Source organism: Trachemys scripta, chromosome 10 (genome assembly GCF_013100865.1).
Source record: "Trachemys scripta elegans isolate TJP31775 chromosome 10, CAS_Tse_1.0, whole genome shotgun sequence".
In the NCBI taxonomy this organism is placed as follows: Eukaryota; Metazoa; Chordata; order Testudines; family Emydidae; genus Trachemys; species Trachemys scripta.
The window spans coordinates 80,195,731-80,432,367 of NC_048307.1; the positions used below are offsets into that span (position 1 = coordinate 80,195,731).

The 236,637-nt window shown below is 41.3% G+C and overlaps 6 protein-coding genes and 4 non-coding genes across 11 annotated transcripts in view; 2 read left to right on the forward strand and 8 right to left on the reverse strand.

Moving 5' to 3' along the window:
* TIPIN (TIMELESS interacting protein) overlaps window positions 1–6,622 on the reverse strand; it is a 20,463-nt gene extending 13,841 nt beyond the window's left edge. Inside the window, exons 1-3 of the mRNA XM_034783047.1 lie at window positions 6,428–6,622; window positions 4,738–4,893; window positions 1,469–1,562 (exon numbers count right to left, since the gene is read on the reverse strand). Coding sequence (XP_034638938.1) covers window positions 1,469–1,562; window positions 4,738–4,870 — 227 coding nt within the window. The 5' untranslated portion in view covers window positions 4,871–4,893; window positions 6,428–6,622. The remainder of the gene's footprint in view (window positions 1–1,468; window positions 1,563–4,737; window positions 4,894–6,427) is intronic.
* Window positions 6,623–19,777: 13,155 nt separating this feature from the next.
* Window positions 19,778–81,274, forward strand: MAP2K1 (mitogen-activated protein kinase kinase 1). 2 transcript variants are annotated; one of them, XM_034783518.1, is made up of 12 exons: window positions 19,778–20,578; window positions 32,077–32,103; window positions 47,506–47,716; window positions 51,669–51,815; window positions 55,509–55,586; window positions 56,191–56,242; window positions 69,696–69,820; window positions 74,157–74,364; window positions 74,672–74,736; window positions 77,669–77,730; window positions 78,854–78,899; window positions 80,320–81,274. In XM_034783518.1, the coding sequence occupies exons 1-12, from the start codon at window positions 20,499–20,501 to the stop codon at window positions 80,431–80,433; spliced, it is 1,215 nt and encodes a 404-aa protein (XP_034639409.1). In that variant the 5' UTR covers window positions 19,778–20,498; the 3' UTR covers window positions 80,434–81,274. The 2 variants fall into 2 exon arrangements, with proteins under 2 accessions (XP_034639409.1, XP_034639410.1); XM_034783519.1 differs by lacking the exon at window positions 32,077–32,103 and having other exon boundaries at window positions 19,779–20,578.
* A 4,243-nt stretch (window positions 81,275–85,517) lies between these two features.
* SNAPC5 (small nuclear RNA activating complex polypeptide 5) lies at window positions 85,518–89,540 on the reverse strand. The gene is made up of 3 exons (XM_034783738.1): window positions 89,379–89,540; window positions 87,470–87,559; window positions 85,518–86,815 (listed from the first exon to the last, which is right to left on the reverse strand). Exons 1-3 carry the CDS (start codon window positions 89,466–89,468, stop codon window positions 86,714–86,716), a joined length of 282 nt encoding a protein of 93 aa, XP_034639629.1. The 5' UTR covers window positions 89,469–89,540; the 3' UTR covers window positions 85,518–86,713.
* Window positions 89,541–95,960: 6,420 nt separating this feature from the next.
* On the reverse strand, window positions 95,961–103,549 carry RPL4 (ribosomal protein L4). The gene is made up of 10 exons (XM_034784483.1): window positions 103,444–103,549; window positions 101,481–101,652; window positions 100,295–100,401; window positions 99,632–99,770; window positions 98,968–99,092; window positions 98,347–98,476; window positions 97,238–97,394; window positions 96,931–97,014; window positions 96,193–96,313; window positions 95,961–96,081 (listed from the first exon to the last, which is right to left on the reverse strand). Exons 1-10 carry the CDS (start codon window positions 103,444–103,446, stop codon window positions 96,040–96,042), a joined length of 1,080 nt encoding a protein of 359 aa, XP_034640374.1. The 5' UTR covers window positions 103,447–103,549; the 3' UTR covers window positions 95,961–96,039.
* LOC117884567 lies at window positions 98,200–98,270 on the reverse strand. Its single transcript, XR_004647589.1, has one exon. It is a non-coding gene; the product is annotated as a small nucleolar RNA SNORD18 (small nucleolar RNA).
* On the reverse strand, window positions 99,837–99,936 carry LOC117884569. The gene has a single exon (XR_004647590.1). It is a non-coding gene; the product is annotated as a small nucleolar RNA SNORD16 (small nucleolar RNA).
* Window positions 100,493–100,564, reverse strand: LOC117884566. Its single transcript, XR_004647588.1, has one exon. It is a non-coding gene; the product is annotated as a small nucleolar RNA SNORD18 (small nucleolar RNA).
* LOC117884570 lies at window positions 101,724–101,823 on the reverse strand. Its single transcript, XR_004647591.1, has one exon. It is a non-coding gene; the product is annotated as a small nucleolar RNA SNORD16 (small nucleolar RNA).
* A 337-nt stretch (window positions 103,550–103,886) lies between the features above and the next one.
* ZWILCH (zwilch kinetochore protein) lies at window positions 103,887–125,021 on the forward strand. Its single transcript, XM_034784556.1, has 18 exons — window positions 103,887–104,005; window positions 106,310–106,352; window positions 107,206–107,301; window positions 107,412–107,530; window positions 108,316–108,512; window positions 109,090–109,169; window positions 109,603–109,758; window positions 109,964–110,035; window positions 112,166–112,259; window positions 113,479–113,534; window positions 115,311–115,416; window positions 116,570–116,649; window positions 116,886–117,042; window positions 118,982–119,010; window positions 120,720–120,856; window positions 121,785–121,880; window positions 121,976–122,094; window positions 122,874–125,021. Exons 1-18 carry the CDS (start codon window positions 103,953–103,955, stop codon window positions 122,963–122,965), a joined length of 1,782 nt encoding a protein of 593 aa, XP_034640447.1. The 5' UTR covers window positions 103,887–103,952; the 3' UTR covers window positions 122,966–125,021.
* Window positions 125,022–126,198: 1,177 nt separating this feature from the next.
* Window positions 126,199–142,379, reverse strand: LCTL (lactase like). Its single transcript, XM_034784558.1, has 14 exons — window positions 142,256–142,379; window positions 138,787–138,947; window positions 133,893–133,980; window positions 133,479–133,588; window positions 132,980–133,108; window positions 132,783–132,878; window positions 130,901–130,955; window positions 130,650–130,811; window positions 129,747–130,021; window positions 129,201–129,327; window positions 128,580–128,779; window positions 127,797–127,860; window positions 126,641–126,685; window positions 126,199–126,314 (listed from the first exon to the last, which is right to left on the reverse strand). The coding sequence occupies exons 1-14, from the start codon at window positions 142,377–142,379 to the stop codon at window positions 126,199–126,201; spliced, it is 1,752 nt and encodes a 583-aa protein (XP_034640449.1).
* Window positions 142,380–236,637: the final 94,258 nt, after the last annotated feature.

Consider the following 236,637-nt stretch of genomic DNA (forward strand, 5'->3'; position numbering starts at 1 on the left):
TTGAATAGGGATTGGGAGTGGCTGGCTCACTACAGAAGCAGCTTTTCCTCTCCTGGAATTGACACCTCCTCATCTATTATTGGGAGTGGACTACATCCACCCTGATTGAATTGGCCTTGTCAACACTGGTTCGCCACTTGTGAAGTAACTCCCTGCTCTCCATGTGTCTGTATATAATTCGGATGCACTATGCACTATGCATCCGAAGAAGTGAGGTTTTTACTCACGAAAGCTTATGCCCAAATAAATCTGTTAGTCTTTAAGGTGCCACCAGACTCTTTGTTGTTTTTGTAGATACAGACTAACACGGCTACCCCCTGATACTTTATCATGAAAGCGCAACTTACAAATGTAGATTATTTTTTTTTTTGGTTACATAACTGCACTCAAAAACAAAACAATGTAAAACTTCAGAGCCTACAAGTCCACTCAGTCCTACTTCTTGTTCAGCCAATTGCTAAGAGAAACAAATTTGTTTACATTTATGGGAGATAATGCTGCCCCCTTCTTATTTACAATGTCGCCTAAAAGTGAGAACAGACATTCGCATGGCACTTTTGTAGCCGGCATTGCAAGGTATTTACGTGAGATATGCTAAACACTCATATGCCTCAATCAGGATCAGGACCCACATTGTACAGTGCCTAATACGAACACGTAATAAGAAACAGTCCCAGCCTTAACAATTTACAGTCTATGTGGAAGAGAGAGGATGGCCACTGCTAGTATACAGATAACCAAAAGGTTAAAATTGAATGCTTCCAAGACACCAAACTATGATATCCTAGAATAACATTTAGTATACTTAAAAGACACATCTTCACAATATAGGGATTCATCTCTGTTTACTTTCTCACTTAAAAATCAGTTTTGCATGCAGAAGGAAATAGTTTTCTACTCCTTAACAATGCTGCCTAACTCCTACAAATATAATTTCAAGAGCAAGAATTTGTATATCTATAAAAATCAGATTTTACTGCACTTCACAAGACTGTGGATAACACCCGGAAAATATCAACAGTCTGAAGTCTCATTTTGAAGGATTTCCCAATTTAAAAGAAAAAAAAAAAAAAAAAAAAAAGTCAGAAGAAATGTTCCTAAGGCAGGCTGAAATTTGAAGTAATCTGGAGGGCGGACAAAAGATATTATACAGACAAAAATGCACTCTCATATACGGCACTTTACCAATAAAATAGTTTTCATGTCCCAAAGTGCTTACAATAAAAGTATGACTTAGGATAACAGCACTGTAAAATGAAGAACAAAAGGATGAGGTACATTCCGCAACAATAAGCTAAATATATTCATCTCTAACATCCACAACCTAAAACTTGGTAATGACCAAACGGGTAATGTAGAAACAGATAAACTCCCTAAATCAATTTCTGCCAGGCAGCCACCCAAAGATTATTATTTTTTTAAACACTGAAATCATCACCTGTACATAGGAACATTGTGCAACAAATACCTTTGAGCATCTAATTTCGGTATCGGCCTTTTAATTGCTTTCTGTGTAGACACAGTAGAATCCTTCGTTTGGGATGGTTTATTTCCATCTTGCTCTGACAAATAGAACACAACATACTATAAATCTATAATGCAATGATACCAACTATCATTACTCAAATTAATGTTTTATACATCTTTATGTTCTACTCATATCTCTCTGGCTCTACCAGTTATCAGTTTTCCTCTGAATGTTTACAGTGCACATTCTGTATATGTTACTGTGAATAACTGATCCTTGTATGTTCTCTCCTTCCCTTCCCCCCAAATCCACTTTATAAAAAAGTGTTTAAAAAGAAAAAGGAATATTCTTGATATCTTAAAAGAATGATCTTTTCTGGCAAATAAAAAAAAAACTATTTCCCATCTTAATGAAAAGCTCTACTTTTAAAATTTGTACCTTAGTTTGTTAATTGTAACCAACAATACATTGTGTGTGCTTTAACAGCAAAAATCAAGGCTATAAATTATAACTATGGTGTCAGGAGTCCTTCAGGATTTTTTGGGGCGGGGGAGAAGGGGGAGGAGCGAATGAGGTGGGGAAGAGTGGAAGAGTTAGCTCCAACAACAAAATAAGTCTAGTTACCCTAAGGCCTGATTGTGCAAAGATTTACACACGTGCTTAACTTTACACAATGCAGAACCCTATTTTCTTTAACAGTGCGTAAAGTTAAGCATGTATTAAGAGTAAGTCTTAAGTGCTCCCAGGATAAAGCCATGTGAAGGTGGTATCTAGTTAGGGAGACAAAACTTTCTCAAGTGCCCTAAGCCAGTGTTTCCCAAACTTGGGACACCGCTTGTGTAGGGAAAGCCCCTGGCGGGCCGGGCTGGTTTGTTTACCTGCCGCGGCGGTGGCCAGCACATCCCTCAGCCCGCGCCGCTCCCCGCAGCTCCCATTGGCCTGGAGCAGCGAACCACGGACAGTTGGAGCCGTGATCAGCTGGACCAGCGGACGTGGCAGGTAAACAAACCAGCCTGGCCCACCAGGGGCTTTCCCTACACAAGCGGCGTCCCAAGTTTGGGAAACACTGCCCTAAGCCAATGGTATTCAAACTTTTTTTATTTGCAGACCCGTAACAAATTTCGAATGGAGGTGTGGACCCTTTTGGAAATCTTAGGCATAGTCTGTAGACCCCTACTGCCCTAAACAGATGGTGATTAGTTCAAAACTGAATGAAAAGTAGGGATGCTGACCAGAGCTACCTGAATAATGGCCATGCCACTTACATTTTAGAGAGTTATAGTAGAATAACCAACAAAGTAATACTTTAAGGCAGATCCATGAACAAAAACCCGCTGATTTCAACAGGACTATGTGGTCATGGGGTCCATCCTTAACAGTTCTCATCACAAGACTAGGGTCAATGTTAATCAGATTTATTACAGTAATACTTAAGGGCCAACCAAGAACGGTGCCCCATTATTGTAGGCACTGTACAATCTGTACACAAATTCTTATATTACATGCTTTATTCTCTGAAGTTCAGAAAATTCAAGAGTTAGGAAACTCATTTTCACATATCAACGTTAGTGTGCTTATCCAAACCAAGCTATTCCTAATCAATAAGTGTTCTACTTTTATTCTAAAAAAAGATGTAAACCAAGAATCAAGGAATGCATACGTAAAATCTAATATTTGAGAAATCGAAATTTAATATTATTCATAGTCAAAGTATACCATCTTTATATATAACAACTATCCAGTCAACTTATTTGGCTATCAGATATTCAAGTCTTTCAAATTTTTAAAGGAAGAATAAACGAGCTACTATAATGAGTCAGACCATGGTCCATCTTGCCCAGTATCCTGTCTCTGACAGTGGCCCATACAAGAGCCTCAGGAGGCAGTTATGGAGTGATCCACCAATCTTCTGCTCTTGGCTTCTCGTGGTCAGATGTTTAGGGTTGCCCCAAACATGGGGTTGCATCCTGATCCTCTGGACTAATCGCCATTGATGGACCTATTCCTCATTAACTTATACAGTTCTTTTTTTTAACCCAGTTATACTTTTGGCCACAAATATCCCACAGCAATGAGTCCCAAAGATTATTTGTGTGAAAAAGTCCTTCCTCTTGTTTAATAGGTAGCAGGTTTAATACAATTTCTTAAAAGGTAAACAAAACTTCTCTATTCACTTTTTCAAAATCATGAATGGAGTGATAGGCCTCTAACATATCCCCATCCTTAGTCATCTCTTTATTAATCTGAACAGCCCATAATCATCTTTGTTGCCCTTCTCTGACCTTTTCTAGTTCCACTGTATACTTTTTGAGATGGGGCAACTAGAATTGGACTGTATTCAAGATGTGGGTACACTAGAGATTTATATAGTGGCATTATGATGTTTTGTTTTATTTTCTAACGATTTCCTAATAGTTTCTAACATACTGTTAGTCTTTTTGACCATTGCTGTGCACTGAGCAGAAGTTTTCAGAGAAATATCCATGGTGGCTCCAAGATCTCTTTTTTGGATTCTAACAGCTAATTTAGAATCCACCATTATATTTGTACAATTGGGATTATTTTTTCAAATGTGCTTCACTTTGCACTTATCAGCATAGAATTTTATCTGCCATTTTGTTTGTTGTCACCCAGTTTTGTGAGTTGCCCCGTAATGCCTCACACTCTGCTTTGGACTTAACTATCCTGATTATTTTTGTATCATATGCAAGCTTTGCTACTTCCCTGTTCACCCCTTTAAAATTAAAATATATCCTGAAATACTTGATATGGATTAAGAAAAATCCTATTATTATTACAACCTGTTATGCTTAGCACACTTATTCGGTGGAATGTTACAACTCCTGTTCCATTCAAAAAAAGTAGCACTTTGCAATGTGTGTAAGTATTTTATTTCTGATAATCTGAAGCAAGTGATGTTCACTGACTATTTTGTTTCAGTGTTGTAGTATTCATTCCTTTTCATTGATATTACAAGAATATAGATTTTTTTCAGAATAAAAAAAAAAGTATATTGAAAGACCTATTTTGTTTTACAGATATTTTGATGGGGTGGGTACAATATAGAAAATGTTTCCTTCCCCTGCAAGGTTTATCATGCACAATCACGTCCAATTTTAATTTACAGAAGCAAGAGAAAAAAATTCCAATCAATTTTAGATAACTAGAATTTTATAAACCAATTTAACAGAATATGACACTAACATCACAGTTTCATAGTATTTCAATATATATGTAATACAGATTCTTTAGTTCTAGAAGATATTCACCTTCATTGGTGAGGGCTCCTTCAACATCATCTCTCCCTGTGGAGGAAGGAGGTGGAAGAGGTGGAAATGTTTCATCTTCTGTATCATCATACTCAGGAAGATCAAACAAGTTGTTTGCTAATGGATCTATCATCTTCACAGTTAAGCTTTTTCCCCTAAAGAAGAAGATATTAAAAAGATGCACATCTTTTGTCTGAAGATACCTGCATTTTATGAATAATATGTTTGCCAGTTAACATGAGGGATACAAAATATTAATTAGTCCAGGAGATTAAAAGGATGGAATACTTACACAGATAATGAAACTGTTTAGTCAATTTATGGGACATAGACAGGAGGGCTGGTCAAAAATTGTCCATCAAAACAGTTTGACAAAAATATTGGGTTGTTAACTAAACCATTTTATGACATGTGTCTGCTTTCCATGGAAAACACTGACTTTGTCAAAAAACAAAAACACTCTGGGGTAATTTTGATGGGGGGGGGGGAGGGGAAGGAGAGAATAATATCCAACCAGCTCTAACATAAATCTTTGTGCTTCAAAGTATAGTATAACCACAAATTAACTGAGTTAGAATAAAACCTTCCCCTGTCGCCAAGCTATTCCATAATGACCCATTATGAGAGAGATGGGGAACCTACAGCCCGCGGGCCGGAAGCCCCGAACCTCGGCTTGCCCTACTGCGGGGGAAGCTGGGATTGCCAGGCCGTTAAAAGTCCGGTCGGCTCCGCACAGCCCCCAGAAGCGGATGGCATGTCCCTGCAGCCCCTAGGAGCAGGAGTGATCAGGGAAGCTCTGAAGGCTGCCCTCAGCGCCAACTCCGCAGCTGTGGGGGTGCACCACGCAGAGCCTCTTGGTTGTGCCTCTGCCTAGGACATGGCGGCCGCTTCTGGGAGCAGTGAGGTGCTCCGGCAGGCAGAGAGCTTGCCTTAGTCCTGCTGCCAACCAGGAGCCACCTGAGGTAAGCGCCACCCGGCTGGAGCTCGCACCCTGAACCCCCTCCCACACTCTAACTTCCTCCTAGACCCCACACCCAGCACCCCCACCGGTAGGAACCCCCTCCCTAACTCCCTCCCAGAGCCCTCACCCTAAACCTCCTCCCTCACCCCAATCCCCTGCCCCAGCCGTGAGCCCGCACCCCAAACCCCTCGGCCCCAGCCCCACCTAGGGTGACCAGACAGCAAGTGTGAAAAATCGGGTGGGGGGTATATGGAGCCTATATAAGAAAAAGACCCAAAAATTGGGACTGTCCCTATAAAATTAGGACATCTGGTCACCCTAGCCCCATCCCAGAGCCCACACCCAAACCCCTGCCCCAGCCAGGAGTCCCCTCCCACACCCTGAACCCCTCATTTCTGCCCCCCCCCCCCCCCCGAGTTTAGGGGAAGGCCCCAGTCTCTACACCACCGCCCGGGCTGGGTGTGGCGCCTGCTACTGATTTTTTTCTGTGGGTCGGGGGCCCTGATAGAAAAAAAGGTTCCCCACTCCTGCATTATGAGGATTTTAGTGCTTTCCTCTGAAGCAGTTGGTCCAATGCTAGAAACTGGTTGGACAGGCCGTCAGCTTGACCCACTCTGGCAGTTCCTAGTGTCCCCAACACTAGAGAGAGAAATAGTTAGCCTCCGATCTCCTTCAGTCCCCGAGGCGACCCAGCTGGGCAATGGGGAGCGAGGGAAAGGCGCTCTGTACCTCAGGGCCGGCCCCAGCCTCAGCCTCGCACGGGCCCCTCCTCCGCGTCCCGGCGGCTGGAAGGCAACTGCAGCGCGCCCGCCGCTCGCATGCTCCCGCTCCCCGACAGGCCATTCACCCGGCTGGAGGAGTAACGAGGAGAGACCGCGAGAACACGGTCCTGCGCGCGACCTCTGCCCTTCCCGTCAAAGCTTAGCGCGCCTCCCGCCCTCAGTGATGAAATCTCGCGAGCGTTCCAAAACACCGCGCGCGACGCGCTCTCGCACCGCCCCTTTGTGCTTAGGCCTCTCTTGGCGCCAAAAATCCCAACCCAACGGCCTGGCTCGCTCGGTTTGAGGGTCTTGGCGCGTGGACCACGGCGGCTTCTCCCTCAGCTCTGCTCAGTCACTAACTCCCTCCACAACAATTCCTCTTTTTGAATGACGCCTCACCTTAGCATTGTGTTGTGCTTGGAGACCCCTTATAGTCCGGAGTTATTCATTAAGAATCCCTAATTGATCAGTTAATTCAGTAATTAAGGCTGATGGAACCAAATTAAGTAGGGTTAGGGTGACCAGAGGTCCTGATTTTATAGGGACAGTCCCCATTTTTGGGTCTTTTTCTTATATAGGCTCCTATTACCCCCCACCCCCGTCCTGATTTTTCACACTTCTTGTCTGGTTACCCTAAGTTGGGTTGCGACCTGGCACATTAATCATTAGATGGCTCCCCCCAGAATGTTTGACAGGACCCTGTCAAGGGCATGACTCTGCTGGGCACCGCTGCCCTAGAGCAGCCAGGGGAATGGCCCACTTGCCTGGGCTTAGTTCTCTGAAGTTCTGCAGTCTACAACAAAGGGTCGTATGGAATTACCTGTGTCTGCGAAGTTTGATGCCAAATGGGGGAGGTGCATAAATCAGAAGCTAAGGATGGCTCAATTTTACAGTATTGCCAACCCCAAGCATTCAAAAATTAAAAGTCAAGTCTGCCAAAGATCATTAGCTTTGTTCCGTAATACACCATGAGCTCTTTTTATTCTCCTTCTGGGTTTTGAGCCTTTTGGTCAGTCTCAGGTCTTGGTTCCATGCATTTTCCATAAGTTGAGGGCTAGGAATCCGCCCTCCCCGCAAAAAAAATTATCATATAACGACATGCTTCCAGCACTTGGGGCTTTAAGGAATACATAAGTTGCTGTGAGAGTTAACAACACTGCATCAAATATGATACAATATAATTGAGCTACACTTAAAAAAATAGGATTGAGGTTTTATCATATAGTTTACCATGGGCTGCCTATATTGCCAGAATCACAAATAAAAAGTCACTTTTCAGTAGGTCTCAGAAATGTAAATTGCAAGTGAAAAAATCATTTTCTAGTCTGTCTTTCATATTTCCACACAAATATGAGATAAATCTTGACAATACATTTATCTGATAATTTATTTTATTCTTAATATGACAAGTAAAACAACTCACTTTTCAATGAAGCAAAATAACATTTCTATCAGTTAAAAACTAATTTTACATCTGATACTGTAAAACTATTTCATCACCAACTGCAGGAACATAATATATAGGTAAGAATGTATGCAAAATACTAAGCAGACTATTTGTTTAGTAGCTGTTTGAAACTATTAAAAGTCATACATGTTTGTCAGCATTCCTGTTTGCATTTATTTCTCTGCTTTCTAGATGTGTCAAATCTCTTTCATTTACTGCAGCTCACTAGTTTGAAAAGAAATATAGCCAAAGAAATATTAATAGTAACATGGCAAGTGTTGTGCTTACCAATCAAAATACATAACACGCTTTACATAAAAATGTGTACATATATAATAACTAATTCACATTTAATGTTGGTTTCAATAATGACATGTGAAAGGAAGCATAATTACAGAAAATAAAAATTTCATAAGCCATAGCAACACTGCTCTTTGTACTACAAATTAATAAATAAAAATAACAACAACATCCCTATTTACACATTAACAGAAAATCTCCACAAAAGAGGGAATCACATGAATAATTTATATGTGGTGGGTGAAATGTGAATACATTGTTGATTCAAAAGTGTTACTGTGTTGTATCTTTTTCTTGAGGTTTTCTTCAATTTGTATTGTTGCCTAAGAATTAATTGGTTTTGGATTACTTAGGCTCTGCTAATTAAGGGGTATATCTTTGATTGTGCCAAAGGTGGAAAAATTGTTTTTCCAGCCATTTGCTTTTAAGTAATGTGAGGATATCTTGATTTATTCAGAGCCTTGTCTACACTAGAAAACATTTATAATAATTTCTCGTAGTTCCTAATACTGATACAGCTGTATGAGGTTAGCAACACCAGTATCCCTAACAGACAGCTCCTTGGTATTGGGAGCTGTTTTCAGTACCATATTAATAGTGTTCCCTGTTTTCAGTCTTTACCAATTTCTAGCGATAAATTATCAGGTTTTTTATTAAAGGATTCAATTTTTACTGATTTACATCTGTTTATTAATCCACTTAGTATTTTTTGGGTACTTTTTGGGTACTTATTTTTGTTAAATACTAATGCTTTACGTGATTGTTCTGTCCTGCAGCTCCGAAATTGAAGCAGTTTCACAGAAAAACACACAACACATATATGGTGGTGGTTGGAAAAATCAAACAGTGTTAATATCGTGTTATGCTGCTCACCTATTTCTTTGCATCCATTTAGTGCAGCGCTGAATTTAATCAATCATGGGGTGAAAATGCAAATTTGTGTCTGAATGCCCGTAAGAAAATCCCAGTGTAGGCAAAGCAGTTGTTTTCACATATATTAGCTAGTGAAGTAAACCCAGATTCCTTGCTAGCAGTTACCTTGACCTGCTCATGCATGTAAAACTATAAACTGCCATTTCCACACTAGGATTATACCAAGCGTTAGTTACCACATTAGCTTACACATGGTTAAAAACTACCTTTTTACATAGTGTGGAAAATGCCCTCAGGTTTCTGGGCAGATTTGATAGCATGGTCTGGTACAACTTGGTGCATATTTTATTGTCTTATTAACCTTTCTCCACAGAAATCATAATATGGCCCTTTGTTTACCTTGGTTATTAAAACAGGTAGCAGGGACACCTGCCAGCACACTCTATTTTGGAGGCATAGTCCTTACTTTCATTAATGTCCATTTTCTATACATGCCCTATTTATATATTTTTTTAAATATTGGCAAACCCGCCCATTTCTGTTTTGGCTTTTTTAAAGAGTTCTCATATACTTCTATCATAAACATTTTCTTCAAACTCAATCATTTTTCCTACATGTTAACGGTTTATTTTTAAAAAACAAGATGCATATATGAAAAAGATATCAAAAATTTATATAATTTTAGTTTATGTTTTAAGAAAAAATGCATTTTAAAATCTGTTGGAGTTTTTTCAGAAAGGGTTAGCAGATTTGGAGCCAATTCCGATCTCAGTTACACTGATGTAATTTGATTAATTATAGTCTAAGTAGTCTGAGAGTCACTTTGTGGTGCTAGATTCTGCTCTCAACAGATTGCTGTAAATCTGGAGCAACTCTTCTGAAGATAGATTAGTGTAATTCAGAGTGGAATCTAGTCTACTGTATGTCCAACAGAATTTAAAGTTTCAGTGACTTTTAGCACTAGGCCTAACAGACTGGTTTAGCTAAATATTTTTGCTAATTACTTGACTATTGACATCTTGGTACATTAGAGACCAGTTCTTCAAACCTTTAATCCCATGAGCACTTTTATGCTAGTAATTCCACAGAAATGTGGAATTATGTATCTGCGTGAAGATTTACAGGACTGGACCCTCATTTATTGCATTTTTGAATGTCATTAACAAGTAAGAGTTAATAAATTGGTCTTGTTCCTGTAATGAGATCAAGGCAGAGTCCTATTGCCTTAAATGAGACTCTGTGCAAAAATAATGGTCAGCCTGTGCAGATCAGATTGCAGAATCTGGGCCATTGTTTTTAATAACTTGATATCTACATGCCATAATATTATTTTAATTTGTATATTCAGTCAATTCAGAATATATATTTATTTGTAACGCAAAGTGGCATATTATAGGCCTTAAAAGATATAGGGTTAATAAAACACATTTTCCTATTGCTTTACAATATTTCAGATTTGTGTTTGCAGTATAAGTATAGATTTTACCACAGGAGGGAGCTGTCTCTTAATCAGATATTATCAGTTACTTGGGGCTGGGGAAAAGCTATATGTTTGATGATCAGACCTGTGAAAATAAGATACTTTTACCTTTTGTAATTTAAAAGGGATAGGTAGCTAGGAGTGATATAATAAATTATTTTGTTATACAAAAACAAACAACATTGAAGGGAGAAAGTAATTCAAACACTAGGAGAAATTCTGCATCTGACAGGAAAAAATATTTCCTCGTTGAACAATTAATTTTTTTAAATCACCTTAATAAGCCAGGTGATTCTAGAGAAGACGAAAGAAAAGAACTCCAGTGGAGAAAAAAAGCAGCAGACTTTTAAAGTCCCATTGGCAAATTTGTGGGACCATAATTAGGGCAGGCAGTCACTACAATTGCATGTGCAATAGCAGTATTTGTGTATACAATCAACAAGTTAGATATCTAAGTGGTCTGAAATTATCATAATTGACATCAGTGGTTACTTGCACATGTAATTGGATTTGCACAGTTAAAAAGAACTAGCTAATTGTAAAGTCATTTTTGGTGCTTGGTGAACAAGTAGTTTTTGATATTCAGTGCATATTGAAGAATAATTCAAAGATTTAGACAAAATAAGACTGTGTTAAAACAATACATTTTCATAAGCAAATGTAAAGTGGAATAAATGGCTGCTGTAGAGAGAAGCTCTGGAGGATAAGAAAAAGGATTTGGAAAATAAAATGATGGCTCATGTATTATCAGAAGAAAAAGACACCCTGAAATGGAGGTGCTCCTAGAAACTAAGAGCTATTTTCTGGTTATATGAAAAAATAGGTTGAATAACAAAAGAAAAGCTAACAGTCACAGTGAGAAATGGCTACATCAATTTCTTGTGACAGATAAATCCACTTCTATTCTAGAGAGAATTCTGTCAAATGGGTTATCGATGGTAAGCATATCTCATTCATGTTGAGGAGTAGTACATCTAGATCAAGAAGGGCCTGTGAGTCAGGACACTTGTCTTGAATTCTATTCCTGGCTAGGGCAAGTTATTTCACCTTTTGTGCCTTTGTTTCTCTATGTGTAAAAGAGGGGCCTGCTTCACCCAGGCCTTGGCTTTACTAAGAAAAAAAGTAAGCTTTTAACATGTTAGTTAACATGTAAAATCCTAGTGTAGCCAAGACAAGTTGTAATTTTAACATTTTAGTTGGTTGAGATAAACCCTATGCTCCCCACAGGGGTTTACCTCAACCAGCTAACACTTGTTAACACTAAAACTGGCTTGTCTACATTAGGATCCAGATCCTCAGCTGGTGTAAATTGACATAGCTCCATTCCTTGGCTTCAATGGTTCTGTGCCAATTTACACCAGCTAAAGATCAGGGCTAGGCTTTTAACATGTTAGTTAGCATGCATTAGCTAACTAAAGTGTCAAAATATACCTTTTTTCCTAGTGTAGACAGGGCCTAAAAGACACATGAGGTTGAGATAATGTCAGAGTGAACATCCTCTGGCCCACTCACCAGTTGCATAGCTCAAATGACATACAGACAGTGATCTATAACAAAGGGGTATATTCAGTAGCTTGCCTCACACAGAAATATCTCTGTATGAAGGGTTGTCAGAGAATTACTGAAAAGATGCATAATTGCTTATAGTGACAGTCAGCTTGAGATGTTTTAAAAATGATTATTTTCAGTTTTCTGGTAGGGCACCCTTTAAATATTATATCCTGAATTTTAAAAATAAAAATTCTTTTACAAAGTTGTAATAGTTTTTCTGCTTCTTTATTGATGTTTAAAGAGGTCTTTTGTGCTAATAGAAAAGCAAATAAAATGCTGGAAAAAAAGATGCAGCATTCAATTTGAAGCAGAATAATTTTCTTGATAATTAATACCTTTTAGATTGGCAAATCATTGCATGAATTATCTCCTAAAATTGTATTCATGCTATAATTAAAAGTTACTTATTTGTTTTGTGTAGCATTTTGTTTCTGTTGATATGAGTGCATCTGGAGTGATGGAATGTGAACTCTGCTATTAGCTTTTACAATAAATGTGTTATAAATATCACTGAAGAGTGTGTGTAAGGGTAGTGAACACACTCAACAGCCATGGTGATTTCAGTGCTAAGATTCAAGATAGTATTTATTATCTACAGACGCTCCCTGACTTCACAAGCGTTCCATTCTGGAACACCTTGCATAACTCGAATTTTGTGTAAGTCGGAAACGTATACCTGACCATTACACAAAACAAACAGACAAACCAAAACTATTTCTAACTTACGGAACTTTTTCCGTAAGTGCAGATTTGAATAAGTCGGGTTTGTGTAACCTGGGGGGTGTCTGTATAGTAAAAGAATGCTTTAGAGACTGACATCCTAAAAATACTGGCAGATAGAACCCATTTACGTATAGTCAAAAAGATGTGTTAACTGGATCCCACAGTACAGTGTGTTAGCCTTAAGGCTTTACCTCATTTATTAAGAAAAAACACTGAAATTCTTTTCAAAGCCTACAGCATAGTTAGTGATCAGTCTTAGAAGAAAATGTGCTACTGGGAGGGTCTGATCCAAAGCCCATTGAAGTCAATGGAAAGATTTCATTGTCCTAAGACAGTATCCGTTTTTCAAAATTAAACTGTTATTGAAATAGATACTGTATTTCATAAGTTCTTTGGATTGCTCACCTTATAATTAATGAAAGTAGATTTGGGCATTGAATCCAGGGGCTCAATTGTGAGCCTTTCTGTGCACTGGCACAGAGGGGCAAAGGCGAATAATGGATGAAACAGGTATCTGTCCCACACAGGCCACCTATGTCTCTGGAGTCTGTGTGGGGTGGGGAAAGAGCAGCCGTTGCCTGGATGCAGTGGCATCAGTGGCGTTGGAACAGTTTTTATAGTGGGGGTGCTGAACGCCATTGAACAAAACTGTAAACCCTGTATATGATGGAAAACACTTTAAGCCAGGGGGTGCTGCTACATGCCCAGCGCCCCTAGTTCTAGGACCCCTGAATGGCATCCACAGCCATGTTCACATTAAGTATAATTGGCAGGGGTGCCAATTGGGGGCAGGCTGCCTGGGGAGGCAAAAGGATCACTTTACCCCAGGCTCCTCATTTGAGAGGGCCCCCAAACCAAGGGGCATTGCCACCTGGCATGTGGGGTTGCAGCACCCACTCATCTTTGACTGGTGGCCCCTCTGTCAAGGATCTGCTGGGCCAAATCTGAGTGGTGCTGCGACCTCACCTCCCAGGTCGCAACATGACTCACTGAAATGTGTTCTAGCAGCCCCTCCAACACATTCAGTTGTGCATACCATATGGAAAATTCCTGGGGCGCCCTTGTCTGGCTTCTCCTCCTTTGGCTCAAGGGGGCAAGGAGTTGGTGGCCAGGAGCTGGCCACTGCCCTGGAGCTACCACAGAGGGCGAAGTAGTCTTCACCAGCAAAAGGGCTGGTACAGATTACCTCCCTGCTTTGGAACAAAGGTGAATCAGGAATTAGGAGTTAGGAATTATTGGCCTGGTCTACGTTTAAAAGGGAGGTCAACATAGCTATGTCAGTACGGTATGTGGAAAAAACACCCTCCGGAGTGCTGTAGCTATGCTGATCTAACCCCCAGTGTAGGTACAGATCTGTCAATCGAAGAATACTACTGTCCAGGTAGAAATACGGTTCTTTATGCATCATGACCTCGCAATAACCATACATGCGACATCACACAATGCGGAGCAAAATGGCAACCTCTGCATACTAGGGATTGCTGCAACCCTATCTGCTGGTGATGCAACCCACAGTTTGGGAACAACTGGTTTAAGCTTTAAAGCTATTAAAAGAAGTAATGTGAGGCTAAATTTTGAGATTCCTAATATATCTGGCTTTGAATGATTTTTTCTATAAATTATACTCTCTCAATCTATTCTTGTTTTTCTAGAGCAACATACCGCAGAACACTATTGAATAGATAACACTATCTTGGTTATGCCTTTATGTTCACTATAATGATGTCTTAAAACAAACAAACAGAATTTTGAAAACAAATACCGTGAAAGTTAAATTATGGCAGCTCTGCATTAACCACAAGAGTTTCAAGAACACATAATGATTAGAACTATCAGTGCATTAAAACTGTTCATTCATTTGAAATTAAATATGTCCTCATATTTAAACTTAAGAACTTTTTATACATATAAAACATCACTTGTACACAAATAATAAAGATTGTAACTTTCATTTAGTGCAAATTCTCATTGAGTGTATTTATTCAATATAGTTAAAGCAATGTACTAATAACAGCAATCTTTGTATCTGGTCTTCATGCCCATTTTCATATTTATAATGAGTTACTTTCTAATTGTATTCGTATGGTTTTATTTTTATGTCAAATATTTATGTGGAGCAAACATTAATACCCAAATTCAAGCTAATGTTTTAATTATAAATACAATAGTTTAAATATAAAGTATACAGAGTAATGATTTTCTATGGGGAGCGAAATAAGTTGTGCTTCATTTAACACTGATTTAATAGTGTAGGCTAATATGCAGAGACAGTATTTATGGGAAACATTTGCTAATGTAGTTGCTACTAATATCCTCATAATTCCATTTCACAGTATTTCTGAGAAATTATAAACATAAGGTTACATGCCAATAGCAGATTAATTTACTGGATGTTGACAGTTCCTTTTGTAATCCTGTTTTAAATACAAAGCACAAATTAAATGGCTTTCATCTAGTTATGGTACAGTGATGTTCTTCTGCTTAATTTATTAAGTATTAGCTTAATTGTTGTACCTTTCAAACAACCATTAACCTACAGGATATTCTGGTGACATGGGACCCTAATATTCACCCTTATGAATTATAACTATTTGGAACATCTTAAAAAAATAAAACAAAACTGGCCAACAAATTATTGGAATGCAGCAGAGAGGAAAAAGCAGAGCTGTATTGTGTGGGTTTCCTGTTGTCTTTCTGGAAGCATTGACACTGCAAAGTAGATTGCTACAAGGAAACGTTTAAATGCTAAGATGTTTTTAAAATACATATAACATTGCTCTGTCATAGATTTCAGAGTATATCACATGAAATGAACTGCTCTATCATGTCATCCAACGCTCATAACTCCATAATAGTCACAACATTCATATTGTTTTGATCCATTTTTGTGACTTCCGATGGGAATCATATCCTCCTCTAATCTCACCCTCTGTAACTGGACATAGCCCATTGGTGAAACACTGGAATGCGTTACCTAGGAAGGTGGTGGAGTCTCCTTCCTTGGAGGTTTTTAAGGCCCGGCTTGACAAAGCCCTGGCTGGGATGATTTAGCTGGGAATTGGTCCTGCTTTGAGCAGGGGGTTGGACTAGATGACCTCTTGAGGTCCCTTCCAACTCTGATATTCTATGATTCTATGATTCATTCTCCTTTTGAGAGAGATATGTTTCTGCATATTTTGCTCGTTGCTCTTGTCTTGTAATCCCCTTTCGATTTATAGTTTTAACCAGTGGCACCATTTTGGATATTGAGGGAGGGGGAGGCAACTTTAACCATGATTCCATTCCAGGGGGTACATAGGCACCTGAAAACTCTAGTTTTTTTGCAGGTAATAACTTAGAAATTAGCTGACAGGAACACTGTTCCTAATTCCTATTTGGTAAAATCCAGGCATTCACAAAGGAATCAGTGTTTCTGTGTCCCAGCCTATGGACCTGACCCAAAGCCCATTGTTGGCAAAGGAAGAAAGACTCCCGCAGACAAGTGGAACTAAATGGCAGAATAAATGGCCAGACTGGGGTACCGCCATTCGCTACAAAATTAGAGAGTTGGGGAAAAAATTAAAAGTTTTAAGTGTAATTTAAACAATATTTGTGATGGTGGCAGCTCATGCTTGTTTCTTCACAGCAGAGAAAGGTTACAAGTTTTCTATTCTTCAGCACTGCTCTTGCAGCCCAGCTGTGCTTTACTTTCTGCATTTATCTAAGTATAAACCATGGGGAAAAAAATCAGTTCTACAACTTTTAATTCATTTCACTTTCAACATCCTAGTGCTCCAATGTTTGGGTTTCAAACACTGCACAGGAATCTTGGTCTAAGAACTATTTTCAGTCAGATACATAGCCTTTTAAAAAAGGTTTTGGAACCTGTTGTAGTCTATGGTTTTATAACTTTTTTTTTAAATAAGTTATAGATGCTGGAACTAGCGGTCCTTGGGGTGCAGCACCCCCTGGCTTGAAGTGGTTTCCATCACATACAGGGCCAGCCCAATGGTTGCATGATATCTAGATTATTCTTGGCCATAATATTTTTGGAGATCTTTCTAATTCATCATGAAAGAAATGTTCAGATTCTGTGCTGTAACTTGGTCTTTCACCACTAACATAAATGAGCTGAACTACAGGGGTTAAGATGAACATTTTAAAGTTTGTCAAGGGGGAAAGTAGCATTAGAGAGAAAGTATGTGCATTAATTAACAGATCGGGAGGGGGGATGAAATTAATGATGGCTCAAAAGTAGATGAGGTATCACACTTTAAAAAAAGGTTTCAGAGTAGCAGCTGTGTTAGTCTGTATCCGCAAAAAGAACAGGAGTACTTGTGACACCTTAGAGACTAACAAATTCATTTGAGCATAAGTTTTCGTGGGCTACAGCCCACTTCTTTGGATGCATAGAATGGAACATATATTGAGGATATATATATATACACACATACAGAGAGCATGGAAAGGTGGGAGTTGTCTTACCAACTCTGAGAGGCCAATTAAAGTAAGAGGAAAAAAAACTTTTGAAGTGATAATCATGATAGCCCAGTACCGACAGTTTGATAAGAAGTGTGAGAGTACTTACATGGGAAGATAGATTCAATGTTTGTAATGGCTCAGCCATTCCCAGTCTCTCTTTAAGCCTAAATTGATTGTATCTAATTTGCATATCAATTAAAGCTCAGCAGTTTCTCCTTGGAGTCTGTTTTTGTAGCTTTTTTGTTGCAAAATTGCCACCCGCAGGTCTGTGATTGAATTACCAGACAGGTTAAAGTGTTGTCCTACTGGTTTTTGAATGTTATGATTCCTGATGTCAGATTTATGTCCATTAATTCTTTTGCGTAGAGACTGTCCGGTTTGGCCAATGTACATGGCAGAGGGGCATTGCTGGCACATGATGGCATATATCACATTGGTAGATGTGCAGGTGAACGAGCCCCTGATGGCATGGCTGATGTGATTAGGTCTTATGATGATATCACTTGAATAGATCTTTCAAAAAAAATCTCTTAAAAAGTCACTATATAATTAAATGATGGATGTTAGCAGCATGGCTCTATAATAAAATTTGGCAGCCAAATCTTACAAATTGTTCAGATTGGTTTGGGTTTATGTGCACTGAAGGGTTTATACAAATAGTTATGATAAATACAAAGGATTAAATTGGAACGATTTGAGAGAGTAAACATCACATCAATTAAATTCACGGATGATACTCAAGTTTGTGAGACTCTGCCCCCTCAGAAATATTAAAGAGTAAGTAAACAGGAACTAAGATTACTTACCAGCTGGAAGAGAAGGACATACAGCACAGCAGACACACAGCTATGAAATGGCTGCGTAAGGGCAGCAGTTGCTTGTATCTGCACAAAAAGACCAAGAGCTCCTCAAAAGCTGTTCTGGGAAAAAGGTCCTAGAAAAGTGCCACCCTGAAGAAATTTACTAAGATCAAGGCATTCACAGAGGAACCAGCCTTTGTGTGTAACAGCCTGTAGAGCCCTACCTGGTAACCTGACCCAAAGTCCATTGTAGGCAAAGGAAAGACTCCCCCTGACAAGTGGGACTAAATGGCCACACTGGGATACTGCCATTCCCCAAAATATTGGAGAATTGGAAAAAATAGGAAAGTTTTAAGGGTAATGTAAGCAATATTTGTGGTGCAACACCTCATATTGGTTTCTTGAAAGCAGGGAACGATCGCAGGTGGTCATTCTTCAGCACTCCTGCTGCAGCCTGAACATGGGGCTGGCTGTGGGGATAATTATCTCCTGAATGACAGGTTTCAGAGTAGCAGCCCTGTTAGTCTGTATCCGCAAAAAGAAGGACAGGAGTACTTGTGGCACCTTAGAGACTAACAAATTTATTAGAGCATAAGCTTTCGTAGACTACAGCCCACTTCTTCGGATGCATATTATCCACGAAAGCTTATGCTCTAATAAATTTGTTAGTCTCTAAGGTGCCACAAGTACTCCTGTTCTTCTTTTTAAGGTGCCACAAGTACTCCTGTTCTTCTTTTTATCTCCTGAATGCGTGTGGGGCAACAGCCCCCCCCGCACCTGAGCAGCCCTGTGTCTACTGATGTCACAAGGGGCTTGCTCCTGCCTTCGTAACATGTCAACCCGTGAAGTTGAGTCTAGGCAGATCATGATGAAATTTGCAGCAGGCATCTTCTGACCTAAGCACAGAGGTTCCTTCCCCTGACCACTCCCTGAGCAGGTTTGTTTCAATGAAAAGAATGAGTTTGAAACAAGTGCTGCCGAAGCTCCCCGCCCTGCTATTGGCTCTGCCCGATACACCTCTGCATTCCTATTGGCCGAGCAAAGAAGAGCTTGCCTAGGGCGAGGAGAGGGGGCCTTATTGGGATCCTGGGAGGTGGGTGGGCACAAAGCCCGCCCATGTCTAAAGGCCCCTCCCCCAGCCTCGCAGGAGGGACCACTGGACCTGAATAGGGGGGACAACTAATGAAGAACAGGGTTAGGAGTGAAGGTCACAGGTTCCAAATTAGGGTTGCAGGGGGGACACTGAGCCGAAAACCCCAGACAGGGGCGGGGGGAGAAGAGAGACTTTCAAGCAGCTTGGCTCTGGCGGGGGGACACACACTCAGCCAAGCTTGCCCTGCTGGCTGGGGTGAGGAGGGGGAAGATGAGTCAGGGAGGCCAGCCACGTGACTGCTGTCTCCTTTGTGTTTTGCTTTTGCTGCTGCAGTTGTTGCCAATCAGGGGATGGACCCCATCGCTCAGGCGCTCGGAGTCTAACCCGCCTCCTGATTTCATAGCAGCCCCGGGAGCCAAGCAGGCGTTTGCATTGGCTGGGCCTTTCGTTGTGCTCCAGGAGGGTGGCTTGCTGCTCTCACGCCCGGCTGGGGAAGGGGGAGGAAGGAGGCCGAGGAGCGAGCAGCGTCTCCCAACGAAACTCGGGGAGGGGCTGTAGCTCCCTTCACCCTCCCGGTGGTGAACAAGAGGGGTGGGTGGATGGGTGAAGACGATAAGTGAGTGACTCCCATCCCTTAGTTCCTGCCGCCTAGGGGCTCTGTCCATGGGAAAGGGGTGAGGCGCGGCGCTGCACTGGATGCACTAGTGAGAACGAAGGGCCAGAGACCCTGAGCTCCGTGGCCTGGCCGTAGCACCATGGGATCCGGAGCAGTAGGGCGCCCTGGAGCCCCAAGCCCGCATTTGCCCGGTTCCCAAAGGAAAGCGTAACTTGCCCTCCACAGCTACGCCGGCGCCAGGCTCACCCCCCTTCCCCCGGGCACTTGGAGGGAAACTAAGGGCAAAGGCCAGGGGCTTCCAGGCAGCTTCACTCCCCAGTGCCCATGTGCAGCGGCGCCACACTTGCGCACTGGGGGCGCCCGAGGAGTTCGCACATGCACAGTAGCGGAGAGGGACACATTTTGAGAGCGGGCGGCGTTTGCAACCACGGTGCGGCTCGGGGAACTCCTCACTGCTCAGTCGGGGAGTGGCCCCTGGCGCTGCTGGACCAGGAGCGTCCCTTAGCTCTGCTTAGCCAGGGAGAGCCGGCTGGCTGGTAGGAGCAGGAGCTGCTGGAGACATCGCCCTGTAGCCCGGCTGCAGCGGGAACTGCCGGAGGAGCCCCTAACTCTGCCTAGCGGGAGGGAGCCCCCTGGAGCTGGCCGGAGCAGGAAGGGGATTTTCGGAAGTTTAAGCTCCCTTATTCCTATTTAAAATGCCTAAAAAGAAGCCCATGCCCATTCAGCTGAACCCGGCTCCAGATAGTTCCACCATCAATGGGACCAGCACTGCAGAGTGAGTACCGCCTCTCTGGGGTTTGGGTGTTCCTTCTGGCTTGGCGTGGAGAGGGAGGATAGGGATGGTGAAGTTAACACACACTATTTGTTCTGCTGCTGTGTTTATGGGGATTGTGCTCCTAAATCTCTGAGTCTGGGGATAATGGGAAACGTTATTCTTGCACCCTCTTTAGGACTCCAGCAATGCAAAGTGAGAGGATGTTATTTTACAGGAACTCCTCAATCTCGGTTTAAAAAAAAAAATGCACACAGCAGGTGTTAAAGGGTACTGTCAACATGATTAAAAAAACCAAATACCTGCCGTTTAAAAAAAAAAACAAAAAACCACACGGGTTCTGTTGGAGCAGCCTTTTATCATGGCCTAATTAAAAACAAAAAACAAAAACAAGTTTTTTTTGCTCCCTTGCTGATGTATGTCTTTTCAGAAAGGACAGTGTCTCTGGTGATGCAAAATTTTGTCAGAGATGCATAAAGTAAACAAGGTGAAAAAATTGAGAAAATGTTATAATTTAAGTTACAGTTTGTAATTCTAGTAGATACAAAATGTTCAGATGGAAATGTGATTTCCAAGTTAATGGTATCGTTTTAATGTATATATTGTAGAATAAGTACTTAACAAATGTCAAGTAAATTTTTCTTTTCTAATAGGAAAATTTTATATACCTATGTAGAAAAAGTAAGTTGCAATGGAAATCGGAGTGTCATTTTCCCCCTTTTATTGTATGATAGACTGAAAGACAGATTTACTAAAATGGACTGCAGTCACCTCAGCTGTCACATTTGCTTAAATGTAATACTATTGTGGAAACTAGATACTACATCTGAGCTTTCCTGGGTATAATGAAAACGCTGCAAAAAAAAAAAAAAAATCAGGAGGGAAATAACTATACATGGTGGAAAGAGAGGTTTGACTAACTGATTTTGATTCTTCATTTAACAACAACAAAGATTGCAATCCTTAAACCGTTACACTTTAATTATGGGTTACCTGTGAATTTATGGGTAAAGAAAGATGTTTGCTTGAGAAGCCTGTATTTAGAATGAAGTATTACAAAAAATTTGCTAAAGACAACAGGTTTGCACTCATCATTTCATTCTTAGCCTGAGGTTATGAGAGAGATAAATGGAGGTTTGAAATACCTACATTCCCTGGAATCACAGGTTGCTGCCGCAGAAAGGTCAGTTCAGCCTCTCTACTTTCTTAGGCAGATAAAATGAAGTTTGTGGGTGGGTTTTTCAGAGGACACCTGAAATGGAGGTCCTGTTAGTCATGTGGGCCTGACACCCGCAATTGGTGACAGGTTTTCAAATGAGTTCAGCTTCTATTGTTACCTATATAATACTCCGATTTTCAAAACTACATAGCAGCTGGTAGCTCCCATTGTGACATTTATAACCAGATTTTCAGAAGCACTTAGTGTGCATTGTGCTGATCTTTTAAAAAAAATCTAACTACTTTGGTGCCTAAATGGGAGCTGACTTCTTCTGAAAATCTGTCTTGGACAGCAGGTGTAGAGCTCTTCTGAGAATTCTGGCCTAAGTGTCACATGGGGTTTGCCCTGGATTGCTTGGTAAAGATTAATATAATGATATTTATATAACATTTCCTGTTGGAGGACCTTCATGATGGTTAAAAATCATAATTTGATGTAACATTATACAACTGTGAGAGGTGGATATCGTTATCCCCATTTTACAGGTTCCCCAGAGGAGAAGCAGAGGCACAGGTAATTTTTTTTTTTTTTTTTATTTTGATACCTAAAATTTAAAAGCACCTATCAATTGCATCTCTCCAATGTTCCTACTTTCAAGGGATGTTACTTCTTTTAGTTGCAAATTTCCATATAACATTGCATTCAGATTTGGAGTCCCCTCACTTCTCTTGTTGCAAGTTATTTACATCAGAAATAAAGAGTCATGAAACTAAGGTTATATAGAAAATGTTGTTTACACTGAAGATCTGGATCTCACCGTTTTCAGTTTCTTGTAGTAATACTTGTTATGTGTTTTTCCCCCCCTCATTTTGAATCTTTGTTATATGTCGCATCTCATATTTAAGCCTTGGGAGGTTAAGAGGTATACTAGGTGCTTTTGATGACACAATTAATATAAAGAGCAAATCCAGCAACCTGCCCATACTTACACAGAAACAATTAACCAATCAAAAACACTCAATCCTCCCAACAAATGCTAACCCTCATTGTGATACTTCCTGTGTGACTTTTGATGCATGAGGCAGAGCTGGGAATGAATCCCCAATCTTACTCCATTTCTATGATTTATGAGACCATATTACACTTCCTTTTGCCTTCTACCCCTTCCTTTCCAAGTTCTGCCATGTCATGATTGGTTAATGCCTGCTTTCTACTGCAGCAGAGGTGCCTGAATTTCAGTAGTGTTGTATGCATATCACTTGTAAAGTTTTGGGGAAGAAAGGTGTTACGTATTTGTAAGATTATTACCTTTTTGACCGTTCATTTGCAAGTTTTATGCAGTCCTGGCCTATTCAGTTGCTGGTCATTTGAGCCCCTAGTAGTTACTCCTTTGCTGGCCTCGTACACATACTTGCCAGTCCAGTGCCATTGTCCTGGTTGTTCCTGTATTCTCTTTTCTCACCTGTTCTGTTGTATAGTGAAGTTTTTAAAATATATATTGCAAAGCCTGATTCTCATTTACACTAATGCCCCTTTACAATACCAGTGGTATAAAAGTGGCTTTAGTGTAATGTGCTTTAAGGGTATGTACACTGAACAATTAGCCCCTGAATTCCCAGGGCTGTTGCCTACAACCAGTGCTTCATTCCCCAGGATGTGGATTGTTTATTTTAATCATTCACCCAGGCTCTTTAAGATTCATCTGGGGCTCCCCAATGCACTTGTCAGCCCATCAAATACTATGAAAACTTGGTGCAGGTCCTCTGCCAAACTGTTCACTGTTCTTCGGGGTAGTGTTAAAAATAAAAGTTTTGTAGGAGGGAGGATTGCACCACTGCTGTACTCTTTGCATCCACTGCTACCCGAGGGAGTATCTACACCACAGTGGAACTTAGTGCAATACTGACCAGATTCATGTTAGTTTTATTCTAGTGCTGCTGCAAGTGGGGAGCAGAGATTAGATAGAGAGGGCAACAAGCAAACAGAAAATAAGCAAACTAACTAATCAGAGTGGAAATAATTTTTCTTTCTCCTACTAAACTATTTGTGATAATTCATTGGCTTGATAGCCAGGAGAATCAAGGAAACAATGTCAATTTTTCATTCCCCTAAAACTTCTGCATTCCCTTCCTCCATTTGAAACTTTGGAAGCGTTCCAGGTCCATGTGAGGTTAAATATGCTCATTCTTAAGGCCAGGCTGGATCGAGCATCCTAGACAGAACCTATTCAGTGAAGCAGAGAGAGAGAGAGTAGTTTTAGAGATAATACTTCTTTTTATTCTAATAAAGTTTCTTGTTTATTGTTAGAAGAAAGCGACTCTATGTGATTCCTAGGCTGTGTCTTAACTCCAAAAAACAAAGTGTGTTTTTTATATCGAGATAGCTATCTCGATGTAAAATTCTAGTGGAGCCAAGGCACAGGTAGTTTTTACCTGTTTTTACCTTGATGTAGCTAGTCAAGGTAAACCGCAGGTGAAGGAGTATAGGGATGACCTCTGCTAGTAAAATTGAGCTAAAAACTACAGTGCCTTGTCTCCACTAGGATTTTCTATCGAGATAGGTATCTTGATGTAAAAACACTTTATTTTTCTAGTGAAGACGAAGTCTTTTGCATTGCCACATGATAGTCCCGTGATGGAAAATATGAAATGAAAGCACAGTATTGTCTTAGAACTTCTAGCTCCTGATGTCTCCTGAGCACTTCTGTCCTCTTAATTTTGCATTGCAGTAATGACTCATCTGAAACACAACAGCAGAAGTCCCAGCACAACTAGCAGCAGCAGCACACTATGGGTAAATCTACACCTAGAGCTAGAGGTGGGATTGCCAGCTTGAGGAGACATATTTGAGCTAGTGTACTAAAATAACATACTTGGGATAGTGCAAGTGGCAGAACAGGCTAGCAACCCTGAGTACATAGAAGGGTCTCTGATGGGTGCATGCTCAGGGCAACTAACGCATCCTACTGCTTACGCTACCCTAGCTACATTTTATATTTAGCATGCTAGCTCAATGAGAGTTAGTGCAAGAATGTCTCCTGGAGCTGGGAATCACGTCTCTAACTTCAAGTGTAGATATACCCTAAGGGCTGATTTACAAACAAGCTTGCACCAATTCAGCTAAACTGTTTTCCTAAACCCAGTCTAATTATTTTAGTGCAAGTCTGTGTTTGAATATTTGCTTTGGAATAAAAGTAGCTGAAGGTGATTTAGTTAAAATTGGTTACACTAAGAGGCAACACCTGTGCAGTGCATGGTGGCTCCAAGGAGATTGGTATAGTTACACCCTCCAAGATAATCTTTCACTAATGTTTACTAGGTGTTTTGTTGGGGCTCACTGGAAACTATCAAATAAAAGGATCTGTATAATGTTGAGTTACAATTTAAACTGATTAATTCAAGTAAACTCCATAGTTCATGTCTAAATATTGAAATAGCCTCAGAAACTTGGATAAACTTATATTTGCAAGAATACCTATGCACAAAAGGGTCTGTAAAGGAGAATCTGGATAAACTTGTGGGGTCTAGACTACATGTAAAGAGACTGGTTGTGAACGCATATGGTATTAATAGATCTTCTAAAACCATGTACTGGATTGTTGTAACGTTGGTAGAGCACTGTGCTCTTTTTGCCACTTGAGACAAGTAGGTTAATTTGTGTTTCCCCAAGATGACTTCTGTTCCCTTCTGAAAACAGCCATTAATCATAGAAATGTAGGGCTAAACAGGGCCTCAAGAGGTCATCTAGTGAGTCCATCGCCCCCCCCCCCCCACTTGAGGATGGACCAAGTAGCCATCCTGCAATGTCTGGCATTGCTGAAGTACTTGCATTTTTAATTACAGAGGTAGCACTTGGGACCTCTCTAGATTACTGTACTTGCTCATCAGACATACCACCAAAATGCCTGCCTATTAATGGGGCAATTCTAAAGTTTAATTTTTACCTTGACTAAGTAGATAATCGATACTCCCCTTTCTCTGACACTATAATCTGGACTTGCGTGGAGTGCCTAAAAGTGTGGGGCCTTCCTGATAAAATATAAAAACAATGTCAAGTTTCAATTACAATTGTATTGACACTCATTTGGTATCACTTTTGTGTATTGTATCATACAAAAGTTTTAATTGCATAAGAACAGCCATTCAGGGTCAGACCAATGGTCCATCTAGCCCAGTATCCTGTCTTCCAAGTGTGGCCAATCCCAGGTGCTTCAGAGGGAATGAACAGAACAGGTAATCATCAAGTGATCCATCCCCTGTTGTCCATCCCCAGCTTCTGGCAAACAGAGGCTAGGAACGCCACCCCTGTCCATCCAGTCTAATAGCCATTGATGGACCTATCCTCCATTAACTTATCTAGTTCTTTTTTAACCCTGTTATAGTTTTGACCTTCACAACATCCCCTGGCAATGAGTGCCACAGGTTGGCTGTGTGTTGTGTGAAGAAGTACTTCCTTTTGTTTGTTTAAACCTGCTGCCTATTAATTTCATTGGATGATTTTTGGTTCTTGTTTTATGGGAAGGAGTACATAACATTTCCTTATTCACTTTCTCCACACCAGTCTTGATTTTATAGACCTCAATCCTATCCTCCCTTAATCTTCTCTTTTCCAAGATGAGAAGTCCTAGTCTTCTTAATCTCTCTTCATACAGAAGCTGTTCCATACCCTTAATCATTTTTGTTGACCTTCTCTGTACCTTTTCCAATTCTAATATATCTTTTTTGAAATGGAGGACCAGATCTGCAGGCAGTATTCAAGATGTGGGCGTACCATGGATTTGTGTAGAGGTATTATGGTATTTTCTTTCTTGTTATCTATCCCTTTCCTTGTGGTTCCTAACACTGTTAGCTTTTTTGACTGCCACTGCATATTGTGCAGATGTTTTCAGAGAACTATCTTCAATGATTCCAAGATCTTATTTTGTATGTATAGTTGGGATTATGTTTTCCAATGTTGATTACTTTGCATTTATCAACGTTGAATTTCATTTGCCATTTTGTTACCCAGTCACCCAGTTTTGTGAGATCCCTTTGTAACTCTTCACAGTCTGCTTTGGACTTAAAGGTGATTTGAATTGAAATCTCAAGTTAGATTCTTGTTTGTTTATGGATTTCCAGAATATTCAATGTACAGAAGAATATACTTTATCAGCATCTGAAAGTATGCTGAGCTCCTCCAATTCAGATAAAAGAAATGATCTCTGCTCCAAGAAAATAATTCCAAGCCAACTTCACACATGATGCAACAAGGGGTAACAGGACAGTAGGGTGAGAGATAAGAGAATGGAGAGGGGCACCATCAATAAGATTATGTTCTTACTGAACAAGGCTAATGACAGTATGATGAAAAAATATTTTTGAATGAAATAAAAAAGGAAGAATTAATAAGTAGAAGATTTAATTAGCACACTTCTTGGAGGCATTGTGTAAGAAGTGGGTCTTGGGAGGGATTTAAGAGTTTGCAAAGCCAATATCTTCTCCTATCTCAGGAAAGGTGTTTCATGCATAGAGAGTGGCATGGAAAAAAGGCCACAGGAGATTGTAGGCTGTTTCCTATTATAGGGAGATTGATGCTGCTGCAATCTATGCAGCAGGGATCAATTTAGTGGTCTAGTGAAGACCTGCTAAATCGATGGCAGAGCGCTCTCCGGTCAAGCCCGGTACTCTGGCTCTACGAGAAGAGTAAGGGAAATTGACCGGAGAGCATCTCCTGTCGACTCAGCGCATTGAAGATACTGGGGTAAGTCGACCTAAGCTACGTTAGTCACGTAGCTCGAGTTAGCGTAACTTAGGTCAGCTTACCCCTGTAGTGAAGACAAGCCCTGTGAAACAAGTAGAGAAATAGGGTATAAAGGATGGCAGTATCATTGACAATGCAGAGTTGGGCACAGGGTGAGATACCATATATATTCGATCATAAGCCGGTTCGTTTATAAGCCAACCCCCGCAAGATGGATAAGTAAAAATGGAAATTTTTTATGACCCATTCAAAAGGCGACCCTATAATTCAAGGGTCAGCAAACTTTGGCTCCTGGGCCATCAGGATAAGCTGCTGGCGGGCCAAGATGGTTTGTTTACCTCGAGCGTCTGCAGGCACGGAGGTAAACCTAAGTAAACAAAGTGTCCTGGCATGCCAGCTGCTTACCCTGACGGTCTGGGACAGCAACTGGTGGGGAAGTTTTTTTTGGGGGAGAAGCTGGGAGTCAGAGGAGTAACCCCTGTGACCACCCCCCACATGACCCCACCCCTAGACCGGACCCCCACACTCTCCCCAATCCCCATCCTATCTAGGGTGACCAGATGTCCCGATTTTATAGGGACAGTCCCGATTTGGGGGTCTTCTTCTTATATAGGCTCCTATTTCCCCCCCCCCCCCCCAAGCCCTGTCCCGATTTTTCATACTTGCTGTCTGGTCACCCTAATCCTATCCCTTCCCACCTTATCTGGGGCGGGTCAGGGGAGGATGTCTCTGACCTGGCTGGAGCCACTCCGCCAGGCTGGGCGGCGCGGCCGCAGCCTGCTCTGGTGGATGGGTCCAAGCGGCAAGGCTGCTGCCTGTCAGCCCCGGAGCTGCAGCTGCTTCGGAGGCTGAGGGGAGAGCAGCGTGGCCAGAAGCAGAGACACTCTGGCCCTGCCTCTTCCCTTCTCTCTCTGCTGGCTGTGCTGCCTCTCCTTGCCCCCTCTGTTGGGGGGAGGGGCTGCATCCCACCTCTCCCTCTCTATCCCTGTTCATAAGCCGACCCCCTTCTCCGGTGCTTCCCTTTTTTACTAAAAAAAATTCGGCTTATGAACGAGTAGATACAGTAAACAAATATTGTTTCTTTTAGTCTTTGTATAATGGATCTAGTCCTTAGGCATATTCAGTGCACGATTAAGAGTAATTCCTGAGAAAATGTTGAGTAAACCTTTGCAGCATTGGGCATATTTTAGCCTCTCCTTGCAGCCTGTTCATTCTGTCAAATGGGATTAAAGAAGCCACTGAATAGCTGGCCCGATCCTCTGCTGACTGTTGCCTGTATTTGATGGCCAGAGAAGAGTTCAGGAAATTATCTCATGCAGAATTGGCTTGGAATTGAATTCATAATACGATTTGCAACTGAACTATACAATGACTCATTTCATATGTACCTCACAGGTTTCTCTTAGCCAAAACATCCTGGGCCAAAATCTTCATCAAGAAAATTGTGTGTTATGCCTAATGGGGATAAAAAGGCACTTTGACTCCAAGCAGCACTGCTGTTGTCTCTTCAAGTCCGTTTTATAACATTCTTTCATTTTTACTCTCGCCCCCCCACCCCAATTATGATGATTTTTCTTTTGCCATTGCGAAATGGTCCTAAACGAAGAGTGTAACAGAGTTAGATAGGTTGGGCCAGATCCTTGCATTCTGGGCCTCTGAGGATTTGTTCTGTGTGGGGGAATCATTAAGAAGTGTAGGGCTACGAGAGTCTTTTTACCACCATGTCTTTAGGCTTCCTGCAAGTGGATTTAGACAACATGGTTTAAAAAGCAAACAAACCAAAACCCACTGCTTGTCTCAGTAATGCTCCCACTGTATAATTTTTTTTTTTTTTTTTAAAGCTCAGGTTAGAAACATTCCATACACAGAATTCCCACTGACTTCAATGGGAGCTCTGAGCTTGGAATACTCTACCAGATTAAACTCTAAAGCCTCTGAAAATTGGAATTTTATAATTGAAATAGCTGAATAGCCATTATAGCTATCTTTTATTTATTTATTTATTTATTTATTTATTTATAATAAAAATTATTGTAGATTTAAAAAAGTGTCTCTCTTAAGAGCTTATGTTAAAAGCCGTCTCCTTGTTCATCCCCTGTTGATAACAGGTTAACCAGTCTTTCAAATATGTGTGGTACTTAGTAGGCTGGGCATTATGAGTTCAAGATAATTCCAAGCTAACTATGAACCTTTTGTTATTAAATAGATCCTTCACATTCAAATTAAAACCCTACCCAGTTCATATCCTCCAGTTCAAATCTGCACGTGGCTGATATTTTCCTTAATTGCATTAGAAATTTAGTTTTAATAACACTTAATGTTATATTATCTTTTTTATTATCTAATATCAAAATAATGGATATTCAGAATCTACAACACTATCTTAATTTTCTCCACTGTGACTGGGTATATGCATTTAAAAAAAAAAATCCTAAGTAACTAATTATTTCAAACTAATACAAAAATATGCACAAACACTAAACAAATTAAACAAAACCTACATCATTCATTGCTTCTGACAAAATAAAGTCTATCCATCTGGTAAGGATACAGAAGGATTTTCAGAGGCTTAAAACTGATGTTCCAGCTAGTAGCAAGTCTTATTATACACTTCTGCCTGTGTGACAACAAAATATTGAAAAATGAATTACAGTAAAATCACTAAGACAACTTTGGCTTTGTTTAGTAAGCATAAATAAATTAAGCATCAACGAAACTGTTTTTTGTTTAGCGAAGTAAGCTACAATATAATGAACTGGAGTGGAAAAAAAGCTTGTCAGATCACTTTTAAATTGGCTAGTTACAGTCTAAACATTAAATACATGTATATAATTGTTTCCTATAATACCAAATTTGCAAACACTATTTGTAAGCTCAAAAATGTGTCTTTTTTTTTTTTTTCCAACAGAAGTTGGTCCAATAAAAGACATTACTTCACCCAGCTTGTCTTTCTATTATCCTGGGACCAACAAGGCTACAACTATTTCTGAGAAACTTTACTCCATTGTGATTAATTGCTTTGTTCTTCTGGATATATACTGAAGTACTGTATAAACATGATTAATTTCATAGTGCATTTCTCTCTAAAAGGCTATTTCGCTTTATACACAAAATCTCTGGCTTTATTTTAATAAGCAAGGAAAGAAGTAAATTTCTGTTTTAAACAGTCAATATACAGCAATAGAATTAAATGTGTGAGTCCAGCATCACAACAGGGATACTATAACAGAGCACCTATAGTTCCATACTGCTACAACCTACTATATCAAAGACCTTTTAAAATATTTTAATTACTTAAACTTTGTATTAATTTGTATAAATATTTAAAAAAAACCTAAACAAATAAAAGTTCTATTAGAAATGTAATTGATTCAGTATCATGAGAATAATGGCACAGGTTTCCCACAAGTTAAAATATTGTCCTAGTAAGCAGTAAAGTCACAAGAATGCTTTTTAGTTTTATTTATTCATTTGTTTTAACAAAACAGAAGTCTTAAAAATATTATCCTTGCTGATCAAAGGAAAAATATTCTGAACTCCTTCCAGTCCTCCACACGCAGCATACATGTGAGTGCTGTACCATCTTGAGCTTGGAAATGGTTAAAATCTTAGCAATGTTAAATAGAGATTGTTTGTTTCCTTTTTTAAAGAAAAGTTTCAAAAATGTATTTCATTATTTTAATTGCTGCACATCCTACAGTTCTATAATCCAGAGTGACTTTGTGTTTTGTTTTTTAGAAATACCACAAAATATTTTTTTAATTTGTCATATATATTAAAAGGTCAGATTTGCTTTGATTTAGACCGCCAAAAGATAAATGGACAAGTGTCTACCATTTCCCGTTTAAAGAAAAAAGCTCAAAATCATCAACCAGACAAAATTGATAATCTTTGCTCTTTTTCACATCTCTACACACTCAAGTACCACAGAAAAATTTGTAGGCCTGATTCTCTACTGCTATGCACCTGGTATAGTCATTCACACCTATGCATAATAAGTCCATAATGTTTCCATTCCCACTTTACTTTACTTTCATTTAGAATTTTTGGGGCTCCAAGAACAATACTACCAAACTTGCTTGAACCCAGTTCTCTGCTGATGCATGCTTGCTGCATCTTTCATTTATAGTTTTAGCTTTGCTGCTGCTGTTACTGGTAAACACCCATTTGGAAGACATGGGGAACCGGTGTATACTTGAGTTCCGCCCACTGCAGTTCAAGAAAGTGTCTTCCTGCCCATGCATGAGCCAGGAAGCACAGCTGGCCAGAAGCAAAACAGTGTAACTGACTATACGTTACGTTTATTTGTATACCTGTGATACACACGCTGAAAAAAAAGTGGGAATTTCTATACATGGAAGAGAGAGGTGTTGCTTATAGAGTGGGTACCAAATTTTTGGATATGAATGTCATTGTTTTTTTTTTTTTTTTTTTAAGTCACTCTTTACTGTTGCTAGAAGCAACCCTGGGGATTGCCTGGGATTTATAAGGTTTCCAGACTGTACTGCTGTCAGCCAAAAATTCCTCTCCTAGGAGGAGCAATGGCTGACAACTTCAGGTTCTAACTTGCAGAATTTTCATTTTGTTTCTCCCCCTCCCACAGGTTTTTCTTTGGAGGGAGCAGTCAGCTGTAAGTGTTTTCTAGATGCATATTGTTTTATCATTGGAATGTCATGACCAAATGATTTCTGTTGTGGTAAATGTTCAATAGTATTAGTTCAGACAAATATTGCTTCTGAGGAGACAGTTCATTGGAAGGCACATGCCAGCCGTGCTGCCAGTTACTGCCCACAGGGAATGAACCACTGTTTTGGAGAAGGAAATAATTCACTGCTTAGTAACTCTTCTCAAACATCTGCTAAGGCGGAACCCATTGTTACCCACAGCTATCCAGACAGTCATGCCTGAACAGGAAGAGAGTGAATTGCAATAGATCTTCATCTACTGTCAGCTTAATTTATGATCTTGTGCCTATGTTGAATCAATTCTGAGACATTCCGTCAGGAGAGAGTATGGTGTGATGTCAGTGACCAGATGATACATAGGAAACTAATGTGCAGGAAAGTAGATTATTTTAATTTACCATCTCTGTGGGACTTGGTAGCAGAGAAGCTACAACAATTCTGTCCACCCGATTCTCTATAGAGTAATATCTTTTCTTTTTTCCTTCTTATGGCACTTATTTTTTTTAAAGACCTTACCAGCAGCATTTTTTCCTGGATTTTTTAAGTCTGTTTTGTGCTTCATTGAGAGGGGGAGGGGGTATTGTGAGTCAGCAGTTTTGATTCTCAAATAAAGGCATTTGAGGATAGCTGGATGTGGGATATAAAGTCACAGCAGAGCGGAGGTTCATTTGATTCAATGGCTGAGTCAGCAAGAGCAAGTTGCATAGTTTGTCATAACTATAGACAGACTTGTGAACTTTATATCAAAGGGTTGATTTAATCCCAACAAGCTTTTTAGGGGAGTTTTTTTATTTTTTGTTTTGTTAATTTTATTTCTCTGCTCCTGCTCCATTAAGCTGGCTCCAGGTTGTGACAAAGTTCCTGGTATGTGTGTGTTGCTTCCTTGTCTCCCCATATCTAAGGAATGTGTATGAGATTGTGAGTCATGAATGTCTTACTTCTAATCCTGGCTCTGCCCCAGACTTTGTAGCCTTAAGCAACTCCATTCCATCCATTGTGCCTGCCGTCCTCATCTCTGCTATGAAAATAATATTTACCTACCTGTTGGGGGAGTTGTTCAAAATGTTTTACAAATCAGTTCATCTTCACATGTAAAAGTGCTGTATCATCTAAATATTATTTGTATGTAAAATATATAGTAACCCAACAGAAGGGCTATTGTGTGTATTAATTGTAACTGGTAAGTTGACCACCCATCAACTGGTTACACCAGTGATTCTCAACCTATTTACCATTATGGGCTGCTGCATATGCAGCTCTCTGTGTTATGTGAGCCTCATCCACAGAATAGTTATACTATCTGTAAAAAGAACAGGAGTACTTGTGGCACCTTAGAGACTAACAAATTTATTAGAGCATAAGCTTTCGTGGACTACAGCCCACTTCTTCGGATGCACACCTGAAGTGGGCTGTAGTCCACGAAAGCTTATGATCTAATAAATTTGTTAGTCTCTAAGGTGCCACAAGTACTCCTGTTCTTTTTGCGGATACAGACTAACACGGCTGCTACTCTGAAACCTGTCATTATACTATCTGTATGGCCCTGAGAATGTCACATGGGCTGCAGCTGTGTGATAATTGGGCCACAAGTGGCCCCCGGGCTGTGGGTTGAGAACCACTGGATTACACAATTGTGTTTGCAGTAGCTGGGTGGCGCAGCTTTATAATGTATAAATATATCCACTAAGACTGGGTAAAAGCCATTGGGATATTTTTACATGAGGGATCTGAACCTGGGTATCTGGAGAAGAAATGCTAATGCACTAAATCTAGTGATGTATGTATGAAGGCCCATTCTGCTTTGAAATGAAAATATAGTTCTGCATCACAGAAATAGATTATTGAATACAAAACTGTTTAGGCTCTAAACAAAGGGAAAGAGAGATCAGCTGTTCAGTGAAGGTTATTTAGTTGCTAAAGGATTGGACTGTTACCAGAGTACAGAGGGCTTTATATGTTGTTTGTTGTTAAGGATTAAACTAAATCTTTGGAAAATGGATAAAGTAGCTTGAAAAAATCCCTTGTTTGATTTTTTTTTTTTAATTTTTTTAATTTATTTATTTTGTATAGTGTTTGCTTTTATGTGTATTTGTTGGTAACTTGGAGACTGGGGAAAAAATCAATCTTTTTTTTTTTTTTTTTAATTGGAATTTACCTTGATTACAGGTAGGCATTATTTTTATTTTATTAATGACTAACATCATGTGAAGTGAAATTTTGCTTGTTTTTCAAGACAGTTTAACCAGATTTAAAGCACCCTCAAACTTTAGGGAAATTCAGACCCAGATCTGGATCTCACCTCCATTATAAACTAAATGGTGGATTTTTCTGGTCATGTCAACTGTAAGTTAATATTTACTATTAGTACATCATGCTGTATTGTATACCATGGAAACATTGGACTGTTCTTAGTCACTCTGGATATAGTACTGTAAAAAGTTTGAAAACCTGTAGCTCCCTTGTATTCCATCCTAATGAAAAGTCCCACAGAATGACTGGCAAACCGTAACATGTATTTTTACTGATGAGGGGCAGTGTGTGTATCCAGAAGCATTTCCAAAGAACCCTTTAAACCTATTCAAGGGACACAGGCTGAATGCTTTAAAAAGCATTTCTTACGTGTTTTGGTAATCACTCTGTATTAGAACTGAAATAATTTTGAAAATCTAACATTTGCTTTCTCTGAATGTTTGTCTACGTCATTCAGATCATGTGACTGGCATGCAGAAGTTCTAATTAGATAGATCCACATGTGTTATGGATGCAGAAATTGTTTGTGACATGCAGTTTCTGTCAACTGATTTATATTAGATAGTTACTTGTCAGAAACTGGATCAGAATACATTAAAGATTTTTTTTTATATATAAAAGTTGATTCCAATTGCAACTGAGTAGGAATGAGTGCCACACCGAAGATATGTCTACATGGAAACACACAGGAAAGTAAAAGTGAATCAACTGAAAATGTGAAGTCAGTGCACATAAATTTAAAAATTAGTTTAACCCTAGTTTGCTGTAACTTTGAACTAAGGACATAAATGCCTGTCTAAAGTACATTGAGAGCATCCCCTTGGGGGTTTAATGCATGTACATTGACTTCACACCTTTGATTTGTCTTAACTTTCTTGAATGTCCCTCTGTAGACAACCCTTCACAGTAGTGTACACCTTTGACAATAAGATCATTAGTTTAATTCAAGAAGAGGCTGCAACAACAATAGTTTCCATATACTCTGCACCTTGGGATCAAATTATTTTTCTTCTTGGTATGGTTTTCCAAAGGTGAGACATGGGTAACTGTCACCACTCAAACAAAATCTGTATGAAAGCTGAAGCAAGATTTTTTTTTTTTTTTTTTTTTAAATGGGAAATGTGTAGCTAGCTTGAAGTAGTAACTTTATGGCTTAGCCTATGCTTAAAAGTGAGGTCAACATAACTGTGTCAGTCAAGGGTGTGAAAAATACACACCCCAGAGTGCCACATCTATGCCAACCTAACCGTGGTGTGGATACAGCTATGTCTATGGGAGAATGCTTCCACCAGTGTAGCTACTGTCTCTCAGGAGGTGGTCATACAATGACAAAAAACCCCTTTGTCAGAGTAGACTTTGTCTACGGTGATCTCGCTATGCCAATACAGTCTCCATAGTGTAGACGTACCCTCTATAACAAATCAAACCTTATCTGTTGTCTAAAACATTTGAAACAGTTGTGAATTGTGTGTGAGCTGCCCACAACTGAGTCATTTAACTAAAATTCCAGTCTTAGTTGAGTAAGACCACATCTTGATGATCATATACAATGATAAAATGATTTAGCTAATGCCTTTGGTGCTGAATACTCCATGATTAGCAGCATGTTCAGAACATTCCTCTTCTCTAGGCATGTTTTAATTAAATTTCTAAATTTACCCTTTATAAACCTCAGTTGGTAAGAGGCTAATTGAAACCAGTATTTCACACCACTGTTTAAGTAAGACTGTTGGGATATTTCAGAGAGTCTGGAAAACATGCCATCCTGAGCTCTTGTATGCAGTGTAGTTGTAGCCGTGACAGTCCCAGGATATTAGAGAGACAAGGTGGGTGAGGTAATATCTTTTATTGGACCAACTTCTGTTGGTGAGAGAGACAAGCTTTTGAGCCACACAGAGCTCAAAGTAGGTACTGAAGAAGAACTCTGTGTGGCTTGAAAGCTTCTCTCTCTCACCAACAGAAGTTGGTCCAATAAAAGATGTCACCTCACCCACTTTGTCATTCTGAGCTCTTGACAGTTTTTTCCACTGACCAGCTTTTTTGCACTCTGTAGTCTGCTAGCAGAAAACCACAGGGCCTGATTTTCAGAGGTGCTGAATACCCATAATTCCCATCTACTTCAACTGGAGTGATGGATGCTGAAAACACCTGCAAATCAGACAATTGGATTTTCTGTGCCACTAAGCACTACACTCTTACACGCCAGCTCTTTCCTCATAGAAAGACAGGAGAGTTTACTGTAACTTGAAATCTAGGACAACGGTATTTTAAATTCTGTGACATGCCTGTTTGCCCAAGAGCTATCCCCATCATTAACATCTCGATCTGTATCTCCTGCTCTTATATAGAGAATATATATACAGAGACTAATAGTACAGTGGAAAAACAGGACCTCTGTAAGCACAAATAGATGGTGCTTACAGCCTGCTACTGTAATTTCTGAGAGATGTTTACCTTCTACTGCAGTACTGTTTCTTTTCATCCATTATGTAGGTGTATGCTTCTGTCTACAAGCAAGACCTAAATTATCTGTTTCAAGATTCTTGTTGATTATGATGGGAGAGAATGAATTTCCTTTGTCAGTTATTCCTGAGTTCTTACTGAGTTTTCAGCATCTTTTGTTGTTGTCGTTGTTTTAACCTCTGATTGAAACCCTTGTTTATAGCAAACTTGAGTCTGGTGGTAAGGCCTCCTGTGGAGGTCTTGTTAATTGGGCAGAAGCAACTAATAAAATTGTCTGTTTTTGCACCAATCTTAATCCCCGAGGCTTCCCTTCTTCCTATGATCTGCTCCAGTGTCTGTTTTTGGTTCAGTTCATACATGTTACTGAGACTGCCTGCTTGAAAAGCATATGTTTCAGGTTTTCTGTGACATCAGGAACGCTGTGGCAAAGGAGAAAGAACCAAGAGAAGGATTCTTGGTTTTTCAGTCCAATCTATAAACTTCTTTTGCAGATTTATTTTGTGCTGTTGGTTGCAGAGCCCTTACTCTGCAGGATTTGTGCCAGAGCCCTTCAACTCATCTGGCCACCTCTTTACCTTCCTCGTCTGAAGTTTGTTTTCCAGCTCTTGAAGGTTGAGGACATGGATTGTCAGTCTGGAGAGAGAATATTATACAAAACAAAGTGTGCTTGGCTATATTTTCTTTTATCATTGAAGGTCTGGTTTTTAAGTAGAACTGTCTCCATTTTGGTCCTCATTGATGTTTGTGTCCTGATGATACTAAACCTGAAAATTGTATCTTAATCCATCCCAGAAATGAGGTGATGGCTAACCTGCAGGCAACTCCTGACACTAACCTTTTTTATTTATGGGCTACTCAAGGGCATGTGGGAAATTGAGCAGTTTCTCTGATGACTGACTGCAGTGGCAGCCTCTATATTATGGGCTGATCCTCAGTGGTTAAAATCAGTGTGAGTAGCTCCACTGATTTCAATGGAGCATCTGTTACAAGTTATCTTTTAAGAAGGCTTATGTTTCCACTTGGAAGAAGCAGGAGGAAAATAGTCTGAATCTCTTCTTTTCTTGGCAATATATGAGGACTTCCTCAAGATCCTAACATACTTCTGGCTTCTTGTCTAATCTTAGTCTGCATTGCTTCTTGGGTAGGTGGCAATGGGAGAGTGTTGGAGGAAGATCTGAACCAGGCATTAAAGACTACTTCTGAGTGGATACATTCTTCTCGCATTCTTCCTAGCTGCTGGACAGGTGTTCAGTAATTTGGCATATGCTGAACTACTGTTTTGGGGGAAGCTGTTAAAATAAATACATATTTATGCTGTGGTAGAATTTCTAGAAATGGCTCCTCTGGTTCATCCTCATCAACCCTCAAGGCCTCAGAGAAATTCAGACCAAAGGAAAATGTAACATCTTCTATCATCTTGGGCACGTCACACCATCATCTTTGCCTCAGTTTCTCCATAGGTAGAATGGAATAATGATACTTGCCTTCTGTTCTATAGTTCATTGAGTGATGTGGATCTGATGTGGTATAGTAGATCTTATTATTGTTTATTTTTTCTGATCCTAAATGTCAGAACATGATTTAGCCTTTATAGAATGTAGTGAGAAAAGGAATTGTGCCATTTAATTGGTTGCTATCAATTACCATATCTTCACTGGATGTAGGATAGAACTTGATGAATTTTCTACTCTGTCCCCCCAAAAAGCATTCTTTTAAGCTTCGCTGTGCTCTTTGTATGAAAGAATGGAGCAACCAGATGCATAGGAAGGGAACGGGTTGTGTCCAGGCATGTGATAAGTTTGCAGTCCTGTCTGTTTTTGCAACAGAAATACTGCACAATAGTTTTTGCAAAGTGATAGAGGAGTTTTGTTTCAGTGGAACTACTCATGGAGTAAAATACTACTCTGTGTTAGTTAAGGTCGGAGAATCTGGACCTTAGATCGCTATTCAAGAAAGATGTGAAGCACAAGCTAGTCACATTCAATCAACACCTAACATAGAAGTCAGTGAGACAGAAGCACATATTGCAGGGCTTTGCTGAACTGGGGCTTATATATGCCAACACATATGAAGAAACTCCTATTTGGATTTTTTTCTTTCATCTCTATTAAATAGACGGACAGGTAAAGTTAATGCATTGGTGCCAAATACAGGTTGTCCAGTCATTGTGAGCATTAATTTTGAAATCAAATCTATTGTAAAAATGGAAAGTAGATTATATTGAAAATTGACAGAATGTACAGAAATTATTACTGTTTTTGTGGCAAAGAACAGTGTCCTTTGCACATTTTGAATGAATTTACATATCTTGGATAAATCTTTGGGGACTGTGTTCTGACTGTCATATTTCTTACGCAGCATTTGAGTTACACCACAAGTAAAGAGAGACTGTTGACACTAGAAGAAGCTTTTGTACTAGCATAAGATATTGCTCTATGCTACCGATTATTCCACAAACCATTTCTTCTGTGAGAAGAAAAATAAATGGGAAATGTATCTTATCACCTAATTTCAGTACAGTCGTGCAGAATAGAAACCACTTTGTCTTTCAAAATGTATAAGATGTCCTCATGATCTTAGTTCAGAATTTTTTTTCAGTCACTGATTGCGGTGGTTGATGCAAATCATGTAGAGCACTGCCTACTTTCTTTTTAAAGTTGACAGGTGTGTAGGCGCTTGGAAAAGCGTTACTGGCTCTGCTCCAGAAAACAGCCCCCAGTAGATCTGAAGGATACTGTACCTTCTTGTGCAGACACAGAATCACCTCTTTTTGAATAGATTGTAAAAAATACACACACCTAAAATTAATAAAAATCAGCAACTCATAACAAATATTTGAAGTATTCAGGCACAAAGATTTACAGATAACTTATTACCTCAAAAAGTATTTTAAACGAGTATTAACGTGGCATATTATTAATTATTCTGTCACAGATGTGAATCCAAAATGATCTTACCCTCTTTTAAAATGTAAATAGAAATATATTTGGTCTAATGGGGTTGGCATTATTGCTAGTGTGCTTTGAAAATGAAGAGTTCTTTTCTGCGTCTCTGGGGCTAGATTGTGACATTACCATCTAAGCACAGAGTAAGCGGCAGCAGTCTCCTTTCCAGTTTCCCAGCTGCTCCAAGGAGGGAGCATGCTGCTCCACGTTTCAAGGGACGCTGTCTAGATTGATGGGCCTTAAAAGGGACCTAGCAACCTAGCCTAAGTGGTAGCATCTGGATGACATTTTGCCCCTTCAGGAGTCCATGGGTGAGATTATGTACTGCTCCTTTAGAAGGCCCAGCTCTGTCCCCAGGGACAAGTAGGTACTAAAGTGGATTTTAGCCAGCTGTTCACCCTTCAGATTCTGGACTGCTCAAGGGGCCCTTTGTCTAATTTAGTTGGCTCTTGGAGCCTAAGTTATGGTAGCCTTTCTGGGCTTCCCTATGGGCAGCAGCACTGGTTAGATTCTCCACTGTTGGCATTCTGTTTCTGTTGGCTCTGACACACTCCTTCTGATTCCAGCCATGCTCCTGGTATACCCTCTGTGCCGTGATTGTGAGAGTGACAGCCCTGGCCAGAACAGGGGCTTTTACCTGTTATAAAGGGGCCAGCGCAAGATTATGAACCTCTCCCCATGTATGGCAATATTATTGATTGATTGCTGGGAAGCTGATCTCTGCTACTACTCACACAAAATCTGAAAAAGTAGCCCCAGTTACTTACTTTGCAAGAAAATCCTGCCTTTCAATTGGTCCACCTGCATATGCCTAAATTTAACTTAGACCTATGCACAGCACATTTGTTCTGGTTTGACTTTATTGCAGTGAATTGCTTAGAAATGCAAAAGCAGAATTGTGAAATTATTGCAGTTACAGAAATGTCCCTTGTGCAAGAGGCGGAGAATTAAGTCTGCCATGTTGTCTGAGGGCAGGAGGGAAGAGGGAATGCAACATACCCCAAGAGATCTATGACTCGGCAGGATGGGAACAGAGCCAGCACCCAACCCTGTAAACCTAATACTTTGACACTGGTGCTGCATTTTCTTTAAAAAGACATACGTTCTGCTGCTTAGTTGTGTGTGTGTGTGTGTTTCTCCCCTTCTTTCCCCCTCCCCTCCCCCCCCCATTGCCCCAGAAGGCATACTGTAGGCTTAGTCCCTCCAGCCTGACTGGTCAGGCACGGCACTTTCTAGTGAGGCTCTGGCTGAGTTAGCTGTGCACCTTATATATATTGGTTACTACTAGCTAGCTGATAATGTATTTATTGTATGTTCTATCCTATGTAGAATTATAGGGTGCCTTTAACAAATGGAGAGACCTTACTACTGCTCTGTTTAGATGATCATGGCTACAAAAGCTGGACTCGTTCACTACTGCAGTGTCTAATACAGGGGTAGGCAACCTATGGCACGGGTGCCGAAGACGGCACGCGAGCTGATTTTCAGTGGCACTTGCACTGCCCGGGTCCTGGCCACCGGTCCGTGGGGCTCTGCATTTTAATTTCCTTTAATTTTAAAGGAAGCTTCTTAAACATTTTAAAAACCTTATTTACTTTACATACAACAATAGTTTAGTTATATATTATAGACGTCTAGAAAGAGACCTTCCAAAAACGTTAAAATGTATGACTGGCACACGAAACCTTAAATCAGAGTGAATAAATGAATACTCGGCACACCACTTCTGAAAAGTTGCCAACCCCTGGTCTAATATCTGTGCTTGTGTTGGAAAGTGATAGAAATGAATGGAAATGGTACCACCTGTTGATTTAAACTAATACTTGGAATACTGAAACAGTGGATGGGTTGATTATTTCTTGCTTTGATGGAACTCTGGCAAAGGCATAGCTTTTTGACAGTAAAAAACTGACTCCAAGACCGCATACAGCAATGGTGATGAATTTTAATAGGTAGTTTGTCTTTGAATAAGAGTTTTATGTAAAGATACAGTATCTACCAGAGTGTCTTCTGCACCCAGACTTTTTCACGCTCAATTACTACCTTTTCCAGCTGATCAAGCTGCCTTAATGTTTCTCAGAGTGCATTAGTCTTGAAGATACTGGTTTATGAATTCCCCATAATCTTCCTCTGTTTGTTTCGTAAAATTTCATATGCAAGGCCCTGGGATGACATATCTAAAGAAATTTGGGGATCTATAGGACTTTCTCCCTTCCTCTTGTTCCATATTCCTTACTCTACAACTTGGCTCTTACAGGGAATTTCACCTGGTAAGGACCAAAAGAATAGAGATTTCCCTCTGCTCTTTCCAGACTTGTGAGTTCCCTGGGTTAGTTCAGATTCCCCACCTTTGAGAACTTAACTACCAATGTGTTGTTGCTAGAGATTTGTTTGTTGTGCAGATCGTCCCTTCCCTGACAAACTGAAATGTTGTTGTTGTTTTTTTATCTGTGGCAATTGATAAGGATATTCCATATGAGCAATATGGCAGCTTTAAGAGTTGCAAAGAGAAAATGCTGAATGAGTTGGAATTTTTCTCTTCCTCAAAAAGGATATCGAAATGTGGTCTGGCATCCTGTCTATATGAGTCTGGTTTCTTGGTCCTTCCAGTTGTATATTTCTACCACTGAGAGACAATCTCTTGTTTCCTCTGACTGGCCTTCAAGAGGGTGCAATAGCGCCTTAAAGGGAAGCTTTGTAGCAAGCCTTTTGTTAGCAAATGTAACAGCCCCCCTCAAGACTACTTGCAAATAAAGACATGGATTTTGGCGTGCCCCCCTTCCCAGTAGTCAACAGCATACAGACCAGATTTTCTAGAGTTATTATTATCCCCCATTCAGGCCAGACTTTCAGAAGACCTCAATCCCCATTTAGGCACCAAAATCGGTGGCCAGAGCTGAACATGGTGAGTGCTGAACGCTCTGTTATTTAGGCATATGCTTTTCAAAAGTGCCTAAGTGACTTAGGAGCACAAGTCCATTGAATTTCAATGAGACTTGTCCTTCTAAGCAACTTGAGTGCTTTTAAAAATCCTGCCCTAGGTGCCTAAATAGGATCTGAGCTCTTTTTTGAAAGAGGCCCCAATTATGGTGTCTGAGCACTTGTACATCTGTCTTTGAGCTCTTTTGAAAATCTGGCCCTTTGTGTTAGACCCAGGACAATGTGTCTTCTGCATAGAAATCATGTTAGACAAAAATGGTTCTTTAGTTTAATACACCTTAATGGACCATGTGTTCTTGATCATCACAGGCCCTATTTAATGCAAAGAAATAAATAGCTGAAAAGGACCCTGTGAAGGAGTTCAGTTTTAATTGGAGCATACTGAAGCTCTGGAAAGGTGCTCCAGTTAGCCATAGGGAGACATTTTAAAGGATGCACAATTTGGATGTGTGACACAAAGAATATCAAGTAAAAAGCAACAGCGGGTCCTGTGGCACCTTTAAGACAACAGAAGTATTGGAGCATAAGCTTTCGTGGGTGAATGCCCACTTCATCAGACGTCTGATAAAGTGGGCATTCACCTACGAAAGCTTATGTTCCAATACTTCTGTTAGTTTTAAAGGTGCCACAGGACTCTCAGTCTGAATCTGTAAAAAGCAACAAACACGGCTACCCCTCTGATACAAAGAATATCAAGAATCTTTCCCTCTCTTCATCCTCCTGTAATTTTATAGCTTTCCTATAAAGCATATAGGGCTGTACTTCCAAAGTGTATTTATCTGTCTTTGCAAAAAGAACAGGAGTACTTGTGGCACCTTAGAGACTAACAAATTTATTAGAGCATAAGCTTTCGTGGGCTTCAGCCCACGCATCCGAAGAAGTGGGCTGTAGCTCACAAAAGCTTGTGCTTTAATAAATCTGTTAGTCTCTAAGGTGCCACAAGTACTCCTGTTCTTTTTGCGGATACAGACTAACACGGCTGCTACTCTGAAACCTGAAATTTATCTGTCTTTGTATCTCTTTATTAAACAATATGTTCAACATTGGTTAGGAAAGTGCATGGAATGTTTGTTTAGTTCTCCTTCAGTGACCAGGTAGGTGAAGTAATATTTTTTATTGGACCAACTTCTGTTGGTGAGAGAGACAAGCTTTCAAGCTACACAGAGTGCTTCTTCAGGTCTGGGAAAGGCACTCCGAGTGCCACAGCTAAATACAAGATCGAACAGATAGTTTAGCATAAGTAGTTAGCTCATATGCTAAGGGACCATTCAAGATGAAGTGGCCCATGACGAATGGACAATCTAGTCTCTTACTGGCGAGCTGTGAGTGTAGTACATGGCCATTTGATTAAACTATAACCTGCTGAAGACTTCAGCTGACATGGTACACTCTCTGACTTAGTAAATGGACATAAGGTGAGTGGGTCTGTCAGCATGTGCTCTTTGAAAACATGAGCTGCTTATTCTCATCTGTCAGCAAACTTCCGGTGCAGGGTTTAGAATTTGCTTGCATCAATGCTCAAGAGTTTACTGTAACATAATAAAGGATACTTAACTCCTGTTAATCATTGCCTGCTCTTATTTTTATCATGTAATTATCACAGTAAGAAAAGAGACGGAGGACAGCTGCATTCCCCCAAATACATATTTTACTTCATCCGATGCTAAGTTATTTTTTCACTGGGCGTATTTGAGAAAATTCTAGTGACTAGTTTGCTTTTTGTCTTAGGGTTGGGAAGTTAGATGAGAAAAAGTACCCCTCTTTCTTTACAGTTCAGCTTTATAACAGTGTCTGTCTGCCGGACTCCTTTAGCTATTGAGCTTTTCTACATGGAAAAATGTTTTATTACAGCTATGTTGAAATAACTGTTCCATTATAGTGATGCTGGTGTAAGTCCCTGTGTTGACACTTGATTCTGGTATAACTACTCTGCTCCCAAATTATTCTGTTAATATCTGAATAAAATCACTCTGATCCCAGAATAAAGTGTCCATACAGGGACTTAGAACTGGTATTACTATAGTGCAGAAAAATGATCAGAGTATAGTTTATACCAGGAAATTTTCCCACGTAGACTAGTTCACATGTAAAGTTAGCCTTACAAAATTACACTTGTCCAGGGTGAGTAGATCGGGCATTTTTTTATTAATAAGTGAGTAAAATATTATATTTCTACTCATCCGCTTGGTAAGGGTGAATGAGCTGATCTTGTGCCTGGGCTAGTAAATCTTCAGCATTATTGCAATGAGAATAGGCTTCAGTATTGGAGAAATAGACCTCAGGAATTCTCATACTCTGTATACAACTTGCTTAATAAAGTGATAATGCTTAGAAAGAACTAAGTTAACCTTAATTGTGCCTTGTCTAACTCAACCGTTCAGACTTTTAACTGATCTAGGAGTAGGGTGGCGTACAAACTCTAATAGTGATCATATTCAGGGAAAGGGCTGTTAATAATGTCTAGTTTTTTTTGTTGTTGTTTTTTTTTAACCCTTTCATGTTCAGATAGTTGGATTAAGTTTTCTCACAAATGGGCTCTTAATTGAACCTGCTTACCTTTCTTGATGCTAATTCCATGTCTGCTGTGGAAGCTCAAAGAGGGATAACTTCTAATTTTGGGTGCTCTCTTTGGCTCTGAAGGAGCAGTTTAGCGGAAGTGAAGTGAGGGAAGTCACGTGCCTGATACTTTTACCATCCGTTCAGACTTATTGCTATATTAAGATAATTTGTCGCTGCTGTTTAGAGAATCTACCTTGCAGCAATTGAAGTGGTCTGTGTCTGGCTGAGAACTTAGAATGCATCTTCTCTTCCATCATGGTTTTGAAAGTGAATAGTATTTATAAAGTGATGCTTAGAAATGGTTTTTCTGGATATCATCCTTCACTTCTTTAAAATCATCCCTAGAGAAAGTGTTCCTGCTGCATTCTCTAAAGGGCTGTGAGCCAGCTCCTGAAATCCTTACTCTCACAGCACTAAGTTCATTGGGAATGTTGCCTGGGTAAGAGCTTCATGATTTGGCTGAGCAATAATTTGAAGGCTTGTCCCTAGATATTTGCTGCAGCTGCAATTTATTATTGTTGGATTCAGGAATCCGTGTATCTGCCCGGGTTCTTGTTCAGATGTACTGTTTCTTAGACATGACATACTTTTAAGACCTGGAGTTAAATTATGGTTTGTCGTCTTCATGTAGAAGTTGAACGTATTGGCTGCTGTCCTAAATTTAGCTGTCCTTTGAATTGTTTTATTTGGCTCTTCTTTATTTTTCTACTACTATTAAATCAAGCTTTCTGGTTGGCATGTTATTGACTAGAAGAAGTAATGAACTTGAAACCTTTTTGACTGGTTATTATTGAATCAGTTTATTTTATCCCCGCAGTGGCTATTTTATGTATGTATTTTCTGTTTGTGCATGATTGGAATGGCTTAATTGCTTTATTCTATTGGCTATGCTTTAGTTGCTCCTGTTCTCTGCCTGTGGTACACAACAATTTAGTCTCCGGAGGATTATAATACTTTGGTGTAATACTGGTTGTTGGGGGTTGATGTGTGAGTACTAGGTGGTCTTGGTGGCCTGTGACATACAGGAGGTCAGACGAGATGATCAGATGGTCCCTTGTGGCCTTAAACTCTCTGACTTGCTTTGTATCACAACGCAAGTGAGAGGTTTTTGAATGGATTGTCAGATCTTTAATCACATGTGAAGATCAGTGTTTAAAACATTTAGACAAACTTTGCAGGACAAACTTTGCAAACTTTGCATATCACCTATTAAAAATCTGAACCCAAAAATAGTTTGTGTGGAGGTGGTGTAATATTAATCAAACCATTAACCAGTACTGCTGAGTCATTGAACCCACTAGGTGGATCAAGGAGTTCCACCAGGCATGAATTTGGTCCAGTGCCTCAAAGAGGAGGGGGATAGATATTATCTAGCTGCTTTTGTATTATTTTGTCTGTACTGAAACTATTTACGTACACCAAGGACCTAGTTGTGTGACTCTTGCTAGTGTGCACGTAAGACGTGATCTGGCAAGATGATGCATGTAAGTGCAAGGATTCAGGGTCTTACTCCAGTAGTCTTTGATTTCAGTGGTGGTATGCCTCTTTCCCCTGCAACATTGCTTAGTCCTGGTCTACATTTAGAAGTTAGATTGATCTGGCTTTGTCATTCAGAGCTGAAAATTTCATGCCCTGACTGCCGTAGTTAGATTGACCTAACCCCCAGTGTAGACATGGATAGGCCGACTGTAGAGTTCTTTCAATGACCTAAGTACCACCTCTCCAGGCTAGTCTATACTAGGCGGGGGTATCGATGTAAGATACGCAACTTCAGCTATGGGAACAGTGTAGCTGAAGTCGACGTAACTTATTTCGACTTATCTCCCGTCCTCACGGCGCGGGATCGACGGCTGCGGCTCCCCCGTCGACTCCGCTACCGCTGCTCGCCCTGGTGGAGTTCCGGAGTTGACGGGAGCGCGTTCGGGGATCGATATATCGCGTCTAGACGAGATGCGATATATCAATCCCCGATAGATCGATCGCTACCCGCCGATCCTGCGGGTCGTCTGGACGTACCCTTGGAAAGGGGGATTAACTGCATTGATGCAAAAACCCCCTTTTGTTGATGTTGGAAGTGTCTATACAACGGTGCTGCAGTGCTATATCTGTGCCACTGTAACGGCTGTAGTGTTGACATATCCTTACTGAGCTCAGATAGCTTAATCAAATTATGCTCTCTTTGCTGCATAGGACAAATTTAGAGGCGCTGCAGAAGAAGCTGGAAGAGTTAGAATTGGATGAGCAGCAACGTAAACGTCTTGAAGCTTTCCTTACTCAGAAGCAAAAAGTTGGGGAACTGAAGGATGACGACTTTGAGAAAATCAGTGAACTGGGAGCAGGAAACGGCGGTGTGGTCTTCAAAGTATCTCACAAACCTTCTGGCCTCATTATGGCAAGAAAGGTGAGAACCTCCGTGGCAGCAGGAGCTTTAATGATGCCTTTTCAAAGTTTAGTGCCCATCAAAAAGTGACATTGACACACAGAATATTACCAAAGACCAACTTCCAGGAGAAGTGGAAATGCCTTCTAAAAATAGCAAAGGTCAAATACTTCTTTAGCCTCCATTTCCCCTGTCTGCGAACATGGTATTATGTTCCACGTTGTAGCGATGAAAGGCCAATAATCCCCTCCCTTTTTTGTTAGCAGCTTCTCATATTTTGTAAAGTAGGAGGTATTTTATTTACTGCCAAAAATCTTCTCTCTCTCTCTGACGCAAAATCTAAATACACCGTAGAACCTCACTAATGACTAGGATATCCACAACTAATTACTAAATGTTTTGGATTAGCAAAGCGGCATATCCTGTCCCCTAAGCCAGGCTTGCGTACAGAGGCTTAATACAGTTTACACTGTTGGGGTTGGAGGGGGGGAATTCTCCTCCTCATACCTCTTCCTCCACAGGCTGCTGAGGAGGAGTAGACCTACTCTTTGTCTGCTACTGCACCATCAGGGCTCCTTTGTTGTGGAGCAGGGGGAATGGCCGGTGGAACCACTGTCTCAGCCCCCCTGCCTCCTTCACTGGAATGCAGGAAGAGCCCCTTGTCTGTGTAGTAGGAATACCCTGCCACAGGGAGAGCTCTTTCTGGCGAAGTAAAAAATGTAACTTTATGCATTTGGCAAGTGCCACGTAATTATTTAATATTGCATAGCATGCTACTAAATCATGATTATTAATCATGTTTATTAGAGTAGTGACTAAGGGCCAGCCAAGAATAGGGTCCCACTGTCCTAGGTGCTGCACAAACAGCAGCAGACTGCCCTGGCCCTGAGTAGCTTGCACTCTCAATAGACCACACAGACAGGGGAAAGGGATAAATACACAAGTAGCGTGAACAATGTGATGATGGCGAACATCGTGTTAGTGCCACAACTTATTTATTGTTTGGGATTGTTTTAGTTAGGAGGGGATCAGCTAAATGGCAAGCGGAGGGGAGAATAGGGTAAGAGAGGCAGGTGTGGAATGAAACTGACTGAAGAGACCGTCTTGGCGGGTGGGACGAGGGGGAGCAAACAGCCAATCAGCACAGGGCAGAGGCTATCTGAGAACTTTCTGCAGTTCTCACTGGAATATCCAAGGGTCCAGAGGTCCCTCCTTTGGCTACTTCTGGTTTTACTGGCCAGAGTCTCTGGCTGCCTGTTCTCTGCAGTTTTCCCCCAAGATCATATGGTGGTGTGGGTGGGGGAGTGGAGGCGAGGCATCACTTGGACCCTAGTGCCCCCTAGTGGAGGAGGAGGTCTCCCCTCTACAGTTCTGGGTCCAGGTGATGGTTGGGAGCAGGGGAGGGGATGGGTCCATGATGGTCCAGCTCCATTTCACCCCCTCTACCCAGTCAGCAGTCTGGCAGTTTCTGTAAGAGGAGTAGATTGAAAACTTTCCATCAAAACTCTTTTTCATCTGAAAATTGGGATTTCAATTACGTTAATTTTTTTTCATGAGAAGCGTGCGTTCTGTGGAGTTTTTTTTTTTTTTTTTTTTTTTTACTTTTACTGAAAACCAAAAAAACTTCGATTTTGAAATGCTGCTCTGGTATCTCATGAGAACTGTAGTTCAGATGCATTATGCCCCCATTTTCTGGCCTTGGCTACACTCGGGAATTCACAGCGCTGCCGCGAGTGTAGTCGCGCTGCAAGAGCTCTCTCTCAGCGCTGTATGTACTCCACCTCTCCAAGGGGAGTAGCTTGCAGCGCTGCAGGCTCTGATTACACTCGCGCTTTACAGCACTGCACTCGCTGCGCTCGGGGGGCGGGGGGGGGGGCGTTTTCACAGCCCTGAGCGCAGCAAGTTGCAGCGCTGTACAGCGCCAGTGTAGCCAAGGCCTCTATGTGCTGGGTTCCCTGGCCAGACTACATCTCTCATCAAGCACTGTGGTCAGGAACGTCTATTATGCCCTGCTTTGACTCAGCAAGAGAGGAGGCCATCATAAATCACAGGAGATGTAATTCCGCTCCGGAGCCTGGCCCATAGAAGGGAATGGGGCACAAGGCACCCAAATTATAACGTTTGTAAGGCACCAGGGCAGAATTTCAAAATCAGAGTTTTCAGCTGAAAGTTTTTAGTTTAAATTTTTGGCTCAAAAGTCAAACGTTTCCACAGAAAATTTTCAAGAAAGTGACATTTTCATTTGCATCAAAATTTTCCACAAGGGAAAAAAACATTTTCCAATCAGTTCTCTTTAGTAATATCCATCACTGTAATGTTCTGCTATCAAAGCTGTGGGAATCAAGGCGAGTTGGCCCTTTTTCAGGGTGAGACTTTTGAAGTTCAAAGATCAGTGAGTCTCTTGCACAGAACCAATTTACTTGATTTTTTTTTTTCACCCATTTTATAAAACTTTTAGAGGGAATTTTAGCCTAGTTTGTGTCATTTAACACTTATCGGCTATTCAATCAATTATGTTTGCTTAATTGCTTTCCTTCAATGTGCCCAGTACCATTTTGTTTTCCATAAAGTATTCTCTGAATCTGTACTCTTTCTGAGAGAAATAAAAATCCCTTATTTTGCATTAGGCAAAACATAGTCTAGCTAAGCAGTGTAATTTTATAGCTTCTCTTTAGATATATATATTCATATTGATGAATTTTTTTTTTAAATGCCCAAGGTGTGACTGAATTTTGTTCTTCGCTGAATGTATTTAGGACATGGCTTGCAAGCAGCTGCAGAAAGGCATCTGCCCAGATGTTTGCAAAGCAATTAGGCATTGTGACATATTTTGCTATGTAATTTCATTCATGGATTTTCCTCAGTATACATGGTCTAAATAACTGAAATAGATCCATTAACAGTAAATAGATGGAAGAGGAAAAAAATGCATTGGAACAAAATGTTCGCACTGAAGAACTTCTTGAAAAGATAAGATAAAAATCCCACTCTTGGTAATATAAGTACTATACATCAGATATTCTTTTATGCTATAATTAATGTCTCTCAAGAACTGTGATTGTCTTAGAGCAAAGAGTAACATGTTGCATTTTAACAATTATAGTAGATTATCTTACTTGCCTATCATAATTAGAATTTTAATTTTTATCAAAAGAGCAATTTTCTTGCTACCACTGCAGGTTGGGAAGATTATCTTGCATTTTTGTTTTAATATAGTTGTTTTCTTTTGTATTTTGGGTGTCTTTAAATTGAGGAAGAAAATGTCTTTACACAGTACTCTCATCTGCAATGTTGGGGGCTTACTTGTGTAGTTCTAGAATATCAGAAATGTCCTCCACTTGAAAAATAAATAAATAAAAATCCACACCTTTGGTGCACTCACTGTATAATAAGACTTTTTTATATCTTAGTTGAGGTCTATTGGACGTTGTGTTATTTATATTAAATATAAAATATTAGTTTAAAAAAAAAAAGCATTGTTTAGAATGTTTTAGTTGAAATAGACCATTCCCTAGTGGCCACACACATGCACAGAAAAGTTGCATATTGCAAATTGGATCCTTTTGTTAGTTTCACCAGAAAAGCAAGCTATTAACTGGACACGGAGACTGAGCTGTCCCCTGTCTTCAGACCCTTCCATTCATGTCAAGTTGGAGACATAATGGTGTGGCTCATATGGGGAGCTTTCATTGCTCTATGTGTACTGTATCTATTCTGAGGATAATTAGGACTTCACTCTCCATTGCTATAAATACAGCATCTTTTCATGAGCACTGGAATTCACCTACTGTTGTTTTTGTAAAAGGTACAAATGTGGAACTTCCCCAGTAACAGGTATGCCTACAGTTCTATAGGACGATAATGCTTAGTATTATTATTTCAGTGAGTTAAAATAAATATTGCAGTATCCAAGTCATGTATTTTTCTTTTAAATTGTCACTGAGGGAACAATAACAATTGATTTATTTTACAGTTAATTCACTTAGAGATCAAGCCAGCTATTCGAAACCAGATCATTCGTGAGCTACAAGTTCTACATGAATGTAACTCTCCATACATAGTGGGATTTTATGGAGCTTTTTACAGTGATGGAGAGATCAGCATTTGCATGGAACACATGGTAAGTACATGTCTATCTGTGTGTGTTAATCTAAATTTTGGTATCAAACTCCTGTGAATATAAAATCCAATAGATACCGTATTCTGCATATATTCATAGAACCTCTGTTAACATGACAGCCCTTTATGCATGTATGGCGAGTGGAATATTGGAGTACAGCTCTACCATGCAAATCTGAGGACTTTGGATTTAGCATGGTTATGTTTTTACGCCCTTTCCAGAGACTGATCCTCTGTATCTGTCATAGCCCTACAAAAGTCCCTATTTTCTTCTCCTTTATCCCTAGTCTTTTCGAATCCACATTATAGCGACCATTCTTACAGCCAGTCAACATGCTGTTTAATCAGTCAGAGGCGTTACTGTTGCGGAGTATGAGGGGAAAAATAATCTCCTTTTACAGCAACTGCCAGCATCAGTGTGACCACCAATGTAAAAAGGGCTCAGATGTTTTTACCACTTGAAAACCTGTTCTGAGCTGGGTTTTTTTGACACAAGGTTAAAAATACCTGGACTGTAATGCCAGTGGTGGCTTATCATTGGTGCAGCTGCTGTAAATATAGGTATTTAATTTTTCGAGTGTAGATGCATTCCCTCTGTTCTCTCTGAAATGATATCTGCCCTGCCCATTCTTTCTGAAATCTTAGAGGAATTACAGAGGAAACTAGCAAGACCAGAAGCACCATAAGCAATGGCTGTTTCATACCGACATCATTTTTTTAACTTTTTCATTTTTAATAGAAAAGTACAGATTATTCTAGCCATCTGCCAGCATTTCTCTAAGCCATATGGAGCCCAATGTTTAGAGCAATTTTTCTGTGATTAAAGGTTATTCAAATCTCTCCCTCGTTCATCAGGCAGAGGAGGTTTTGAACAATTTCTGTTCAAAGAACCACATTTTCTAGCAAATAAAATGGTGTTTATAAAAAGAAGGTCTCTTTATTTTCTGGGGATATTACATAGTGTTAATTAATGTTGTCTTGACCTTCTTTAAAGGAAATCTTTAGGGAAAACGTATGGTTGCTTAGGTGCATGTGATCTAATTTATTTTATTATGTGAAAACAGAATATGGTGCTATCCAATAATATATATACTTGATGCTTTAAAGAGGCCAATTCCCCAGAGCTGAAACCAATCACGAGGAAAACTGAGTGGGTGGAAATGCTTAAACATAAAAACAGGAATGATGATTGGTAATTGTATTAAAAATGCTTTGATAGATGCCCAAAAAACACAATTCTGCAATCATGAAAGAAGACTTCTTTTGGTTAAAAGCCATCTTGGTTAAGAGGGGAGGTGAAATAAGTGCATGCCGTGTGTGAGTGTGTATTACACATACAAATGGAGAAGCTGATAGCAATGAATACAAATACAGCAGTTAGGAAATGCAGACAGTTGATAAGGGAAGCTAATGTTATCAGTCAGTAGGAGTAAGAACAATAAGAAGGAATTCTTTAAATATGTCAGGAACAAAGAAAATCCTATCAATGCAGATTAAGTGGGGATTTAAATTATTGTCCTTGTCCAGCTGAAAATATCAGAAGTGAATCTTAACTTCAACTAGCAACTAGTGCTTGATAAGCAAAATATTTGGGGTCTGCTCTTAAAAGCTGCTGAGCACCTAGACTTTCAAGGCAATTGAAGGTAGCAGCACCTTGCAGGACTGGGGACTGATTCAAAGGTCTATTGATTTGCCTTGGAGAGTGAATCCTTCTGTCTGATGAATCAGTTTCTGAGAAAAAAAGGACTGCATGTTTTTTCTACGTATTATATAATGTATGTATTTTACATATTTTCCATTGGCACTCTTATTTATTTTGCCTGAATTCATATTTGATTACATGAATGTGAGTACAACATTTAACACAGGCTCATATGCACTTTTTAAAATCTTTCCCCTGGGAACGTTGGGATGCACTCCTTTGAATGATAAAAGCTTGCATTGTAGCTTGCATACTACACTTCTACCCCGATATAACGCGACCTGATATAACATTAATTCGGATATAACGCAGTAAAGCAGCGCTCCAGGGGGTCGGGGCTGCGCACTCCGAAGGATCAAAGCAAGTTCAATATAACTTGCAAGTTTCACCTATAACGCGGCACGATTTTTTGGCTCCTGAGGATAACGTTATATCAGGGTAGAGGTGTATATGGTTCTCTTTAGAGGTATGAAAAGTGACAGAGCACTTCCCACTGCTGAGTTTTGTAAAAGGAGGCAGAAAAATATTATCCCATGCCTGGGGGTATGATTTCAAGGACTCTGGAATATTGCAAATCATCAGCCATGTAATTGGATCTTGTTTTTGTTTAAAGAAATAAAATTTAGAAGTTCTGTTTTTGTTATGTAGTCTCTGTTCTAGAAAATCTGCACAAGGCTACTGTTGAATTTGATCATAATCGGTTGCTAAAAATAAGTATCATTTATGCAGCTTTTCTTCTCTAAGCTCTTAGCAACAGAGTTGCTTGAATTTGAAAGGGTGCAAGTGCATGTGTTAGTAACTTATTTAACTCTGGTAAAATGAGTGGAGTAGTTACTCAATGTGAAATTTGAAAAACAATTTTTTTTCTATTTTTTTTCCTATTGGTGAGTCATAGCCTGTCCCCTGTGTCTGCATGACATATTGGCATCTTCAGTTACCATAAATACTGTCTAGAGTTCATACGGTACTGGCTATCAGTGGGGTTCCAGGGAACATGCTAGTGTTATTTGTTGCAAAAGAGACAGGTTGACATTACCTGATTTCTGAGTGCAGTGGAGCTGATAAATAGTTAAATGATTCCCTATCTAGTGCTCAAAGTTCTTCAGAACCTCCTGTTAACCTCTGAGGTTGGTCGTCAGGTGTCTTTCATAATTGCTATACTGTCTTCTCAGAGTGTTCAGGAAATAGAATTACAGAATCAAAACATATACAGACAATGTATGAAAAAACAGTATATGGTTGTTGCCTTCCCTATGTTCCTTGTCTTAGATTATAAATTTTCAAAGATGTCAATCTCTGCGCTCTGTACATAGCATAATGGGTTCCTGATCCTGTTTAGAGCCACTGCGTGCTACTGAAATATACATAATAGACAGGAAGATTGTCCATCGAACTAGACTACTGTATTTCCCATCCAGATAAAATGATTTTGTGGTCTGGTCTTGCCTTTATCCCAAAGATCAACTCAGACCATCACAGATCACAAGATATAAACCTTCCATTCTGCCCAAATCCTGAGCATCTAAAAGAGAGACAGTGGCACCCCATGGACATGCAGAGAACAGTTAAAATGCATCTAAATACAACTGTAGACTGCAGAAAGTTTACTGCGCTCCTAGTGCTTTGTCCTGCTGGTCATGGACAAGGCCTCCTTAGTAAGGAGAATCAGCCTGTGCATCGTGGAATCATACAAGGCCAGAAGACCATTAAATAACGCAAGGGTCCACCTCAGTGGTTGCCAGGTCTCAGGTTGTTTAAACTGATTAGTATAAAACTGATTAAGCTTTTCTAATGACCAGTTGCACTTTTTTCCCCTGATACTCACCACTACAATATAAAGCAAAAAGGATAGTTTATTTCATCACAAGCAATGGGAAACAGCACATTGTCTGCCTTCAAAATTATAAGATTTTTTTTCCTCCCAGACTGTAGGCTTTAAAATGTTTTCGATAAATATGATTAATGTTTTAATATTCAAACACTTATTATTAGGATGGCGGGTCCTTGGATCAAGTACTGAAAAAAGCTGGAAGAATTCCAGAGCAGATTTTGGGCAAAGTTAGCATTGCTGTAAGTATATTTGTAATGTACTCTGGGAAGCAGGGACCAGATGTCTCCATATTATGTTAGGATAGTGCCAGATCCAGAAGGCAAAAGCAGCCGGTTTGGGGGATTGAGGAAAATTTAAGTGGGACAGGCAAATATTACTAGGCTTTAAAGTGGTTTTTCTTTTTTTTTTTTTTTTTAATACATGTCACCACTTTGTAACTAAGGGCATTTGGATGGATCACACATATTCCATTTGTGTGTGTTTGCTTTGATTTTCCACTAAGGGATGTCAGCTGCTGTTACTACCACTGGGTGAGAAAAGAACCAGCAAAATAATTAAAATGGTCTATTAAATGTTTTGAATGTTACCCTTTAAGTGTCTGTACTGCAGTAGGTTGTGTCCATGACATTTCTGGTGGTGGTTTGGTTAACATTATTCTCTTTTATGGGCAAATTGGAGTATAAATTTTAACATGACTGCCTTTTATTTTCTCTTTGAATTCTTGCCAGGGTGTATTGTGCTTTTGATTGTAGATGACATTTTGAAATTCTTGCTTGGACGAAACTCATGTTTTCATTTTTACTAGTTTTACAGCTTTGAAATGTTGAATTTTCTTTTCTCTAGGTAATAAAAGGTCTCACGTATTTGAGAGAAAAACATAAGATAATGCATAGAGGTAAGACCATGCATTATATCCCTGGCTTCTCTTTTCCTTGTATATTGAACATCAATAGAAATCAAGAGGGTTTTTTTTTTCTGTTTGTTTTTCATGCTTTTATGTCTCAGCTTGAATTTTTTTTCACCTGATGTATTGTTTCTCCAATCTCTCTTTCAACCATTAACCCTGTAGCTGGTGGGTGCTCTCACAACCTCAGTATGTTGCAGGTGTGATGAGCATTCTTTGAAATGTTAGCATTTCAAAGGAAATTCTCTGGTATGGGAGGCAGCTCGGCATGCGGCTTCCATCCCATCACTATGCAGTGGTGGTGATGTAGCTGTGTGGGTCCCAGGATGTTAGAATCACAAAGGGGATGAGGTAATATCTTGTATTGGGCCAACTACTGTTGGTGAAAGAGACAAGCTTTGAAGCTTACCATCAGGTAAGCCCAAGCCAATCAATGAGAGACATGTAAAAGTGGGTGTTTGTGTGATATACTCTCTTGCTTTATGAAGAAAACTGTTAAAATACATTATGAAACAGTATTTATGACATTATAGTTCTCTAATTGTAATGGGTTTTCTTCAGGTAGCAACAGGTCTATTAGCCATCTTAGCTAAAAGCTTTGAAGAGGTTTAAAGAAATACAACACGCTGCTTTTAATTTCTGTTAATTTCCATTATCACCATTAAGACTGCGGTTCCTCTTTAAATTAAAAGTCACAGGCTTTTAGTAGATGTCTCAGGCATTCATGTGCTATTTATAGAAGTCTACCAATCAGAAGCGCAGCCCTTTATATTTATTACCTAGTTTAATGGTTGTTAACAACATGGGTAATTGTTAAATCACATAAAAAAGAGGCAGGAGTTTAGTTCTAAATCTGCCCAGGTCTTTGAATAGACTTCACTGTGGGGTAAACACCCATATTGTTTCTTGCATCTTTTACCTTAACCTTTTAAATCCACCTGTTTTTTAATCGGCTGCATGTCCTACTAAATCAGAAATGGCGCTTGTGAAATAAAACATTCTGTAGTTTCTTAAATTACGCACCAGAGATGGCTTACTCTACATTTTTGTTGCCTCAGCTCATTGCAGTGATTACACAATATAGCTATCAGTACTGACCATTCACTTAGTCTCTTGCATCATTTAGGATTCCACAGACTTTTGGTTATAAAAATATTCCATTCATCAGACTAGTCACTTGATATGTGGTTGTTAGCAAACCCAAAAAAGGATTAATAGGAATGCACGTAGATGTGACAGATTGAAGAACCACTTTAAACATGATGCAATAGACTGTATTTATTACATGTTCTCTTTTGGGTTTTACTAACAGTTGAATATAGGCTTCTGCCAAAGAGATAGTAGGGACTTCATATGGATTTCTGATGGTAGCTGCAACGGAATGTAGTTCTTAGTTTAGCGCTTAACAAGGTTTCTTGGAAAAGAGACCCGCTGTTTTAGGGCAGACCAAAAATGTGACACTTGCGCGCTCTCAACACATAGGTCAGCAATGGCATAACTCCTTTGACATCAGTGGAGTTGCAGCCTCTAATGAAAGTGCAAAATTTGATCCTTCAATATTAAACATCGTAATGATGGGTGCGGGGAAGAAGGAGAATAAAATGAACTATATAGCAGTGTGGCTTTTTTTCTGTTTTGTTTGGTGGTAGTGGTGATTTTCAGGAGGGGTTGTTTGAGGGGGTTGTGTTGTTTTTTGAGATTTTCTTGTTTTTGTTTGTTTTTGCAACATTTAGACTTGCATGTTTTTGTCATTGGTATATTTTTGAGGTTATAAAAGGGAAAATCAAACCACACCACCTCTGGTGGTGATCCCATCACATCTTGTAAAAAGACATAGTTTGGCCTAGTCAGTAGTTGAATGGGAGACCTCCAAAAAAACACCTTTGTAGTATTGGTAATTCAGTAAGTTGGTGGCATTCTTTGGTCTGGCCTCTGTTCTGATGGAGATACTGGCTGCATTTTCAAAAGCTCCAAAATGACTTAAAAGCCAAGTACTATTTTCAACAAGGACTTAGAAGTCAGAGTCTCATTGAAAGTCAATGGGATTTAGGCTCCAAAGTCTTGTAAACATTTTTGAAAATTTTACCCTTGATCCTTTGTAGAAATCATAGAAATGTAGGCCTGGAAAGGACCTTGAGAGGTCATCAAATCCAGCCTCCTGCACTGAGGCAGGACCACGTCCCTGACATGGTTTATCTAACCTGTTCTTAAAAATGGAAAACAGATGATCACTGTCCTCTTTATAACAGTCCTTAACGTATTTGAAGGCTGTTATCCGTCTCCCTTCAGTCTTTGTTTCTCAAGACTAAATGTGGCCAGTTTTTTTTTTTTAACATTTCCTCATAGGTCAGGTTTTCTAAACCTTTTACCACCTTAGTTGCTCTGCTCTGGACTCTCTCCAGTGTAGGAAAGATGTAGACAAAGTGTTGTGCCCAGAATTGGACACAGTACTCCAGCTGAGGCTGCACCAGTAACGAATAGAGCGGGTTACCTCCTGCGTCTTATGTACAACGCTTCTGTTAATACCCCCAGAATATTAGCCTTTTTCGCAACTGCATCACGTTGTAGACTCATGTTCGATTTGTGATCCACTATAACCCACAGATGCTTTTCAGCAGTGCCACCACCTAGCTAGTTATTCCCCATTTTGTAGTTATGCGTTAGATTTTTCCTCCCTAAGCGAAGTACTTTGCATTTATCTTTATTGAATTTAATCTTGTTGAATTCAGACCAATTCTCCAATTTGTCAAGGTCATTTTGAATTCTAATCCTGTCCTCCAAAGTATTTGCAACCTCTCCCAACTTGGTGTCCTCTGCAAATTTTATAAACATGCTTTCCGCTGCATTATCCAAGTAATTAATGAAAATATTGAATAGTACTAGTCCCAGGACTGACCCCTGCAGGATCCCACAAGATTCCCCCTTCCAGTTTGACAGTGAACCATTGATAACTATTGTTTGAGCATGGGCATTCAAGTAGTTGTGTACCCACCTTACAGTAATTTAATTTAGACCACATTTCCCTAGTTTGCTTATGAAAATGTCCTGTGAGACTGTGTCAAAAGCCTTACCACACGAAGCTGCTCAGCACTATGCAACTACTGCTCTAAAAAGGGGTTTGGGATCTGTATCTGGTTGCCTGAGGCAAGTGATGATGGTGGTTCCTTCATTTGTTGTTGGCATGGGCCTGATCCAGTTCTTGGTGGGCTCAGATCCAAACCCATCTTACCATTCCAGGAGGGGCCTATTTTCTGCTAATTGTTCAGCTGCATTGAGACTCTCTCAAAAACAGGCATTCTCATAGGATTTAGGCCCAAGCGGGTAGAGATCTGGTGAGAATAGCTAGCGTTGTTTTATGGTACCTAACTGAACCTGAGCCCCACGAAAATCTGGATCTGAGAACCAACCACCACCTCCTTTCTAGTTTGACACTAGATTCTTACTTGTGACCAAGGTGGTCAGCAGTGTAAAAACTCGTGTCTCTTTTCTGAGTTAAATTCTGCCACAGGTTGTGTCGAGATACCACAAAGTCTGGGTTTCTGTTGGACAGTTAATGGTGATACTCTATTCTGTACCCAGCCTTTTCTACTCGACACACTGAAAACTCACATGATGGGAAGTGCTTCTTGCTACTTATAGACTCTGAAACTTAGTTTTAAAAGTAACTTGTGCTAATATTAGCACTTGTGGATCTCCTGCTGCCAGTCATTATCTTGGGATGCTGGTGTTAGTGGAAATCAATGAGAGATGGCAAACCACTGTTAAAGTGCAGTGAAAAACATTTTAAATAATTTGAATAAGAAGTCTGCTGTTTGAATTTGTTGGTACATATCAAGGAGCTACAGATGTCCTTTTGTTTTTTAAATCCCCAATAAAGCTGGATGGAATCTCACTTGCTGTCTCTGATACTGAGCCTCCATGTATTTGAGCGTAAGCTTTTGTGGGCTACAGCCCACTTCATTGGATGCATAGAATGGAACATATAGTAAGGAGATATATATACACATACAGAGAACATGAAAAGGTGGGAGTTGCCCTACCAACTCTAAGAGGCTAATTAATTAAGATTAATTAAGCAATTATCATCAGGAGAAAAAATATTCCTTAGTCTCTAAGGTGCCACAAGTACTCCTGTTCTTTTTGCGGATACAGACTAACACGACTGCTATTCTGAAACCTGAGCCTCCATTCTATCACCGTCACAAACAGGTGTCACTTTTCACTCCTCTGGTGGCTGCCATATAACACACTCAATAGCAGAAGTTTTTAATTAAAACTTGATTTTAAAAAGTTCTATTTCACAGTTAGGACATGGTGAGAATTGCATCTCTCCATGGGAGCTCGGTGAATGCTGCAAGGAGGAGAATGAGGGATTAATCCAAAACCATTGTAGTTAAAGGGAGTATTTTCATTGACATCGGTGTGCTTTGGATCAGGCCTACAATGGAGCTTTCTTTGTCAAATTGATAAAAATTTATGATCTTTCGAATGTATATCTTAAAGTGAATGCCAACGTGTTTCATTGTCCTGGTTGGTGACCTATTAAATAGCTTTGACTGATTTTTGGGAGTGCATTGAGGACGCTGACTTTCTGGCTTAGCAGGTGCTAGATATGAAGCATCAATCAGTCAGTTGATGTGAAGGGGCTGATTGTGTCATTTAGGAAGTGATCTCTTTTTTCTGATGTTGGGCTCCTCACTGGCAGTGTCATCTAATAGAAGTAAAGCAGGCAGTGCTTAGAATAGTGTAGTAGAAGCGAAGATGACACTGGCAAGGCGTGGATTGAACTAGTGCACAGGGCTAAGATGTAGTGGCACCTCTTCCACTCTCCTTCCTTGTTCTCTGGACTCTAAGAATCAGTTAATTAAAAAAAGTTTGTGTCTCTAGCCATTGTTGCCGGGATACACTTGGGTCACGTATTTGAGACTAACTGATGCTGTGACGGCTGCCTGTTTGCACAACCTGAAATAATTCTGAGGTGTGAAGCCCCGCCGTTCGTTTTGATGGGTGTTAACTCAGGTGCCCACTGATAATACCTTAAATGTCAACATTCCTTACAATTTCATTGCTCATCAAAGCATGTATGGAGGATGAGGGAAAACCTTCTTATGAAGATCTGCCCAAATCTACTGTGAGAGACAGCCCATTTGGCCCCAGGAGTGAGTGGCTTTGGTAGATACAGCCACTCCTACCCATATACATACCCAATAAAGGAGTAACCTAGCAGCACCCAGCTGGGCATCTCCACCTCCCTCCCAAGAGGGAGTCAAGCTCACAAACCCCAGTGGAACATCTGAGGCTCGTCAAGGGGAAGCCAGACCCAAGAAGCCCAGTGAAGGCAGAGCCCCTTCGTGTATTCAGATCCTACCAAGGGCGAGCCAAGCACCAGCAGCCCAGAGAACATGCATGATTAGAACTTGCACAGTCTGCCACGATGGGTGTCTCCGATGGGCAGAGCTTGGAAGAGTAGCACTCTATTTTCCAGACTGAACCCTGACCCCTGTCCAATCACAGAGAACAGGGAGCAATCCCATAATGGTCAGCTGGTGGAAGTCATCTAGCTCCATTCAACTATATAGTAAATCTTGTAAAAGGCATCGGTCAAAACTTAACATGATGATACTGTCAGGCTCTGACAATTTTTAGCTGAACTTTAGGGCCAGCTGTCCTTATGGTGGGTTGGCCTTAGCTTTAGGTTCGTAAATCAGATCAGCTCTGCTGTGGTAGCTTTGACTCTGTTTAAGTGCAATCGTCCCTCACGCTCATGGATGCATCAGAGGTTGCTCTTTCGAAGTGCATGGACCTACAGAAGTTCCTCCTTTACATTCCTTCAGTTTATCTATGTTATCCACTTACGTGTGCTCCATACAGCCAACGAACTATATATCCGCAAACAGAGCGTTTTGAAGTCCGCTTTGATGTGCTGTGCGTTAGCAGGGTCAGGAATGTATTCAGTTCACACACACTGCATATTCTCGGTCGAGAAACTCTTTTAGAGTTGTGGGATGCTAGGCAAAGCAGAGAGTTTAAAATACTATTAAGATGAATCCTTTGTACTTTAAGGTGATCCCACGAGCTACAAGATCAAAAGGAGGAGGAGCAGTCTGTATATTTCCTTATCTTGACACCTGTACATATCTGAGTTCCACTCAAGTTCCAAGGTGCGGACTCTCACTTGTCTTAGTGTAAGTCCCTGGTGAGTGTGGTACAGGTTCCTCTCTGTGCCCAATCGGCAGAGAAATGCCTTTGTGATAGCCACAGTTAAAGAGCTCAAGCAGCAGCAGCTCTGGAGGACCCAGTTCCGTCCTCAGTGTATTGGCCACCTGACTTTGAGGGACCACAGAGGGACACTGTATAAATAGGCTGACTTCATGCCCCACTTCTACCCCTTTATCCTGCTGTCTAAGGCACTTGGCTGATTTTTAAAGTTAAAGTAGCTTTCTTACTCCTATTTGGAAATGGTCTCATCTCCTGAGATTTCCTTGATCTCTGTCGTGCATAAAGAGCTCCTGGTTGCATATGGACCTGGAGCTGGGGTACTAAATAAAGGACAGCCCAAGCAAACTAAACTGCCTGGGAAAACTTAGGCCATGTCTACACTAAGAGCGCTTTGCTTATCTAGCTATACTGTTATTATACCAGCAAAGCGCTCCTCGTGTGGATGTACCTTGTTACCAACAAAAGTGCAGTTTTGTTGGTATCGCTTATTCCAGTTCCCCCAAGCAAAATAAGCTACACTAGTAAAAGCACAGTTTTGCCAGTATAACTTCATCTACACTGGGGGCTTTTGTTGGCACTGCTCTGTCATATCTCTTCGCAACCCTGACAGCCATAGCTATGCCATCAGAAGTCAGTAGTGCAGACTAGGCCTAAGATCCTATCACACACAGCAAAAAGTGTCAGTTATTTAAAGAAGATGGTACATATAATCAGGCATGTATTGTACCACGGTAAGTTCCCTTAATGGTGAGATACAAAATGTGAACTCACACCGTGGAATGAAAGTCCCCAAATGGTCCTATTTCAAATTGAAACGTGTATTATCTTTCCAGCAAATAATCCCTGGCAACTATGCTGATATTGTAAGATTACAGCAATCAAGTGGCTTTCTACAAAAATATGGCTTCACAAATAAATCTCTGCTGTCTTGGGCCAGTTTTTTAGTTGTTGTGGTTTGTGACCCAGTCATACGTGGTCCAGAAAATAGACCCCTTCAGGTTTGGATCCGAACCAAGAGAAAAAACATGAGGCAAGTTTGGATGTAAAGATTTTAATCAAATTCCTTTGCTCCTTCACACATGCTCTCCCTTCTCTGAAACTCAAAGATGTTCAGATTCAAGCCTCTGGTTCGGGCTCAGTTCTACTAATAACATTTATTAATACAGAATGTGCTTTATAAATCAAATGTTCTTGTCACCGTTTTTGCAGCTTTGCATTTAATTTGGCGTAGTACTGGTTGTTTTAAGCCTTCCCTGCCGTGCTGGAAAATAAAACAACTCCCCTTCCCTCCCTTGAGCTGCAGACATGTGCTTTCTCTTTCTTTGATGTATTTGAACAAAACATTCAGGATAATCTCTATTCTCAGGTAGAGTGAAATACAGAATCAATGTTATGGGCCTCAGCTATGTGCCTGTGTCCTTTAATTTTTCCAGACTGTGTTTCTTGGATGACATTGCACCGTCGATATCTTTTGGAGATTGGGTGGAATTAGGGTATATCTACTTAAGAAGAATCAATAGGTACTTGGAAACTGCATTAATGTAATTGACTGCAGCTACTGTTGGTCAGCGTAACTGACTCTACAGCATTGCGGGCAATAAAACAGAATATGGCAACACTACAAAAAAGACACTTACCTTTTTTTTTTTTTTTTTTTTTTTGTAAAAAATGTATTTTGTCATAAGATGTTAACAATAGAGTGCTCCTGAAGTCCAGAGCTAGTGTCGCTGGTCCAGAACACTTTCCAGCACCTAGCAGAATGGGGCCCTGACTTCTAGGCATTACTTGAACACAAATAAATAGTAATCATAATGCTGACCTGGAGAAGGAGAATGAAGGGGAAAGGCAAAACTTGTTGGTCACACAAAATTAGTTAGAGTAGTCAAAAGCAGGGCGAATGATAGACCTGCAGAGAGACCAAGTGAACCTAGGTAACTAAACAACATGACACTAAGCATAGCTACACTGGGAGGCTCAGCTTATACTAATCAGGCTGTGTCTACACTGCCACTTTCAGCGCTAAAACTTTAGTTGTTCAGGGGTGTGAAAAAACACCCCCCCCCCCCCCCCCGAGCAACAAAAGTTTTAGCGCTGAAAAGCACCAGTCTAGACAGCGTTTTGTTGCCAGGAGCCACACTCCCAACTATAAGGCTACCACCCTTCATTTGGGGGGGTTATTTTTTATCGCCGGGAGAGCTCTCCCCCGGCCGTAAACCATGTCTACACTGCCCATGTCACAGCGCTGCCATGGCCACGCTGTAATGTGGGCAGTGTAGACGTACCCTTAGAGAGACAGGTGGATCCTGAACTAGCTGTGACCTTTCAGGAAAACTATTCAGGCATCATTATGGCCGTGAAGAAGTCATTAGGGTGCATTAAAAGGAGAATGGAAAATGTTAAGCTATCTAAAGGCATAACTCATTTGGAATGCTGTGTTTAGTTTTGGTCCTCCTCTCTAAAAGGAGAACTGGAAAAACTTTGGAAAGAAAGAATTAAATAGAATGGACATAAGGCAGGGATGGCTGGGGAAGCGAAAAGGAGAGGCAGGTAGTGTGAAGAGTTTACCAAGCTAAGAGGATTAGGTATTGCAAGGAGTAAGTGGAGGTGTGATAAAGCAAAGGTACATATACTCTCCCATAATACCAGAATAAAAAGGCTCCAGATGATAAGGAAATAAATTTCCATACTGTGACTAACCCATGAAACTCCTTGTTGCAGAATATTAAGACAAAGGACATGATAGTTTTAATGTATTTTTATTGTTTGTTTTTTAAAGAAACCATCACTATGTGAATAAAAATAGCAAATAGCACCTGCAGATCAGCCAGGATAAAATTCCAATTGCTATCAGCTGTATTTTCATCTCACGCACTAGATGTATTTGGGGAATTTTACACACTCTGAAGCAGCCAGCGTTGGCCGGTGTCATCCACGTGATACTGGACTAGGTGGATTAGATAAGTTCCCTGTGTAGAGAACTTGTGGCAAGGCTGAACAAACAGATTTTTATAACTAGTCGCCCGCGCCGCTTCCTGCCTCCCTCATTGGCCTGGGATGGTGAACCGCGGCCAGTGGGGGCCGCAATTGGCCGAATAAATAAATAAACTGGCCCGGCCCGCCAGGGTGCTTACCCTGGCGAGCCGCGTGCCAAAGGTTGCCGATCCCTGTGTTAGAACAATGTACTGACGGTTGTGGTGGATTATTCAACACTGAAAATGTGTAAATCAAGATTGGATGGATATATTTTTAAAAGATCTGCTCTAGCTCAAACTTGAATCAACTCAGGGAAGTTCTATGGCCTGTGTTATACAGGAAGTCAGACTCGATGACCACAGTGGCTCCTTATGGCCTTGCTTATGAATCGCTCTACTTAGCACCCTCGTCTCTTCAGTGTTGTATATCCATCTTTCTGTCTTGAGAGGACTAGCTGGGAATGCTCAGCTCCGTTCCTCAGTTGTCTGGAGGGATTGATGTTAAGTGACATGCGACATGCCCTTTCACCTTCTCCAAGGGTTGAGTACATGGCTCCTGCAGCACACTCCGGCCAGCTCTCCTGTGTGATAGCACAGAGCCCGGGACTGATCTCCAGGGATTGTCCTTTCCCTCAGCGTCACAGCCAAATGCTTCCATTGCGAAGGGTGTTTTGACATGCTCGTTCCATTGGGGCAATATAAGTTGCGTTGGGAAAATACTGGCTGCAGAGAAGCCGCTTAAGAGTAACCTGTTTACAGAGGTTGCGGGTGGGGAGTGGGCAGTGGAGTTCCAATCATCATGTTCTCGTCCGAATCAGAAGCTTTAAGGAGACATTGAATATGCTCAAAGCATGGCAGGCTTTATTGCAAAGTCCAGGGTTTGCTGGGCTATTGTAAGAGCTACACTGTGATTATCAGAGCTGTCAGTAGAAAAACACATGCAAATTTAAGCCTTCAGAAACAAGCTGTATTCCAGGTAGTTCCCAGCACCAGAAGCACTGTTAGAAGTTCACTGACAACCGAACGCTGACATTTTAATTGTTTCCTTTGCCGTGAAAAGATGAAGATGGAATGTTTGTGCTGCTCAGCAAGCGCTGTCAAATGAGATGACGATAGGGTTTTCAAAATGTCGTCTGTGCCTGCATTACATACCACACTGGTGGGTACATGCATAAATATAGCTACTAGAAATACGGCATTCACCGTTCTTCCAGGGGCTTCTGTGGTGCATGAACGTTTGCACCCTCACCTGTCCCAACACAAGGCTAACCAGCCTTGTCTGAAAATCCTTGGGTAGCCAGGAGTTTTTATAACCTCGCACTGTTGGCCCCAAAGCGCTGGTCCGTGCCGACTATAGTTATCCTGCGTCAGGTTCCCAAAAAGAGGACACTGCTGGATGGGGGGAGGGTACAGTTGGGGAGTGCTGGAGGTGTGTGTGTGTGTGTGTACTGGAGAGGGGTACCTCAGGGTGCTGAGGGGTACCTGGGGCCTCACCCTTGAGGTGGGGGGCAGTGTTGCTCCCTGTCACGGTGGTAGGACGGCTGGCGCCGACTTGGGATGCAGCCACAGCCGTCAGTCAACACTTCCCTGTGGGGCTCTCCCCCTCCCCAGCGCTGGGAGCCTGGGCTCGGGTGGGCCGGATCCAGCAGCTGTGGCTGCAGGGGCGGGACCAGTCGGGGTGCAGAGATTGCTCGTTCTCAGCTGCAGTATCTGTTCTGCGAAAATTCCAGACATTGCCTCTTATTCGAAAAATCCGCCTGGACGGAGGGCGGAGGATCAAAAAAAGAGGCGATGTCCGGACATATGGTAACCCTGCTAATGAGTGGAATTTCAAGCTTAAAGATTTACTGCAGAGAGAGACCAGGGGCTGGATCCCTCCTACAGTCAGTGGGCAGTGACCTAGCTAAGGGGGAGGAAATCTCCGTTGTGTAGAATCCCCTTGGTGGTTCTGTTGCGGAGGTGGGGTTTACCCCCGCCTGGAATTTGCTGCAAATCTGGCCCTGAGCCTATGAAGGTCTCCCAGGATCTCTGCCTGCATTGATGCACTCTGCACATGCCGCCTGGCAGCAAGCTCCAGGGGAGTCGTGCTACCAAGGACTCCCCCAGGAGCTCTTCCCTCCCATAAAGGGGAAATCTGTGTTGCAAAAAAGGCTCCATGGCAAAGCAGTAGCTGTATTATCTTTCCTAGGCGACCTCCATGGGGCTAGGAATGGGATGCATCCCTGTGGAGATCTTCTTGGGGCCCTATGTAGCAGGGAGGGAGACTGAACTGTGAAGGCAGCTGAGCTCCTCTTCTCAGCACGAGGGGAGAGAGTCATGTGTGCAGCGTCCCCTCCATCTTGAGAACTTGGCCCCATGTTAGGTCAGTGTGTGGATTTGCTGTGACTTAAAGCTAGTGCTGAGTTCTGTGCAGTTACGCTGGATTGATGCTACTGTAGCTGAGCTCAAGGAGCTCTGCAAGGCATTGAAAAAGCACTTCTCGGTGTGCCTGGGCATCTCCAAGTGACCTCTTCTAAAGCGGAGATGCTTGGAACCAGAAACAGCAGCAAGAATTTTGAAAGGCAAATACCATTTCTGGTCTGTTTCTTTTAGAAGTAAAAAAAATCAATTACTTCTAAAAATATACCCTCCACCTCTGTTTCCTGGTCTGTACGTCTCTCTTCAAATCAAGTGTAACCTTTTACACAGAGCCCTCCCTGTTTTGGGGCGCTGTGTTAGCATCAGCTTTCCAAGATTACCCTGCTACGGACATGAACTGCGCACTGACTCCTTCGGGGATGTGTTGCAAGCTGCCTGGACTATGTTTTAGATAAATTCTGAACTAAAATATAGAAGAAAATGTGCTTGGGGTGGGAGCTGCTAAAACGTGCAGCAGCAGTGTATAAAACAGAAAAGATTCTGCTTCAAGCACGCCGGGCATACTGCGAAGCATCCAACTTCCTGAAAGCTATTTTAGGCTGTGTCTAATCTATCCATTTTAGGTATTTCCAGGGCCTCATCACCTGCTCTCTAAGTACTGTCTGCTTGCTAATGGCACGGAGTATTTTGTATCCAATTAAATTTCAATGTATAGAAAAGAATTTGTCAGCACAAATCGTTCCCCACCTACCTCTTGAGTAGTGCTTAGATTTGAGTGAGGAGACTATGGGAACTAACAAGGAGTTTCAGAGTAGCAGCCGTGTTAGTCTGTATCCGCAAAAAGAACAGGAGTACTTGTGGCACCTTAGAGACTAACAAATTTATTTGAGCATAAGCTTTCGTGGGCTACAGCCCACTTCTTCGGATGCATCCGATAAATGTGTTAGTCTCTAAGGTGTAACAAGGAGTTGCAGTCAGCGTGCTCTGGGGTCACAGATGCACAAACAGCAATTTTGAAAGTTCAATTCCTCCCTCAGTCCAAACCAATTCATAATCTTTTTTTTATATATATATTTTTTAAACTCATTGGTGGCATTCTTTGCAAATGTGGCTGCCTGTTTCATAAGCCCTGTAATTCATTGGTAATGACTCTGGGTAAGTAGTCAATTATATTGAGAAATTTCTTATACCTACAACAAAAAGATGAAAAGAAATGCTCCCAGCACTTTAGCATGCATAAGTAGTTGGTTATTAGTTGCCTAGTTACCAAAGACCTGCATTAGGGTTCCATTTAGAGAAGTAGTGCTGAATGTAAAATCTCAACCAGTTTTCTTCCATCTCAGGTAAACTTGATCTCAAACTAAACAAACATTTAATTTAATGCAGTGTTTCAGTATCAGAATTGTTCTCAGTTTAAAATAGCCCATTTACTTTGAGTTTATTTGCTAAAGATAAGAAATTGCTTTTTTACACACACAAATATTTTTATCAGTTTGGGATGATAGGACACATGGTTGCATTTCATTTAATGATCCGGTAAACTAAAATGTATAGATTATTAATTATTTTTTATTGAATATAGCTTGGCACAAAAAAAAGCCATCAAACTGGAGTTAAGTTTAAAAGTACGTTAGCATGTCTGAGACCCGAATGTGAAAGTCCTTACAAGAATGTTGTAGACACTACAAAACATACACTGGAAAAACAGGAAATTCTGAATGAAATTTAAACTTAAACACAAACCTTTTGTACCTTCCAGGGAGAGGAAGGGAATCAGGTTGGAAGTTAAAAGGAGAACAAAGGGAGGCACATGGTTACTCCCACCTTTCATGTTACTTTCATTGTCAAATATTCCCATTTTATATTTCTCTCTCATCCATTCATTTTTTTTCCAGATGTTAAACCATCTAACATTTTGGTAAACTCTAGAGGTGAAATCAAGCTTTGTGATTTTGGTGTCAGTGGACAACTGATAGATTCAATGGCAAACTCGTTTGTTGGGACACGGTCCTACATGTCTGTAAGTACAGCTCTTTTAGCTTTGAGTTTACTATGCATTGTGGTATAGTTTTTGGTGAAATCACGACTGCCGTCACTACAGTTTATTTACAATTATTACTCACTGCCTCACTGAAGTATTCAAGTATCACATCAAAGTTCAAAAATGGATTTGTTGCAATGCGTGACTTATGACTTGGAGTCTTCTAACATTGCAAAAGAGATGCTGATGCATCTGCATTGCAAAATCCAATCAGCTAATGCATTGGGGTTTTGTGTACATGCATCTCCAAAAAAAAAAAGCGTATAGAGTTTGTTCTTCTTATACAAGTCTTTTTCCCTATCCCACCCCCCAAAATTTCTCACAGTTGCTACAATTGCGAGGCTAGGCAAGATGCTGTCTACACAAGTGCTTCTACCATTGCTATCGTAGGGTGAGTTATAGTAACAGGGGGAAAAGGTTCATGTAGACAAGGCTTAGTGCAGGGGTGGGCAAACTACAGCCTGCGAGCCGGATCTAGCCCGCAGCGCCACCGGCACCACATCCCTGCGGCCCACGGGCAGGGGGGCAGAGGGCTCCATCAGTTGCCCTTGCCTCCAGGCACTGCCCTCCGCAGTTCACATTAGCTGGGAATGGGGAACCGCGACCAATGGGCACCTCGGGGGAGGTACCTGGAGGCGAGGCAAGGGCAGTGCACGCAGAGCCCTCCACCCACCTCCCCCAGGGGCCACAGCGCTTCCGGGAGCGGCGCGGCGTGGGGCCAGGGAAGGCATGCAGGGAGCCTGCCCTGGCCCCAGTGCGCGCTGCTGCCACCCTGGAGCCGCTTGAGGTAAGCGGTGCCAGGCTGGAGCCCGAACCCCTGCTGTACCCCACCCCCCAACTCCCTGCCCTAAGCCCCCTGCCTGCACTTCACAATCCTCCTGCACCCCAACTCCCTGCCCTGATCCCCCTTGTACACCCTGCACCCCAACCCCCTGCCCTAAGCCCTCTGCCACATCCCGCACCCCTCCTCTGCCGTGATCCCTTACCCTTAACCCCTTCCTGCATACCGCACTCCCTCCCGCACCCTAACCCCCCCCCCCCGCCCCGCCTATAATTTTCCCCCCCCGATGTGGCCCCCGGCCCCAAAAATTTGCCCACCCCCGGCTTAGTGGCTAGTGTGGGACTACCTTAGTGGGTGTTCTCTTTTGAAAACTAGTATTCAGGAATAATGTGCTATTTAAAGAAGCACTGTGTATCATGTGGCAACCAGCACGAACATGAATTGTGGATCTTTCACTCTAATGTATGATGGTATTTGTCAATTTAATGCAGATTCTATTAACTCATAAAGCTGGGGCTTTCAGAGTTTCTTCTGTAGCTATGAAATTGAGGCTGGACCTAAAAAAAAGAGGGAGGGGGGGAAGGTATACTGCTCATTCTACTCAGAATGGATCCTGCTTTTCAGGATGCTATCTTCTCCATTTGTCATCTGAGGTGGGTGTCAGGTTAGAAGTGAACCAGCAATTTATGTTGCAAACTTGAGATTTGTGGGTGCTGTTAAACAGCAAAAAATTGTCACAGCTCCTCACTTTTTGCCCTGGGTGCTGGTGTTTTTGTTTTTATTTTTCTTCTGATCAGGAACACTTGAGGAACAAAGTGTCGCATAGCTTCAATTTCCGCTGACATGTCACTTCCACAGGTTGAAGGTCTAGCTTGGTCCCACGGCATTGTATTTCAAAGATCAAATCATGGTGGTGAATCTGCTTGTTCTCTGTAGTAGTTCATTCTTTTGCAGGCAATTACTGATATTGCACAGTGTCTCTCTTGGCACTGTGTTTCAAACTATGGGCGAAAAGGCTTTGCTGGACCATGATCATTTTGCAGGCAACACCTGATTTTTGATGTCTCAATACAGCGAGATTAACTTGGAGCTATTTTCTATCTCCTGTCCGCTACACGCCGTTCTGATGCACTTAGTGCCATAAAGGTCATTTTCATGGCTGCTGCCTGCTACGTCTCATTCATTCACTTTTGTTTTTCATCTAATACTCCAGCAAACTCTAGAATTTATCCCCCTTTGGATAGTTATTCTAAAAGGGCTTTGGCTCCAGCTCAGGTGGGACATTGGAGAAGGTCTAAGTATGAACTCGCAGAAATAGTATGTGGTTAATAAAATACCAATTACACTTGTCATAGTGGTTCAAAGTTGTCATTGGTTAAAGGGTTTAATGGCTATAGACCACTGACATCCGATAGGAATATGTATGAGGCTGTTAACTCAGTTTTCAAGGTATGAGTGCCTAAATGTGTGCATTCAAGTCTTTGCTCTTCTGGAGAACATGAGGCTCAATAAAGAGGTGGGAAAAGGGCAAGATGAAGTTTTGTATTGAGCCTTCTCAAAGAAAAACGTATATGGGAACCATGTGGATTAATTTTATATACTAAAACTACAAGAGGGAGAGTGTTTTCAGTCTTTACCACTGGTTTGGGGGTGCTTTTTTTGCCACATAATACTAATAAAGCAAGTGCAGTAACTGACTGTATATTCCAGTCTGTGTTTTGCACTTTATACACTGCTCTCATGGACATCTTGAGAACCTTTTCAAGTGATTTTTGTTGGAATGGCTGGACTAGTTAGTGTGACTGTACCTGAAATACATGTTTCATTTCCCCAATGTGTGATTCAATTTAAAAAACAAAACCATATTTTTAGTTGAAGACGTGCCATCTGTTAGAGAGGCTCCTACCTACATACTTCCCACTTGCTGAAAGGGTAGGTTGGCATGAGTGTGTATACCATGTATATTGCATTTTTTAATCTTTACATGAGATTTTTTTTCTCTTTGTCCCTTCTGTGCTCTAAGCTTTCCTAGGCAGAACACCATCCCAATAACATTACATTTCAACATCTGAATGGTTTTGAATGTGCCCATCCCACATGGAAACTATTTGAAATATTTTCCTACATTGTTTTCACACTTGTCAATAAAGCACTCCAGGAAACCTACACACTACATTTTACAAGCAGAACATATGTTTGAATAGGACAGACTCTCATTTTTGAAAAACCTTTCACATAATTTAAATCTGTTTTCTTCAGAAGTAAATTAAGTATTTTGAAAAAGAAACATCTGAAATTGGAGTTTATTGTTGCGTAATAAGTACATTCTCCACAGTGATAAGTTTTTCCTTTTATTTAAAAAAAAACTTAGTTGAGTCATTGAAATTATATAAGAACAAATATTTTTAAATAATATTTTAATATTCATGACCAAATGCTAACTGTTTGCCTATTCCATTAACTACAGGAGCTGTGGTACATATTTCACCTCTCCTGAGTCATGCTATACAGCCCACAGTTGGCAAATTACGCCTTTGAAATACAGTAAATAGATACGCACCAATGTGTTCAAGCCCCAGTTTCATTGTGTCACAGGAAAGTTGGCATTTTAAGGGGTTCAGGGTCCAGCTTCTGTTCTGTGCCTAGTTTCTGCCCACAGCAGAGGCATTCTGGGACTGGGTATGGGAACTGTGGGCTATGCAACAGTGCAATGGAAAGCCAAGTGGAATTTAAGGCTTTTGCAAAATGCACTACTGCACAGTCTACAGTTTCCGTGTGCCCTGGAGAGCTAAGGCAGGGGGGGTAATATCTTTTATTGGACCAATTTCTGTTAGTGATAGAGACAAGCTTTTGAGCTTACACAGAGCTCTTCTTCAGGCTTGGAGAGCTGTCTGTCTCAGATTGCCTGTCTTCCGGACAGAAATCTGATGTAGGTAGAGGCTGGACCTTAAACCTCCTTAAAAGGCCAGCTTGCCTTGTGACATTTAGAAAATCTTTAAAATTTTCCCCTTTCTTTCTTTCTTTCTTTCTTGAGGAAAGGGGTGAATCCTTGATTGCCCCAAAATAACTTTGATTTTCTTATTTTTTCAATTTACATGTGAGTTCTAGCAATGAATTCTATTGCAACACTAAGATACTAGCTCAAACACTAGTATTTTCTTTTGCAAAAAGTAGTAAATCACCATTAACAAAATGTTTTAAACACTTCATTAAAGGTAAATTTCTATAAATTTAACTGAATTGGGTATCTGAGTTGTGCTACTGACTGATTCAATTCAATGTTTATTTTTAAATTGTGATGAAATTGTAATGATGGTCTTTAATTGTTAAAGATCAAAGTACCTGAGGTTTATGGAAGAGTTCGGATTCCAGACACTTTTAAAAAGTCAGTTATGGACTCCTTGACTGCCATAATGATTTTTTAAAAAGCCATATTCATATGCTCAAGTGTTTATTTTATCCATCACTCTTTCCAGGTTATTGCAGTGTGTGATTTTCTTACCTCTTACAATGTTTTGGCTTTTCTTTTCATAGCCGGAACGACTCCAAGGTACTCATTATTCAGTACAGTCAGACATCTGGAGTATGGGATTGTCACTGGTAGAAATGGCCATTGGCAGATACCCAATTCCCCCTCCTGATTCCAAGGAGTTGGAGCTGATGTTTGGCTGCCCTGTGGAGGGAGACTCTCCAGTTTCTGAGACTTCACCCAGGCAAAGAACACCTGGCCGACCAATGAGCTGTAAGTGACTGATGCAGTGTAACATGTGAAAGCTGGATGGGTTTGATGGGAAGAATACATAGCCCAAAGGTGGGGCTGGGGGAGGGGGAGGAGAAGAGGGAAAGCCAGATTCATGCTGTCTCCTTCCAGCTTCATGGAGATCCCAGAAACAAGCTATTAGAACTTTGCTGCCTTTGTCAAACAGACCTGTGCCTGTACCCTTCTCCAATGGGACAGTGTGTTTGGAAGAGCAAAACCGTAGTATTGTCAGACTGAATGTATTTCTACCTTATTTTACAAACAGTTAATATATATCATCCATTTGTAGCCTATGGACCAGACAGCAGGCCTCCAATGGCAATCTTTGAACTTCTGGACTACATCGTCAATGAGGTAAACAGCTGTTTACATCTATCAGAACTCCCTTTTAAACTGTTAATTCAAGATTTTGGGGTCCATTTTTTTTAAGTGTATATTGTAAACCAAGCATCTTAGCTCTCTTTACAAACACAGTGGACCAAACTCATCCCTGGTGCAAATGCACTGGCTTGAATGAAGTTATTAGAGCCCTGTGCGGATACAAAATTTGTATCCCCATCCGATCCACAATCTGCAAAAATGGTCTGCGGATATAAAGCTGATATCCATGGATTTGCAGGGCTCTAGAAGTTACACCTGGGATAAATTTGGCGTAATCTATTGCAACCGAAGATCAGGCTTTAAATAGGTCTGTGGCTTTCCAATGACACATGTGGTTAGGAGAGAGGATGGCAAAGAGTAATATCAAGTGCCTGTATAACTATCCCTGTGTTTGTTTTACCGCTATAATTGTCTCTGAATTCCCCAACTACAGCTAAACTCTCATAATTCCAGTGCTTGTGTCTTTATTGCATCTTCTTCTATGTGCTGGCAAGGGCTGACCTGCCATAAAGAACAAGAGAAATCCCAGTACCAAGGGATCAACAAACTACTAACTACCAAAGTCAAAGAAATTAAATACGATTACTGGTGATTCATGTATAGGCATTTCTAGGACACTCATAATTACCAGTCAGCATTGATGTTTGGTTCTCCTTGGGTTCTAGATTTTACCTGGGTTACTGTTATGCTACTGCAGGGGTTCTCAAACTGGGGGGTCGGGACCCCTCAGGAGGTCACGAGGTTATTACATGGGGGGTCGCGAGCTGTCAGCCTCCACCCCAAACCCCGCTTTGCCTCCAGCATTTATAATGGTGTTAAACATATAAAAATGTGTTTTTAATTTATAAGGGGGGGGGGTCGCACTCAGAGGCTTGCTGTGTGAAAGGGGTCCCCAGTACAAACGTTTGAGAACCACTGTGCTACCACATCCATTTCTAAAAGACAGAACTCCTCTCCTGCTCTTATTTCAGAGAGCTTTACAATACCTCTCCTGGGGTCAGTCGAGCAGACGTAACACTGGGTGTCATTGCAGAATCTTGTGCTTTGGACTGAAAATGAGGATGTTAAAACATCAAGGCTGATATTTCGCTTCAGCTCTTATTCCTAGCTGCATTGAGTCTTCAGACACTGGGATAGAGAGTGGCATTCTTATGGATACAAATGAACGCGTGTGCACGCGCACACTTGCATTTTCATCCTCCTCGCATATAAAATGCTTTGTCTTTTATAAGCATTTACTGATGTTTCATGTTTGTAATCCATTAGCTATATATATAAAAAGTTTCAAAATCTGACTTGCTGCCAAGCCCATGGCCCCTGCATGAGTGCACATGCATTGCCATGGAAACACTAAGTATATGTTTTCATTCTTGAAATACAGCTGGTTTTGCCGTACTTAATACGTTAAAGCCCTGACTGTGCAAACACTTACACTAGTGAGTAACTTAATGCACAGGAGTAGCCCTATTGAACTCAATGGGCCTACTCTTATGCACAGTTACTCACATGTGTAAGGGTGTAGATTTAACTCTAATCCAGTAGTTAACAACATGGAGGAGAAGGCAGTGTCTACTACCCACCTTTACATAAAATAACTCTTATCTTACCAAAATGCTTGGATTTGTGCTAAAGATTTTTAATTCAGAATCTGCCTGTACTAATTCCCTGTGGCAGGATATTTAAATTAGGCTAGAAATGTTATGCAAATAAAGATACGTAAATGGCCTCTCCTCCCACCCCCACTGGAGGATGGCGATAGATACAAATCGAATTAGACCGTACATACTTGCTGTAAGGCTGCTTGAAGCCCTTGTTGTTGGCAGCTATACATAGAAACATTAATGTGAGCTGTGCATGGTGCTTACCAGCATCTGGGTCTGTCATCGGCAGGTAAAACTCCCAGAGAAGGGAACTGCGGTGAGGAGCCTATAGCTAACATGGCGACATTACAGTGTTCATTTGTAACTTTTTAAAAACAGTCTCTTCCTTCTGTTTAGTAATGCAGGTGGGAGTGCTTTCTTCTTTTAATAAAGACGCTCAGTAAGTTAAGATTGGACTATGGCATTGAATCACTGCCTATCATTAGGGACAGCTGGGAGTAGCCCCACCCTAGCGAGAGACTCAGGAAGCCTCTGGTTAAATGTGTCACATGGACTCATCCTAGGCAGGGTTAGAAAACACAGAACTTAAAACGGCAGCATCTTGTCTACCTGAGCGCTCCTTTTTTGGCTGCCATCGGCGGAGCTGTACCAGCTGTGGCAACAGCAGGAAACGTGAGGGAAGAATCCTAGTGTAAGCAGAAGCAACTTGCATTCCCTTCTGCAGCCAGCCAGTTCTGCTGGCCATTGTGGACTTGGGGCAGAGCTTTGGCCCCATCTCCTTTGCAGAGACTAGTGCATGAAGCAACACTAGCCCTCAGAGTTCATGGATTCACAGAGCACAATGACTCCACTGTACTGGGTCACAAAGTGGAGAAGCTCTTTTCCTCTTTGCCTGGGCTCTCACAGGAGGTGGGGAAAACATCTCTAAACGTTCAAATGGAGAATGTCCAGTTTGTATAATAGGCAATATGGTAACATTTCCCCTTAGGCCAGCTGTCCCCGGAGTACCTATAGTTCAGCCATTGCTAATGATATTCCAAAAATTGGCCAGTGTTTGATTGTAAAGTGTAGTAGGATAGTAGGTTTCCTCTCTGAAATCACGTGTCAGCGTATCTAATCTCCACTGGTCTGAAAGCCAGAGTCATCTTGTCCTTGCTCCAACGCCTCAGCCATAGTGTTGCTGTTACACCACTGGGCCCAACAAGCTATATACAGACTTAGAACACAAAAATAATCAACTCCTTGAGATGTAAGAGCATCACTCCATTCCTTTTGCTTTAATCTACCATTGATTTCATTTCTAGCCTCCTCCAAAATTGCCCAGTGGTGTTTTCAGTCCTGAATTTCAAGATTTTGTGAACAAATGGTGAGTGTTTTATGAGGTGGTGAAGCTTCCAGGGGACCATATGTGGGACATCAGTTTTGCTTTTAGTCAGAAAAATGTATGTGCTTTAAAAGGATCCCAAAGCTAAGAGATTAGTTCTTTCTTCAAATGTGAATGCTGCTACTTTGTGGAGCTGTGAACAAATGTTTTCACGTAGTCAGGACTCAGTGGTCTTTATGTAATGTCAACTGCAAAAGGGAATACAGTACAAACTTGGGGCCTGATCCTGTAAACTCTTACTGCTTACAGCCATAAATAATCCTATTGAAGGCTTGCAGGTTAGGAAGCGCTCTACCCAGCAGGTAGGGGTGCAGAATCAGGTACTGAATCATCCACACTTTTAGTACTTGGTCCTATCTCCCCACGGTGATTATTTACACTAGAACTTTCCCCAGTTATGCAAAACTTGTGTACCCATGTAGGCACGCCAATGATCAAACTTGTAGTGAACTGGGTGTTTTCTGTATGGATTCATTTCCTGTGGAAACTTTACACCTGAAAAATTACGTTTAATTTTTAACATATTTAACAAACCCAAAATCTTATTTCTTGGGGCTGAGGTGTCTTGACTAACTGGAGCTGCAGCATTTTCAGCTCCCAAGGGGAATAGGGGACATTCACAAAACACACAGTCCCACCAGCCCCTTCCAGCTGGGAGGCTCAAAAGGGGTCCCGTCCCCCCCCCTTGCTCCTTCTCAGTCAGAAGGAGGATGTTGGGGGAAGGGATTTTCAGGCCTGGAAACATCCATATTTTGCAGACTGAAAATTCAGTTTAACACAGGAATCCTTGCCAGCTGGGTTCCTGTCATGTATTCCTGCCCCCACAAGAACACACATACAGCACAACAACCAGGATAATTTCATATATGAAGTTGCAGCCTAGAGTGAATTTTACTACCCATTTATGAACACCTAAAAAACGGTAATTGCTTAGACCCTTAAATGTATATAGTAATGCACTATAATGCTTAGAGGTGCAGTAAGAAAAACTTAGCTAGGACACTGAAAAATTGTTCAGCACAACCTGCTGGTAAAGCGTGTCCTTGACAAGAGAAAATTACTCTATACTTTTGACATTTTCTATTAACTTTTTATGTTTTCCTAGCTTAATAAAAAATCCAGCCGAGAGAGCAGATTTGAAGCAACTCATGGTGAGTAAAAGCTCTTTGCTCAGTTATTAAGAGATTCTGGTCCGTATTAGATAACCCAGTACTGTAGCTCTATGCGGTTTGGTCCGTCAGAAGAGCCCAGGTAGAATTCTCAGCTCACCTAAGCTAAGAGGAAGGCAAAGATTGGTGTAAGCCATCTCTTCACTTGTTGCGACCCTGTGGCCAGCAGGGCACCAAACTGGCTCCTAGCACAAGTTAGTTTGAACAGTCTCCTAGGGAAAATTCTGCCAGCCTGGGATTGGTGGATGGCATCCGGCTCCAGCTCTATTCCTTCCTGCCCCAAGAACAGCCCCCCCACCTCCTCGGCCAGGAAGAGTTGACACAAAAGGTGGCTATTTCAGGATTCTCCCACACTGCAAGAATCCTCAGCTACCCTGTAAAGGCAGCTTTAAGGTCACTGCACTATTCTAGTGGATCACTGCGACCTTAGCAGGACTGAGAATCTAGCTAGCTGTTTTAGGTCCTTAATTTGTGTGATGATCGGTCACTTTTTTTAAAACTAGTACCTTAATAAAAACATTTTTCTGATATTTGTTAATTACAAAGAGGACAGATTATTTACCTCTTAAACTTCCCTTTCACTATTTAAATGAGCTGCAAACAGAATGGTCTTTGCTTTAATTTAGTGATTAAATTAATAAAATATATTGGTTATCTTCAGAGGAAGAGACAGTAAGTGCATGTTCCTTTATTGTGGCTGGTCATTATCTGCTGGAACATCTTGGACTGTTTTGGGGGAACATACAGCTTTCCTTTACTGTCAGAGTATTTTTAGAAGAGCTTACATGGATGTAGCGAATTTGCAGCACATGGTCCCTAATCCTGCAAGTTACTCTGCTTGGGCAGACTCCATTCACTTTATGCAAAGTAACTTGCAAGATCAGGGCCTCAGTCTGCAGCAGAAAGGGAAGATGAATTAAGACTGCCTCTCTCCCAACCGTAAATCATGGATGTGAAGAGGTAACCAGATAATTTCCACCACTTAATAGAGCAGAAATGTAACACTATATATTAAGGCATAATACTTAGTGCATTGTATGACTTTACCTATCTTCGATAATTGTGACTCCAATGTACTGTATACTAAGGTGATTGTCTTTGTAACCAAACACTATATATATGTCGCATGACAGTTGGAGTTCCTCAGGAATGTTTTGCAACACATATTGCTTCATTATACTAGTGTAGAAGACCTGAAAAATGAAATGAACTAATCAGTTCTAATCAGATCATGTTGAGTACAATGCAAAATAAAAGGACAAACAACATGACTGGTGAAAGTAAATTAGATTTTAAAAGTTTAATTTCCATGTTAATTATTTTTAACATGTTTAATTGTTTTAATGTGTCCCATTATCTTGTTCTTTAGCTCATTCTCTTTCCTTCTGTCTCTTTATTATAGATTCATGTTTTCATTAAGAGATCTGAAGCTGAGGAAGTGGATTTTGCAGGATGGCTTTGTTCAACTATAGGCCTCAACCAGCCTAGTACACCCACGCATGCTGCTGGAATTTGAATATTGACAGCAAATCTTGTACTGTACATCTGTTAAAACAAGGCTATTTTGGTCTCATTTCTCAAGCTTGTATCTGTTCAAATATGTATTTCACCTCTTAAGGAAGGAAGTCTGTTCTAGCATGTGCCAAATCCTGTTTGTTTTAAATTTTTGTCCTAAATTAATTGGTGGTGTATTGGATTACTTTTACTGACCAAAATGTTTGAGATGTTGAAATTATAGTGCTTGCTGATTAAGTGAACTTGGATATTTTTTGTAATGGAAATCTCACTGGGGGTACTTAGTCCCAGATTGTTTGAGCTCTATCAGGATTCCTTGTAAGTTGGTGGTACTGTACTTCAATCATGCTTATCTAGTCTCCCATACAAGGTTGTTAGAGATCCTCCTAAACAATATTTGTCAAGCATGCTTTCGCTGTTATCAAAATGTGCATCTCAAAGTTAGTCATAATGGTTCTGATCTTGCTTTTGTGTAGAGAACTCTTGCCCGTTTAACTGGGAAGAGTCCTGTATTGCCATGAAACACAAGGCATCATGACTACTTTTAGACTTCTGTTTATATTTCTATTTATTTTTAAATGTACTGTCATACTTGGGATTGTTTAGTAGTATGTCTCCTTTAATTGGTATTTTTTAAAAAGTAGCTTTTTTTGAATGTCCTATAGACTCAAGAGCTAAAAGTGCATCAGACTTGCTTCCTTTTAACCCAACTAAAGAAGACTTATGACAACTGTGTGTATAGTGTCTAAAATGTATGAAAATCCTTTTTATTACTTATTCTTTCAGATGGTTAGTAGTTTAATCTCTTATACTAATAAATATATTATCAAGTAACTTCTTTAGAGGACGGGTATTTTTAAATTCTTCAGTGTAAGTTGGGAATAATTGGAATTTAACTGACAGAGCACACAGCTTTGTTGTAGAGTGGGTGCACACATAAAATGAAACAGCTGTTTAAATATCTTCAGGAAATAAGCACCTGTTTGATACTATTGTGTTACATAAACCCCTTCCAATTAAGATAAGCGCACATAGGCTTTTCTCCTCACTTTTCACTGTCTCACGTTGAAGTAAACTGGAATCCAGTCCTCTCTTTTTCCAACATACATAGTGCACTCACCTGGGTCAACTTGAAAAAGGAGTTCAATCCTAGCGTCTCTAACAGCATCACATACCCTATTTCTGAACACAGCACTCTTTTCTTACACAGTAGGTAGCGGCTCAGGCCTTCAGTTTACATTTTGTCTCTAGCCCTCTGCTGAAACCTTTGCCTATGTTGTGGTGCCAATGTGCACCGTAAGAAGTGTTGTTTACTCCATAACAAGAACTAAGGGTGACTAAATGACATTAGTAGGCAGCAAGTTTAAAACAAACAAATATTTCTTCACACAACACTCAGTCAACCTGTGGCACTCTTTGCCTGATGTTGTGAAGGCTAAGACTGTAACAGGGTTCAAAAAATAACTAGATAAATTCATGCAGGATAGGTCCATCAATGGTTATTAGCCAGGATGGATAGTGATGGTGTCCCTAGCCTCTGTTTGCCAGAAACTCGGAATGGATCACTTGATGATTACTTGTTCTGTTATTCCCTCAGAAGCATCTGGCATTGGCCACTGGCAGATAGGATACTGGGCTAGATGGACCATTGGTCTGAGCCAGTATGGCTGTTCTTATAATCACATGTTCCTCTTGCTGCAGTTTGCACCTGCTGTGTGAAATCAGATGCTGGTTCAATTGTAGCATCTGGTAGGTAGGCAGTATCCCCTCTAATTCTGCCTGCTCCTGTGGGAGATAAGGGACTTTGTTTCTGCCCTTCTTTAGCCGGTGTGGTCAGGTGCTATTTTGCAAGTGTTGTCCAACAGTCTGATGTGTACCTTAACCCTGTATTGTATACACTTTACTGACCTCTCCCAAGTTATGTAGCACGAACCCTGCATATGTGAGACTAGTGTGAGAAATACTATCTTGTGTAAACAAGCACAGACTCGCTAACTGAATCACCAGAAAACAAAACAAATAATGGACATTTGAGGGAACCATTTCCCATTGTCAACTGGGTTTCTTGTTAAGAAGCCAGTTTTGACTGCTAAAAGCTTAAAGCAGTCCCTACCCCATTGTTTTGTGAGGGTTGTTGCATGTTTAATATTTGCTCAGCTGTTTTAAAAGTGTCCTTTTTCCAGAGGAAACTGTGTAGCCCTTTCTATTAACCTCTGGTGCTATGCAGTGAGAGAGCAAAAACCCCCATTGGGAAATCTTATGAGAACAGACTGTTGATTTCTAGAGCTTTCTGGTTCCAGCTGGGCCAAAAACACTCAAGACAGCCTTTCTTGTGGTAATCACACATTCTGTCTCTGCAGCAACACAGAAGTGCAGAGGCAGGTGAATTTAAAGATCACCCACACTTACAAACATTTGAGAGAGGTTTGTTAAGAGGAATGGGAAAAGATCTGGATCACTCTTTACCTTATCTGAACCTGTTTGGCCATCTGGACTCTGTTATAATCAAGGAATGATGGGGATAGAATAGGTATAAGATCAGTAATAACTTTCCCTGGAAGCAGTTTTAAGAACAGCATACAGTCTTTCAAATTAATTGGACCTTTAAAAAATACATTGAAAAGTAGAAAACCTTTTGCGGTATACAAGACATACTATGCTTAGGCTTGGAAGGATTAGACTTTTTTCATCGGTAAGTGTCAAACAATTTCACCCTACACACAGATGAAAAAATATTTCCATTGATAGACATTTACAGACAGGCAAAGTAAGAAAAATGCTGCTTGAGAACTTAGTTTGATTTAAGGATATTTAATGTGTATATTTTGACATGTGATGTTCACAATCTGTGTTTTAACAGTTATAAAGCTAACTTTTTGAATCTCAATGTCTACTGTCATTCAATAATTGTCTAATCCTTGCCTTATAATTTCCTTCAACTGAAAATTTAAATAGATAAAAATAGGAAAAAAATTCTTAAATAAACATCTGTTGAAATTATTTTAAAAATGGAATCCTGCCAAGCCTACCCAGGCTTATGGTAAAAGCACTGACAGCTCTTGACCAAGCTCTTATACAGCAAGGCTGAAGTTTGGAAGAGCATCAATCCCATGGGGTTTTAAAAGCAAAGAACCAAACTAAAATTGGATCCCATTCTTGATATTACTCTGTCAGATAACTGTAGCTATGAACACCAAGTACATCCAGTACTGTCCAAGTAGAGAGGGCCCAGTCAACATTGGCTGAATCAGTTAAACTCATTTTAGATCTGAATACTGTTCTAGCCCGTTCAAGTTTATGCTATCCTCATCATCAAGTATCTGAGCACCTTCAATGTATATTATGATATATGTAAAATACACCATGTGATTTATTCTGTTGCAAAGAAAATACTCTGAGCATATATTTTTTTAAGTTAGACTTTTTCTTTTGTATTAGTGAAGGCAAGGAAAAATCTGCCTTGGCCTTAGAATGGAAGGTGGTGAGGTTTATGATGGGGTAGGTCCAGTGGGAGTTCATTCAGCAATCGTTGGCTAGCCCCCATGAAAGCGCTACTTCCTGCACAGATAACCTTTACCCTCGCTAGAGCCACTTACATTGTGACTGAGGAGCAAAGATGTCAAACACAGTCCTTGTCCTGGAATTATGACTTTGACACAATATTCCTTGGGGAGCCAGTGTAGAGCTGAGGGCAAGTTTGATGTGCTCACAGTAGCTGCACTGCTGTATTTTGCAATAGCTGGAGTTTTCTGCAGGCTCATTGCTTCATGTCCACATAGTTTGTATTGCTGTAGCCCAGCTGGGAGGTGACTAATGCATATATTATTGAGGGCAGGTAATCCACCACCAGAAGAAGATAGAGACGTTTAAACAGCTGGGCACGGTAGCAAGCAACTCATTCTCAGGAAGAGCTTAGCATCAGCAAGGAATCCAGGAGCACTCCTAAACTGCAAACTGACTTGATCAACTGTGGATATGTATCATTAACCAAAGGAGACTGGACAGTGGCTGCAAACTCAGTGCTTTCCTCTGACATCAGCATCACGTGTCTTGCCTGGATTCAGCTTCAACCAGCTTTTGTTCAGCCATGAGCTGGTCTCATCCAATCACTAACTTGCTGAAAGTGGCATTATTGTACATGGCACAGAGAACGTAGAGCTGTGTTCATCTGCATATTGTTGGCAATACAGTCCATGTACACATTGAGCAGAAGTGTACAAAGCATTGATCCTTGGAGGATACGCAAAGTAAGGCATTTGGTGGCAAAGGAGCAGCTTTTCCATCACTAGGGCTTTGAGCCAATGCTTTCAGAAAGGACGCAAAGCATTCTACCACGTTGCCCAGGACTCCTGCCATCTACCTCAGTTTCTCATGCTCAGCAAGATCAAATGCTGCAGAAGGAGGATGGCAGTCTGCCTCCATCCATCTACAGCAGATCAGCCATCAGTACTGCTAATGCTGTATCCATCCACTCGCTCAACTCCAAACTGTCTGGTCCCATAGTACAAAGTATGTTTAAATGGAGTTTAAAAGCTGTCCAAGCTAAGGTCCTGTCTCCAGTAGAAAACTATACCATATGTACAGTAGTAGTGGCCCAGAACTCTCAGACCACGTAAATCCTATTTTGCCAACACTTATCCACACAGCCAGCAGTATGTTGACCACTTCAACTGCATATGGCCTCAGGGGCAGGAGGCCTAATTGTAGCATGCAAGCTAATTTGCTAGTGTTACTAGCATTAGCACCACAACTTTAAAACCAAGCCTAGGCTAAGAACAAGTGTAATTTAGACTTCATCAGGGCAAGGCTAATGTGGTATCAAGTATGCCTTTAAAACGGCAGCAAGTGTGTGTAGACACTCAGCCAACAATAACGTGCCAAAATTGTCCAGAGTAGATGAGGCTTAAGGCTAACTGTTACAGAACATGTTTTGCCTTGAGTTTAGGCAAGAGAAAGGAGGGCAACAAGCGGTCGCTGTCTCAAGATATAAGGGGAAAGAGTCAGATCAAGTGCCAGCAAATATACTCACCTCTACAAAACAAAGGTCATGTCCCACAATCCTTACAAACTACGTGTGCAAGAGTATACACTTTTCAAAAACAATCTGTTTATTTTGACATCCTAACCTAAACTTGGGACATATCTGGCCCAGAAACATTCTGCTAGCCTCCCCCAGCTCTGATGAGTTTGGGGGAAAAGCCTGCAAATCATCCTCCTATACAAGATTGAAACTTCAATTACACTCAGAGCCAGGCAACAGAAGATGATGTTATACCTACATTCTAAAAGTTAGTTTCCATAACTACAAACCATAGCTAAGCTTTAACCAAGAGCCAATAGTCATTCTTCAAATATTTTCCTACAATCGGGCAGGAGCTGTCTAGAAGTTGGATCATGTTTTATAACCACATCTAGGACACTGAACATATTGCAAACTTCCCCTTCCCCATTTGTTAAATAAGTAAAATGACATTTATTTGGTTTTCTACTAAGTTCTTGTGCAGGGCTAGTATTGCTAGGGGAGACATCAACAGGAGCTTTAAAGCTTAATCCTAATCAACACTGGAATGCTTTACACACATTTTATAAACCAGATTTTTAAAATCTAGTGTATAAACATTGTATTAGTATGAGAGGTTGACAAGGGTGTCTCAGTTAAGATATTACTTTTATTTTCTATTTTTAGCAGCATAACACAAGTTTGGTTTTCTATGCCTTCTAATATCTATTTAAGGAATGATACAAGAATCAGCTGCAGCGATTTAGTATCTGCAAGTCAGCAGGAGAGGAAATGCTTTGTCTGCTGCTAAGTGCAACACTAACTTATTAGTATAACATTACATGAATTCTGGACGGGCCATCATTTTTCATTACCTAGATCACTGCAATTTCCTAATCTCCACTTTTGTGGAATTACAGTTGGAATAGTTATTGCTTTTAATGCACTAAATTAGGTTTGTTAACTACATTAACTTTTCCCACCTATATACAAACAAGTAGTAAACTACATTTTAGGCTTTAAATGTAAAGGGATCATGCTACATATTTGTGCAACAACTTTTCATTCTTTTAACATCCAAAACAAGATTTTGACAAGCTTGTGTCATCTGTGCCACCAGTCTAACCTCACTGGAACCCTCCAAAAGTAATTTTCATTCATTTATGTAGTTCATATCTGTGTACAGCACCAAGTAGAATCTGATGGGAAGTTTTGCTTGAACAAAGGGAAATTTCCTGAGTCTAGGATAAATAACACCAGTTGTCTCCCATTTTTCCCCCCTTCAGGAGTCCGATTCATCCTCCTCTTCCTCTTCATGGTCTTGAATACTTAGCTGTAATTCAGTTTGATTGATAGCAGTCTCATTGTCCATCTGCCCAAGGGTCTGGTACAACAACAAGTTCAAGTTATCAGTCAAGAGGGATAGTAATACTGAGCACTTCTATAGCATCTTCCCTCTGAGGATCTCAGTGCTAATAAAAAATGAAATAAGCTTCACCTTTCAGAACCTCAACAACCTTTTTAGAGAGAGACCTTTCTGTACTGGACCCACTGAGCTGGTAAGCAGCAACTTCTCCACAGCATAGTTTTAACTAGTTCTAGCCTGATCATATATTTAGCAAAGAGTTACTATTTGACAATGCACCACATTTCCACCCCCTGTAGTATCCTGGCTAAACAAAGTTACAGCAAAAGTTTATACTTCCTTGTTTACAGCATGCTAAGCTTTACTGACTGTGAATTAAAACTGTGTAAATGTAAGGCAAGTGTTTCCCAATCCAACTCCCAGAAACAACCTGGTGTTGTTAGGAGGAAAAGAGGGAGAAATCATTTATTTGGTCTCTCAGCTGGTGAGTAGTGTAACAATATAAGAACCCTACGTAAAATGTGTACCAGAAACTTCCTCATATAGAGTGACTCAAACAAGAACAGATAATATTTTGTTGCTTTCATATTCTTTGATACTTATGCTTCTGTGTAGTATTACATGAGAAATGAGTGAGCCTTCTTCCTGTCAAAAGGCAAGAGAGTTCCTTACTTTTTGAGTCTCCTCTGTGTTACCTGGTGGAGAGACCATTACATTCTTCTCTCTGGAGCTAATCATAGATTGAAGGGCCAGCTCTTCCACCTAGAAATAAGATATTGGAATAAATCTTTCCAGCAGTTATTTCTTTGTGCCTGTTAGCAAGATACACTCAAGTTCTATTGATTGGTTTTGAAGAGTGACAAAGTAGCCTTTTGAAGGTAAATTCCAATACATTGAACTCATAGTACCTACTGTTAAGAGCTCTTGTGATGATCTTGATGCGAACTATATATCCTGAACAAAGATGAAGCTACACACCAGGTTCTGTATCATTTGTCTTGTGGAGCAGCCCACAGCATAGGAACTATTACTAGTTAATAATACCTTTAAAATTACAAATTCTACTTTTAACACAATATGAAGAAAACAGGAAGCAAGTCTGAATATAAGCTATTCACCAAAGACTGCTACATACTGGGTGGCATATTTATACTCGCTTACTGGTATTTGACAAGTCTAATCTATTTCTGATACATACAAAAAAGCATGTCAAACTGAGCAGAGCTTTGTTGCTCTGCTCACATGCTTTTCTGAAGTTAATTTTACAATACCATATCTTTTTAAATATGGTGAGATCTAAAGGTGATAAAGTGACGGACATCACTTCTGAAAACTGTGATGCTGAAAACTCTGCACATACCAGCATGCTTCTGAAAGACGTTATATCCCTTGCCGGAAATGATATATGATCAGTGCATTCCCTGGGTGAATTGTCTATTAATAATTCTGTCACCTTTCTCATACCGCAGTCTTGGCATCTCACAGACAGTCACACTCTGCCTTGCAAAACTTTACGGCATTCAAACAATTGCTGCAGGAAATAGCTATGAAAAGGCTGTATAGGTCATGGCAAGCTATCTCCTGAGTGCTGTAATGAAAGGAGCCTTCACTCAAATAATTTTGTCAAAGCCCAAAATAATTTACGTTTTAGTATTTTGCACATATACATTTTCAATCAAGGATCTCAAAGGGTTTTAAAAACAACTCAATTAAGCCTTACAAAACCTCTGGAGCAAAGACATTATCTCTACTTTAAAGATGAGGAAACTGAAGCTATAAAGCAACAAAATTATTTGTCCAAGTTTACAGAATGAATCCCTTGGAAAAGCATGCTGGAGTCTTGACTCCCACGCTCTTGCTCTAACCACCAATCATGCCTCCCAATTTTTAAAGTATTCTTAGTTATTCAAGACATAAGTAAAAATCTAGCTAACTACATCATAATGTCACTTCTTCTTTCAAACGGTATACTGTATGACAAAAATAACGAAAAGGAAAATAAGGGAATACACAAACCAATGCAAAATAAGAAGTTTCTGCTTGGTTGTCTAAAATGTCTCTCTTCAAAGAGCCTGTACATTGAGAGGGGGGATTAAGGTGTGATTACAGTTAGAAACAGAGATGTAAATACTTTTTAAAGAGGAAGGGTTTAAACCATTTTAACCATATGCCGTTTAAACGGTTAACGAATCGAGCAGCTGGCCGGCCTGAGGGTGACGCGCAAGGTGGCGGACGCCGCTCACCGGTTAACATCGTACATCCCCCGTCAGAAGAGTGGCCATCTAGGCCGAGCACCTTGTCCCGAGCCCCGGGGAAGGGGCCGACCTCGAGCCGCCTAGGCCAGGCCAGGCCCCGCCCGCGGGCTGGGGAAGGAACCCGGGCGGGGTCAGCGGGAGCCCTCGGCGGAGACGGGCAGGGCCGAGCGGAGACGAGCCCGGGGGGAGGAAGGAGGCAGCCCATGGGATGGGGGGCGGAGCCCGCTCGCAGGCACCGGCGCAGGGCCGCAGCGCTCGGCCCCGAGCCCGGGCAACACGGGGGCGGGGGGAGGGTCCCCGGGGAGGCGGGCCCGGGCCCCGCTCACCTTGAGCCGGTTGAGCTGATCGTGCAGCGCCGCCTTCACCCGGAGCAGCGTCTCCTCCTCCTTCCGCAGCTCCTGCAAGCGGCTCAGCATCCTCCCCGCGCGGGGCCCGGCCGCCTCAAGCCCCCTGGCGGCGGCGCGCGCCTCGCCCCGCCCCCGGCCCCTCCAACCGCCCGCGGGCGGCGCAGGCCGATGACGCGTCTCCTAAGCGCCGCGCGGCGGGAGAGCGGCTGGGAAAGGCGCCGGCGGGTGTGGGCGGAAGTGCTTCGGCGGCTTCCGGCCCCCTAGGAAAGGCGGGGCGGGGCGGATCGCTAGCGCCACCAATCGAGGTGACAGCGCCCGCTCCGGGGGCCCACCCCAGGCTCGGCCACAGACCGCCGCCGCCGGCTGAGCCGGGGACACGGGGCGAGGGGGAGCCCGGCCCGCCTCAGGCTGCCCCTCCCCCCCCGGTGCACGCGCCGTCGTGTCTTCCTGAGGGAAACTGGACCCCCTCGTGCAGCTGCCAGTGTGTCTGGCGCGTCCCCTCTGGGCCCGCCCCGCGGCTGCTCCACGTGCTGGGCAAGGGGGGGGGGGGGGGTGGGGGGTCCAAAAGGCAGGAGGGGGGGGAATAGGCGCCTATATAAGACAAACCCCAAATATTGGGACTGTCCCAATCAAAGCGGGAATCTGGTGGGGGGGGGCAGGTTCCATCGCTGTCGTGGTGGCCAGACTAGCAGCTGTCACCCAGACAGGCTAGGGCCAGGCTCACCCAGCAGCGAGCCCACGGCTACAGGCCCTTCACCACCCTCTATTTGAGTATTTTAAACTGAGGTTCAGAGCCTCCCTCGCCCCGGTTTTCAAAATGTCTTCGCTACAGGCTGGGACAGATTGCCAAATGAAGGGGTTGGGAGGATGGAAATTGAAGTTCGTGATGTGGCTGACAAAATCTGGGAAGCAGGATTTCACTGGTTCAGACACACAGCGGCTGAATGAAAGGGCTCAGTGGTTTGAGCATTGGCCTGCTAAACCCAGGGTTGTGAGTTCAATCCTTGAGGGGGCCACTTGGGGAATCTGGGGCAAAAATCAGTACTTGGTCCTGCTAGTGAAGGTAGGGGGCTGGACTTGATGACCTTTTAAGGTCCCTTCCAGTTTTAGGAGATGGGATATCTCCATTAATTATATTATAAAGGGATATGGTGAAGAGAGCATGGAAGGAGAGGAAAGACTCAGAGGAGAGCGAAGGAAGTAATGGATGGATTGAATCAAAGATAGTAAGCAGGTGCCTCAAACAGATAAACATGGTAGCTGCTTGGATGATGACTCCTACCCCAAATGATGGGGTAAGGGGAAAGAGGAAGATTTTACATCATGTGTATTGACCTCACCTGGCCAGTGCAGGCTTCACCGGGAGAATAGGCACACTATAACCTAGGTCTGTTTGAAAACATAGGGTCTGATCAACATGGAAACAGGTGGAAAAATTTCACTTACACTGCCCACAATCATAGGTCTACTATTTTAGTGAGTAAATGATTCTGTCTATTCTTGTAAAGGTCAAATTAACAGTCCTTTGAAAGTTCACCATTTAAATGTCTCTTGTGACTGTAAAAGAACAGATGTTGCTAAAAAGGGATAGCGATATAAAACATAAGAGGCTGTGAATAACGTGGCTTTTTTAGCTTTTGTTTCTCTCCTTTAAGGCTTGAAAATGTCTTGGTGATAATCAAAACACGTTATACTATTGTAGAAGCTTGAGGCAGGGATATTAAGATATTTACAAACAATATCTTGCCTTGGAAAGTGAGGGATTTGTTTTCAATTACAAGTCTGTAGCATAGCCAGAAGTCAAATTTCTCTCTGGTACCATCCACTCCTATGCCTTGTCCTCAAAACCATTCTGTCCTTCATTTCCCATGGGGGAATAAAGGGTTGACTACTTAACACTTGAATATGCAATGGTTTTCTCAAGGCACTTGTCAAAGAACCTTAAAAACACATTATTTAAAAACCTTATAATTCTAAAAGTGTAAAAGATGTCATAGGACCCGTAAGTTAATTTGGTCCTGCTACAAGGCAAAACTTCTCCTTACTCCTCCATAGATCACCATAGTTCCAAATGCACTAGTACTCTTCAGTCATTGGGAACTTTATATCTTCCATGTGTAGTAACATAAATAACATTATAGCAAAAGTGCTACTACAGTACCAGTTCCAAATACATCCATATTGTACTCCATCTGTGTACACAATGGTTTCTTACTCCTTCCTGAAATAAGTTAATGATTTTGTGTGCTAAAAACTTGATTTTGGGTTGCCATTTAAGATGCAATCCAGACTCATGCAATTCAAAATAGTCCTCTAATATTTGGGATGGATGGAGGTTTGTCAGATACTTTAAACTTGAAGAGGACGTTACTACGCTTTGTCTGGCAGCTGGTAACAGCTGGGAAAAAAGGCATGAAGCAAACAGAAGAGCTAAGAGGCACACTGGTTTCAGTCACTTGTTTAGGATGGTTCAGGAAGGGTATGTTTAAATCCTTGGGCCAGTCTACTCTTTGCACCATCCTCTACAAAGGTGATGGAAGAAAATGGGAAAACAGAAGGAAAATCTACAGTAAAGGAATGAGTATAAATAACAAATGATCAAATATTTTTATAGGAAGTTATATTATACTAGATAAGATATAGTAATAAACTCGCAAATCAGTACCTTTGATGAGGGTATCTTTTTGCCAGACTATAAAAAGCTGTCTATTTTCTCAATGCATTAAAATCTGCCACTTTTAACTTGATTTATAGGGCCTACTGCTGTAATCTGTTGAAAGTTGTTCAGGGATCTAGCTTTGGTAAACGGCTGTATTCATAAATGGCAATCTCCCCCCGTCTGTAACTTTCGCCAATCATATTTCCAAACAAAAATTATTCAAGGGAGGTAAAAAGAAAATGACATTAAAATAAACACAGGATTTAGGTGATTTGTGATTTCATTCTTTACAATAAAAAAATCATGCTATCTGAGCTATCATATGCTATATGTTAGGAAACTATTAACATACCAGTGATTGGTTGTTAATTGGAAATATGTACAAAGTTAGGCTGAGTAAAAATTAATCTCTCTTTATCCTAAAATGGAGAGGATTATTTAAATTCTTAAAGGCAAATTGTACATTTGGTTCATAAACATTGTGGATTTTAATTATTTTTCATGATTTTGGGCTTTGCTGTCTATCACCTAAGAATTTTGGGGAAGAACACAGCAGCTCTCATTTCTGCTTCAGTCTTAAAAAAAAAAAAAAAAAAAAAAAAGAGTATCTCAGGGGAATAACAGTACAGTAGAACCTCATGGTTACAAAAACCTTGAGAATGAAGGTTGTTCGTAACTCTGAAGAAAACGTTATGACTGTTCTTTCAAAAGTTTACAACTGAACACTGCCTTAATACAACTTTGAAACTTTACTGCATGGAAGAAAAATGCTACTTTATTTTTTTTAATAGTTTACGTTTAACACAGTACAGTATTTGCTTTTTTTCCTCTCTGCTGGTGCTTGACTATGTACATCTGGTTCTAAATGAGGTGTATAGGTGACTGCACAGTTTGTAACTCTGGTGTTCGTATCTGAGGATCTACTGTATAAAAAATAGCAAACAGGTTTTCGGAAAACTGATGTTTTTAAATACGAGTACTAGTCTCATTTTCCATTTTAGCTTCCCCAGTCTTATCAGAAATTTTATTAAATGAGCTTATTAAACAAATTAACATTTGGTCCCTTTGTTTGGGAAGAGTTGAATTATTTTTGTAATAAAAAACCTGACAACTTTTGTATCTAAAAAGCTAGAGGGAATTTGAAATATTTAATTACCGTTGTACCCACAATGTGAACAGGTGCAAGTTAGGGTGCTTTTCATAGTTTATGTGTATGGTAAATAAGGTAGTAGCCCTGGACCTAAATGTCAAATCCTTTACACCAAATTGTGTTGCATACAGGATAACTAATATAGTATGAATGTCATATCATCCTTAAACATTTTGCAGTCACTAACCATAACCAGTTGCTATAGCATTCCTGTACAAGAGAGATGGGAAATAAGCAGTCTACTGTAATGACACTCAATCCTAATGCACTACCTATCATATTCTTCTAGTTGAAGGCTAATTGCATATATTGCATGGGTTAGTCTCATCCTGTTCTTCCCTTGCTGCATTTTCTATTACACTATAGAATCTTTAGGACAGGAATTTGTTTTTGTTTTTACAATGTTTATGTAGCTTTAGAGTAAATGGGGTCCTACTTCTCATTAGGCTCTTAGTTTCTAAAATTGCCAAAACAATTTTAGTATCCAAGACTAAAATATTCTTGGAACAACGTTTGGCAAGAGGAGTAGGTTGACTAAACAGGCGTGGAGATTTCTACTTCTCAACTGCCACCGTGTGGTTGTTACACATATTGAGCACTTGGAAAGCTAACAGGGTTCCCATACTGGGTACCTTCACTATTTTTGATCCAAAAACTCTTTGCATTTTATCTGTGATTTCAGATGCAATCCATTACAGATCTCCTTAACTAGCAGGATCATATACAGAGTTACTAAGGAATAAGTTAGCTAGGCAGGTTTCAGAGTAGCAGTCGTGTTAGTCTGTATCCGCAAAAAGAAGAACAGGAGTACTTATGGCACCTTAGAGACTAACAATTGCTCTAATAAATTTGTTAGTCTCTAAGGTGCCACAAGTACTCCTGTTCTTCTTTTAGCTAGGCAGGCATTTAAGTGTAAACTCTTGAAATCCCCACATCTCAAATGTAGTAGTAATGGATTAAAAATTCTGTTTATATCCCCAGGTGGTTCTGCAGCAGCGAAGGGCTTTGAGCTTTCCAACAGCTTAACTGAACTCATTAATTGTCATGATCCCATGTTAGGTTTATAAGTTAGAGCCTTAGTAGCATAGTGAAGCTTCAAATTTTTCAGCCTCTCATAGCTAAGATTTACACCTGTTTAACTAGTTTCCATTAAAAACTGATTTTGAAGTTCTTTTGCACAATGTCTAGTCCCTGTCCAAAGAACTGTGAGAATGTAAGAGGTTAATCTGAGAAGCTATTTTTGTATTTGATAATATTGCATTTGCTTTACATTTGCCCTAAGAGCAGAGAATCCTATTTCTAGGCTTAGTTATAAAAAGGCTGTTAATTCAAGACAACCCACTGCATGTTATATACTCAGCAAGAGAAAGCAAATATCAAGTTCATTCCATCTAGAGTCATAGTACTGCTCCTAGCCTTTGTAGAAGACAAACTTCAACATAGGTGTTGCTTTACCCATGTTACCTCCACTATGAGGTTATTCTGTCACTGTTGTCTTTCTGAATAAAGATTACTCTGCCTCTTCAGTCTCAGGATAAGCCAGCTCATTAGGTCTTCTTTTTATCCACGCCTGGTTTCCCTCATGCTTTTCCTGTCTAGAATTGCACCCTTAATGCCTCCAACCACACCCATTTTTCAACTTTCACTGCTGACCACCAGTCCTGGAGTCTATTCCTCCAGTCTTAAACTTCATTAAAAACACAATTTAGAATTTGTCATCTAATTCAACTCTTCATTTCAGTTCTTCCTCCCCTCTCTACACTTTTTTGTAAGCTGCATATTACAACTGTGAGGAGGGGCAGTCTGTGTCACTAGTGCACCATGGCAAATTTGACACTATGCAAGTGGTTTAGATTTCCTGACTTAAAAGTACTTGCATAGGGTCAAACCTGCCATGGCACCCTAGTGACAAAGATCCAAGTCAACACCACAAAGTTGGTCAGATTGTTTTAATATTAAAACAGGTTTTAGGCAGGGAAGAATTAGTTCTTACTAACTCTCTGGGTGTTATACACAACTAAGGCTAGTCCAATTTATTGTAAACTGGATTTCTGTGAAATTAATATTTTCATTGAAAGTGTCTTTCTTTGGGAAGCTTTGATTTTGGTTTTCAAAAAGCTTTCAACCACTTCATCTTTCAACCAAAAACTTGTGTTTTCCATGGGGAAAATATTTATTATTAACAAGCTTGATTCATACACAACAGAAAAATCTTGTATTGTTTGGCAAGTAGTGAGAGCCTCCATACTTTAGAAGCTGGATGGGTCACAGGAAACAGTCAGTGTTGGCATGAGAACCTTATATAGATTTTTAACGTTTAAAATAGCATACGTGGGTCATAGTTCAATATTAAAGGGAAATTTAGCTCAACTCTGAGGTGAAACTTCCTTAGAATAAACCTGCTTATCATTGAGGAATTGTCTACACTAGGGGCTTTCCCTTTCCACCGTTTCCCACTGGGGAAAACACCAACTCCAGTAGTAATTTTGGGAGCCCTAGCCAGTGATCCCACAATAACCCAGGTATCAAGTTCCCTTTTAATAAAGTTTAGCTACATTTAAGTTTTACAATAATGCATGACTTTTTTTTTTAAATGCACCTTTCACTTGCATCCCCCATTATGCTTTCTGATAGAATAAATAACAGTGGACACTAAAAATAACTGCTCATCTATGGTTTAATTTACTTTCACTGCACCCTCCCTCCCTCCAAAGCATTTGCAGTAGTGGTCACAAATAACGAAGACACTCCACCAACTCAATAGAATATTTATTTGTTGTAAATCCACAGTACAGCCTTTTGAACTTAAGTGGATAAGCCTGATGAGTGCATTATGCTGCAGCCTTGGACTTCTTCTCTTGTTTGCTTTTGTGCTGTTGGGGGGGGGGGGGGGGGGGAGAAAGAAAAGAAAAAAGATTAGTCAGAAACACGCAAAGAATATATAATAAGTAACACTTAGATTAGACATCTAACTTGAGTCTCACATTTTGAGCATGGCGCAGGATAGTATTGCGTCGCATTGTCTTGGCATATGGATTCAGTTTTATCATGACTCTCAGGTTCTTCAGAGGATTCTTCTTGAGAACTCTACGGTGAATCTTTTTACTGTAAAAACAATTCTCAATTAGTGTTCTTCAGGGAGATGCAAAACTGTTTAAGAGTTGGAATACATTATTTCTTCCAGAAAAGTGGACTTATCCTTAATTTTCAAAAAACTATGTTACTACAGTGTCTGAAGGACACTGATAACATCTTTGGTCTTAAATCCAGACACCGTGTATATTTAGTTTGGTAAGGTAAAGTTAGAAAGTCAGGGAAACCGTGAAGGATTATGCTACACGATGTATGGTACTCAGCTGGGAAGGGACTATCCACATTAATTTCATATTTCATTCAGCTTGGAAGGCTAGCCACTTTCACTTTCTGGTATTCCTATATTAACAATATTGTATTTTTTCGGTTGTAAATACACTGCAGAATGTGTAAATTCCTAAGCAATAGTTGAAAAATATGGAAGTGTTTCTAAATATTCAATTTATAGCCAAAACCTTATTTTTAGAGCTAGAACCACTTGACCATGTACCCTGAATTAATCTACATAAAGCCAAATTCTAAGAACATTCTGGTTTGCCATGTTGAGTGTCCTACACCCTCTCATCCCAAAAAGTTGAATAAGTGTTCAAATAAATCCTTGTACTTTGTAATTAGATAAAAATAATTACTTTGGTGCACGCAGGGCCTTCTGGATCTCCTGGCTTTTTAAGATTCTTCCAAGGTCTGTATTGGTCATCTTATGCATTGGTAGGCTACACAAAACACAAACATTTAGAATCAAAATTAGGTGGGGATATTTAATCTGTACTCAATTTTATGAAGAAACAGCTATTTAGGAAACCTTACATCCTTAGTTAAGACTAATCTTACCACTAAACGAAAATTTACAGAACTTTTGTGTCCATTAATACCATATCACTTGTCAGAATTGTCTTACCAAAATTTTTAGCCAAGTCAGATTCTAGATATACATACTTATAATCACTCTTTAGGGTAGCAGGTTTGCGCCAGGTACCATACAACTCATCCAGCTTGCGGAAGGCACTTTCAGTCCAAATGCAGAAACGCCCAACATGGCCACCTGGAGCAAGTCTCAAAAGATTCAGCTTGTTTACATTGAGAAGAGTAATTCCTAAAATGAGACAAGATCACAGTATTTGTATTTCACTTGATACAATAGCAAAATCAGAGCAGTTCAAAAATCCACAAAAAGCAAGTATGGGTTTACTAGTTTTAAAGACTTTATACTACAAAGATATACAGGCAAGATTACAAAACAAAGTATGAAATTTAATTTTACGTTTGAAAGGACAAAAAAATGGAGAATGTATCAGTAACAGCAAGTTATCTTTCTACTCCATATGAACATTTTATCAAATAAATGAAACCCATCTCTAACCATGCCCTTGAACATACTAAACAGATTCTTTCAGAGGTACAGTAAAAACTGCGTTATCCGGCACTTCACCAACTGGAAAGCTCTATTAACCGGCATTTCTGATATCTCCCAATACAAATCTTCAATCTAGTAACTGGGACTAGTATACTGCCCAGGTTATGCAATTGCACATTCTGCACTCTACATTTATGCAAAAGAGGCAGAAAACAAGCAAGCAAGCTGATATCAGGGATTTATTAAAAAAGCAGCTTCCAGGGTTCGACATAGGGTCATTACAGATTCAGCCCAATCTCCTCCACCTTCTACATCTACAATGATAATTGATGTTGATAATGATGACCCTAAGGCACTGCAAGATCTTGAAGTGCCTTCTGACTCAAAGATTAAAAATACACTTAACACTAAAACTGTACTGAACATAATTTAGTGATCTGGGTGTATGCTAAGCGCTGCCCATAGTGATAGGTAGTGTCATAAGATAATCTACATGCCAGATAACAAAAGCTTTTACTGTATATACATTCACTGCATTCAAATAGTAGTCAGAACTTCCACAAAATCATGCGTTTCAGAAACACGGACCAATGAAGTGGAATCTCATCATTCTAGGTACTCTCATCCAAACAGAAGATCTGAGCCTCCCGATAATAGATACAGTGCCATTTGTTCAGTAATTCAAAGTTACCTGGGATATTTCTAAAAGCCTTGATGATGCCATTGTCCTCATTATAGATAATGCAGGGTCCCCTGCGCTGGATGCGACGGCGATTCCTCATTTTACCCTTCCCAGCACGCATACGCTGAGAGGCATAAACCTGTGCAGAAAGAACACATCTAGAAATCCAAACAGTACAATTCTGACTATTAAGAAGTAGCACAATCAAGAAATCAGATTTTCACCATCATCACTGTTCATCTGAAACACGGACCAGTGAAAAGTTCATCATTCTGGAGATAAACCAGGCTATTAAAATGCTTTTCTATGCAACACTGAAATGAAGAGTCTTAGAAGGAAGTGGGCAGAGACGTGAAGCAGCATAGTGAAAGAGAAATTTTCATTGATCGGCTAGAATTTGCTTTGAACCTATTATAGTTTGTCAAGTATTTAATTTTTAGCAAAGTGAAGTCAAGATACGAATAGAGCATATAAAAGCAAAAATCAAAGTTTATATTATTTACTAATTAAATTATAGCAAATGAAGACTTTAGAGCCAACATATTAATTTACTGAGCTGCAGTCTGGCATGAGCAATGTTTTAATGGGGATTTGTAAAAGGTTTACTTGTACTGACAGTAAACAACTCACCTTTTTAATGTCATTCCATGCTTTAAGCTTCTTCAGAAGCAGAACAGCTTCTTTGGTTTTCTTGTAACCCTCAACTTTGTCCTCAACTACCAGAGGAAGTTCTGGGACCTCTTCAATGCGGTGACCTGAGAAGTATTTTATGAGAATTTGATTATAAGTTATCTATTCTTTTTTGCCCACACAAATCTCAATGTAATAATGAACATGTTTGCATTACTGCTTTTGCTATACTTCACCCCACTGGTGTCCCCTCAAATCACACCTATAGGGACTACTTCTAGGGCTGAGGTTAGTTCAACTTGTCTTGGGCCTCTAATAAGAGTAACAATCATAGTGGTGATCTGGAATGTGACTCAAAACTGGTATTTCTGCAACTGGACTACCATAAACTACCAGGGCAAGATTTACAACAATGACAGGCTGTTTCCATTCTGTTCTGTATAATCTCGATGTACTGTTTGTTCAGCTTTACTCAACATGTATGCTCCTTTTATTTCAAACACTTCACATGAACTGGATACCATTAAAAAGTTGTACTGTAATACTGTACAACACTCAACTTCTTCGGAGTAAACTAAATTACCCCATGGCAATACAATAATGAGCTGTTGGCATGCTGAGCAGCAGTAAAGAGCAAGCATTCTGGAATTTTCAACATACCCACCTTTAGACATAACCAGTGCTGGGAGAGCAGAAGCTGCCAGAGCAGAACAGATGGCATACCGTTTTTGAGTTGTATTTACTCTGCGGTGCCAACGTCGCCAAGTCTTGGTTGGGGCAAACATACGGCCTCCGCGACACATCTATGCATCCATAGTTAAGAATAAAACTTTTCAAATGTTTTTACAGAACAAGACCTTTTAAAGCCTTGCTCAGCATTAGCTGTTCGTCAACCATCTGTACCAGCTCACTGACAGCAGGCAACTGTCACTGAATACAGAGTAAGACGCAAATTACGACATCATGGCAAGCTAAACAGACAGCAATGTGTATCTCAAAAATTAAAAGAACTAAAGATCTTTCCTCATGATAACAACGAGGAGTCCGGTGGCACTTTAAAGACTAACAGATTCCTCATGGTTATCAGTTAATTGTTTTGTACATTAAAATACATTTGAATCCAGACAAGTGGATCTGTAGCCCTCATATTACTATAGACTTTTGAAGATGCACTCCAATCTACAGTACATGTAGAAAGAGGAAGAACCCTCACATTTAGCATTTAGATAATCCTGCTAATTAAATCAGAAGATTTCTGCTCCCCCCGTCCCTCAAAAAGTTGAAGTTTACACTGACTCAATAGTTACAATCAAAATCAAAAGGATACATTTCCAAAAGCACCTTGGCCAGAGCGATGAGTTCCACCACCTCGCACTCGGGGAATACGAGCAACAGCTCTTCCAGTACCCCAAGATTCAGCACTGGTCTGATGTCCTGAAACAAAATTTTTTTTAATTCATCAGTGAAAGTCCAGAGAAAGTGAAACAATCTATTTTTTCTAAGTCATAGGAATAAAGAATTCAAGAGAATCAGAACTTCCACTGATATCATATAGTTCAGAAACACGGACCAATGAAGTGGAATCTCATCATTTCTATGTAGTTAAATTAAGACAGATTTTGAAGCTTGAACACAAATTTGGACAGAGACAATAACTGGGACTATACCATTACACTATCAAAATGTGAATGTAAATTACAAAGTTTACTTAACTTTAAGATGGACACTGTAAACATACAGATTTTCACACCGTATGCCTGTTTAAGTACTTGGATGGGAAACTTCAGAGGAAAACTTGTAGCATCAGCCCTCCCTGTATCAGACCATGATCAAGTATGTTGTCTCTTAAAGAGAATGTAAAACTGAGATGATGACCTAACCACCAATGGCAATCCGGTATTCTATGGCAGCGGTTCTCAATCAGTGGTACACATATCCATGGGGGATACAACAACTCATCTAGATCAGTGTTTCCCAACCTGGGAATCCTGAGCCTCAGGGAGGGAGGTGGCAGCGGCATGGGATAGATTTAAGGAGGGTTGCAAGTGCAGGGCTGGTGTTAGAGGGTGGCAAGCAGGGCAATTGCCTGGAGCTCTATGCCAGAGAGCCCCGAAAAGCTAAGTTACATGCCTCAGCCCTGAGCGGTGGGACTTGGGCTTCAGACTCCTGAAAGGGGTACAGAAGTCTGGAAAGCTTGAGAACCACTGTTTTATGGCACTACTCATAACAGGGTTGTTAACTGATTTCGCCTAGCAAAAATTCCCCTTGTGGTTCTAATCGGCTAAGATATTTTCTGCAGTGTTCATTTCTGGTTCCACACCAGAGGTAGCTGCAGTTCTGAGTCCTTCTGGTTGTAAGGTACTATGTAAATTAAGTCCTAGTAGTATTAGAGCTAAAATTAAAATAATGTAAGTGGCATGTATACAGTAAGTTGGCAAGTATTATATATTAACATAATAAAACAATAATCCTGATCTAAATGAACCTATTCAAATTCTGTACACAAATCATACCTGCAAGTTCACTGACAGCATAGGGTTGTCTGTTGTTCTTGCGCAAGTTGGTATGAACGAAGTTCACGATATCAGGGCGAATAGGAGCTTTAAATACAGCAGGCATGGTGACATTTTTGCCTGATACCTCTCCCTTTTCGGAGTACACAGATATTAATGGACGAGTACAAGCCTGAAAAAGACATGAGTTTTCTTCAGCACCAACAAGTTGAGTGGTTCAGATTCAAAAGGTGTTTAAAATATTGCTCAGGGTCAAGTGTCTTCAGTTCAACAGCGCCAGCATGCTGACAGCAGGCAACTGTCACTGAACACTGGATAAGACGCAAATTATATCATCACAGCAATGACTATTACCATTTATACTTATACCAAACAACTTTGTAACACTGTACGAGTAGTCACACACACACTTAGGAGGTCAACACAGTTCAGCTTCAGCAATGATGTAAAACTGTTATTCTTAAATTGACAGGTTTCAGAGTAGCAGCCGTGTTAGTCTGTATCCGCAAAAAGAAGAACAGGAGTACTTGTGGCACCTTAGAGACTAACAAATTTATTAGAGCACATGTCTATATGCATCCGAAGAAGTGGGCTGTAGTCCACGAAAGCTTATGCTCTAAGCAATTTGTTAGTCTGTAAGGTGCCACAAGTACTCCTGTTCTTCTTTATTCTTAAATTGGTAAATCTCACTGATCTGTTTTACAAATGCTATATCAATACTAAATTTTATTTTCAGATACTTAAAACAATCTATTAGTAATCTTTTAATTAAAACAAGTTCATTTATGAAATCTGTGCATTTTGGAGTTTTGGTGCTATAACAAGTAACGTAAAGTTATGTCACTTACAAAATTATCTTGGAAACCTGAAAAACTAACCAGGCCCAGTATTGCTTCCCCTCCAGTGCCTAATAAGGACCTCAAATATATATAACCAATATTTTGGAAACAAACTCCTGGCCTTGACAAAATGGTATGGATCTGCCCTAAATGTGTGTGAGGGAGGAAATATTTTTCATTCCAACCAACTTCTGTTGTGAAAACAAACAAAAAACAAACAAACAAAAAAAAAAACAAGGTTTCAAGCTACAGAGAGCTCTCCTTCAACACTAACACTGTGTGGCAATACTAAAGGTTTCTCCCTCCCTTCTTCCCCAGTTTTGCTCATATGAGCATTTAGCTAACAACTATGATACATACTATATAGTGCAAGAATTCCTAATAATGAAAGAGTCCATTACACTAATTTCCAACACTGACTACTACATCATGGCAGCAACTACGACCTCCATCAGCTAAATCTGTAGGCTGGGCTGGCAGCATACATACAACTACAGGCTGCTCAAACCAGGTTCTTGCCTCATGCTACTACGTGGGAAGTTGTAACATGATTTCACCTCAAGTGTTTTTCAAACCCTATATTTTTTTTTCGGGGTGGAAGGTAAGGAACTGGGACGGGGAGAGGGCAGGGCCCCGCATGGTTCATTTTAACAATTCTATATCCAACCCTTCCATGCTTTAAAAAAGGAACAGACGGGAAGCGGATTAAGCCCAGAGTCAGGCTAGCCCGTCCCCATTGTCGCCCCCCCAATAAAGAGAGATTCTCAGGCGGGGCCCAGAGCTGAACCACGAGCTACGGGATCTCAGCCATGGCCCGTCCCGCGGGAGCCAAGCCCATTTCCATTCCCCCATCGCACACCGGCCTGCTCCCGCAGATTACATCTTCCCTCCCGCCCAGGCCGACTACGCTCCCCCCTGCGGGCACCACGCGGCAGGCCGAACGTCGACGACTCCAAAATGGCGGCCGACTGCCCCGCGGCCGGTGCCCTCCGCCCGCAGGCGGCCCGGCCCGGCTCTGCCCACCGATTCCCGTTCCCCCTCCTTGGCTTACTGCTCGCCCCATTCCCCAGCGCCCCTTTATCGACCCGCCCCCCCACAGCCCAGCCCCATAGGCCGCGCCTCACCATGCTGGCAGAGGAGCCGCTGGTCCTCGCTCCTCACTCCGCCACGGCCCCAACCGGAAAAGGAAGGACCTATTACTACCGTCTCCCTATATATAACCCTCCACCGCACCCTTCCCTAACCGATCCCGCCCAAACCTGCCAGGAGACGGCAAGAAAGCGGGTCCTCTAATCTCCCACCCACCCTCCGTTTGAGGTTGTGGAGATAGTCTCATATCACGACCTCCCAGGCGCCCCATCCCTCCCGAGCCTGGGGACTATTTTTTGGCGGATGGATTCCGAGGCGGACCTGACAAAAATGATCATATAATTTTTTTTTTTAATAAAGTGATGATGAGAACATGACCAAAACAACGCGCAACGAATTGTTAGCGCTCAATACATTAAAAATAGTGTTTTCTGATCGCGGGCTGTGGTGGGTGTAGTCCCGGCTGGAGGGGCCGTGACCTCCGAGGGGCGGGAAGGCGCGTAGTTTGCTTCGCTCGCGCTGACTGAGAGGCCGGCAGGGCGGGATGGGCTCCCCCTGGCACCAGGCGGCCCGGCGGCTGTACGACTGTCTGCTGCAGTGAGTGTCCCCTCTGAGGGGCCGCCGGCCGGGCGACGGGGCAGCGGGGAAGCGAGACGGGCTCGTGAGGAAAAGGCCATGGGGCTCCCGGCTGTTGCGCGGCCCCGAGCGGACATCCACGGGGTTGGCCCCACCGGAGCCATTGCAGCCCGATCCGGTGTGGGGCAGCTTGGAGCGTTGGCTGAAGCGGGGCCGCGACCTCTTGTTGCCACTGCTTGGGTGGAGCTGGTCCTCGCCCTCCCTCGGTCGGAGCGATGGCCTTCGCCGGCGGTTCCATATGATACCGGTGGTGGGTGCGGGGCTCTCGGGCTGTGCTTTGGCCGCCCTACCCCAGTCCTTTCCAGAGCATGGCAGCTAGGCAGGCTGGTTCCGCCTGCTGGGGGGGAGGATTTTGCTATCCTAGGTAGACCCCCTACCCAGGGCCGGTGCTACCATTAAGGCGAACTAGGCGGTTGCCTAGGGTGCCAAGATTTGGGGGCGCCAAAAAGCGGTGCCCCCAATTTTTTTTTTTACAGCCTTCCTCCCCTCCACTTCGCCCACCTCCCAGGGTTGCAGTGCTAATCAGCTGTTTGGTGCCACAAGCCTGGGAGGAGAATTAGAGGGGGGGAGGTGCAGCATGCTGGGGGAGGAGGCGGAGCAGAGATGAGCTGGGGTGGGGAGCTGCCGCACGGCTCCCGGGGGGGGGGGCTGCCACGGGGGGCGCCTCAGAGTCGGGGAGCTGCCGCAGGACTGGGGAGGGGGAGCGCAAGGTGGAAGTTTCCTCTAGGGTGTGAAACTTCCTTGCACCGGCCCTGCCCTACCTCACCCTTCCCCACTGTAAGTGCGTCAGGATTTGCCTCTGTTTCTACCTGGTCTACACTTAAAAATCAGACTGACCTCACTAAGTTGCTCAAGGGTGTGAAAAATTTCATGCCCTCAGTGCCATATTTAAACATTTTATGAAAGCTAATGTTAAAATTATATAGTATACAGGTTGAGGAAAGAGTGTTTGTACATCTGGGTATAGTGTTTAGAATAGCTACAAATTCAGGGTTTGGTTTTAGTCATAAGACACATATAGTGCATAAGCAGCAATCACCCAAATTTAGGTGAATGAATTTAAGAATATAGTTTAGAGATTTAGCATCTAAGTATTCGGGTACATTAGTCATGGAAAAAAGTTATACAGAGAGTTGGTGGCGGAAAGCAAAATATATCAATGAGTGAATAATTGAGAATTTAGGGTAGGTTGTCCATTTAGAAAAAAACAGTCCATCAGGAAAGTATTTCAGTTACTTTCCCGACTGTGCTTCTCATCAGCACTCCAGCTTATCCCTCCTGGTATTGTCGAGGTCCGGTGATGTGTTCTATGTAGATTTTCCTCGACTGCCTGATGGCGTCCAACACCATGAGTTGCCGCATCAGCCAAGCGTAGCATTGACCGATGCCACGTTCTCTCAGCACTCGCTTATTACCGGAGTCCCATGCACCCAGGGCTCTGATGATCAGTGCATGAGTTTGAACCTCGTAGCCCCTAGCTCTGAGGGTGTCTATTATATCGACTTAACACCCAGTATAGATGTGGCTTGGTTGACGGAAGGATTCTTCCATGGACCTTGCTACTGCCTCTTGGAGAGGTTGTTTAACTACATCGACGAAAAAGCTCTTTCTGTTCAAGAAGGAAGTGTCTACACTGTGGCATTACAGTGGCACAACCGTAGGGTTGCTAACTCTCCTGGTTTGGCCAGGAGTCTCCCAGAATCGGGCTCGATCTCTGGAGGCTACTGAAGCCAATCTGGGAGATTTTAGGTCACTAAAAGTCTGGCGGTGCAGCGGGACTAAGGCAGGCTCCCTACCTACTCTGGCTCCATGCCGCCCCTGGAAGCGGCGACATGTCTGGCAGCGGCTCTTAGGAGGAGGTGTGGCTCTGGGCAGCCGGGCAGTGCAGCTACCTACTCTGACTCCAGCCACAGCCACACCGCCAGCCATCGGCACTCCAGGCAATGCGGTAAGGGGGCAGGGAGCATGGGGAGGTTGGATAGAGGGCAGGGGAGTTTGGGGTGGTGGTCAGGGGCGGGGATGTGGATAGGGAGACTCCGGCAGATGTTGAACTTGAAACTTTATTTTTCTAAAGTTTATAAAATTAACTAGATTTGAAATAGATAATTAATGTAGTGTAAATGTAGTTTTATTTGGAGTTAGTAGTGTGCCATATATTAAACTAAGATCCGAGGCTCATTTTCTTTCTAGTTTTTAGAGACAAATGCCATTTGGGGAGGGGAAATAAGAAAAAATAAACTAAGTGACTATTTTGTTTTATTTCAGAGTATATAATGAAGGTATCCCCAAAGACCCATTTCCCTTTGAGGTAAATACATTTTGTTTCTTTTATTTAAAAATAGCTCTTTAAGCTTAAAAAGCTTTAGAAATTTTTCAAACCAATCTCAAAGGTCATTATTCATTTTTAAATTTATAACAAACAGGAGTGTGTAGAAGAGAAGCATCTAATCTTGGGATCTGGGCAAATTGGCATAATTTTAAAAATGAGTAATGTTTAAAAACAGCTTTTCCAAAGCTAGAAAATAAATAGCTGAATAGAAATGACAAATCCACCCGTACCTTTATTGCACTCCTTTTCTTTTCATATTCAAACGCCTGAGTAAAGAGCTGCGCAGCCTTGAAAGCAACAGAGTTGGGCTATTTGGCACCAGCTCAGGGAGTGAATTCCAAAGTTTAGAACCCCTTATGGAGAAACTGTCATGAGAAACTCACCCTCTCTTTTATACCAAGGGGACTACAGCTTGAGTACCTCCACTGACTGCAGCTGCAACAGTATGGCATGGGAAGATGGCAATCTCTTAGGTCCTAAGCTATTCGGGGTTTAATAGGTCAACTTAAACCATACATTTCCCCCGGAAACCAATAGGCAGCCAGTACAGATTCCAGAGCTGTGATTCATGATATGCTGTTATTAAGTGGCTTGCAACATTGTGCATCATCTTAAATTTCTCAGTTGATAACGTTTAGCTCCATGTAGAGTACATTGCAGCTGTCTTATCTTGAGGTGAGAAAGGCATGGATTATTAACGAATGGTTGAAATGATAGTAGAATATAGTTTGTTGTGTAATTAGTTGATTTTGAAATCTTTATCACAAAAATGTCTTCTAAATACAACATGTAAATGCAATACATTAACAAAATTTTTCTTTTCCTTTTCCAGGCTGATGTCCAAGTACATTTGATTGGCGAGGGTTGCAGAAGTCCCTTAGAAAGTTTTTGGAATGGAAACAGTATGATATTCATTATGCAGAAAGCAGTAAGTGGGTTTTGTTTGTTTTGTTTTAAAACTAGAGCCTTACATTTACATCCCTAGAAGTGTTCAAATATATTCTAATTTTCAAATTTACTTGTGCATTTCTTTTAAAGGGACATGTTGAACTAACTGACCAAATGGAAGAATCACAAATAGATGATGCCACTTATATTTCAGAGTTTACACCACAGAAGGGTTCTGGACCAGTTGCTCTATCTGTTACAAGAGGAAAGTAAGTTTCCATAGTTTTATCTTTTTGTTTAAAAGCAGTTTTATACCATATTCAACACACAAGTAAATTCTGTGCAGCAATGTAACTAGCATTGTAACTAGCACACTAAGTGTTGTGTATAACTAAACTAAACAGGCAACAGGGATGGATCACTTGATGATTACCTGTTCTGTTCATTCCCTCTGAAATACTTGGTGCTGGCACTGCCAGAAGACACGATACTGAGCTAGATGGGCCTTTGGTCTGACCCAGTATGGCTGTTTTTATGTTCTAACTAATCATAGGAATTTGCAAAGCAGATGGAATTTTGTGTGTATTACGTATATATTTTCCTCAAACCGTGTAGACAATAATCTAGAAGGAGAAATCTAGATATTTCCTACTTTTGATGTTATCCTCATTATTGTTAAGAGAACAACAACTATTCAAATGTGAGACAGCAACCTTTGGCAGGTTCGGCTGATTGTGGCTCCCACTGGCCGCAGTTCACCGTTCCAGGCCAATGGGGGCTGCAGGAAGCGGTGTAGGCTGAGGGATGTGCTGGCCGCCGCTTCCCGCAGCCCCCATTGGCCTGGAACGGCGAACTGAGGCCAGTGGGAGCCACGATCGGCCTAACCTGCAGACGTGGCAGGTAAACACATTGGCCCGGCCTGCTGGGGGCTTACCCTGGCGGGCCTCGTGCCAAAGGTTGCCGATCCCTGCACTAGATTTTGAAGTAGCGTAAACAGAGAGGGGTTAGCTAAAATCATGCTAAATTTTGTTAATGATTGTTCTTTTCTTTCCAGGCAACTGATTTCACTCTATACAATGGCACAAAATCCAAACATGACCCATTTGAAGATAAGCAAACCAGTTGTGCTTCCTCCCCTGTGGATAAGATGTGACCGCTCTGACCCTGAACATACCTGTTGGCTAGGTGCTGAGCCTCTCAAAAATGGGAACAAAATCACAGGGATCAGTTTCCATATAGTTACATGTAATGGTAAGTTCCTCCTAGCTATGATGTTACACAGTCAGCCCTTCACCAAAGTTGAAAGTGGGGAGGACAAGAAATAAGTGAGAGTTAATACGGTAACAACCTATATTGCCATGATAGTTGTCCACTTGTGCTCTATAATCTAAATTTTCATTTTAAAATAATTGTCTCTAGCCCAAGTTGTATCAAAAATAACCTTCAAAGTGTGAATGGAATGCAATCCATGCAGTGATGTCCAGACAGCTCTTCAGACAGTCTGACATACTAACTTTTAGAGAAGTGAGAATTGCTCCCATTCATCTCACTGATATATATACTGAACCCTACTAAACATTTAAAAATGCCGTTAAGTTGCACTGCTAATTGTACAAAAACAATAGAGGGATGATTGTATTTTGAAGAATAGCTTTACTGTGAATGGCAGCTCATTTTGGTGTTACAAGCGAGCAGAATTTGCATTGTGAATGGATCTTGGGAGAATACCACCACTTATTTTTTCCATTTTGACCACTTAATAATTACATCTGAGTGTTAAATTCAATTTGTGGTTAGCATTTTCTGAAAGCCTCTCTTCCTTTCCCAGGTCCTACAGCTGATAAAACCTGTTTTGCAAATCTAGAAGACCTCAAAAAGGCACACAAAATCAGACATCGCTCATCTGTTGTAGGTTTTTCATGCTTTCCCACCCTTCAAAATATTGTAAATTTAATTATTTTAGTTTATGAATTTAAGTTGTAAGATTCTTAGTATATTTGTTGATTTGTGGGACTTTTTTGTTAGCTTTATGGCTGGTGTTTATATCTTGGTCTGTAGCACTGTGAGCTCCTGCTAATCTGGGAAGCAAGGTACCACACATGGTACTTAACTTTTGGATGTGCTACATTGCAGTATGTTTCTCTGACAATAGCCAAGTTTTATTTTTAAAGTTCTCTTAAAAATGTTTGATTAGTGGAACACCTTTCCAGTACTACATTGATTTAGCATTTTAGGGCTCTTTTGCAGGCTTCAGGAAGTATCACATAACATTCTTTTGAAAATAATCCTTAGAATGGGAGATTTCAGTTGTAAATGTCTATTTAAAATATATTCATTCTAGGTGACAACCAAAGGCTTTGCTCAATATGAGCTCATTCGAGCCACTACATTGGAGGATACAGTGGTTGAATCAGAGAGTAATATATATGTTGATATTACTTGGAATATTGTGGATACGATTCTGCAGACACCTCCACTCACTGCAGCGGCAACATTGGTAGGAGAAAAACCCTTGTCATTGTTTATATCAAGTATTGTAGATCACAGAAAATATGCTAATTTTTGCTGGTTATATTATTGTTGCAGTAGCAATATAGTGTGTTGATAATATCCATAATAAATAGTTCATCTGTTCTGTTAATAAGGTTTTAGCAAATTTTTATTCCAGAGTCAGAATCTGATGTGTATTTTGGAATTTTCAGAACATTAGATTGGAATCTGGGGACCCCAGGAGTCCTGTGTTCCAGTTACATAGAGAATTGCAGTTTCTCCTTGTAAGTATAAATGTGAAATTCCCAATTGATATCAGTTTGGTTGTTGTTATACCAGGAATGGTATTTTTACGTTTTTTGTGTTCATAGAATCAGAGAAGGTCATCTACTCCAACCCCCTGCTCAAAGCAGGACCAACCCCAACTAAATCATCCTAGCCAGGGCTTTGTCAAGCCGGGCCTTAAAAACCTCTAAAGATGGACATTCCAGCACCTCCCTAGGTAACCCATTCCAGTGCTTAACCCCCTCCTAGTGAAATAGCATTTCCTAATATCCAACCTAGACTTCCCCCACTGCAACTTGAGACCATTGCTCCTTGTTCTGTCATCTGCCACCACTGAGAACAGCCGAGCTCCATCCTCTTTGGAACCCCCCTTCAGGTAGTTGAAGGCTGCTATCAAATCTCCCCTCACTCTTTTCTTCTGCAGACTAAATAAGCCCAGTTCTCTCAGCCTCTCCTCATAAGTCATGTGCCCCAGCTCCCTAATTGTTTTCGTTTCCCTCTGCTGGACTCTCTCCAATTTGCCCACATTCTTTCTGTAGTGGATCACGCAAAACTGGACACAATACTCCAGATGTGGCCTCACCAGTGCCAAATAGAGGAGAATAATCACTTTCCTCGATCTGCTGGCAATGGTCCTACTAATGCAGCCCAGTTAGCCTTCTTGGCAACAAGGGGACACTGTTGACTCATATCCAGCTTCTCGTCCACTGTAATCCCCAGGTCCTTTTCTGCAGAACTACCGCTTAGCCAATCAGTCCCCAGCCAGTAGCAGTGCATAGGATTCTTCCGTCCTAAGTGCAGGACTTTGCACTTATCCGTGTTGAACCTCATCAGATTTCTTTTGGCCCAATCCGTCTAGGTCACTCTGAACCCTATCCCTACTCTCCAGTGTGTCTACCTTTCCCCCCACTTTAGTGTCATCTGTGAACTTGCTGAGGGTGCAATCCATCCCATCATCCAGATAATTAATTAAAATTTTGAATAAAACCAGCCCCAGGACCTATCCCTGGGGCACTCTGTTTGATACTGGCTGCCAAGTAGACATCAAGCCGTTAATCACTACCCGTTGAGCCAGATGATCTAGTCAGCTTTCTATCTACCTTTATAGTCCATTCATCCAATCCACACTTTTTTAACTTGCTGGCAAGAATACTGTGGGAGACTGTATCAAAAGGTTTGCTAAAATCAAGGTCTGGTGGTCTATAGCGGACGCCCACCACGACATCAAACTTGTTGCTCTCGCCTCTAAACTTAACCTAAAGACTCTGAACAGGCTTTTCTCCAGTTTCATACTAGAGCTCTGAGCAATCATACCACTTTCTTACATACAATGGAACTCCACCTTTTCTCCCACGCCTGTCCTTCCTGAACAGTTTATACTCATCCATGACTGTGCTCCAGTCATGTGAGTTACCCCACCAAGTCTCTCTTATTCCAGTCACATCATAGTTCCTTAACTGTTCCAGGACTTCCAATTCTTCCTGCTTGTTTCCCAGGCTTCTTGCATTTGTGTACAGGCACCTAAGATAACTAGCTGATTGCCCTACTTTCTCAGTGTGAATCAGGAGGCCTCCCTCTGTTGCACCTTCCTCCTTGTGTTTCCTCCCGGTATTCCACTTGCCTCAGGGCTTAGGTCTCCATCCCCCGGTGAATCTAGTTTAAAGCCCTCCTCACTAGGTTAGCAAGCCTGCCTGCGAAGATGCTCTTCCCTCTCTTCATTAGGTGGATCCCTTCTTCCTGGAACAACATCCCATGGTTGAAGAATCCAAAGCCCTCTCTCTGACACCACCTGCGCAACCACGCATTTACCTCCACAATTCAGTGGTGTTCTTATTTAGAATCTCTAACTGTTTAAAAGGTTCTTTGAAATTACATGAATATATTAAGTGCAAAATAACTTTTAACGCAGTGTTAAGGTTGAGAAATAAAGAACACACAAATCAGAACATTCTAAACATTTCTAATACAACATCAGCTTGGCAGTATTGCATACCATATATATTTCTTGGTGGAATTTTCATACAGTGGGTAATTTTTTTTTTTTTTCAAGTTTAATACACTTTTATATTCTATGTTATATGCAGAACCTCAAACAAAATAAGTGTCTCTGGATTTTTTTGTGCTGTTAGGTTTTGGCTGAAGGCTTGAAGACTGGCGTGACTGAATGGCCTGAGCCTTTGGTAGCTGAATCAGCGGTTGAGCTCGTCAAGGAACTTCTGAATGGTATTTTTGTTTAATAATTTGAGATGCTATGATTGGGTAAAATTGTGCGGAAAAGGGTAAATCTTGTAATAAAAATTTATGTTAAGAAAAAAATGGGAAGGGGCTTAAAATTTCACAAGAATGAAATGAAAATGCCACATAATAAGATTATGGTAGTATTGGAACTGGAGATGATAATTTATAAGGTACAGTAGTCCACCAAAAGTGTTCAAGAAACAGATTACTTTGTATACCTCTAACTCTCCTGGTGAAATCATGAGAATCCTGTGCAATGGGTAAACCATAGTGTTTTCCCCACATTGTGGAGAATAGGAAGAAAAAAAATGAAATGAGACAAATAAAAATCTCTCCTACAACAGTTTACAGACTGAGAACGGCAAGAACACATGTAAACATAGTGGCCAAGATTTCAGTGACTAGTGATTTCAGTACACCAATCTTTGTGTGCCCAACTTGTGTTATCTTTAATTATCCTGACTTTCAGAAAGTGCCAAATGCCCACTCTCTGAAAGTCTAAGGTGTCTCACACTGAGGCTTCCAAAAATCACTAGTCACTTCTGAAAATTCTGGTCATTAAGTGCAAAAAAAATCTTGTCAGAGAGACTACAGACATGCGAGTTTAAGGTAATAGAAAATGGATATAGAAGAAGAGAAACAGAGAACTTTAAAATGAAACTGAAAATATCCACAAAAGTAAGTGTGAAAAAATGACAAAACAATTTACTTTAAAAATACACAAGAAGGGACCATCCCAGACTAAACTGTCCTTAATAGATGGGCATTTAGAAATAATACAACAAATCCTTCCGTTACGCAGCTGAATGTATTAGATGAAGGATTGTTGTGATTTTCTTCAATGTGTGCGCACCCCCACCCCCAACCCCTTCTCTTTCCCTTCCCTGCCCTCGGGGAAGGCAAGGAACCCATGACAGCTTTATGAGCTCCTTTTGAGTGGGGGAGGATTTTTTTCAAAAGCCTGATTAGATCATCTACTTGAGGTCCCTTCCAACTCAAATAATTCTATTATTATCTAATTTTGAATAGTAGAAACACTGTTTAGAAGGAATCACAAAGAAAGATAATACCTTTCAGTATTTGTTATCCATCCATCTAATCTCTGTGAGTAGGACCAAAATTGTAACATGTCTGAGACTTATACTGTTGTTCAGCTGTACATGATGTATCATAGTGGTACAATTCTTTTCCCTCCCACTTCTAGATTTAAAGAATAAACTGGATGGATTTAATACATCAGTACATAAAAATGATGCAGAGGTATGTGTATTTTCTTTCTTTCACTGTCTCTGCAGTAGTTTGAAAATCTCCCCTGTTGTCCTTACTCAGCAGGAACTGTAAGAGATGTATTGTTTCAAAGGCACATGTAGCCATTGTGCACTTAGCTGAAAGTCAAATGTCATTTGTGCCTTTTCAAAATCTCCTTCAATGTTTTATATTTTAGCATTTTCCCCAGAGTTTTACTTAGCTTTTAATATTGATTGTTTTATGTTCAAAGAGAAGTAGCTATGATCTTGTCCAGCAGGCAACACCAATCCTGATGGATAAGAGTGGATTAACTCCACAAAGGTCTGCTTCCTTCTCTCTCTTTCTCTTTACCTACGGGTTGGAGATCTCTCTGATTTCTTCCAAACATGATCACTTTTCATCATCTTAATCTTTCCCTCTCATCTCCTAAAGTGATCAGTCTCATGCTGCTATTTCACCTTCTTACATGAAGCTACTTTGATCTCTGTGCCAGTTTCACTCTGTCACTGGCTTGACTCTCCAGTGGTCCATGGCCTACCAGAGGTTCTGGAAACTGGCACGTTTATCTATCTAGCTGTTAACACACATCACCATGATAACTTCCTGCCTTAAATAACTTCAAACAATTTTGTAGGGATTTTAATATTTTTTTTATTTTTTTTTTATTTATTTTTAATAGTTAGTATTTATTTATTTGTCTCTCTCCCTCCTCACAAATAGTTGAGATTTCTTTTTTTCTTTTTATAGGAAGGTTAAGTCAAATAAATTAATTTTCCATTTTGATCTCAAGTCTATGATCTACTGTACACCAACAAAATGATAAACTTTAGTCCTGCATCAAAAATCATGGGGAAAACCATATGCTCAGAAGAATTTTTTTTTTTTTTTTTAATTTGGTACATTGCAAGTCGTACATTAAAAACAAAAAAAAAATCACACAACTCTATCATCTGTGAAATCTGTGCAGTATTAGTCATATCCTTTACTGGTGCTTCTCTAATTCCATCACTGCAGCTGTTTATGCCAGTACTTTCAGTCTATACTGGTATAGCCAATTGTAAGTCACAGTGGAAGGACGTGTTTGAGGGAATTAGCGTCAATTTTTACTCATCTAGGCAAGCATTCTGGTCAAGCTCTGCTTTGCAATGGCCAGAAACCCTTCCTCCCAACAACAATGTCATTTTGTGGGCACATAACCTTTAGGAATTAGCTGTTTCCCAAGAGGTTAGGACAGTGGCTCCTCACTACTTTGTTAAGACTTGGTCAAAGCATGTTTCTTAATTGGTATGAAATATGTTTATTTATTGAACTACTGATTGGGCGGGAGCAGAAATATGAATCTTGCAAATAGACTTGGCTATTGGAGAGGATTTGATTTATGTGGCTCTTTAGAACAGTGGTGCGCAAACAGCATGTGAGATTCTCTGGGGTGTGTGTGAAGAAACTGGGATCCTGTGGGTCCTGCAGGACTCTGTCATAACAGTGGGAACAGGATAAAAATAGAGTGGGTCTTGTGGGGCAGGACAGGAGCAGGATTAAAAATATAGTCCTCTCGCGCTGCAAACAAGAGCAGCCACCACTCCCCGGCCACCCAGCTCTTAAGGCTGCACTGTTGCCAGCAGTAGTGCAGAAATAAGGGTGGCAATGGAGGGTAGGGTGCAATAAATTCTGTGAATTTTAAAGGAGGGGCACGATTGGAAAAGTTTGCGCACCACTGCTTTACAATGTTATGACAAATGTTTGACTTTATTTTGAAGGACCATTTTCAAGTAAAACTCTCTCTTTCAGAAAGTCCAGTGTGACTCAGCTGCAGTGGACAGTTCAATAAAATCACTTTTTAGTGAGCGAGGAGACCTGGATTTTCCTGAACAGTTGTGGTGCAAAATGAGAAGGAGTAAGTGTTTTATCTTTTTCTCACTGCCTTATAATTTTTACACATTTCTTATACCACTTTTTTATATATATTTTAAGAAATTGGTATAAGTTTCTCCAGGTTTTAAGAACTGATTAACGGTTCAGGCCTAAGGCTCGTTGTTATTCATGTAATCATAAGATAGCATGTTCTACTTACAGTATTGTAGGAAAGTATGGTGACTTGGGCTATATGCGTATTTTCTTTGCCAGCTTGATTGTTAGTTCTTTTTAGCAATAAATAGTGCTTACCTACTTCGTTACTGACAGCCATTTATCTATAAAATAGACTTTACTGGGTCTCATGGAATATATTTAAAGTAGGTAGTTCTGTAGAAAATGTTATAGATGTCAACCTTTGCAAATAATATTTGCAGTCTTGGGGTCCTATTAATTAAATCCATTATTGCTTTTTGATTATCAAGTGACAGTTTTGGCACATAAATGCCTTTTTTTACTTGTAGGGCTGACTTGGAAGTCATGATAATTCTTTTCTGATGTGAATATTGCCATAATAATCAATGCCTTTGTAACATCAAAAGCAGATGACTAAAATGTACTCTATATAAATGTACAACATACCCTACTCAGGTATATCAGTACTTGAAGGTTTCTGCTGATGCAAAATGCAGACACTTGTCTCTTAAGTGGGGCAAGCAGTTAAAAGCATATTTTAGTTTCTGGAAACATTGTTACCTGTTTACTTCGGTTTGTAACAATCACCTTGAACTGTAGTCTATAAAGCCTGACATGGTCTAGGACTTCGTTAACTGAGAAATCAACTCTCTCTCCTCATGTCCTGTTAACAGTAATTATAAACTGTTGAGTTGCTTTCACTGTTGGTTCTGAAGCTGTACTCTAGGACAGGCATTAATAAAGGGGCATTCTCTGGAACCTGCTCTCACGTACCTCTTTCAAACTTCATGGTGTAGTGCAAGACCTCTTGGTACAGTCACACATTTAAACTAACCTTTGGGCCGTTCTGTGCAGTTCTATGCAGGTTTTGTTGTTCTTGGAGTTTTTTAAAGTCCTATATTTTGTTCATTGAGCAACTTTTTTATCATTTATGTGGTAAAGGCAGACAGATGTTTTTGTAGCCATTATAAATTAAATATTGGAATAACTCTTTTCTCAAGGTGTTGCTTCCTATCAAGACTTGGTAGAGTGTTTCACACTGATCATAAAATCCCTAGAACATGGTGAGATACAGCCTTGGGTATGTATGTGTAGCCTGAATATGTTTTCATGATAAAAGTATCAGCTTTGGTTGTGTAAATAAAGTAGGTTACATTTCTTTTAAATGTTTGTAAATTGCTTCTCATTTTGACAATATTTTAAATTCAGTTTTTAAATAGTTCACTATTAGTTTGTCTCTTTTTTTTATAATGTCCTGCTTGTAAATTACTCTGTATATTTCATCTATATATTACAAGAAAACATCTTATTTTTTAGATTCATCAAGAGAGTAGCAGTTTACTAAGCAAATTGATTCAACAATCCTATCATGGAGCTATGGAGGCTATTTCCCTCAGTGGTGTCACTCCAATTCAAATGCTTCTGGAGATTGGTCTGGACAAAATGAAGAAAGATTATGTCAGTTGTTTCATAGGTAAGCCTGTTTTTTAAAACCGTGACTGGAAATTCACAAGAAAAGGCTACTTGGCCTAAACAATCAATAATTTCTGTTTTTGTTGACCTTAACTTCACCTCTCTGTCACCTTAGCCTTTTTCCTTTATTGCCCATAAAATCTGTACTTACCACTTAGTGTGTTCCTTTGCTTATTTTGCAAATTAAAAGTACACCTTTACCCCGATATAACGCTGTCCTCGGAAGCCAAAAAATCTTACCATGTTATAGGTGAAACTGCGTTATATCGAACTTGCTTTGATCTGCTGAAGTGCACTGCCCCGTCCACCCAGAGCACTGCTTTACCGCGTTATATCCGAATTCGTGTTATATCGGGTCGTGTTATATCTCAAAATAACTATGGCTTATAACTAAGGCTGTAAGAGTTTTCTAAACTAATCTTTTTATGTAGGTTTTCATAAATGTCTAAATGATGGAAACCTATCAGTCTGAAAAGTCTGAAGGGAGAAATTTGAGTAATATCCTATTTATTTAACTGGAGCCTGTTTTTAGGTGTGATAATGCACTAGGTGGGGAAAAAATATGTGTGTCCTTCCTTACTGTCTCTCTTTCCTCCCTTCTTGTAATCAAAAGGGGTTGAGGAGAAGACAGCCAAGAATACTGACAGTATAATTTATTTTACAAAATGAATAAATTGCATTCTTGAGCCACACCTTGAGCTAGCATGTAGGGGGTGTGTGTGTGTGTATATATTTTTTTAAATTAAATTGTTACTTCAATGGTGTTGTGGCTTTATCTTCAGTCTCACAGTTTCATTGTTTCTTTTGCTTCCATTCTGTTGTTGTTGTCTCCCTTTTTGTTTTCCTATTTTTGTCATTATCACTTTTATCTTACTCTTTGTTGGAATTATTATTTATCAGGGTATTATCACAAAACTAATTTAACCATAAATTCCTTTTATTAAATCCAAAGGTCAAATGACATTTATACAATTGTTCTAAACATGCCTAAAAAGTCTAAATAATAAGCAGTTTACTACCTCCAAATAGTAACAAAACATTTATAAGCATTTGATCAGGATACTTACAAACAGGCCATACTCAGGGAGGCTTAGATCCATAGTGGTCGACTCCATCGTGGTCTGGCAGGTATTACCAATGAAGACTTTAAAAGTTTACTTTTTTTATATCCATTAACAAACTATTGATGTCATTGCCAATTATCGGACCTTAGCTAAGGCTATATGAAGGATTTTCTTATATAGTCAATTATTTACTGCACCTGATACCCAATTGATTGTGTTTTATTACTATTACTTCAGCCCAAACCTTAAATAAGATAACACTGGTATTTTGAAGGGTCACTACAAGTTTAACGCAATAACTTTTCTTTCTGATGTTCTCATTCTTTTTGGTCACATGCTTTGGGCCTATTGCTCATGCTGATATCCCAGTTCAATTTAAAACCATAGTTCACCCAATCTAATGTGGGCCTATATTCCTATGCTACCTTTTTCAAGGCTTCTCTCTTCACCTTTTCTTCATTCCCTGAGTCTTCCTACCACACTGCCAGCCTGTATGCACTCTCATTTGCTCACCTGGTTTCTGTTTCTGCTGCTTCAAACCTTACGCTGTTTAGGAGGAAGAAGCGTTGAGACCTTTAGGGCTGGTGACTCAGCTGATCCTAGCACCTGCTATGCCTACGACTGCTGCCCCTTTGCATTTCCATGTAGGGAAAATGCCATGTTGGTGGCTGGTAACCACTGTCTCCAACACCAGCCACTTCATGTTTCTCTTTGTACTTATAGCAGTGAGTACAAACAAGTCCTCAGGTGTGGTGATTGCACTCTTCCCTTAGTGTGGCTTCCTGTGGCCACCTGTTTTGCTTATGCCTGAAGCTGCCACAGTATGTAGCATGTTTTTGTTTCTTTAAAAAAAAAAAATCTTTATTTGTTTTGCAGGCCAAGAACTTGCAACATTAACCTATCTGGTGAGATATTTTAATTCTTATTTTGAAAGCAATATAGAGTTTTGACATATACTTGTTTAGATTAATTTTCTCTCCAAATTCATAAAGCCTATTTGCAGGACTATGACATATATTCTGAGTTCTCAGCCTTGAAAACTGAGTGTTTTAAACACTTCTTTTTAACTCTGGCGAGGGGGGAAAGGAAGGAGAAATTAGGTCAAAGCTGAGGTACCACCTTCAATGTCCTTATTTACAGAGCTACTTCCACTTGAAAAATATGATAGAACCATGCCCAGGATTTTGTAGGGAGCTGTGAAATCCTGTCCATTAATTTGAATCTGCTCCTGAGAATAGAGTTCTTACAGCTGTTGAAACAAAATTTTAACTTCAGTAGTAGAGAAAATTTACATTCAGTCATGAAGGCGCACACTGCAGAAGGATTGCAGTTAGAAATAGGGTTTTGTAGCTCTTGCATTACGGTGCCCCTGAAGGTTTTGCTTGTCTGTCACTCTTTTCAAAAGCTGATAACACTCTGAATTGGTGTTTCATATATATCTGAAGTGAACACTGTCAACTCTGACAGTCCTAAAATTCTACTAGAAAAACACTTTTTCTTCCGAATCATATTCTTGATCATGGAAAGTCTGTCACCTCCTTAAAATTAGGGTTGCTGTATGGATAAAATATCAAAGTGTGGGCTTAATAGCTTAGGTGGTTGGTAACAGCAGCTTAGTCCCCTGGGTAGGGCACCATATTTTAGATCAGGAAATCTAGATTCTCTTCCGTACTCTGCCATTGACTTGCTATGTGACCTTATGCACAACAAGTCACTTAACCTCTGTGTGTTTTTCCCCATCTGTAAATGGAGATCATATTTCCCCATTTTTGTAAAAAAATTCAGACCTAAGAATGAAAATCACACTATGAATGCAAGATGGGAGTATGACATCTCCTCATTTCATTTCCAGCTCTCTGGCTCAAACTCAGACCGAAGCCCTGGTTCAAACCTACTGAAGTCATTGGTAGTCTTCCCACATCTGTGGTGATCCAAAATTACCACCATGTTACAGCTGTTTGACACATGTGAAAAGAGTTAGTAGTCTAGACCGTAACCCATATCGCACAAGCCATCCCATTTAGTATTTTTATTGGTATTTTCAGCAGAGAGCCAAAAATTGCATGGCTATGGAGGTTAAACTACTTTCTCACCTAAGAGATGGACTTTCCAGGTCAAGGTTGGGGTATATTTGCAGATTAAGAGGGAACTTGAACTCTTGCCAGTTATCATGCCAGTATGTGCCATGTACAATCCAGTGTCTTTTTCACCATCGCTAAACTTTTTTTTTTTTTTTTTTTTTAAAGTAGGCAAGAGATTGACATTCTAACTGCACTGGCATTTGACTCAACATCAACAAACTGTGTGTTCTAGGGTTACTTCAAGGTCGTAGGTTTGCATGGAGTGTTGCTTCTCTCAGCTGCAAGAAAGTGCATGGTGTTTAGTTTGCAAGAAATCTGCTTAATGAAGCATTCTGAGAGCAGGATTTTTATAAATCAATACCCTATTTTCTCATAAAAAAGGGGCAGACAAATGTAGCAGAGAGAGTGGACCTTCAGAATGTGTACAAATTGAGTACTCATCTGCTTAGCATATTTAACCCACCCAACACCAACAGTTACCTTTTAAGAGCTTTGTTCATTTCTCGTTTTCAAGTCTATATTTTCTTCTCTAGGACTACTTCATATCCACATCAGTAGAGCTACAGGAGCAGGTTCATCGCATTCAAAAACTTCATCATATGCTGGAAATATTGGTCAGCTGCACAGTCTTTCTTCATTTCAAACATGAGAACCTCTTCCCTTTGATGCAGTAATTATTTAATTTTTACTTTCTGCCATTAAATGTCAATAATAAATGGATTATTTTGAATAACTAGATATAGTCAAAAGCTAATTTTTTATAAACTGTATTTTATTGATGATGATTGTGAGGAACGGGGACGATACTGGGAGCATTTGGATCTTACTGTTCAATTTTTCTGCCCTGGTTTAGTACCCTTTCCCCATACTGGTTTAATATACTTTCCCAATCATCTTGGGAAGGCGTTCAGGAAAATCACGAGAATACTAATTTTCATTTTCTTCTCTTCTCCCTTTTCCTTTCTGAGCTCTCAGATCCCAGCCATTCCTCCATTCTGAAATATGTAAAACAGGTATTCATAAGAACATACCTTCAGAATAATAGTCAAAACAAATATTTAGTGGGTTTTTTTTTTTTTTTTTTACATTAGCTTTTTTGTTGTTGCAGCTTCTTTCTTGCATGTCTTGTTTTATCAGCCATTTCAAGTCATGCTTCCAAACCTTGCAATTTTTTGAGGCTTTCATCCATTTAGCTCTCAACTAGCACAAAATCCCAACATATTTCTTATTTATTTTCAATGGTACAAAGCTTCTGTGACTGGATAGTGTGAAAAATTAGCCTTCCATTTTAAAAAAATACCATGGTTTTAGAGGGAACATTTGTGAGGAATAAATTATTATGCAGTTGCAATTTGTCAAGTACAGTAACTCTTATAAAGTCACTGTTGTGATATGATCATTTTCTACTGTCCTGGGAAGCAAGAGCCAAAATCAAGTTTTGGAATCTGTTTCAAGCAAGTGCGTAGTAACTGATCTATTGTCATGAAAGCATGTAAAAGGAAGTTAGTTTTGTATGTATATTGATCTGGGGTTGAATAGTTGCATAAACACTTATCCAAGAAGTAATAAGTAACAGTATTTGACTGCTTTTATCACAGGTCCTGCATAAAATATTACAAAGAAAATCCTCTGAATGAGAAGCATGTGTTTCAGCTACCAATCAGACCAGCTGTTGTCAATAAGTTCTATCAAAAGTAAGCCAAACCTCAGCTTTCATAATACGGAAATTCAAATCTTGATTGAGTACATAATTATTAGGGTTTTTTGTGCTATTTGATTATTCCCTCAGTGATCATGCACAAATATGGAGGGTGGAAATAAATAGTGGACATGGTCAGAAGGAGGTTAAAACAGTATGGCAGCTTAGTACTAATCCTCCTGTTGAACATATGACTTCGAACAACCGAGGTAAGGAACTGTTTCTGGTATAAAATATTAAAGTGATACTGTCAGCTTGAATTTTTTTTAAATTAACTAGTGATGTATTGTTTTGTTTGATCCAGTGTCTCATATAGCACTTTTTAAACAGTGTGTCTTAAATATTTTTTAGTTCCTTTTTATGCATAAGAATCTTTTCAGCAAGGGAGAAATTGACTATATGTGGAAAAAGTGAAACTGGCTAAATGTAAAAAGTGTTGCTGCATACACAAAGTAAACAAATGAGGTGGGGGGGAAAACCTTTCCGTTATAGTATTGTTAGGTATTAGTTGTAACTATATGAGGTGCAAAATTTTCAGTGTGTGATGATTTTCCCTCCCCAACCTGACAGTTACTTTTAAAATTAATTGTAGCATAGTTCTAAATATAACTATCTTTGAACTTTGGCATCCCGCTTCTCAGTCCAATAGAGAGAGGGTAAATGTATTGTTAACATGAAGAGTAGGTATCCAGATTCACCATGTTGGCTGGAGTACATTTTAAAAAACTCTTGAAAAGCTAGGGAAGAATTCCAAATATAGGACAGTGTAGAGTTCATTTGCCTTTCTTTTGACAGTGGCAAAAGAGATTAATGTTTTAGTAGATCTTGGACATTTTCTTATCTTTCAAAATAATTTTGAGAGCCTATTAATTTCAGTGGAACTTGGTGCTTATAACAGATTCTTGAAGCCATCATGTCAAACTTTCTTATGAGCTGTCATTTGTAAGAATGTTACACTTAGTTAACACTTAGTTCTTTTGTATTGCAGAAGTACTTTGTGATACAACAGTTAATGGAAACACTGAAGAAAGTATGTATTTTATTACCATGGCTAACTGCAGTCAGGTGCATTTTGCATAAAAGATTGCTGTTGTACAGATAGACGCTTAGAAGGTACAGTAAATGTAAAATATTGTCAGCATATCTGCTTCCCCAAGTATATCTAAATATATTTTATGGTTGGAAGAATGATACCCTATATTTGGTAGTTATTTGCTGTTGTGTGTTGAAGTTAGAATCTGCATAGACCTATAATTCAACAGTATGTGTACAGTTTGTTTAAATACTTTGTAACATGCAGTTATTTTAAAAAAATATATAAAATGTAATTGCTTTAAAAACTAATTTTGATAGTTTATAAATTATGAATATTTTACTTGTTTACATTGTTTTAATTTTATTTTTATTGTTTGTTGTACAATGTAGTTGACCAAGAGCAAACAGCGTTATAAAATCTTTGCTGGTGTCGCATGATGTTACATCAGTAAGACCTATTTGGAGAGATGCTCTTCCAGTGCCATATACATTTTGTAAAAGAACTTCAGTTTTCTCTAGTCCGATATTTATATTTTGGAGTTGTTCTTCTCATCTAGCCCAAATTCAGCCTTCCTTCAAATGCAAATAATTGATTTTAATCACTTTTTTTCATTTGTACTTTTGAGTTATTTTCATAAAGAACATTTATATAACTATTAAAACATGTTGATTTGATTATTTACAGTTAAATATAGCCTTTACATTAGATTTGGTACTACATTTTGCTAGGAGGATGCACATTTATCTAATTATATAGCATAACATACATTTGTTCTGTAATTTGAGGCCAAAGCTTTTCTGCACAACAGAAACTGTAAGTACTGACATTTGGAAAAAAGTAACTGCCAGCATTCATTCCTTTGTCAAAACTGAAAATGATATAGATGGTACCATATTATTAATTTTGACCCCAAAATATAGTTAAAGATGTTTTCGCCCTGATTTTATATACCAAAAAAGAAGCCTTTATAGTTTGAAAATGGCTCATTGAATCAGTGTATGAGATTTTTATTTATTCAAATGTATATAAATTATTTTAATAGATGATAGTCAGTTTAGGCCTTAGCATAGGTTGTCATAAATTCAAATTTAAATAAATTAATCTGTCTTGAACAATAAAAACACATTTAAATTTAAATTAAAGTTAAATTTTAAAATACAGTTTAAATGTGTGAGTATTTTTAAGTCTTTGACTTTTATTCACTCTTCTTGAATAGCAGCTAAGAAATCTATCCATTTTGTGCACAGTTAATCTGACATCCACAAATTTAGTTTGTGTTTTGGAATTTTGGTAAAAGTTGAACATAAAGTCTTGCTTTGAAGGAATCCTTTCAGGCCAAGCAATGGCAGGTTGCTAGCCATACTCTGGAACTAGTTCAGTTCTGTATAAGCAGGTGCATTTTGATTAAGCTGGAGCAGGACTGAATTTGGTACAGTATCTTAACTTACATGTCCAAGTCCTTGGATCACATTTTTGTGTGTGTGCAACATTCTCTAATAAAGAAAGAGATGTATAATGAGTAGGCCCTACCAAATTGACAGTGAAAAATGTGTAATGGATCATGAAATCTGATTATTGTCGTCGTATTGCCACCCTTACTTCTGCACTGCTGCTGAGGGCAGCGCTGCCTTCAGAGCTGGGTGGCCAGAGAGCAGTAGCCACTGGCCGAATGCCCAGCTCTGAAGACAGCATTGCCACCAGCAGCAGCGCAGAATTGAGGGTGGCATGGTATGAAGGGGGTTGTCATTTTGGGGGGTAGCAGACCCGACCTTTATGGTTGGGTGACGGTGGTGACTGTCCAGGGCGCTGTGGTCACTCCTCCCCCCCCCCCCCCCACCCACCCTAAAGCCCCTTTAACCCCTGAGCGCTGGGCCAGGAGCAGGGCTGGGAGTTCTCCAGCCGGGGGTACTGTGTGCTGGGCTACAGCTGCTAGTCCCGGCTAGGCTGGGGAAAGAGGGGACTTCCTCTTCCCCTGCGTGGGCTGCTCCCAAGGCTGGGTCAGCCCTCCTTTCAGGAACCTTCCCCCGGCTCCAGGAAGCTACGCGGCCGCTGGCTGGGAGCCCAGCTCTGAAGGCAGCACCATCACCAGCAGCAGTGCAGAAGTATGGGTGACAATACCATACCATGTCACCCTCACTTCTGCGCTGCTGTTGACAGTGGCGCTGCCTTCAGAGCTGGGCTCCCAACTGTCCAGCTCTGAAGGCAGCAGTTCAGAAGAAATGGTGGCAATAGTGTGAACCCCTACAATAGCCTTGTGACATCCCACCCCCCAAAAAGCCCTTTATAGGTTGGGACCCCCACAGTTACAGCACTGTGAAACTTCGATTTAAATATTGGAAACTGTGAAATTTACTATTTTTATAATCCTATGACCATGAAATTGACCAAAATGGACTGTGAATTTGGTAGGGTCCTAATGCTGAGGTACGTCTAGTGGCCTAAGCATAGGACTGGACATCAGGATTCCTTACTTCTGGTTCTGGCTCTGACCGTAAATCTGTGAACAAGTCAGTTAGTCTATCACATTTATTCCACCGGTGTGCAAAATTTAGGTTGTTAATACCTAATTATTATTGTATGGAGATGACTAGTTAATGTTTATGCAATGCCATTAAGATTTTAAAGTATGATATGCTGTAAGTTCATATTTCGTAATTAGCACTTCATCACTGTATTTTTAATTACCATGGAACAGGTTGAAAACAGAACTTGCCAACAATCTGCCTATCCTTGAAATATATAATGGCAAGCTTTGAAACAATTTAATCTCAGTCACCTGTTGTCCTAATGAAGAAAATGCATACACCTCTACCCCAAAATAACGCGACCCGATATAACATGAATTCAGATATAACGCGGTAAAGCAGCGCTTCGGAAGGGCGGTGTGCGCACTCCGGTGGGTCAAGGCAAGTTCGATATAACGCGGTTTCACCTATAACGTGGTAAGATTTTTTTGGCTCCCGAGGACAGCGTTATATCAGGTTAGAGGTGTACTTTGCAAAACATGAAGGAAGATAAAACCTGCAGTTGAATTTTGATAGAAAATAATACTGAGACGTGAATTGCCTTTGTAAGATTTCTAAATTACGTCTTATGGCTGAAATTGAATAAAATGTAGAAGCAACAATATGTACACAAAAATAAAGCTGATTTTTTTTTTTTTAACAGTACAGTGTTACGTAAAGGAGGCATCTGTGGAAACCTTTAAAACAGTGTTAGAATAAGAGTGGCATTTTATTGCCTATGCAAAATGAAGATGTTATGTAAACTTGTAGTTTTAGTTGTGTTTCCGAAGAAGGAACATTAATAGAATGGCACTGATAAGTATGCAGAGTGTGAACACCGTTGGTACAACAATTTCAGTCACCATTTCCATGTGAGTAGTCAAGGGATCTGAAATTTGAGAAGAGAAAAAATAATAGATAAGATCAGTTCTAATGGAATAATTTTAGTTATTTGTTCATTCTATTTTTTAAGCTTTGAATCTTTTTGAACATAATTTGTTTAAAGCTAAAATTAATTTTTTTACATATTGGCATCTGCATTAAATGCATCACTAGAAACAACAGAGAGAAAGAAATTGTAAAAGATAGAATAAACATGTTTTATATATTTTGAAAATCTGCAGCAAGTTTATGTTAAGCTCTCTTCATCTATATCTTTTGTGGTAAATTCTGAAACATGTCAGTGCTCAAAGGGTTACAAAAAATTGTGCTTACCATGAATTAGTCTCAGTATATTAGCAGCAGTATTCCGCTGTTCCTCTAATTTTCAAGGAAAGGGGGAAAAAAGAAAATAGTCAAAAATCTTTGGAAAGCACTCTAACCCTTTGAGGACTGCATTGTATCTCTGTGGAATTAAAATTAAATTGCTTCTTTAAACTTTTATTTGGTGACTGTAGTACAAATTGTTTTGATGCACACACACACATATATATATATATATATATATATATATATATATATATATTAGTAGCCCTCAAAGAGTTGAATGAGAAACGCACTTAAGCTATAGTGATATGTTAATTCATAGGGATGGACCCCTCATATCTTAATCCTACAGTATGGGCCGCACACATGTACCATCTTCATCCCATCTTCCTTAATGGTTTCAGGAGTCCACTCCAATAGAGTTTTCCCCCCAGTTCAGGAATTGATGACCCCTTCACAAACCCCAGCATGGGAGATAGAGCTGGAGGCAGAAGGGAGGTGTTGGAGGCAGGCCACAGCACTGTGGATATTCCAGGCAGTGCTGTGGTTTGTAGGGCAGACTGGGGAAGCTGCCTTAATTTAGTTTCTGAGAGCCTGTCTAATTTATGCCAGGAGCTTCTCCAGTCCCCAGAGCAACAAAGCACAAAGGTGGTTTAAAGTCACCTTAGCTCTCCCTCCCACTGGGCTGTGAGTTCTCACCCCTAGTTTTTATGCTCATCATTCAGAGGCTACACATTTGCTTTTTTTTGTTGTTTTTTTCCCCTGTTGCATGATTGCCCTGGGTTTGGTTTTTGTTTTTGTTTTTGCTTTTATGTTTGAAAAGGGCAAACAATCACTGAGAAATACTAATATCTGCAGAATTAAGTTTTTAACAGTTGTGACTCCTCAGTGTTTTTACTATAATTCTTAAGAAACGAAAATTCAGAAATATTAATAAACTGTAATACAATCCTGTTAGCTGCACTATTTTGAATTACTAGTAGTAAATTAAGAGGTACTGTTTGATTCTGAAGTTTGTCATAATTTTTAAAAAGATTTGGCTTTCTCTTTTCAAGGAGAAAATATTTCATGAACCCAGTTTTAATGTTCAGTCACAGAAATGTTTTCCCTTTAAACCCATATAATATATATTTACTGGATGAGTAATACAGAATAATGTAATTACCTGCAGCAAGGAGTTGGTTTGTGATAGAACAAGTCTCTATGGCCTTTTGGTGCCAACTTTTCACCTAACAAAATCAATATTATTTATTATTTGATGTGATACTAATGGTTTCACCAAACTATGAATATATTCCGTCTTATTAGCACCATTTTCAATGCCTCTGAATTTTAGTCATTTACAACTCTTTCCAGGACTCTTATTCTCACACTACATGTTGATTGTATGACTTTTATGTTACTTTGTACATATTATGATGAATATTATTTTAATACATTTTCATGTTGTTAATTGCTTGGGACAATACAAAATAAACTGGAAAACCCACTCAATATTATTTCTCAGGGTTTTTCTTGTTTTAGATATCATGCGCATGCAATGTCTCTAAACACAGTAAATTAATAATGTGGGTATTGTGATTACAAAGTTTTATTTAAGTAGTTAATCTACCAATGTGTTATAAAAGAACAATAATAGTAAGATTAGATTTCATCATTCTCTTTCCCCTCTCATCCCCCTCTAGGGTGACCAGATGTCCTGATTTTATAGGGTCTTTTTCATATATAGGCTCCTATTACCATCTCCATCCTGATTTTTCACACTTGCTGTTTGGTCACCCTATCCCCCGCCACAAGTTGACACAATCCTAAATTAAATGAGTAGGTATACTATAGTAATCTAAGGTCAAAACCCACATACATTACTCATGAGAGTTATTTTTTTATCTCAAACAAAGCAGAATTTGGTCCTAAATTAGGAATAAGCAGGTTTAATGATAGAACTCACCTCTCTTGGATTTGGGAATCCATTTGCACTGATGATCATCTTGTAATAGTGGACAGATGCCTTTGGGTATCGGGGTTTATTCCCCTTTTTAAAATCAACATGGTATAATCCAAATCTTTCAGAATAACCTTTATTCCATTCAAATTTATCCAGCAGAGACCAGACAGTGTAACCCTTTACATTAACGCCATCGTTTATGGCTGAAAATAGATTTCAAATTTGTTAACAACCAGATCAAGTTTGTCTTCACTAGAAATATAGTGCTAAGCCAGCCCTATTTTATACCAAAAATGAAGGAAAAATTTGGGGTAAAATTTTCAAAAGCATGAAAGTCACTTAGGTACCTGACTCTTATTGAAAGTCAATGAGACTTAGGCTCCTAAGTCACTTAGACACTTTTGAAACTGTTATCCTTAGTCTAGATGCACTGGAAGATTTCATAAGAGTAATTATGGTATATTATTAGGTGCAGTGTTTTTATTTTGTAAATATGGAAATTGATAAATTATTCCAATGTTGAACCCAGTATAGGTCAGAATTTCAGAGTTAGAATATCAGAGTGCTTAAAAAATGGACAAAGTCACAATAAAATGTGTGCCAAAATTTGTTTTTAAAGTTCACCTTTTAGCATCTCATTAATATACCCTTTCAGATATTCAATTCTCCATTCATCACACAACTGAATACACTGCAGCTTTTCTGAAACTCCATTCTCTGTTACGTAAATGAGAGGATTCCCATACTGTGTCTACAAAGAAAAACATTCATTTTGGAATAATGAAATAATATTATACTTAATACAACTACAATTAATTTTTTTTAATAAAATTAAAGTTCTAGAAAACTGGTTTAAATCTATTTACTATATATTTTTTTCTACTATGGTTACATTTCAAAGAAAAGCATAGTTAAAAATTTAACTTTTTTCTTTGGGTTAGCTGAAGTTTATTATAAACTATTTCTATGAATATAGTGCAAAGAGACCCCAACTGAGATTGAGGCCCCATTGTGCTAGGTATGTGGCAATAAACAAGCCTTCAATATACAGATAAGAATACTGGTGGATGTATTGGATATTTATGCCTGACACTGAGATACAGATTCATACCCTATATTAATCAAGACTGTTAGTTAACTTCCTTTAAAGAAGACTTAGTTTAAAATTACCTTAATGAAGTTGAGTAACCTTCTAAATCCCCAGGGCACAGAATATAGCCATTTAGATCCTGGATCTGGCCACTTTGGATCAACCAGTTCTACCAAATCACGATCAGTGTGGTAACTGGGCCCTTTGAGGGCGGAATAATTTTTCTGTATAATGTAACGAGTGGTAAAATGACTTAATCCCAGGAAATCAGATGTACCCTTAATGTAGCTTTTCTCTTGCACTGAGAAGGTTGGTAATCTTGACATGCCCAGGCCTTGTTGAGCACTTTTTCTACCTATTAAATCAAAATTTTTCAAAAAAAGATGGTAAATGCATCTTCCGCACATGATTGACTGTTTACACCACAAAAGCAAAACTAAACTATCCTAAATTTTAAGTGCTAATATTGTGTAGCCTTGAGTGAGCACTTTCTCTCTGAACACAACAATCTTCCTCTTTCTACCTTTAAAGAAAGGATAGTAAAGGATAAACGTTACTTGATGTGGCTAAGACTGAAGAAATGTGGTTTAGATTGGGATTTTCAGAGGCACAACAGGAATTTAAAAGTCCAACTCCCATAGTCTCCTTTGAAAATCCCAGTCTTAAAGCACATCACTAGGAGTCAGGTGTTCGCCGCTAACTTGCCATGTGTTCTTGGGCACATAACTTAACTTCTTTCTTCTGTTTCCCCATCTGTAAAAATGTGAATAATTATACTTTTTAGAGGAGCATACTACTGTTTGGTTTTTAATTAACAAAAATCATATTTTTGTTTTTATCTGGAATCTTTCAGAAAAATGATTTTTATTAATAATCCTCCTCCAAAACCCTATCCTTAATTTGGACTAAAATACACATTGATCAGATTGTCACTATTGTAACTATATTATTTATTCAAGGTGTAAATAGACAGCATGACTTACCTACATAATTCTTCATAACTTCAGGATAGTCTCCACTGTAAATAGGATTTGCAAACCATCCCAAGTAAAACTGTACGTATCTTTCAGCAGCTTCAATGTCCTTCTGGCTAGTTAGATCAACAGGTTCACCCCAGGCACTAGTTAAAGAAATTCCAACCATACCTTAAAATAGAAAGTGACAGTTCTGCAGTTATGCATAATTTTTTAAGCGCTTACTGCAGAGGCATAATTACACAATGAATACTTATTACCTTGTTGCTTGCTACGCCATGTCTTATTATAAGAATGCCAGACCTTTGCATGAGTCTGTAATTAAAAGAACATATGTATATGCTAACCTATCGTGCAATAATCAGTACAGGAAGAGTCAATGAATCTCTGACAGATACGGCAATATCCTCTACAAACATTGTTGAATTAAGCTAAACCTTATTAATTTCAATTTCAGTACCTTTAGAGTTCATTATATTAAAAATGCAAATATGAATGTATTATTGTGGGATTGTATGTAATGTCTCTAGGGAGGAGACATGGCTAATGTGAACCCTGGGAAGTGTTATGAATTTCAAATGTCTCTTTGAAACAATGTGCTAGACAGGGGTTCTCAAACTGGGGGTTGGGACCCCGCAGGGGGTCACGAGGTTATTACATGGGGGGGTTGCGAACTGTCAGCCCCCACCCCAGACCCCGCTTTGCATCCAGCATTTATAATGGTGTTAAAAACACTTTTAAATATATTTAATTTTTTAGGGGGTCACACTCAAAGTCTTGCTATGTGAAAGGGGTCACCAGCACAAAAGTTTGAGAATCACTGTGCTAGACAAACAAAGCTCATTGGGATTCCTAGGAAATACTTGGAAGGAGGGAAAGGCAACTTTTCACTTCCCGACCTAAACTTTCGAAGTTGTGTCCTGAGCAGAAACCCATTGTCTGCTGATCACTGTTACGTGAGGACAAGATCAGAGGCCCAGACTGGATAAAAGAATGATTCTGAGATTCATGGGGGTGGTTGTTTTGAGCCAAGGCAGTTATGAACAAAAAAAAAAGCAAAAACCTTGGTGGGGTTTGAAGGACTGTTCACTTGCCAGAGCCCCTCGTGGAGTTGAGGTGATCTTTGGTAACCTTATTAGCTTGTGTGTAGGTTTTTATTTTTTTAATATTTTTTCTCTTTTACCTTAAGGATAAATGTACTTGCTTAGAAAGAGCTGTGTGGTAACTTATACTGGTAGACAATTATGCTATTTATAGCCTCAGGATTCAGAGAAGGCAAAGCACTGCTGAGGTCATGTATTCTGCTGGGGAATTCACAATGTAGGTAGGGAACTTGTGCAGCCTGGATACACCCCAGTCTGGAGGGAGAGAGATGCATGTCTCCACCCAAGAAAGGTGGCGACATGGGAGCTGGGAGTCTGAGAGTGGATGGACGATGGAGGGTACAGTTGTCCTGAGCTGTGATAGAAGCATGGAAGATAAACTTGTCGCACAAATGCACATCTGGAAATTGTTACCGTAGGTTTTTCAAAAAAAATTTGTTTCTCATGGAAGCTTTTGTTTTAAATAAGATGTCAACCAGACCTATGTGAGAGTCCTTTGCAGCTCCCAAGATGGCCTCGTGAAGGTGACATGCAACATTTAATGGAGAGTTCTGTTTTACTGCAGATCTGTTCTACTGTGTGTCTGTATTTAAATGAGAAACTTTTTCTTTAAATGAAGGTTGTTCACTTTGGGTGAAATCCTGGCCTTGTTGAAGTCAATCACAAAACTTCCATTGAGACTAGTGAGGCTGGATTTCACCCTTTGTTTATAGAAGCTACCTTAAAATTCTCTCTTCTGATCTATTTGGCAGTATGTTCAATGAGACACTTAAATAGAGGTTTTTTTTTAAAACCTGTCCTCTGAATTGTTGCAGCTGAGTGCTATGTCATGCATCCAATACTAGTGCATACTTAATTATCTCAGCACCAGTAGTTTATAATTCCATTTAAATTAACTCTTGAGTGCTTTTTGTATGCTGTTCAGAAGTTGAATCTTTGCTACAAAACCTTCCTTTCCTGGGGGAAAAAAATTAAGACCCACTTATCTCAGTCATAAAATAAGATAGCAATACAAGAAAGAACATATTTCTAGTTTTACTTTAATGATATGATGTGCTGCTTTGTATGCCCCTATTCCACTGAGCTTCAGTCCTGGTGCATGCTCTCCTGTCTCATAGCCTTCTTCAGCAACTGCCTACAAGTACATGAGAAGGAAAAAAAAAGTAACTATAGGGTCACTCCCAAAATTTGGGGACCAAATCTATGTAGCCCAAAAGAAAGCCATCAGTAACTTACCCAAGGGTTATTAAAAGTAATCCAGTATTTCACACGATCGCCAAACTTCTCAAAACACAGATTTGCATAATCATTAAAATAACTTATCATGCTTATATTCTGCCACCCACCATACTTTTCTTGGAGCACCTGCATATGTAATAATTACAAGAATTAACAGATATGTAACTTAAAATTCAATATGCCATTGTTTTTTGTTAAAGGTTATATTGTATGTAACTCAATATAGACACTAGCTAAGCTATGATGTGACTTAAGGTGATTTAGTGAAACTGAATAAGCAGTTTGAATGAGGCATAATTCAGTGACAAACAGTGGGAATGTAACTGTGCTTAAGTATATAAAATGATAGCTCAGAGAAATTATTGATAACTTGAAAGCATGCTGGAATATTTAAAATGTTTTCTTAAAATGATCCAGATGGTGTTTATTTTTACAAACAAGTTAGCTACCAGAAACCCTAGATTAGACAACATAATAAATTTAAATATTCTCAGACCTGTGGAAGATCCCAGTGGTAGAGGGTCACAATAGGGATAATCTTGTTCTCCAAAAGACTATTAATTGTATCATTATAGAACTTTATCCCCTTTTCATTCACCTGTTCTTCTGGGGAAACAAATGTTGAAGAAAATTAATTGTTTTTACATCATTTAGATAGTAATCATTGGAACATGTTTTCTAAAATGATGTAAGCTATATATAGATAGATTAGATTACGTTGGTGGATGTATAGGCACCTGTATACCATGGAAAGGGCTGACATTGTAAGGACCCTGATAGAGAAATAGATATATATTTATCAGTAATATGTGACAAATATCCCATATAATTTTTTATGGTATTCTCAAATGCAGCAAAGTTGTTTTGCCTATATGTGCTTTTAGGTTTACAGTTAAATGGTTATGCTTACTTTTAATACCAGTGGGCATAATACGAGGCCATGAAATAGAAAGCAGGTAATGATTAACTTTCAACTCCTTCAGTAACTGAATATCATCCTGCAAAAAGAAAATCCAATTAAAATATTACTCACTAATCCCAATAGACTAATTCTTCAGATTATTAATCTACAAATTAAAGCAATTTTAACGAAAGACTTTGAGCTGAGGCAATGTGAAAGAAGAGAGGATTGCACAAAAACAATGTGCTTTGCCAGTTATTTTCTGTTTCCTTTGGAAAAACGATTATTTGCAGAAGCTGGTGGGGTATGAGTTTATTCAAGTACAAAGAAGTCCTAAGCCTGTGTATTTTACCTCAGTCTGCTTGCCATGTAAATTGTGAATGTAATGTTAAATTCAGAATTCATTGACTTCACTGTGGAATCAAGCGTGGAAAGAAAATGTGTTGTGAAGGAACAAGTTTTCCTCCAAAGTGTGCCTAGCATCATCTTAAAATATTTTTAATTGACCGTCCCTTTCGAACTAAATACATAAAATAGGGAGGGTTGTGGATAAGAGCAACCAAGCTTGGTTCATGTATCTCTGCCCAGGTCAGAAACTATGTCCATGAGATCTAGCTGCAGGCTAAGGTGGGGATGTCTGGGGGTGTTAATTTCCATGTTTGTGTAATTGCTAAGAAGGAGTCAATGTTCAGCCTTGGGCCTCTACCCCTGTCCCCTCCTTTTGCATACATAACTTACTGTTCCTACATTTTTTCATGTACAAATAGCTATTTGTACATGCAGTGAGATAGTTGGGTATCCAACTGCTTGATTTGCATGTGCACATATGGAATATGAGGGCACCTATTTATGGATACAGCCTGGGGTATGTCTGCAAAATTAGACTGAAGAATTTGGCCCCAAACATATTAACTCTTTGCTAGAACAAATTCATGCTGGAACTCTTGAATATAAGGATTTTATACAGGGTCATCTGCAAATAAATCACCCATGCTACTAGACTCCCAGTTTTGTGTACAAAGTTCTGTTAATTTGGAATTAATCTAAATTTTCTAGCATTGTCATATTCTGAAACCCTAACACTTGACATTTGGATCTGCTAGACAGAACTTTTCGGTCTCTCTGTAATACCAGTAAACTCTTCAATTCAAATCTGCCATTTTATTTACATGCAAGAACAGTTGGGAAACTTGCATATAGTGTTCTAGTTCCAACGGTAGAAAAACATCATAGTGGTTCAACATACCTGTTTTCCTGCCCGCTGGTAGAGGAATATAATATAAAGATTTCAAATATAAGATTGTAGAGACTGACTGAACTTTGTTTCCAGGTTAGACTCTAGTATATCCTGACCACAAATAATTAAATTACTACTTTCCCAAATCCTGTTCACTAGATTTTTAACTTATTTTCTAGCATTTTGGTTTTCCTTACTAAGAAAAGTAAGTTACTAGCTGCAGGGCAGCTGTGTAAAGACACCATGCAGCCAAGTTCAGAGCAGACACACCAACATTTCTATGCTGTCTCAAAGTGGAACCAGCTTCACAGTGAAAACCAGCAGGACTCTGGACTCTGATTCTTCTAACCATGCATATGCTCAGATATGCTACCTGGGCATATCTCTCAATGATATAAATGGGCCTGCAACTTCTTTTTTAGGCATGAATGTGGAGGCAGAACTGAGATTTTTTTGTTAGGTTCTTTAAAAATCAGGACTGAATACTAGAGCATTACATAATATAATGTGCATTACATACAAAGACGGGCGTAGAAGCTCAAATGTTAAAGAGGAATTGTTGAATAGTATAAAATAGCATTTAGGATATTGTCATTTTCCACACAGTTATAAATGGGAGTTATTATATTACTTAGTGTAAATATTACAATAGTATAATTTTAGGGAGGGGTTTTAAATGCAATATTTCTACTTAGCAAGAGAGTGAAAGCATGGTTCAATGGTTAAAACATGAGCTTGATGCTCCGGAGACCTGGGTACAGACATCCTAGGCCCCTAAAACTTGTGATGGTTTTGAAAATCCCACTTGGTGCCTAAATACCTTTAAAAATCTGGCCCTTGCGCTCTCTCTGGGCACTACCCTAACTAACAAGGTGAAAATTAATATATTAAAGATTGTGAGAGGCTCAGAGACTATGGTAACTGGGACTATATAATTGACTAAAATACAGAGATAAACCAGTTCCTTCTCCTTTATGACACAGGAGTTAATCCAGTCCTAGTTTGGAAATATCCCAAGACCTATGTGGGGTTGTGAGGAAAGAGGTCTATCTGGATGTTTATATTGCTCTCATCCCTGGTATCTGAGGAGTAGACTGAGATGGGAAATTGGCCAGCTAATTTACATGAGTTCCTCGCCCAGTAAACAGCTTCAAGACTCCCAGAAGTAGAGCTATCTTCTTTTGTTTTTCTCTTTTTGCTGGCAGTGTCTAGAAGGCCCCAATATAATTTCATTTTAAACTGTGCAGAGACTTGTACTCTTCACAGTCCCCTCGGTGTTAAGGATGTTCTTTGCTGTTGAAGGGACAACAGGCTCCTGACTCTGGTGTTCGTAGGTAAGCGAAGGCTGAGCTGCATTTCAGATGTATGTTGCTGACAGTTTTAAGTAAATATTCTGTTGCTGCTTTAGGCCTAGATTCTGTGCCCCCTTCCCTCACCTTGAGATCCACACTTGGATTTTCATCTCTCACACAGAACAGGGCTAAACTCCTTCTGTAGTACTGTTCCCATGATCTAAGGAGGAGGATCTGAATTCAGGGCAAGCCAGTGGGGGACACATCAAGCATAATCTGTCATGGCAGAAATGATAATGCAGTCTGGAGAGACCATCCCCAAGGGTTCTGGAGGCAGCCAAAACCATGGTACTGTGCTGCCTGAGAGCTGGAAAGGACCGATGAGGTCCTAGATCCACAAGTTTTTGTGGCAGTCTTTTCTGGTTGTAGAGCAGAGGTAAGCAACCTATGGCATGTGAGCCAATTTTAAGTGGCACTCACACTGCCCAGGTCCTGGCCACCGGTCCGGGGGGCTCTGCATTTTAATATAATTTTAAATGAAGCTTCTTAAACATTTTAAAACCTTATTTACTTTACATACAACAATAGCTTAGTTATATATTATAGACTTATAGAAAGAGACCTTCTAAAAACGTTAAAATGTATGACTGGCACGCGAAACCTTAAATCAGAGTGAATAAATGAATACTCGGCACACCACTTCTGAAAGGTTGCCGACCCCTGTTGTAGGGGAAGGGAGACCAGTGCATAACCTGTAACCCTGCAATAAAGGGGAATTCTAGGAGCAGAAGATATTCTCCCCTAGAGTGGGATTTACTGTAGAAGGGCAAGCATGACCTGACCCATAGACCACAAACAACATTTTAACAGTTTGTCAGTTCATCTTAAATTCCAGTGAAAAAAGGCATTTGTTTGGACTTAAAATTCCTCTGCAGTTTCTGAGCTGGGGTTTTGCAGTTTTGTGCTGGCGTATGAAAACCAGACTGTGAAACTGACTAGAGACCATTTTCATTTCCCGAGCAGTTTATGAAAGCAGACTCAAAGAGTCTTGGCTTGTTTAGCCTAACCAAAAGAAGGCTGAGGGGAGATATGATTGCTCTCTCTAAATACATCAGAGGGATAAATACAAGGGAGGGAGAGGTGTTATTTAAGTTAAGCCCCAATGTGGACACAAGAACAAATGGCTGTAAACTGGCCATCAATAAGTTTAGGCTCAAAATTAAGCGAAGGTTTCTAACCATCAGAGGAGTCAAGTTCTGGATCAGCTTTCCAAGGGGAGCAGTGGGGCTAAAAAAACGAACTGGCTTCAAGACAGATTAATACATTTATGGAGGGGATGGTATGATGAGATTGCCTACGATGGCATTTGGCCCATTGGTGACTGCCAGTAGCAAAAATCCCCAAGTGCTGGAGATTTTAGACACTAGATTGGGAGGGCTCTGAGTTATTACAGCAAATTTTTTCCCAGGTATCTGCTTGGTAGGTCTTGCCCACATGTTCAGCTTCTAACTGATCGCCATATTTGGGGTTGCGAAGGAATTTTCCCCCAGGTCAGATTGGCAGAGACCCTAAGGGTTTTTCGCCTTCCTCCACAGCATGGGGGCACGATTAAACTAGTGTAAAAATGGTGAGCTCTCTGTAACTTGAAGTCTTTAAACCATAATTTGAGGACTTCAATAAGTCAGCCAGAGGTTAGGGGTTTATTTCAGGAGTGGGTGAGGTTCTGTGGCCTGGAATGTGCTGGAGGGCAGACTAGATGATCATGATGGTCCCTTCTGACCTTAAAGTCTATCACTCTATGAGATGACATGGAAAAAAGTCAACAAACAACAGAAATGACTAAGTGTCAATTTTTAATCTCATTTCTTGTAACCAATATTTATTTTTTTCCCTTAGAAACAGTGGACCTGATCCTGCAAACCTCTATTGAATGAGGAAAATCGAGATCTCAAAATCTCTTCTGAATTTTCCCATTGTGAGTCAATAAGGTTTTATTTATGATTTTATCTTACCTCCGAACCCTCCACTTACTCCTAGACTTTCAAGTTTAGTCAGCCCCACTAAGTAATGGAGTAATAACAGTTTCACTAGAATTCCGATTCCTGCAATGCTGGCTCAGTATAGCACAACCATTTGGAATCTCTCTTGCTGTGTATTTTTCTTTTCACTGGGACAACAATTCTAAAAAACTGCCCTTAGCACCTTGAAGACTGGACACTTACTGCTGTAGCTTAACAGCTCGGTGTAAGAATCTAGTTGCAGACTTCAAGAGCAGCAGATTAAAGTATCTGTCATATTTTCAGTTCAATGTGACTAATTAACAACGGTTCAGTATTTTTTTCTATATTAGGGATATTTCCTGTTTTAATCATACCTTAACTTTGTAGTAGCCTTCACATGATGAATCTGCTGTTTCATTCATAAACACTTTCCCTTTTTTGTGAGTAAAAACATCCCAGATACTTGGTCCTTTCCCATCCTTGTCCCAGGCTCCTTCAGTCTGGTAGGCAGAACTGCCGACACCCCATAAAAATCCTAAAGGTAACAACAAGTTCATACATTGATGACAATCTGGAGACTAAACCTCAGAAGTGGCTTTAAGGACTAAATTTTCATACGTGTAAGTAACTGGGATGCCCTCAGAATGTTGCATCTGAGTGTGCAAAGTAGGTGGCTTTGTGTCTAATTAAACACTTTACACATACGCATACACACACAAATATATGTGGTTTTGCACATGCAAACAGACACGTGTGTAAATTTTTTAGGTGCATTAATGCAGTGTGGTTGAAAATTGGGCCCTAGACTACAGTCACTTTTTTTACTATGTAAGATACCAGTTTTCCAATATACCAAGAAAGGTTTAAATATAACGGGCCTGAGTCTCATAAGACCTCTTTTTATCCCTTAAACTGGGCTTAAACCCATTAGAGGGGCTCTGCATTGGCAAAGTGGTATATTAAAGAGCTTTACTGTAAAACAGAATCAGGCTCCAAATCTTTTTTTACATGCAATATTTTTCTATGAGTTTTTCAGTGAAAATGTATTTAGCTATGTTGACATAAAACATAACAAAGGGACCATTCCATGGTAGGCATTCCAATCTTATTTTTTCAGTGTCTTTTAGTAAAATGCAATTAATCCATATTCACAAATTACTTCACAGATATGAAGACAAAATCTGTGCCTAGATTTTTTTGTTTTGTTTTTTTAAAACGCTTGTTTAGATTGAATAAAAAACTGTGTGTATATTTGACAGAAGGGGTAGCTGTTCATGGACCAACTTTTGATGGTGAATCAGATGTAATTTACAGCTTGAAACAACCCCCCTCCCGGATGATTCATTCAAATTACATAAGAACATAAGAACGGCGATAATGGATCTGACAGATTGGCTGTCTAGCCCAGTATCCTGTCTCTGACAGTGGCCAGTGCCAGATGCTTCAGAGGGAACGAACAGATCAGGGCCATTTTGAGTGATCCGTCCCCTGTCACCTAGTCTCAACTTCTGGCAGTTGGAGGTTTAGGGACACCAGGAGCATGGGGTTGTGCCCTGACCATCTTGGCTAATAGCTATTGATGGACCTGTCCTCCATGAACTTACCTAATTCTTTTTTGAACCCAGTTACACTTTTGGCCTTCACAACATCCCTTGGCAACAAGTTCCCCGGGTTGACTGTGCATTGTGTGAAGAAGTACTTCCTTATGTTTGTTTTAAACCTGCTGCCTATTAATTTCATTGGGTGACCCCTATGTAAAGGAATAAACAACACTTCCTTATTCACTTTCTCTACACCAGTGGAGATTTTAGACCTCTATCATATCCCGCCCTTAGTCGTCTCTTTTTTAAAATGAACAGTCCCAATCTTTTGAATCTCTCTTCATATGGAAGTTGCTCCATGCCCCTAATCATTGTTGTTTTACTTCTCTGCACTTTTCCAATTCTAATATATCTTTTTTGAGATGGGGTAACCAGAACTGCTCCGAGTATTCAAGATGTGGGTGTACCATGAACGTATATAGTGGCGTTATGATATTATCCCTTTCCTCATGGTTCCTAACATTGTTAGCTTTTTTTGACTGCTGCTGCATATTGTGCAGATGGTTTCAGGGACCTATCAATGCTGAGTCCAAGATTTCTTAGTGGTAACAGCTAGTTTTACTCCTGGGGGAATTCTGCGCCACTGCGCAATGCAGAATTTTGCAGACATTAACATTGTGTGTGCAGAATTCCCCCTCCCCCCCCGAAATGGGCTGCAGTGCTGTTGGCTGCCACTAGGGGCTGCTGGACCTGGCAGAGCCTAGCACACACATAGAAGACACTGCCAGGGGGAAGGGAGGGAGTTAGAGAGCTCCTGGCAGCTACAATTCCCAGTACGCCCCGAGGGAAGGAGAGGGCAGGGCGCAGGAAACTCCACAAGACTGGGACCAAGCATCAGGCTGTTTCACCCTCTGGATCCCTGGGCTCTGGGGGAGAGGGGGACAGGTGTCCGGGCTGGGGGGGCACAGCTGGGTTTGAGGGGGGAGGGGTACAGCTAACTGGGCAAGGGAGGGCCCTGCAACTGAGCTCTGGGAGGGGGGAGGGTGGGTATTTGGTCCGGGGGGAGGGGATTCATGTGTATTGGGCTCGGGGGCGGGGGGAACGGTTGTGGGTATCTGGTCCCCTGGTTGCTCTCGGGGCGGGGGAGGAAAGAAGGGGGCAGAGAAATAGGAATTGGGTTGTCATAGGGGTTTCTTTAACGTTCTACTCCTGGGGGAATTTTTGTGTGTGTCTGTATTGTTACAGACATACTTGTTGACAGGTATTTTGAAATAAATTTCCAAAATAATTGAAACTGGCGTGATTATGTATTGTTATTTTGACAAATAAAATTTGCAGAATTTTTTATTTTTTGGCACAGAATTTTTAAATTTTTGGTGCAGAATGCCCCCAGGAGTAATTCAGTTTAGACCCCCTCATTTTGTATGTATAGCTGGGATTATTTTTTCCAGTGTGCATTATTTTGCACTTATCAACACTGTATTTCAGCTGTCATTATGTTGCTCAGTCACCCAGTTTTGTGAGATCCCTTTGTAACTCTTCACAGTCAGCTTTGGACTTAACTATCTTGAGTAATTTTATATTGTCTGCAAATTTTGCCACCTCACTGTTTACCCCTTTTCCAGATCATTTATGAATATGTTGAATAGTCCCAGTACAGCTCCCTGGGGCACCCTGCTGTTTACCTCTCTCCATTGTGAAAACTGACCATTTGTTCCTACTCTTTGTTTTCTATCTTTTAGCCAGTTACTGATCCATGAGAGGATCTTTCCTCTTATTCCATGACTGCTTACTTTGCTTAAGAGCCTTTGGTGAGGGACCTTGTCATTTAGTTCATATTCATTTAGTTAAACTGGGTTTTTAAGAGAGCATTTGGAAAGGGGTTTTTTTTTTTAATGTAGCTCTGCATTTCCAAATTCATTGCAAGTAATGAATCAAAAATGATAGGCCTTCACTGTCAGATTCATCATAACCTTGTAGTTTGTTTGGTCACTTACACCACAGGAAGGTGTGCGTGTAAACACTCTCAAAGCAGAGTGCTAGCATTTTACACCCAGTTTGCTCTAGTGTAAGTGACCACACAAAATACAGAGCAAAGGTCCGTGGAGTGTGTTAAATGCATTCTACAAGAGGCTATGGTGAGGTTGGAGTTTCACTTCTGCCTTTTCTCTCTGCCCTGAATGGCTCTGTATTATGCATATAATCTCTCTTCAAAGGGAGAATCTTTTACCAACCTTCTTGTACTAAACAAGAATGGGCCTAGAATATTATAAAACCACAGACAGATATAGATTAAAAGTACCAGTTGGGAAAGTGCCATAATAGAAGGAGCCAGGGTTATTCTTTGTCCATTGGAAATCCTCAGCTGTATTCAGACACCGCACCAACCCAAGCACATACCACACTTTCAAAACATACGTCTTCATCACTATTAGTGTCCGCACTGCAAAATGTCCACTTCAGAACCCCACCTGATAAAACAGAAGCATCGTTGGTGAATGTTGAATCTCATTCACCCAGAAGCATATTGTCATTGCTGACAGGGAACCCTGATTCTGAATCGGCAGGCTCAGGGGGCTTTTAAGGCTGATACAGGGCAGGTGGAAGATTGATATAACCTTCTGCCAGGATTCTGAGGGTGAGAAACGGGCTGAGTGCAAAATCCCTCCCATCAGAGTTACTCCCTGGGGGAAAAAAGTCTCGTTGTTGAAAACTTTTGGTTTGGATTTCAAATTTCCCCTGCCATGTCTGTCACTCATATCCTGCACATTGTGTTAGTGTATGATAGCCAGAAGGTGAAACTCATTAGACTTACATTGTCCACACTGGATAAAGTATGTAACAAGCTTCATATGCTTTTTAGATTTTTAATTGTTGCAGTTGTAGAAATCTCAGCTCTTACCTTGACAGCGTTCCTTTAAACATATTCCAGCATTGATTTAAAAGAGTAGTATTTATATCCTGAAGTTAGTTCTAACTGGTGTGATTCTTGGCTGCAGAATCAGGCTTTCCTATAGGGGGTGCTCAGTTATGCCCATTACAATTAAGCTTGCAAAACAGTTTGTTACAACTTCATCTTCTCACAAACTTAACTTTTTCTAAAAGGTCACCTCTTACATGCCTGATTCTCACCTGATGGTGATTTTTTTGGAAGACTTTGAGGAAAATCCCTTGAGGTGTTTGAGTTTGAGGAGCATAAATATACATTCAGTTTAAAAAAAATCGAATCACGCTTTTTTAGCTATAGTTTAAAAAAAAATTGGAAGCTTTGAAAGGTGAAACCTGGCCTGAAGATAGCCCTCAGAGTAGTAGTGCTTCTGTTTTCTTAAAATATTATGGTGCACATTTAAAGTGTCACTTCATACTTTTCAGAACCTGACATAAACATTCACAACCTTAAAAACTATTGAAACAATTTTTTCCAAATACGTTCTGCAGAACTCAGTGAGACCTAAATATCAAGCACATTTAAATAAAACAGGGTCATTTTAAAGTTATGAATGTTTAACATCTGTAAGCCCTGGGAACCCACTCAGCTCAAAGAGATAAATATGGCATAGGGATAGACATGGAGGTTTAGCCAAGTAACTGGAACTGCCACTGGATCAAAGATATGATGCTGTGCCCCCATCCCTTGCTGGCCTTCTGCGCATGCCTATGAGGAATCAGCTTGGAGACTGCTTCTGCAGCATGCGGGGATTGCAAGAGGTCTTCTGCAGGGCCCCTTTGTGGATTCCTTTTACATAGCCTCCTGTGCAGGGTCCTCTCTCCAAGAGGAAATGGCATTTGAAATGCTCTTTTGTCCTTTCATATTTGAGAGATTTCCGTACTGGGAGCAACTGGGTACATTGATCACTCAGCTAAGCAATAAGAATGTGCTTTTGACTAACTTTCTACAATGGTTCAGCAGTATCTCCTCCTGCCTGCAAATCTAGGACCTGATCCAAAACTCAATAGAAGTCTTTCCATTGACTCCACTGGACTTTGGTTCAAGCTTCCAGTGACCCAGTGTACTGGACCACAAACTCCTATTTAGCACTTATAGCTATTTACAGATAGGCTCTTGATAAAAGGAGTGAGTCAGGCTAGAATAAAAAGGTAAAGAAAACTTTCTTCAGTGCACATAATAAAGTACAACTTCAGAGAACATTTTTCCTACTTAACAGAGGAACTGCACAACTGGTTTGGGAAAATGTATCTTGATACTACATTAAAAGATTGTAAACAACGCCTAAAAGAATCTTCAGCCCTGCATTTCTAATGTGAAAATTAAACATTGTAAAGAAAGCCCTGAACAGCACCGGCTTTGACCATTAGGAAATACTTCTGTGATGGAGCAACTGGTGGAGCAAAGCAGGAGACTCACATTTGGGGGTTAATCTTGCTCCAGGGATGGAGAAGGCCAAACACATCGTGACGTTAATATAGTCTAGTGATGAGGTGGCTGCAAGGGGCACAGGTCCACCAGCCAGTCCACAACGGGGCTTTTAAGGCCACCTCTGAGAAGGTCACTTACTCCATCCTGTCAGTCAGAGGGTATATTGACATCAGGTGTATGTGTGTATTTATGGGATTCACCCAGCTCTCTATAAATCTATACATACTTTCAATAGTGGTTAGAACATACCCGTTTGTGAAGGTGCATGTATTAATTCTATACAGTGACAGTAAAATATTGCTCTTGAGCCGAGTGTTTCTTGCATTACCCCCTTGGATTTTTGGTAGAGCTGACTGAATGTTGTGAGGAAGCAGCAGGGAGAATAGTGGAGCATGTGTGATGTCAGGAAGGTTGTTGCATTGGTGTTGGGGTAATAGTTTGTGCTGTTTCAGGGAAGCTGGCCTTTTTGGTGTCCGGCTAGATGTTACAATGGTTTGGATTGTATATAATGGCATCATATATTTGTAATTGGCTGATTCTTATTTTGGGCTAATAATTCACCTGGAGCTAGGGACAGGCACTCAATCAAAATCAATACCTTTTTCTTTTCATGAGGTGACCACATCAAAGACAGCTGCAATGGTTCAAAAATAGTTTTTAAGGTTGTGAATGTTTGTCAAATTCTGAAAAGTATGCACCTACCTAGCTGCCATGAGTGTGCAGTGACACTTTAAATGTTATAAAATAAACACACTATTCAATATTATATACGAGAAATACGTTTTTAGACAAACATTTGTGATTTCACAACATCCTTCCTGGACTGAATCAATTATCTTTTATAAAGAATTAAGTGCCTGTTAGAGCTACTTTTTGTTCTATTTTTTTAATATAAGCTTTTCCAACTACAGCAATGGAAGCAGCTAGTTTATCAATGCCAAACTATAAGTAGTAAGTCCATTTAGTTTAGACAATAGGACTATTTTAATTCCTAAAACACTCATCCATTTCCTGTACTGTAGGCTTGTAAAAATGATCTCCTAGCTTGTGTAGCATGCACAAGCTGTGACACTCTACCTAGGTAAACTCATGCACTGCATTACTTTTCTGCTGTTTTTGACTTACCTGTCCCTCTTCCTTTTCCATATGTTCTGACTGGGAGAGTCCTCCAAACTGCCAGAAATTTACCAGAGCATTTAGAATAAATTTACCTTCACAGAATAATCACACAGAATTCATCCAATTGCCACAAAACACTAGGAGAAACATCTAGTTGAAAACAGTGTTCTGTTGATTTAAAGCCACAACAAAACAGAACAATCCTTCTCTATTCAAAATCAATGATGCAGAAAAAGATTTAGCTTAACCAGACAAATCTTTTTGCAAAGGAGATTTTACTTTGTAAGCAAAGTTAATTTTATTAGAGTGATCACCACCTAACTGTACATGCCCCTGAGTTGGGGAGGTCTATGCAAGCATCTTTATACTGAACTATATTTGGTATCTGACTATAGGATTGTCATGTGGCCATGCTTTTCCTTTCATACTGAGTCATTTTGTTCAAGAATTTCAAAGGGCAGTCTTAAGAGCGTATATACTTTACTTTTTTTCCAGGCTCTGTTACTGACCTGCTGGGTGATGTTAAGCAAGTTACTTCACCTTTCTGTGACTCAGTTTTCCTATCTGTAAAATGGGGTTAATGGTACTGATCTTTTTTGTAAAACATTTTGAGATCTGCTGATGAAATAGCTATATAAGATCTAGGAATTATTATTGTTATTATGTCATTAGAAGTCTTCCTATCTTATTTGATAATATGCTCAGAAGAGGATGCCTTCTGCTGTCATTGGAATCCCCTGAAACTAAAGGGAATTGGGTGTAGAATTAGGTTGCTATGAAGATCTCAGTGTCAACTCTCAAGGTCCAAATACTGGCTTCTCCATCCATGTGTACAGTAGAAGAGTGGATCCTGCTTACAACTGCTGAGCCCTTCTCCCGACTCCACCAAATCCTTCAAAGTAAAAGGCCCTCCCACAAAAAACAAGTTTGCTTCTGCAATGTCAGCTCGATAGCTCAGATATTTCTGATATCGTGGGCCTGCTTTTTGAGAAGAAGTAATTCAGTCATCTGAGACCCTGCCTCCAGAACAAAATAGCAGGAATAATAGATAGTATTTTCCAAATAACATGATAGTTAACCTTTTCTTTATGTTGGAAAACTGTTAGCTCCTTCCCAGAATAATTGCATCTCTTCTTTTCCATTTGATTAGGTGCTCTTGTAATTATACCTGCGGGGATCTAGCATACATTAATAAACCAAGGCTTTATGCCTCATATTCAGCACCTTTGTCATATCATAAAATAGAAATTCAGGTGAGGGCCTTTTCCGGTGACTGTATCCCTTAGATATGTGAGTTAACCATGTTGGTGCTTTAGCAATTAATATTAAAACAGATTCTGCAGAAGGGTATTTTCCAGTTATGCATTTGCAGTATCTTTGGTTCTGTTTACAAAGTTCTGTAGAAACTGCCATACTTTTATTAATGAGAATGTGAAAGAAGACACCTTGATGGAAACTGTACATAGAAGCGATATTGATAAGTCACAAGCTAAATAAAGGATATAACCATCAGGAGTATAATCCCTCTACCTTTAAAGTACAGAAAGACAATTTATGGTAATTATAGTTCTATCAGCACACGATCAATTCACTCCTTCATAAGAACGGCCATATTGGGTCAGACGAAAGGTCCATCTAGCCAAGTATCCTGTCTTCCGACAGTGGCCAATGCCAGGTGCCCCAGAGGGAATGAACAGAACAGATAATCATCAAGTGATCCATCTCCTGTCGCCCATTCCCAGCTTCTGGCAAACAGAGGCTAGGGACACCATCCCTGTCAATCCTGGCTAATTGCCATTGATGGACCTATCCTCCATGAACTTATCTAGTTCTTTTTTGAACCATACAATCATACAAATCTAGAGAGTCAGACAATTAAGGATTTTATGAATCCCACTACCAGCATTGCTGTAAACTATTAGTAACCAAAATGTAATGTTTATTCCAGGGATCCAACTCCAGATCCCCACTGTGATTTGAAAGGTTGATGCAGGTCTTCCTGCCTCTTCATTCCACTGTTCATAGGATATGTCACCTTTCACTTTCATGTGTTATGCCGATATTATAATCACAACATTAGCAACTGCATTGTCATTGTGGATCAACTATCTCCATCTTGCTTTCAGTCTCCAAAGTGCATCCTCCACCACCATTCTGCACCCGCTGAGTTACGAGATTGGGCTCCCATGGTGCCAGGAGCTGTACATACACAGAGAGAAAGACGGTCCTTGCCCCAGCAATTTAACAATCTAAAGAGACAAGACAGAAAAAGGGTCAGAGGGCAGAGGCTGCTCAAGACAATCTCCTGCCCTAGGCAAAACTTCAATGTGGCACCCCCCTCCTAACTCCTAGAACAGAGGTTCTCTCATGGAAGGGCATGTCCCCCTTGGGGAGTACATCAGACTTTCAGGAAGGGGCAAGGGGAGCTTTCTGATAGTTCGGTGGTTATGGTAGAAGTGGGGGCGGGGCAAGCCCCAGGTTGCAGCACCACTCTGGTTTGGCGTGGCCGCCCCTCCTTTATGATAACGGGGGGCAGCTGGACTACACTTTTACGAGAAGTGTTGCAATCTGGTTCCCCACAGCATTGCTCAGTTTTGGCGTGGCTGCCCCCTGCTGCCGTAGGCAGAGTCTGCCACCCTAGGCAGCTGCCTAGTTTGCCTATAGCTAAAGTGTCCCCTGGGGGAGGGAAACAGACTTGCCCAAAGTCTCACAGTAGGTCATTGGCAGAACTGGGACTAGAGCTAATTTCTCCTGACTCCTAGTTCAGTGCCTAAACTACAGCTGAACTGATGTCTCTTGAGGTTTGTATAGCCTGTAAAATGGTTTTGTTAGGTGTGGGCAAAAGAAGGTTTGCAGGGCCACCCAGAATCACAATGGGGATGAAGATACAATGAATCTTAATGCTGCTCTCTGGGACTAGAAGATTCCCCGCTGTCCACTCCTGCAAAGTCTAGAGTTTTTGAAAATGTCATTGTGCACTTTGCCTGGCCACCCTATGTATGTGCCCGGGGTCCTGCCACAGAGACTCTAAGGATACATCTGCACTGCAGATGGGGTGTACTTTCGGGCTCAGGTAGACGTACCCTAAGGCTGCATCGCTACTGAATAGTTCCCTTTCTTAGGGGTTGGAAGTCCCAACTATTTAAATCCCACAATGAGCTCCGGCATGTTGGCTGTCTTCATCACATGCAACATGCTGCTTTTGCTATGCACACCTCCATAACAACAGCACCCGCTGTGGACTTCCTGACCACAAGCTGGTGCCCAAGTGACTAGTACCTCTCTGGGGTAGCCAATGTCAACAGGGCAAACGCTGCTTTTCTTTCCATAGGGAGCAGTGATCTCATTCTGGTGGCCTGGCAGTGTAGCATTAGTGGAAGCTCACCTCATGTGTACAATTAAGTCTCCTTTCTCATGCAAGAGCTATGCAGCCCCTGAAGCTCATCCCAGGATTTGTAAACAAATTGGTCCTGCAGCCTTGGTTCTCACCCAAAAGCAGCAGTGAACGTCATACTCCAGGACGGCATGGGACAACTTCTCAGGAGGTGAGCAAAAGCTGTTAGCTTATGGTCTTTGTCTCCAACTGTCTAAAGGCCCGCCTCACCACAGCTTCCTCAGATCCCTCCTGGCTCTTCTCAAAAGAAATCTTCTTGCTGAGTAAGGACAAAGAGGGGAGCAATTGTCTCCTCTGCCTGTTGAGAAAAGGTCTAGAAAATGGTACCAGCACCCAGCGACAAATGGGACCTTCTTCCCATTCTCCCACAGTTCCGCAGGGCTCTATGAAGGATCAAAGAAGGCCTTTTTAAGCTATTCCAGAAACCACTGCATCAGGGAGCTGTGCTGGTAACAGGGATAGATGTGCATGGTAATGCAGCTGCAATCATTGGTGCTCTGTGACTTCTGTTTATTACGCTGACCATAACTGTCTGCCTGATTATTACTTTGTGTTCCCCCATCTGGCTGAATCCTGTTGTCTTCTACCTAGATCGTGAGTGCAATGGAGCAGGGGTGGTCTTTTCATTATATTGGTATATGGTGTTTAGCACAGTAATACTTGGCCCTTATGTAGCACTTTTTTATCAGTAGATCTCGTAGCACTTGAGAAAGGGAGATCAACATTATTATCCCCTTCTTACAGAGAGGAAAACTGAGGCACGGAGCAGGAAAGTGACTTGGCCAAGGTCACCCAGCAGGCCAGCAGCAGAGCCAGGAATGATAGCCTGGTGTGCTAAGTCCCAGTCCAGTGCTCTATCCCCTAGGACACACTGCCTCTTCAATGGGACCCTGATCTTCACTGAGGCTTCAAGGTGCTACTCGGATGCAAATAAATAATAACCATTAGTAATAAAGTGTAGAGTCAGGGTAAAACTGCAACCAAAATATTCTGGCTATCACTGGTTCAATTTCCAGTGGGTCTGTTCTCTAGAGTATAAATGGTACCACATGACATAACCCCCAATGCCATTGTCAATGAATATTTTGTATGATGGCCTGACCCAAAGGTCACTGAAGTCAACGTTAAATGCTTTCTGCTGCGAGCTAACTCTTTTACTATGGATTTCAGGGGAGTTGTATGAGGCTACCTGAGAGCCAACATTTGGCCCATGGATTCTGGTGTAAAGATCATTTTCCAGTCCCAGCGCTTTGTCTGTGTCACCTCTCTCTTTGAATCTCTTCACAGGCTCCCTCTTCTCTCGTGTATGTAGCTACTTGTCTTCACTTCCAAGGCCCTTCGCTATCTATCCCCACCATCCCTATCATCTCTCATTTAGTATTGAAAGGTTGACTCCCACCTCCGATTGGCTCATGTCAGCCTCCATTGCCCACCTTTTAAATTTTCAGACTTCATGATTTCTCCCATGCTGCCGCTAGTGCCTGGGACAAGTTTCCTGTAAACATCCACAAAACTAACTCGTTATCTTTCTTCAAAACCCTCCTTCAAACATTCCTTTGCCACGAGGCTTTCAAAAACATTGGTATCAGGCTGCTTGTGTGCTGAGAGGCAGCCTACCATGCTGACCATATTTTCTCATTGTTTCCTTGTACAGTACTCCCCTGTCAGTCTGTCTATATCCATCCATCTCTTGTCTTGTACTTAGACTGTAAGCTCTCTTGGGGCAGGGGCTGCCTTTTTTTGTTCTGTGTTTGTACAGTGCCTAGCACAATGGAGTCCTGGTCCATGACTGGGAGCATGATAAGCAGATCTGCAGGAAGTAAAAAATGGTTGGCTAATGTTTAGGTTCCGAATCTGGTGGGGAACCCCCCCCAGCCATTCTTAACTCTAAATTTGTGAATAATCCCAACTGAGTTCGTTGGGATTGCTTGTGTGAGAGAAATTATGCACACGTTTAAGTGGTTGCAGGATTGGGGCAACTCTGAAAGGGATGTCAAATGGCCAGGAAACACTGCTTGTTGGGGCTGAAAACTCATGCTTTTGGACAGTAGTTGCTGTTCACAGGGTATTTCAGGGTCTGTTCTTTCCTTTGGTATCCTGCAGAACTTGATTTTTAAATAATTAGAAATTAAATTTTGTTTTTTTAAAGAATTTGTAATTCTTTGGCGGGAGGTGAGGGGGTATCAGACACTCTTCCCTTATTGCAAACAGATCTCCATGGGCAGATGTGAAGATTTGCTTTAGCCTAATGCTTCATGAAATGTTAGTATTCATGTAGAGTCATACCCTGGAGCAAAGGGCCCTTGCAAAAGCAGCAAGGCTGCAAAGGGGGGAACCTTGGGTAGTGTACTACCTGTGCAGAAAGGGTTCTGGGCCAGCAGATGTTGGGACAGCGGGGTACTCACCGCACCACTTCCTACAGTTGGCACAGAGGGGCTGTGGTGACTGCTGTTCCATACTGGGATTGTGTATGGGGAGTGACTCATGCCCATGGAGCATGTTATGAGCTAGAAAATGGTGGGTTTTTAACTTTGCAGCCACAAAATCTGTAAGTAAATTCTCTTTATTGCTCTGTCTTGTATTTCTGAAACTGTGATTGGCTCCCTCTGGGACTAATTTCATAGGAGAAAATTAATGTAAAAATTTGTCATCTGGTTGATGAAACCTGGAATAAAGCATAATATTGTATGTTTATACACTGCCTGTCATCCTGGAGGTGCTCAAAGTGCACTGAAACTATGTACATACAGCACACAGTGCCCCTGAAATGCAGCCACCTCTGGAGTGGAAGGCAGTGACCATGACCATGCCACTCACAGCATGTTGCAAAACGGGGGAGAGATGACGACTCCTGATCAATCTCTTATTATTTTATAATTATTTATACTATGCCATATATATGGTGGTTTATTAGCAGATAAAGGCAAATACCCTGGCCTTAGGCACTTACAAATCCAAAGGTCAGTCTGCACCAGAAAAATTCAGTGTTGACAGCAGTTATTAATAGCAGTCAAGCTTTTGACACACTTCGTGTCCACACAAAGACATGAGCGGTGAAGTGGTGCACGAGAGTCACCAGTGCTCTCGCAGTTGTACTTGACTGTAGGAAGTTCCACTGGTTGGATTCGGGTCTGTGAGCAGCTGAGGGACTATAAGGCTGTTCTCACCTCTGTCTGGCTCCCCCAACTCTCTAATTCAGGGGTTGGCAGCACCCTGGTGGGCCGGGCCGGATTGTTTATCTGCCGCGTCTGCAGGTTCGGCCGATCGCGGCTCCCACTGGCCGCGGTTCGCCGTTCCAGGCCAATGGGGGCGGCGGGAAGCGGCGCGGGCCGAGGGATGTACTGGCTGCCGCTTCCCGCCACCCCCATTGGCCTGGGACGGCGAACCGCGGCCAGGGGGAGCCGTGATTGGCCAAACCTGCGGACGCGGCAGTTAAACAAACCGGCCTGGCCTGCCAGGGTGCTTACCCTGGTGAGCCGCGTGCCCCAAGGTTGCTGACCCCTGCTCTAATTCATCCCCTAACATAGGTAGATCATAAGTAAAACATCCCTGTAACATAGGTAAAATGGACTAAATCCCTGGCAGCATGGCACTCTAAAGGCTTTACTAGTATTCATGTGGGGTGACCTGCATAAGCCACTATTGAATAATTTGTTATTTATATTGCAGTTTGTCCTCAAGGCCCCAACCAAGATCAGGGTCACATTGTGCTAGGCACTGTATAAACACATTGTAAGAAACAGTCCTTGCCCCTAGGAGCTTGTAATGGAAGTAGACAAGGCAATGGGATTGCCAGGTGTCCAGTTTTTGACCGGAACGTCCAGTTGAAAAGGGAACCTGAGTGTGTCCGGTCAGCACAGCTGACTGGATGCTAAAAGTCCGGTTGGCCGCAGTAACTGGCCTCTGCCACTGGGGGGTGGGAAGAGCAGCAGCTGTGGCTGGAGCCACATGAAGGAGCTGCTCTCTGCTCAGCTGCTGCAACCTGACGGAGCAGTGGCTGGTTTCCAGACCGGGCTCCGAGAGGTAGGTGCCACCACTGGGGGGGGAGGGGGTGTGTGTCTTGTCCACACCCCCCTTCTGCCCCGCCATGCCCCAATTGCCCTGGCCCTTGCTATGGGGACTGACCCATCCCTGCCCCCTTGCTCCAGTGACCAACATCTGTCTTGCCCCCCCAAAAAATCCAATTTGATTCAAAGCAAAACTGATTTTTTTGGGGGTGGGGGGGGTCTCATTGAAATGAAAAGAATGAAAAAAAAATTCAGGTTGAACTAAACAGATTGTTCAACTTGAAACAAAACAAAAAAATTGGTTTTTCATTATGGGTCATTTTTGGGTGTTTTTCAACCCAAAATAGCTAAATTTAAAGTTAAAGTTAAAGTTAAAAAAAATAGCTAAATTTCTAACCAAAACATTGTTTGGATGCAGAAAGTCGTAATGTTTAGTTTCAAATTGATGAAATAAACCGTTATGTCTTTCTATCTTTTTGTCCATTTTTTTCAGCTCAATTTGCCAAATTCGACCTGAACTGGTAAATAGTTCTGGTGTCTCAAAAATGCATTTTTTGGTCAAATTTACTATTGCATCAAAAAAAATGTGCTCAGCTCTAACAGAAATGCGGCCATACCAAACCACTTTTATCTCTGACTGTCCAAAACATCATGCTCTACTTCCATCTCTGTATGTTGCTCTTTATCTGGATCCCTGCTGACCTGTTCTGATCTCAAGATATTTTTTCTTGGTTTCATTGTGTAAAACTCAGTTTTTAAAATAAAACTATTAGGGGTTAAACCACCTCAACTTAAGTAATGATGGGTCATTTACGTTACCGCTAGCGATTTGTCATTTTTTCCCCTTACTGTGTTTGCAACAATTTTGAAAAATGTAACAAAAATACAGCAAGACTATGTAATCATTTTTAAAGTATTTTATTTTATTGGTGAGTTAAAAGTATGTTAAAAATATTTACCCAGTGGAGTCCATCCAAAAATGTCCTGTGATGGATGTGAAGTAATATATTGGAAAGTAAATGATCTGATTGACTTCCTGCAGAATGCTGTGAAGTCAGGGGAAAGTCATGACTGTCTCCCATTCTAGGTTTGTCCATGAGGTACTTGTCTAGGACTCAGACAGGGCATTTGGGCTACACAGACATTTAAAAATTGAGGTGCTGGACTATAGCTGTTCCAATGTGCCTCTCATGTGCGCGTAAGTGTGCGCACACACACACTGCTGTGTGAGGCCACCAACTTTTCATTCGCTCATGCACTGAAACACTTTTTTTACTTTCCCTTTTGTCTCAAAACACTTTATCTCCAGAAAAGCACCCAAAAATGGAGGCATCCAAAATTAGTGCATTTTTTAATTTAAATTTTAAAAAAATTGTGGCCATAATAACCTGCCCAGGTCAGTGACTGCATAGAACCCAGTATGCCTAATTCCCAGGCCCTTGTGCTAACCACTAGACTACACTCCCTTATTAGAATGAGGAACAAAACCCAGCATTCCTGATTCTTAGTCCCTTGCACTAGCGGCTGAGTTATATTCCTTCTTTGACCTTGGTTAGGCCCCTTTTATCTCTGTGATTTCCTTATGATTATACAGCACACAAAATGGCATGTAAGTGTTCCAAATGTGTGGTCTCAGCTTCTGCAACAGCCCTGACATATTTGAGATGTTTCTAAAACCCCACTTATAATTGCTCCTTTGAACAAGAGTGAGCGTCTGAGAGCACGACTGTAATTGGATCTGGAATAACATTTTTGTGTGTCACAAAATTACCACGTTTGTATCCTACTATCTCTTTTAGGAGGCATTTTACCTAACACAGAGCTGTGCCAGTGGTTTAGATTTGCTGGTAAGAAAAAGAACGCTGGAAGCAATTTAAATGATGATGTCTTGCTTCCCAGTAAATCATGTTGCTTTGACTTGAAGCACTTGGAGGAGCCTAGGTGTTAATTTAGAAAAGATGTTCTGAACCATTACTTGTGGCCGAGTGTATTCTGACAAAGGAAATGGGTATTTTATAAATGTGGGGGATGCATTTTATTGCCTTAAAAAAAATGGTTGAGAGAGAGCGCTGAAGGCTCATTCCTGTCTAAAGAACCTGTAGGCCTCGCTGTTTTGCTGCTGCATGTCAGATTTACACACATGGTAGTGATCGCTCTAGAGCAAGAGCTAACCATTTTTTGGAACTCTTGTAGCTAAATGGTGATTTTTTTTCATGGTGGGTGATATGTCTTTAAGTAATGACCTGTGATGGCAACAAGTACACATTCATTTGAACTGGTAAGAGTTGTCTGAGATAAGTGGAGTTTGTTACCTCTGGTGTTTGAACTGTGAGATGAGAGAAAGATCAGTAGTGACACAAGGCTCAGTTCATATTCACCTCGCAAATTTCTAAACTATAATGAAAGCTAATGGCATAGTAATATTTTATGTCATCTGTAGCATTAAATATGTTTATTGTATTTCCAGCCTATTTTTTTTTTTAAGCTGGACTACTTATGAAGGACCAACTTATTTGGGAGTTTGCCATCTTTTTGCAGAAGTAGATTGTAATGACTGGGGAGGGTATGGGAAAATCTGCAAAGTCTGTTTCGGCTTCACTTTCAACTTCATTTTAGTTAAACTGAACATTTAAGGGCATATTTTCAAACAGGCTCTACACTGTGTCTGTGAAAAAACATGCTTTTATGTATACAGAGAGGTGCACAAATTCCTTCTTCTGCTACCCATACTGGGCTTCCAGCGGATTGCACCTAATAATAATACTTTGCACTGGTTCATTGACATTTTCAAAGCTTCCTAACAGATTTTTGATTTTAGTAGGTGATTTTAAAAATCTGTCCTATAAAATATGGCAGATGATGGGTACTATATATATTACAGAGTGCAATTAAGAAGGCATACTAAACATTTGCCCTTAAAAATCTAATTTGACTTTTTCCCCGCAGATGGTTTTACACTAGCCATTGCTCTGATTTTGATATAAATGTTGAGAAACTGCTGAATTCACCAATTTGAATTTGCTTTTGTTGAAGTCCAATCCCATACTCTACCATCATCTGTTTGTGATCATATAAAAGATCCTAATGAATCCGGAATGAGAGAAAATGAAGTGATTTGATCAACTACAAAATACTAAGAATAACTTTGGCTGTTTTCCCATCACTGATTATGAGGGGGAAAAAGAAGACATAGCTAGGAATGTTTTGGTGGGCACCCCACAGGTGCTGGAACAAGGGGTGCTGCCGCACCCCCTGCCTTGAAGTGGGTTCCATAATATCCAGGGTTTACAGTTTGGTTCAATGGCTCTCAGCACCTCCACTATAAAAATTGTTCCAGCCCCCCGCCTACATTGTCCCCAATAACAACAACAATAATAATAATTAATAATAAAGTACTAATTTCTTAAATCTGTGAGCAGTGTATAGAAACGAATCTAAATGCAAATCTGGCAATGATTTATAACTTATGCAGTAGCTCTGGCTTTGATGAGGTTGACTCAAATCATCCATATAAAATTCAGATTCTTCCCTTCATAGATACTCAATGTAGCTAATCAAAAACGCAGATTTGGTGCTTAGTATTTGTGGCTGTCCTATCTAAAAATCAATTTTATACTATATCACCCTACACATCTTAGCTTCTGAGTTATCCTCTTTCATAATGTAACATCACTATATTTCATAATGAGATGTTGTGCAAGCCATCTGATATCTGGACAACAACCATAAGCGGCACGGGGAAAATGTAATGCCTTGATAGTTAATGGTATTGGGCTAAATCTAAAGCTCCCACTGCAGTTACTAGGAATTTTTTCTTCAATGGGAAGTTTGGGCCCTTTAAACTGTTCAGTTTTATTCCATTACAAGATAGCATTGTATAGTGATTAAAGAAGCAGCCGGGGAATCAGGATTCTAATCCTTTCTGCAGCCCAGTGTCTCTCACAAGTCTTGATGTGTGGGCTGCTCATGGAAGCAGATCTGCTTTTTGATGCAGCTTTTCTGGCCACGCCTCCCTTTGCTCCCGCTTGTGGCCAGATTCTCTGCCTCTGTGCTAGCATGGGGATGGTGTTTCGATGCTCCTGCCTTTTCATCTGCCTAAGGCTTTTTTAAAATTATTCTTAATCTTGGGGCAGTGGAGAGCAGCATTCTCACTCCCTAGCCTCCCCTGCCCTGGGTCAGTTTTTAGTCAGGTGCTGGAACCCACCTGGAGCCTCAGCTGCAGTGCCTCCCTGTTGGCTCCTCTGCGCCTTTTAGGTATGGCAGAGCAGCCTAAACGGCACCGAACAAAATCCAAACTGAGCTCCATCTGTGAGACCGCCTGTGAGTTGAGCCCAGCCTGCACCCAGCCTTCCTTCCCTAACTCTGTTCAGTACCGGTGCTATGAGTTGGACAGGCACATGGGACTCCCTCCCAGCAGAGCAGCCACAACTCCAACATGGGAAAATGGACCAGGAGTCTCTGGGCAGAGCAGCAAGAGGCTCCAAGGACAAGGAGGATCCCAAGGAGTCCCTGGAGAACAGACAGAGCAGATTGGGTCCTGAGTGCCCTGGAAAGAGAAGCAGTTCCCCCCCATTCCCAAGTCAGCCAGGAGGGCCCTGGAAGCATTTCCCTTCCCCACTCCCTGGGGGAATGGGACCCAGCAGATGAGGACTCAAACAGATCTCCTGAGAGACTTCAACAGAGCTACTCCAGAGCTGGTACAGTAAGTGAGCAAAAAAGGGAAAGAAAAAGCATAAAAGATCGAGGCGATATGAATCATCTCATTCCTCCTCAAGCCTCCCTCTTCCAGAGAGGATGGTGAATTGTTGGGCCCTGACTCCGATCAGGACCAGGGAAAGACTCAGCAAAGGTTTTTTTCCTCTGAGGAATTTGAGGCCATGTGCAACAAGATTGTATCCACTCTTCAGATTCAGCTCAAACAAACCCCAGATCTTCAGAGCAATTTCTCCCCTCCGAATTCTCCCCCGAGGCTGCAATTCCCTTACACTCCTCCTTGGAGGAAATAATCAGGGATGAATGGGATACAACAGAGAAGGGCAAGCACATTAACAAAAATGCCCTTAGGTTCTCACAGACTTTAAGGTTAGAAGGGACCATTATGATCATCTAGTCTGACCTCCTGCACAACGCAGGCCACAGAATCTCACCCACCCTCTCCTGTAATAACCCCCTAACCTATGTCTGAGCTATTGAAGTCCTCAAATCATGGTTTAAAGACTTCAAAGTGCAGAGAATCCTCCAGCAAGTGACCTGTGCCCCATGCTGCAGAGGAAAGCGAAACACCCCCAAGGCCTCTGCCAATCTGCCCTGGAGGAAAATTCCTTCCCGACCCCAAATATGGCAATCAGCTAAAGCCTGAGCATATGGGCAAGACTCACCAGCCAGACACCCAGGAAAGAATTCTCTGTAGTTACTCAGATCCCACCCCATCTAGCATCCCATCACAGGCCATTGGGCATATTTACTGCTAACAGTCAAAGGTCAGTTAATTGCCAAAATTAGGCTATCCCATCATACCATCCCCTCCATAAACTTATCAAGCTTAGTCTTGAAGCCAGATATGTCTTTTGCCCCCACTGCTCCCCTTGGAAGCCTGTTCCAGAACTTCACTCCTCTGATGGTTAGAAACCTTCGTCTAATTTCAAGTCTAAACTTCCTGTTCTATAAGGTCCAGGAACCAAAGGACCCAATTACTGAGATACCAAAGGTTGATGCTGTTCTAGCATTCCTGGCAAGAGAGTGTTATCCCCTCAGAAGGGGAGTTCTGTCCTACAGACCCTATGAATAGAAAAATTGAGGCCACTCTCAAAAAAGTCTTTGAGGCCTCCTTAGCCTCCCTCGGGGCACCCCTAGCAGCTTCTTGCTTTGTGAGAGCACCTCTCTCCTTTCTGGAAGATCTCAGAGCCCTCCAGGGTAGAGATCACCCTGCCTTCAGCTGTATTTTAAAGAATGTTTCCCTGGCAATCGTGTTCATTGCTGACACCTCAATAGATGCAATGAGATTCTCAGCCAAAGTCATGGGAGCCTTGCTTTTTGGCAGCTAGACAAGGTAGTGTCGAACAATGCTGCAAAATCTAAACAGACCCTCTCAATGCCACATCATGCCTTTAAGAGACAGTACAGACTTGGCTTCAGATAAAGGCACTCCTTTCAGTCTTCATCCTTGCAGAAATGCCAATGAAGGGACAGCAGGTTCTCCAAAGGAAAGCTATGGAACTGTGGCTTGGGAGAAAAGTCCAGAGGGAGCCCTGCCACTCTCAAAGCCTCTATATGACAAAGATTGCAGAGGTCTCCACGGAGAGCTGAAGCTAAGAAGCAGGATTTCCCATTTCCTGGAGGAATGGGTTGCATTGACCATGGGCCAGTGTGTCAAGATTACTCCCTTGAGTTATGGGCTCTGCTCTATAATTTTCCATCCAGTCCTCAGTCTTGAATGACCCCCTACAGCGCAATGTAATCCAGAACAAGATTTCTCACCTCCTGAATATGGGAGTAATAGAGAGCTGAGCATTCCTGAAGAAGAAGGATTCTCAGGGTTCTAGTCCATCTTCTTTTTCATTCAGAAATGTACAAGGGGAATCCGAACCATTCCAGATCTCAAAAGGCTCAACAAGTAGATGAGGAGTGCGAAGTTCCAGGTGGACACCTAATCTCTGCAGTGGCATTTATGTTCAAGGGGGATTTTCTGACTTAAGTGGACCTGGCAGATGCATACTACCTCCATGTGTACTGATCAGACCCTGCCATCACAGATATCTTCCTGCCTATGGCAGGCAGCATTAGTAATACTGGAAGCTCCCGTTCAGCTTGTCCTTGGCCCGTGGGTCTTTACAAAGATGGTGGTGGTAATCGTAGCCAGACTCAGGTCAGAGGGGATCCACCTGTACCCCTTCCTGGATGACCACCTAATCAGAGCTCCACCCTCAGCAGCACCACACAGAGCTACATTCCCGATTTTGAATCTCCTGTCAGCACATGGCTTTACTATCAATGTCAAGAAAAGTGCCTTGACTGAGTCCACCCAAATAACTCAGTTGGACATCACATAGCCACCTCAATAGCAAGGATCTTCCCATCTCTAGAGAGGTTCCAGAAGATTCAGAACCTCCTTGCATTGTTTTGGAACTGCAAGAGGCCCACTGTAGCACTGAGCATTCAGAGGCTAGGCCTTCTAGTATCATGCATAGGGATCTCTCCCTGGGCGAAATCACACATCAGGCGCTTTCCAGGCTTCATCTTAAAGGTATGGTACCACTCCCCAGAATGCATGAAAGATCAAGTGAGAGTTCCAGCGCAGGTGGCCAACTCCTTAAAATGGCAGCCAGCCCAGGGCAATGTCCATCGAGGCACCCAGACCTATGAGGACAGATGCCCTATCACACACATGGCCCCAGGGCCTCCTCTGTGGCATTTCAAACCATTGATGTGAATGTCAACGTTTTATGACTTTAGCCCATTGCAATTGTGATCAGGGCCTAGAGACTTGCCCTTTTATGACTTGAAGATTTAAAATGTCTTGATTCCCTCTCTCTCTCTCTCTCTCTCTCTCTTAGTTAAAAAGAAGGAGCGAGACAAACAACATTGGTGTGGATAAGAAAATGCACTTATTATGATAAAACAGATCAGAGTTGAGATTAATAAATCTCAGAAAAGCATGAAGAGAGGTAATTACAGACTCTTTAAGATTACTGTCTTAAGTTCCTCCAATTGTTGGCACTAGGATGATTACATTGTATACCTTGTCCCATGCACTGGTGAGTTGAATATCCATGTGTGATTTCTCGGAGATATCAGACACAAAAATGACTAGTACCAACTGCTGGTAAGTTCTGTTTTCCTAGCCTGTCTATGAACATACTTGGAAAATTCCAACAGTGTTGTGGTGTGTGATCCAAAAATCCCCCTTCTGCAGCTCGAGCCTAATATAACTTTTATGTTCACTCAAACCACCTATGGCAAATGTTACATCACCATTGGTTCCAAAGACTTCAGGCATAGAGGCAACGCAACACTGACTTCTGCTTCCCTGTGTGTTACAAGTGTATAATCCTGTGGCTTGATTGAGAGCATCAATTGCTGGATTTATATACATTATTCTCAGTTAGGCCAAGGAACTTTGCCAATATTTGAATGTGAAGTTTAAATAATTTCATTTCAATGGGAGTTAAGTGCCCAAATACCTTTGAGGATCTTGCCCTGACCTTTGTTTTCCCATCTTTAAAATGGAGTTAATAATATAGTCCTCACTACGTCACAAAGGCATTGTGCAGCTTAACTGCAAAGTGTGTTGAGATCCTCACATGGAAGGGGCTAGATATTGAGTATCCCGTACAATATATTGTTTGGGGTAGGAGCCATCTTTTTGTTCTGCACAGCACAGTGGGGTCGTGGCCCATGACTGGGGTCCCTAGCTGCTACTGCAGTACAAATAAATAATAATAATTAATAACTAATAAATATGCATTGTATTGTGCAGTGGAAGGAGGTGCCAAAATGGGCAACGTTTTCAACTCTAAATGGTTTACAATCGACAGACACACAAAAATCAGGAGCAATATAAAAGTCCGTAAATTTAAACAGGCCCAGTTGGACAACTCGGTTTCAGGCATTAATATAGCACGACTTGGAGCACTATGAAGGAAATTTGCTGTCACTCTTGGGTCCAAGGGTTCATCAAATATTGCTCATTCCCTCCTCTTAGTGGCTAATTCTTGGAATTGACTCTTTCAAACTGCTGCTTGCTGTTGTGGATGGAGTGTTTATGAGAGGTAAACAAAGCTGTAATGTGGAAGTGAAGATGAATTGATCATACTGGAGGAAAATGTATCATGGTATGAAATGATGGGTGAGGGAGGCTAAACCTTATAAACTCTGCATGGAGTAGCCGTGATTTCTGAGTGTCTGCCTTAGGCATATGAGGCCTCATCCAAACTCTTAGAATCAATGGGCTTTGGATCGGTCTTATAATATGTTCTCTTCAGGGAGTGTGAAGGAGGAAGAGATTGTGATTTGGACAGTACGGTCTAATACACTCAGGACAAATAAGAGGCCTTGTCTAGACTAGGGAAAGTTGCACTGGTATAACTTCAGGAGTGAATTTAAACTGATATCGTTAAATCAGTGCAAAAGGCTATGTGGACGCTCTTATTCTGGTTAAGAACAGCTTATGTCCAAATCAACTTAAACTAAATCAAAATAATGACAGGTTTCAGAGTAGCAGCACAGTAGATTAAGTTGCTCTTAATCTAACTAACTGATTTTAAAAGACAGTTCAAGTTATCCGGGTGCAACTTTCTCGTGTAGTCACATCTTAAGAAAAAGTTGGGCTTTTTTTTTTTTTTAAATAAAAGGTTGCTAAGTGGTGCTTAAAATTGTGTTACCTAATTTTTTTTTAACACATCATTTGCCTGGTGTAAACAAAACCAAAAAGAATGTGAGCTGCACTTGTCGATGAAATACTCCAATGTGAAATAAGCCCAGCTAAACTCATTTGGGAAAAAAAATACATTCTTTACAACTAGATCTGTCAGTTATGCCCAAAGCACAAATTCCAGAATATATTTGTAATAATAATAATAATAATAACAATAACACTAAAGGCCCCAAATATGCCAAATTTCCAGACCTGTGGATATAAACTTTATGCAGTGTGCATTTTTCTTTCAGTGCTCATCTCTCCATTGAAGATGTTATCAGTGAGAAGTAGCTTGAGACAGGAGATGTCGACCAGAAGGACATAATGGGGATGCCAATAAAGTAAGTCATGATAGGTTTTCTTGGCATGAAGGTACTTAAGAATGCTTGATAGGTTTTAAAGAAACTTTTCTCTATCAGGTTGAAGATTCCAGAAGAGAAGCCCTTTGACTGATAGCCCAGTTCAAAAATAGAAAGGTTACCGTAAATTGTCTTGTTTGCAAGAAGAATGATGACATGGATCATAAATTGTTCAAGCTTATTTTTAATTAATGATGGTTGAATGTTGGGTGACTGGTTTGAAAAATAACCCTAACAATCTGCTATTTTTATAGGTTTCTTGTTTTGAAGTTTCTGTAAACTGGTGACAGAATGTCATCTCAATACCTTTGGGGGTCTCTGTGACATGCAAAATGCTGAATATTTTTAAAATTGCTGAATTAAGGCAGACTTTTCCAAATAGATGCTTGCTAACGATGACCTAATTTATACCCGATTGGACCAAGTTCCATGGCTCCAAGGTAGGCCTTGCACCTGAGTTGTTTGAAGGCCTTCAAACCATAAGAATCAAGGATAGGGTAGAGAAGCTTTGCCCTTTGCGCCAGCCAAACCAGTGGAGGGAAGAGTTACTTTCCAGAATCTCCATGACTGATCACCTTGGGGAGAGGAAGTCATGACATCAATAATCAGGTCACTCTAGCCTTTGACCGATCTCTTTCTGCTCTCTAAGGAGATCTGCTCGCAAGAAGCAATGTGCCAGCAGAACATGCATGGCTCTTTGCCTGCAGTTCCAGTTTTTACTGTCTGAGAGTCCAGAAGCATTTGCAACCCCGCATTTTTTAAAGTATCTTATTTGTCTTTTTTTCTGTTTTTGCCTTGTTTTCAGTAGCTGGGGGAGCACTAGGATACTACAGTGGCGAGTGTCACAGGAAACCCCACAAGGAAATCAATAATTCTGTATTCAGTTCAGCATTTAAACTAGACACAATAATTGAGGCATAAGGCCATACATTGAATGATGAGGCAAAAAGAAATATTGAAAAGCTAACCATTCATTAAGCTCTGTCCATCCTGTGCATCCGGCATTTCCCAACTTTTGAGTGTGTGGGTTTTTAACCTTAACATATGCTTTTTGTTTGGTTTTGGTTTTTAACATAGCTAAGTTGCATCTAATAGTATTTTAAAATATACTCTTGCTAATATCGTTCATCCACTTAGACTCAAAGACTGCTCTTTAAACTGAGGCAGAAATGACAACGTCCACCTTAAAAGGACCATTTTACTCATTGTGGAGGAAAAGCTCATAGCTGCCATCTTCCCTCATCTCTGATCATAAAACTCCAGCTGTCAGTCAAAGATCAACAAATCTTCTAAAATGGACAGGCGTCCCAAGGAAAACTGAATCTCCTCCAAAGCAACTGTGTCTGAGCAATGACATCACTCCACAAACATCTTAATCTTGGCTAGTCCAACCACACTTCGTCTATAACTAAGGGTAGAGCCAGTACATATGGACTTTTGTTATCGCTCCCTCGTAGCGAATATGTCTGCTAAAAAGACCCACTGAAAGTTGGTAGTTCTAAAAATTAACTGACTTTGACAGTTGTCCCATACTGAAGGACTTACTAGGAGGATCCTTGCTGTGTAGTTTTGTCCTTCAGCCAATTCTTGCTGCAATGTAGCTAATAATAATATAAAGCAGGCCTATGATGTGACAAACTCTTCCATTCTCAAGTAGCTTGATATGAGTAGATCTTCCCCGGCACAGTACTAATATTTAATCTTTATTGCATTGAGCTCACTAAAACTCACAGTGCGTAAAGTTAACCATGTGCAGGGTTGGGGCCTTAGACGGTACTTCTTATCTTCAAAGTATTTTACAGGCAGTTAATGAAAGCAGCACGATCACCTATCCACTGGGAATCAGGACTCTGGGATCTATATTCCTGCCTTTGCCACTGACCTGCTCTATAAACTTGCTCAAGTATTTTCATCTCTCTGTCTCAGTTTTCCCATCTGTGACATGGGGGTAATGATACTGACCAGCTTTTGTTAAGTGTTTTAAGATCTACAGATGAAAAGTGATATGTAAGAGCCAAGTATTATTTATTAGTAATCTATATACATTCTTGTACCATGCTCATCACCACAGTTCTGAGTGCCTATTCTATGAGCATATTAATTCTCATAACACTGCTTGGACAAAGTTTAGTACAGTTTATATATTGGGTTAAACCCCCTTCAATTGTTGCCCTTTATTCAGGTTAAATGTAAGAAACAATAGAGGTCTCCAAAACAAAGCCAAGGCCGCTGAGGAATTATAAGGACTGTGCGGAGGGGTGTTTGCTGAGTATTCTTTTTTGGGAAGAGAGATTTGTTTGTGTCGGGAGGATAGACACTGAACAAGGGGAGAGACACACATGGACAGAAAGAAAGCCAAGCAGACACAGCCTAGAATTTTTTTTTAATATGGAGATATACCTATCTCATAGAGCTAGAAGGGACCTTGAAAGGTCATTGAGTCCAGTCCCCTGCCTTCACAGCAGGACCAAGTACTCTCCCTGACAGATTTTTGCCCCAAATGGCCCCCTCAAGAATTGAGCTCACAACCCTGGGTTTAACAGGCCAATGCTCAAACCACTGAGCGATCCCTCCCCGCCAGGTGTGGTGTGTGGCCCTTGGAAATGCCTATAGAGCAGTGTTTCTCAAACTGGGGCCACCAGTTGTGTAGGGAAAGCCCATGGCAGGACGGGCCAGTTTGTTTACCTGCTGTGCCCGCAGGTCCGTCCGATCACGGCTTCCACTGGCCACGGTTCGCCGCTCCAGGCCAATGGGGGCAGCGGGAAGCGGTGCGGGCCGAGGGACGTACTGGCCGCCGCTTCCAGCAGCTCCCATTGGCCTGAAGCAGCGAATCACGGCCAGTGGGAGCCGCGATTGGCCGGACCTGCAGATGGGGCAGGTTCACCACCGGCCTGGCCCGCCAGGGGCTTTCCCTACACAAGTGGCGGCCCCAGTTTGAGAAACACTGCTATAGAGGGATTTTGAGTCAAAGTGCTGGTGCTGTGAGCAAGGGAGCTGCCTCCTGATTTTTTGTTTGTTTGTTTCCTTCTGTGTTTGGGGAAACAGGACTTTGTATATTCTTTGTAACTGAACAAGATTGAATCAGAGTACCTGTCTCAATTGTCAATATCTCTTCTCAAGTGGAATAACTAGCAGGACCCCAAACTTTGACTAGCCACTTGAGTCAAAAGGGGTAGCAGTGCTATTATCCCCATTTTACTGATGGGGAAACTGAGGCACAAAGCGGGGGCATGGCTTGTCTAGGGCTATATAGGGAGATAGTGCAGCAGAATGGGATTAGAACTCAAGCCCCAAATACTCTAAACTACTACTTTCCACTCCTGAATAATGTCTCTTGGAGGGTAGAAGTAACCCTCCTCCCATCTCTCCCTATTGAAGTAATATTTTGAATCTGACTTCTAGCTTCCTGAAGTGGTTTTCATCTTGTCCTCCTAGAAGAACTTTAAATTTTTTGAATGATCATTTTCAGCTCCATATAATTTCAAATGTATAACAACCCCCTTTGTATTTACACAGTGCAGCAAAACATACCTCTAAGGAGAAAACATTGCTTCAATGTGACTATTGGTCTTTAATGACTATTAGAAGCCTTATAACTTGTGCCTTGCATTTTAGAGCTCTGATTTCAAGCTTAATGTGGTCAGGAAATATAAAAATACATTTATTTATGTCATCTACTAAAAATCTCAACCTATTTTACAGCTCGTCTAACCCAATCTGTGTTTATGTTGGAGATGAATGATCGGTCTGTAGCTGTCTGTATTTCTAGCCAGACTGAATGGAATGATTCTGCAGCAGAACTATAATTTTTTTTTTATTTACCGCATGTGGCAGCTATTTCCTTCCTCCCAGAACCCACTGCATAGTTCTCAAGGGCATTACAGCTGTTTGACTCCTAACAAGCTGTGTACGCGGAGTGATATGATTTATTAAACTTTGCTTGGTCATCAAAACGCTGGAAAATACTTCACTCCTGCAAATAGCTGTTTACAGTTGCGGAGTTGGACTTGCCTCACTATTCAGACTTCTTAAAGGCCATACATCAGCAACCGCCCCCGGCTGACGTTTGTGCGCACTTCATTTGTGTTTAATCTTTTGGACATATGCTTTGTAAATAATTTCTCCATGTATATTTATGGCACCAAGAACATAATATAGGATGGGGCCCAAATCTGTTCCCACTGAAGTCAGTGGCACAGGATCAGACCTGGGACGTTTTCCAGTAGTTAAAAGCATTTTAAAGTCTGAATTTCAGACGTGTTCAGTGGCCTCAGCTCCCCGTTGAAATCAACCAGTATTGGGAGCTACGCACCTTTGAAAATCAAGCTCTTAAGTCTTCTCCCAAACCATGCTATGGAATATATTCAGGATGCAATACTCTTCTCTATTAAACAGTACAAAAGAAATTGAAATAACTCTGTTAAATCTGATCAGATTAACAGGGATGATGTGTCATGACTTCTGCTCAACATTGACCCTGGGAGTTTGACTATTTAAGAGCCCCTCTAACAGCTGTCTCTTTGTACAGTAGTACTCAGCATACTCATTCCTGTTTTACTCTACACCATCATCTATTGCATAATCCACTGGGAGATTTTCCAATTATATCAATGGGTATTGGCCTGTAGTCAATAGGAAAGTTTTGAAGGAGAAGAAAGCTTTGAGATCTTGATGCAATATGCTCCTAGTTCCAGGAGCTAGCCCATTTATTGGCCATGCATCTCACTTTGTTTTACCCCATGTCTGATGGACCTATAGTTTCTGTGTCATTATGTCTTATTCTTGTGTGAAGTCAAAACTAAGGAAAAGATTGACAGTGCTGGAGACCAAAGTCTCTGCTTAGCCACATAACTGATGACGCCTGGACAACTGTGGTATAAGTTTCCCCTTCACTGTATCTCAGTCCTGACCTAGAAATAAGAAAGAGAGGTCCTCAGACTCCATGCTCTCTATTCTCCTCCGTCTCTTGTGCTTGGCCTCTCTTCTGAGTCTTCCAATGAAATTGTCAATTGGTGCCAACTGTGGTGGTGGTTTCAATGATGGAGATACTTGTCCATGTTGAATTGGACGGAGACTTAATCTGAGCTGCATTTAAACCAGCAACATAGAGATGAAAATCTCCATATATCATTACTAATCCATTGAGTCATCCAGGCCTCTAATATAACAGTCTGGCAGTGTTTGTCTGAAAACTCACCCTGTTAGCCATTGATTATTATTGACTCACTGTTGCAGATGGCCCCTTATTTGGTTATAAGGGACCTGGGAGTGGCTTTCTAGAGAGAGGATCTATGGTTTGAGCTGAGAGTTTTGGGATAGGAACCCTGGGAGAAATCTGGGTTTTGTGTTGCTTTATTTTTGTGATCCTCTTGCAAATGAAACAAAACGCCAGGATAGGGAGTAAGTTTTGAGCTGCTACAACTTGTATGGATTGTGTATGGAGCAGGTTGGGGAAGCCACCTGCTCCTACTCAAAGAGTTATGCTCATAGGTATATTTATACAATATATACCTATTTATATCTTCCTGTTAAGACTAATTCATGCAGTGAGCTGAGATCATTGACCTCCTTGTGTGCTGGAATACAGACCTTATGCTGGTAATCATTTGCCTGAGAAAGTTGTTTTAAAAGTACCATGAATAGAGGAAAATTTGTGTCCTCAAGATGTAGGAAAGATTAAAAAAAAACGAAGGTTTTTCTGGACCAGTTTTTGTGCTGGACCAGGTATAATGATACAGAATCTTGTATAGAATCCTTTACACTGTGACTTTGACTAATTTAATGGCTATGGATATATAGCAAATGTCTACTACATGCTCTCCATCATGCCATTCCATTGGTTGGCCATTCAGTCCTGAGCGGGGTTAAAAAGTACCTTTAATTATTTCTTCTTTCCTCTCCTCCCATAAAAAGGCAGCTTTCCTCCCTACAGTATAATTCAATCTGAAGCTTTGGAGGCATATTCACTTGGGCAGTATCCAGTGCTGCAACTGTTTGGTTTTGCTGGGTGCTTTGCAGTGTCAGACTAATCTGAACGGGATTAATGACAAATATATTTTTGATATGTCCCAATTTAATATCGCCTGGGATTCCTTTTCTTTTATTGAAAAACAACAAACACCTTTCAGCTAGAGATGAGTGAACTGGTTCCAATGAAAATCCTCCAGTGACCACCATGTTTGCCTGCAGCTCAAACCAAACCAACCAGGCTTGAGGACTGAAGAAGTTGAAATAACATTTTAATAAAGAATTTTCCTTTTCACCTGCCCCACAGTTCCTGGTTCCAGCCGGCATTAGAAACAGATTTGTCAAAGGGCCCCTCTTAATCAATTCCAAGCCCCAGTTTGCAATCTCAGGTGGTAGTTGCCTATGTGACGTGAGTTTGATGGTCTAGATCCTAGTGGATGAATGTCCACTTTACAAAAAACAACCCTGCAAGTGGCATGAATTCATAGATTTCCATGCAAGAAGGAACCACCGTGGTCATCTAGTCTGACCTCCTGCAAAATGCAGGCCATTGAGTCTCAGACAATGAGTTCTGCAGTAAGGGAACTGTTCTTTCTTACTGCATAAGCGAATGTTATTAAGCCCAATCACTTGTGGTTGAACTTGAGAATGTTCAGAAATGTTCAGTCTGGGTTTTGTTGACCTTGTTGGAAGTCTCTCTGGAGATGGGGAGATGGGACCTGGAGACTAAACCCCCGTCTCACCCTGAGAGTTGGTCCCTCTAGGTCAGAGTTGAGGCTTCTTGGTAGTGGAGTGGGTGGGAGGGGAAGCTTGCACTATTGCTCTTTGTGCTATACGTGCAATGTGGATTGAGAATTTGATCCAAAAGCCATTGAAGTCAATGAGATCTTTCCATTAATGTAAACAGGCTTTGGATTAGACCCAAATAGTGGACTTCAGTCTGCAGGGCTGCACATTTCACCAGTACTGAATGAAACACCTTACATAGGAAAGACCATATATTTTTATTTTCATGGGCACAAAGAACTCTTGTGTTCTTTTCCTTAATAGATGCTTTGCAGGATGAGATTTCTCTGTTTAACTGAAGTGAGGTGCTTGAATAGACCGGATCAGATGGGCTCCAGCCCCCTCAATTATCCTCCAGCCTTTTACTTGTGCTTTATTTTTGTTTTTCATTCACTGGGTCTGTTTTGGGATGAAATAATATACACAGAGCTCTCCATTGAGCTTTCTAATACCAAACAAAACAGGCTAGATTCCTCAAAGCCCACAGAATGATGGGTTTTTTTGTTTAATTTCTTAGAACAGATACATTTTTGTAAATCCAAGAGTCACCATCATTACCAAGACCTCCTCTGCAAGGAGCAAGCCCTTTTGGCACAAATACACGTAACCTTTTTGTTACTGCTAATTTCATATCCTGTGTAGGTGGACAATGAATACTAATGTAGTGTAAATAATTTCCTTTTCAAAGCAAAGGCGCCCTGATTAAAAACATACCATCCAAGAATTTAGGGCCTGGTCCAACTCCCACTGAACTCAGTACCAGTTTTGCCATTGACTTCAGTGGGTGAAGGATCAATCTCATATTTCCAAAATAGACTTTCACAAACAGCTGGAGTCATTTCGGAAGTCTAGGGTTGGCTATAAAATCAGCAGTGGAGGCTTGTGCATGATGCTGCACTAAAAGGCTTGGCCAAAAATCACAGAGTAGGGAAAGAGCAGAACTAAACATCTTTAAATAGGACAATTCCGGGATGAAGGATTTAGAAGTGTGTCAGAATAATGTGGTATGGAGCCAGCGGAAGGCATTAAGAGCCCTCTTTTGTTAATATAAGCAGGGGAGGGCTATTGTAAAGCTAGGAAGCTGGTGGTCAGAAGAGTTGTGGTGCTTCCACTAATTTCTTGGATTTTACATGCTCTGCGATGTGATCCAGGCCATTCCTGTCATCTCTATAACTCCCTGGTAAATGATTTGTTCAGATAATTAAAGGCTGCATCTCAAAGGACCAAGCTCCCTATTTTCTCGCCTGCAGAGAAAGTTGTAGGTGTCTTTTCCCTGGTTGCCATCTTTGCACTGATCTTCCCTGTGTGTGGATTTTCTTTAGGGATCATGAAAGATCCAGGATTTGCTAGAAAGCTCGACTTACCCACCAAGAAGGGACAGCATGAGCAGTACAAACTTCCCCACTGCTTCCTAGTCCATGTGCCTCAGCCCTGACTCGGAGGAACCACTCCTGGAGGTGAGAGAATCATTCATTTTCAAGGCTGTTTGAGCCGGTTGGATCACGCCTGACTGTGGAGCGACCTCACTCTGAGCAAGCTGGTGCATGGAAATGGGAGTGATGCAAGCCATTTTAATACTGTCAAGTATTTGGCAACTCCAAGTGAAGAGCATTAGCAAAATGATGTAGCAATCTTCTGGAATTCTTTCTGGTCCATACTCAGTGCTCTTAGCAGCCACTCCTAGTCTTTGCTAAATGTTATTCTCTGTGACTTGTGAATATTGCTTACCAATATGTGTATCCTCTGCTGTAAGGGCTATATCGTGGCCTTTAAAGCCAATTCCGTGTTAGAGGCCTGCAGACGAGCCTACAGAAAGAACAGTGGGAAGCAGAATGTGAGGCTTATATGGGGATGGCAACTACTACACTTTTTACGAGCACAGTGTGTGCTTCCCCCAACAGTGCACTTGATGGATGGCCAGTGAGGAAGGTAGTGGGGCTATGGATGTGACTCCGCCCTCTGTGGGGGGCTCTGGTAACTCTGATTGTACTAACACTACTCAAGTTGCAGGATTCTGCTACACACTGAGTAGATGTGCAAGTGGAAAAGGACTTTCTGCACCTCTTCTCTCCTCTGCCTGTCTACACAAAGGGATCCGGGAGCAGATTCTAGGGAGATGTCTGTTCATTTGTGATCAGTATTATTTACATACAAATCAAAACCACAAAAATAATAAGCATGCTAGTGGGAGCTCAAAGTCTGCTCTGATATCATAGAATCATAGAAGATTAGGGTTGGAAGAGATCTCAGGAGGTCATCTAATCCAACCCTTTGCTCAAAGCAGGACCAACCCCAATTAAATCATCCCAGCCAGGGCTTTGTCAAGCCAGGCCTTAAAAACCTCTAAGGATGGAGATTCCACCACCTCCCTAGGTATCCTGCCCAAGTTTATTTGTTTACACTGCATGTTACTGTAAGACCCATTGTAATTCTTTGAAAGGAAGTTTTACGTTTGCAAACAGCAGACAGTACTGAAATTATTATCTGTGACTTGAGCACAGACAGATCAGAGAGGCAGCAAGGTCCACCAGATAGTGCATTGTGCTGGCAGTCAGGAGACCTGAGATAAGTTCTTTAGGGTAGGGATTGTCCCTCACTCTGCGTTTGTACAGTACGCAGCACAACAGGATCACATCTCAGTTGGGGTCTGTAGGCACTACCCTAATAAATAATAATAATTTCTGGTCAGTTAGTTGCTAAGCCATGTTAACTGAACTGCTTCTTGTGAATATCTCATGAATATCCCTAGCTACATGGCAGTATTACAGCCTTCCTGTTTTAAAGAATACATAATAGTCTTGTATTAGTATATATTAGTATATATTAGTTTAGGAAATGAAAATCCAGCTGTGCATTGGACAACTATTACACTATGAAAGTGCTGTTGTATCCTCTATAGCAATCACATGACACCACTATGACAGACATGGCAATTTCCTGCAATATCCTGAACAAACCTTATTGAATTAAGTTAAGCCTTATTGAACTAAATTACAGTATCTTAAGAGTTCATTGTACCAAAAATGCAATTGTTTGTGTAGTATTGTGGGATTGTATATACCATCTCTGGGGAGAGATGTGATTAATGAAAACCCTGGGAAATGGTATGATCTTCAAAGGACTCTTTTAAACAATGTATCTCCCCCTCCTCTGGTTATGCAAAATTCCAGCGTTCTGAAGCTTCTCCTTGAGGAGGGGCCTTCTGTCGGCCCATCTGTTACATCAGGATGAGATCAGAGGCCCAAATTGTATAAAGGAGTGACTCAGATTCAGGGGGTGCTTGTTCTGAGTCAAAGCAGTAATGAATTACGGAAAAACTCTGGGGTGGGGTTTGAAGGACTATTCACTTGCCAGAGCTGCTGTTGCAGTTGGGGTGATTTCTCGTGAGCTTATTAGCATGCATGTAGGTCCTGTTTTAAAAAAAAATCTTTTCTCATAATTGCTTAGGCAGTCTACTTGGCTGGAGAACTCAGTGTAGGCAGGGAACTGTGCAGCCTGAAAAAACTCTGGTCAGGAGCAATGTTCCCTCTAATTTTTTACATCCATGTGCGGAATGAATTTTGTTATGTGCACCAATATGGAGGGTAGGGCCGAGGGGTTCGGAGTGTGGGAGGGGGCTCAGGGCTGGGGCAGAGGGTTAGGGTGCAGGGGTGAGGGCTCTGGCTGGGGGTGTGGGCTCTGGGGTGGGGCCGAGGATGAGAGGTTTGGGTGCAGGCTGCCCCGAGGCTGCAGTGGGGAGAGAGGACTCCCTTCAGCCCTCTCTCACCGCAGCAGCCCGGGGCTGGGGGAGAGCGCCTCTCCCCGGCCACGGCAGCTCCAGGGCTGAGGCCAGGGAAAATGCACCTCTCCCCACCTGCATGGGCCTTGATAGCCTGCTGCGTGACCACGCAGCTTAGAGGGAACTTAGGTGAGGAGGGAGAGAGACATAAGTCTCTGCCCAAGAGAGATGATGGCTGGGAGCTGAAAGCCTGAGGTTGGTTGCCCTTTGTGAACCACAGGGGGAATACATCTGCAATTGCCCTGAATTGTGACAGCCACTATGCAATATGTATCCACCAACTTCAACAAGTTATATTTTAAAAAAGAGTCCATTGATAAAATGACAACAACAGATCAGCCTTCCTAATGATTCCCTACAACTGGGATAAACACTGACAGCTGATCTTTGTTCAGTGTTATGGGGAAGGTGACATCTCACTGCCAATATCCTACTGGCAACAAGATAACTAAACTGAGCATGTTCTCATCATCTTTCCAAATTTGTGTCTCAGCTCGATGGATGGCAGAGGAAGTAGTCTGACAGCAAGAATAGCTTGTCTGAATGTTTATAAAAAGTCCTTCATGAATTCTGCCCACGGGAGACTGTGAGATCATGAATACACTAATCCCTATTGACACCAGATTTCTTAACTTCACCATTTGTATTATTATCAGTTATTTATATTATGGTAGCACTACAATAGCTCTGATAAAGAGCAATGCCATTGTGCTAGTGGCTGTACAAAGCTAGAACATTGCTTCCTTGTTGATGCATAACCATGCCTTCCTTTTCTGTGATTTCTTCTTAGAATTCATGGTCTAACTTAATCAAATGACTGAAGTCCATGATTTCAAGGAAAGGTGCACAGAGACATTTTGTCATTTCGGTAAGCTGCTTCTGATCAATAGATATAGCACTTGTACATTTTAGTTGTTTACTTTCTAGTGCACCAACAAATCTATATGGTTATTTCTTCCAAGCTGTTCTATCAAAGCTTTTATATTTGTTTCTTTAGCGTTAATGAAGTCAAGGACTGAATAGGAGCTATTTTGTCTTTAGATATTAGGATCCATTGGATTCAGCACTGAATAAATCATTATTAATATGCCTTCTTCTAAGAGCAGGGTCGTTTAGTCAGGCTGTTCCACTGAAGAGAGGCTTATTTACAGGTGTCCTCTATTAGGACAGGCATTGATGTCTTGGCCAATGGTCTTTTGTCAAGATGATAGTCTGAACATCAATCCCTGTCCTAATGAATGACACCTGGAAGGAAAATAAAGCTCTCTTTAATGAGAGAGACGACAGTCTTAATGACCCTTTCTGAAGAAGAGTGCTCTTTGAGCAATAGCCTACACTATAACCAACCCTAGATGAATGCTCATGCAAGAAGAAGTCAGTCAAAGAACAGATGGCAATTAACTGTCACTAAAGCGAAGATTAAACCCAAGGCTCCACAAATGTCAGCCAGTGGTATTTGAGTGTGTGTGTGAAGTGGGGGGCTGCCTCTTTGGGTTGCTGTTAAGCAAGTGTTGCCATGTATTTTTCAACGAAACACTTTTGGGGAGCCCAATCCTGCAGTCTTTAGCCATGCAAAGTATGACTTACTGAAGTCAATGGGACTCCTTGCTAAAGACTATTGGCCTGGTTTTCAATGGTATTTAGGGGCCTGAAGATGCAGGTAGGGACCTAGTATGTTTTGCAAAAGTGCTCAGGGGAGTTAGGTGCCTAACTCTCATTGATTTTGATGGAAATTAGGTACCTGACCTTCTTGGGGGATTTGAGAATCCCACCAGATGCCTATCTGCATCTTCAGGCATGTAAATACCTTTGACAGTCTGTCTGCATGAGGTCAATCTAATGTCCATTGAAGTCAATAGAAAGGAGTCTGGATCACACCCCGTTTGCATGAATGAGTAAGGATTTCAAGGCTGGGATCTCAAGGACTGCGAGAAGCAATGTTCGTATAAACAGAGGAGCTGAAAGTAATGCTAAATACCATTCATCTTTGAAAAATAGGCTTCAGAGGTACAAAATTATTTAATTATTTTTGCCAGTGATGCCTCGCTCCAAATTAACACTGCTTCAATGAATCAGACATTTTAGCTTTGTTAATACAAAATACTTCTGGATTTACACTGCTTTCCTGGGTTTTTTCTTTTAAAAAATATGAAATTCTGGAAAGATTATGGCAAGAATGCTCTTGCGACTCCTAATAATTATTATTAATAATTACGGTCTTACTCTTATTAAGCATAATTTATTGAAGGGGTTTAAACTAGGGTACTGATTCTGCAAACATTTACCCAGTCCCATTTTGATTGATAGGACCATTAATGTATGTAAAGTTACTCAAATGCATGAGTGTTTGCAGGTGTGGGGAGGAATGGTTGGATCATTACACTAATTGAACTTTTCCCCCCATGTTAAGTTCTCCTCACACCTTCTATGGGTCATCTCAATTATCACTTCAAAGTTTTTTCTTCTGCTGCTACTGATAGCTCATCTCAATTGATTGGCCTCTTACAATTGGTATGCGTACTTCCACCTTTTCATGTTCTCTGTATGTATAAATATCTTCCGTCTGTGTGTGCCACTCTATGCATCTGAAGAAGTGGGCTGTAGCCCACGAAAGCTTATGCTGAAATAAATTTGTGAGTCTCTAAGGTGCCACAAGTACTCCTGTTCTTTTTGCGGATACAGACTAACCCGGCTGCTACTTTGTAACGTGTATAAAGCAATTGCTTTATCTGCTACTGGAATGCAGCCAGCTCTAGGGTGGAATGGTCAGTTCTTTACCTGCACACAGCAGGTCTACCCAACAATTTAGGATGAGAAGTGAAGACTGCCATGTCCAATTGAAGTCAGATTTATACTCCGCTTCCCATTCCATGCCCCAACAATGCAGAATTCATAAATGGCAGCCTGAATTATAGATATTCCTAAGACAAAACAACCAATCATTCAAATCCACCAAGTGACTGTGTTTAGGAAGGCACCTATACCACATGCGATGCCAAGCCCTAAGGCTGCTTTAGAAATGGAAGGTCTGACATATTTTTGCTCCGAATGGAATCTTTCTGGATGATACATTTTTTAAAAGTTCTTTGACTTGGATAAAGGATTCCCATGTAGGTTAGCTGAAAGGTAACCCAGACCTCTTGGGTTATGTTGCCTTGTTCTGCCACAATAATGTTGTCTGAGCTGCACTGGGTTGGGAAAAAGGCCATACAGGAAAATAGAACAGGCTCTTTTTGTAACTAATAACTTCCCGTAATTGGTAATTAAGCTGCCTGCTACTTATAAATGTCAATGAAGGTCAAAATATTTAGAAGCAGAATCATTTTAGTGGCCTCCCATTCCTCATTATGTAAGCTGCTCTTTCAGACCACACACATACAGATTCAAATATGGTTAGGGTTCAGAGCCCTAATCTTCCCATCAAATTCTTATATATACTGGCCCATAAGGAGATACAGCAGCTTTAGTCAACAGGAGGAAGGATGTGAACCAAACCTACTGGGTGAGCATTCCGAACATTTTGCAATACCACCACAGGCACTGAGGTTGAATTAGGGAAGGGGTGAGCCAGATAGCGCGGTCATCTAGTTTTTAATTCAAAGAAACAGTCTCACATCTGATTCATGTGCAAAATGACACAAGGAGACTGAGAGAAAAATTGCCTGGTAACAGATTAAATACAAACTGAACTTTAATACATGAATTTATTGGGCTAAATTCTGCTCTGGTGTAAATCTGGAATATCTCCACTGGACAAGGAAGGATTTGGGGCAGAGTCTCTGAATTTGTTCACAGTCTCAAGGTAAAATTAAATTGTATTAATGATTTACAGCACAAGAGCCACTTTGCTTTAACTTTAATTCCCTGTTATTTGTGGGTCAGATTCTGTCCATTGAAATTACTGGGGTTGCAATGTGGTAAGTGAGGGCAGAATTGGGCTTAAAGAACACAAAGGATGGGCTTTGTTAGAGCTTTGTTCTTGTGTTGGTATTATTTACCTAGTCACAAAGTCACTATTTGAAAAGTATATCTACATCTCCACTCTTTTGGGTTACAGTACCTGGACATTTATAAAATTAAACACCCCAGAGAGTGTGCTTTTTCTATTTCACTTTTTAAATACAATTTCTTCTTAAAGTTTTTTCAAATACAAAAATGCAAGCAATTTTTATTTCATCTCACTCATGATCCGGTTACCTAATAGAGTTTTCCCTGGGAGACAACTACTTGAATTTTTAGGTGAAAAACAAGTAGAAAAAATACTCCTAAATTTTTTTTTTTTTTTTTTTTTTTTTTTGGACAAAACCTTTCATGCTTTTTTTATAAAAAAAAAAAAAAGCAAAAAAAAAAAAAAAAAAAAAAAAAAAGTGCAAGCCCCTCCTCTTGTGCTTTGGTTTCCTGGTCACCTTTAAGACAAAGGTTTGCCTATTGAAGAGAGTCCTTAATATCAGTTGCACTATGTATAGAAAATTTCAGCCACCATGGAATTAGAGCTACCTTTGGTGAGTCAAATACAACACTGTCAACAGCACTTAAAGACATTACAAAGGAGTTTAGTTCAGAAAATGAAGGGAAATCAGTATTGCAAGCCCCCAGTCTTCAAAAATCATGAGTCAAGCCCCCCAACTCATTATTTAAAAAAAAATTGGATTCCTCTTATTTCCCTTCTGGTTTTTGAAACTGTAAGCTTTTCTCTGCAAACATGAGGACTAGAAACTTGGGTTTGGCTTTTTTTAAAGAAAGCTGAGATTCTCATGAAATAACATGACTCCAGAAGCTGGGGTTTTAAGAAAGACACCAAATATTGTGAGACTCACATTAAAATCACAAGAGTTGGCAACACTAAAAAATGCAGGATCCAGTGGCTACTGCTGAGGGAATTTCTGTAGTGAGATCATAGGGTATGTCTACACTGCACACTAAACCTGGGTCTGTGGGACTCAGGCTTGTGGACTCAATGTTTCCAAGCCTGCAGTTGACTGGCCACCCTGCATTGCACACCTGGGTCTCCTGGCTGTGCTCATACCAGGGCCGGCTCTAGGCACCAGCAAAACAAGCTGGTGCTTGGGGCGGCACATTTTTAGGGGCAGCATGGCCAGCGGCAGAATGCCGCCCCTAAAAATGTGCCCCAGCCGCCCTAGCTCACCTCCGCTGCTGCTGCCACGGCACGCGAAACAGCTGATTCGCGCGCCGCTACTCGCCCTCCCTCCCAGGCTCTCAAACCTGGGAGGGAGGGGGAGATCCCGAGCGGCCGTTTCGCGCGCCACTGCTCCCCCTCCCTCCCAGGCTTGGGCGCCCGCGCCTTAGCCACTCGGAGTCTCCCCCTTCCTCCCAGGCTCTCAAACCTGGGAGGGAGGGGGAGATCCCGAGCGGCCGTGGCGCGGCGCCGCTTCTCCCCCTCCCTCCCTCCTAGGCTTGAGAGCCTGGGGGGAGGAGGCAGGGCTGGGGATTTGGGGAAGGGGTGGAGTTGAGGCGGGGCCGGGGGTGGGGTAATTAAATAAGTGAGGGGGTGGCCAAAATTGTTTTTGCTTTGGGCGGCAAAAATCCTAGAGCCGGCCCTGGCTCATACATCCAAAATACACCATGTGGGTCTGTGGCTTGAGCTGCATCCATGCTGCAAAATGAAAGGGCTTGTCCCTGAGTCTCAGTGGGACTCAGGCTCAGATCCAGCCCTCTAGCAGGATCCTAGGATCCGGGTCCTGAGTGCTTGCTGACCTCCATCAGACTGATTTGCATGTGGATGGAGGCGGTGCTTGGGATCAAACCTGCATCAGAGCCTGGGTTTAGTGTGCAGCATAGACATACCTGTCATCACCTAAAATGAAATTTGGACAGGACACCATGGTTAAGACTCTTGCAAAAGCCCCACAACGTTTTCAGTAACCATGAGTTGTCCCGAGGGCCTCATTCCTTTAATCACATCCAAAAGATATCCCCTGTAGCAGCATAGCGCCCCCGAGCACCACGCTGGGCATTAGTACCATACTGTACTGGTCCACGGGGGCGGGGGAAATACTAGAACTGAATCCCCAGCACAATTTCCTGAGGCACCTGGCTTTCCTTGGAGGCAAACTGGCTCTCTTAGCCCAGTGCACTCTGGGGCAAGTCATCTGTAGAGAGTTAAAGGGTCAGCATGATCGTTTGGTCCCACCGCTGCAGAGTGACCAAGTGAGCAGGCAGGCAGCTCTCCTGAAGACTGGAAAGTCTGGAGGAAGTGAGGAGGGCCTATTCCCCAAGGTGATTAATGATTAGAGCAAGAAGGTCCAGTCTGCCACCCCAGGAACTTGACAGAGGGGAAGGGGTAAAAAGGCACTGGGCTGCCTTGTCACCTGGATGGCAATGCCAGATAACTGTGGAGTCCAGGCCTTTTGGGGGTGGTAGAAGGAGCCTGGAGTCTTCTCTGATTTTCCCTCTGACAAAGAACAGGCATCCATGAGGGTTCTTCCATCTTGTCCTCCTGGCCAAGGGAGGAGCACACTGTGATGCTGGGCCAGGTAGAGAGGAAGGGCCCAGTTAGCTAGCCAGGTGGAGCTAAGAGTGGAAGATGAATGCACCTCTATTGCTGCGTTGCCTAAAACGAAATCTGAGGGTGTTAGAAGGGCGCAGAATACCTGCCCCTGCCTCCCATCACCTCTAGGATAGCATCAGGCTAGGTGATGGGAGGACTGACCTGAATACCTGGCTCTGAAAAGTACCTGAAAGCAACATCCTGCTGGCGAATTGCGGCCACATTCATGCTGCTAGGCCACTTTTTCATTCAATTGGCCCATCCCAGACAGGCACCATTGCATGATGTGTGTTATCTGTTAACTAATAAAACATGTTGCTGGCTTTAAATGTAGACATATTTATGCCATAAAAGTATCAAAAATGGAATGCACAGGGGTCAGTCATGCGATAGCTGAACGTTTCTTTCTTGCTTGCTTGCTCTCTGTTTCTGCCAGAGATTTGACGAAGTGTCTGTGAACAGCAATCTTGCTAAATCCAAGTGCAAGCATTCAAAAATTGTGAGGCTTGCCCCCGGAATCATGACTGTATCTTAAAAATCATGAGATTAAAAAACAAAACAAAATATCCCAAACAAACAACAACCAAATGTTTGATTCTTTTTATTGCCTTCTGGTTTCTGAGCCTTCGGGCTGCATTTGCTTTGTGTTTTCAAATTTTTCTGTGCAACAATGAAGGCTAGAAACTTACTATTTTAAACTTGAAAATTTAAATTGTCATGCAATCCCTCAATTCCAGGAGCTGGGGCTTTAAAAAGATCACAGCAAATATTGCAAGACTTGCAATAAAATCACAACAGTTGGTAACCCTAGAACAGTAACACAACATTTGACAAGCAGTTCAGTTTTTTCCATGCACATTGGGAGTCCATGTATCCAAGATACCATGTTCCCTGCATCAAGCATAGACTAAATTCTGTTCCAAGAGCCCTGTATTCTGCACACTCCGATACTGCAGATTGAGGATTCTGCAATTGCCTGGACCCATTTAAAATTTTAATATTTTATCGACTAAAATATTTAAATGAATAAAGCAGACAACCTTTGGAGCTCCCACTATGTATTTAATTACATATTAAATTTAGTTTGCTCAGGCTACCCTCTGATTGTTTAAATCTCTGTGCATTGCAGAATTTGGCATTGGAAAATTAATAATTGTACTTGAGGAATTCTCAGGGGGAAGATGGAAGTTATCGCAGTTGTGGATGGGGAATGCTTGAATTATGGAAAAAGAGGAGGAGGCCCAGAATATCAAGTGGCTTGCTTTAATTTAAACAGTAATGAAAAGAGGGCCATAAAGACAGAAGTGTGGAATCCCCTAAAAGTAGAAAGGGGGCCTAGTCCCGCTAAGCCTCCCCGCCCCGTAATTTGAGCATTGGCAGAGGGACTTTGGGGCTTTGGGCACCTGGGAAGGTGTGGGAGGAAGTCTGGATTTGTGGGATAAACACAATAGTTGGATGTTAAAATAATCAGACCGAAATAGCTAAGAATGTTGACAATTAAACTTGCATCATTAGATTTCAACTACATTGAGATGAATGAGGCACTTCACACCTCTCAGAGCTATTGTTATTTCAGGCTGTCCGTAGACTCAGGCAGGCATCTCTGCAATGGTTTGGACTTGGTTCACTTTTGGAAAGTGATCTTTGCAACCATGAGGTCTAGAGCTTTGATAAACTTGGATATAGGAGCACATTTTTGTGGCAAAGGATTGGGTCTGACTCAAAATTCCTGGCCATGAATCAATGAGTTTGCAGGACCCTGCTTATAACTCGTAAGGCAACCTTACTGCACAGCTTCTTACATGTTTACTCCTTGTTGGCTGGCGTTCTACATTGGAGTTGCTTAAACACTCAGTCTTTGGAGATAGTGTAAGGGCCTGTCTACGCATGAAAATTATTCCAGATTAAGTCAGGTTTAATTGAATTAAAAGTAGACTAGCTATTCCCGAATAACTGCATGTGTAGACAACCCTACACTGAATGTAATGTAACAGCTGTGCTAAACTGAAGTCTTAATTCTCAGAGGATTGTCTGAGCTGGTTTTCAATTTCAATTCATGTTTCTTCATGGCCCTTGAATTTCACTTTAATTTCTGGGTTCATAGTGAACCTGAATCCTAAAGCAAACTGGATTGGTGTGTGTATATCTTGCTGATACACAAGAATTATTAAAAAATACATCAAAATAAATTATTTTAAAGCTCCATTTTATCTCATGGTTGTAATAGCACCATCAAGGTTCTCACCTTTGGTTTAATCATCATCTGAAACTCTCAACAATAAAAATGTCAGTTACGTCAGTTACGGAAAGCTTATTGCCAGTAATTGTTTGTAGGCATCTTCCTGTCCCAACTCATTTCATTCCAACCAACTGAATTGCAATATGTAAATAATTGGAGGAGGAGCAAAGGAGAGGGATCACTTGTTACTAATATCATGGTCTCAAGGGTGCTGGAAAAATGTGTACAGTGGGGCGGGGGTGGAAGGGGTGCTGAGAGCCATTGAACCAAACTGTAAACCCTGTATATAATGGAAATGGAGTGAAGTAAGAGGGAGGAGGAAGAGGAGAAAAAGGGAAAGGCAAGAAAAATGAAGAGGGGACAGAGAAAAGGGAGGGGAAGGGAAGCTATATTTGAAGATCCAATGCCCCACTGAGCAGTAAGAGTGTTAGGAGAGTGGTATCTAAACAGCAGTATCTTTCTATACTGTGTATGTGTGTTTCTATAAAAAGATTACCATCTAGTGACAGATAATAATAGTGACTGTTGTATTGTTCATAAGTCTGTAGGTTCAATAAAGTTGTTATTATGCCCTGCAGATGGCTTCCTTTGTCCAACTCTTAGCAGTAAGAGGGCAGCGGCAGAGTTGACGTGGAGGATAAAGGAAAGAAGAGCAAAGAGAGAGAAAGAGGGAAAGAGATGAAGGGGATAAGGGAGGAAATGCAGTGCCACCTCCATATACCCATAGATGCTGGCTAGCATTGCCCATCTGTCTGTCTGTCATTCAGGGTAGAAAAGTTTAGCTGAACAACAGCAAAGCAGCAGAAATGCGTGGGTCTACCTGACTGGCAGACTGAAATCCTGCTAATAGCACCAGCATGAGTTCCCCCTCTGTCTTCATTTGAACTACTTCTTGTGTCTTGCTGTAAGTTATTATGGCGCTGAGGCTGTAGCTGGCCTGTGGAAATACTTGTGATCATTCCTTAGGAATTCTTTCCACAATTCCTTTCTCTTCTATTTCACACAAACTGTAAATCACTGCTGTCAATTATATAACACTCAGCATCAGCACTGCAGTTTGGCTCTTACATAACATCAAGCAGTGACAGCTACAGTCAACCAGCAAATGGTGCTGCACATTTTCCTATACAGTTTCCCAGCACAGAGTGTATGATTTAGATGCCTAGCTCCTAAAGTACTCCATTGGGTCTCCTTTAATATTGCATTATATTACTCATAATGCATAGTCAATTCCATTGGCTCCATTTACTTTAGCAATGATAAATGTCAGAAACTGTATGAGAAGTTTATAAATTTTAAGTGCTTTGCAGGCAACTGTTGCTCTGAGAAATCTTCGTACTGTTCATTACTGACAAAGTGTAAAGGTCATGAAAAATGGCTCCCAGCAACTCTGCTAACAGGTTTCAAAATGGAGTAAAATGCATGAATCCTTTATGACTATGAAGGATTTTAGTGTCAGGATTTCCCTCTCTGTGCTAAACAATTCCTCACAGTTAATATTTTAAAAGGTTATAAGAATTTAGCCAAAAAAACTTGCAACTCAGCTTTTCTCAATGTAACGTTCTCATGATGAAGTGTCAGGTTCCTAAAAACACTCTCTGTTCAAAATCAGAAATTGGCAGCGCTGTACTATTGAGCTCGAATGTCCTGGCTTTGATGATGTCCGTACCTAATGTAACTATTTACACTGTTGGAGAGAAACCACACTTCGGTCAGGCTGGTGTTAACACAAGTCTGCATAGCTCTCGGAATTTGTGTTCATAAGATTGCATTATGAAGGGGGTTGGAGGCTGTGCATCGTGGTCCTGCCAGCCTATTCTTTACAGGGGGAATGGGTTGGCCAACCGTGTGTTGCTGGCCCTCTGGCTGTTTGCTGTCCACAGATTAGCCTCATTTTAGGATGTAAATGGGTCTGTTGGCCTGGTGTCTCAGCTGCTGAAAACATTACGCAGCAGCTAATAGAGCTGGAAGGAGAAAAAAATTCAGAAAGCAAGATGCCAGTAGAAGAGAGTTTTGCAACAGGATAGTGGTCTTTTAATTTTGCATAAATGTGGAAGTAAAGTCCAGGCAATTAGCAAAAAATAAGCATTAAGGGGAATTGGAAATGTTTAATTTTACAGCCTGGAGACATTGATTCTATGACAGTGGAACATATTCTGTCCTGAGATTACTTGCCCATTATTACTTGATTAGAGTATTAATAGACGCACCATTCAACAGCAGAACCCCATTGTGGTAAGCGCTGAACAACAACAGAGGGAGATATGGCCCACTGCCTTGAAGAGCTTGCCGAAAAAGGTGTGCTCAGACGTAAGTGCCACTGAACGCAAAGGAAGATGCACAGCTGCATCAAAGATAGAATCGAGCAATAGCATTTGTCCTATGAAAGTAACTTTATTGCTATCTAACCAACTTACTGGTGCAGATTTGATTGTTTTATCTAATACACTGGAGAGACAGGGGAATAATGAGAAGTTCATTATCTCATGGTTGAGCTGTTACATTTGGCTGGCCGAAGCCTCTATGCCTCTGTCTTCACTGCACAGTTAATCTAGTTAGCTACACTCAAGTTACTCCTTTTGGGTTAGCTTAACTCGAGTGAGAACAGCCACACCAAAAAAACACTGGAACTTCCCAAAGGGATTAGGATACTGCAACAGTGACAGTTTAGCAGCTGAGAGTTGGGCTAACTGTACCTTTCGCCTATACCTCATCTGGGGTCAGCTAACCACCGTGTTCGAATTAAAGGCTTCCATGTGTGGATGGAAATCAAGTTAGGGGCAACACTCGAGTTATAACTTGAGTTAACTATGAAGCAAAGATAAATCCTGATCTTTTTACCCACAAAATCAGTCAGTAGGACTGAGCTACTCAGATGAGTAAGGAAGCAGGATCTTGTCTATGGAGTCTGCTCCCTAAGCCAATCAGTGACCACCTTATAAATCACTACATGCATCCGACGAAGTGGGTATTCACCCACGAAAGCTCATGCTCCAATACGTCTGTTAGTCTATAAGGTGCCACAGGACTCTTTGCCACCTTATAAATGAAAGTACAGGTTTTGCTTTAAACTATGCTTGAACTTGATTCACAAACTGTCTGCAACTTTAATATTTGTAATTTTATCTTTTATCTGTGAACGAGTGCCAGCCATACATTCAGTCTGGTATGTAATTGTAATACAGCAATAGAACCATGTGGCTAGCAGCATCGGCAGCTTTCAAGCTCTGTGGTAAACTATTCCCCCACATGATGGCAGCATGGGAACAGCTCTCTCATTCCTGTTCCTTTGACCACCATCAGCTCTTCCAGGTTTATGGGATAAGCAACCACGTGCAGGAGAGCAGAGCTACATAGAAAAAAAGTTTTCAGCTGTATGGAAATACAAAACACCACTGTGCAAGACAGTCTTTAGCTTTGTGTTCTTTCCCTGTACGCTGTTATTGCAGTAGGTCAGGGTTATTTTACATTAGACTTTGACATTCTACTTTCCTGCTTTTTGTGGTTTTTTGTTTCCTTTCCCCCTCTAACAACTTTTAAGGAGATGAAGGATAGGAGTGGAGGCCAAAGTGGTAAAAAACAACACAATGAAGGGGCATATATCAGTGAGCAAAGGCTAATTTACGAAGGGCAGATGGTAAGCAGGTACAGTTCCATGCAAAGTCTCTGTGTGTTCATAATAAATATGCAATGAGAAGTCAGACCTGGTTTGTCACAGCTTTAGAATCTGTAGCTATGGAAGCATCTGAGCAGGAGGCAATGTGGAAGATCTTTGAAAGAATACAGTAAAAGTAATCAGCCGCCACCGGATATGATGCATTGCTTGCTAATTTCAGATCCCTTTGGTGCCATAGGGCGGCTGCATAATGATATCAAACCAAGCTTTCTGTCCCTTGCATATCTTACTTAAAAGATGTGCATTGTCCTCTTTGTGCATTGTAGGATTTGGCCTCTTTCATAAATGAGAATCTTCTGGCTGTCGTTTGTCTATAGACCTCCCACTATGTGATCGATGATTGAAAATCTTTTTACGTTTTTTTGCCAGGCTTAGTGAAATGATGATGGTGTATTTAGTGCCTTTGATCTGTCTGGAATGAACATTTTTATTGAAAGAGGCAGATGAGTCATCTTATATTTGACATATACCTGTCTTGGAATGCCTCTCTCTTTGCCTTTTCAAGCTCATCCTTTTTTATATTTTTTGCATGTGGCTATAAATATTGTGCTCTGTGAGAAGCATGGCTCCATGAAGGTCTTTTTTTTTTTTTTTTTTAATGAAAGAGCTCTATTCCAAATAGGAAAAACACACTTAGCTAAGGTTTGTGCAGTGCATATTTAGTGGTAGAAGGTCCTGTGTTGGCCCTGCCTTGCTTTTCAATACAATATCCTGCAGTGTGAAATGAATGGCAGTATTTAGAGGTATCTGGACGTGATGACTGATGTTTGGAGAAGTTACAAGGCTTTTCCTTTTCCACCTGAACTCTCCAACCTGGCATTTCCACAGCAGTGAAATACTTCTGGGGCTGAGATCATCTGATTATTATTTCCTGTGTCATGTGCTGAATTTATTATTATTATTTTAATATTACAAATATATTCTTAAACTGCTTGAGTTTTGGATTCTTCAGCAAAGTTCACTGGCATGACAGGGATATTGGACTTTCTCCCTTAGGATTATTTAGCTGTGATTACCAAATGAAAACTCCAAATGTGCAAAAAAGAAAAAAAAAAAGTCTCAATAAAATTGTTCCTTTGATACTTTGCCAGCATATTATACAGTCAGTTCTGCAAAATTTAAATTTGTGTTTAAAACAGTTAAAAGCCAGGAATCCAGAAATGTTATTTGCTTCACTGTCCAATATTTCCCTCTCCTCCCTTCTTTCGAAAAATTGATCACATTTTGTACTAATCTAGCATTGTTGCTGGTCATAAATTTGTATTGTTGCTGGTGCTTGGACAGCCAATATTTGGTTCATTGTTGCAGAAATATTTTCATGTAATTCTTTTACTGCAGAAAAACAAAACAAGATCAGGTGTCTCACTCTGTCTCGCGCACACAGTACTAGATGTGCAAGTGCACACACATTTCTTATGGGACTGGTAGGGAAAGGATAGAGAAATTAGGAGTGGTGAAAGGGTTTCCTAACCTACCTAAAACTTTAATCTTCTTTAAGAAACTGTAATCCTCTCTAGGGCCTGATCCAAAGGCCACTAAAGTCAATGGGAGTCTTTCTATTGACATCTGTGGTCTTTGGACCAAGCTACTGGTTTCACTTGTTCAGCTTACAAGCAACAAAAAAGTAAGAAAGTCTTGGGAGATAGATCTCTTCCGACCTGTCTTTTTGTAATACATATTTCTTCGTCACTTGTTTTAGAATATTACATGGTGTGCGGTTCTGCATTAGGAGATATTTTGTCCGTTGGATTTTTCTGCACATGATTACACAGTAGCCATCCGTTCCTAACATCTGTGTTTATGAAAACCTTTCCAATAAATCTGTGCAGAAAGGAACTGTCTGCAGTTCCTCAGCGTGCTGGGGCTGGGAGTGGAGCTGCAGCCAGGGGCCAAGGCTGGGGGCAGGGCCACGGCCAGGAGTGCCTCCATTCCTGGCCATGGCCCCAGCCTCGCCCCCAGCCTTGGGTCCTGACCGCGGCCCGGCCACAGCTCTGCTCCTGGCCCCAGCCGTGGCCCCAGCCCTGGCCCCAGCCTTGGCCCTGCGGCTCCACTCCCGGCACCAGCTTCACTCCTGGCCACAGGCCTGACCCCAGCTGTGGCCCCGGCCTCAGCCCCTGGTTCCTGGCCCCGACCGTGGCCCTACTCCCAGCCACGGCGGACAGAGGTAAGGGGGAGATAAAGTTTGGGGACCGCTGCTCTAAGGGTAGTTAAGCTCTGGAATAGGTTTCCAAGGGATGTTGTGGAACCCTCATCACTGGAGGTTTTTAAGAATAAATTGGACAAACACCTGTCAGGGATAGTCTAGATATACTTGGCCCTGCTGCAGCTCAGGGCACTAGACTAGGTGACTTCTTGAGGTCCCTTCCAGCCCTACGTTTCTATGATTCTATGACCTGGCCTTAGCCTATAGGATTGCTAATATGGCTTTAAAACCCCTTTCACCTTCCCTTCTGCTATTATGCTGAGTGCATCTTGGCCAGACTAGAGGATTTTGCCCTTGATGCTCAGATGATGGGAATGCTTTCAGTACAGAAAATTACGCTGCATGACCAGTTGCTCTGGTGGCTCTGGATTCTGGATGGGTGAGCCTACAGTTCTGCTCAGTCAGATGGATCAGTGTAAACTCACAAGCCATTGCCCGCCCTCCAAGGGTTGAAAACGCTGCCTCTGCAGTATTTCCAGCTTCTGCTGGCCAAGTGAGGGAAAGGGAGACAAAACCCAAGCTCAGCCTTCAGCATGCCATCACTTGTCTGGCCCTGCCCAGCTTTTAAAAATGCCTCTAGGTTTTGCATTCAGGAATTACATATACAGCAGTGGTCATCCTAATGTGTGATTAGGCTCTGGGTAATTACCACAAGCCACTACATAGACAAGACTCTCAACACTGCTGTGAGGAAAAACCCAGTGTTCCCGTGGATCTTGTTTATGATTTATTTACATTTCCAATCCAGCATTACAGTGACAATGGCTGTATTCATTTTCTGTTATCCAGTGGAGTACAACCTTCTCTATGGAAAAGCGTGGGAGCATTCGCTTAAATTCAGGCAGAGTTCTGAGTAATTCAGTAGATTTCCAGCGGAGATAGAGGGACATGAACCTCTTTTAGATGACATGACTTTGAGTAGAAGGATGGTCTTGCGGCTAAGTAGCTGGAATGAACTCAGGGGAGCAGGGTTCAGTGCTTGACACCAGCACAGACTGCTTGGGCAAGTGATTTATTCTCTCTCTCTCTCTTGTTTCCCATCTGTAAATAAATAGATAAATAAGCTTCAAAACCAAAAACCCTATCCCAAACAGAGTTTTGACCCCAAGAAGAGGTAAATGCCAAACTCTATGATCTCCACAGGGGACGTTGCTATCAGTATTTATTTTGTGTGGAAGGTGCTCAGATACTATGGTGGTGGGTGGCAGCGTAAAACCCTAAGATAGATAAATCCAATGGGCAAAATACTACTTCCCTGCTCCCTTTATCAGTCACATCTCTTTAGGGCAGGGACTGTCTTTTATGTATATCTGTTGCACAGCACAAAGGGGCCCTGGACTCCACTGAAATACACACCTAAATATTTTTGGGGGAACTGTGGTTTGATTCATCAGAGCAACTTTCTTGATTTAGGCTGCCGCGCCACTTCTCCCAACTTGTTTCTAATCCCATTCGGAGACAGATTTCATGGAAATGTGAGCAACCGGTGGCCTTTTATTTCTTTCAAACTGTGTAAAAATTACACATAAGAGGTTTGAATATCAGCCCACTCCCATCCAGGCCATTAAAGCTTCTAATGGCATCAAATAGGGATATGCGGTTGGGTGCTCTCTCATTTGGGTATTTGACATAGATACCCCATTTGGGGTCGTATCCAGAACCTACTGAAGTCATTGGAAAGAATCTCGTTCATTTCAGTGGGCTTTGGATCAGGCTCTATAATATCTGAAGGGAGTGTTTTTTGTTCTGTGTTTGTAGAGCACCTGTGGGGTTCTGGGCCATGAGTGGAGTGCCAAGGCACTCAATAATATAAATCATAAATAAATAGAGTTATCGATCTGGCTTCCTTGAACTCCATTGCTGTGATTTTTAGAATGTTGTTTTCCCTTTCTTCTCATGTGTGTTTTACATACAAGTCCCGGTATTTTGGTTTAGCCCACAAACAACATGAGGCTGGTTTGAATGCTTTTATTTTTCCTGCCTAGCACAAACCAGACTTTTCCCCAACAGTCAATTACCTAGAAGGGATTGCGTATGTAAAACCACACCAGAAAGTTAGAAAGTAATTTTAACTTCTCAAAAAAGGTTGTATTCAAGTGTGTGTGTGTGTGTGTGTGTTTGCGTGTGTCTTTGGGGTACATTGCTACCAATGCTGAATGGTAGCAGTTTTCAGGGTCTTGCAGGTTGTTTCCCCATTGCAGGTGAAATCAGTGACATGGAATCTGCGTATTTTCATAGTATAACATGTTATTTCTAGTATAGACACCAGTTCTGGAACAGAGGTGGTTTCAAACAGCACACAGGCAGTCCTCTCTTCCAGCCTCCTCAGACACCAACACCTGGTTCCTTGGAAGAAACTATGCCCCGAGAACTGACTGTTAGAGAGATTAAGGCAGAGACTCAGGCAAACTCTCCTGCTACTTGCCACAGCTCTTCCAAAAGAAGGAGGCATTACAACAGCACTCGTGTTTCTTCAAAGCCTGAGTTGTGCTCACACACTAAGGGTACATCTACACTACAGCGGGGAGTCGATTTAAGATACGCAAATTCAGCTACGTGAATAGCGTAGCTGAATTCGACGTATTACAGCCGACTTACCCCGTTGTGAGGACGGCGGCAAAATCAACTTCTGCCGCTTTTTGTCGGCGGCGCTTACTACCACCTCCGCTGGTGGAGTTAGAGCGCCGATTCGGGGATCGATTGTCGCGTCCCGACGGGACGCGATAAATCGATCCCCGAGAGGTCGATTTCTACCCGCCGATTCAGGCGGGTAGTATAGACCAGGCCTAAGAAAAAGAACTTTGAATATTATGTGTAGCAGCATCCCCTGGTGACTCCTGCCATAACACTAATTATTAATTATCTGTATTGCTGTAGAGCCTAGGGGCCCTGCTCTGCCAGGGGCTTTGAAAAGACAACAAGACCAGACACAACAGGTGGGTACAGCAGATGGGTGGAGGAGCACAAGGGAACAATTTCAAAATTACAAGTGGAAAATAGGTTGTCTCTCTTCAACCAGCTCTAGAGACGACAACTGAGGATTTAGATTTCAGGTTCATGTTGGCAGGATAGTTAATCTCTCCAACAACACGGACAGCATGTTTTAAACCGATGCTGTCAAATAAAGGGTTAAAATATTTTGTTTGCTTCTTTTTCAGCTGTCCATGGGGTTTGCTGCAGGACCCATATCAGCCGTGCTTGGGTAACAGGCTCTTCTAGTAAATGCTGAGTTGCTGCTGCTGGCAGCTGCTGAGAAACAATCCTGTCATGAATCATGTTTGCAAACACAGCTCCATGATGTGACCAATTCTCAGCCCCCATCATTAACAGCCAGTTCCTTCCTCTCACAGAGACAAAAACTCAAATGGCGGAAAGAAATGCATGTTTTGGGGAGTAGTGGGAGCAGATGTGCAGTATCAGTTCATATGTCCGTGCACTCTTCACAGACACAATGCAATACTATGGGCCAAACCCAGCCCTGTCAAGAGTGTCTTGAGTGTTGAGTTTGGACCTCTGCATTCAGATGAAATGAGGGATTAGGCAATGTGAGATGGGGGAGAAAAGATTAATTATAAACCATATGAAGATATGGCTCTAATCACAGGAGGCTGCTGCAGGTTCAAACTGGTTCACCTAGGTAACTGTCCCCATTTGTGTGTGTGTGTGTGTGTGTGTGTGTGTGTGTGTGTGTGTGTGTGTAATACCACAGCCACAATTCAAACCAGGATGTTTGACAACAGTCCTGCCTACTCTTCTGCTTAGCCAGTTGAACCAAAACTCAGCTTTTTTCATCTGGAATTTGTGTGGTGGAAACCAATGTGGTTTAGAAGACTGGGTTTGAGAATGAAAGCCAGGAACCCATGAGCAGAGCTGGGATTGATTAATTTATTTAGCAATTTTTCTCCTCTGCATGAATTATCTGTTAACAGAATTGATTCCTGCTGATTTGTTCATTATTTGTAACTGTACAGCGATCACTTCCTGGGAAAAGACAGCAGCCTAAGGGCTGTTCTCAAGCTATTTGTTTCTACTGTTTCTTTCCCTGTTTGTTTTTTGTGTTATCTTATTGTCACATGAGTCACATCATGATGATTCTTCTTCCTGATTGGCTGACAGAAATTTTATAAGCAGGAAGAATCAAATCAGGGATTTGGACACGCAAACACTCCCATATTGAGCCTCCACATGCCAAACCAAAGCGTTCAAAAATCATGACTCAGGCCCTAAATACCATGAGATTGGCACAAAAGTCATGTGAGTCTAAAAAATAATAAATGTTGAGTACTTTTCATTTGCCTTCCTATTTTTGAGCTTTTAGGGTTCATGGTTTCAAGTGTCCTTCCACCATCATGAAAGCTAGAAACTTACTGAAAAAAATGGTAACTTAGATTTATATTAATCACTTGACTCCAAGATCTGGGACTTTAAGAAAACTATCAAATATCAGAAGGTTTGCAATACTTGGGAACATTGTGACACACATTCACACAAGTATTTGGGAGACTTTTGCTCTCAGTCATATACAAAATTATATATGGAAATTTGCAGACAGATAAAAAGGACTGTGAATGCCGTGGAAGCAAATGTTCATTTTCATTTGAATGCATGTTCCTGACTACTCTTTTGCACCTCTGCTTTTGAGTTTTAACCCCAGGTCTGTCACTGACTTGTGTGGCTTTGGAGAAATCAGCTTTTCTGTGTCTTACAAAATGGGGGTAAGAACACTTATAGGAGGTTTATGAGCATTTATTAGTGAATATTTTAATAGTTCTATGAAGATTTAAAGGGCAAAATATTACTATTGGTGTATGTAGGTAGGTATGTCTCTCTTCTGTATGCTGCCCCTTTAAATGGGAGGAGTCTTGTTGCTTCTCTGCTGGGTGGGGCTGGGATGAAGGCCGTTCAAGATGTCTGGGGTTGTGGAGTGAGTCTCACACACTGTGCTCTCACAGGGAAATTTTACATTTGCGTTTTTTTTCTTCTTTTGGTGTTTTCCTCAATCAAAAAAGAAAAAAGTCATTAAGGGTGAAAGTCTGCATCCCCCTTTGTCATTGGATAGCATAATGTCTTCAGCAGTGATTCGTGACCTGAGGCACCTAACAGATCAAAAGGAAAAAGGAATTCAGCATGTTTTCTTTCCAAAAGCATTCTGTAACTGTGCAAAATGAAAGTGACTGTCAGATTTTATAGCATGTTTATGTGATCATGTGACATTGAACTATTTCTACAGTTGAAAATGTCAGTGGTGATAAAGCAGGAATGTAGAAACACATCAACCTGCTACTGTGCCAGCCTGATCAGAATTGAATTCCAAAATACATAATTTGTATAATTTCCCCAAGGTTTCCCTTAGGTTGATTTACCTCCCGGAGCTCCGAAAATGTTAGGAAGGATAGAGTGGGAATTTTCTTTTGCGCTACTGCACTCTAATAATTCTAGTGACATTCTGGAGTTCACTAACTTTATAAAAAATAAATGCAGAACAGACCTGCGGGCTATCTGGCATATAAATTCAATTTTCCAGATAGTGGGCAAAATTGGGCTGGAAAAATAATGAGATCAACTTTCTTGTGAGATTTCCAGACATGCTGTCAAGTGGGTATGTCGTGAACAACTCTTCTTGCAGAATATTTCTGGTTCTGGACAGTAAATTTGGCTTTGATTTGGTTTTTTGATAGATTCTCAGTTTATCTGAACCAGCTTGCCCATCCGTAATGAGAACTAGATAATTGAAGCCAAAGCATGAAATTGCTGCACCCGCAGAACTCCCACTGACTAGGATGGGAGCCTGTTGGCGGCAGTGACTGCAGAATGAGGTTCAGGAAGCAGAACTGCTGCTTTAAAATATCTGCGTCCCCAAGCTTTTCAAGATTATTAGAATCATTCTATTTTTAGGCTGCGCTGCCCAATGACATCCTAGTCGTTAAAACAAGCAACAGGAAATACTGCCTGTGAGTCACCCTTTTGTCTTAGTGTTTTCCAAGGATTTTTGGAATTGCTTTTAAAAAAAAAATGGACATTGACAAAAACAGCCGTATAAAGAGAGTTCAGTCTCCTGAGAGCTGGAATACTTTGGTCTAATTATTGGCGTGGTGTGGGTATGGCTGGGTGACATTTAGTGGCCAGTGATATACAAGAGGTCATACTAAATAATCTGGTGGGCCTTAGACTTTTTGACTCCATGAGAGTGTGTGGAGATCAGCCCAACAATGACAGAAAGTGTGTGGTCTTGAAACATTTCCACAGCATAAGGGTTCTATCTGACATAATAAAAATAATGTATCTAGCAGCTCTATCATATTTCCTCTACAGCTTTTACCTGAGAGCAAGCTGAATTTTATCATCTGGTTGAAGCAAAAAACACTGGTTATGTGGGACGGGTGTTGCTAAATGCACAGATGTGCATGAAAAGTCTGCTGTTGCTTTGGGACCTACCCGGGTTTACCGTATACAAGGATTTATCACATGCTCACATCTGGAGTTTATACAGGGCTTTGACAAATAAATTAACAGTAGCTACCACTTAGCTGTGGTCCAGGGGCAGAAAGTAAACAGTTGTGGTGTACAAAGCTGGAGGTGCTTTAAGAGAATTTAGGACTCAGCATCATGCAAATGCACTCTGAACGTTACAAGAGATTTCCAGGCAGTGCATATTATAAAGTCAGAGTAAATGGATTTGCATGATTCCTTTGCAGTCTTATAAAGGCAGAGTTTACTAGAGCACATACAGATTGGGACACTGAAGACAATCACAACTATACCACCTCATGATTCTAGAATCTTGAAACGGTTAAGTTATCTTTCTGGGCAGTCTTCCATTGATTAAATAGTTCACAGCCATTAATACATTGTCACAGCTCCCCCACTTTGGCCCAGATCCTCAAAGGTATTTAGGCTCCCAACTTCCATTGATTTCAATGGGCCTTTGTGATTAAAGATGGGTGAGTTGGTAGGAATCAAATAAGAACTGCTCCTCACCCTTATCAAAAACTTAAACCAATTAAAAAAACAAAACTTTTTGGTTAACTTTGTTTTTCTCCCTTTCATTTTCCTCTCCTTTCCACGTGTTGATTTTTGGCCAGAAGCAGAAGAAATGAAACCCTAAGACAGATGCCTCTTTAAGCTGTCTGAAACCAGAGAACACAAGAAATCTTGGGAGAGGACTTGTTCTCATGAGATTTGCAGTTTGCTTCCTGTGTGAGATTGGACAATTACATGTGTGACTTTAAATAAGAGAGTTTTGACGGTTGGAAAATATTTTAAATAAAAATGACAGTAGATTCTGACAGGTATCGGAGAATGCAGAAGCCGTATTGCCAACTCCAAGCATCCAAAAATAATGAACCAGACCCCCCCCCACCACCTGCAAAATGATATTAGTTTAAATATCATGAGATTTTTTTTAAAGTTGAGGTTCTTTTTATTTGTTTTCTGGCTTTTGGATCTTTAGGGTGCAGTTGGGTCACCTTTTCAAGCTTTTCTTTGAAATTGAGAGCTAGAAACCTACTTTTTTAAGAGTGAAACCTGAGATTCTCATGAAATCCAGGTGCTGGGATTTTGAGGAAAACATCAACTAGCATGAAGCTCATCATAAAATCATGAGAGCAGGCAATTCTGCAAAACTTGTCTGTCCCTTTAACTTCTCAGCCCACCCAATGTACATCAGGATGCGCACGCCTCCATCCCCAGCCTCTGCAAGTCATTATCCTTGCGACAGGTGCAGAGGCACTACCTGGGCCTAGTAAATAAAGGGTTAACGCCAGCTCATTTGCCTCCTCCCTTTGCACAGGTGCTCAGGGACTGGCTGATTAAGAAGGAAGGTGTGGGGCTCCAAAGCTGGGGCCATACAGTGTTGTAAGTACTTGTGCTATCAGGCTGATGTGGGGAGGGTGCTTTTGAACAACCATAGGCCATGTGGGAATTTTGCCTCACTGCCTGCACTTCCCCTTTAGCTGCTGGTGGTGGCTGTGTCGCACCTGTTGCAGGACTGGGTGGCACCTGTGTGCTGTGAGAGGGGCAGAGCCCTGGGCCAGCCTAGCTGAGCTGACCCTACCTTTCTCCCAACCAACTCAGCAGTAGCTACCTCCTCTCACCACAGCACAGGATGGGATAGTTAATGGAGGTAGGAGGCCAGAACAAGCCACATCCTCTGCAGGAACCAGCCTGGGGGACGTTTAGGGGCAGGGCTGGGGTGAAGGGCAGGGGAGTGGAGTCAGGTAGCAAGGACAGTGGACAATCAGGGAGGGAGAGTGGGGGAGAGAGGAGGCGTGGGGCCAGTTGGTACTTAGGGAGTGGGGCCTGTATTTTTTGTGTAGGCACATTGGATTTATATGGGAATATTCCCCCTGTAATTGTTGAACACATGCTGAGCCAGGGCCAAGACAGGGCGTGGAGAGTTCAAACGCCAGGAGACTGACCAAAAATGTGATTTATTTTTTGAAAATCTCGTGTGTGTGTGTGTGTGTATTGGGGGGGTTCTGATTTGTGATTATTTTTCAGCCCTTGGGTTGGTGATACAGGCTGTGGGACTGGGTGAACTCCAGCTGCTGATTTGTCTGTGTGTACTATGTTACCTACCTTTTGCTGCCTTAGTATATACACTAGCCCTTGAGGAAATGACCTGGCTGTCTGCAGCTGTCTGATTGTTTTTATGCTGGGTCACTTCACTAGCCAACAGTTGTAATTTATAAATGATTGTATGTCAGCTGGTGAGGGGGGAGTACGGACCCTGTTCTGCGGTTGTCAGTGGCGGGGTTAACCCCTTCCCTCTCGCTAGAGGAAAACTCTCAAGGGCTTGTCCTGAGCTGCAGGTTGGGTGTGTCTGGCCATGTGAGACAGTGAGCAAAGAGATCTAGGGAAGATTTAGAGGGAAACTGGGGGAATTTTTTTCCCCCTCTGGGGAACTTGGCTGCTGTGAGCGGCCTTTGCTTTGCACGTGGCTGACACAAGCCTTGTGCCTTGACTCTGGCTCAGGAAGTCCAATTGTAGCTGACTGTCCTTTAAAGTGGTAGTATGTTCTTTATAGTTGCATTAGTAAAGCATGCCACAGAGGTGTTTTCCACACACAGGGGAAGCGCATTCTTTCCTGCTCTTAGTGGCCTGTCAGTCGAGAGACCTGATTCTCTATTCATGATTCTTATGATTTTTTTTTTTTTTTTACACAACAATCTGTAACCCACTTAACCCCCTCTTTCTGTCCTATGACTGCAGAGGTGTCAATGGGCCACTCTACCTTGCATGGTTGCTTAGAATCTGTGTTAACTACTTATTCTAAACAATGTGTTCCACCTTGCATTTAGCTATCATGCTTGAGTCCCTTTCCCAGAGCTGAAGAAGAGCTCTGTGTGGCTTGAAAGCTTATGTCTCTCACCAACAAAACTTGGTCCAATAAAAGATACCTCACCCACCCGATCATTCTGCTCTAGTAACATTTTATTTTGCACTAGTGTAAATAACTGTGCAAACTTCAGAAAAGCAGAGAGTACAGTAAGTCCTTATACTTATCATGTACTACTGACATGTATGTGTAGAAGGAAGTAGTGTTTTAAGTTTAAAAAATGTGGAATAAGTCTATTTTTGTGTTATCTGATTTTATGTGCAAGTTGCACCATGAACCTGCTTAAGATACCAGTGTGAAGAGATGCTCCTTTGTCAACAGGCATCACAGATGTTTAACCCACCCCATACTTGAAAAAGAATGTTCGTTTAAATAAAATGAATTAATAGTTGTAAAGAGAAAATAAATGATTAATCAATCATGCTGGCTGACCCTTTTCATATTTGGAGGTTTGGCTAAACACCCAGTCCGTAGGGCCTCTGAACTTTGGTTTAGCCCAGCGGTTCTCAAACTTTAGAGACTGGGGGACCCTTATTTTGATTTAAAAATTTTCAGGGACCCCCAAATCCCCCTGGTCAGCCCTGCCCTGCCCCTTCTGTAAGGCCACGCCCCCTCCCTCCCTCACTCGCTCTCCCCCACCCTCACTCACTTTCACCAGGGGGTGAGGGGTGCGGGCTCTGGGCTGAGAGTTTGGGTGTGGGAGGGGGTGAAGGTGCAGGCTCTGGGAGGGAGTTTGGGTGCAGGCTCTGGGCTGGGGCAGGTGGTTGGTGTGCAGGAGGGTGTGAGGGGGGTGGCGCTTACTCAGGCGGCTGCTGAAAGCAACCGGCACAGCCCTCTGATAGCAGCTCCTGGGCGGAAGGCGGCCAGGGGGTCTCTGCATGCTGTGCCTGCTCGCAGGCACTGGCCCCACAGCTCTCATCGGCCGCAGTTCCCGGACAATGGGAGCTGCAGAGACGGTGCTCGGGCTGGGAGCAGTGCACGGAGACCCCCTGCTCCCCCTCCAGGACTGCAGGGATGTGCTGGCAGCTTCCAGAAGCGGCACAGACCCAGGGTCCTCACTCCTGCCCCCATCTGTTCCCTGGAGTGAAGGAGGGGTTGGGAGGGAGGTGGAAGAGTTGATCAGTGGGGGTGGGGCCCATGGACCCCCTGGAGTACCCTCAGGGACCCCCAGGGGTCTGTGGACCCCAGTTTGAGAAATGTGGTTTAGCCTATGGGTTAAACTTTTCACTGATCTAGCTCTGAGATAACTAGAGTTGCACTGGTGATGAGTCTGGCCCTGTAAGAAGAGGCTTTCTCATGTGGTGAAACTTAGGATCCTGAGCCAAGAAGCGCAGAGGTGGCAGAATACCTTGGCGGAAGTTTTTGGCTTGGTTCAAGAGATGAATGCAGGTTCATGTCCGTTCTTACTTTGTCCAAACCAATTTGCTTATCCATAGGAACAAGTCTCATCAAAATAAGGTTCCGTTACTCTCTCTTGTTGTTTTCTGGATTTACTGCACAGAAAGTAGCAAAATGTCCCCAGCTTATTCCCAGTATTTGTCTCCGTATTCTGTTTCTAATGGACATACACTCTGTGGATGACTTAAGCTTTATTTGAAAAACATTTCCATGCTTCCAGGGTCAGCTCCGCCCATATGCACGCAATTAATTTACTATGAATGTCACCATCCGTTGTTTCCCAACATAATCTTTGGAAAGGTTAATCATAAAATGAAAGAATGTGCCCTGGCTTCTGACACAATGCCTGACAAATATTTTCAACAGACCACCACTAAAGAAACACAGGTGTGGTCTTACTCTTAATGGATAATGTTGTATCTTTGGAGAAACAAAGATAGATTGAGAGCTTAACCCATTGGCTTCTTGTCTTCTTTTTTTTCTTCTTATTATTAAATTTCTATTTGTTCGGTCGTTGCTCACCCAGAATTCCCTGGAGGTGATCGTATTTCAGAAGGCTGAAATACTCTGGGCTTGGTTTTGAAAAATGCATGAAATACATTAGCTTCTTTCATGATGCAATAGGCTTTATCCCAGGGAATTCAAGATGATGATCAGAGTTGTAGTGGAAGCTCCATATTTATGTAATAAGCTTTAAACTGTCTTGGACCTTGAAATAAATGGCTTAAGGAATTAAAAAATCTCAGTGAAATGAGTTGTGAATTTCTGGACCTGATCCTGCAGCCTTCACTCAGGCAAATCTGCCATTGCAGTGTTTTTGTTTGAACTTAAGTCAGGAAAAAGGCAACTTTAAAATTCCTTTTCTATTTTTGCTTCAGAGCCAAATGGCCCACATGTATCTGCCTCTAGTATTTGGTGACTTTTATTTTAAAGCCTTTACCCTTTTTTTTTTTCGTAGTGTTTCCTCCTTCAGTCTTGGATCTTGCAATTAATAGATGTTTTGCTTCTTGAGAAAGTAAGGTATGGGGAAATGGAACACTGTACTGACATCTGGGAAGCCTTTTGAGGCCTGATTCTGGCTTTGGACATGGCTTCTATTGAATTTTGTCGTATTGCTGTGCACTGTTAATAGTTTGCTTCACCCTAGAGGAGACTGCCTTTCAGGGGTTGGGATGATTCCTGTGTATAGAACCTATTGGCGTTGTAAGTTCATACAGCCCTGTTAAGTTTTTTGCACAGTTATGTTGTATTAGAAAGATGAAAGCTCACAGAGGTCTCCCTCTGTTGTTGGTGTTGAAAGCACTTAGCCTTTTGAAGGTTGGGACTATAGACTTTGAGGGCAAATATGAAGGACAAGGAAATACTTGTTATCTTAGCCTTTCTGCAGAAAGTAAAGCTATAAAATCTTCCTGTAGGGGGCACTGTGCTGCCTGAGGCTTTTCTGGTGGAGAAGTGGAACAGAGTTCCTGACCGCTTAGCGATGCTAAACATTTCAATGCATTCTCTGTCGGAACAAGAGTTTTAAGCCCAGCGTGCTGGAGAAATGTCAACATGCATAATTTCACTAAGCCTCCTTTAAATTCCTCCTGTACTTTCCACTAAAAAGCTGAACATACTTTCTATTGTAGATTGTTGCTGTGCATCAGTTAAATAGCTGCTGTGCTGCCCGCAACCCAGAGGTGGCTGCGTTTCAGTAGTGTATTCCTCTGTTCAGATTATATAGCAATTTAGGCTCTTTCAGTCTGAATAGTCTGTCAGTTTTAGGCACTTATCTGGCCTCCATTACTATGATATCTGAGTGCCCCTAATCTTTTAATGTGTTTATCTTTGCAAAATCCCCATGATTTAGGAAAATACTATTAACCCCATTTTGCAGATGTGGACCTGAGGCATAGAGAAACTAAGTAACTTTGTCAAGGTCACAGAGGAAGTCTGTGGCAGAGCAAGGCATTAAATCCAGGTTTCCCAAGACCTGCTCTAAGCCCTAGACTATACCCTCCTCCCTAGCCATGTGGCTAGAGCTGAACAGAGCTCTGAATAGCTCTCTATAAATGTAAAGTGAGCAATGCTGAAAGTTAAGACATTCTTTCAAGAAATATTAACAGTATCTTGTATTTTCTTAACATTTTGAGCCCTTTTTTCCCCCGTGCGTGAAACCTGCGTGAGTAGAAATCAAAGATTGTAATTTGGCTTTGTGGATGTATAAAACTAGAACTAACAGGTCGTCATTCAAGTTCTGATGTAAACTGCCCATTGAATAGAGATGATCATTCATTCATCAGCATATAGCACAATCATTTGTTTTGGCTCCCCTGGGAAGGCCGCCTTCCAAATTGACATTATGTGGCACTAGATGATAGTTAAACTGAATGAACGAAGAGGTTTATTTAACATGTGACTGGTGCTCCCTGGCCTGTTTCTGAGTTTTCATCTGGGAAATCTCAAATCCCAATATTGGAGGGTTAATTGCTTTTAGCTTTGTGTAGCAAAACAACTTGTTTGTTAATGCTAAACAGTTCTATATACCAGAGTGAAGTCAGAAACAGATGTCACTCTAGAATAAAACAACATGCTCAGAGATTCAATATTGGTTGTATTAATTACTAAAAACCTGATCTTGATCATATGTCTTCACGCTGCCAAGGATACTATTTGCCTCATACACAGGAGATTCTTGTTTAGCAGGCTACAGTTGGATTTAATATGTGTGGTTATAAAATTACTGATACCCTCAGAACTCTGGTTCTGTAATGTACCAATGTACAAGCTCGGAATCTGATGAAAGTAGCTTTGAAATGTGTGTTTATTGCATTGCTGTCAGGCCAGAGAGAGCTGTTCATCTGAAGGGCTCTTTAAAATACAATGTATGTGGGTCTGGATTCTTGACAAGTACTGTACAATAACCATGAGCAAGACACTTTGCTGGCACAACTAGCACCGGTAGCTTATTTCCATTTGGTTCCATGCGCATCCTCTCACTCTCTTCAGCACTGCAAGTGTAAATTGAAAGTTACATGTTTAGTAAATTGTGATTTTTGTTTCTTTAATCAACATTAATTGCATTGAACACAATACAGTGTTGTGGGCAAGATACATTTTTTTCATGGTTAAAAATGCTTGGCTAAGAAAGAGAGAAACTGATAAATCTAATTGTATGTTAATTTGAAAAAGATACTTCTATTTAAAATGAAATAAGCAAGCTGGATATCTCTGTTACTCTTACAGTGATGTCTTACTGATCAAGAAATGAAATATTGGGGAATACTGTAGCTATTTGAATTATGCTGTAAGTAATTCTTTAGGATTAAAGTTTCATTTGTGGTAGACTGTGTCTGCAGATTTTGCTAGTGCCTCTGAACTGTGCATGCAAACTTTGCACTTACACCAAACAGCAACTACATGTGCAAATGATTTAAACACCCACTTGCTCTCTGTGCACAGAAGAGGAGTTTAGACTTTAATATTGAATGAGCTTCCTTTTGGGGTCTTTTTTGTGCAATTCATGAGGAGGCCTGCTGAAAATCCGGCCTTCAGCATTTTGTCTTTATTGCAGATTCTGGAGAATGTGGTGTATAGTGTATGTAAGTAACATACATCTTACCAATAAAACCTTTATTCCACACTTTTGTCTGTGTATGTTTGGGACAGCTCTGTTACTTATAGTGACCAAACTTGAAGGGGTTATGCAGGTCACACCAAGCAGGCACTGGTAATTCCTTTACACTACCCATTTTGTAATCTGTTAATCATGTGATTTATGCAATATATTTTAGCAATTTTTAGGAATTTTAAAAAAACTATATTGATGCTATTTAAAATCTGTTCATTTGGATAGAAGAGCTGGGCTAGTTACCATTAGTCCAACTTTATAGGACTCAGAGGGAGATACAAATATATTAGTTATAATTTAAAAAACCCTAAACATTTTTTAGCTTCAGAGTCCAGTATCCTCTTCTTCCTGGATTAGAAGTTGGTGCTGTATTTCTTATTGGTAAGCTGCACCCCTTCACATTAAATCAAGTTCCCATCTCTAACCCTAAAGGGCTGAGCGATATTGGCCCTTAAACTTGTCCCTAAATTAGGACTGAATATCAACCTTCTTGGGGTTCAAGCCAGCATACTTTTGGGGAAATTCCACATTTGGGTGGAAAGAAGCCGGGCTTTGGAGCTGTGCTCCGGCTCCGCTCCAGCTCCAGGCAAAAACCTGCTGCTCCGGAGCTGCTCCGGGCTCCAGCTCTGGGCTCTCCTCCAAAGCCCTGGAAAGAAGGAAACTTCACTCTAGCAGGACCGTTTCCCGCCCCCCCTGCGGCAGCTCTTTGAAACAATTCGGGGATCAGAATGTTAGAATACATCCCAGCTGGATGGATTAATGGGCAGAGTGCGGGTGAGGTGATCAAAGGCCACTACATAGTATCACTACCATCTGTGTGTGCAATATGTTATGTCTATGTCATCGAAAACAATTCTGCTGCAGTTAATCAGCAAGTTTAGATACCTTTTAAATAGACTGATTCTGATGTCTGTGCCAAAAAATATGGCCCCAAAATATGGATGTTCTTTTGCTTACTCTGTTGAAGCCCATGCTCCGTGCAACTGCCAGATGACCTGTTTTTGCATCGGGATCAGCAGCACAAACAGCTGTACATGCTGAATTTGGAACACTGCCTCTTCACATTACAAATGGTAGCAAAGCCATGAAAGTAGTTGCCTACTGGTATAGAGGCAATCTGAGTAGCCCTGGGTAATCCTATTCCACAGTGGTGTGATGCTGCCCTCTGTCAGACCCACCCCTTAACCATGTTAGAGCCTGCCTAAAGGAGTAAGTTCTCTGTAGTTAGAATTAGTGTAGGATACCCCCTCTTGGGACTCAGTTCACTTGTGTAGAACAGGAGAATTTCCCCAGCCTCTCAAGGTAACTTGGCTCCTGGGGGCAGCAGTAGAATATCAGGGTTGGAAGGGACCTCAAGAGGTCATCTAGTCCAATGCCCTGCTGAAAGCAGGACCAATCCCCAAATAATCCCCTCAGGAATTGAGCTCCCAATCCGAGGTTGAGCAAGCCAATGCTCAAACCACTGAGCTATCCCTCTCTCCAGTGGCTAGAAGTGAGAGAGAACCTCTTTCCCGCTACCTTTCTGGTCATTACACACTACCTGATGGGGCCAGCTCCTGCCCCTGGAATCTTCGGTCAGAGCCATGAGGTAGTGTGGTCTGTGCTGAGTCAGTGACCTCTGTTGAATCTGCTGAGAACTTTAAGGGAGCCCATTCATGCTGGTAGCCCTGGTTATTTCTGTGATGGGGCTAGCAGAACTCTAGGAATAGGATTGACACCACTAACTCTTTCACATAGGCCACTGACCAGCCTTCCAGTGATGACTTTCATCTACTGTTGACCTGAACTGAATCAGAGAGACCTAGAATCGAAAAGCTTCACCTCTCTTTGGCTGGCTTAGGAGACAGATAATCTCTAGTGACACCATTTTTTAAATAAACTGAAGGGAAAAATCCGATATGTCATGTAATTTGTAAATCTGAAAGTGGGATTTGGAAATGGTTTCAGCATTGGCTTGGCAGTCTGTGAACTAGCTTCATACCCTTCCGGAGACTAGAAGTTCCTTTTTTCAGCTGTAATTAAGAAATGCAGATTTGAAGCAAGATAGCATACCATGTTACTAAAACACATTTATACAGATTGGATTAGTAAATTTCTTAAATTGTAGCCCTAGCCAAAATGCGAGATCTTGATCAATGCCCTGACTAAAGGCTTTAGGTAGATAAATACAAAGGTATTTCCATCTGCACTCCTCTCTTTTAGCCTTAACAAAGGCTGTATGGGTTAGTGAAACTCATCATGTGACTCCCTGTGGCATACAGCACACCTTACAGTCCTATTTCATATGCCCTCTACTTGCTTGTTGCAGATGCTCACAGCTGGACGCTCCTTGAATAACAATTCTGATATTTGAAAACCACAAAGAGTTGTCTGAGTTAGGGATGTCACCAATATCACAGACTTCTGGATCTCCCGTTCTCTACTTTGAGCTACTTTTGTTTCTTACTGATAGCTGGAGTCGGTATTGATTCTGGTCCGTATCGGTCGTAGACTACAATACCAATTAATCAACATTCTTGGTCTTCCTTCATCACTGTAACCCATTTGAGCCCCTCTGCTAAAAGAAAATTCTGTCAACTCTCTATGTAAACTGAGCCATCGCTGCTGTGAATAGCACTGGAATTTTATTTATTAAGTAGAGGTGCTTGGATTTCTAGCCTTTGCTTTGGAATGGCAGCAGTGAAATACTACCTTCCAGTGCTTGTCTCCAGAGAATGGAAGCTTGTAGTAGAGCAGGCAGTAGGGGGTCAGGGGTCAAACTCATGAGCTAGGTGGCCCAACCACAGCTGCATATTGAAGGCACACTTTAAAAAGTAAGGAGTATCTTCATGGGGCTTAGCACAAAGTCCTCCATGCCAATGAAGAAACATATGCTGAAGGAATTATATGAAATACACAATCCCAGTTGCTTTCCTCTTGTCATCACTATAGGATACCTTGATCCTTATTCCACAGTTGTATTTTTGTCACCAGTCCTGTTTCTTTGGCTGGGAATTAGTGCGAGGTAATGATTTTTATGAACAATGAAAAACACATGTATGTATTTCCACTGGGAATTAAAAACAAATAAATAAATGTGGCGGTCAAGACCCTATTGAAGACTATTCATGTGAGTAAGGCAATCAAGATTTGACTTGCTATTTTGAAATCTGTCCATTTTTTTTTTTTTAAAGGCAATCCTACATTAAGACATGGCAAAACTGCAAGTGTGATATATATTTTTTATTACATTACAACTTGCAATTTGCAGGCAGGTATCTTGAAAGTTTAATGTCTATAGAACTCTCTGTGATTTGAGAGAGTCTAACACTATGTTCATTAATAAAGCACAGGTTTGGATTTTTTCCTCTGTCTTTGCAGTTCATGGGATCAATTCTACCATTATGAAAGTGGTAATTATTAAACATGTATATTACATTTCTCTCAAAATTGGGAATTCTGGGGAAAAAAACCAAGCCAATTAATGCACCAAACTAAACACCATCCAGTAACTTTATTCTTTTCTCTGTTAGAGCTTGGGCATAGACAACTAGTAATTTGGGGGGCATTAGCTCCCCCCAAAATTTAGGGATTGCGTTAAGAAAAAAAGAAAACACTGATTTTGGAACAGAAGCTCATTTATCTCACTTTATTAAAAGTGGGAAAATTTAGTCATGGTACAAAACTATTCTTTAAAGTCGTATTCAACAGCTATTATATTATTGTTGTTTTTTAACTCTAGCTCCCCCAAATAAAAGTTGTGTATGCCTCTGTAGTGTACGTGTATGTGTGATGCTTACTGGTATTACTCCAGAAAGTAATTAGTTGTACAATACACACTAACGCTGCCAGAGATTGTGAAGAGTAGTCTACGTTATACAAATCAAAGGTTAAAAGTTAAATACTCTTAGACTAATTTTATTTCCTGTATCTGTTTTGGTAAGAACACAAATGTGATACAAACGCTACTGACCGAGGCAAGATACAAAATAAGATGCAACGCTGATCTCTTCCAGTGCAGTAATTTTCATGTCCAGTGTTAGCAAATCTGAACTAAAATGATTGCCTCATCTCACGAACCACTTTCCTGTTTTTTATTTCTATTATGAATTTGGCAGAACACACATTTCCAAGCCTTGTTTTATTTTAACTTAAAATTGACTAAAAATATCCAGTTATTCCAAATGAGTGATCATAGGGTTAATGGAGACATTCTGTCTTATAATAAGGGTCACATTTTTAAAAAGACGCATGAGTTTCACTTGTATAAAGGTATGTCTGTATTTGCACGCACAATTACTGCCATTGCATGTGCAAATCAGGTGTTTTATGTGAAAGAGGCTATTTAGGTGTCTACCTAGCCATCTGCACATGCAAACATTTGATTTGTGCAAATGTAATGGTCAATGCATATGCAAACAGGTGCAATATAGCATTCACATTCTCTGCATGTTAGACCTCTGGCTTTCCTCTCTCAATTATCGTGCTAGAAAGTCTGCTGTATGTTCTTCTGACACATGTATTCTTCATAAAAAGAGCTGTTTATCAGAAATGTCTTTATAAAAATGTCAGGCCTTTTCAAGACATTTATTCTATAGTACTTGCTCTGGCATATTAGGCTGTGATACTATATGACAGCAATTTCTCTCCTGTAGCTTTGAAGAATATACATTTCTCCAGAGAAGCACAACTTCCTCCAGTAAAGGTTTATTTTTTGCACAGTACAATAGAAACTGGCAAACCCTCTGCTGAGGCGACATAGTAAGACTATAATACCCAAGGCTGCAATTTTCTCTGTGTCTCTGGAAGAATTTTCAATCTGAGTTAGCACTTTATTTGGGGTTTTGCCTCTGACATAAATAGAGTGGCTTTGTAATAATTTGTGAATACTGGATGTTGACCTGGTTATTGGGAAGTTTATTGCATGAATATGTTGGTTTAGCTTAATAGGAGACTTTCAGAAAAGCAAGCAGGAAGGAAACAATGGCTCTTGATAAGCCACCCGTATTAAATAATTGAGCGTAATTATGGGACATCGACTCTAAGAAGTCTGGCTTGATCTCTTGCTGAGTCTAAAGAAGTGGTTTGGACAAGCAGGGCCAAGGCCTGGGAACTGAAAAGAATGAAGGAAGCCCGGCTGCATTATAAGGACTAATTTGCCAGAGGGTGGTGGTTGGTAGGGTGCTGTTTGGGGAAACTAGACTGATCCAGGCACCCCCTGGGGGATCTGAAGAAGCCAGGCCTATCTAGGCTGCCAGCAGGGGGGTGGTAAATCTTTGTAAGAGACAAGCAAGTAGACTGTTTTCTCCAAATGCTTTGTTTCTACAGCTAAAACTAAACAATACTTTGGTTGAAGAAAGCTATATGCTCACTCTGTTCACCACTGGTCACAGACTCCAGAAGAGAAGAACTGTGGATGCAGCACTTCTCTGGGCCGGGGTGATAAGCATGGTTGATACAGGGCCTGGTCTAGGAGTGGGAGAATTGCATGATTTCCACCCCAAGAGAGGTAAGGGCATAAGGACTGACCCCTAAAGGGGTGCACTCAGAGAGACCAGGAAGGAGCAGAGGTGCAGTTAGCCCTGCAACCGTGACAGGTTTCTTGGAACAGCCAAGCAGTGGCTGATATGTGGCAGTAATAGCAATGGATTTTCCTAACCAGAAAGTATACGCTGTTGCTATCAGAGCCTGAGACTGCTCTTCTAGCCACGCGTTAACCCAAGGGTTTATTGTGATGTAGTGTCTGTCGATGCCTCATGCCTGATCTTGAGGATATTTCATTTCACTGTTAAAAATGGAAAGTCTTTAAACCTCACCTTCAATTGGCTAATGTAAAGGGGCCAAATCCAGACAAAGTTCCAAATCCTCCACCTCTGACTCACGGTCCCCCATCCCCATTCCTCTTGTTGCTATTGTTAATGGAGGGCATCGGGAAACAGCAATATCTGACTCTGACCTACTTTTCCAAGTCCATCCCTTACGTAGGCCCAGATTCATCAAAGTAGTTGTTCCTAATGTTGATAAATTGTATAGTCAATTGCTTGCCCACACGTTGGTTCATTATTTTGTTATGAAATATACTCAAGACCAAATAACCAATGTCAGTCAGATTTATTAATATGGTACAGGAGAAAGGTTCTATGTGATGCCAGTCTCCAAAGAGTGTTTCCGTGCAGCGGTGTTACATTCACCTTACGCAGAAGGTGTGCTCCCCAAGTTACACATTTCAGCTGGCGTTATTTATAGGATTTTACAAGTTACACATTTCCTTACACGTCACTAAAATCCAACCAATGTTTGTTACAGTTCCCTGACTTCTTGTTCTGTTCCTTATCTTTGTTTTGGATGCAAAAATTCCGGGTAATGGTCTGTGAAGGTGCTTTCCTAACTTGTACTAAGACATAGGAAATTTGTCAAAATCAAAATACATTCATTCTATCTGCTTGTGCCAAATGCTTACTTTAGCAAATGCAAAGTATCAATACTTAGGATAAGTGAGCAGGACAGTATTTTTAAAGCATAATGTTGAACTATTTCATTAATTTTAGCAGTGTTTGCACTGTTGTTTCTGTTATAGCAAATGTTTTTTAATACTTTAAAATACAAAGGTAAAATGACACCCATAATCCAGCAGGTAATCTTTCCCGCAGTTCTTAGAACCATAGGTGTTGGATCAAAGCTTATGCACACCTTTGTGAACAGTGCTCTGATTGATCTTCAGAAGAGCTCGTTTACAGTTCTGAACTAATGCTGCAAACCATGTCTTAGGGTACGTCTATACTTCCCTCCGGGTCCAGCGGTAAGCAATCGATCTGGGATCGATTTATCGCATCTTGTCTAGACGCGATCAATCGATCCCGGAAGTGCTCACCGTTGACACTGGTATTCCTGCTCCGCGAGAGGAGTACGCGGAGTTGACGGGGGAGCCTGCCTGCCGCGTGTGGACCCGCGGTAAGTACCTTGTAGTTCGAACTAAGGTACTTCGACTTCAGCTATGTTATTCATGTAGCTGAAGTTGTGTATCTTAGTTCGAACTGGGGGGTTAGTGTGGACCAGCCCTTAGAGAGCATTGTCATTTGTTCTACGAGAGCCACTAACCCCTTTATTGCACTGCAATAGCACTGCACATTTGTTATATGAAAGACTTTAAAGATGGTTGCAAGATAACTGTTGTTTATGCCAACCTCCTGCTGGCTAGTAGGAGTTGTAGGCAAACCTTTGTTGCTTGGCACCTGACATAGCAAAGAAAAAGAGATGTAAGGGTGTTACATTGTAAACCATGCAGACAGCCTGCCAGATATTGAAGTGACATCTCAGAAAGGGGACATGATTGACAAATGTTTCAGTTGGGATCCACAGACATGTGGCTCTCTGGGGCCTCCAGTAGCAGGTCAGAGAATTCAAACTTATTAGTTTGCTGAAGGAACATAAAATGATGTTTCATCATTTACTAATGATTCCGTAGGCCCTAGTCTACTCCCTCGAGCCCGGCTTGAGCGACTGGGGTGGATATGGGAACTCCAGGAGGGCAAAGTGAGGGAGGAATGTTCCTCCTCTTTTTCCACCCCATTCCCAAAGTCCATGCGGAGGAACTGGAGCCACTCTAACCTTACTGCCCTGGAGCCTGCTTCAGCCCTAGAAGTCATCCTCATATGGGAACTGTATCTGAGCAGTGGGGAGGGCTGAAAGAGCCATAGATGGTTTCCCTAAATCCTACCCAGTGGAGCTGCGCTACTTCCATTGACATGGAGCCCTTCTGCCTGCCCGGAGGCAGGGACACGGTTTACCTCCTAGCAATGATCCCAAAACTAGAACACACATCTACAAATTAGAATCAAGGATTTACGAACCTTGGAATACTTCAGCCATGCTTCTAAACTGCCAAGCGTAACTATTCCTGGGCTGCAACCCAAAGTATAGCTTAGTGAAATTCCACCACTTCTAATGGAGATTTTTCTAAAACAATATGAAACATTCCGCCATCCAGACAAAATTATATTCTGCATCTGGAATTGTTGACATTTCCCTGCGCTGCTCAGATACATAATATTCTGTGAAACATTCAACAGATGCCATCACATCCCAAATATCTGTTAGTGTAGGTTGGTTATATTTCTAGCAATAGCAAAGATGGAATACCCCAGGACACGCTATGTTGGACACTGTCCTAATCTGTTTCCTTAAATAGGGCTGAGGGAATAGTTCAAGTAGTGTTGCTTTGGGTGCTCCACTTCAGGGTGCGCATGCAACCTGCCTCTTAGATTGGAGATTTATGATAGCAGTGCCCCTCTGGCCTACACAGGCGCCCTACACATCCTCCTGCCCATACCGAAGCTATATAGGGCAGTGCGGGCAAACTGCCCTTCGTTCCTTCTGAACCGCCTTTGGCTAGAGACAGAGATTAGTGTGTGCCTGTTTTCTCTTTAGCATTAGAATAGTACATAGTGTTAGTTCTTTAGTAGTTTATAAGATACTTAGTGCTTTATAGTTGTTGGGACTGTTGTTCCTGTTTTCTCTCCTCCCCCCCCCCCAAAACACATTGTTTCCCCCCTACTGAGGAGTCTAATTTTTTTTCTTAGATCGGGGATGCCAGGCTTTGAAAGGTTCCTCTCCTGTTGAGAAGCCATTCCTATCAGCGCCAGGCATTCTCAGTGTATACATTGCTTGGGAGACTCTCATATCCCCAGCAAGTGCAATATTTGCATTTCGTCTAAGGGCTGATCCCATAAAAACAGAGAAATTAAGTATAGACTATTAATGATGGGGCAAGCTTTAAGAGCAGCTTTAGACCTGTGTACAGAGAACCCCCCCCCCCCCCGCACCCCTTCTGTTAGCGCCCAGTCTGCATCAAGATCTTGGTCACTGCAGTCTTTCAAGGTGAAAGCAATGTCAATACCCTGGTCTCTGACATTCTCCAGGAGTAAGGTACCTGTAACCTCTCCATTGATACCATTGATACTCAAAGACTAAGGATGGGGATAAGAAAAGCAGAGCGGAGAGTTCCTCCTCAAAGAAGATTTGGTCACTGGAGACCTCAGGCCCCAAGAGGAGTGTTAGTGAGGCTCTGAGCACTTTAAAACTTCATCTCAGGCCCATGCCTCAGTGGTAAAGGGTGTGGTACCAAAGACCACTGCTGCTAACATCAGGGCCCATGATTGGAAGAGAGCAGCCTCATTGGACTCCCTTGGCACTAGTGCCTCGGACAGTACCGTCAGGAGCAATTTTAGTGTCCGTACCGAGCTCTATTGTGCTCTCAGCGCCGCAGGAGTTCCGGTATCCTAAAGACTTCATGGTACCGAATGAGCCCAAATCTCCCCTCCTTGGGACTTCCACACATGTCTTGGTGCTGAGATCTGCTGGGTCACTGACCGCATTTGTAGTGAGACACACCACTTCCCTGACTTCTGCTATTTAGAAAGAAGGGTTGTCACGTCCTTTACAATATGCGGAGGAGCATTCCGACTCAGACTGAGAGTTTTCGGTTGAAGGCTCTCCATTTTACTCCAGGAGACATTATTCCCCACTGTAGATGCAAGGAATGTAGGAAACAAGACTTCTGCCTGTAAATACTTGGATGACCAACAATGGCTACCTCCCCGCCCAATGCCTTATGGTACTCTTTATTGAGACCCTGGGGCAATGTACCACTAGCAGTTTTGAGGGGCCCCATTTCAATCCTATAAGGAACATAGAAGACCTTGTTCCTCAGTACCATTCATCCCGCCCCTCCACTCTGAGTCTGCAGAGGAGACGTGGAGGCACAAGAAACTAGGGTAGATCAGGAGGTCACGCCCTTTACAAATATGTCACCACTGCCATCATTAGCTGATGACTTTCAGCATTTCCAGGACCTGATGAAGTGAGTCATGGACACGATTCAGATTCCCTTGGAAGAAGTCCAGCATCATGAGCTCCTGGACATATTGCATAGTTCTGCTTAAACACAGGTGACACTGCCAATTAATGAACCTCTTCTTGAGCCAGCTAAAACCATCTGATAAACTCCACCAATGGTCCAACCCCCCCCCCTCCACGTCCCCCCACACACACATCAATGTGATGATTAAAAAATACTATGTCCCAGCCAGGAATTCCAAGTTTTTGTTTTTAGATCCGGCATCAAATTCTTTGGTTGTGGATGCAGTTTATGAAAGGAGGAGACAAGCATATTCCAAAAGCTACCCATATAACAAGGACCGGAAGCATCTGGACTTTTAGGTCATAAAAGATACCCTTTGGTGCCATTACAATTCAGGGTAGCAAATCACCAGGCACTAATGTCAAAATATGGTCAGGCTCTTGGCAATGATGTCTTTGCAGGGTTCAGTTGTCGTGGCTGACACTGCAGCCAGGTCTGTTTCCACCACAGTAGTGATGAGATGAACTTCGTGGCTTCAGTTGGCTGGTTTCCCATGGAAGATACAATCGATCGCTAAGGACTTATCATTTAATGGCTACAGGTTCTTCATGGACTTCACAGATCACTCTCTTTGTACCCTAAAGGACTCTAGGGTTACACTTAGATATTTGGAGATATGTACGCCTGAAAATAAAAGAGAATTTATCAGGTCTCAATTGGTGCAAAGATCCCATCCTGCTCAGTTTTCTGCCTTCCGTAGGCCATCTGAACTGCTGGCTAAGAGGTCAAGATTTTCTACAAAGAAGCCAGTGACTACCTTGACTGCTTAATCCAAGCCATTTTGATGGTTTGGTTGAGAGTCTAAACCACTTGATAGTCAGGATTACTTGGGTGCACTATACCACCCCATTTACTCAATTTGGACACCGCCTCTCTCTATTCCAACAGGCATGGGAGGCTATAACATTGGACAGATTGGTATCCGAGGCCATTACATCTGGTTATACAATCCAATTTTTCCTCCATTCCTCCCTTCCACTGTTGTCAGTTCACACAACAACTTTGCTATTCCACTGTTCTTGAGAAATAGGCTTTGGCTCCTACAGAGTGAATACTTTTAATAGGAGTGTTTCTGGATTCAATGACGGCAGGGCTTATTTCCCGCCTGACAGGTTCGCTGCTGTAAAGAAACTTATCCAAAGAATGCAACTCAGTCCTCAAGTTCCAGCAAGGACATGTCTGCAACTTCTGAGAAATATGGCCGCTTGCGTTTTTTGTAACACAAAATGCCAGGTTACATCTTTGTCTCCAGGGGTGGCTCCAGACAGTTTATGTACCCAACAACCACAGTCTGAACAAACAGTGCCCATTGTAACATCAGACGCTTCCCTTTGGGGATGCATATTTAGGTCTTCGCACAGCCGAAGGCACATGGTCACAATAAGAACAATGTTTTTATGTTAATCTGCTGGAGTTAAGGGTGCTCAGAAATGCTTGCTTCCACTTTCTTCCCCTAATCAAAAACAAGTCAAGATCATGACAGACAATATAGCTTAGATGTATTATATCAATCGTCAGGGAGGAGCACGTTCCCCCTTGCTAGGCACTGAAGTGATAAATCTCTAAAATTGGTGCATAGCCAACCAGATAGTCATTTTGGCTTCTTACCTCCCAGGTAGGCAAAACACCATGGCAGACTACATCAGCAGACTTTTTTCCCCTAAATAATGAATGGGAATTGGATTCTTGAGTCCAACAAAACATTCCTAGTCTGACCTTTTCACTACTAGAGCCAGCACAGGGAGCAGAAAATTCTATTTCCAGAGGAGGCCTCAATCCCCAATCTCTAGGAGACGCCTTTCTCATTACATGGGCAAGAGGTCTTTTTTAGGTGTATCCACCAACTCCCATTGCTTTTTAAAGGTTCTCAACAAAATCAAGTAGGACCAAGCCAGGGACATTTTGATTACACCAACTTGGCCATGATACTTTTGGTTTCCTTACCTCTCGCCCTCCATAGTGGCTCCTGATCAATTCTCAGCTGTTGTCTCCGAAGGCAGGTCAAACACTTCACCCAGTCTGAAAGTTCTGCAACTCCAAGCATGGCTCCTCAGGGAGTCTCAGGACTAGAGCATCCTGTTCATTGGGAGTACAACATGTGCTGTAAAATGTCAGGAAGGAATCTTCAAGACACACTTACCCCCAGAAACACAGAAGAGAACATCTTTGGTGTAATCTCCATCATTGTTTACCTCTCCAGCTGTCTCTTTCCACAATCTTGGATTGCCTGTTGCAATTGAAAACATCAGGTCTCTCTATGAGATCCATCAGGGTCCACTTAGCAGCAGTAACCGCTTTCCACTCACCAGTAGAAGGTTTTTCAATTTTCACGCATCCAATCACAATGAGGTTGCTGAAAGGTCTTACAAATCTGTTCCCACAGATTAGATATCCTACTCTGCTGTTGGAATCTCAACCTTGTTCTTAACTGCCTCATGAAACAGCCTTTTGAGCCACTAGCTATGTGCTCTGAGTTACATTTGTCTCTGAAGATGGCCTTTTTGGTTGCCATCATTTCTGTGCGAAGGGTTGGGGAGATGGGGGTTCTAGAGGCGGGCCCTCCATTAACTCTTGTAATGCTGAGCCTGTGCAGGTCAAACTATCAGCAAGCTGGGTGCTCGAGAAGCAACCCTTAAGGGTTATCAAAAGGGTATAGAAATGGTAAACAGGGCCATTCCTTCTAGACAGTTATCAAAGCCATAAAGACTTGAATCTTTAACATGTTTACCTGTATTGTTTAGAGAATCAAGAGTAGATGTTAAGTGTAGTTGTCTGTGTTTACCTGTATTTCGTTAGAAATTTAACAGTGTGATCTAACTGGCTTGTAGATGCTAAAATACTGTTTCTGTCCTATAATGCTTCATTACTATATTCTATTGACTCAAAGATCAAAAATGTAAGATACTATGGGGATTAATAATATTATTTACATTGTCTTCAGTTTAATTATCTATGCTATATGAAATGCCTTGATAGTTTGAATGGCTAATTGCTTTATATGAATGAATGCAGCTAATTACCTGTGTATGCACAAGAAACAGATTAGCTTCAAAGCAACAACATACATTACCTACTCTTCATCTGAGGAAGGTCCTGCTGTGACAATTGTGGTCAAGAGGCTTATCAGCTTGCTAGAAGACTCTAAAGAAATAGCCCCAGGCCTGATCCTTTTTATCTCAGGTCTGCTTAAACTTTGACAGGGAAGGTCTAACCCACAAAACTGAGGTCTCCAGGTTTACTCTGGATTTATTCTGGAATTCTCATGGAAGAATTTGAACAAACTCTGTGCCTGGATTGCATATTGAATTATAACCTTTTAAATTGATTCTAGAAAGACTTTTACAAATCAGCAGCCTCACCATCTCTGCTATGAAACTGACCTAAGCACTTCTCACATATCTATATGTATATTGATCTCTTAACCACTACAACTCTCTTCCTCCTTTTTATATTAAAACCTTTAGTTTTAGTTACAAAAGGATTGGTATCAACATGATTATTGGGTAAGATCTGAAGCTCATATTGACCTGAGGATCAGTGTCGGGTCCTTTGGGACTGGTAGACATAACATAAGGTGAATCTGGTTTTCAATAACTACTCATTATAATAGACGTGGCTGTCTAAATGGGATCAAGGGCTGGAGTGCTTAAAGGGGACTGTATTTTGGCTTCTTGGTAACCAGTCTGGTATTACAAAAGTTGTTTCATTACTGACTTGCTGAATCTATTAGAATAAACAAGTTTGGAGGATTGTCTGCCCTATTCCTGCAGTTTGCCCAGAGTAAACATTCTAAGTGCATCCTCCAGGTACCCAGTCGCAACTGTGTTCTCCAAGGAGAAAGAATCATTACAACTCCATCCAAAACTTTTAACAGGGCTGCAATGGAGCCTGAATAGGGCCCTTTGGTACTTGAGAGAAAATACATAGTTTGCAGGGGAGAATGAAACGGAGAAACTCTGAGCTATTTCCTGCCCACAGTTCTACCTGTGAGGTTTTGTGGATTTCTGCAGGGTGTGTAACTGTGTGGATAACTGAGCGCAGCATCTGGCCCTTTGTATCTTTCACTGTTGTACAATGAAGATGCCTTTCAATTAGGGCTTTCCTGAGGGTAATTTGACAAAGCTGAGTGCTGCTTGCCTTGAAGCTCAGGTTCCAAATGTGTTTGTTGAACTCTTCGTCTGTCATCGGGAACCACTTTAACCTCAGGTGAAGAGACAGGCCCATAATTCAGAAATATCCCCTGGCCCTATTTGTTAAAGCAAGACAAGAAAGGCAAGGAGGCAGTTTAAAATATGTAGGAACTAAAAGGAAACAACAGGCCTACATTAAACTTTAATAACCCTTTATTCTTTATACAGGCTGGAGAGCAAGGCTTTATGACCATAGATTACTGGGTATCGGATGATATATTGGCCTTGCCTGCCAGTCAAAGTCTTGAGGTTAAACAGAACTACACATCCAAAAGCAAACTCCACACCGAAGTGTTTCAGGGGTCACAGAAGTAATTTAGGATTACATAAACTATCCTGCTAGAACTGTACAGTAGCCTTAATAGACGCTGGGCTGTACAGTCTACCTTGTTCTCTAGGTCTGACAAATATACAGAGTATTTGTATGAAATCTTTGTGCGAGCCGTACATGATCTGAAAATATTTCTATAGCGTCTTCCAGCTGAGGCATTTAGGGCACTTGATCAACACCAATTAATTCAGTATTCAAAGGGCTTCGAGCCTTAAGGAAACTTAATCTCAGTAAGCAGCTGGGGAAAACTGAGGCACAGACCAGTCACATGGTTTACCCATGATGTCACAGAAAGCAGAGGCAGGCTATGCTACAAGGTTTGCAAGGCCTTAAAGCAACTGATCATTTATTCTCGCCTGCCTGCCTCTGCAGGGCATTTGGCATCTTGGAGCAACCGAGCAGTCATGCGCGATGATACCCAAAGTGCTCACTCGGCTCATAGACTGACTGACTCCAACTGGAACAATCTGGTACGAGGTGATTTAGCCAAAGGACCATCGTGACCTGGATATTTCAGGTGAGAGCAGGGCTAGAACTTGGATCCTTCTGTTTTGGAAGCACAGCTGTCTGCTACTTCAGTTAAACAAAAATCTCCCTTCGCTGTTAGCAGTATAAGGCCTATCATACGGGTGGCCATTTCTTATTCCATCCTTACATGGCAGTGGATTACTCACCTGCCAGTTCATTACACGATGTTAAATACGTAGCTCTTGCATAGCTCTCTTCAACCATCACTTTCAATGCACTTTATGGAGGAGGTCAGGATCCTTCTCTCCTTTTTACAGATGGGGAGAAGTGAGCTTGAGAGAGGTAAAGTGATCTGGAGGATGCTCGCATGCCAGTGGCCGTGCTGGGAATAGAACACAGTTCTTACGAGTCCGAGATCAGTGAGCCATCTGCTAAGCTACGTGATCGCTCAAAAATAGACATATACAAGACAGAGGGCTGCAGGTAAATGTCTGTGTCTCCAGGTATCTAACATGCCTGTCACTTGGGTATTTGAGAACGTATGAACAGGACAAAATGCTGCCAAATCCAAATACTAGCATTTTTTCACCTACTTTATACAGGGTATGAATGATTGTGCAATGCAGTAGAGATTCCGGCCCCTTTTGAGGGTGTTGGAGAGAACATATACAAAGAAAAGATCCATCTTCTCAAACTCGGAGGAAAATGCTGCATTGCTTTACTAATGTATTTTAAGAATTGAGAACGTGTTGCTGAAAAAAGAGAGAAAAGTGCAGTAATCCTGGATGGGCATCCTACAATAAGCAGAACTCTCAGCTGCCCCCTTGCCTGGCTGATTTCAGTTGGTGGCTATTGCTTAACCATAGCTATGGCTGATGATAAATAAAAACCCAGTTCTTTTTGCTGTGGGACGCTGAAGTCAAAAGTCTGTGCATGCACAATTACATGTTCATTTCCATGGTTGGTGGGCCAAGTCTCGAGACAGAGGACATATTTCTCACAATTTGAAAATATATAATGCTTTTAGGCTATAAGAAACTGCAAGGACGTGCAGTCAACTGGCCAAATTCAGACCTCGTAAGCAGGTGCAGCTCCATTTACTGCAACAGATGTTACGATTTTGCCACTTCTCAGTTTGGCCCAGTATCTCTCTTATTCCAATGAATATCACCAAAAATCTCACATGCAGTATTAGCTACAATTTTACCTCTCTCATAGCTGAGCCCAAAGATGTGCATATATCTTTAATCCCACTGTTTTGTTGGTGGTATGTCCAAAATCTGAACGGACATCAACACTTCAGGTATAAACATCGTTTCCGTGATGCTGTAGTGTGCAAGCTTTTTTTATTTAATAAACCATGGCAGCTGTGACCTCTCCTTTGATCTCCTTTTTGCAGTGAGAAACTACTTGCTCTCCCACTGTCCTGCATAGTTGTATGGTCATCCTGAGATCTCACATCTGAGTGACAAATTAACAGATTTTCCTTATATCCATGCTAGAAGGCATTTTGAAACACCTCTTCTTCTCTGCATAAGCATAGGCTGTTTTGTGAGGCAAGGCATCCCCACTGCTTCATATATGAAGATGTAGAAGAGTCAATTGCTCATATCATGTGATTAACATTAGATATTGGCCAAGGGAAGAATCAGGACATTCCTGAAATGCCATGGAGAGGGGAGTGTGGAATAAGAAGCCTTTCTTCAGTCCTATACTAAGCAGGAGAGTTCTGAACTGGTGAGAACTCTGCCTTATGAGCGCCTCATTTCCTCTCTTCATTACTTTCATAATTTGCTAATTCAAAGATACAGTAAGGGAGAGGGATTTAATTACAAGAGTTGATTGCTGTCAGGTTGCTTTTAAGGGTATGAAATGGCCTTTTGTTTTACAAACCCACATGGTTCATTTTAATTTGCCTTCTCTTTTGTTGGTTTAGAACAGTCAGTCTCCAGAGCATCTCACTCTGGAGTTTAAAATCAACGGGAGACTGGGATGCATATGCCTTTATTTTTGTTATGGCAACTCCTGGTGACCCTAATCAGGGATTGGACACCCCCCCCCCTTGTGCTAGACGCTGTACCCCAATAGCAAATAGATAGTCCCTGTCCCACAGAGCTGAAAGTCCAAGGCCCTGATTCGGGAAAAGCATCCCTGCTCAGGATAGGAACTTAAGCTCATACTTTACATTGAAGCCAATGGGACTTAAGCATGTGCATGTACTTAATCATATGCTTAAATTCATCCTTATTTAGGACAGCGTTTAAGTGCTTTCTTGAATCAGGGCCTCAGTAACATCCTACAATCTGAGTTTACGAGCGGAGTTTATTAGAGTTGTGCATTCATTAGAAGGCTAACTTTTTATTACTCGTTCCAGAGCAACCAGCTACACCTAAGCTCTTGTTGAAAGACAAATGAATGCTAAAAACGTGGCATAAAGCTATAAATCCGTGATACTCACATTGACGCTCACAAGCTGCAAGTGGCTATTTAATGTGTCTCCTGTGACTCTTTGCAGCGCACAATGTTACAACACCGTGTGATTTAATTATTAACCAATCTGTGTTTGATAAAATAGTAATACTTATTCAGTCATTTTGCTGTGAGAATAATATAAACTAAATATGTTCCCTGTCATACCGTTTAAATATGACTATGTAGTACTCTAGTAAATGAAACAATGAATTCACACTGCTGTGGCTCTTTGGGTAATGTTGATTGCTAATTTGGCTGAGTAAGCTTGGATTCCTGATCTCTTTCTTGTGGTCCCTCCTCCCCCCCAAAAAAGTTCAGATCTCTTCCAAAGATGGGGTGGGGAAAGGAGGCAGGCAGGGCGGGGAAGAGAGAGAGAGAGAATGAATGAATATGTATATTGTGCCCTCAAACTTTCTAGGTATCAAACATCTATTGTGAGTCCTGTGTCTGGGACCTTTTTTTAAGGTGAAGTTAAAAAAAAATGTGCTAAACTGATGGAGCCAGATTTTCATAAAGTGTGGTCCAATATCAGAGTGCATAGTCTTGCTCTTGCATGCCGAATGACTGCAATTGTGTTTGCAAGTTGGATTTTGCGCATTCAGCTGTGGTAAGTCCTTTTTTTGCATGCCTACTTTCCTGCAGATCTCAAGTTTAGCCTTGAAAGTGTGAAGGTTAGTGTCTGTATTTTTAAATAGTTATTTTAAAGTTATACAGACATAATTAATTACATATATACACCCCCCCACACTTATTTAGAGTGTATTTGATTGAAAACTTGTCCATACATGCTGAAATTTTTAAAAGCACTTACATGATTTAGAAGCTTTTGAAAAGTTGATCCAGAATCTTTTACTTATGATTAAAATGTCTGGCAGTGTTTTACTGGCAGTCACTATTTGAGTGTGTATATCTGCTTGCATTACCTCAGATGTAGGAAACTGTAGCTATATGAGAGTTTTCTATCCAAACAGGTTCCTGCAATGTGTGTACATTATGCTGGCTGAATTTAGCCATATAAAATCATGACTGGAAGGGTCATTGTTTAAAAATGTTTTCAGAACTTTGATAGCCCATTTATCAACTGATTCACATGTTTAACTAGTTTAATAGGTTTTCCTTTGCAGCACATGGGAATTTCTTTGTTTATGTTAACTGAGTGGCTGTTTCTGCAGTGGGAAGAACTGTAATTGATTGCTAATCTATTCAAATATGTGGAGTTTGCTTTTGTGATGCAGTCATATAGACCAATGCAGCAAACCCGTATTCACGCGAGTAGTCCCATTGATCTGAATGGGACCCCCGAACTGGGCTTGTAGTGATCTGGATGCGGCTTCAGTATATGTTCATAGTTAACCACAAATAATGTAATACAGTAATTTCTTTAGGGCTAGTCTACACTGGCAACGCTAAAGCGTGGTTTGTGTGGCTGCGGTGCAGCACTGGGAGAGAGATCTCCATGAGGGGCCTAGCTCCCAGCGCCGGTGCACTGTCTACACTGCCGCTTTACAGCGCTGAAACTTGCTGCGCTCGGGGGAGGGGTGGGGGTGTTTTTTCAAATAACACGAAACAGCTAGAGCAAAACTCTTCTAGATTAATCTATATTAATATTAACCAAATAACAAAGTCTTATCCTTTCATGATTCTATCTATCTATTGTGACAGGGTCAGGCCAGATGGCTACAGAAGAGTGATAGAAGGCAGATATATTCGTCCCAGATTAAGTAGATCCCCTTTCCCTGGGTAAGGTAACAGGGGCAGTTCCAGAACAAGCAGGAAGTTGCTGGAACCAGTTAAGGCCGGTAGGTTAATTAGGACCCTGGAGTCAATTAAGAAACTGCTAGAATCAATTAGGACAGACTGGCTAATCAGGACACCTGGTATAAAAAGGCTCTCACTCCAGTTAGTGAGGTGTGTGCGTAAGGAGCTGGGAGTGAGAGGTCGTGCTGCTGGAGGACTGAGGAGCACAAGCATTAACAGACACCGGGAGGAATGTCCTGTGGTGAGAACAAGGAAGGTGTTTGGAGGAGGCCATGGGGAAGTAGCCCAGGGAGTTGTAGCTGTCATGCAGCTGTTACAGGAGGCACTATAGACAGCTGCAGTCACAGGGCCCTGGGCTGGAACCCGGAGTAGAGGGCGGGGCCGGGCTCCCCCCAAACCTCCCAATTGACCTGGACTGTGGGTTCTACCAGAGGCGAAGGTCTCTGGGCTGTTCCCCAACCCACATGGTGAATCTCTGAGGCAAGCAAATCTGTCAATAAGCGCAGGACCCACCAAGATAGAGGAGGAACTTTGTCACTCTATCTATCTAGCTAATCTATCTAATACTTTCTGTTTATTTCTGTTATGGGAAAGTACTGTAGAACTTAACAACAGCTCTATAGCCTTTGTAACCAATTTAATAGAGTTATATTCCTGCTATAAAATTTGATAAGATGCTTCAGAAAACCTATAAAAAGGATCTCCTTCTCTATTAATTTCTGTAGATTTTTGACAGTAATTTCCTTAGAATCCTATACATTTCTATAGAACCCTTCAACATTCCATCACTTTGGTGCTGTTGCCCAAAGGAAACAAACTTTTGCTGGGGTTATCTGTAGAGATAATCAGAAACTCTCTGATGCAACTTTCTTCTGTTAGAAAATGCCAATTTGTCAAAAGAGAAACATTTCATGGAAATGTATCAATATTGATGAAACTTTGTTTTGGAGGAAGATCCTGAATGGAATATTTTGATTTTCCATTTCAGAATGGCTTTTCATTTCAATTTTTTAAAATGTTGTATTAAGTAATACAACATGTACCAATGTTGAAATTGGAACCAAACATAGCATCTCACATAGTGAATGCCAGAGAAAATGAGGCAGGAACAGAGGCTAAAATAGGGAAAGAACAAGTTAAAACTAACTTGGACAAGTCAGATGTCTTCAGGTCACCAGGGCCTGATGAAATGCATCCTAGAATACTCAAGGAGCTGACTGAGGAGATATCTCAGCCATTAGCGATTTATTTTTGAAAAGTCATGGAAGACGGGAGAGATTCCAGAAGATGGGGAAAGGGCAAATATAGTACCCATCTATAGAAAGGGAAATAAGGACAACCCAGGGAATTACAGACCAGTCAGCTTAAGTTCTGTAGCCAGAAAGATAACAGAGCAAATAATTAAGCAATCAATTTGCAAACATCTAGAAGATAATAAGGTGATAAGTAGCAGTCAGCATGGATTTGTCAAGAGCAAATCTTGTCAAACCAGCATCGTTCCCACAGCTCCCATTATATATTGGAACTATATTTTACGTGTTTTAAGAACGGCCTTATGTTAATTGAAAGGCAAGTTTAGTATAGCATTAATAGCCTCGATGCCATAATCATTTTGTTTTAAATTAGGAAAAAGACTTGTATCCAGGGGCCTGACAGAATCTAATGGTCCTGGGCCCACAGGAGAGTTAATCCAGCCCTGTGCAGAGTCTGTACTTGCAATGTTTTCTTGAAATGCAGGAAGAGGCAGAAGAGTTCTCCAGCTCTTAGGCAACTGGAAGCTCAGACACTCTTAGGAGATCCATCAGCATGGAGGGTCGGCTTTCAACCTGCATGTTGCTCTTGTGGCAGCAAAGCTGCTGCAAAATTCAGTCTTGTCAACGCTCATGATTTTATCGCAAGTCTCATGACATTTGGTGTGGTGGGTTTTTTAAATAAGTTCCAGCTCCTGGAGTCAAGTGACTATATGAGAGACTCAGCTCTTGTTTAAAACAAAACAAACAAAAATTATGTTTCTAGCCTTTATGGTTACAGAGAAATGGTGGGAAATGTAAACACGAAAGGCTCAAAACCAGAAGGCAAATAAAAAGACCCAAAATGTATTATTTTTTAAAAATTCCATGATTTTTAAGACTCTCATGATTTTTGGGGCCTGACTCATGATTTGTGTATGTGTGAAATTGGCAATACTAAGCACAGTTCCTGTAGACTACCCCTTGATCCCCTAGTAACAAGGTTTTCACTTTACTGGGGTCCAAACTATATCCGTTATATATGTATATCCTCCAACTTGTACCCCAGGACTGGGTGAGGAGACGAGGATGTTCTGGAGAGCACCTGGCCCTGCCCCGTGCCTGTCTGTGGAGAGTGATCCCAACAGAGGATGCACTGCTGGTCATCCCAGGTCTGCATGATTATGTGATTCCCGGCATGCTGTGCTTGTGGCACTGCTCCAGAAACGCTGATCTATGTAGGGGGCATCAGCAGCTATAGATCATGAGGAGCATCTCTCAATTGGAGTCTGTCATGTCTGCATCGTCCTTCTCCTTAGACAGGTGCCTTCCGTAGGCTAGAAAACGCTGCCGAAATGCCCACCAGAATCTTGTGGATGCTCTGTTTTTTGATACAGAAGTGAAAGCACAAGCAGGATGAGTTCTTCTACGTTGCTGACTCTGGTTCCTGGGAGCAGGCAGACCCAAAAGATGGCTCAGCTGAATGTGCTGGCAAGCTGGGACAACTTCCGGAAAAGTTCCTTGGGATTCACAGTCAAGTTTGCCAGGAACAAAGGGCTGGAGAGGCTACAAACACAGAGCCTGCAGGCTCGAGTCCCACAGAGCTGGGCTTATGTTGCAGTGCAGTCACACCCATGGAGGAACTTTCTCCTGCTTTTGGAGGGAGCTGGGTCTATGCTATGGATCCATGGCTTCCATCCTTTGTGTTCCCTGGCCTAGGTCTGGTGGCTCGTAGAGGTGGAGTGCAGAATTTTCCCCAGTGTTAATATATTGCAAGTTCCCATTTTCCTGCAAATCAAAATGTAATAAGGCCAGTTTGCCTTCCTGTTGGTATACAAACTTTAGCACCATGCAGTGTCCTTCACCAATAATCACAAGGACTTCACTTGCTTTCTACATGCACTGACAATTGTCATCAAAAATGCAAAGTAACAAAGTTACAAAAAATATTAGCTATAAAAAGGGGCAAAAGGACAACTCGGGGAATTACAGGCCAGTCAGTTTAACTTCAGTACCCAGAAAGAGAATGGAGCAAATAATAAGCAATCATTTAGTAAATGCCTAGAAGATAATAAGGTGATCTGTAACAGTCATCATGAACAAATCGTGTCAAACCAACCTGATAGCTTTCTTTGACAGGGTAACAAGCCTTTTTTTTGGGGGGGGGAGCAGTAGACGTGGTATTTCTTGACTTTAGTAAGGCTTTTGATACTGTCTTGCATGACCTTCTCCTAGACAAACTAGGGAAATACAACATAGATGGAGGTATTATAAGGTGGGTGCAAAACTGGGTGCAAAACTGTTCCCAGAACGTAGTTATCAGTGGCTCGCAGTCAAGCTGGAAGGGCATAACGAGTGGGGTCCCATACGGATCGGTGCTGTTTGATATCTTCATCAGTGATTTAGATCAGTGGTTCTCGACCAGGGGTCAGGGGCCCCCTAGGGGGCCTCGAGCAGGTTTCAGGGGGGCCTCCAAACAGGGCCAGCATAAGAATCGCTGGGGCCCTGGGCAGAAAGCCGAAGACCCACTGAATGGGGCTGAAGTCCAGGTCCCTGATTCCCACCGCCAGAGCTGAAGCCTGAGCAATGTGGCTTTGTGGGGGCCCTTGTGGTATAGGGCCCCAGGCAGTTATCTTGCTTGCTACCCCCTAACGCTGGCCCTGCCTTTTATATGTAGAAAACCAGTTGTGGTGGCACAGGTGGACTGTGGAGTTTTTATAGCATGTTGGGGGAGGGGGGGCTCAAAAAGAAAAAGGTTGAGAACATCTGACTTAGATAATGGCACAGAGAGCACACTTATAAAGTTTTTGGACGATACCAAGCTGGGAGAGGTTGCAAGTGCTTTGGAGGATAGTATTAAAATTCGAAATGGTCTGAAGAAAATAGGATGAAATTCAATAAGGACAAATGCAAAGTACTCCACATAGGAAGGAACAATCAGTTGCACACATACAAAATGGGAAATGACTGCCTAGGAAGGAGTACTGCAGAAAGGGATCTGGGGGTCATAGTGGATCACAAGCTAAATATGAGTCAACAGCATAACACTGTTGCAAAAAAAGCAAACATCATTGTGGGATGTATTAACAGGAGTGTTGTAAACAAGACCACGAGATGTAATTCTTCTACTCTACTCCGCGCTGATTAGGCCTCAATTGGAGTATTGTGTCCAGTTCTGGGTGCCACATTTCAGGAAAGATGTGGAAAAAGTGGAGAGAGTCCAGAGAAGAGCAACAAAAGTGATTAAAGGTCGAGAAAACATGGTTTATGAGGGAAAATTGAAAAAATTACTGTAGGTTTGTTTTTAGTCTGGAGAAGAGAAGACTGAGAGGGGACATACCAGTTTTCAAGTACATAAAAGGTTGTTACAAAGAGGAGGGAGAAAAATATTATTCTCCTTAACTTCTGACGATAGGACAAAAAGCAGTGGGTTTAAATTGCAGCAAGGGCAGTTTAGGCTGGACATTAGGAAAAGCTTCCTAACTGTCAAAGTGGCTAAACACTGGAATAAATTGCCTGGGGAGGATGTGGAATCTCCATCATTGGAGATTTTTAAGAGCAGGTTAGACAAACACCTGTCAGGGATGGTCTAGATAACGCTTAGTCCTGCCATGGTGAGTGCAGGGGACTGGACTAGATGACCTCTCGAAATCCCTTCCAGTCCTACAAGTCATGAGAACATAAGAATGGCCATACTAGGTCAGACCAAAAGTCCATCTAGCCTAGTATCCTGTCTTCCAACAGTGGCCAATGCCAGGTGCCCCAGAGGGAATGAACAGAACAGGTCATCATCAAGTGATCCATCCCCTGTTGCCCATTCCCAGCTTCTGGCAAACAGAGGCTAGAGCTATGATTTTATGATTCTAATAGTGTCTAAATTTATCTGGCTTGCTGTTCTGGATGATGTTCAGAGATCCCTATCTACATACTTTGGAGTCAACATACAGTACAGCTTGGAGCCGCAAAATATTTATTTGATAAGGACAATTTTTGTGATTAGCACCTCATTTGCATGTGTAAAACAAGCTGCTATTCATTTTTTATCAATACAATCTGGCTTCTGACTAGATTTTTGTGTTCTTGTTGTTGCACAACAGAAATGTGCTTGGAAGAAGTCCTGATAAACTGTGAATCAGAGCTCAAACATCGACGCGTCAGAAATGAAAATGTCAGAAGCACGTGTTCTTAGGCATCTCCCTGAATGGAGTTAAACACCAGCCTACTGGGAGAAAGTCAACACAATTTGAAGGACTTGCACAAAGCCCACCATGGCACTGAAGCCTGTTCTGTGGGGACCATCCCCACCACCCGTTATGTGGACTGTGGAGACCGAAAGAGAGACTAAGCAGGAGATGGAGACACGTGTGCCTTGGTGAGTGGAGTCTGGTGTAGGGTAGACCAGGTACTGGTGTTGGAAGGAACAGTGGATAGCAAAATGCATATGGCACTCTGGCTGGGTATGTATAGGTCGTGCCTGGCTCTATTTAGCTTCATGGTTTCCCTAAACTTGAAGCTATAGAGTACTAGAGTTTAAGGCCGAAAGGCAACGCCAGGTCATCTAGTCTGACCCGCATATCACAAGCCACTCGATCTCAAGTCACCCCTGTACTGAGCCCAATAACCTGGACTGGACTACAGTATTACACAACTCCTCCTGAGGACTACCACTGGCAGGGCGGAGTAGGGACTGAGGTGCTCCAATACCCAGGGACCCTGCAATGGCAGGGAGCTGGTTGGATAAGATTGACCTAGATGATCCTAGCAATGTGACCTGAGCCCCATGCTGCTGAGGAAGGCAATCCCCCTCCTCAGGGCTGGCTTTAGGCCGATTCCCCTGAATCGTGCCCTGCGCCGAAGAGGGCCCCGTGCCCTAAAGAAGAGCGCCTAACTTAGGCGCCTTTTTAATTTTTTTACTCACCCAGCGGCAGTCCCGGTCTTCGGCGGCACGTCGTCGGTGGGTCCTTCACTCGCTCCGGGTCTTCGGCAGCGGGTCCTTTAGTGCCGTGGAAGACCCAGAGCGAGTGCAGGACCCACCGCCAAAGACCTGGACCGCCGCTGGGTATTCGAATTGGGCCTCGCCCTTCCTAAAGCCGGACCTGCCCCTCCTCCTGCCTGCCAATCTGTCCTTCCTGATAGCAAAAAGCCAGCACTGACTTGTCTCAAATTAATCTGCACTCCTTTATTTTTTTATTTGCTGCCTTGGTGTTTTGTGGCATATTGGCCTTTTCTTCCTGACTGCCTGGTTTCAGTGTCTCCGTGTGTGGGGAATTGTGCTTGGCTGGCTGAGGAGGGTTGTAATCTGTTAACTTGTGTTACACAGCTAGCACAATCCGCCTGTATAGAGCCTGACAAGGCAGGCCCTGCCCTGAAGAGTTTACAGTTAATCTAGACAAGTAACACAAGGTAGATAAACTGCATCGCTTGGGCTGGGAATGGAGGAAAAGGGCTACCAAAGGAAAGGGGAGAAGAGAATGCTGCTCTTGGGGGAAGGTTACATGCCAGGAAACTGATTATTTTGATTAAAGGGTTTTTTGTAAATATTATTTATTAAACATACGTCCACAGTAACCTTTATTTTATAGCTTGTTACTAGCTGACAACTAATTTGCATCATTCTGTATTTTGCCTTTCTGAAGCTGATACGTCTTTAAGACCTGGTTAGTCTCTTTTTCTCTCATTTTCTCCTCCTGAGATAGCCCTATATAGAGGTCAAATCTATCCAGTATTTCCTTTAATTCATGCCCTACATTCTGTAGAATTTTAGTTTTCACCTGGCTTTGTGCAATGGCCTGGAGGTAAAACAATTATCATAATTATATACAGTCTTCAGAAAGTGATTTTATTATTATTGCTTAAAATGCTTGAATTTCTTTCAGCTACACCTTAACAGTTCTGACTATGTATTGTATAGAGATCCTACGATATATATATATTTTTTCTTAAACACTGCTCTGATACATTGGACAGATGAATATAGTATATTATGTAGCTTGAACCCCTTGGTTCTTCCTGGTCAATATTCTGTTCTCTTCTCTTCTTATGCTATAAAATCCTAACTGCTGGAAAGACAGAGTAGATAAGGTCATCTCATCCATTACTGCAGTTTTCTGAAATATAAACTAATTCTGTAGGAACAATGTACCCATAGACAGGAGCTAATTATTAAGATAGCAGCAAATAATGCAGTTCAGAAACAATTTTTGTGTTGCCATGTTGTTTAAAACACTATAAATGTATATCAACCACCGCTAAATGTGCACTCGAGCTTTTGAAGCCAGTGAATTATGATCTAAATATCACCAGGCTTAATCTAAATATTATAATATTTTCTTCTGTCTTTGACTGTAGACAGTTATCTCGTGTGTATGGCTGAGTACAAATATATACACAGAAACACACCTTTAAATATAGCTCAGGGAAATTGTGCTTCTCTTATGCTCAATAAAGTTTGCAGTTACTGCTTCTCTTTCTTCAGATGCATAAAGAAAAAGTGAAGTTGATAATTAGGTAAAAAACATAAGATCCATGTCTATAAGGCCAGCATGGCCCAGTACTACTTTTATTTGTGTGAATTTCCTGTACAAATGTTAAAGATTTTGGTGACTTAAATTGGTTGCTAGGCTGCACACAGAGAACATTTGGGTTAATGACCGTTAGGCCCAAAGCCGTCTGCTCAGTCTTGCAGGCTCTGAATGGAACAGACAAGCATGCTGGAGTTGTCAGAACTGTGGCCGACACCAGAGGCCACCTGCACTGCATGATTATTAGAACATTTCATGTCAAAGTGTTTGTGGCGTTGGAGCAAACAGACCCAATTAACAGCCCTGAAAGCCCCTCTCCAGCCAGCCATCACTAACACTCCAGATAAAATTTGACATCGTCTTTTTCCCCTCACAAAACTCTAATTAATTTAAATGGTTTTTTACTAAAGGACCGTGGCACTGCTGAAAAGGCAGAGGACCCTGCTTGGGTAATCAGCTTAAATATTAGTCCATTTCCTGCCCTTGTTGCTCCAAACTTCCCATTGGGAGACATACATACTTTAGAAAAATCTTTATCTCCAATTTCCTCTAGCTCGTCTAATGCGTGTTGTACAAGATTCCATTTCAAAGAACAGGATGGAACAGCTTGTAAACTTGGTGTAGACAGGAATCTTTAAAGTTAGAGTTGGTTTCCTTATTTGTGGGGGTGGGTTTCACATGAAAACAGTTCATCTTCTCTGACAGCAAGAGGCTATTCTTGATGGTGATAATTAAGGAGAAATCCATAGTTTTACCTTTATTTTTAAAACTCTCAAACATCCTCACTAAAATATGCACTTAGCTTCCTGTAATGGCAGCTGCATGTTCTCTGGGCTAAAAATTTAACACCTTGTTAGTATATTCAATAAACAGATCAGCAGAAATCTAAAGTTAAACCAACTATATAGATGTAAGATAAACTTTGAGTTATTGGTCTAAGCTCACACGCAACCAGTTATCCCAGATGGATGCAGCATTTGTGAACTCTCTCTGTCTGTGAATGATCAGCTTTTGCCTAATCCAGAGTTCTCCCACTGAGTAGTCATTACTCAAGCGGAACTACCACTGAGCTGAATGGGACTTTCAGTTGAGTAAGGGCCTGAGCCTGTGAAGATTTATGTGTGTGCTTAACATTAAGCATGTGAGTGATCCCCTTAAGTTTAACTGAACCGTTCAAGTGCTTGAAGTTAAGTCTTTACAGGATCAGGGGCCAGGTAAAGACTTCATGATTAGGCCACTCTTCATTAACGATCTTTTGTCCTAAGTAGTCGCCTGCTCAAGTTGATGGGGAAACTTTGTACTCTTTATGGACTCCTGTATCAGCTAGAGTGGGCAGGTGGTGGGGAAAGATCCAGCCTGCTACAGATCTCTAAATTCACAATTGACATTTCATTAGCTCAACACCCTTTATTGTCTTTTTACAGAAACGACATGCCTAGAAGCCAGGCTACCTTCCAGTCTAAGATCACACGTCGTGATCTGACCCAGCATTCTTTATAAAGCAGATTTCAAATAACCTGCATAGATGGCAACAGTCAGCAGAGATGGAGGTGGGGCTGAGAAGAAGCAATATAGCAAAGGTGTGTGTCTGTCCCAGAGGCTTGTTCATATCTGGTCTGCTACCCTTCAAAACTCCCTCTTCGTTATTTCAAGAATCTGACTGAAATCATCTGGGGCTTTAGCAGGGATTGTAAGCAGCCTTGCATTGCACACAGGAAAGACTGGTTCTCCGATGCTGGGATAATTCAGAACATAAATCTGTTACCTTCCAGAGCTATCGGGAAATGTCTCCCCCTCCTGCGGTGCGCATGTTCCCAGGTTTTACATGCCTAAATCTGGAGTTTGTAAAAATGCATTTGCCCTTAGGTGAACGTGTGTCAGACAACCTGGGCTTCTACCTTTACTTCTCTACTCAAAATCAAAACAGAATCTCTGAAGGAAGAACATAAATACTGTACTGCTACTGTGATATTAGATGCAGAAATGGCTTATGGGGTCTGTAAAGCCTCCGTTCACCCCATGAACATAATGTTGATCATGCCAATCTGAGTATCCAAATGGAGGGGCTGGATTACCCATATTAGAAACCCAGACTGTCATTTGGGACCTGATGTCAGTGGGACTTGCATTGGGCTTCAAAGCCAGAATTTTCATAAGAGCTCAGCACCCAAAACTGGAGAGCTCCCCTCTCATTTAGGCACCGAAATAAGTGGCCAGATTTTCAAAACGTGATGCTTGGCCAGACGTGCCAATATGGGAGCTGCTGAGTGATGAGCACTTTTGAATATCTGGCCCTTATTTAGTTGCCTAAATGGGAGTTGAGGTCTTTTGAAAACCTGGCAGTTAAGTGGCTAAGGGGTAAAATCTCCTCTTCACTAAGAAAAGGCCACTCCCCAACCCTGTTGCTCCAGGAGAAGCATGTATTTGCTTCCCAATCTGCAACAATCTGTAGCCTCTCTTTTTGTCCTATGACTGCAGAGGTATTAATGGGCCATTCCACCCTAAATGATCCTTTAGAATATGTGCTAACTACATACGCTAAACGATCTGTTCCCCCTTGCGCTAAATTTGTTAGTCTCTAAGGTGCCACAAGTACTCCTGTTCTTTTTGCGGATACAGACTAACACGGCTGCTACTCTGAAACCTTTCCCAAACCTGAAGAAGAGCTCTGTGTGGCTTGAAAGATTGTCTCACTCACCAACAGAAGTTGGTCCAATAAAAGATATTACCTCACCCACCTTGTCTCTCTGAAGCCATATGGCTACAACTACGCTGCATATTCCTCTAATCCAGTCAGTTAATGAGGTCATTTAGCACTAAATAACTAACACGAAATAACAAGGAGTCCAGTGGCACCTTGAAGACTAACAGATTTATTTGGGCATAAGCTTTTCATGAGTAAAAAACATTACTTCTTCAGATGCATGGAGTGAAAGTTACAGATGCAGGCATTATATAATAACATGAAATAGTGACATCTTGATTAGTGTGTTTGATTTTTGTATTGCATAATTACAAATTTTTTAAAATGTCACTTTGGTAGTTGCTGAGATTTCTACTTAATGTTTCTGGCTTGAATGCTACTATTTCTCCAGTGCCTCTTGCTCCTCCAACATTGCTTAATGATGAGTCACAAAAACCTATAAAAATCTGAGGGGTGGTGGGAGCAAGTTTTGAGACTCACACATCATTGGCCTACATACTCTTAAAACAGCTTTTCTATATCACTTCCACATCATAGGCAGAGAAAAAGCGGATTGAATTAAATTGAGCCATTGTAGCTCATTTTCTGTTGCCATCTTTTGTTTTGCTGTAGTTGCCATGGCAATGAAAGATCAGTTTTGATAAAATAAAATATTACAAATTACACTGTCAGATTACCTCGTTACAGGAGGCCAGCATTTCGGACCACAGCGTTACTGAAATGAAAAGCGTGCACGCTACAGGAATTTCTGCTCTATGGAAAAATGTTATTGTTGGATTCCTTCAGGAAGGCATGCATATAAAACTCCAATTCCCTGATGAGTGTCTAGTGACTGAGACCTGCACGATTCGCATCTTAATTTTTGATTGTGGTAAGCTGCAAGTGACAGGGCTTTTATGCTTTTCTATTGAACAAGTAGGTAACTGTATTAGCAGCACTGCTATGTAGTATGGCCCTGTTGTTTCCTTTGTCCCGATACCATATTGTCTGTATTTCTTTGCAGAGGGAACTATAAACATTACTTAAATGAACTGCCCTCTGTAGAATGGAATGAGAACACGCCCTATGCCACTATCCCCTAATGGAGACTCCTTTAGCTCAACAGGTAGGGAAGTGGTGCTTTTGGAGCAAGAACTGACTTTTATTGTCACTTTCAAGATGAAGTTCTCAGTGTCCTTTGTGTGCAACATATGGTGACACCCATGAAGTCCTAGGCATGTATGGGTTTGTCTTTTTAACACCACTGTCACTCCTGCTTTTGCCAACTTGCAAAATTATGCCTGGTTGGAGGAATTTGTGTGGTCTGTACCAGACAGACAGGTTTGCTTCTACTCTGATTACTACAGGGCTGTTAATAACGTATCAGTAAATTGATAACTTCCCTTCTGTTGGTTAACTTGGAACATCAATATGCTTGTGTACAGTGAGAGTCTGTGTGAATCAGTAAATGATTTGATCAGTTTGTTTTTCTTCTGGCTGGGAATATTTCTCTTGCTATCTAATCTAGAGTTGCCAGTTGCAGGAAAGATACAAATCCAAACCAAACACTGCAAGGAATTTGACTAGAGCAGAACCTTAGTTTCCATTTCAGTGCATCCCTATCTCTTGGTTTGTTAAATTCAAGTGCTCCCATTTGTCAATGTCGTGACTGCCAGGAACTCTCTCCAGCCATCTGCTTTTTTTGGTAATCCTTTGATTTTGTTCCTAGTCCATTTTCTGTCCAAAATTAGAACTGGCTTGAGGCAAACAACTGAAATAAAACCGATTGCTGAATTGATTCTCAAGAAAGAATATTAATATTCTATTTAAACTTTTGCTAAATACTTGGGACTGCATAATAAAGAATGGATTTGAGCAGCAGAACTTGAGTGGGGTTGGTACCACTACAAAAAGGAAAGTCACAATTGATTGTCCAATCCAGCAGCTAGGATACTGAAGACACGCACATTCTCATTGTAGTACAATTCGTGTCTGAGAAAGTGTCATACAGTAGCTTGGTTGAATTTCTTTTATAACAACCTACAATTTCTACACTATGGTTAGGAAATGGTTGCAAGAGCAGTAAAAAGCACAAGAGAGAAGTTTGATTTCAAAAGTGAAGTGTAGCAAGGTGGAAGTATTGCACCATGCTTCTTCAGCCTTTTGGTGGTACCATAAGGACTTGTTTGTTCAACCAGGGAGGATGTTGCTGTTGATGGTTATGGTTCATTTTGGAAGAAGGAGATGAGGCAATCTATGGTAAGCTGGTGACTTGCGTAGGAAATTTGTTATGGAATTGGCAGACAATAATAACAGATTCACATTAAGGCTGGGCATAAAAATGCTAATGATGTTTGGAAATTAAGCTAAAGTTCACAGGACAGGAGCAAAAATTAGCTTTTTGGGCAACTTGGCTTTATTCAGTAGTTTGTGAAGATGGAGGTCTATTGAAATGACATCTGCGAGAAGCTGGCTACTCTTGGAAGTTTTGCAGAGAATGCTGCATATCGTACAGAACCTTACAGGTGAAAGGTTGGCCCACCACTCTGTGCTGTGGCAGTTCGATGTTTCTGACAACTCCTGGAAGCCGGTAAAGCTCAAAGATCTAGACCCCGCAACTGGATCAATAGGCAGGCCCAGCAGGGCCTAACTGATTTCTCTGGGACTTCCCGTGGGCATAAACGTCCTTGCCCACAGGGATCCAGCTCCAAACAATGGGGCCTCATCACCTAAACAAACTGCCATGTAGTAGCCATACAGTGTCATGGGTGGAGGAGACAACACGTGAGGGCTGCTACAGCAAAGTAGCATCAAGTGACTGGTAGGGGAGGAAGGTAGCATGTTTCAGGCACTTGACAAAGAGATCTTTCTGGAAAAGAGAATGTTAAAAGAACATAAGAACGTGCGTACCGGGTCAGACCAAAGGTCCATCCAGCCCAGTATCCTGTCTACCGACAGTGGCCAATGCCAAGTGTCCCAGAGGGAGTGAACCTAACAGGTAACGATCAAGTGATCTCTCTCCTGCCATCCATCTCCACCCTCTGACAAACAGAGGCTAGGGACACCATTCCTTACCCATCCTGGCTAATAGCCATTAGTGGACTTAACCTCCATGAATTTATCTAGTTCTCTTTTTAATCCCTGTTATAGGGCAAAGATTACAGGAAATGGTGAGGGGACATCCTAGGATGAAATAGGTTGGATGCGACAGAGTAGATTTAATAGGAAGCACTTTTGAACCCTGGCATAAAGGGTCACCTGCCTTTAGAGATGGTAACCATACTAGATAATGATGAATGTTGTGTAGTCCATGTAACTAATATTTAGTTGGAAGGGTGGTGAGAGAGAGACTATTTCTTTCCTTCTTAAGAAAAATGCATCAAGTTTACCTTGATCTGAATCCAACAGCTTCATGAGAGAGCCAAGAGCAGCAGATTAATGTTGAAATCTTACAGCTCTGTCTTATTCAAAGAGGTTGGGGTATTTTTCCAGAAAGGAGATAGTAGCCACTTCTGTTACTGGAGAGACAAGGGGGAGATCCTCTTCAAAGGCACAAAGGAAATGGTAATTCGACATCTAATTCCCGTCTGTGCCTTTGGAAGCGTCCCCAAATTCTATGAGAGGGTATTTTTAATCATTTAATAATTTTACATTGAAAATCAAGTTAAAAATCTCTCTGGTAATTTTGGAAGGCACCATAACATCATCAGAATAATGGGGCTGCCTCGAACCAGACACAGCTGGCAGATCTGTGCCCCTTGACTTGCCACCCGTAAACTGAGAGCTACTCTCAGATGTCCGTGTCGGGGTAATGGTAGGTGCTCTATTCTGAACATGCATATGCTTAGCACTTTTACTCTTAAATACCAATAAAGTAGCAAGAGGGAAAAAGTGCAATAATTATTTGAGCAGGGGCGACGGGAAGAAATTAGGTAATATTTTAACCAGTCTGCTGAAAAGCATTCAAAAATACAGAAAGATTTTGAGCCCAACCGTTCTCTCGCTGAAGTCAGTGGAGGTTTTGCCATTGACTTCATGGCAGCAGGATTGGGCCCCTTATGACATATTATTTGTTTTTTATGTGGTGCTATACATTACTTTCCCACCACTCCAAAGACATTAAGAAATCTTTTCAAAGCACATTGTGAAAACCATTGTACTGTACGTGCCTCCTAAACTGCTTATCCATCTGGAGGATAGTTTAATACAATGTATGGCTTTCTTTTCTCTCTCCCTTCATTTTTCTTTGCTTTTGCCAAACGTTGGCAAACTCAGAATTCCTCCTTTTTATTTTTCAGGTAAAATTATGGCAAGTGCACTCAGTTGTATATTATAGGAACTGACTTACTGGAAAGATGAGTTTCACTTCCTGTCTCTTTACCAGAAGACTATTTTTTTAAATGCATTTGTAATTTCCTTTAAGCTACTTTTAAAAAATAGAGTTGTTAGGTTTTGACTTGTCATTTCATGGGAGGAATGTTCCTTTCAGCTCTCTATTCACCTCTTAATAATCAAGAGACTATAATGACAGGTTTCAAAGTAGCAGCCGTGGTAGTCTGTACCCACAAAAAGAACAGGAGTACTTGTGGCACCTTAGAGACTAACAAATTTATTTCAGCATAAGCTTTCGTGGGCTACAGCCCACTTGTTTCTGAAGAAGTGGGCTGTAGCCCACGAAAGCTTATGCTGAAATAAATTTGTTAGTCTCTAAGGTGCCACAAGTACTCCTGTTCTTTTTGTGGGTACAGACTAACACGGCTGCTACTTTGAAACCTGTCATTATATTCTCTTGATTATTGAGAGGTGAATAGAGAGCTGAAAGGAACATTCCTCCCATGAAATGACAAGTCAAAACCTAACAACTCTATTTTTTAAAAGTAGCTTAAAGGAAATTACAAATGCATTTAAAAAAATAGTCTTCTGGTAAAGAGACAGGAAGTGAAACTCATCTTTCCAGTAA

Excerpts from the sequence above, each read along its gene's own strand:
- MAP2K1 (XM_034783518.1), top strand. The coding sequence starts at position 20,499 with ATGCCTAAAAAGAAGCCCATGCCCATTCAGCTGAACCCGGCTCCAGAT. Across the intron at positions 32,104-47,505 it reads TTTGGAGGGAGCAGTCAGCT|GACAAATTTAGAGGCGCTGC; the intron begins GTAAGTGTTTTC and ends TTTGCTGCATAG. Across the intron at positions 47,717-51,668 it reads GCCTCATTATGGCAAGAAAG|TTAATTCACTTAGAGATCAA; the intron begins GTGAGAACCTCC and ends TTTATTTTACAG.
- SNAPC5 (XM_034783738.1), bottom strand. The coding sequence starts at position 89,468 with ATGCTGAGCCGCTTGCAGGAGCTGCGGAAGGAGGAGGAGACGCTGCTC. Across the intron at positions 87,560-89,378 it reads ATCAGCTCAACCGGCTCAAG|GTGGAAGAGCTGGCCCTTCA; the intron begins GTGAGCGGGGCC and ends TCTTATTTCTAG. Across the intron at positions 86,816-87,469 it reads ACACAGAGGAGACTCAAAAA|ACCCTTGGGCAGATGGACAA; the intron begins GTAAGGAACTCT and ends TTGTTGTACCAG.
- RPL4 (XM_034784483.1), bottom strand. Across the intron at positions 98,477-98,967 it reads CATGGAATGACATTAAAAAG|GTTTATGCCTCTCAGCGTAT; the intron begins GTGAGTTGTTTA and ends CTTTCTGCACAG. Across the intron at positions 96,082-96,192 it reads TCCTGCGCCATGCTCAAAAT|CACAAAAGCAAACAAGAGAA; the intron begins GTGAGACTCAAG and ends CCCCCCCAACAG.
- ZWILCH (XM_034784556.1), top strand. The coding sequence starts at position 103,953 with ATGGGCTCCCCCTGGCACCAGGCGGCCCGGCGGCTGTACGACTGTCTG. Across the intron at positions 107,302-107,411 it reads TATTCATTATGCAGAAAGCA|GGACATGTTGAACTAACTGA; the intron begins GTAAGTGGGTTT and ends TTTCTTTTAAAG. Across the intron at positions 109,759-109,963 it reads TCACTGCAGCGGCAACATTG|AACATTAGATTGGAATCTGG; the intron begins GTAGGAGAAAAA and ends TGGAATTTTCAG.
- LCTL (XM_034784558.1), bottom strand. The coding sequence starts at position 142,379 with ATGAAGACGTATGTTTTGAAAGTGTGGTATGTGCTTGGGTTGGTGCGG. Across the intron at positions 138,948-142,255 it reads TTATGGCACTTTCCCAACTG|GATTTTTATGGGGTGTCGGC; the intron begins GTACTTTTAATC and ends TGTTACCTTTAG. Across the intron at positions 126,686-127,796 it reads AAACCAACTCCTTGCTGCAG|AGGAACAGCGGAATACTGCT; the intron begins GTAATTACATTA and ends CTTGAAAATTAG.